General features: G+C 39.0%; 10 protein-coding genes, 1 long non-coding RNA gene and 2 other non-coding genes across 23 annotated transcripts; 8 read left to right on the forward strand and 5 right to left on the reverse strand.

Annotated features, from left to right (window-relative positions):
• Positions 1-10,458: 10,458 nt before the first annotated feature.
• On the reverse strand, positions 10,459-19,713 carry LOC121393145 (glutamic acid-rich protein-like). The gene is made up of 11 exons (XM_041560669.1): positions 18,972-19,713; positions 17,790-17,946; positions 17,529-17,649; positions 16,406-16,759; positions 13,838-16,298; positions 13,546-13,574; positions 12,846-12,909; positions 12,630-12,686; positions 12,011-12,133; positions 11,571-11,602; positions 10,459-10,691 (listed from the first exon to the last, which is right to left on the reverse strand). Exons 1-11 carry the CDS (start codon positions 19,070-19,072, stop codon positions 10,579-10,581), a joined length of 3,612 nt encoding a protein of 1,203 aa, XP_041416603.1. The 5' UTR covers positions 19,073-19,713; the 3' UTR covers positions 10,459-10,578.
• A 1,311-nt stretch (positions 19,714-21,024) lies between these two features.
• On the reverse strand, positions 21,025-21,098 carry trnai-aau. Its single transcript has one exon. It is a non-coding gene; the product is annotated as a tRNA-Ile (tRNA).
• A 6,071-nt stretch (positions 21,099-27,169) lies between these two features.
• rela.S (v-rel avian reticuloendotheliosis viral oncogene homolog A S homeolog) lies at positions 27,170-32,791 on the forward strand. The gene is made up of 5 exons (XM_018259969.2): positions 27,170-27,317; positions 30,526-30,738; positions 30,872-30,952; positions 31,641-31,703; positions 31,795-32,791. Exons 1-5 carry the CDS (start codon positions 27,311-27,313, stop codon positions 32,358-32,360), a joined length of 930 nt encoding a protein of 309 aa, XP_018115458.1. The 5' UTR covers positions 27,170-27,310; the 3' UTR covers positions 32,361-32,791.
• Positions 32,792-34,558: 1,767 nt separating this feature from the next.
• On the reverse strand, positions 34,559-50,075 carry drap1.S (DR1-associated protein 1 (negative cofactor 2 alpha) S homeolog; the record flags this gene model as incomplete). Its single annotated transcript, NM_001095746.1, is given in 7 exon segments — positions 34,559-34,835; positions 36,072-36,160; positions 36,436-36,526; positions 37,856-37,975; positions 39,295-39,388; positions 40,807-40,879; positions 49,958-50,075. Coding segments are annotated over 7 exon segments (642 nt in total). The 3' UTR covers positions 34,559-34,702.
• A 3,770-nt stretch (positions 50,076-53,845) lies between these two features.
• On the reverse strand, positions 53,846-61,988 carry LOC121393148 (transmembrane protein 272-like). 5 transcript variants are annotated; one of them, XM_041560682.1, is made up of 6 exons: positions 59,766-59,933; positions 58,861-58,921; positions 58,716-58,749; positions 56,257-56,316; positions 55,623-55,805; positions 53,846-54,540 (listed from the first exon to the last, which is right to left on the reverse strand). In XM_041560682.1, exons 2-6 carry the CDS (start codon positions 58,867-58,869, stop codon positions 54,356-54,358), a joined length of 471 nt encoding a protein of 156 aa, XP_041416616.1. In that variant the 5' UTR covers positions 58,870-58,921; positions 59,766-59,933; the 3' UTR covers positions 53,846-54,355. The 5 variants fall into 5 exon arrangements, with proteins under 5 accessions (XP_041416616.1, XP_041416614.1, XP_041416613.1 ...); XM_041560680.1 differs by lacking the exons at positions 58,861-58,921; positions 59,766-59,933 and adding an exon at positions 61,832-61,988; XM_041560679.1 differs by lacking the exon at positions 58,861-58,921 and having other exon boundaries at positions 59,710-59,938.
• A 4,780-nt stretch (positions 61,989-66,768) lies between these two features.
• On the forward strand, positions 66,769-81,163 carry rce1.S (Ras converting CAAX endopeptidase 1 S homeolog). Its single transcript, NM_001092652.1, is given in 9 exon segments — positions 66,769-66,814; positions 69,258-69,572; positions 71,178-71,280; positions 72,057-72,140; positions 72,229-72,307; positions 73,409-73,576; positions 76,406-76,477; positions 77,481-77,543; positions 79,882-81,163. Coding segments are annotated over 8 exon segments (933 nt in total). The 5' UTR covers positions 66,769-66,814; positions 69,258-69,444; the 3' UTR covers positions 80,118-81,163.
• Positions 81,164-92,136: 10,973 nt separating this feature from the next.
• sart1.S (SART1, U4/U6.U5 tri-snRNP-associated protein 1 S homeolog) lies at positions 92,137-109,546 on the forward strand. Of its 2 annotated transcripts, none has more exon segments than NM_001086027.1 (21): positions 92,137-92,144; positions 94,304-94,546; positions 94,808-94,862; positions 95,839-95,894; positions 96,736-96,862; positions 97,139-97,244; positions 97,401-97,475; positions 97,604-97,700; positions 98,394-98,539; positions 99,530-99,736; positions 101,030-101,148; positions 101,394-101,515; positions 101,659-101,777; positions 101,871-102,041; positions 102,130-102,240; positions 102,327-102,414; positions 102,735-102,825; positions 104,789-104,924; positions 105,010-105,099; positions 106,304-106,425; positions 108,855-109,546. In NM_001086027.1, coding segments are annotated over 20 exon segments (2,298 nt in total). In that variant the 5' UTR covers positions 92,137-92,144; positions 94,304-94,305; the 3' UTR covers positions 108,874-109,546.
• A 1,732-nt stretch (positions 109,547-111,278) lies between these two features.
• LOC108715129 lies at positions 111,279-117,167 on the reverse strand. 3 transcript variants are annotated; one of them, XR_001935458.2, is made up of 5 exons: positions 116,934-117,167; positions 116,146-116,306; positions 114,480-114,653; positions 112,914-113,017; positions 111,279-111,976 (listed from the first exon to the last, which is right to left on the reverse strand). It is a non-coding gene; the product is annotated as an uncharacterized LOC108715129 (long non-coding RNA). The 3 variants fall into 3 exon arrangements; XR_005960763.1 differs by having other exon boundaries at positions 116,094-116,306; positions 116,934-117,166; XR_005960764.1 differs by having other exon boundaries at positions 111,279-111,506; positions 116,094-116,306; positions 116,934-117,165.
• A 147-nt stretch (positions 117,168-117,314) lies between these two features.
• On the forward strand, positions 117,315-121,557 carry banf1.S (BAF nuclear assembly factor 1 S homeolog). Its single transcript, NM_001093845.1, is given in 3 exon segments — positions 117,315-117,383; positions 119,185-119,316; positions 120,994-121,557. Coding segments are annotated over 2 exon segments (273 nt in total). The 5' UTR covers positions 117,315-117,383; positions 119,185-119,190; the 3' UTR covers positions 121,141-121,557.
• A 6,775-nt stretch (positions 121,558-128,332) lies between these two features.
• LOC108715130 (spectrin beta chain, non-erythrocytic 1) lies at positions 128,333-211,537 on the forward strand. 3 transcript variants are annotated; one of them, XM_018259973.2, is made up of 40 exons: positions 128,333-128,514; positions 147,772-148,011; positions 150,722-150,735; positions 152,964-152,983; positions 156,675-156,748; positions 176,367-176,518; positions 176,649-176,822; positions 177,727-177,818; positions 178,194-178,274; positions 178,472-178,587; positions 179,459-179,571; positions 180,103-180,290; positions 181,470-181,587; positions 184,805-184,963; positions 185,128-185,430; positions 185,986-186,139; positions 186,676-187,546; positions 188,353-188,490; positions 188,834-189,590; positions 190,086-190,288; positions 190,515-190,605; positions 190,691-190,837; positions 191,014-191,277; positions 191,412-191,636; positions 192,601-192,690; positions 192,800-193,078; positions 193,397-193,527; positions 194,875-195,079; positions 195,381-195,755; positions 196,278-196,522; positions 196,698-196,836; positions 200,753-200,837; positions 203,770-203,966; positions 204,470-204,633; positions 205,196-205,271; positions 205,680-205,727; positions 206,500-206,729; positions 208,358-208,531; positions 209,627-209,669; positions 210,800-211,537. In XM_018259973.2, exons 2-40 carry the CDS (start codon positions 147,855-147,857, stop codon positions 211,028-211,030), a joined length of 7,323 nt encoding a protein of 2,440 aa, XP_018115462.1. In that variant the 5' UTR covers positions 128,333-128,514; positions 147,772-147,854; the 3' UTR covers positions 211,031-211,537. The 3 variants fall into 3 exon arrangements, with proteins under 3 accessions (XP_018115462.1, XP_018115461.1, XP_018115460.1); XM_018259972.2 differs by lacking the exons at positions 150,722-150,735; positions 152,964-152,983; positions 156,675-156,748 and having other exon boundaries at positions 128,334-128,514; XM_018259971.2 differs by lacking the exons at positions 128,333-128,514; positions 147,772-148,011; positions 150,722-150,735; positions 152,964-152,983 and having other exon boundaries at positions 155,210-156,748.
• A 7,940-nt stretch (positions 211,538-219,477) lies between these two features.
• Positions 219,478-227,672, forward strand: rbm4b.S (RNA binding motif protein 4B S homeolog; the record flags this gene model as incomplete). The annotated part of the gene is given in 4 exon segments (NM_001092221.1): positions 219,478-219,999; positions 221,842-222,264; positions 224,099-224,706; positions 226,888-227,672. Coding segments are annotated over 2 exon segments (1,011 nt in total). The 3' UTR covers positions 224,698-224,706; positions 226,888-227,672.
• A 3,818-nt stretch (positions 227,673-231,490) lies between these two features.
• On the forward strand, positions 231,491-231,564 carry trnai-aau. Its single transcript has one exon. It is a non-coding gene; the product is annotated as a tRNA-Ile (tRNA).
• A 3,558-nt stretch (positions 231,565-235,122) lies between these two features.
• Positions 235,123-243,757, forward strand: LOC108715059 (traf2 and NCK-interacting protein kinase-like). 2 transcript variants are annotated; one of them, XM_041560683.1, is made up of 13 exons: positions 235,123-236,768; positions 237,021-237,139; positions 237,826-237,907; positions 238,325-238,351; positions 238,555-238,620; positions 239,212-239,268; positions 239,367-239,486; positions 239,675-239,785; positions 239,900-239,990; positions 240,500-240,612; positions 241,077-241,131; positions 241,548-241,629; positions 241,735-243,757. In XM_041560683.1, the coding sequence occupies exons 3-13, from the start codon at positions 237,830-237,832 to the stop codon at positions 242,390-242,392; spliced, it is 1,458 nt and encodes a 485-aa protein (XP_041416617.1). In that variant the 5' UTR covers positions 235,123-236,768; positions 237,021-237,139; positions 237,826-237,829; the 3' UTR covers positions 242,393-243,757. The 2 variants fall into 2 exon arrangements, with proteins under 2 accessions (XP_041416617.1, XP_041416618.1); XM_041560684.1 differs by lacking the exon at positions 235,123-236,768 and having other exon boundaries at positions 236,779-237,139.
• Positions 243,758-254,655: the final 10,898 nt, after the last annotated feature.

Consider the following 254,655-nt stretch of genomic DNA (forward strand, 5'->3'; position numbering starts at 1 on the left):
ATTATAAATAAAAGTAATCATTTATGTAACATATACTTTTGTGGAACACACGGGCCAGGGAAAGAACATATGTGTCATATGAAACGTACATTTACTGATTAAATGCAACTTAAACAGATGTTTGTCTTAACACTGGATTTATTTGTACCTTTCTGTGCTCCGCAGTAGACAACTCACACCCGAGGGGATTGGGTTTATTGTCGCTAAATGTTAATAAAAGTCAAGCAAACCGTAGTACATTACTGTAATAACTTCTGTATGTAAGTGTGAGTTGTATGTAAGTCTGGTGTCTGTAACTGGAGGACTCCCTGTACCCCACAATCTAACCTGGGACAGTATCAGGGGCGTAACTATAGAGGAAGCAGACCCTGCGGTTGCAGGGGGGCCCAGGAGTGTAGGGGGCCCAGTGAGACCCTAATTAATTAGCAATTTAATATATCTTGATAAAATAGGCCAACTTATAAATATTTTGGGGTCCTAAATTGAATTTGCTATGGGGCCCAGTAACAACTAGTTACGCCACTGGACAGTATAATCAGCCAATGACCTCAAATGAAATGGGATTTTTGTTAAGGACACAAAGGCCAGTGTTGGGTCAGTTTGATACAAGTGTTACCCTCATGTAATAAAATACAAGAAGTTTGCCCATGTGTAGTAACTCGCGGCAACCAATAGTATGATTCGTTCTGTCGGCAGCTTTTATCAGCCTGTGTATGGGGGCCTTTACTAGGTTTTGGGGGATAGAAGAGATATCCTGTAGGTACCACCACTACAACTACTTTTGCAAGTTCTCCTGCTGCTCATAATGGGTCAAGATCAGTTATCTGACATTGACCCAATACTTTTACACAGATACATTAGGAAATACAGTTGGGTGTTTTTTTTCTTCTCATGCCCCATCAATCATCAAAGGGCTCATTTGTATATATGATTATTTCCAGATTTTATTTCAACAATTCTTTGCACAGTGTTGACTGCGTCATTCTAAGGCGCAGGAGATGCAGCCAACATTGAGACCCTGTCCTTAGCGGCAGATATAAAGCAACTCAATGATCCAGTGCTCCAATTTAAGTGTGCATTAAGGGGTGTCCCTAGTACCCCTCAAGTGTTTTTGTGAAATGTTGTGGATGTTAGTTTGACAATCATGAAGGGGCTATTGACTACACATTGGGTGTCATTTCTATGGTGATTGAACTCTGTGACCCAATAAGTCATCCCAATAGGACGTATGTCAGCAACACCAACATCTGCACTTTTTGACCTGAAGAAACCCTCTGTGGTGAACCATTTGGCTGATTAAATGAAAGAATTAGTGAACTTTTACAGTAATGCAAAGAGGGTGAGGATCCCATGGCTTGTTGGGGAGCCATTATAATGGTGGGAATTCCATCCTGTCTAGTGGTTGGAAATTGACCCTAACAATAAAAGATTGGCAGGGGGTAGAGATTACATGCACCATCCTCTCTAATGTACGGAGATGTTGGTTAATAACAATCAGCCATTGGTACAGATAGAGGAAAACGTCTTGCTGCTATGCGATTTCATTACAATAGACAGGCAGGATAGGGGGGAGGAGAAAAGAGAGTTTGCATGTCTGCTTGCAATTGTCTCTGCTAATCTCTCCTTTTGTAAGATAATTAGTGTAGCTCATATTCTGAAAGGGTCTCTATGTGTGTGTCCAATGAACATTGTAACTCATTATCCCGTCTGATTTATGGGGTTCGAATAGGACCAGGAATGCCAAGGAAGAGAGAGTTCTTTATGTAACAACACAAAGAATAGATACTTTTATAAACTCTGTATACATGGGCATCAGACTCCTATTAATACACCCATTAAGGACCCATAATTATGCATGTAATAAACTTATTTTACACAATTACAACTCACCACTTCCTAGTTAAGCACTATAAATGGGAATTAGTGGGAGAGTACATTTTCACAGATTCTCATCCCTCGTTTTTATGTTATTGTATAACAACAACTGTATATTATCACTTTGCATTGGTTTATTGGTCTACTGACCAATTGGTCCAGTTGCCGTGTACTTCGTCACATTTTAACTAAAAGATAAGTATATAACGATGTCTTGAGAAGTTTGGGACCTTGGAAGTTCAGAGAACGACCTTGTTAGGGCTATGGCATACAGGGAGATTAATCGCCCAATCGTCAATCTGTGCTACTGACTAATCTCCTAAAAATGCCTGGTGGGATAGCAATTTTAGGAGCAGATTGCTGGTGACTTATTTCCTTGTGTGACATCACTCTTACTTTGGGTACATTATGTTAGGTACACAATGGCACGTGGAGGCCACTAGAGCAAATCTCAGATGTTGTTCAGATGAGGACCTCACCAATCACAAAGATTATCACATTGGTTTTTATAACTGATCATACAGATTTAATGGGGCTTCTGATTCGTGGTAGAGCTCACCAAGTGAGTAACCAAACCAGGTGGTGTCTGTTTGTACCAATATTTATTTTTTTTTTGTCCTATTTTAGAAGCTTCTGGCCAAATCAGGACCATGAGCTACACAATCTGGCATTTAAAAAAAAAAAAAAAAACATTAACTATAAACAGTGTGATCACTGATTACAGACTATCGAGGTTTAGAAGTCCATAAAGTAATATTACAAAATCTGTGCTGGTAGAATATTAAAAACCAATGCTTGATTGGTCCCAAACCAGTTAAAAACCAAAGTGCAGATTGGTTTATGTATGAAAACAAATTTCAATTGCCCTCAATTTACAAAAACAACACCCAACAACTGTTCCTTTTCACACATATTTTGTTAAGACTTTCTATTATACAAGTGCTAGGCAGGAAATATGATTAGGCTGTTCTTCTATGTGTCTGATTATGGAAGCATTCTGTTATGGATATATTTTTATTTATACAGTTTTCCATTTTCAGTAATCTTCATAATTTGTAACCATCATGCTCAGTATGTTCTAGTATCCTGGAAGTCAACTCAATGTTTGCCATGGGACCCCTGAACTAGAGGAATGTTCTTAACAAAAAAGAACATGAGTTGTGGAACAGGTATTAAATGGTTTAAATATTGACAGGTACAACAGCTGGAGAAAGAGATGCTGGATGAGACAGTGAGATACCAGGAGAAAGACACTATCCTGGGGGGGAGTGAGACACATGGATAGAAATACACTTGCTGAGATGTGAGATGTATTGAGAGACACAAACAGAGAGAGAGAGAGACAGATAGGGGAGCATTGAGACACATAGTAAGACACTTATGGGGGGGGCATCGAGACAGATTGAGACTGGGGAAACAATAAAACCCATGAGTATGAACAATAGACACATAAAGATAGACACTGTGGAGAGGAAACATTGCCACACAGAGAAACAATGATTGACCAGGAGAGAGAGTGTGTGTAAGTAGAATAGACTGTCAGTGTCGGACTGGGATGCCAGGGGCCCACCAGAAAACTTTAGACCATGGGCCCACTTTCCACACTATTATTCCTCTCGTCATTTAACCTCTTTATTCTCCTAGTTTTTTATATCTCCTTACTATACTCTAGTCTTTCAACATTAAGCTTATTTATCCCATGAAGAAATAGGGAATGACCATGAAATAGACTAAATTAGAAGCATGAGGGGCCACTGACACCTGGGCCCACCGCGACTTTTCCTGGTATGCCGGTGGGCCAGTCCGACACTTTAGCCTGTATTTGAGCCTATTCATCTTCTTCATTCAACAACTTTTCACAAGGTATCCCCAGAAATAGCAGATATTCATTTTATTCTGCAGGAACAATTCTATATAACCTATATTCATTTTTTATGTTTAATTTACATTTTTTCAGATTTTTTTTTTAGTGTTGTCCCATAAAAAGGAGGGTTGTTCTTCCTCATTTGCCACCACCGATACAAATCTGTGGATTATTCTTTCCTTTCTCTTAGGAAGTGGAGGAGATGCAGGATTAGACGATCTTCCAAGTTTGTCACAGACTTCACCTCCTACAACATTTATTACTATGATTACGTTTATCTGGTGCCAACGATTAAAAAGAACCAATGGCTGAAGTGGGAGCTCCTGAGCCAATTTGTACACTGAATGATTCCCTTGTGATTAATGTTACCAAATAAATTATTTATCTTATTGGCCAAATCAGACTGATCTGATCGTACAATTGTTGTTCCAGCCAGAATATCTTCTGATTTGTTCTTTTACTACTTTATTTAATCTGAATGGTCAGTGACAGGTCGGAAGAATGGGACGTACAATCGTTTGTCCAATACAAGGGTGAAATCTGTACGTCTATGACTTTAATTTGTTTTCTATATCTCTTTCTCTGTACTGGGAAGGAGTATGCAGTAATAGTCATATTTGTAGTAAGCCCAGTAGAAAGTAATAAATACTAGCTAAAACGTATTAATATGAACGATTTCTACATTGGATCCACTGAGTCTCATAAGCTGCACTAAGAGGAGTCCTCAGCTATAAAGTGGCATGAGATATTCAACCACCCCTCTATGTAAATCTCAATTGCACCATGGGGTAAATTTATCAAAGAGCGAAGTTCTGCCACGAGAGTGAAATTCCGCCGCTCTCCATTAGTTTCTATGGGATTTTGAAAGGCGTATTTATCAATGGGTGCAAGTGAAAGTTCACCCTTTCATAAATACGCCTATAAAAATCCCATAGAAATGAATGGAGAGTGGCGGAATTTCACTCTCGTGGCGGAACTTCACTATTAACTTAAAATATATACCCCTATGTATTCTATATAAAAAAAGGTACAATACAGAACAATGATAATTTCCCCAGCCAATAAAGGTCAAACTTGCACCAAATACATATGTTAGAGTAAAAGGGGTGCAGTTCTATCTGTCAGATTGTTACTGGAGAACAATTCAGTACTTGAATTTAAGAAGCACGTTGCAGGCAGTTCATATAAATGTAAAATGGCACAGGCTTTGCTGTTCTGTTCCCATGTTAAATAGTCATTTGCAAATAAAGATATTGCCTTCTCAGTAACAATGGAATTGTTTTCGAATGGGAAAATGACATAGAATTGTATCTCTGAACTATTGTCCAACTATCTCTCCTTCCACCTCCACCTCCTTGTGTCGTCTCTATCACACTCAAATCCTGACTCACACATTTCTACACTCGGCCCATTGTTTATTTCCACTGCTCATTGTCACTAAAGAATAGCCTGTCCCTGGGACATCACACCTGATATGGTTACTACAGACTTATTGCATCTAATGGCTATAATCAATTGTTTTAACTGACTCTTTATTTAACTCTTTAATTGCTGCTGAAACCAAAGCAATTGAATTGCTCCATATATTTCATGCTGTGCCTTTAGGCTAGGGCTAGACGAGTCGGATATTGGCCTACGGAGTAATGCCTTGCGGAAAATACAAAATCTTGTGCTTCTGTACAGAAATCCACTGCATCTGTCTGCACCTGAGCAGAGGCAATGTATTTGGGTGCAGGTACAATTGAGAGCAGAGACTTGTCTGGCCCTAGTCTTAAGGTGGCCATACACGGGCAGATTAAAGCTGCTGATATCGGCCCTTTAGACCAGTTCAGCAGTTTATCTGCCCGTGTATGGGGCCTCCGACGGGTCTTCCCGATCAATATCTGGCCACTAAATTGATCGGGAAGGTTTCATTTTTAAAGCGATTCATCAGAGCCCATTGCTCCTCGTTGTAATCTGATAGTTTGACCTCAGGGTTGAACGTTGTGGAATATAGCCCTGAGCTGGTGGGCATATCGGGGAAAGATCCGCTCGTTTAGTGATGCCGCCAAATGAGCGGATCTTATAGTGTATGGCCAGCTTTACTCAATGTATATTTAGTGCAATGTTTTTACATACAATAACTTTTCCCGATGAAACCTTAGTTGCTGCACAAAACAAATTGTTGTGATAATATATCAAGTTGTTGACATGTCTTAATAAGATTATAGCAATGGCCTTCATTTTAAATGAGTTTAGGAACTTTTTAAAAAAAAAAAAAAAAATGAATGGGTGCAAACATTTAGGGAACAGAGACATTGAAGGTTAAAAGGGAAAATTAAATATTATTATAATTTTTAATATATTTGAAACATATTTAATATGCTATATATATTATATCTATCTTTTACATGTTGTTGCTATACATTCAGCAACAACATGTACAAGATAGATGTAATATGACTATGAAGATTTTCATTCATCCAGGTCATGGTATATCTAGTACAGTGTATAGGTAAAATAGATGTATAATATTAGGCTATGGACACGCAGACTGTTTTCAGCGGCTTTTGTATTTTTGAGAGATCTGCTCAGTGTTCCACTGATTTTTTATCAGATCAGCCTGTGTGTGGGGTCACATACTGATCTCAGATTCAGCTCCGCTATATGTGACTGCACACAGGCTGATACAAATCAATGGAACACTGAGCAGATCTGCTTCTACAATCTGTAAAAATATACTACAGCTGCTGACAACAACCTGTGTGTCCAAAGCCTAAGGGAATGTATGTTGTGATTTATCTTTACATGCTATATAGATGCCATTGGGTTTTAAACCTTTAGGGTAAGGGCAGACGTGAAGATTAGGAGCGATTTAGTCGCCAGGCGATAAATGCCTGTTCTTCAAGGTGACTAATTTCCCTGAACTGCCTCCCGCCGGCTAGAATCGAAATCGATGGCGGGATGGCACTCGGATCGCTTCGGAAAACGAAGCACACTTATTGCCATCTCGCCAGCGATTTACATTATAGCCGGCAGGAGGCAGTTCGGGGAGATTAGTGGCCCCAAAGAAGAGCCAATTTGTTGCTGGGTGACTAAATCTCCCCGAATCTGAGTGTTAGTCTCTGCCCTTATTCAACAAACAAATACTGATAATAAAGATTTACTGTATTTATCACCTTCTTCTCTCTGGTTTTTGAGGAAATGTACAGTGTTACTCTATCCTTATATCTGGGGAGGGGGGATAAATCCAGTGTATTCCCCCCAATGCAATTACTCAGTGGAACCATGGCTGCTCCATTTAAAGAGCACTGATATCACTCGCTATATTCACTGTTTGTTATAAAGAGCAGCCATCAAAATCCCATATGTGCCCCAGCTCTCACAGGTAAGATAAACAATGACAATGATGTGGATGGTGTAACTGGAATGATCCTTCATAAAATTACGCTGTTCCATGTCAGGTCATGATCCCATACATGAGCCAAATTAGGGCAATCACCAATAAATGATTGTGTTGTTGTTTTGAGTCTAACGTTCAATAAAAGTCCATTATGTTATTTTATAACCCATATCATAGAAAAGATGGGCAGTTTGGCAAGTCCCTACAACTGTCAAAAAAGGTGCGTGTTGTATGTTCTATCACAAACACATAAATGAAATATTTGGCTGCAAGATGCCACAAAATAACGTAAGTTACAGCACACGGGTCCTACTGGTTACACTTTAGGACTCAAATCTGTCCACAAGCGCAGTGAGAAACTTGCGTCTCATTAAAGCCAAAAGAAAGTCACAATCAAAAGTTAGGCACCCCCAAGTGATTGCAATCATGTATTAAATATAGCGCTCACTGGCTGATACAGCAGTGTTTTCCTATCTCTCCAGTCATTTTAGCCATTTTATTAATACGCTGGCATAATCACATGATGCATTTTTGCCAGGAATATTTCAGCAAATTGCACTCAGAATGGCACAATATTAACAATGATGCAAACTTTGTCAGAAAGAGACCAGCTGGATTTGCACATCTATGGAAGTTCCAAATATCTACTTGGTTGCTAGGTTAATGAAATGCTAGCAACTAGATAGCAGTCTAAGTTTCAAGAATGCAGATCAAAAAAGTTAATTTAAAAACCTGATTGTGAATTGTCTTAAAATGCTACTGTCTAAGCCCCACTGAAAGATCATTTAAACATGAACTATCCTTTCAATAGTCCCTTTTATTAGTATGGACCATAGTTAAGGTTGGTATTTAATATATGTAAAAAAATAAACCCATTGTGCACTTTGAGGATAACACAACTTTATACAATTGTATACATTGTATAGCCCTTTTATAGATCCATTAGGTGGGATACACTGACATCTAGTGGGAAGAAAATGAAGGTTCATATATGATCTGCAACTACAAAGTATTCTGAAAGGCAATTAGAAAAAAGGGGATTGCCGCACCTTCTAACCCGTTGTTCTTCCCTAGGGATACCCCCTAACCGAGAATTAGGAGCAACTTGGTATGGACGTGCTGACTACTCCCATTCACGACAACCAAATTCGATGCTCAAGAGGAGAGACAGAAAAGTGGAGTATATGGCGTCGCACAGTCCCAAGACTACTCTATACAGATAACTGTGTCTTCCAGCCTAACGTGATCAACTAAAGACTTATTACAAACATTGTGATTCCTGTGATATTTTGTAACATCTCAACTGAGATAACTCAATAAATAATTAAATTAAATACTTAGGGGCAGATTCATTAAGGGTAGCGTTAGTTAACTCTTTGCACACCATACTGTACAGAGGCCAACAAATCCACCCTTCGAACTGAAGGGCTAGTGACACTAAGTTTGAGGATAATACGCTGCACCCTCTCTATCACCCAATCCTCTTCAAGGCAACTGTTTGGGGGCACCCCAGAACAACCCTCATTCTACGCTCATTCAACACTCACCCTCCATCTAAAATACTGCATCGTCGCTAATCAAGTCCTCCTTACACTCCCTGATTATAATTCAGCCAGTATAGGGATACGGGTGATGTAAGATCTATATGGGAACAGTCTTATGAATTTATTACACTGTTACCCCTTTCTACTCTGTTAATTGATCTATTTCCACCTTCTTTTTTAACTGTTTTTAGTGATTTTATCGATTCCCTTTCAGTCCATGAATTTTAATGATGAAATAAAAGTTACTTTTTATTAGGTTTTCTTTATTGAGTCCAAGCTGTGGTCTCCAGCACAACTCTATGTTCACATATATAAGCACTTGCACTTTTGAATCATATTCACCATGAATTGACAAGATTTTCACTTTAAGTATTTAATTTAATTATTTATTGAGTTATCTCAGTTGAGATGTTACAAAATATCACAGGAATCACAATGTTTGTAATAAGTCTTTAGTTGATCACGTTAGGCTGGAAGACACAGTTATCTGTATAGAGTAGTCTTGGGACTGTGCGACGCCATATACTCCACTTTTCTGTCTCTCCTCTTGAGCATCGAATTTGGTTACAAAGTATTCTGCTTACACAAAGTATTTATTTGTATTTGACACATGTATTTATAAAGTGTTGTGTCATACAATGGAGAAAACGACCGGCACTCACAGTTCCACAGACAAGCGCAGTAAAAGAATTGCAGACTTTATTTTTGGCAAATAGTGGACTTTGTTATGTTGAGTATTTATTTGTTCTTTTCTGCGAGTGTCGTTTTCTCAGTGTTATAACACAACACTCAGACCCCACGTGTAAGCTGCTTGTGTCGTGTACTGTTTGTAGATACATAAATCACCTGTATGTGTGACCCGCAGTAAATCCCTTGTGAGATGCTGTTTATGGAAACATATATATCACATACCTCCCAACATATTGAAAATAGTAAGAGGGACAAAAAGATTTCCGTGCTCTGTCAGTGAATTTTTTTTGATCACGCCAATTTTTGTGGCCACATCCCCTCATTACCATGATCATTTTACAAAATTTTTCGGGTTATGAAACCTTAAACACATTTACAGTAGAAGCCGTTTTACTTTTTAAAATGTAAAATGAGGGAAAACGTAAAATCAGTGGATTTAAAATTGAGGTTTCACTGTGTGTTATTACAGTTTTGCTACTGAAGGTGAATTGCCCTTTAAGCTGTGGGTCTAACAGTAATAAAACTTCGAAAAGCTTGTGTGCCCTGCTTTTTATGGTTATATTAGCCTAAGCAGGGGCGAAACTATAGAGGAAGCAGACCCTGCGGCTGCAGGGGGGCCCAGAAGGTATAGGGGCCCCATGAGGCCCTAATTCATATACAATTTCAATAAATATTGAAGAAACAAGTCAACCTCTAAACATTTTGGGGGCCTGAAAAATAATTTGCTGTGGGGCCCAGTAATATCTAGTTACAGAGCCTAAGGTGTATGATTTATAGTCTAATTCTTTGCTGAGCTTAAGTTTTCCTTCACGTTACCTGCTTACTAGGGATGTAGTGAACCGCCGAGTATGTGTTCGCGAACGCCGGCAAAAAATTCGAACAGTTCGCGAACTGTTCGCGAACTTCGAACATCCGAAAATCGTTCGATTCGTACGATCGAAGGATTTTAATCGTTCGTTCGAACGATTTTCGTTCGAATCGAACGAAAATCGTTCGATTTTAGCGATCGAATGGTCGAACGATTTTGACGCGAACGCCTATTGGCGAACGTCGCGCGACGTTCGCGAACTTGCGGCGGACGCGAACAGTCGAAGTTCGCGCGAACTAGTTCGCCGGCGAACAGTTCGCTACATCCCTACTGCTTACAAGCCAAACTATGCATTACTCCTTATACATTCTGATATTGATTAGTTTTCTTTATCTTTACCCAAACGTGCCTGATATTAATCAAAGAAGGAGTGAACATCATCTTCAGAGTCGGACTCCTGCTGACTCCCAGCATTGTTCTCACTTTCAGGATTCTCTTCAGCACTGTCCTCACTAGAGTCTGCAATGTCTGAAATGAAAGAAAGACCTTGGATTCTGTGCATCTGTCTGTCTGCTCACTTGCTCAATATAATGACTTTTATTGCACCATTGTAAGACTGCGGCCTTGTGTTTGTATCCGTGTCACACTGAAAGATTAACTTCCAAACTTTTTAGCAGAGTAACTTAAAGGGGAACTATCGTGAAAATAAAAATTTAATATAAGCTTCATCATACTGAAATAAGAAACTATCTAAATACAATCAATGAAAAATCCTGCATTGTTCAAGTTTATATTCACTATTCCTCTCTCAGCAACTGTTTCTCTTCATTCTCTCTTCATGCAGCAGTTGGGTATCAGCTATTCACTGACAGTTAGATCCAATATATCTTATAGGGGGCTCCTTTTGCCTAGAAGATGTATTAGAGGTCACTCTATTAAACTCACCAGACATCATGTCTCTCTACATGCAGAATTTATGCAAAAGGCAGTTATTTTGTTACATTTTGTTTGTATTAGAATCAGTTATTTGATTGTGCACTAATTAATCTGTTAGGAGGTTGGGTGTCAGATATTAATTGACAGTTAGATCCAATATATCTTATAGGGGGCTCCTTTTGCCTAGAAGATGTATTAGAGCTCACTCTATTAAACTCACCAGACATCATGTCTCTCTACATGCAGGATTTGTGCAAAAGGCAGTTATTTTGTTACATTTTGTTTGTACTGGAATCAGTTATTTGAGTGAACTCTAATACATCTGCTAGGAAAGGAGCCCCCTATAAAATATATTGGATCTAACTGTTAAGTTAGATAAGTGTGATATCATGTTAATTACATGAGTAGAAAGGAAAAAATTCAGGTCAAACAGACAACACAACATTTGTTTTATGGCACATGTTGTCATACCTGCAGAAGCTTCAGGTAGAGATTCTGGTGTTCTGTGATAAAAGAAAAAGACAGAATGTTAAGTAACTTTTTCGATCCAGTGTTTAATCCCCATGCTTATAACCCATAATGCACTGCCACTTGGCATCAAAATAATGAGTGTGCGCCTGATACTTTTAGGCACATGTTTTCTGTGGCAATTGATGCAGGCCATTGTGGCTACCTTGAAGCTACTGCCACCTTCAGGCTAGCAGTATCTCCAACATTTCCTTGCTTCAATAGTCGCACATCATGTATTTTTACAAGAGCAAGAAGAGTGCAGCCAACAGTGCTGAGTGATTCTAAGTGGAAGTACAAGGGAAGGCTTTGGGTGCAAGTACTACAAACAACTGTGGCAAATGTTGTGCCACTGCAACTGCACTTAGGGTTCATAAATAAGCCTCCTACTTTGCTTATCTCACCTACAGAAAGGTGGTGGCTCTTCCTCCTGACAAGGCAAAACAGACCCAGATTCAACTGGAATCATTTCAAGACCATCAATAGAACCGTCTTCACTGCATCTTTTCTTCTGGGCACTTGATTCTCTGATGTGTAAAGAAATAATTAGACGTTATTAAAGGACAGGACATATGACTTGTTTTCCTTAGATCTAATGATTCCTCTTTATTATTCTCCAGCTCTTTTCTCTTCTACTGCATCAAAACCTTAAAGGAACGGTTCAGTATAAAAATAAAAACTGGGTAAATAGGCTGTGCAAATGTATCTAATATAGTTAGCTAGACAAAAATGTAATGTATAAAGGCTGGAGTGAGTGAATGTGTAACATAATAGCCAGAACACTACTTCCTGCTTTTCAGCTCTCTAACTCTGAGTTAGTCAGTGACTATAAGGGGGGCCACATGGGACATAACTGTTCAGTGAGTTTGTAATTGATCCTCAGGATTCAGCTCAGATTTGGCTCTTTCTGAAAGCACATGACCAGGCTCAATGACCTGAGATGTCTACACAACAATATTACAAGTAAAAAATACATTTATTAACTTTATAATGTTGCTTAGATATCAGTTATTGCATATTTACCTTTTATTACAAAATTCTGGCAGAGGGAATGATGCAAGGCAACAAAGCCAGCGGGGCCTAAAACAGGGAATATAACACAAAAATGTGTTGTAGACAAAGAGTAGTAACAACTGTAGCCTAAGTGAAACAAAGATTAGTGTGGGTTTTAAGAGCTAAGTGAGAACTGTAGAGGATTTACAGGAGAGAATGACAGATTAGCAGATATTCGAATGTTACCTTTCTTTTTCTTGTTCCATCTGGTCCTCTTGGGTTAACTCAGTGGATTGCACTTCTGCAAGGTCTGTGATAAAACATTAGTATAAAATATTTATTACAGATTAGCAATGGGCCGCTCTTTACATGTTGGTGGACCACACTTCCCAATATCCCACTGAAACAGAGGCCTAATATTTATTAAATATAGATTTTTTTTTTTCACAATTAACATCTTCAGATAGTTCAAAGGACCTCTACATGAACTCGCAGGTTTTAGAAAGAGAATAGTCAAAATTAGAACTGGGTGGAGGTGTGATAAATCGCACATCTGAATTCAAATTTGACTTTTGACCGAAAATAGTAAATCTGCCCCTAAAAGATAATTTAAAGACCAACAACATCTTTAATAGTAGAGGTATGCTATGGGTGATGGAGGCATGTATAATACAAAAGGAGTTGGTTAGCATTTTATTGGCCACTGAGAGGTCAGTAGGCTTGAACAACCATGAGCAGTTAGCAGTAATGTTCAGAATTGGCCTAGTAATGTTGGCAAACACAAATATAGGGCTACTAGTGGAGGCTATGTAGCTAGTATCTATACAATATCCCCTGCTAAATGTTTTAGCACAGACAACTAAGAGGATAAAAAGAGTATATAAATGTCCAATAGATTCAGCTAGATACGGCTACACAGACATGACAAAACGTAAAACAAAGGCACCTGGTTCTTGTGAGAAATTCTCTTCTTTCCTGTCGCATGAGAAAACATAATTATGTTCTATAAAGCTTTGCAGTTCATATCATTTGAGAATAACTTACATAAGTCAAGCAATATGGAAAAGCCCATGTTATCCACAAACTTTCCACCCGTTATTATATTCCCTAAGTAAACGTTTCAGGTGACACCAAACTCCAAGTATTGTGTGGGGGGTGTGCTCTCCTGTTGATAAATACCTGCAGCATGTATTTCATTTACTAAAACTGCATAGCATTACAAATGATTGCAGACTTACCTTGGAGCAGAATCCATACTGTCTTGCAGCTGCACATCACACTCTTCATCTACATTTTTGCTTTTCGGGGATTTCTCTTTATTTGTATTTGGTGTGCCTTTATTGGATGATTCAGGTCTATCTTCCTCACTATCCCAGGTGATACCATTCTCCTCATTCACTGACTCATCTATTTCTTCCTCTTCATTGTCATCCCCAAATTCAGATTTATCTCCCTCAGATTCCTCTTCCATTTCTTCATCTGATGATTCGCTGGAAATCTCATCTTCTCCACTGGTAGATTCTACATTAGGTGTAGGTTTGCATTCTTCAGTGCAACTACTTTCTCTTTCTCGATCTCTTTTCCTCATTTGAACGTTACTTTCCACATCCACATTTTTTATCATATCTATTCTGCTGTTTTTGGTCCCATCTAAACTGCCCGTTGGTTCTTCTTCCTCTGATGATTTATCTTTTGAATCATCTGATTCATGTTTTTCTTTCTCACTCTTGCTCTTATTTATACCTTCCTCCTTTCTTATTTCTTCCACTCTCAATATTCTGTCATTCATTTCATTTTCCGAATTTTCCCTTGTTTCTCCATCCTCTTCTTCACTGTTGTTGTCAGACTCATCTTCTTCAGATGTATTTATCTCTTCTGCATTAATCCCTCCCTTGTTAACATTCTCATTCTTGCTGCCATTTGTACCCTCACCTTTTCCTTTTATTTCTTCCACTCTCACTATTTTGTCATTAATTTCACTTTCTGATATATCACTGTCATCCTTTTCTTCTTCTTCATCTTCTTCGTCTTCTTCTTCTTCTCTGTTGTTGTCAGATTCATGTTCCTCAGATGTATCTTTCTTTGCCTTATTAATCCCTCCCTTTTTAGCATTCTCATTCTTTCTGCTATTTGTACCTTCCTCTTTTTCTATTTCTTCCACTATTACTATTCCTTTATTTATTTCACTTTCTGATATATTACCTTCATCCATTTTTTCTTCCTCTTCTTCTGCACTGTTGTTGTCAGACTCATCCTCCTCAGATGTATCTTCCTTATTATTCCCTTCTCTTTTAATATTATCTTTCTTCTTGCTGGTTATACTTTCCTCTTTTATTATTTCTTCTACTATTCTATCATTCATTTCATTTTCTGAGATATCACTTTCATCTTCTTTCTCTTCTTCCTCCTCTTCACTGTTGTCAGACTCAGTTTCATCAGATGTATCTTTCTCTTCCTTATTGATCCCTCCTTTATCAGCATTTACATTCTTGTTGCTGTTTATAAATTCCACCTTTATCATTTCTTCCACTCTATTCCCTATTCCAACATGCATTTCATTTTCTGATTTTCCACTTGAGTCCCTTTCTACTTCTTGCTCTTCTTCACTGCTGTTGTCAGACTCATCTTCCTCTATTGTATTTTTCTCTTTTTTAACATCTTGTCCCATGGATGTGTGATTTTCCTCATTTTTAAAATATCTCACTATTTCTTTTTCCTTATTTTCTGAACTTTTGACTTGTTGTGACTCATCTTCCATTTCTTTTTCCTCTTCATCACTGCTACATATTAACTCAGTTTTCTTTGTTGCACTCAATTTACCAAACACTGAGCCCCTGTAATATGCTTTACACTTTTTGTCCTTAATAGCCTCCATCTCATCAGTTTCTTCTTCATCATCACTTTGATCTTCCATACTTATCTGATTTTCATTTCTCATATTTACAGATTTTCTTGTTCCAAGCAGATCACTTCCCTCCTGTTTTGTTTTACTATTTGATTTACAGACTCCACCTGTCTCACCCTGAATTATATTTAATGATGACTCTGTTTCTGACACTTCATCTTCTGATAAAAGTTGCGTGCATGATCTCTCAGCTTCACCCTGTTTATGACCTATCAATGACATTTTGGCAAAATTTTCATCATCATCTTGGATAGAATCTGTAATCTCCTCTTTGTCCTGTTGAACTTTATCTTCTATATAGTGTTTTTTTACTTTAGCAGCATCCCCTCCCCATGCTGAAGGTGTGGTTCTAAAAATGTCAGCTTCTTTAGGACTATAAGTGTTGTGATTCCCCCCAGATCTTTCAGGTATATCAAATATATTATCACTGCATTCTGTCTGACAGCTTATTGCATCCTCTTCTTGATCATGATCTATTCTGCTAGCAATCTTAGAATTTATGTCAACTTTTTCACTAGTTTTTAGCTTAGAAGCACGATTTTCCACTTTGGTAAGTGTATATGATATTCTATAAGAGTCTTTTGTTGTTTCTCCTAGGGAATCTGAAGTCATTTGGTCCTCTGCCCTATGATCTGTTTTGGAGCATTGCAACAATTTGCTTGTTGTAGTTCTCTTTTTACAACTTGAAGGACATTGTGGCAGTTTTCCTGTGGTTTTGTTTGATTTGGAAGATGAGATGGAATGGTGATGTTGGCTTTCTGAAGAAGAATCTGATGACAAAATCTGTAGCTGAACTGTAAAAGGAAGAAAAACAATGACAGGGAAAGACAACACTAATTAAAACCAAAATTTAAAAGCTTGCGCTATACAATTAATATATAAATAAGATAGTTATAAATACCTGGTATTTCAATTAAATTCTGGTCTGTGCCCGATGTCTGAATATCTTTTCTTGTCATCATTTCACCATGTGATCTCTTTGTGATGTTTTGGGCTTTTTGTCTGGTCTTTTCTGAAACCCCTTTCAGGCCTTCATATCTTGCCAAGGGACATGATTCAGGTCCAGATCTTTCTATATTTGAATTTGTATATTTAAGGTTCTGGGATGTTGAGTTTTCTCTTGGTTGACAGAAATCCATGGAATCTGGGAAGTTTGACTGATCTACTGAATGTCCAAAATGGCCTCTCAGATCCGGAGACATCAGGCACCAACAGCTTATGGGCATATTAGCATCTCTAGAATGGCAACAGCCCCCTAGCATGAGGAAAAAGCATAAAGAAGTATTTTGTGTTTTCAATATCATAATACTTAATGTTTTAATTCTTCTCATACTATTATTTCTTCTCTGACCCCCTTTCTCCTCTTTTTAATCTTTTGTTTTTATCATTTTCTCTTTCTGCCATTCCAGCTCCATATAAGCTTAGTCCCCCCTCTCTTTGCTCCACTTTTCATTTCTTTACTTATTTCTCACAATCACCACTCCACTCATCCCCCCTCTGATATTCTCTTCTCTCCCTCCTTCTTTTTTCACTGTCTGTAATTCTTTGCCTCTTACACAAATTAATCTCTCCATGATAAAATGTTCCTCTTCTCCTTCTTCCTTTTTCTCTTGCTTTTGTGACACATCCATTGTACTATTTCCTAATCTTTGTTGCCTATTTTTTCCAGCAGGTGCCATTATTTTAATAACTTATTTTCCCATCTTTGGACTCAACTCTTGGCCACTGCTTGTATGTGTATAGACATCTGCAGCTCACAATAAGTACATACAAAATGTAGCTCTCACGTGTAACGTGTATGTGTGTGTGCTGCACCCAACCTTGGGCTCAGTTGCAGGTCAATAACAGAGGGAAGCAATGATGATATCCATGTAAAAATACATAAATAAACCCACTGTGACCTGCCTTCTGATGTCAGTGATAACACTCTCCAATGAACAGTAGAACTAATATGCGGATTCCTGTATTTTTGAACCTGCACTACCAGCCATCCCCTTTAAGAAATAAAAATGTTGTATAGTTACTTAAAGAAGAGTCTCTGAAATATCCACTGCATTTTTGGTTCTCACAGGGTGTGTAATGACTTGCTAAATCAGGTTTAGGAGGCAAGGACAAGAATTGTTGCATGTCTTTCTTGTAGTTGTCCTGTCAAAAAGAGCAAATTTGATATTGTGTGTTATCATTAAAAAACAATAGAATGCAAGGAGATATTTAGGGACTTTTTGAGGAAAATAAACATGAAAATGTAGGGTTTGCAGGGTAACAATACATGAGCAATAAATTACCCTTTTTTTCTTGAAAAGTTCTGTTTTTGCAGTGAAAAGTGATAGCTGTCTTTCTACTCTTCTGACATCATTTAACAGTTGTCGGTTCCTCTCACGAGCGTCTTGTTGCCTTTGGCAGACCTCTTCCCATTGTTTGAATAGCTCCTGCTTCTTTTTCCTGAGTAGCAGAATAATACATTTTAAGAACCTCTGGCTTTTAAAGTTTTAGTGAACAGTCATTAAAAATAGAGATGGCTGCCCACACACCAATATTACAACTATATATATATATATATATATATATATATATATATATATATATATATATATATATATATATATATATATATATATATAAAAATGACATTTATTGGTTCAAGAATAGAATTTTAAATGGTAGAATAAATCACTTGCCATGGACACAGGGTCATTTAGTAATAGCTTTAAGTTAAAGGCACCTACATTATTTCCCAATAACATTTGCAGGGATTCGTGCCAATTGCTAGTGGTAGATTTAGCTAGGACACTAAGGGGCCGATTCACTAACTGCGAGTGAAGGATTCGAAGTTAAAAAACTTCGAATTTCGAAGTTTTTTTTGGGCTAATTCGACCATCGAATGGGCTACTTCGACCTTTGACTACGACTATCGAAGGATTCGAAGAAAAAATCATTCGACTATTCGACCATTCGATAGTCGAAGTACTGTCTCTTTAAAAAAAAACTTCGACCCCCTAGTTCGCCATCTAAAAGCTACCGAAGTCAATGTTAGCCTATGAGGAAGGTCCCCATAGGCTTGGCTAACTTTTTTTGATCGAAGGATATTCCTTCGATCGTTGGATTTAAATAATTCGATTCGAAGGATTTAATCGTTTGATCGAAGGTATTATCCTTCGATCGTTCGATCGAACTATCTGTGCTAAATGCTTCGACTTCGATATTCGAAAGTCGAAGGATTTTAGTTCCTAGTCGAATATCGAGGGTTAATTAACCCTCGATATTCGACCCTTAGTGAATCGGCCCCTGAATCTAGTAATGAATGTCAGGCTAATAATGTTAAAATACAAACACAAGGTTTAACGCAAAATAAAAAGACTACATAAATTCATGTAGTAAAACATATTAGACATATTATTATTATTATTCTCTTTATAGTACTTTGCAATAAATAATTTCACAACAATGGGATAATATCAGACTCTTACCTGTGTTGCTGATGTTGCTGTAAGGATTTGTGTAGAGACTGCTGTATGTTCCATGATATGGATTCTGGAGAGAAAAGGGTCTGTTTCTGTCTTGTCTCCATGCATCTCTCTCTATATTATATATATTATATATATTTGTACTACACACAGTTCCAGTTGATATCCTACTTTCTCTTGAATTTCTGCTGTTACAGTTTTCTCCCAAACACAACGTTATCCTTTCCTATCCCCCTCTCATATGTAAGGGAACGTAACCTGTAAGATGTCTCTGGCCTTTAGGAGGATTAAAGGACTAATCTTGTCACCGGCCTTCTGTTACATTCACTGACGGAAGATAATGAATCACAGCACTAACGAGCTTTTTTTCCCCATACATATACATTAGTAGCAGCACCTAGTGACGGGCAAATAAATTCGCCAGGTGCGAATTTGCGGCGAACTTCTACGTTTCGCTGCTGGCAAATAAACTCGCCTCGTCAAAAAAATGTGGGCGCGCGTCGGAATAGTCAAACGCATAAAAATCGCTGCACCTCAAAAATATTCGGACGCCCATATATTCGAATATGGCGGAAAAATTGACGCGCGTCAAAATAATTTTGCCACTCATTGACTTCAATGCGTTTCACATGAAATTCACAATTTTTTTGGCAAAGCGTAACAGGACAAATTGGCCCATCACTACCAGCACCTCCTTTGTGAAAATGATGTTATCTATTAGTTATCTATTAGATATAGTTCCAACATGGAAACACTAAGGGGCAGATGCATCAAGGGTCACATATCGAGGGTTAATTAACCCTCGATATTCGACTGGGAATGAAAATCCTTCGACTTCAAATATCGAAGTCGAAGGATTTTGCGCAAATATTTTGATCGAACGATCGAAGAAATAACCGTTCGATCGAATGATTAAATCCTTCGAATCGAACGATTTGAAGGATTTTAGTCCAACGATCGAAGGAATATCCTTCGACCAAAAAAACTTAGCCAAGCCTATGGGGACCTTCCCCATAGGCTTGCCATGGACACAGGGTCATTTACTATAGGATCCCTTATCCGGAAACCCGATATCCAGAAAGTTTCGAATTATAGAATGGCCGTCTCCCATAGACTCCATTTTATCCAAATAATCCATATGTTTAAAACTGATTTCCTTTTTCTGTGTAATAATAAAACAGTCGCTTGTACTTGATCCCAACTAAGATATAATTAATCCTTATTGGAAGCAAAACCAGACTATTGGCTTTATTTCATGTTTAAATGAATGAAGGCAGGAAGACCCAAATTACAGAAAGATCCGTTATCCAGAAAACCCCAGGTCCCAAATATTCTGGATAACAGGTGGTATATCTGTAATAGCTTTAAGTTAAAGGCAATGCAGCTGTAGATACAAAGAAACTTATGGCCACATTAGTAGTCGTGACCTGTTAGCCGAGTGTACGGGGGTTATTTATCAAAGTCCCATTTTATCTCAATATTTTCTGCTACGAACTCCGATCAAATCCACTCGGGTTTTTTCACGTTTATTTATCACATTTTCTCGAAAGTTTGCTTTGCAGGAAGAAAAAAAAAATCAGATTTTCATGATTTTTTTTTTTTTGGATTCTTCACCCGAAAACTCTGGTTTCTTATGCTTTTTTGCCCACAAATTCTGAAAACGTTGGGGTATTGCACGAACCCCAGGCAACATTGAAAAATCATCAGGATTTCTCCCAATGACTTATATTCTGACTTTTTCATCCTCTGGCTTTAATAAATTCCGGGAAAAAAATCATGATTTTTTTAAAATTCCAATTTTATAAGAAAAGAAAAAAATCACACTTTTTTCTGGGTTTTTGCATTGGGAGTTTAGTAAATAACCCCCTTATATCTTGCGCTACTATTCATGATATAGAACAACTTGCCCTACCCCCGCCATAATTGTCATTTAAAATTAAAGCTTAAGCGATGGCCTTTAATACATGAAATGCTACACAAACACTATAGCAGTAAAGTACTGGGTATAAAGACTAATAAAGAGCAGGACTAATACAGTAAAAAAAAAAAAAACACTTGGCCAGTACGGGGATCGAACCCGCGACCTTGGCGTTATTAGCACCACGCTCTAACCAACTGAGCTAACCGGCCAACTCATAGCAACTACTGGAGAAGTCAGTGTCGAAAACTCGTTTTAGCCAATGAAAAACCACTACCGTATGTCGTATAATATAAGGACTGGGGCAGTGTTTGTTTGATGAATTATGATTCAGCGCAGACCCTTAGTCCCTGTCACTCATTCCTATGACATAGGATCAGAGCTGCTGAAAGGAAATGGCGGGAGAAGCAGGGAGTGTAACAGAACGTTCCTTTACACGTGTAACAAGTCCCGTCTGTCCCTCAGCAACTGCACAGACAACAGAAAATCAATACATACTTACCGAGATTTTCGTTTCCTGTACTGGAACATGGCAGTGGGCACTGTAGGGTTAATCCCTCCTGTCGCAGACGGAACAGGAACTTCCTAATGAATAAATTAACCTCCCTTCCCCCGCGCCGCCATCTTTTGATTTCTTGACTCCCCCAAAACGAGGGTTGGGAAGCTTTGCCCACTGCCATGTTCCAGTACAGGAAACGAAAATCTCGGTAAGTATGTATTGATTTTCTGTTTTCCTGTTACTTACACATGGCAGTGGGCACTGTAGGGACATACAGAAGCAGACAATACATGGGTGGGTTATGCCAAAGAAATTTTAATTATTTAGAGCACAGTTAAGAACTGCAGAGCCAAAATTAGAAAGACTCTTTGAGTAAACATCAAATTTGTAGTGTTTTATAAAGGTGTCCCACGAACTCCATACTGCTGCTTTGCAGATGTCTTCTGAAGTTACCTGGGCCCGGAGTGCCCAGGATGCAGCTGTACCTCTGGTTGAGTGTGCCTTCAGCTGAGAGGGTACTGTGTGGGACTGGTGTGAATATGCCATTCTGATGCATTCCTTTATCCAGTTAGACACCGTTTTTTTGGTAGGTTGATTACCTAGTCTTGTACCTTGAGTAATGATTAGCAACGAGTTAGTTTTCCTGATTTCCTTGGTTCTTCCAAGGTAGATTTTGAGGCATCTGACAATATCTAGAGAATGCCACTTCTCCTCTTCCAAGGAACTAGGGTTCTCAAAAAAGGTAGGTAGTATAATGTCTTGAGACATGTGAAACTTTGACACCACTTTTGGTGTAAATTCATCCAAAGTTCTTAATATCACTTTATCATTATAAAAAGTGATTTTGTCTGGTTCTGCTGATATAGCGTGAATTTCACTCACTCTTCTGGCAGATGTTATGGCAAGAAGAAACGCCAGCTTAATGTTAACCATTTTAAGAGGTACCTTGTCCAGAGGTTCAAAAGGAGTCTCTGTTAGGGCTTTCAGGACCAGACTTAAATCCCATGGGGGAACTTTGGTTTTAGATAAGGGTCTCGTTCTTTTTAGGGCTTGAACAAACCTTTTGATTAGTGGTCTGGAACTCCAGTTTATGCCTGAGAAATGCGAAATGGCCGTAATCTGGCCTTTGAGGGTCGAATTGCTCAATTTTAATTCCACTCCACTTTGTAAGAATTCCACTATTTGTAATTCGGAGTTCTGTGTGGGGAGTGTATTCCTGGTGGAACACCATTCTGAGAATTTTTCCCAGGTCTTGTAATATTTTTCAGTTGTAGAGTGTTTTTTGGCCGCTAGCAAGGTGGTGATTGAGCCTTCTGAAAGGCCTAGGGATCTCAGTTTCTCACTTTCAAACGCCAAGCCGTTAAAGCGAGTTTTTCTGGATAGGGATGGACCTGTGTCTGCTGAGTGAGGAGATCCTTTCTTCCTGGCAGTTTCCAGAAATTGCCTTTGGCCAGTCTGAGAAGTTGAGGGAACCACACTCGTCTTGGCCACCAGGGAGCAATCAGGATTACATTGGCTTGATCGTCCAGTATTTTCCTGATAACTTTCGGGATCAGTACTATTGGAGGGAATATGTACAACGGTCCCCAGTTCCAGGTTATTGATAAAGCATCCGTCAAGGTGGCCTCTGGATCTTGTTTCCAAGAGCAAAATGTTTGCATTTTCTTGTTGAACCTGGACGCCATCAAGTCCATCTTGAAAGGACCCCATTTCTTCCAAATTGTTCTGAAAACTTGGTTGTTTAGTTCCCATTCTCCTTCCATTGGGGGAGATCTGCTTAATTTGTCTGCAATCTCGTTGTTTTTCCCCGGGATATGGATTGCTTTCAGATATAGTAAATTCTTTTCTACCCATGTAAGTATGGTCATGGTCAGGGATAAGAGGCTCCAGCATTTTGTTCCTCCTTGTTTCATGAGGTATCTGACCGCTGTTGTATTGTCTGATTTGATCAGAACTGCCTTCGATGATATTAGAGGAGTGAAGGCTAAGAGGCTCAGGTGGATTGCTTTTAACTCCCGCCAGTTGGATGATTTCTGACTCTCTTCTTTGTTCCACCAACCTTGTACTTTGTGTTCCCCCAGGTGGGCTCCCCATCCTGTACTGCTGGCATCTGTGGTAATTGTGATCCCATAATCTACCAAGAGGGGCATGGGGACTGACAGGTTCTCTGCTTGCGTCCACCAAGTTAGACTCTTCAATGTTTCTTTCCCCAAATAGATGAGTTGATCCTGCTCTTGCTTCCTGTTCCATTGGGACAGGAAATCGAACTGGAGAATCCTGGAGTGTAGCTGTGACCATTTGACACAGTCTATTGTGGAGATCATTTTCCCCAGTAACTTCTGGCAAATTATTGTTGTTGTAATAGGGTGGCGAATGAGTTGGTGTGTTTGTGAGATTAAGTCCTTCATTCTGCCTCTGGAAGGCTCAAGAGCATCTTTTTGGTATCCAAAATCGTGCCCAAATATTCCAGTCTCTGACTGGGGATGAGTATGGACTTTTCCTCGTTTATTTTCCAACCTAACTGTTCCAGGTAGCTTTGTACTATTATTAGATGAGTCTTCAAAGTTGCCACCGTCTGTGCTTTGAGAAGGATGTCGTCTAAATAGGCATACATTTGGATTCCCTTGAGCCTCAGGTTTTCTAGTACTGGGGCTAGGATTTTTGTGAAAATCCTTGGAGCGGTTGCCAGCCCGAAAGGCATTGCTGCATACTGATAATGTTCTCCAAGAATTTTGAACCTTAGGAATCTTCTGTGAGCTTTCCAAATGGGTATATGTAAATAGGCGTCCCTTAGATCCAGCTTGACCATCCAATCTCCTTTGGATAGTGCTGCAGTGATTGATCTTAGGGTTTCCATTCTGAATGTAGGAATCTTCAGGTTTTTGTTGAGGTTTTTTAAGTTCAAAATAACTCTGTATTCGCCATTTACCTTTCTTCGTAGGAAAAGATGGGAGTAAATTCCCTTGAATCTTTGATCTGGGTGGACTTTTGAGATCACTTTGTTCCGCCATAAGTCTCTTATTATGAGTCGGAGATGTTTTGTGGCTTCTTTTGTTCTTGGTCTGTCTGATGAGATGAAAGAGTTGTGGGGTTTCCTTACAAATTCCATTTGATATCCTTTTGATACGACCTCCACCGCCCATTTGTCTCTTATGTTTTGAGCCCAAACTGTCTTGAAACTGTTCAATCTTCCTCCTAGATAAGACAGCTGGACTCTCGCACCTTCATGCTTTTTGTCTGTTTTGGGCTCTCTTTTGTAACCCTGTGATTGGAAATTTTGGCTTCTGGATTTCCATTGCTTAGGGTTGTACTTTCCTGGTCTATATTGCCTTGCATCTCGAAAGGAGTTACGCTGATTTTTGTAGTTGAACCTTTTATCTCTTCTTTCTTGAGGTAGGAATGCAGATTTTCCAGCTGAGGCTTTAGAGATGATTTGATCCAAACTGGTTCCAAACAATAAGTCTCCCTTAAACGGTAAAGAGCACAAGTTGTGCTTTGATTGGGAATCTGCGTTCCAATGCCTCAGCCAGAGGGATCTTCTTGCCGCCACCGCGAGACCCATAGATCTGGCTGCCAATTTGACATTACTGAGTGAGGCTTCCGCAGAATAATCATTGCCTATTTTGATATCATGGAGCATTTCCAGAAGTTTGGATCTTTCTGTCCCTGTCTTGATGGCATTTTCCAGCTCATTTATCCAGATTTTATTAGCTCTGGTTGTTGTAGTATTAGCTACCTCAGCCTTACAAATAGCCCCCGTCAAGAGGTATAATTTCTTTAGGTGGCGTCTTGCCTTCGTTCCATTGTGTCTTTGAGGGATACTCCCTCATCTACTGGTAATGTGGTTCTTCTGGCCACTCTGGTAATGGATGCGTCTACTTTGGGTATGTTATCCCATGTTTTCGCATCTTCCTCCGAGAAAGGAAACATTTTCTTAAATTTTTTGGAAAAGGTAATTTTCTTATCAGGTGTTTCCCACTCCGTTTCCATTGTTTTCTTAATAACCTCGTGCAGAGGAAATAAATGGTTTTTCTTCGCTGATGATTTAAACATTTTGTCACCTTTATTAGTTATAGATTCATCTCTTAGGTCTAGTGTCTTTCTAATTGCTTTGATTAGGGGCTCCACCATCTCTGGTGATATGTCTGATTCCTCTTCTGAGTCTGACTCCGAAATTTCACCTTCAGATACTGGGGAGATCGTTTCTCTAGGTCTGATACTTATGCTTTCATTTGTGCTATGTTGTTCTGCATTAAGGTTACTTAAGACTTTGTCCGTGACTTGTGAAACCATATTGGACATGGAATTGTTAAATGAATCTTTCATCCACTCCATTAGGTCTGAGAACTGTTTGGAGTTGACCCCCGCAGCCTCTTCCAGGCACTTTTTGCATAATCTTTTGTCTGGCAATGCTGCATGTCCACATGAGGAGCATTCATTTCTACTGGATTTCCTCCTTTGATCTTCCCTGATTGGAGAACTTCTGTAGAAAGGATAGTTTTATTAAAAATCTAGCACATCTCTTTAGTATTTGTGATTTTTTTAAACAAACCAAATACACTCACCCCCTTGAGCCTGAATATGAGCGTCTACAACTCATCACACCAGTCCCCTGTTGAAACAATAATTGTACTGGTGCTTAACCTTATCCTGTCCGTCATGAGGCTAATGCGTAAGTATAAGGGTGTCTACTTACAGTTAGTACACCTAATATCACTTGTGGCACAATCCAACTGTTTGGCAGCTTCACAATATCCTGGAGGGGGAGATAGAGACGCAGTATTTCTATTACACATACAGCAGCGTCTAATCCTTTTGGCGCGTTTGCTTTTGAATTTTTCGCGCCTGCGCATTACCTTTCTGCAGGTTGCGGTCATTCAGCGGTTTATTGCGCATGCGCCGATAACCGGCATTGCGACTTACTACACTGATCGGCAACGGATGGCCAAGGACTCGCCAGTCCCCCCAGAAACGCACACAAGCACAAAGGCTCGGTCCTGGAGCTTCAGCGCAGGAGATGTTTACCACGCTGGCACTTGTTGGGGGAGTGCAGGAAGAAAAAAGATGGCGGCGCGGGGGAAGGGAGGTTAATTTATTCATTAGGAAGTTCCTGTTCCGTCTGCGACAGGAGGGATTAACCCTACAGTGCCCACTGCCATGTGTAAGTAACAGGAAACCACAGCTTTGCCAATGAGGCTCCCCAAACTTTAGTCAGTGACGGGCGCGTATGAATACACCGCAGTGATAATGCTACAGGGTATCTTCTAATAGAGGCGCACGATACACTGCGGCACAGAAACAAGTCCCTCAAGGAGGAGGAAGAAGACAGCGGCTGTTTGGGCTGTAGTTAGGCCTAGTGATAAAGCGCTTATATTTGCCGAGGGTTACACGGAACTACACTGTTGTTTTTTCCCATTTCCCGGCTGCATCAGTAACATAAATATGTCACCTAATAATAACTCAGAGTAGAAAATGGCTCCCAGCACGGGGACGTCACCTGAAACGTTATTCTCCCAACTACAGCAACAAAACAAACTTTTTTGCGTTTCCCATAAGTCAAAGCAATTTTACTCTGTCCCTGAGGACGCCCCGCCTCCTTCTCACATGAGCTCAACCCCCCGGGGTTTCCGATTCTTCTCCCGCTCTTCCCTTATTGGACAAGCCAGGCTTTACCCCTTGAACTTCCGACATATGCATTGGGCGTTCCTCCCTTACGTCGCCTGGGTATTTCCGCAGCCCGTGCCAGGGACTGTCTGTCAATGTGAGTGACTGTAGAAGGGGCGGATATGTATTAGGGAGGGAAGAAGAAGAAGACGACGAGGAGGGATATCGGAACAGGTGGAGAAGTAAAGAGTATCTGTTAAGCAAATATTGTACCAATTGTGAAAGTGCGAGGGGAGCCAGTCCCTGATACAGGCATTGGACATGGAGGGTAAGAACATCCCAGAATCTCGACGTCTCCCCTTTATTATTGGTACGGCCCGGCCTTGTACTAACTCTCAGCTTGCGGCTTTTCCACACACATTTGGCTGCTAATTAAAAGCCCAGGCGGTGTTTGAAGTACAGACTTGCCAAGGTAGGGCTTTGGGCTACTTCTTAGGCAACTTTTTCCTTGCCCTAATGTGCCAAGCCTGTGTGTCCCAGTGCATGTTGGGTAATGTGGTTTTTGTGGCAAGTTGAATGTAAGACTACAATACCCAGCATGCAATGGGACTGACTTGTGTAGAAGTCGGGAGTTCCCACATTTTGGCCTCTGTACCCCAGTCTCCCGTCACTCTTAAGCATTCTCACATTTTCCACTCAATTTCCTCCATTTCAGACAATTTTGGGGCAAAAACCAGCAAAATGTCTAGAGGTTGAGCTGTTTTACCAATATTTAATGAATTTGTATTTGTATTAGGGACCCCTATACCTCCTGGGCCCCCTCTCTACTTACCCCCCTCTGTCCCATTTTACTTCATGGGAATATTTGGGAAACAGTGAAAATGTGACATATATTCACATATATTATTCATGTAGCCATGGGGCGGCTGCAGGTCTCCCTGTTACTTATTTATCCCCCCCCCAATAAGTGACGTCACTATGGACAGTTAAAGGGGTTGTTCACCTTCAAACACTTTTTCCAGTTTAGTCGTTTCCCATTTCTTCTCCATAAATAAAGACTTTTTGCAATTACTTTCTATTTTCTAATTGTCGTCGTTTTTTTTACCTTCTAAAACAGCTCTGGGAGGGGGGGGGTCGCTGACCCTGTAACTGTTCTAAATTGATACATTTGTCCCTGTTGAGCAGAATCCCTGAGTTTCATTAAAGGAGAAGTGAAGCCTAACTAAAGAAGTAGGTAGAAAAGTTGTACATGATGTTTTGTGCTTCTGTACCAGCCCAAGGCAACCCCAGCCCTTTAGCAGTAAAGCTCTGTGTCTCCAAAGATGCCCCAGTAGCTCCCCATCTTCTTTTCTGCTGATTCACTGATTCACATGCTCTGTGCTGCTGTCACTTACTGAGCTTAGGGAGCCACTCACAATATACAGTACACATAGAATAGAAATGTCACAATATAAGGCTGATTAGTAATTAATACACAGAATTACTACATGGCAGCACAGAAACCAGTGCAATTAGCATCAGAATTGAATAATCAGCAAACCTGTAGCATCAGCTTATATTACAGCCAGGGAAGCTCATTTTCTGCTGCTGGATAATTAGTGACGAGCCCTAAGCTTAGCTTCTCAACAGCCAATCAGAGCCCACTGAGCATGTGAGTGTCACAGACACTTTCCAAGATGGTGACCCCCTGTGACAAGTGTGAAGTCCTGGATCATTGCTGCTATTGACAAGCTCAAACTTTAGCCTCCTGCAATAAGTTCACACTTTTTCCTGTTACAGTTGCAGCATTTTTGGTCAGGTGATCTCTAAGGCAGCACAGAGAATATCCTAAAATTGGGGTTCAAGGGTAAATATGATATACTTAATATGATATTGACATGCTTAAGTTTTCATTTTGGGGGAATAGTTTTCCTTTAATAGGTTCATTCTCAGTACAAATCAATGTGCAGTACATTTCAGATCTTCCCCGCTTTTATTCCTTTTTTAACCCTCATTTTGATTGTTACAAGTTTAATGGTATTTAGTAAGTTTTAACCAGCTTATACAATATAAAAGTGGGGTCATCCTTTACCAGCATTGGCCACAGCATGACCTTAGCCAAATTTTAACTTTGGCTCAATCAGATGTTAAGCTTTGGGGCGAGACATAGGGGAAAATTCGGGGAGATTTAGTCCTCTTCTTCAGGCCACTAATCTCAACAAAAAGCCTTTCCGCTGGCTTGAATCTAAATCGCCGACGGGATGGCACTCAGAGCACTTTGTTTCCTAAGTTGCCTCTCAAGGAAACTTTGGAATATGAAGCGTTCCATTCCGCTGGTGATTTAGATTCTAGCCGGAGGGAAGGCAGTTTGGGGAGATTAGTTTCCCAAAGAAGAGGCAATATGTTGCCGGCTGACTAATCTCCCTGAGTGTCTCTGCCGTTAAAGGGATACTGTCATGGGAAAAAAAAATTTTTTCAAAATGAATCAGTTAATAGTGCTGCTCCAGCAGAATTCTGCACTGAAATCCATTTCTCAAAAGAACAAACAGATTTTTTTATATTCAATTTTGAAATCTGACATGGGGCTAGACATATTGTCAGTTTCCCAGCTGCCCCAGTCATGTGACTTGTGCCTGCACTTTAGGAGAGAAATGCTTTCTGGCAGGCTGCTGTTTTTCCTTCTCAATGTAACTGAATGTGTCTCAGTGGGACCTGGATTTTACTATTGAGTGTTGTTCTTAGATCTACCAGGCAGCTGTTATCTTGTGTTAGGGAGCTGCTATCTGGTTACCTTCCCATTGTTCTTTTATTTGGCCGCTGGGGGGGGAAAGGGAGAGGGTGATAATCACTCCAACTTGCAGTACAGCAGTAAAGAGGGATTGAAGTTTATCAGAGCACAAGTCACATGACATGGGGCAGCTGGGAAATTGACAAAATGTCTAGCCCCATGTCAGATTTCAAAATTGAAAATAACAAAATCTGTTTGCTCTTTTGAGAAATGGATTTCAGTGCAGAATTCTGCTGGAGCAGCACTATTAACTGATTCATTTTGAAAAAATTTTTTTTTCCCATGACAGTATCCCTTTAAGGAATTCTTTTATCTTCTTGCTGAGACAGATTATTGAGAGGCAGAGTTTTGCACAGTTATCAGATGCTCTGTCTGTTTATAGCCCTCAACGGTGCCATCCCATCTGTTATTTATTAACTGAGGCAAGTGCTTGAGAAGCTGAGAAAGGTAATGAATGAGAGATCATTATATCCGGTGCTTGCGGAGGGAACAATGTTTTCTTTTATGTACTTGACTGCAGCTTTGGAATTACGAATGAATCAACCCTTAGTCATAAGAGCACATAGTTTAACTCAAAGCAAGATGATCCATAGAAATTGTATTCAAAATCCATAAATTCCCTTTGTTCCCAACAAGGGCGGAGATGATAGTCATATCCATGCAGTTTTGATTTATTGTAGTGGTGGAATAATTACATCACACATCCTGTAAAGCTGGTATGTTACTGTGTGAAAAATACATTAACTGTGTATATTTTTATGGTCCCCAGAAGATATTGAGGTGGTATTCGTTCTGGGCAAATGGGAAGCTCGTGGGATATTTTCCCAAGCAGATGTTCACCGTCAGGTAGCCATTGTCTTCAGAACACCTGCTTTTCAACACACACAAATACGGCAGACTGTCAAAGTGCAAATGCAGCTGAGGCGGCCGTCGGATAAAGAAGTCAGTGAGACAATGGAGTTTCAGTATCTTCCAGATGAAGGTGGGTCTCAGTGATCTGTCTCGCATTCCTATCTTGATATTCCTCATTACTGTTGCTTTAATAACAGACACTTACTTTTCTGTTTTTCTCTCTCTCTCTGTCTCTTTTGTTTTTCTTTGTATTCAATATGCAGCTGACCCCCACCATATTGAGGAAAAACGGAAAAGGACCCTTGACAGTTTCAAGCATTACGTGAAGAAGAATCCTTTTGCAGGTCAGAGACATTACATTTATGAATTCTAAAATGATAGGGAGCCAAGCAGGATTATTATTCTAGATCCCCACTCAATATAGTATATACGTAGAATGGGTAATATCCGAATGACATGCTCCCCAAACGGAGACAATTATAAACGTAAATGCAAAAAAAACAAAAGGACTTTTCCTTTCGGAGAAGAGTTACAGGAGGCACCACTTTGAATTGCCTGATGGTTTTTTCTTTCTTTTATTATGATTATTAAGTTCTGATTCTAAATTGTTCATTTGCAACTTTTGTCCTTACTTTCCGGGGTTCAAAGTTTTGAACGACCCCAGGATTTGATAACTGGAAGCAACTCCGATAACCCGTTCTAACTATATCACCCTGATCTCCCCTTGAATAATGAAACACAGACTAAATGTAAATGTTATTGATGTCCTCATGCACAACTGTGTACAAACTGCATTCTATTACCTTTTTATGTTTAATAAAAACTTAAAAAAAACCCCCTGAACATACAGAATTGCATGCATAGACACCAACAACCGATGCAAGAGATGAAGAGGGCCCTTAAACCCAATGTGACCAGTTTTGGAAACATTCGATATAATACTATACTATTTTAAACAAAACTATTTCGAACACTTTTGTCCATGAGTGTGTAGCATTGATTTTCTACTTTTTACATGAATCTTATTTTCAGGAGGAGAAACACGACCCCAACGCAGAATTGCTGTGGCAAATCGTAATGTGCCAACAAAGTCAGGTTAGATGTGTTCTTGCAGACGTTCACTGCTTTTATCCACTTCTCGTGCTTTTGGAACATCACTTATAATATTCTGTCCATTCTATTGTAGAGCCTTTAACAGCATCCATAAGACCCAGCATGTCGGTTCCAAATCCAGGGGTGCCCTCTCTTCCATTCTCCATGCCCGTTTTAAAGGCTGAGAACGTGGCTTCACCTTTGACTCTTCGGTCCACCGTCAACATCAGCGACTTCAGCAATCTAGGATTTTCATCACAGCCTCCCCCTCAGTCTGATCACGAACGCTTAGAATCCATTTTAAACTACCCCTCATTCCCAAATGTGGATTTAGTAGAAATGTTGCCGAATGAGACGGAGAGCCGTTGTACCAGTTTGAGTTCTATTGACAATAGTGACTTTAGCCAGCTTCTCAGCGAGTCACAAACATCTGGGACACTCTCCGCAGCTTTACAAGAGCCTGGAACTAGTCAAGGTACACTCATGTCTTATCCTCAATCCATTGCTCGGCTTATGACCAACCGGCCCAATGAGGATGATGGCGGCGAGAGAATTGACAGTGGCCTAATTAATGGGATTTTTGACATTCAACCAGGAGGAGAGTCTTTAGCCTCGTTATTTGATCTTGACATATCTTCTTTAATAAATAACATGAAATAACTTGCTTTATTAATATGAGCATTAAGACTTGCCTAAATTGCTTTGGGTCCTGTATGTTTGTTCAAATGCAATAGGCTGGACTCCAGGCCACAATTGTGTGTATGATCATCTCTTCAACATCATAACAGACTCCCTGTAGATACTTTTTATCAAATATATTTTAAAGAATTCTCTTTTTCACCTCTGCTAAGACCATGCAGAATAATAATAATTGTCTTATAACAAGCTGCCACTCATCAGTCATTTATAAGCAAGTTCAGTTGTATGATCTGCTTTTCTTTGGTGTTCAGTACAATCCTTCTCATTGCCTACACTGCGTGGGTCCATTTTTTGAAACCTGTACCTGCAACCTGATCCACATGTTCCCGCTACCCGACCCGCAATAGGCCAACTAACCTTCCGACCCGGGGGACAAGCAAAACCAGAAGTGACATCACATTTGCCTGGAAATGACGTCACTCTGGTGCCGAATCGTCCAAAAAAAAAACTGGAAGAACCACAAGGGTGGGTAGGAGGGATCAAGCCCGCACCTTTGTTGGGTACCCAACAAAGCCTGCACGGCCAAGGAATCGGAAATTTTTGGCCCAAAACCCAACCACTCTGCGGTTATTCCGTGGGTACCAAACCCAATGCAGGACTATAACCTACACGAATTTCAGTAAAGTTGCCTATTTATTGGAGAGAAACCTTGTCTGTAAATAATTGCTTTGTTTTTTTTATCCATATAAAGATGCCCAGAATTGGTATTTTTAATTGTGGAGATCAAGGGACAGATTTTTTTCAACACGTGAGTTCAGATTCTAATAAATAAAAACTCACCCGCGTTCTATTCTTTCCTATGGGATTTTTGGAAGTGTATTTATCAAATGGTGAGTTCCAATTTTCACCCACTGATAAATATCCTTAAAAAAAAAATCCCAAAGGAATAAATCAAACGTGGGCGACTTTTTATTTCTTAAAATCTGAACTCACATTTTGATAAATCTGCCCCCCAAAGTTGGCTAACGGCAAAGTAAGCAGGTCTATAACATTTCAGATTTGTGTGATATTGGTAGATGGTGCAAAGTTTTCACTCCTTTTCAGCTGGTCTGATTTGCTAAACCAGTAGTTATGTGTGTTGGGATTTCCCCGACCCTAACCCGCCCGCATCCGACTTCCGTGTTGCTTTTATAGACCTGCCCCGCTGATGACGTCACAAAAGAGGCAGGGTAAGGAGGCGTAGCGTCTATAAAAGACGAACCTGGAAGTCGGAAGCCGGCATTTGACTGTGGCGGGCGGGGAGAGCAGAAGAAGAGCTCAATCCGCGAGGAACAGTGCGAGGTCGGCCAGAACCCGCCCGACCCCGGGTCCCGCACATAACTATAAAGCAACTCTGTGGCACATCTAAAGCTTTCATGTGAAAACATGTAAAAAAAAAGTCCAAAGAGCCTAACGATCTTAATTATAGGGTTTACAGCACTTATATGGTTACGTACAGACGAGGCTATGAAGGCCTGATACTGGTTACAGCAAATTCTATTATCAAACTGGAATTTTGTGCCTAATATTAAAGTGGAAGTTCATCTTTACAAAATGGAAGGAAAGGTGAGCTAAAGTTCTATATAAATACACCAGTAAAGCCTCAAAGTAATGCTGCTCCTCATTTCTTTCCTTCTATTGTGTACTCATGGGCTTCTGTATCAGACTTCCAGTTTTCAGCTTAAACCTCTAGGGCTTGGGCTTGAGCATGCTCAGTCTGCTCCTCTCTCCCTCCCTGCTGTAATCTGAGCCCAGAGCTATGAGTGAGCAGGGAGAGACTCAGGCAGGAAGTGATGTCACACCAAGCTAATATGGCAGCTGCTATCCTAAACAAACAGGGTTTCTAGAGTTGTTTACTCGGGTATGGTAAAGCATTCTGCAGAACAAATATAGTCTTATAGCTTGTACTATTGTGGCTAATCTATTGGCAATAAAATGCTTCTGTAGCTTTCCTTCTCCTTTAAAGAGAACCCAATATGAATGAAAACAAGAGCTTTTCCATCATCATTCCAGAAATGCAGTTAAAATGTTATTATCCCCAAATCTCTCTCTAAATGGCCTTCAAACTGGGCTGCCCTGCTCCTTCACTGCTCTGGGCCTTGATAAGCTCAAAGGCTGAAACACAATAGTGTGCTACCGTTTGGCATCATACACCATTCATTTAAATAAACACAAACATATTTTTATCCTCCACATCCTTTTTTAATAAATTTAAGAACACATATAACAACCCCCCCCCACAAGGCGTAGACGCCCCTTTAAAATAAAAATAAAAAAACAAAGCGAATAAATGAAAACGGAATTAAACAGGGTCCAGCTATTGGCTACGAATCATAGTCCTCCTCCTCTTCTTCACAGCCAGTAGGAGGCAATGGAGCGGGCATAGCTGGGAGAGCAGCGGGTACTTGGGGTAGTGCAGTCCCAGAATGGAAATTAATGAAAGAAGGAGCCTGGGGGCTGGAGAGGTAAATCCGGATGAAGAGTGCAGAAAAATGGATTAATAAGCACATGAGGTTCTCACAGTGATCATTTTACTTCTTGCCTAATTAATTAATACAATTCCTGGAGACCTTTTGTAGGTTTGTTAAGTCATTTGCAAATGGTCAAAATCCAAAACCTTTAAATCTATCAGTCAAAATAATCCCAAGAATAAAATGCGCTCCTTGCATTCAGTATGACCAGCAACACATTCCATCGGCAGGCTATTTTACACACACATTATACTGTTTGAATATCAGTGCAAAGTGAAAAATTACATCAGCTGCATATCTTAGAGGCCCATTTATCAAAGGTCGAATTTCAAATTCATGTGAATTTGTTTTTAAATTCAAATATACTCACTATTCGACTGGGAGGTTATTTAAAAAAAATGTGTGACTAATATTGGATCGAATGGTTCTGACCCGAAAGTTTGAATCGAATTTGATACGTATGAATTGAGTTTCTCCTGAAAAATAAACTTGAATGTCAGGAAGGCTGTTAACATCTCCAAATGGCTCTGCCATTCACTTGTAAATGAACTCGACAGGTTTTAGATGGCCAATATTCAAATTAGGACTGTTCCCATGATCGAGGGGTGATAAATCTCACGTTCGAATTACATTTGAATAGGGGGATTAAAATTCTAATGTGTGAATTTTGAAACTCGAAAATTCTAAATTTACTATTCGACCCCTGATAAATCTGCCCCTTAGTCTTGAGAACTACACTCAATTGAAAAAAAAAAAAAATTCTTTTATTACATAGGGATGCACCGAACCCCCAAATCCTTCATGAAAGATTCTGCAGAATACGGAACCCAATTTGCATATGCAAATTAGGGGTAGGAAGGGAAAAACTTTACTTACCTAGTTTTGTGAGAAAAAGTCACGTGATTTCCCCACCCCTAATTTGCATATGCAAATTAGGACTCGGATTTGGTTCAGCCTGGCAGAAGGATTCGGCCGAATCCAATTCCTGCTGAAAAAGGCCAAATCCTGGATTTGGTGCATCCCTAATATTAGATCTATTTTACTGTTACGTAACAAGGATATATATCACTGTTGTGTTCAGAACGCATAACTTTTGTAAGGGTTTACCAAGTGGTAACTATTCATACTACTTGGTAAAAATTTACAAAAAATTATAACTCACCCCCCCCCGTGTACAGTTTTGGCTTTATGCCATATACACAGAGAAATGAAACGTCTTTACCTCTGAAATGTGACTTGTGATTGGTTGCCTACAGGAGGATCGGGGCACATATCTTCCTCTCCTTCTGATTCTGTACCTTCAGATGACTCCTGTTATTTTGAAAATATGATTTATTTTGAAAACAAGAGGATTTTGTTCATTAATTAGTCCAAATCAATGTTAACATTAAGTTCAAGGGACACATGTAATTGCAAGGAATAAGAGACTAAATAGTCAAATAGGTATAAAATAACATTATAGTTTTAATAAAGTGACTAATCGCACATTATGACTGGACGTCAATCATTTATGGCAATTTTGTTTTTGATGTAGAATATTGAGAGCTTTGTTATACACACTGATGAAGTGGTATCGCTTTACTTACCTCTTGTTCTGACTCGGTCTCTGACTGCTTCTTATCCTTTCCTTTCATGGTGGATCCCCCATTTTTCCGACTACTTCCTGGTTTCCGGCTCCTTTGAAATAAAGTATAATGTTATATTAAAAGATCTATTAAAGGGGTTGCTCCCCATTAGTTGAACTTTTAGTATGATGTAGACTTTGATACAATATGCAATTGATCTTCATGTTTTAATCTTTTTCAGTATGTCCAGCAGCTGCCCAGTTGGGTTTTTCAACAGCCAATTGCTAGGGTCTTTATGCAATCCCACAGCAATATCACAATATCAGCACTTCCACAAACTTACAGCAACATCTCTATCCATGTGACTTCACAGGTCACACACAATCCACACAACGTAGTCTCTACAAATTAAAGACGCTCTACAAGTGCATCTTTTTCAGATTTATTTGACAACAAAATACACTTATAATATATTGAGACTTCAGTGCACAAACCAACTCACTTGAGTTTATCGCATGTGAGCTTCGCCAGGAGAAGTCTCAATATCTTGTAAGTGTATTTGTTGTCAAATAAATCTGAAAAAGACGTTGTGCCACTTGGAGAGCGTCTCCTTTGTTTTAATTTGTTCTTATTTACATAAGCAACTTGACCGTAGTTTGAATAAGAGACTGGAATATGAATAGGTGAGGATGTTAAATAACAAAAATTAAGAATAACAATAAAACTGTAGCTTCACAGAGGAATCTTTTTTTTTGCTTCTTGTGTCAGTGACCTCCCATTTGAAAGCTGAAGACAAATAATTATAAAAAAAAAAAATATATATTGAAGACCAATTGCAAAGTTTCTAGGGATAGGACATACTACAGCATAATAAAACTGGACAGAAAATGCAGAACTCTGTCTAAATGGCCAGACCTTTATAACGTCCCATGTAATGTGCATTATTGGGGTTTCTTTATAATGGGAATAACTAGTGCTTCCTGAAATGCAGCCCAAACATTTACCTTTTTAGTATGCACCCTATTTTTGAATAAAATTAAATTTTCAGACTTATGATGGGCTTCCAAGTTTAGTTTATTGTGAAACTGGGGAATGACCAGTAAAATAAGTAGAGGTGGCCATAGACGTAACAATCCAACAAATATCGTTCATTTCAATACACACGTGTAGAGCTGAATAGTCAGATAAACATATTGAAATATTAGAATTCTACCTGTATCTGACAATTCAGTAGTAACAATGGCCGATGTTTGGGTGCCTTCAAAGGGACCCAATCAAAATTTTCCGTCCAGCCCAATCGACGAGCCGACCGATATCCAAGTTTTCTGCCGATATCGGTCGGCTCTTTTCCCACCATACTCGCACCGAATATCGTATGAAAATTCATTTTGTACGATATTATCTGCGGGTCTTTGGCCACCTTTAATCTGCAGTAGCTCACCTCCGTGACACCCTCTCTCCTTCAGTATGATTGTCTTCTGCATCACCCTGTATGTCTGGAACAGTAGCTACGAGATCCTTCAGGAAGTCAAATTGCTGCTCAAGCTCGATACACTGCTTACTGGGAGAGTGAAGGACAAAACACGAGGAAAGGGTTTCAAATGATTAGTTGCTTCTTAATAAAACATATCAGATTACTTTAAAAACTCACATGAATTAGAAATTGACCTTTGATAAATGTGCCTCTTAGTGTTGGTTGGCTGTAACTTTGCACCCATAGGGTTATGACTGAGGGGCGCTTGATGAAAGTTTCTCTATCAAGGGCAACTAAGGGAGCAAAAATACCTTTTCAACCACGTTCATTTGAATCGCCACGTGTAAAACACTTTTCATGTGGTGATGTTGGGAAATTGTGCAAAAAGACCAAAGAAGGCGTTCTGCACGATTGTTGCATGTAAAATGTTTTGTATGAAGCAAATGACGTTAACATTTTCGGTAACTTTATCACCATGGAGATTTCCTGCAGCAATAAAGCTTCACGTCTGACAGGAGCCTTACACTTTCTGTTATTAATGCTTATTATAATTCTTAATATTGCTCTTTATTTCAACTTACACTTTTGTGTTTTTGTTTTGTTGTTAAAGAGAAACTGTTGCGAAAATGAAAATTTAATATAAGTTCATCTCACTGAAATAAGAAACTTTCAGAATCTAATTAAATATTCTATACCGTTTCTGAAAGAATCAAGTCTATCTTCGCATTTCACTCTCATCGTCTGTTTCTTCTTCATTCTGTCTTCTTGTACGAGATGGGTGTCAGATTTTGATTGACAGATCCAATACATCTTTAAGGGGGGGGGGGACTCCCTTTTCTAGTAGATGTGTTAGAGCTCACTCAAATAACTGCACATAACTCCAGCACAACAAAATAACAGACATTGGTACAAACCCTGTAGAGAAGGAGTATTTCTGGTGATTGTAAAAGCTTGAGTCCTAATAGGCAAAAGGAGCCCCTTCCCAGATGCTGAATTGGGGAAAGCAAAGAGTAACTTGATTATTTCAGAAGGGAGTTTGGTTATATTTAGAAAATGTCTTATTGTAGAATGTTGAAGCTTATATTAAATATTCATTTTCACAATAGTTCCCATTTAAAGAAGTGACCTTGACAGTCTACCGGAGACCCTTGCACAAGAAGACCACCACTTCAATATAAAATATAGCTAGAAGCAAAACGGTCAGTAAATATATACGGAATTATGTCAGTATTAGGGATGGGCGAAGTTGACCCATTTCGTCTATGGGCGTCATTTCCGAGGAGAAACAAGGGAAAAATACGCCCATCCCTAGTCAGTATATCAGAATAACGAAGAACAAGTGCTGAATAGGGATCAGAAGAGATACAGGGTATTTATAATAAAAAAAAAACAGCCAATAGACTTACAGATGTGATGTAGTCATAGTTTTGGCACTTCGAGACTGTGTGACGTGACATGTTTTCTTCAGAAGTGATTCCAGAAACAGTTCTAGTGCACGAGCTGTGCTACAGTGTTAAAGGGCATATGTTCAGTCACAAGATTTTGATTTGTGTCTATAAGCAGACGTGATATGAAAGAGTTGTTGTGGCTGCAGATTTACACTACACAGCTAATGGCTATGATTTTCTAGTAGCCTTAAGGTATGAAGATCCAAATTATGGAAAGATCTGTTATCTGGAAAACGCCGGGTCCCGAGCATTGTGGCTAAAAGGACCTATACCTGTAATAATAAAACAGTTGCTTGTACTTGATCCCAGCGAAGATATAATTAATCCTTATTGGAAGCAGAACCAGACTATTGGGTTTATTTAATGTTTACCGTATATACTCGCGTATAAGCCGAGATTTTCAGCACCCAAAATGTGCTTGAAAATCCTACCTCGGCTTATACGCGGGTCAGCTGCCTTACCGGTAAATTTGTAGAGATGAATCCCACATGATCCCCCTCCCAGCCGCGAAGAAAGAGCAACAGCGCAAGGAGTGTGTGCGCACGCTGACGTCATCAGCTCAGCGACGTGACAACTCCGGCGCCGGCTGCAGGAACAGTATCCCCGGCTCTCCCCTTCTGCCTGCCAGCATCTCCGGGCTGCCCCCTCCCAGCCGCGAAGAAAGAGCAACAGCGCAAGGAGTGTGTGCGCACGCTGACGTCATCAGCTCAGCGACAACTCCGGCGCCGGCTGCAGGAAGCAGTATCCCCGGCTCTCCCCTTCTGCCTGCCAGCATCTCCGGGCTGCCCCTACCCCAGCGATCGCTTAAACTTTGAAGGGGCCCAGCAGCAGAGAGCAGCTTCCCCTCCCACCCACTAACAACTCTGGGCAGCCTTTGAAGGCAATCAGCGCCTACTACAGGGAGCAGCTTCCTGACTCTCCCCTCCCATTGGAGCAAATTTACCGGTAAGGCAGCTGTCTTCTTAATATATCTATTTCATCTACCAGAGGTTTTTTTTTTATCATTGTACGATGAATTAATGTTTTAAGCATCATGGCTTGATTTTTAACATTAAACCGACTGTTTGATATTTCTGAGACTTTTCTGAGTTGTGTCTAGGCTTATACGCGAGTCAATAAGTTTTTCTGGTTTTCATAAGCGGGTCGGCTTATACACGAGTATGTACGATTTTCTAGTAGATTTAAGATATGAAGATCCAAATTACGGAAAGATCGATTATCTGGAGAACCCCAGGTCCTGAGCATTCTGGAAAACAGGTCCCGTACCTATACAATAAATCCAGCCCTACTGAATGGTGGCTTTGCAGTCACTAAAAAAATATTGTATGTGCACAAGGCATAAAATTGTTTTACTCAACTAAAGCTGCTGTTTTGTTTGCTGATTTGAATTCCAACATGACAACATTAAGAAAGATAGGAGTGTCAGTGCATGAAATTAAACAAATTTGTCACAACGTTTACAAAGGATACAGATAATGACAGGAACAGGGGCTGCAACTTTTCCTATTTCTTCATCAGTCTGCATAATCTTCTTAATTCTTGCCTTTAAAAGAAAACCACAAAGCTACACTGACATTGCAGAATATGTGAAGAAAAAACAACATAGTTTTACCTCAGTTTCATAAGACACAATCTCTGATTAACAAAGTATATACAGGTATGGGACCTGTTATCCAGAATGCTCGGGACCTGGGTTTCCGGATATGGGGTCTTTCCATAATTTGGATCTTCATACCTTAAGTCTACTAGAAAATCATATAAACATGAAATAAAGCCAATAGGCTGGTTTTGCTTCCAATAAGGATTAATTATATCTTAGTTGGGATCAAGTACAAGCGACTGTTTTATTATTACACAGAAAAAGGAAATTATTTTAAAACATTTGGATTATTCGATTATAATGGAGTCTATGGGAGACGGCCTTTCTGTAATTTGGAGCTTTCTGGATAAAAGATCCCATACCTGTACTGTAAATCTGCTATATAATTACCTATTAATAAAGCTGCAATATATCTGTGAAAAGAAAATTGTATGTGTGTATTTTGTGACAAAAATTCAAAATGTATTCATAACTTGCAGTGAATACATTTTGATTTTTTTTTCACAAAATATCTCGGCGTTGCTGGTGTTTTCTTTGAAACGTGTATATCATTTACTGTGCACCCGAGGAGTGTATTCTAGCTTTTATATAGATCATTGAACACCGGGGTAACTTTTAATATCCTCATATTTTACATTACTTATTATAATACACTACTTTAAAGGGGATGTTCACCTTTAAATTAGCTAAGTAGGATGTAGAGAGGGATATTCTAAGACAATTTGTAATTAGTTTTCATTTTTTATTATTTGTGGTTTTTGACTTATTTAGCTTTTTATTCAGCAGCTCTCCAGTTTGTAATTTCAGCCATCTGGTTGCTAGGGTTCCAACTTAGCCTAGCAACCATGCATTGATTTGAATAAGAGGCTGGAATGTGAATAACAGAGAAGAAAGGAACTAATTCAAAACTATAAAAAAAAAAAAAAATAATGAAGGCAAATTGAAAAGTTGCTTAGATTTAGCCAGCAGTTTAGGATGGAACTGCTTTCTGACAGGCTGTTGTTTCTCCTACTCAATGTAACAATGTGTCTCAGTGGGACATTGGTTTTTCCTATTGAGTGTTGTTCTTAGATCTACCAGGCAGCTGTTATCTTGTGTTAGGGAGCTGCTATCTGGTTACCATTGTTCTGTTGTTAGGCTGCTGGGAGGGGGATGATATCAGTCCAACTTGCAGTACAGCAGTAAAGAGCGATTGAAGTTTATCAGAGCACAAGTCACATGACTTTGGACAGCTGGGAAATTGACAATATGTCTAGCCCCATGTCAGATTTCAAAATTGAATATAAAAAAATCGGTTTGCTCTTTTGAGAAATGGATTTCAGTGCAGAATTCTACTGGAGCAGCACTATTAACTGATGTGTTTTGCCCAGGACCCCCCTTAAAGGATCAGTAAAATATAAATTAAAAAAGAAACGTGTTTCTACTTTACGAAAAAAAAAAAAAGAACACCAAGACAGTTTTAACTTTCAATTCACAAAGTCTTTATTAAGAAATAACTTACCAATTCTCTGCATGCGCTCCTCTTCAGAAACAAGGACAGGGTGATGATCCATTGTGCAGCGCTTGATTTCTCCTCCCTGGCTCCCTCCTACAAGGGGCTCTCGCCTATAAGGAAGGCAGGGAGGAGAAATCGAGGGCCGCACCATGGATCAACACCCTGTCGTTGTTTGTGAAGAGAAGTTATTTCTTAGGGCAGGACTCCACGGACAATTCCGGTGTGATTCGCAAAAGCACAGGCGTCATGTTGGATGCAACGGAAAATAATTCTATTGTCGGATCGTGTCGCAGTGTTGATGTGTCTGCGTCCAACAGTCGCGTCAACAATGGAGTCCGTGGAGTCCTGCTCTTAACAAAGGCTTTACGAATTGAAAGTTAAAACTGACTTGGTGTCTTTTTTTTTGTTAAGTAGAAACAATTTTTGTTTAAAAAAAAACAGTTATGTTATTGGTCCTTTAACTTAATGGAAGGCTCCGAAACCAGAGAAGTGTTAGTTTATTAGTGAGTGAGTCACGTGTTCCTGTACATGATTGACATCCATTATAATAATAATAATAATAATAGTAATAATAATAATAATAATAATAATTACAGAGGAGAGAATAAGACTGAGACTGGAGTGAGACTCAGAGAGAACCAGTGTGTGTGTGTCACATAAAGAAGAGATACAGAAAGAGGACTAGTAGAGAGATAGATATATCATTAGTGTTACACAAATTGCGCAGAAGAAGAACACAAGTAACACACCAGTAACACACCAGTAACACACCAGTAAAAGAGAAGTAACACACAAGTAACACACCAGTAACACACCAGTAACACACCAGTAAAAGAGAAGTAACACACCAGTAACACACCAGTAACACACCAGTAAAAGAGAAGTAACACACAAGTAACACACAAGTAACACACCAGTAACACACCAGTAAAAGAGAAGTAACACACAAGTAACACACCAGTAACACACCAGTAAAAGAGAAGTAACACACAAGTAACACACCAGTAACACACCAGTAAAAGAGAAGTAACACACAAGTAACACACCAGTAACACACCAGTAACACACCAGTAACACACCAGTAACACACCAGTAACACACCAGTAACACACCAGTAACACACCAGTAAAAGAGAAGTAACACACAAGTAACACACAAGTAACACACCAGTAACACACCAGTAAAAGAGAAGTAACACACCAGTAACACACCAGTAAAAGAGAAGTAACACACAAGTAACACACCAGTAACACACCAGTAAAAGAGAAGTAACACACAAGTAACACACCAGTAACACACCAGTAACACACCAGTAACACACCAGTAAAAGAGAAGTAACACACAAGTAACACACAAGTAACACACCAGTAACACACCAGTAACACACCAGTAAAAGAGAAGTAACACACAAGTAACACACCAGTAAAAGAGAAGTAACACACCAGTAACACACCAGTAACACACCACTAACACACCACTAACACACCACTAACACACCACTAACACACCACTAACACACCAGTAAAAGAGAAGTAACACACAAGTAACACACCAGTAACACACCAGTAAAAGAGAAGTAACACACCAGTAACACACCAAGTAACACACCAGTAACACACCAGTAACACACCAGTAACACACCAGTAACACACCAGTAACACACCAGTAACACACCAGTAAAACACACCAGTAACACACCAGTAAAAGAGAAGTAACACACAAGTAACACACACCAGTAACACACCAGTAAAAGAAGTAACACACAGTAACACACCAGTAACACACCAGTAAAAGAGAAGTAACACACAAGTAACACACCAGTAACACACCAGTAGTAACAAGTAACACACAAGTAACACACCAGTAACACACCAGTAAACAGCACCAGTTAACACACCAAGTAAAGAAAGAAGTAACACACAAGTAACACACCAGTAACACACCAGTAAAGTAACACACCAGTAAACACAGTAACACACCCAGTAGAAGTAACACACAAGTAACACACAGTAACACACCAGTAACACACCAGTAAACAGTAAGTAACACACAAGTAACACACCAGTAACACACCAGTAAAAGAGAAGTAACACACAACACAAGTAACACACCAGTAACACAACCAGTAAAAGAGAAGTAACACACAAGTAACACACCAGTAACACACCAGTAACACACAGTAACACACCAGTAACACACCAGTAAACACCAAGTAACACACCAGTAACACACCAGTAAACAGTAGGTAAACACACCAGTAACACACCAGTAAACACCAGTAAGTAACACACCAGTAACACACCAAAACACACAGTAAACAAGTAACACACAAGTAACACACCAGTAACACACCAGTAACACACCAGTAACACACCAGTAAAGTAGAAGTAACACACAAGTTAACACACCAGTACAACACAGTAACACACCAGTAACACAGTAACACACCAGTAAACACACACCAGTAAAAGAGAAGTAACACACAAGTAACACACCAGTAAAAGAGAGTAACACACCGTAACACACAGTACACACCACTAACACACCACTAACACACCACTAAACATTACCACTAACCACCACTAACCACCACTACACACACTAACACACCACTAACACACCACTACACACCAGTAAAAGAGAAGTAACACACAAGTAACACACCAGTAACACACCAGTAAAAGAGAAGTAACACACAAGTAACACACCAGTAACACACCAGTAAAAGAGAAGTAACACACAAGTAACACACCAGTAACACCACCAGTAACACACCAGTAACACACCAGTAAAAGAGAAGTAACACACAAGTAACACACCAGTAACACACCAGTAACACACCAGTAAAAGAGAAGTAACACACAAGTAACACACCAGTAAAAGAGAAGTAACACACCAGTAAACACACCAGTAACACACCACTAACACACCACTAACACACCACTAACACACCCAGTAAAAGAAGAAGTAACACACCAGTAACACACAAGTAACACACCAGTAACACACCAGTAATACACAAGTAAAAGAGAAGTAACACACAAGTAACACACAAGTAACACCACCAGTAAACACACCAGTAAAAGAGAAGTAACACACAAGTAACACACCAGTAACACACCAGTAAAAGAGAAGTAACACACCAGTAACACACCAGTAACACACCAGTAAAAGAGAAGTAACACACAAGTAACACACCAGTAACACACCAGTAACACACCAGTAACACACCAGTAAAAGAGAAGTAACACACAAGTAACCACACCAGTAAAAGAGAAGTAAACACCAGTAACCCAGTAACACACCAGTAAACCACACCAGTAACACACCAGTAACACACCAGTAAAAGAGAAGTAACACACAAGTAACACACCAGTAAAAGAGAAGTAACACACCAGTAACACACCAGTAACACACCACTAACACACCAGTAACACACCAGTAACACACCAGTAACACACCAGTAAACACACCAGTAACACACAAGTAACACACCAAGTAAAAGAGAAGTAACACACAAGTAACACACCAGTAACACACCAGTAAAAGAGAAGTAACAACACAAGTAACACACCAGTAACACACCAGTAAAGAGAAGTAACACACAAGTAACAACACAAGTAACACCACCAGTAACACCACCAGTAAAAGAGAAGTAACACACAAGTAACACACCAGTAACACACCAGTAAAAGAGAAGTAACACACAAGTAACACACCAGTAACACACCAGTAAAAGAGAAGTAACACACCAGTAACACACCAGTAACACACCAGTAACACACCAGTAACACACCAGTAACACACCAGTAACACACCAGTAACACACCAGTAACACACCAGTAACACACCAGTAACACACAAGTAACACACCAGTAACACACCAGTAAAAGAGAAGTAACACACCAGTAACACACCAGTAAAAGAGAAGTAACACACCAGTAACACACCAGTAACACACCAGTAAAAGAGAAGTAACACACAAGTAACACACCAGTAACACACCAGTAACACACCAGTAACACACCAGTAACACACCAGTAACACACCAGTAAAAGAGAAGTAACACACAAGTAACACACAAGTAACACACCAGTAACACACCAGTAACACACCAGTAACACACCAGTAAAAGAGAAGTAACACACAAGTAACACACCAGTAAAAGAGAAGTAACACACCAGTAACACACCAGTAACACACCACTAACACACCACTAACACACCACTAACACACCACTAACACACCACTAACACACCACTAACACACCACTAACACACCACTAACACACCACTAACACACCACTAACACACCACTAACACACCACTAACACACCAGTAAAAGAGAAGTAACACACAAGTAACACACCAGTAACACACCAGTAAAAGAGAAGTAACACACAAGTAACACACCAGTAACACACCAGTAAAAGAGAAGTAACACACAAGTAACACACCAGTAACACACCAGTAACACACCAGTAACACACCAGTAAAAGAGAAGTAACACACAAGTAACACACCAGTAACACACCAGTAACACACCAGTAAAAGAGAAGTAACACACAAGTAACACACCAGTAAAAGAGAAGTAACACACCAGTAACACACCAGTAACACACCACTAACACACCACTAACACACCACTAACACACCAGTAAAAGAGAAGTAACACACCAGTAACACACAAGTAACACACCAGTAACACACCAGTAATACACAAGTAAAAGAGAAGTAACACACAAGTAACACACAAGTAACACACCAGTAACACACCAGTAAAAGAGAAGTAACACACAAGTAACACACCAGTAACACACCAGTAAAAGAGAAGTAACACACCAGTAACACACCAGTAAAAGAGAAGTAACACACAAGTAACACACCAGTAACACACCAGTAACACACCAGTAACACACCAGTAAAAGAGAAGTAACACACAAGTAACACACCAGTAAAAGAGAAGTAACACACCAGTAACACACCAGTAACACACCAGTAACACACCAGTAACACACCAGTAAAAGAGAAGTAACACACAAGTAACACACCAGTAAAAGAGAAGTAACACACCAGTAACACACCAGTAACACACCACTAACACACCACTAACACACCACTAACACACCACTAACACACCAGTAACACACCAGTAACACACCAGTAACACACCAGTAACACACCAGTAACACACCAGTAAAAGAGAAGTAACACACAAGTAACACACCAGTAACACACCAGTAAAAGAGAAGTAACACACAAGTAACACACCAGTAACACACCAGTAAAAGAGAAGTAACACACAAGTAACACACCAGTAACACACCAGTAAAAGAGAAGTAACACACAAGTAACACACCAGTAACACACCAGTAACACACCAGTAACACACCAGTAACAGAGAAGTAACACACAAGTAACACACCAGTAACACACCAGTAACACACCAGTAAAAGAGAAGTAACACACCAGTAACACACCAGTAACACACCAGTAAAAGAGAAGTAACACACCAGTAACACACCAGTAACACACCAGTAAAAGAGAAGTAACACACAAGTAACACACAAGTAACACACCAGTAACACACCAGTAAAAGAGAAGTAACACACAAGTAACACACCAGTAACACACCAGTAAAAGAGAAGTAACACACAAGTAACACACCAGTAACACACCAGTAAAAGAGAAGTAACACACCAGTAACACACCAGTAACACACCAGTAACACACCAGTAACACACCAGTAACACACCAGTAACACACCAGTAACACACAAGTAACACACCAGTAACACACCAGTAAAAGAGAAGTAACACACCAGTAACACACCAGTAAAAGAGAAGTAACACACAAGTAACACACCAGTAACACACCAGTAAAAGAGAAGTAACACACAAGTAACACACCAGTAACACACCAGTAACACACCAGTAACACACCAGTAAAAGAGAAGTAACACACAAGTAACACACAAGTAACACACCAGTAACACACCAGTAACACACCAGTAAAAGAGAAGTAACACACAAGTAACACACCAGTAAAAGAGAAGTAACACACCAGTAACACACCAGTAACACACCACTAACACACCACTAACACACCATTAACACACCACTAACACACCACTAACACACCACTAACACACCACTAACACACCACTAACACACCAGTAAAAGAGAAGTAACACACAAGTAACACACCAGTAACACACCAGTAAAAGAGAAGTAACACACAAGTAACACACAAGTAACACACCAGTAACACACCAGTAACACACCAGTAAAAGAGAAGTAACACACAAGTAACACACCAGTAAAAGAGAAGTAACACACAAGTAACACACCAGTAACACACCAGTAACACACCAGTAACACACCAGTAAAAGAGAAGTAACACACAAGTAACACACCAGTAACACACCAGTAACACACCAGTAAAAGAGAAGTAACACACAAGTAACACACCAGTAAAAGAGAAGTAACACACCAGTAACACACCAGTAACACACCACTAACACACCACTAACACACCACTAACACACCAGTAAAAGAGAAGTAACACACCAGTAACACACAAGTAACACACCAGTAACACACCAGTAATACACAAGTAAAAGAGAAGTAACACACAAGTAACACACAAGTAACACACCAGTAACACACCAGTAAAAGAGAAGTAACACACAAGTAACACACCAGTAACACACCAGTAAAAGAGAAGTAACACACCAGTAACACACCAGTAACACACCAGTAAAAGAGAAGTAACACACAAGTAACACACCAGTAACACACCAGTAACACACCAGTAACACACCAGTAAAAGAGAAGTAACACACAAGTAACACACCAGTAAAAGAGAAGTAACACACCAGTAACACACCAGTAACACACCAGTAACACACCAGTAACACACCAGTAACACACCAGTAAAAGAGAAGTAACACACAAGTAACACACCAGTAAAAGAGAAGTAACACACCAGTAACACACCAGTAACACACCACTAACACACCAGTAACACACCAGTAACACACCAGTAACACACCAGTAACACACCAGTAACACACCAGTAACACACCAGTAAAAGAGAAGTAACACACAAGTAACACACCAGTAACACACCAGTAAAAGAGAAGTAACACACAAGTAACACACCAGTAACACACCAGTAAAAGAGAAGTAACACACCAGTAACACACCAGTAACACACCAGTAAAAGAGAAGTAACACACAAGTAACACACCAGTAACACACCAGTAACACACCAGTAACACACCAGTAACAGAGAAGTAACACACAAGTAACACACCAGTAAAAGAGAAGTAACACACAAGTAACACACCAGTAAAAGAGAAGTAACACACCAGTAACACACCAGTAAAAGAGAAGTAACACACAATAACACACCAGTAACACACCAGTAAAAGAGAAGTAAAAGAAGAGGAATCCGAAGGTTGGGGGAGGGGAGAGAGTTCCGGGGGAGTCTGAGGTGAAGAAGGGAATGAGGGAACGGACTCACCGGGGGAAAACGAGCGTTGTATTTCTTTTTCTTACTCGGCATCTCGAGAGAAGGAAAGAGACCTGAGCGGAGGCCTCCAGACAAGCGCCTATAGGTCTGAAGCAGTCGGGAGAGACTGTGAGGAGATTGTGAGACTGTGCGCGCCGAGTGATGTTAATAAAGTTGTTTGTATTGAGGAGGAAACAACCCACCCTCGTCTCTCTCTGTGCGGACTCCGCTGCTTCACGAACAATAAAGTTTATTGACAACGTTCTTTCCCGGAAGTGTCTCTATAAAATCTCATTAACTCTCTCACTGCCGCCCCACTTGTTACTTCTGTTGTCAGACTTCTATTTGAACATTAATGCTCGGAATCACTCTTGTGAGACCTGTAGTTTACCCTGGATAATACCTCCCAGGGCCTGTACATTTGTAATACCCTTAAAGGAGTCGTTCACCTTTAAATTAACTCTTACTATGACGTACAGAGGGATATTCTGAGACAATTTGCTATTGGTTTTTATTTTTTGTGACTTATTTAGCTTTTTATTCAGCAGCTCTCCAGTTTGCAATTTCAGCCGTCTAGTTGCTAGGGTCCAAATTCCCCTAGCAACCATGCACTGATGTGAATAAGAGACTGGAATATGAAAAGGAGAGTCTGAATAGAAAGATGAGTAATAAAAAGTAACAATAACAATATATTTGTAGCCTTACAGAGCATTTGTTTTTTAGATGGGGTCAGTGACCCCCCCCCCCATTTGAAAGCTGGAAATAATCAGAATGTGATGTATAAGGCCGGGGCCGTGACACAGAGGGGCAGTCCTATGACTCATCAATCAGTGATTGGCCAATCACCATGTCAATCATAGGGAATCCTGCCCAGTTTTCCTAATTGGGAAAACCGTACAGAAAGTTTTGACCCAGGCAGCCCTTCAAAATACTGGGCTGTCCGAGTCAAAACCAGACAAGTGGCAACCCTACCTCCCCACTTAAATCCCAGTCTCTTATTCATATCAGTGCATGGTTGCTAGCGGAATTTGGACCCTAGCAACCAAACTGCTGAAACTGCAAACTGGAGAGCTGCTGAATAAAAAGCTAAATAACTCGAAAACCACAAATAATAAAAAATGAAAACCACTTGCACATTGTCTCAGAATATCCCTCTCTACATCATACTAAACGTTTATTTAAACTCCTTTAACAAAACCCCTTGGCCCTCCCCTAATCCGCTGGAAACGTAACTGTTCTCCTCCTTTTGCCCATCACTCTGATGTGGCTCCGCCCCTTTGAAATCACAATCTGTGCCCTTTCATTACGGCCCACCCTCTTTTGTTCACGCCCCACCACCAGCCAGAAGAAAATTTATAAAAAGGTGACATTGTCCCTGCACAAAGTTTTTGAAACAATTAAAATAAGAGCCTTTTTGTCAGAGAGCCCAGAACAGCCAGCAGCTGCACTTAGATACTTTTGTAACACTTTAAGATAAGCAAAGAAACAATTGTATCTATTTAAAGAGGAACTATCGTGAAATTGAAAGGGGTTGTTCACCTTTAAATTAACTGTTAGTATGATTTAGAGAGGGATATTCTGATATAATTTGTAATTGGTTTTCATTTTTTTATTATTTGTGGTTTTTTCATTATTTCACTTTTTATTCAGCAGCTCTCCAGTTTGCATTTTCAGCAGTTTGGTTGCTAGGGTCTAAATTCCCCTAACAACCATGCATTGATATGAATAAGAGACTGGATTATGATTAGGAGAGGCCTGAATAGAAAGATGAGGAATAAAAAGTAACAATAACATCAGTGAGCGAATGTGACGTCACATACTAGGAAGAATGAGACGCACGAGTCAATTGGAAACTAATTGATTATGGACTTTATAGCGCTTGCAGTATTACACACGCCAGACTTCCCCTTGAGAAGGGCTTATTGCCGAAACGTCAGGGTAATTCTCATTCTGTGGCCAGCTTATTCGCTTCCTTATGCAAATATTCTGTTGAATATACTAAGGTGGTATGTATTCACATTTGTTTGTTACGGTGATTGAATTTGTATATATGGTACAACATGCTTGATGGATTTTTACATTTTGCAAATATAATCTATTTTTAATAGCACCTAGTTGTGTGAATTTTTCTCCTGTTAATCTACTTGCCTGGTATGGGGGCGTATTTGGGCTTTTTATCTAAATTAAGTAGACAACTAATTGGTACTTTCAGTGCCCTCTATTGATTTATATTGTTGCAAACTTCCTTAAACTGCCAAATTTTGTAAAATTGACATGGTAATTAGAGGGTGTAGCCATAAAATTGCACTGCACGTGCCACAACTCTTTGTCCCTCTTTTAGTTTTTCAAATGTTGGGAAGTACGAATAATATATTGGGGTTTTTTTTTCAGGACAACTTAAGCTTTCAAAATATGCTAGAATGTTGGTGTAGTCACTACTGTAACAAGAGATAGGCTTCTAAGTGTCTAAAAAATCAGAAATCATGTTTCCCATGATAAACACATATCAGAAACATTATTTTATGCATAGTAACACAGCAGAATAAGAAAGTTCTATGTCTCCTGAACACGCCAATACCAAATATATATTGTTTTATGGAGATTTCTCAATTGTATATGTCAAACATTCCGCTAACAGTAGGTTTACCCTAGAAAACTACACATTGTTGGAAAGAACAGATTCTGATTCATCCAAAATGGGTAAATATGTCTTTGTAATCCAAACTATCAAGTTCCAATTCTATCCTAAAGTATGACTTTTTGTAAAAGTTTGTGAAATTTTTAACCTCAAAGCTTTCCATTTTGCAGCATTTTATCTCCCACATACTATTAGGTACCAAGATAAAATACCCTAAATATGAAAGCCTGGGGTCCTCTGAACAGTTTGATTTCTAATATGTATAGGGGGCCTAAAATGAAGACACCCCATACGAGCCATCATTTCTGTAATATATATATATATATTTTTATATATATATTTTTATATATATATATATATATTTTTATATATATATATATATATATATATATATTATATATATATATATATATTTTTATATATATATATATATTTTATATATATATATATATATATATATATATATATATATATATATATATATATATATATATATATATATATATATATATATATTTTTATATATATATATATATATATATATATATATATATATATATATATATATATATATATATATATATATATATATATATTTTTATATATATATATATATATATATATATATATATATTTTTATATATATATATATATATATTTTATATATATATATATATATATATATATATTTTTATATATATATATATATTTTTATATATATATATATATATATATATATATTTTTATATATATATATATATATATATATATATATATATATATATATATATATATATATATATATATATATATATATATATATATATATATATATATATATTTATATATTTATATTACAGAAATGATAGCTCGTATGGGGTGTCTTCATTTTAGGCCCCCTATACATATTAGAAATCAAACTGATATATATATATATATCTCTATATCTCTATATCTCTCTCTCTATATATCTCTATATATCTATATCTAAATATCTATCTCTTCTCATTTTGAGATTGTGTTATTCCTTGGTTGATTTGTAGGTTAAACGGCAAAGTAAAGACGCTTCTTGCCAATAGATGTAACGAATTCTTTTGTGTTGTGCTTTAGTGATTGTGAAAGGCATGTGGTGTAATATATTCAGGAAAAGGAAACATCATCTGTTTTTCCTAAACATGCCACACCACATCAGTTATTCAAACAGTAACAATGACTACATAAAAAGAAGTAGAACTCTTGCAACAAGTTAAGCAGAGGAAATGTACATAGAAAGCAGTTGTTTTAATTCGCCATATTAGCAAAAAAAAGCAGCATGCATATTTTTTTTTTTTAAGTGCGGAGATCGGATGAATTTATACACAGTGGTGAAAAATCCACAGTCCTTCTTCAGTGGTATAATCATTTGCCTTTTTTTCAGATCAGTATATTGGAACACTAGAAGTATCCAGTTTACTGGTTATTTTAACTATGTTGTGGCATTTTAAGTGGTCGTCCATGGTTATACATTTCTATTTCATCTTTTGCATGTCATTCTTTGGGTTAATGTAAAAGGAGGCTTGATCCATTCAGAGGCTTTTATAGGGATATTTGCATTGCATTAAAAAGCGGAGCCCTTCAATAACATCCTAATCATGAGGATTCTCCCTTAATATCTTTGACAAAGCTGCTTTGCTATTCCTTTGTCGGTATTTTGCAGAATTGTCTCTTCTGTTTTCATTCGGGTCACAGCAGAGGTCGGTTTGGTCAAGAAAAATCGTTTTTTTTCTGCTTCTTTATCCATTGACAGCCACACAAGCCCAGAGCATGATGCAAAAAAAGCAACAATAGATGACAGAGGCCAGGAAAGCGATGCTGAGTCCTATGTACTGTACAATGAGAGTCCAGAAAGCAAAGAGGAAAAGCACATTGTGACACTTTCCATGGTAGTTTATGTGGTGCTGAAAAACCCAGATACTGCCTGCCAAAACAATTGGATAAAGAATTACAATCTCTCCAGAATAACTCCGTTTAGTTTATATTACTTGTGTAGATATTCACTGCATTAGTGCTGGACCAAGTAGCTAGTGCACCAAGGCAAAAACCCCCTCAAAAAACCTAGGCCACTTGCACCTTACCACTCGTTAAACTGCCCTTCGATGATCCTCTAAGAGTGCCAGGACCCTGAACTAGGGGTAGGTAGACAAAATAAGTGAGTGCCCCACCCCCACTGTTGCACCCTGGGCAAGTGCTTATTCTCTTTACCCCTAGTTCCAGCCTTGTACTATTTAACAAAATGCATTAATTACTTTCTTTTCAATTCTTCCTGAATACTTTAATACTGTTTATTGCCTAGAAATGTGCATAGGGACAAAGAAACTACAGGTATGGAGTCCTTTATCTGGAAACAAGTTATCCAGAAAGCTCTGAATTACAGGAAGGCCAACTCTCATATTGAGAAATCAATACCTCATAATAGATCCCAACTAAGATATAATTAGTTCTTATTAGAGACAAAACAATCGTATTGGGTTAATTATTTAAATAACGTTTTAGTAGACTTAAGGTATGGAGATCCAAATTACAGAAAGATCTCTTATCCTGGAAACCCCAGGTTCCGAGCATTTTGAAAACGGGTCCCATACCTGTAATTGTTATTGTGTCTTCTATAAAGGGTAACAGGTTTTCTGCTTTGCTAAGGTATGTGTTGTGCACACACCTGTAAAGGTATCCATACACAACTAGATCTACTCATTAGTGATCCGGGTCCAAATTGTGGGCTACGGAGGCCCATCAAACAAGTTTTCACTGTGACAATGCAATCCTTGCCTAAACCTGTCCAATTTCCTGCTAGATATTGTTTGGCCAGGCCTGACACTGGATCCCATACACAGGCCCACAAGCTGCCGGCCACATCTAGCTGAATTGTTAGTCTATATTATTAAGCATGTGTCTACCTTGACTGTCTCGCAAAGGAAATGGTTTCCATTCTAGTACATTTTAATTATAAGATGTTATTGATAATAAACAGTGCACTGTACAGTTGTTATGAGATTGTCTTACCTGTAATGAGCCAACAGAACCAGAATGTGCCCAGAATGCAGAGAATTAAGAACAGCAAGGCAAAGTGGTCACTTGTAAAGAGAATTGCAAGTGTAGTTGCAAGTAGCAAAAAGTGAATTCCCTGCACCAACACATAGATTGGAATGTGTCTTTCCAAAGCGCAGTCATCCAGGTAGGAGGCACCTGCGGAAAATCAAAACAACCAAGCATTAGTATGTTAAGTTAACTTTTGCCCACAGCGTTAGACTTAGTAGACTTGGAACCCCATTTCCATAGTATAGGGATATGGTGCAAAAAAACAAAAAAGGGATTATTGCACTTGTGCTGCTTGTTGTGCCATCTTGGTGTGCTTTTTGTACTCCTAGGATGGAGCATAAAGGATGTCTCTTACTCTGTATACGCCATTGGCTATGTGTGTTTGTGCTGCCTACACAATGGCGGCTAGTAGAGGAGCAGCAGGTTGCATGGCATGCGCATGGTTCAGCTTGTATAAGTCAAAGCCAAGAAAGAACGTTTTCCCTTCAAGGACCCTAAGCAGTGCAATTCTACACCCCATAGTATTCAAGTACTTGCACCCATGCCATTTGTCTTCATTGCTGCAACAAACAAAACTAACAGGAATACAAACACTTACCAATAATTATAAATGTAATTCCAATAATGCACAAGATGGTTATGACTAAGACCACACCAACTGCAAGAGAGAAAATAGCAGGTATTATTACGGATTGTTTTGCCTCCAGTATTGATCATTTACTGCACAGTTGGAATCAAGTACAAGGCAATGTTTTATTACAGAGATCATTCCTCTACATTTTGAAAATTATTTGATTAAATGGAGTCTCAGGAACATTGCTTTCTTGTGATTCAGAGCTTTCTGGATAACAGATCCCATACCTGCACCATGTCATATTAATGATCCTTTAAAAAGAAGTAAACCACATCCTGATTATATATGTAAAACAATATGGCAGAACTGGCATTTCAGGTGTTCACCTGAACACCAACATTGATTTGGCAATTTCACAGCTAATTTGTTGCACTGTTGATGCTTCCGTCATTGCAGCCCCCCGGCTCTGAATGAATCATTCTCTCTCCTACACAGACATAATACACTGCCTTTATATCTCTTCCCTCCCATCTACGGAACTAATCATTTCTATACACACAGCCCTTATCCCTTATTCCCACTCTTCACTCACAGCCGACTTGTCCTCTTACAAACAAATGTTACTAAACCGGATCAGAATAAATAGTGGCTTATAATAAGAATCTGAGGCATCTTAGTTTAAAAATGAACAATTTTGCCTTCAGAGCTGAATGATACATTAAGATTTCCAGCCTTTAGTGAAATCATTAGTTCACATCATCCCTGCATTTTCCTACATTCCTTTTACACTGTGTGTGCAATTCCCTGTAACGCTCTGTTTGGGTCTTTATACACGCGGCGTATATATGTTCCTACACATGGGAACATATGAGTTATTGAAGGCCATTCATTTTGGTTGTCTCTGTCCCCCACACCACTGTACTGAACCAGGGGTACAGGGATACTGAGGAGAGTGGGCTCCAATAACGTTAGATGAAATAAAACTGCATGGGAATGCATAAACACCTGCTTAAAGACCCTAAAGCATGAGGGTTTAATGTTAACACAGTCTTTAGTTTTAATTGCTTATGTTTCTAGTCATACCCATTTTCAATTGTGACATCCTAAGTGCTCCTATGTTGCTAGCGTTATTAAGACTTAGCAACCAGATATAAAATTCCAGCCTCAGAGCGGTAGAGCAAGAAAACCTCAAAAACCTAGGAATATTTAAAAAAAATCAAGATTAACTAAATGTGTTTTAAGCAGAGTAAAAGGCTTAAACCCTGTGGTGGGTCTGCACCGGGCTTGGGGTACTGTTGTGTTAAACTTGGTGCCCTCCATTCTCCCAATCCTCACTGCTGTGCATGTGTAATAGAACACAATAGGGACTTTTTTCGTTGAGTATAGCCATTTTCCATTTATATTTACAATTCCAAAGCAGAAGGAATTCGGGGAAGGGAGCACGGCATCATTCCTAGAATTTCTAATTTACATGGCAAGCACTCAGGGCAATATTTATATATTGGCAGCTTTTGGGGCTCCTGACCACCCCTTCTGAAGTGCGGCAGACTGGAAATATTGCAATTTCCAAGTGAAACTACAGGTATGTGACCTGTTATCCATAATGCTCAGGACCTGGGTTTTTCTGGATAACAGATCTTTCCGTAACTTGGATCTTCATACTTAAAGTCTACTAGAAAATAATAATAAATCCATTAAGGATTAATTATATCTTAGTTTGCATCAAGTACAATGTACTGTTTTATTATTACACAGAAAAAGGAAATATTTTTTTTTTACAATTGAATTTTTTGGTTAATATGGGATCTATAAGAGACAGCCATTCCATAATTTCAGGATAATGGGTTTCCAGGTAACAGATCCCATACCTGTACCAATCAGTCTTGCTCATTGTTTCAATGCATTTAGGAAATGTACAATATATCTTCCAATGTATGTAAAAATGTAGCAAGATATATGGCTATTAGCAGAGACATTACATTTAAATTTTACATAAAAAGGAAAAATATAATTCTACACAACTTTTTTCAATTGCCCTTAATAGGAAACTGTCAGTGGTTTTGTTCCACTATTGTATTGTACCAACTAATGAAGAGAACCGACTTCTCCTACATTGCTTCAAGAGTCAGAACTTAAATGGAAGAAATGCCTGTGTGTAAGAACCCTTACAGATTTTGAATCCTCGACTAATGAAGAGAACCGACTTCTCCTACATTGCTTAAAACTTAAAAAAAAATGAAACTGCAAACTGGAGAGCTGCTGAATAAAAAGCTAAATAACCCAAAAAACACAAATAATAAAAAATGAAAACCAATTGCAAATTGTCTCAGAATATCCCTCTCTACATCATACTACATTTTAATTTAAAGGTGAACAACCCCTTTAAACTTCAACTACAAATAACTTTAAAACCTCTAAAAAGCTGAATACATCTTGGAATGATCCACTCTAATAGTGTTAGAAAGAAAAAGAAATTTGCTTACCTGTAAAAATATCGGGTTTGTGACATCGTTTGTTCTAAAGGGGAAAAAAAAGGCAAAGAATAACGTGACAAAGTATACCTTTCTCAAACACACCTGTCGCACAGAAATATAGAGCTTGTTTTTAATTAGGGCCTCAGGCTCTTACCCCTGCCATTGTATGAAAAGGCTTCTGGGTAATTATGGTGACAGTGTTCAGGTCAAGACATCTAGGAAAAGTGAGTAAGGGTAACCAGACATATAAACAAAAGTATCAGAACATAGATAACAATGAAGACCTGGTTGTCGGGCCGGTTTCACTAAATTACACAAAAGGAAAATAATCTGGAATAAATGGATACATATACAAGGGGTGTGGAGAGAAAGTTATAGCAAATAAAAGTAAACAAAAAAAGGAATGGAAAAGCCCAGGGGCAGGTTGCAAAGGAATATTAAAGCTTCTAAAGGTGATAGGCATGAAAAAAAAAAAGACATGATTTTGTCTCTATCCTGCCATTAGTCTCCTTTCTCAATGCCCTTATGTTTCCCTCTTTGGCTACCCGAGTCTCTGCTATTCTCCCCTTTTGCTGCTCTCCACCTAAAATCATTCGCTCTCCTCCAAGTCTCCCTCTGCCCCGCAGTGTAGTTGATACTGAAATCAGCCACCGCAACATTGCATTTTCAAATGATTTCAAGATTGTCCTATCCTTGCCCTCTTGTACCCACACAGGCCTTTACCTTCCTCCACTCTTTTTACTTCTCCCCCTCACCAACCTCCCTCTCCCACTCACCACCCACCCTCCCTCTCTCTCCCACTCACCACCCTCCCTCTCCCACCACTTGAATGTAGTATCTTCAGGTGCGTCGTAATGTCTTCTTCCCTTAGCAACAGCATTGAGTGTTTGTGCTGAAGAGCGCACCTCCCACCCTTCCATTCCATCGTCCATCCATTATCTACACCCCTTAATCTGTCTGCCCCCTCTATGTCTGACTTCATAGTCTGCCTCTATTATCTTACACTGCACACGTTTCTACACATTTCTTTCCAGTCCATGCATTTCTCCATGCATCTACCTATGTTTGTCTCTTCTCCAGGCATGTTTGCTGCGTTTGACTTGTGCAACACAAATTGTGCAATGCTGAAAGTGTCACTGTGCAGTTGTCCTGAATCCCCAAGAGCTTACACCTCTCTGGCTGTCAGTCCCTCCTTCCATCAGGCTACAGAACAAATCATTCCCCACCCTGCATATCTGTGCAGTCCCCTGTAATTCTCTGTAATTCTCTGTACTGCCTACTTCCCTCTTAGCAAATCATTGTTGCTCTCACCCCCTCCTTGCACGCAGTTTTTATTCTTCTCTCCAAGCCATCAACAGGCAGTACAATACATGGCCCCTCTTTTTCTCTAAAAGTAAATGCTCAGCGGATCAATAAGCAGCAGGGTAAATAGTGTTTGTACCCTCAAATCATCATGGACACCATTAACCCCTAGTCTCTGCATTTTCCTTCCACCAGTCTCTCCGAATTCATGGAGGTGCACATTCTGCAGCTACATTCTCCATGAAGGTCACTTTATATTTGGCATCTGATTATTACTGGTTTAAAAGTATCCTGGTGCTGTATTTCACAGGCAGAACATGTATTGTAAGCTTTATTTCATTTATTTATTTGTAAGCTTGATCTGCATTATTTCAGAGCAATAAATATAAACAGGTAAGGACAGTAAATGCTTTTCCATGTTAATAATGTATCTTTGTAATTCTCCTACCTTGTAAAGTACAAATCTCTTTATACTCATTTTAACGTGTGGGTGTGTGGGTGTGTGGGTGTCAGTGCCATGGATTTGTAGACAAAGCAGGCTATGCAATGTGACTAACCAGAGCAACATATTCCAATGCTCAGGAAAAGCAGCACTTAAAGGGGTTGCTCACCTTTGATTTCACTTTTAGTATGATACTTAGAATAATATTCTGAGACAACTTGCAATTGGTTTTCATTTTTTTATTACTTGTGGTTTTGGGGTTATTTAGCTTTTTATTCAGCAGTTCTCCAGTTTGCAATTTCAGCCGTCTGGTTGGTGGCTGCTGAATCTGGTCCAAATTCCCCTAGCAACCATGCACTGATTTGAATAAGAGACTGGAATATGAACAGGGGAGGGTCTGAAGCTTTCAAATAGGGTTCACTGGTCCCATCTAAAAGCAAATGCTTTGTAAGTCTACAAATGTTTTTATTACTCGTCTCTTTTTATTCAGACCCTCCCCTGTTCATATTCCAGTCTCTTATTCAAATCAAGGCATGGTTGCTAGGGGAATTTGGACCCTACCGACCAGATTGCTGAAATTGCCAACTGGAGATCTGCTGCTGAATAAAAAGCTATAATTACTCAAACAATTAAAAATAATTAAAAAAAACAAAAGATAACCGATTGAACAATGTCTCAGAATATTACTCTCTACATCAAATTCAAAGTTAACTCAAAAGTGAACAGCCCCTTTAATTGTGTGGCTACTGGCTGTGAACATTAACCCCTTCATTGACAGGTTACTCACTTTAAACCTTGTTACATACAATAAAAATGATTTTTTTCATTTGTCCTACGCTGTCAGGACCAGACACACTAGGCACTGGCATACAAGTGTTTATGCTTTTTTTAAATAAGGGACTTTTTCTTTTACTTGCAGCCATTAACACTGTGAGTGGGAATTCCAAATATTCAGCAACAAACTTACTTTTGGTTTTACATTCAGGGCCCTACTAACTATAGACAACACTAAGGGATATTATAATGAAAAATGTTCAGCCAACCCACTGCATTACACCAAATCCAGCAGCAAAGCTAAGGAGAAGAAAAGCTACCCCTCTCTGTATAATCATCAAATTTACAGACTGTTCTGAACCAATTGGCTATGGGAAAGAATTGGGCTGAGGCCCAGTGACTAAACAGGCCCCGTTTACTGTAATTCTTTGTTCTTAAGTAATATTTATGGCCACATTCCATTTCCTTAGCACAGAGTGCAAGCTTTTCTAGCTAATTTATAACGTTCTGTTTCCTCTTTTGCACAATTTGGCTCATTGGCAACATATTTTCTGGTCTGTACATTATCACAATACACACAATCGGAAGTTAAACTTGTATCACTCACCTCCTCGGACGTTACTTCTGACTTCCCACTATACACAGTGTTGCAGTTATCAACTTTATCACATTTCTCAGCCATTTTCACCCACACAAGGTTCAATCAGTGAGAGCAGGACTTTTACCTGACTCACCCAACACACCTGTGCTGTAAAGACAATTAAATTGGAGTAAAATGTTGGTTTGTACCAGAAAGTTGTAGCTCATTTCAATAGTTGAACACTTTTTCAGAATTTGACATTATTAACTCCAGCAACGAGGGGAATTCAAAAGTGGTATGAACTAAAATTGAAGTCAGAAATATTATTGGAGCACCTGTCAAATCATTGTTTCTCCCATCAGAGGAATAGAGCCCACAGTCTGGTTGGGGGAAACAACACTATATTGGCAACAAAAAAAGAAAATATTCTGGGGTGTGTGGTCATGATGGGATGCAAACAATGAAGAGAATCCAAGATCGTTTAGCATGTAACTATTAATGTCTTTAAGGGCTCTTACACATGAGCGTTCCGACCTGCGCTCCGTTTTTTGGCGTTCAGCCGCAGGGGAGTGCAGGAATAGACGCAAGTCATTATTTGAAATGGGGCTGTACTCACTCAGGCGCGTGTAGGCGCCGAACGCAGGTTCAAACGCAACATGCTGCATTTTTCCTGCGTTCGGCGCCTACACGCGCCTGAGTGAGTACAGCCCCATTTCAAATAATGACTTGCGTCTATTCCTGCGCTCCCCTGCGGCTGAACGCCAAAAAACGGAACGCAGGGGAGCGCAGGTCGGAACACTCATGTGTAAGAGCCCTAAAGCTTTCCACTGGGTCTTCTTCCTTCTTCAGTAGATTAAGCTTTTGGTTCATTTTGGCTTTGTTTCCCTTCATCGGTTTCAGCTTTGAGTTCCCTGTGCGAAAGCCTCCTTAGCACTTAAAATACACTGGGCCTGGGATGTCACAACACAAACAGACATCGAATGCCAGGCTTAGCCTGAAACCAAAGAAGAGGACTGCTGAGCAGGGTCCCTCATCAGAAATCATGGGGCACCCCAACCACAGACCCCATGCACCTCCACACAGACAACAAAACATCAGTTAGAAAAATCCATTGGTGGCCAGGGTCCCCCCCACAAAGTAAACAAAACACTGGTGGACAGGGACCCCCTACAAGTTAAAAAAAACAATTGGTGGTCAGGGGACCCCATAAAAGTTGAAAAAACAAAATTGGTTGTCAGGGCCTCCCTTACAATAATTGGTGGACAGCCCCCCCCATCCACACACAAATTATTGGTGGCCATGCCCCCCCATTAAAGTTTTTTTTAATGGTGGCTAGGTCTCCCCAAAAAACATTGGTGGCCAGGACCTTCCCTCCTACAAGTTAAAAGAAAAACATTGTTGGTCAGGGATTTTTTTTTAAAGAAGAAAAAAAAAGAGACTATTAGAACTTATCTTTAAAGTTTTCCTGGGGGTCTTCTTCCTCCTCAGCGATTGCACCATCTTTATTCTCAACGGCAACTTCAGCTTTGATTCCTATTCGGGTCTCTTCAGCTTTTTTTGCCTTCAGTGGCTTCAGCTTTGAGTTCCCTCTGCAGAAGTTACCTTATCACATGAAACACACCAGCCCCACCGGTGCCCCCCAGATGGTGGACCTGATGTGGACAGTGCAATGCTTACAATGGTTACTTTCCAATTGTTCTGTTGTTAGGCTGCTGGGGGGGGGGTGATATCAGTCCAACTTGCAGTACAGCAGTAAAGAGTGACTGAAGTTTATCAGAGCACAAGTCACATGACTGGGGGCTCATGGGAAACTGATAATATGTCTAGCCCTATGTCACATCAAAATGTGGGTGAATTTGGTATACCATTTCCTCAACAGTCAGACACAAAGACTCAACAACCTGGAACTCTATCCTCAATATGTAGCTAAAGAGAAAAGAAGGTTGGGTACCATGTTACCTGAGTAAGACCCCAACTTACACAGGCCCCAAACACATTAGACTGACAAAATACATTTGGTAAAGCCACCTTGTACCCCCATTGCACGAAGCAAAGTTTTGTATCACTGCACCTTGTGTAATTCTGCGATATTTCATTGCACTTAAATAACACTTTTTCTTTGTATTTGTTTTATTTCTCTTTGTTTTCCCCTTTGTTATGATTATTATTTGTGACAAAACCAACAAAATAAAGAGTTTTAAAAAAAAAAAAAATACAAAAATATCAGTTTGCTCTTTTGAGAAACAGATTTCAGTGCAGAATTCTGCTGGAGCAGCTCTATTAACTCATGTGTTAATACTGTCCCATGACAGTATCTGTTTAAACTCAGACTCTCTAATTAAAAAGTACGGCTTGCGGGCTCCATTTAGCATACACATAGTTGGGGATCAATGTCCATCACCTATTATGATACTCCTATGGATAGATACGCCAAGGAGCTTCCCTCTTTATATATTATGTCAGGTTATGTGAGGAGCCACCCAAGCAATTCACTTTCCTCCCCAACTCACACATCCCCATATGGGGCAACATTGAAGTAGCTACTGTACCCCACACTGTGACTGGACAATTAGGCTGCTACATACGGACATGTAACCATGAACCCCACAATTCTACAGGCCCTCGTCTGACTCAGGTCATAGGAGTAAATACATTCTCTCTTGTTTGACACCCGCATCCCAAAGTTGTGTCGTGTCGATGGAAATTTCTCATGTAGTTTACACATCAGATCGTTGTATCGGTCCCTTTATATTTTGACCCGTCCTATAAAATCTCCTGTAGAGTTTAACCCTAATGGGACAAATGATAAAATAATACATGGCAGGCCCAGAGAGCCAAGCGCATAAAATAAATTGTAAATTAGTTAACGAAAACAATGGCATGTTCTGCAAATATTTATTTCTGCTGGAGATGCCTGGAGGCTGGCGTCCTCTATGTAAACCATTTGTACTGCTAATAATGCCTTCAGATGGATACACTGCCCTCTTCTGACAACTCTATAGAATTACAGGATGTTTGTAGGAATCCCGTTATAACCCAAAGTCCGAAACCATTTCTTTCAACCGGTGTTGAACTCTAACATCCCAATAACTGCACTTTGCACCATTACTTTAAAACCTAAGCTTATTGAATACCACTATACACAATACAATGTGTGTTTCCCTTTGCACTTAAAGGAGAAGGAAAGTCGTATCAAATGTTAGGCACCCCCAAGTGATTGTATTTACTTACCTGAAACACCGGCCTGGGGTTATACCAATGAGCACCACTGAGTCATCCTCTTCCGGCTTCTTCTTTCTTTAAATTTCCCGGGACAAACGCATGCGCAGTAGAACGAAATAGCGACTTTTTAGTTAAAGTTCGGCTTTTCACTCTAATGCGCATACTCAGAAAGAAGAAGCTGGAAGAGGATGGCTCAGTGGTGCTCATTGGTATAACCCCCAGTCTGTGTTTCAGGTAAGTAAATACAATCACTTGGGGGGGTGTAACATTTGGTATCACCAAACGACTTTCCTTCTCCTTTAAAGGGATTCTGTCATGGTTTTTATGATGTCGTTTTTATTTCTAATAAATAATTGACTATACAATATAAAATATCATTCCTGAAGCAGCAAGTGTATTTAGTTGTAATATTGGTGTGTAGGTGCATCTCAGCTCATTTTGCCTGGTCATGTGATTTCAGAAAGAGCCAGCACTTTAGGATGGAACTGCTTTCTGGCAGGTTGTTGTTTCTCCTACTCAATGTAACTGAATGTGTCTCAGTGGGACCTGGATTTTACTATTGAGTGCTGTTCTTAGATCTACCAGGCAGCTGTTATCTTGTGTTAGGGAGCTGCTATCTGGTTACCTTCCCATTGTTCTGTTGTTTGGCTGCTGGGGGTGATATCAGTCCAACTTGCAGTACAGCAGTAAAGAGAGACTGAAGTTTATCAGAGCACAAGTCACATGACTGGGGACAGCTGGGAAACTGACAATATGTCTAGCCCCATGTCAGATTTCAAAATTGAATATAAAAAAATCAGTTTGCTCTTTTGAGAAATGGATTTCAGTGCAGAATTCTGCTGGAGCAGCACCAATAACTGATTCATTTTGAATAAAACATGTTTTCACCATGACAGTATCCCTTTAACATACCTCCCAACATTTTGGAAGTAAAAAGGAGGGACAATATTTTTTCTTCTGCACGTAGCGCAGCAATTTTTTGACCACACCCCTTTCTGTGGACACACCCCCTAATCACCATGTTTGTTTTACAAAATTTGGCAGGTTATGAAAGTTTGAAAATATTTCTCCTTATCTAAACTGTGTTTTTGTGTCTCAAAATTGTTACAAAGTATCTTAGTTGCACCTGTTAGCTGTTCTGGGCTCTCTGCTAAAAGCCAATTAAGTGAGAAACTTTGTTGCTTTTTCTGGCTGTTCAGTGCAGAGAAAAGAGGGACTTTCCAGTACAAATGAGGGACTGTCCCTCCGAAAAAGGGACAGTTGGGAGGTATGTTTTAAGTTCACTTATTTCTCCGAGGTGACGTTGTGTAACTGATAATTCCGACTCAGATTCTCTGAATCCAACAGGGAATCCAGACGGTTAATGGTACTTCATATGAAATAAAGGCACAGTAACTTGATCAGGGCCAAAAGAATGAAGAGAAACCAATAAACTGCACTGGGCAATAACACGTGACTCCTTACGAACCCATAGAAAGTCTCTGTCACGTCACACAATCATATTTATGACGCACATTAGTGGTTAGAACACATTTTAAACCTCCCGCTCGTCAGCTCCTATTGCATTCCTAAAAGCGCGCGCTGTTTCGTTATAGTCTCGCGAGATGAGGCAGTGACGTCGCTAAACGCATGCGTGCGTAGGGACGTTGAACGCAGCTGACGCGCAACGGCGGAAGAAGCGCGCGTCCTTCTCACATAAGCTGTTTATAAGAGTCGGTTGTCTGAGGGGGATAAACAGTGTATGTCCGTGGTGGTTGTCAGTGTCAGCAAGACTCGCCTCCGCTCCCAGTATGTGACAGAACAGTCATTGCTTTTTTTTTTCTTTGCTCCCTCCAACTACTTGTGTCAGGGAACAGCAATAGAAAACACTGCTTTGATTTGCTTTTATTTCCTACTTGTTATTATGTGGCACAACCTTTGTACCTTTTACTTTACTCCACCCCTTTTATTTCCCCCGGGAAACAACTGCTCAAATGCAGCTTTACCATTTCTAATGAGTTGGAATGGGAAGTAGCAGAGATGTAACTACATATTACTGGGCCCAACAGCAAATCAATACAAGTGTTTCAACTTGTATATGAATTATGTCCCCTCTGGGCCCCTGTAGTTCCCTCCTGCAGCCTCAGGGTCTGACTATAGTTACTCCCCTGGGGGTCACAATTTCACTACTGACACTTTCAGCACAACAATGCTCCTCTTTGCACTGGGATTCTTCCTACAAACGATTTTAGGACTGAAATGTACCACTATTTCTCTTTCTTACACATTCCCATTCAAGTGATCAGCATTTCAGGCTGATTTTTGTGTTTCTCAAGGCTATTTACCCCCACCCCTTCCCTTCATTTCACCTCTCTTAGGAGAACTGAACCCTAAAAATGAATGTGGCTAAAAATGTCCTATTTTCTATAGTGAACTTATTGCAGGAGGCTAAAGTTTGAGCTTGTCAATAGCAGCAATGATCCAGGACTTCAAACTTGTCACAGGGGGTCACCATCTTGGAAAGTGTCTGTGACACTCACATGCTCAGTGGGCTCTGATTGGCTGTTGAGAAGCTAAGCTTAGGGCTCGTCACTAATTATCCAGCAGCAGAAAATGAGCTTCCCTGGCTGTAATATAAGCTGATGCTACAGGTTTGCTGATTATTCAATTCTGATGCTAATTGCACTGGTTTCTGTGCTGCCATGTAGTAATTATGTGTATTAATTACTAATCAGCCTTATATTGTGACATTTCTATTCTATGTGTACTGTATATTGTGAGTGGCTCCCTAAGCTCAGTAAGTGACAGCAGCACAGAGCATGTGAATCAGTGAATCAGCAGAAAAGAAGATGGGGAGCTACTGGGGCATCTTTGGAGACAGAGATCTTTACTGCTAAAGGGCTGTGGTTGCCTTGGGCTGGTACAGAAGCTCAAAACATTATGTACAACAGTTATAGCTACTTCTTTAGTTCTCCTTTAAACACAGTTCATGTCATAGAAGAAAGAGAATTTACTGTGTTTTATCTGCCACCCCATGTACCTTTCTATTTTTTCGCTCTCTCACTAGTTTCTCATCTGTAGGTGCCACTTGTATCTACTCTATTCCTCATTTTTCATTTGTCTCTCTCTTTTTATACTGCTTTCCACCATCTTTTCTCTTCGTTCTTCTCATTTACCCAATCTGTCTTCTCTTCTATCACTTTACAGATCCCTTTGCATTTTTTTTTTTACTAGTAATCAGCCAGGTTTGAGAAGGCTTAGCCTCCCCTAGCCTTAGTGTAAAACCACCCACGGTGATAAGGATCCAAGATTTGGGCAGTTTATTATCGAATAATATTCTTTGCTTTTATACCATAGGATTTAATGGCTTCTGGGAAATCTGGGTAGATTAAAGTTGGTCCTGACTGTTTGTCTTCCGTGATTATGTTATTAGTCAAATCATAGGGGTTGTTCATCTTCCAAATACTTTTTTAGTTGAGTTATTGTGAGATCGTTCTCCATAAACAAAGATTTTTTTCAATTACTTTCCATCTTTTATTTTTTACTGTTTTCCCAAAATTTAAGTTTAAAGTTGAATGTTTGTGCCTGTGGCGTCTGTCTGGCAGATCCAGGAGCATCTGAACTGTTACAAGTTGCTGCATTTAGCTGCTGCATTTAGCTGCTGCATTTAGCTGCTGCATTTAGCTGCTGCATTTAGCTGCTGCATTTAGCTGCTGCATTTAGCTGCTGCATTTAGCTGCTACAATTAGGTGATACATTTCTCAGCAGTATCTGTGGGGTATATAAGTGAAACTAATGTATCAATTCTAAGCTGGGACAAAGATAACAAATGTATCAACTAAATGTATCAATTTAGAAGAGTTTGCAGGGTCGGTGACCCCCCGCCCAGAGCTACTTTAGACGGTGAAAAATGAAACTTTATACTTCAATATTAGAAATTTTTTAAATAGTCCAGTCCATTTAGTCTGCACCTCATGCAAGTCTATTGCTTTAGGTTGAACATCTGACAGAGAGGTCTTGCAGAGCTGTCCTATAGTGTAGCAATTCTGCAATGCTTAACCCTAGAAGTCAACAAGGAAATATTGTATTTTAAAGTAAAACTGATATCTGTGCTTTATATCCTTTGTGTACTTGAAGATTAAGTTGCTTTGAAACATTTCCCTGATTTTACATTTTCCCAGAATTTACACTATAGTTTACTGGTCCTCAGTCTGTGACCAATCAATCTGTGATGCTCTGTTGTTTCTCACTGGCAGTGAACAAGTCTGACCAATGATACAGCGCAATGACGTTTATCAGGTGAACACATCTCATTATGCCTTATTTGACCAGTTTTGGCAAAGAGGAATAACCGCCTACGAGTGAAGGAACGGTGACTACAGTGTGCCAACATTTTGAAGCCAGCAGGCTTACCCAGGAAGAAGGAACCAAAAAGTGTAATGGCCATGTCTGGAGCTCATGGAGGGGACTCGGGACCTGGTCTGTGTGGTGTGTCTGTATTCTGCTGCTTGACCTTGGCCTGCTCATATGTGGGCAGCTTATACGTGTGGAAAAGTGAGCTTCCCAGGTATGATAGCTTTCAAACATATCAATTTAAATAATGAACAGGGGTTGATAGCAGTAAAAATTGATGTTCTCAGGTCTCAAAAATGTAAAAACTCACAAACTGCAAGAAGACGTCCAGGTGCACCGCCCTGAACCTTCAGCTGAGGAAACGAATAAACCGGTTATTTCAGTACACATGGATACAGCCTTACGCATTTTGTATCTTTAGGATAGGAAGCCTATGATTCAGTATCCTAAACATACGAAACGCGTAAGGCTGTATCCATGTTTACCAAAATAAACTACTAAATTATTTTACAAGTCTGTCTGGAAGATTGGTCTTTGAAAGTGCCTACTCGATTTTTTTATACAGCTTTCAAACATAATCGATTTAATATGAATAAAGCTTATTATAAATAGGCTGATTTGAGTGCTTGAATAATAAGAGGTTATGGGGTTATGTAATAAAATGCACTAACTTTGCCTAGGAGCAGTAACCCATGTATACCAACCAGCTGGCAGAATTTACTGGAAACCTTTTAAAAGCACGCATCTTATTGGCTGCTATGGGTTACTGCTTCTGGTCAAATTCTGCACCTTTTACTACAAATTGTGGTATGCATTGCTTTTTCCTGTGCATTGCTTTTTCCTGTGTTTTGTAAAAAAAAGGTAATCAGATAGTAGGAACTGCGGTGTAACTACTGTTTTAAATTGACAGGTTGAATAATCCAGAGATATCTATGTTAGAAATTGTAATTAAGAGACCACACTCAACAGTATAGTTTCATTCATTTGGTTATAGATCATTATGTTTGTGCCTAAACGTATGTCCAGTTAAAATTGTCGATAGAACTGATATATCCTAGTAGTGCCCAATGCTAAATTAATACCACAAATAAGTTTGTCCCCACCAGTAAAGAGCCAATGAGGAAATGATATATGAGAATGCAGGCATTCTAACCTTGCAATTTATAAATTAAAAACAAAAATCATATTATAATTACATTTTACTGTTTCACAAATGTTGTTTTTTCATATATTATTTTTCTAATTCATCAATCATGATCATTTCATGTGGCAAAATCAATGAATACATGGTTACATATGAACAACTAAGGCCTAAAGCAAGACCATTCATCAATTCATATTGTGCAATTCTAACAGTCCACCAATAGTCCAGTTCATACACTTCCCATAGTACATAAATCATCTAAATATCAAATTAATTGCCACTCCCTTAACAATCTATTTCCAGTGTTATAAATCAAATCAGGTTGAAAAAAGACACACGTCCATCAATTTCAACCTTTTAACTCTATTTTAACCTGCCTAACTGCTAGTAATAGAAGGTAATACAATTCTTTAGTATTGTTGGGTTAACTTTTTGGAAATGAGCCTCTGTGACTGTTCCCTTCCTATTATTGGTAATCCATCAAGTTTATGGTTATGAACTCACTCATATTATTTTCAAGAGTGTGTTCTTGTGTTCTAACAGTTCCTAGCCGCATATATTAAAAATATTATATTAAAAATAATTGTTTGAAAGCTGAAACAAGGTATTGAAGCAAATTAAATGTATGCATACGTAGTAAAACATGATTTGTGATTACAAGTTTTGTACTTCTAGGGATCACCCAGCGGTTATAAAGAAGAGATTCACCAGTGTATTAATTGTGTCCTTGCTTTCTCCTCTTTTCCTGTCTTTGTGGAAAGAAATGACAGGTGTCAAGGTTAGTAGGCATTAATATAAGAGCCTTACAGGATGAAAAAAATGTGAGATTAGAACTCATCACAGAAAAAATTTATTCCTATGGGATTTTTAGAATCATATTTATCAATGGAGTTCACCATTTGATAAATTATGCTTTTAAAAATCCCATAGGAGTGAATAGAAAATGGCCATTTGTTGCCCACGCTTTATCTCATCCAGTGCAGGAGACTAAAAAATCCGAATTTACATTACTACTGGGATTAAAGTGATAGAGCCACTAAAAGGCTCTTAAAATTATTAATGTACATTAAGGAGCTGGTTTATTAAGGTCTAAATTGAATTATCCAAACTTGATTCGAGTTGTGGATTAATTTATATTTTAGGATTAAGCACAAAGTACAGTTTTATTATTGCTGAGAAAAAGGAAATTATCAGAATTTTCAGGATAATGGGTTTCCAGGTAATGGATCCCATACCTGTACTAATAAAAGTGACTATATTTAAATATATGCTATACCTCCTTTTTTCTTTTCTTTTCCAAGAATAGAAATTACAAAAATGATATGCTTTATGATAACAGGGTGATGATGCTGCAAGAAAATAAAGTAGAACTAGGGATATACTAAATCCATTGGTGTTGGGTTTGGCCAAATCCTGAAACATGAATTTAAAAAATGTGTCCAATGCTGTAAAAAACTGGATTCAGTTCAGTTGCTAAAAGCATTGATGTACAGTGCATGCTTATTTAGAAGTTAAGGCTTTTCTTCATGACTTAAATGTTCTCCCATCTCCCAGACAGATGCACCCCTTCTTTCCCTCATGGGTTTCCGCATAGAGGGAATGATTACAGCAGCCATATTGCCCTTACTACTAACTATGGTAAGCCATGAAACAGTTATTTACTTTTTTTTCCTCAGTCAGAATTTCCCAGTTAGAACATTCATCAAAACATATTTTCATTTTATAGGTATTATTTCTTGGCCCACTTGTTCAGCTTTCCCTTGATTGCCCTTGGGATTTCCTTGATGGTCTAAAAGTAGGTTTTGGTAAGTTATCAAAAATAATTCTGATGGCATATGGGATGTTTCCTTCGCTGACAGACACCAAAAACGTCAGATTTTAAAGGGGAACTATCACAAAAATGAAAATGTAATATTAGCTTCAGCATACGACAAGAAACTTTCTAAATACAATCAATTAACAATTCTGTACTGTTTCTGAAATATTCAGGTTTGTCTTCACCGTTTCTTTCACCATCTGTTTCTCTTCATTCTGTCTTCATTCAGCAGTTGGGTGTCAGATGAACGATCCAATATATTTTATAGGGGAGCTTATTTTGCCTAGAATATGTATTAGAGTATTAAATTCATGAGAAATATTGTCGCTATACGTGCAGGAATTGTGCAAAATGCAGTTATTTTGTTTGTACTGGAATCAGTTATTGGAGTGAACGCTAATATAACTGCTAGGAAAGGGAGCCCCCCCCATAACATATATTGGATCGTTCATCTGATACCCAACTGCTGCATGAAGACAGAATGAACAGGATCAGATGCTGAAAGAGGAATATAAACTTGAATATTTCAGAAACCATGCACAATTTTTAATTGATTTTATTCTGTGGATGTGCCATTAACTATTGGATAGCTGTTTATCTGTGCATCATGATGAGCTAATGTTTACCATTTTTTTATATCATTACCATGAATCCAATGCTTTGAAATGTCATGCTATTTGCTACATAAGTGTGGCATTGTAAGAGTGCAGTTATGGTGGACATTTAAATATTGAATTTTGGCCTTGTGGTATAGAATCAGGCATATTTGTTAAGGTTAGAGAAGAGAATGCACTGATCTTGGTATCCCCACTCCTACTTGCAAAAAAGAGGATGGAGAGCTATAAAATCTATGCTCAGAATGCTACAACATCTCCATCAGCTTTCATGCAAAAAATATGTGGTTTGAAAACGACAAGGTTCCAGTGGCACCAAAGTGCACGACAGTGGCACCACCACTCTTTTTGAATCCTTTCTGTAGTCTATTCTTTTACACCATTCCAGGTCGTAAAAAGTTATCACTGTTGCAGGGTAAGTATTTTATACAATCTGTTCATATTTTTTATTTAGCTTTTTGTATTATGATTGACAGATCCAAGATTCTGGATGCTTTGCGGGACAGATATGCGCTGGCTGCGCAACCAAGTGATCGCCCCATTAACAGAAGAGTTGGTGTTTAGGGCATGCATGCTTCCTATGTTAGTTCCATGTACTGGTCCGGGGCCTGCAATTTTTACATGCCCTCTCTTCTTTGGTATTGGTAAGTATGGCAAAGGCTGAAGTATCTTTGGTATGCATTTTGGATGACTTTTCTATGAAAAATAAATAAATGGTATAACTACTGAAGGTCATTATAGTTGGTATCTTAGCCTGTATTTGAGAGGGCATCTTTCCACATTATTTCCTTAATAAACTTAATCTATTTTGAAGTGACCCATATAAAGTGGCTGTTACTTTGGTCACATATTTAAAGGTTCAATTTTCTGTTTCCACACAATACTCAAATCTGAAATGTGATAAAACACTGTGTGAGTATTGATTAAGTTTTACAGTGTACTTTCCTACCATTCAATAATCATTCCATAGGGACTTCCAGCACATAGTATGAGGCACATTTATCAAAGGTCGAATTTTGAATTCATGTGAATTTTTTTTAACTCTAATAAAATTGAAAATACTCGAAATTTGATTGGGCGGGTTATTTAGTAAAAAAAAAAAATCCAATATCTACAACTTGGAACATCTATTACCGACCTGAAAACTCTCCCATCGACTTTATACGTGAACTCGGCAGGTTTTAGGTGGCAAATAGTTCAATTTGAATTTTTAAAGGGCCACGGTTTGATAAATTTCGAAATTCGGATTAAAATTCAAATTCAGTTTGGATCATTAACAATTTGAATTTGAGAGTCCCCTATATGTTGCAGCCATTCTATTGGTCATCTGGGTTTAAAGAAGAACTAAAGCTTATTTAAAGCAGTAGCTAGAAATGTACATAATATTTTGTGCTTCTGTACCAGCCCAAGGCAACCACAGCCCTTTAGCAGTAAAGATCTGTGTCTCCAAAGATGCCCCAGTAGCTCCCCATCTTCTTTTCTGCTGATTCACGGCACATGCTCTGTGCTGCTGTCACTTACTGAGCTTAGGGACCTGGATCATTGCTGCTATTGACAAGCTGAAACTTTAGCCTCGTGCAATAAGGTCATTATATAAAAATATTAATTTTTAGGGTTTAATTCTCCTTTAAGCTGGTCTGGGCTGGTTGTCAAAATAGGCTGTGTCAGTCCGAATACAGAGAGACCAAAACAGCCCCCCACCAGCCCACTTAAAGGAGAAGGAAAGCTACGGATGCATTTTATTGCCAATAGATTAGCTGCAATAGTGCAAGCTAGAATGCTATATTTATTCTGTAGAATGTTTTACCATACCTGAGTTAAAAGCTCTAGAAACTCTCTGTTTGTTTAGGCTAGGAGCTGCAGTATTAACATGGTGTGACATCACTTCCTGCCTGAGTCTCTCCCTGCTCTGGGCTCAGATTACAGTAGAGAAGGGAGGGGGGTGGGGGAAGAGGAGCAAACTGAGCATGCTCTTGCCCAGGGCAATGAGGTTTAAGCTGAAGGCAGGAAGTCTGATACAGAAGCCCATGAGTACACAATAGAAGGAAAGAAATGCAGTGTTTCTTTTGACAGGGGACTCAGAGCAATATTACTTTGGGGGTTTACTGGTATATTTAGATGGACCTTTTTGTTAAGGCTTACTTAGTTTTAACCTTTCCTTCTCCTTTAATAGAGGCTTTCTATGGCATCTTACAGCAGCTCCTCTAAGATTTGCCAGAACCCACAGATTGCCAGTTGGGTTTAAGATTATAATGCTGGGCCTCTTGAATGGGAAAGTACATTATTTATACATTTTTCTGTGCTTCTTTAAACCAGCTGTCAGTTTATGCCCTTTTGGTCTTCCTGCTACCTTCCCCAGCTGTGCAGGGGTATCGGCTGCTCTCAACTAAGGGCCCTGACATGCAGGGTGCTTTATCCGGAAATCACCTCTCTTTCATGCAATAAAGTGCTCAAAACAATACACATTCCTTCATATTTATTGAAATTTCTGTCTGTAAAACACAGTACATGTGGCTATTCCAGTAATTGCCTGAAAATGTGGAAGGAGAGGCATTTTTGAGCGATTACCCAAATTATCTGTTTTACATGCAGTGTATACAACGAATGTGAAGGGGTGGGTTTTGTTGGGCACAGAGTGATTTCCCACCTGTTGATAAAGTGCCCTGTTTGTCAGTGCCCTTAATTGGCTACTCCTACTGTACTTCTGGCAAGGATTACTAAGACACATTCAACACTTATTTGAAAAACAGAAAGGGAACAGTGCATCTGATATTGGTGAAATCAGGCACATGTTGTAGATAGGGTTGCCACCTGGCTGGTATTTTACCCTCCTGGCCAGTAAAAATGATGGCTGATCCCAATGTTATTAATAGGGAAAAAAGATAAATATATAGGAAGGTCAGTGATCCCAATGTTATTAATAGGGAATAAAGATAAATATATAGGAAGGTCAGTGATCCCAATGTTATTAATAGGGAATAAAGATAAATATATAGGAAGGTCAGTGATCCCAATGTTATAAATAGGGAATAAAGATAAATATATAGGAAGGTCAGTGATCTCAATGTTATTAATAGGGAATAAAGATAAATATATAGGAAGGTCAGTGATCCCAATGTTAATAGGGAATAAAGATAAATATATAGGAAGGTCAGTGATCCCAATGTTATTAATAGGGAATAAAGATAAATATATAGGAAGGCCGGTATTTTTTTCCAGAAAACGTGGCAACCCTAGTTGTGGACAGTGTACAGTGAACTGATTTTAGCTTAGGCAGGTAATACTCAATTTTGCAAAGTTTGGTTTGTCATGGAACTTAACCTGAATATAGCAGAAGTGTAAATGTGCAGGTTTCTAAATAATTTTTTAATTTTTATTAATCTTGAGTTTTTTACCACTGCAAAATGGCTATGGAAAAAAAATGCTTTTTGGTTTTATGCATAATCTTTTGCCATTTGTTTCCTCATTTCCAGCACATTTTCATCATGTCATTGAACAGCTTAGATTTCGTCAGGCAACAGTCCTAAGTATCTTTCTTTCTGCTGGTACGTGTTGATTTATTATTATTATTATTATACTATTTTTTTTTTCCACCGCATTTTATAGCTCAGTGACTTAACAGACTGTTCAATGTGTAAAATTAGGTAATTCTGTCCCCGCTCCATGTGTGTCCAGTAGTGTGCGTTTCATTCACATGTTTAGGGCCAAAAAACCTCAATACTGTGGTAGTTAGTTCACTTTGAAATTACATTTTAGTATCTTATAGTCTGGCCAATTCATGGCAACTTTTCATTCGGTCTTCATTTTTATCCTTTATATTTTAATTATTTGAAATGGGGGTCACTGGCGACGGCAACCCATAAACTGTTGCTCTGTAAGTTACATAGTTAAATTGGGTTGAAAAAAGACAAAGTCCATCAAGTTCAACCCCTCCAAATGAAAACCCAGTCCCATACACACACCCCTCTCTACTTTTAATTAAATTCTATATACCCATACCTGTACTAACTATAGAGTTTAGTATCACAATAGCCTTTGATATTATGATAAGGCTCTGTAAGGCAATTTTATTATTGTTTGCTTCAGAAACACTACTGAATAGCTGCCCCCATTGCTACACAGCAGCTTATTTATATAAACATTAGTAGTGTTTCTAAAGCAAACACATCAGTTTTACCAGTGCAGGGCAACGCTGCATTATATTTTTATTATTTTAAAATACTTTTATTCTATCTCTGTTATCATAATTACCAGCATCATAACAGGAGGGTACTAATTAGACTGTTCCATCCAGTTATTTGCTGGTTATGATGCTGGTACCATGGTGCAAGATGGTAGAAGTTGCCATTTGGCTTGTTATGTAATTTAGCCTTCCTCAAAGTTTAACAAAAAATTTGTAACACCTAATCCCTTAGTGATGCAGCATCCTAATTGTTTTGTAATATTTGCATTGAAAATCACTGACTTACAGGCAAATGATATTGTTTTTATTTCCTGCATTTAGTTTTTTTAATATAAGCATCTAATTGAGTATCTCTTCTACTGTAGTTTTTCAGTTTTCATATACTGCAGTGTTTGGGGCCTATACAGCATTTATCTTTATGAGAACAGGTGAGTTTTTGCTGTTTGTACAGTATAGTAGCATATCATTTACACCCAGGCTCTCAATGATTCAGTGCATGGGTACAAGTGAATGCTTTAAAACTGATTTATGATCCTGCATACCTATATTCAGTTTTAAAGGAGAACTAAACCCTAAATGTGGCTAAAAATGCAATATTTTATATACTGAACTAATTACACCAGCCTAAAGCTGTTGAGAAGCTAAGCTTAGGAGTCGTCACAAATTATTCAGCAGAAAATGAGGTTTGTCTTTAATATAAGCTGATGCTACAGGTTTGCTGATTATTCAATTCTGATGCTAATTGCACTGGTTTGTGTGCTGCCATGTAGTAATTATGTGTATTAATTACAAGTCAGCCTTATATTGTGACATTTCTATTCTATGTGTACTGTATATTGTGAGTGGCTCCCTAAGCTCAGTAAGTGACAGCAGCACAGAGCATGTGAATCAGTGAATCAGCAGAAAAGAAGATGGGGAGCTACTGGGGCATCTTTGGAAAGCACTGTGGTTGCCTTGGGCACAAAACATCATGTACAACATTTCTACCTACTTCTTTAGTTAAGCTTTAGTTCTCCTTTAAACAATCAACTCCAGTGTGATAGCACTGCTCATTCATTGTACAGCTAAATACAGGTATGAGTATTACCACACACCTGGGGTTATAAAAGACTCGTTGAAACTATTAACAAACCAGCCTTAAAATATTCATGGGAGATTGTAAGCGGTAGGTGAGAACAAGAGGCAGATCCAGAGCCTAGTGATGACACCTAGGTCTCCTGTGTGCCCATGTGTTGTCTCTGAATTGGTGAAATTTCCATAGTGCGAGTACAAGCCTGCTGAGTGAAGCTTTGTGCTTTTTTTTTTATGCTAAAGGCTTTCACCTCTGCACCGTAGCTTGGATTTTTTGCTCTTTGTAGTCTTAAAGGGGATCACCACCTAAAAAAAATTTTTTCGTGACTGTTAATGCAACTTTCCAATATATTTTAAACCATTTTCAGTGGTTTTAAAACTATTCGTAAATGTATTGCAACTATTTTTCATCTTTTTATTCTATGTACTCACTCCTGGTTTTGATTCTTGAAACAAATTTGTAGGGGTCTATTCTCTTTGTCTGTGGTCTAAATATCAGATGACCTCTACTACATTGATCCAGGTTTCAGAACCAGTAGTGCAGAAAATATAAATAAGAGATTATGATTTGCTAGCAATTATGTTTGCATATTACTTTAAAACCATTCAGACTTTGTAATGAATGTTTTTTGGAACCTGGTTAGAATTAAATGATTCCATCATGCAAGAAAAGCAGATCCCCTTGAATGTATGGAGTTTCACTATATAGGGAGGCACCCTATGCAGGTATTAGTTGCTTCTGCCTACATTTGCACAACATTCACTCTATAGGTACTTTCAGTTATCATGAAGCTGATTGGGGGTAAGGGGAATTTTTGGCTACTTTGGCATGGTGGCAAAAACGATGGTAGGCAAAATAACTGCCACCTTTTTCCATTAGTGCTGAATTGTTTTTATGCATAGTTATACTGTAAGGATTGAGGAGTGCATAATCTGGTGAGCTGTCAACATTTGTATATTGGATCTGTTTTAAATTAAAAAATTAAAATTAAATTTTTTTTCTCTATAATAGGGACACATTTATCAAAGGTTGAATTTCAAATTCATGTGAGTTTTTAAAAACTCTCTTAAATTCGAAAGTCGACCGATCGAAATTTATTTTTAAAAAAAAAAAAAAAATCACAGTTTTAAAACTCGGATGAATGGAATCGGCTTGAAAACTCAAATCGAATTAGATTTGAATGTTAAAAACTCAATTCAGTTTTTTTCTCCGCAAACAAACCTTAAATGTGAGGAAGCCTGCGAACAACTTTAAATTGATCCCTCTCCCATTGACTTAAACAGCAATTCGGCAGGTTTTAGGTGGTGAATAATTGCATTGGAGTATGATAAATCTCGAAAATAGAATTAACATTTTTTTTAACATTTTTAACATAGTCGAATTTGACAGTTTTGACCATGAAAAAAGCTCTACAATTTAGATTTTGAATTTCAATTCAACCCTTGATAAATCTGCCCCTTAATATGACTATGAATTATATGCGGTGCATCATATGTAACTTCTGTGACAAACCACAGTCTAGCCGAGTGCCTGCTCTTCGCTCCATGACTTGCGTTTGCTCTTTCACCTAATGAAAGTGTGGGTGCCCAGATAGGCATTGAGTCATATGTTTGAGCATGAACTTGTAAAAGATTCAGGGATGTTTGTCTTAATAGTGTACTTATCTCTTTCTCTATATTTTTTTTTTCTTCTAGGTCACCTTATAGGTCCTGTTCTCTGCCATTCTTTCTGCAATTACATTGGTTTTCCAGCTATATTTGGAGCATTAGAACACCCTCAACGTTTTACAATTATTCTTTTCTATTTTCTCGGCGTAGTGCTATTCATACTGCTGCTATATCCTATGACTGAGCCTACATTGTATGGAGACATACCCATCTGTAAATTGCTGGATGTACAATCCACAGAATACAGATCCCTTTGCTCTTGACAGCACCAGCAAAATGATTGTTGCCTCATCTAAAAAAAATGTTCATCATCCAATCTACCAGATTTGCTGCAAACTGCTATTGTGAGTCCAAAAGAGTTCACGTTCCTCTCTGGACCATTGAATCTTCACCTTTCACAATAAGAGAAGAATGACTTGGGCTTGCTGAACATATTTAAGATCAGTATCCTCGTCAATGTAAATAAGAGCATTTTTTCTGGTCAGTATCTTGAGAGAGATCATTTATAACATGGTACTTTTACTAAAACTCTTCTAGGTGGTTGGTTCTCATATTGAGCTTTCACATTAAGCTGTGTTTTAAATACTATTGTTCTTTTGGCACCAAGTTGAATATATTTTTGGATGCAAAAAAAAACTCCATAGTTGTATATTTTTCTATTCTTGGTGTGGACCCAAAATTAAATTATTTTCATCCTAGCGGGAAATAGTGAATATTTTATTGCATAGCTTGAAATACCTGAATTGTATTGGAGTCCATTATAACTGCCATTCAGGTTTTCATTTTGTAGCCACGGGATGAATTGCTATTTTGAGTATTTTGGAAGAATATTTATATTGAGAGTATAGATGTAAAAATACTATAACTTTTATGCAAGGCAGTCAAGCTGTTATCCTATATGGGTCGCCAAGGAGGAAATAATGCTGCTTTTCTTGGGAGGATAATGTTTAGTTTTTTTTTTATCACCTTGTTAATGTTTTGGGAATGTTATTGTTGAAAATCATTTTTTAATCCTACAACTGACCCCCTCTGAAGCGAAATGATCTGATTTCACAGGCATTGGTGAGAAATATGGCCCTTTGTAATCTACTTTCTCATAATATAGTCAGCCAGCTGTTTATTCCAATCACCGTCCATCTGAATGGCCCACATGTAGCAGTCATCTCTTATTTGGATTAACTGACAATGCATCCATCTTTGGTTTCTATGCTGGGACATGTGACTACTCATATAGATTTAACTTACATAATGTAATTGTTGTGAATATTTTATTCTCCTATTTTGAAATGAAGGGAAATTGCAGCTAAAATACCCTTCCTTTATAAGATTTTTCTAAAAAATAACTCTTGCACCATATTTAGTATAATGGATTAAAAATACAGCTGAGATTACTTAACATTGATTCACAGGGCAGTGCCGAACAAATTGGCTTCTCACAGTGAATTGCACGTGTCCTTTAACCTTATTCTTCTTCACTTTCAGGAGAATCCAAGACCATAAATCAATATTCATCCCAAATATCAAACAGGGAGGGGTCATCCACATGGATTATGTTTAACTGGTCTGGATTTAGTATGTATAATTGATTTACTTAGGCTAATAAACTTGATTTTAGCCCAAGTCAGAAATTGTGTTGGAGAGGAAACTGAGAAAACAAAAATAACAACACAATGGTTGTGAAATTTGAATTGAAATCCAAAAACTAATTTGGTGCTTTTAAAGGTATGACAACAATGAGAAAACAACATTTCCATTGAAAAATTGTCTTGTACAGGTATTGGATCCATTATCTGGAAAAACTTTATCCAGAAAGCTCCGAATTACAGGAAGGCTGTCTCCCATAGACTCCACTTTATCCAAATAATTCCAATTTAAAAAAAATTATTTCCTTTTTCTCTGTAATAATGAATCAGTAGTTTGTACTTGATCCCAACTAAGATATAATTAATCCTTATTGGAGGAAAACCAGACTATTGGCTTTATTTCATGTTTTGATAGTAGACTTAAGGTATGAAGGTCCAAATTACAAAAAGATCTGTTATCTGGAAAACCCCAGGTTCCGGGCATTCTGGATAACAGGTCCCATACCTGTAATAATAAAACAGTAGCTTGTACTTGATCCCAACTAAGATATAATTAATCCTTATTGGAGGCAAAACCAGCCTTTTGGCTTTATTTAATGTTTATATGATTTTCTAGTAGACTTAAGGTATGAAGATCCAAATTACAGAAAGATACATTATCCAGAAAACCCAAGGTCCTGAGCATTCTGGATAACAGGTCCCATACCTGTAGTAATGAGCAGAAAGCCAGTCTTTTTCAATACAGAATCATTCTTCAAATATTTGTTAAATGACAGCACAATACTTTTTAGCATATTGGCAATTTTGTAAGTGATGGAATATCAGCTTTGGTGTACGTGGATCAAGATCTTGAAAATGTCCTGCTATTTAAACAAATTATGATTTTAAATTATTCTATTCTTTTGCAAAACCGGGCTTTTATTGGTGAATACATTTATTTAAATTCACTGTTATTTTACTTTTTGTTTGAATTATAAAAAGGAAGGTAACTTTTAGGGGGTTATGTTTTAAAGTCTGAATGGCAATAACTTAAACTTTTTTTTTTACACTATAAAATCCGAATTTTTAGTGGGAAAAAAAACCCTTTTGTGATTTATTATACCCAGAAGCTGCTAAAACTCTGAATCCGAAAATACTTTATTTCCAAGCTGGCAGGTTCCCGTAGAAGTCAACGGCAAAGTTCCCATTTCAAATTTGAAGATATCATGGTCTGCGCTAAGTTTTGTCCAAAAATTTGAAAATATGGGGATTTCACATGATTTTTACAAAAAATTAAGAGTATGTCGGACATAAAACCTGAAATTCTGGGGGTGTTTTTTTTTTCCCACAGACTGTTTTGACCCAGTTTTTTTTTTTCAATGATAAATAAGGCAAAATTGTGGATTCTAGTTTGGTCTGACTTTTTTTTTTTTTTTTTTAACTAAAAAAATCGTTATTTAATAAATAACCCCCTATGTATATTATAGATGGGCCTAGTCTATGCAACATTTCAGGTAGTTCTCATATTTTTCTTTTATTACCTGTATATTTATTTAGAATCTTCTTCTAATGATATTCCAAACCCACAGGCTAAACAGACAATATATGACTTAACACTCTACTGTTTTATTCGTTCAAACCGACAGCCCCACTGCTTAAAACTGCAAGTAAAGAGGTGCAAATTTTCTGTAAATGTTTCCTAGCATTTATAAACCATTTTAAAGGGGACCCATTAGAAATATTAGAAATCTTATTTTATCACGTTAGTCAAGCAAAATGAACATTAATTACACTATATCCATTATTTGGATCTTGTTTCCATCAGTCTGGGAATTCATAATTATAACAAGCAGGCAGGAGCCATTTTGTGGACACTGTTATTAAGACAAGTCTTGTATCATCTCAGAATCTTGTTTGTGCAGCAGAATGGGGGACCTGATGTCCATCCCCATGTCCTGGTTACACAATTAAATGATGAAGAGAACGGGGGAATGTGGGGAGAGCAGTGACATGTAGGAAGTGCTGAATGGAAAGTGAAAGTAATTGTCTAAGACATAGAGGCGGGGCAGACAATATTTGATTGACAGCTGAGATGTTTAAATGAGTTTACAACAGCTATGAATGCTTTAATAAAAATAGAAATTGGATTTCATGTTTAATTTGAAAAGGACTTTTGTTATACAGATTTTTGTGTCTGGGTGTCAGGTCCACTTTAAATGTTATGTGTAAATGTAATTGAAAACCATAATTTTCTTTTTGGCTTTGTGTTTGAAACAAAAGTAGCAAAATTCAGAACGGCAAAACAGAAAGAGGCCGCTTCCTGAAACCTTTTGTTGCAATTAAATTAAACCACTGACATTTTGTAATTAATGTACATTAGAAATTTGCATAGGATGTTTCATTAGAGGAAATTTAATTTACTGCCCCTTTAAGCTGTCCATATTTGTGGTTGGTTTTAAGTGCCCATACTTTATTGCTTTGTTTATTGAGGCAAGAGCTGCATTTGGGCTTCACGCCATGTGATTGCTCCACTCGTTAGCTAAAGGTGTGCATTATCACAAGATGGCTTCCAACATGTACGGCCATTGAACCAGGAATGAGCTTTTGCCCTATTAAACATGTACTGGAAATCTGCAGTTTTATTGATAGATGTTTGGACAGCTGGACTAAGTGCCCATTTATCAAGGATCGAATATCAAATTTATGTGAGATTTTTTTTATAAAACTCCCATAAATTCGACTAGTCGAAATTCATTTATAAAATCTATTTTTTTTTTAAACTGTGACGAATTGAAACGACCCGAAAATTCTAATCGAATTAGATCAATCTGTGAATTTAAAGGTGAATTTCTAACATTGTTATATTTTACAATAGGGGTATATGATCCTCTGTATTATACATTTTCAGATTTTTTCGGCTTGTGTTTTGCATGGACGGGTAGACAGTAGTAAATAGAGTTGGGAAATATTCTGTGAAACCTCGGCAGGAAAGAGGATTCCTTTTTTTGGTCAGTAGTTGTATTTGTGCTCCTGCTCAGACATCAGTTTTTAGAGTTTATCCAAAGCCATATTTTGAAGATGATTGTAGTCAAGTCACAGACTGGTACAATCTCACACCCGTGAAGTCTTTTATAAAGTTGGATGCAGCTTTGGGCTTAGATCACAGGAAATTTGACAGAGACTTATTAAACAAAGTTGCAGCAGCCATGGTGGATTTCAGATCAGAGTCTAAGGACATGGCACACTTGCATTATGTCAGGGTAATCTGAGTGAGGGGTCCCCAAACTTTTTTGGTTTGGGGACCGGTGTAACAGCAAAATTATTTGCAGGGGAGGGGGGTCGGCATCCAATTTTGGTCGGTGTCCAATGCGGGTGCGCCGGTGTCCAATATGGCGCACCCCGTTAATTTTGCCAGCCCAGTTAAGGACTTTCCACTGCCCGGTTCTGGGCCGCGGACCGGCGTTTGGGGACCCCTGATCTAAGTGGATGCCTGTGGGTTGGAGGTGGCTTTCCAGTAGTATAGTGTTTTTACCAGCCCTTTCCTGCCTTTGGACTGTCAAACTGGTTGCATATAAAATCAGATGGGGAATTTTTTTTTTCAATTACTTATAATTTAATTTTAAAATCTGACGTGGTTCTAGACATATTGTCAGTTTCCCAGCTGCCCCCAGTCATGTGACTTGTGCTCTGATAAACGTCAGTCACTCTTTAATGCTGTACTGCAAGTTGGAGTGATATCACCCCCCCCCAGCAGTCTAACAACAGAACAATGGGAAGGTAACCAGATAGCAGCTCCCTAACACAAGATAACAACTGCCTGGTAGATCTAAGAACAACACTCAATAGTAAAATCCAGGTCCCACTGAGACACATTCAGTTACATTGAGTAGGAGAAACAACAGGCTGCCAGAAAGCAGTTCCATCCTAAAGTGCTGGCTCTTTCTGAAATCACATGACCAGGCAAAATGAGCTGAGATGCACCTACACACCAATATTACAACTAAATACACTTGCTGCTTCAGGAATGACATTTATATGGTACAGTCAATTATTTGCAGTGTAAACTGTGTCATTTAGAAATAAAAACTACATCATAAAAATCATAATCCCTTTAAATGAAAGATGTACATTGAACCCGTGAAATTGCATGAGTTGTTACTTGTTCCATTGCTAAATTGCTGGTGTGATTATGAAGTGAACTTGCCCCATTGCCCACTGAAACTTAAATGGAGATCAGTAATAAGATGTATCTGTTCCTCTGTGAGCACTCCAATTCAATCTTTTATTTGTGACTCTATTCATTCCAGCTGATTGCATGAAACACAGACGTGCAGTTACCCTATCACATAGTCCCAGCTGCCATCCAGCTTACACAAATGTCACTTATATCAAAGCTGCCATTTTGCAATGACTATACTGTTCACTTTCTAACCTTCTAGCAATGGCTTTAATAGTTCAGTCTAGAAAGATTTTTACATTCCTAATAAAGAAAACCCATATGTTTCCATTGGCAGTGTTTGCACATAAGTGTTGCATTTATTTCCTGGGCGTTAGAACCCAATCATCTGCAGAGTTACACTTTGTGCACATTTATATATTGGTACAACAGCTTCCTACTTAGATTTATGTGCATTTCAGCCGAATGGAACTACAGCTATTTTGAATCTACCATTGCGCTCCTTGCTAAAGTATTTATTTTGCTTGTGAAATATTTTCCAAGTAACCTTCTCTTTACTTTAGGGATGCACCGAATCCACTATTTTGGATTCGGCCGAACACCCGAATCCTTTGCAAAAGATTCGGCCGAACACCCGAATCCTTTGCAAAAGATTCGGCAGAATACCGAACCGAATCCAAATCCTAATTTGCATATGCAAATAAGGGGTGGGAAGGGGAAAACATTTTTTACTTCCTTGTTTTGTGACAAAAAGTCATGCAATTTCCCTCCCCACTCCTATTTGCATATGTAAATTCGGATTCGGTTCGGCCATGCAGATGGATTCAGCTGAATCCTGGATTCAGTGCATCCCTACTTTATTTTATATGCAATTGGCATTACCTTTACGGCTGCCATTTTGCACGTTTGTTGTGTCGAGAGATCGACGGTACATCATAGTTTGCTTCTAATCTGCCCATTGAACATGGGGGAGGCACTTTTATTAAAGGTTGAATTTTGAATTCATGTGATTTTTTTTTAACTCTTAAATTTGAATATACTCGAAATTCGACTGAGTCTAAAACTGAATGAATTTTACTGACTCGAATTGAATTAGACTAAACTCGTTTTTTCTCAGAATATCGGGAAGGCTACGAACGTCCAAATTGGTCCCTGGACTTCTCCCATTCATTCATGAACTCGGCAGGTTTTAGGTTAGTTAAATTCGAGTATGATACATTTTGAAATTCTAATTAAAACTCGAATTGAGTTTGGATAATTCACCATTTGAATTTGGGAGTTTTGACCATAAAAAAAAAATTTGAATTAGAATTTTCAATTTGACCCTTAATAAATCTGCCTCATAGTATACCATAGTGTAACATTTGGACAATATGACATAAAGCTTCTGTGATGTCAGTGGCCCTGTGACAGCAGTCCTGGTACTCTGGTGCTTTTGGATTGGTCAGTCAAGCTTGTTGATATTATTTCATCTAATTTTTCATATTAAACACATTCTAAGTTGTCATCAGTGAATCTATTTAGGAAATAAATTGTCAGGGCTGCATAGGTTGTACAGTTTATTCCCTGCCCCAGGCAGTCACTCCTATCCCTACAGGTCTGTCTTCCTTCCCATGATCACATGACAGTCACCGTTAGGAGTCATTTATCATGGCAGCTGTTATAGGGGTATCTAAAAACTATACGACCCTTAGCAAAATATAGGGTCTGTTTAATAAAGTTCCAGGCCTCTTACATTGCAGTGCTCTGTCATGTAACATTCACTTTGCAGAAATGCATTAAATGCTACTAAAAAAATGCATAGTAAAATGAAGCCTTATTAACATTCCTCATTTGTTTCAATCCTAAAATGTAAAATTCCTTGTAAGAGGTTTTAGGGGACCTAAAAAAACTCATCTAATCTTATTTTTACATTAGTACGGGCAAACGGCAGGAAAGAACAATGTGTTTATAGACAGGTACTCCTTTTTAAACAGTCCAATATATCACAGAACAATGTGCAGAATATGATTGGGAATTAGAGACAAACTGAGAATTCTGCAATTATAGCACACGGCTGGTTTTAACAATAAGGAATATTGTATGTGAAGTGAAAATGCATTCTGTGTTTTAAATACCTGGTCGCCACATGGACACTTGTTGAAGGGTTAATAGACCTTTTCAAGATCTGTTTGTAGATTTATGAGTAAGAAGCTATTTTTCTTTGTATATTTTGCCAATTAAACATCTATTTTTGTCTGCTACCTCACAAGTGTTGTATGATTATTTGACTGGATAATTCCACATTACACAAGTATATGGCCACTCACAAGCAACAACTGAGACACTGACTGCACGTTGCAGCTCCTGACTTTGGCCAAGTAACAGGTTAACAACAGGTATAAATTCATACATTGAGATACTCGAAATGAGCCAAACTCCTTAACAAATACTTCCTATTACCAAAGTGTGTGTCCAATCACTCCCTGGATTATTTACTAAATATTGTTTTGTGAATTCTTATTGCATCATAATATAAACCTTTTGTTGGCATCCGATCTATTTTGACTGGCTCTGGTCCCCTGTCCATTACATCCCTGGTCTCTCTCATGTTGGCTCTTACATTACAGGACACTCTTCCGATGCTGATTCTCCATGGTGGACCTCATTCATCAGCTGCAATTCTTATGGGAAATGTTAGAGAAATTATACTTTGACCTTAATGTGCATGTTTACTGTATCCTTTAGCATTGAATGCTAGAGCAAAACGTATCCGGTTTTCCATTGGTATTTTGTCTAAAGCTCCGTATGTATGAGTGCTTGGATACGTAGATACAGCCAATGGCGTGCAGTGGAATCAGTAAAACTGCAAAGCATGGTAAACTTACTTCACCCTGTAAACAAAAACTAGGAGTGTGCTAGTACCAATTTGCATAAATGCTGAAGGCCAACTCTAACCAACTAACTGCATATTGAACTCTAATATCATCTGTGTCCCTTTGTAAAAAAAATCTGCCGTACTTACTGTACTTTAACTTGTAGAACTTTCAGTAAACCCAAATTTGCCAGCACAATATAATGTTATTTAATTCTGTGCACAAAAGCCTAGGGAAGCTAGCCAGGCTTTAGAAAATGCCTCCAAATCTCAAATGTAAACTACCCCAACTTGATCATAAATTGAATTATCTTTTGACTGTGATTTACTAACATTAATAATGTGCAGCCATAGGGGGTATGGGCAATTTAATGGAACCCCTCCTTAACTATACCCCCCTGAACAATGTAGGTCTCTGTAGAAATTTATTACATGTAAAGCCCTGCTTTATGTAAATAAACCATTTTCATAATAATATACTTTTCTAGTAGTATGTGCTATTGGGTAATCATAAATAGATAACTGCAATTTTAAAAAAAATAAGGGCTGCCCCCTGGGATCGTAGGATTCACGGTGCACACAAACAAACCACATGTTAGGTCACATGAGCCAATTAACAGACAGAGTTGTGTCTTTTGCTTCCTCACTTCTTCCTGTTACAGTTAGAGCTGCAGTATTTCTGGTCAGGTGATCTCTTCCTGTTACAGTTAGAGCTGCAGTATTTCTGGTCAGGTGATCTCTTCCTGTTACAGTTAGAGCTGCAGTATTTCTGGTCAGGTGATCTCTTCCTGTTACAGTTAGAGCTGCAGTATTTCTGGTCAAGTGATCTCTTCCTGTTACAGTTAGAGCTGCAGTATTTCTGGTCAGGTGATCTCTTCCTGTTACAGTTAGAGCTGCAGTATTTCTGGTCAGCTGATCTCTTCCTGTTACAGTTAGAGCTGCAGTATTTCTGGTCAGATGATCTCTTCCTGTTACAGTTAGAGCTGCAGTATTTCTGGTCAGGTGATCTCTTCCTGTTACAGTTAGAGCTGCAGTATTTCTGGTCAGGTGATCTCTTCCTGTTACAGTTAGAGCTGCAGTATTTCTGGTCAGGTGATCTCTTCCTGTTACAGTTAGAGCTGCAGTATTTCTGGTCAGGTGATCTCTTCCTGTTACAGTTAGAGCTGCAGTATTTCTGGTCAGATGATCTCTTCCTGTTACAGTTAGAGCTGCAGTATTTCTGGTCTCTTCCTGTATATGAAAAATTGCCTTGAATTGCGGATACTCTTTAGACTGATGGGAAATAGCTCACTGCCCCATAGAGCTTACAGTATAAGTGGATGGAAGGGTAACATACAGGCACAAATTGGAGATGAGAAAATGCACAAGGTAAGGCACAGGACTAGGCTAATGTTCTTGTGCTCTAAAGGGTAGACTGCTTTCTTGAAGAGATTGAGAGAGGGTTCCTTATGGAGGAATTCAGGGATGGAATTCCAAAGGGAAAGAGCTGCAAGATAGAAGGGTTTGAGGCGAGAGGTGGATGGTGTGAAGAGAAGGGGCTTTTAGAGGAGCGGAGAAGACAACCAGTAATGTAAAGTGAGACAAGAGAAGTGATGTAGTGAGGAGTGAAGGGCTTTTATGTTATCCTTTGCGTACCATACAGCAATGCTAAGGATTTTACTTGAATGCTCTACTTTGCAAACACCCAGGGAACTTTCTAAAGCAGTGCCGCATACACATCATTGCTAAATTGGGACCTGCCATCCAATTTTGGGACATACTCATGTGCAGTATTTTCCAATTTTCAACCACAATGCATGCACTGGTGTAACACATCACAAGGGATGCCTGGGACAGATGGCAGACATGGCAGTGAAGCACTTATTTAGAAAGTTTTAAGAGAGAGAATGGAATATAACAGTGATTTCCTTCCCAGTAAAGTAGCGGTTCCTTGTCCTGTAAATAGACCTAATGGGGCCTCCAAATATTGTTCAGCTTCAGCAGGGAAGTGGTGATTGTCTTCTCATAAGTTAGAGACTGTCTCAGAAAAATATGTGTGACTTAAGGAATGGGAGGTAAAATCTATGAATGAGGAGAAAGCAAGTATGAATTGTGAAGATAGCACCTTCATAGTTAAGGTAAGTTCCTGTGGGATAACAAGCCTACATGTCCTCACCCCTATATAATATTTCTGCAGATGCTCAAGATTTACTCAACCAATATGCACCGAGTTTTACTAATGAAGCAAATTGCCCTTTAAGCTGTGAGTCTAACTTCTCCCAAGGGACAAAACTGTTACAAATGTATCTTAAGTATCTATTCTGGTCTCTCTGCCAAGAGCTTAAAAAATCCTTTTTGGCTGTAAGTGCAGAGAAATCGGGACTTTCCAGTGCAAATTACAGGACTGCGGGTTGAACTGTCAAAAGAGGGACTGTCCCGCTCAAAACGGGACCGTTGGGAGGTATATCCTATAGTAGGAATTGGACCTCATAATGTCATTTAAAGAGTACTGGTGAGGGGCTCTGACATGATATACAATTATAACTTGCTTCCAATCTATTTTGCTGCTCATCTTGAAAGCTGTGTTATATATCTAAATATCTAAATTCTAATGTAGACCTGCACAGGGCCGCCATCAGGGGGTACAGGTGTACCAGGCCTAAAGGGGGGCCCGTTGGTGCTACAGTTTTTAGAATAGCCGGGCCCCGTGGCAGTGCTGAAGCCACGCGCCTCTTCAAAAGTTCTGTACTGCCGAAAAGCCAAAGTCCTGAACTGTTGAAGTCCTGAAGCCACGAAAAGAGCTGAACTTAAAGTCTTGAAGCCATGAGTTCAATTCTACTGACACCAACTTTTTATTTTATTAATCCCCTGGCCACCAATGTATTATTTTAATACTCTATAGGCCCCTGCCACCCATGGTTTTTTTTTAAATATTCTCTGGGGCCCCAATGGTTTTTTTAACTTGTAAGGGGGGCCCAGGTGCCAGTGTTCTTTTTGTATCTAATAGGGGGGCCATGAATGGCTTTTTATAATGTGTGTGTGTGTGAGGGGGGGTTACAGTTTTTAGCACTGCTGATGTCTGTGTGCTCTTTTAACTGTGGGGCTTGGGGTGAGTGGGGCCCAGACAATGTGGTTGTATGAGGCGCCATGATTTCTAATGACTGCTCTGGTCCTGCTCTGCTTCTGTGTTCCCCTCCAGGCTCCAGTGAATGAAGATATTGAGTCAATAGGAGGCCATGATTATGTGTCCTGGCTGCTGCTGCTGCTACTTTACTACTGATGGCTGATCCTAATGTTATTAATGGGAAACAAGGTGAATATATAAGAAGGCCGGTAGTAGTTGCTGCATGAGAGGATCATTGGCAGAACGTACAAAACACTCTCTGTCTGTCACCAACAACATCACGTCAGTCACAAATAGAAATGGCGCCATTTTGGAATGTCAGTTACATTTATTAGACTCCGCTTCTATAGGGGACACTAGTACAGCGGATCTTTTCTCTTCCACGACACAAATGGAATCACAAAAGGTGATTTATTGAGTTCCTCTCGCACATTGAACACATTCACTGCTGCAGCTCCATAGAAACCTGATACATAATAAACTCTGTGTCAGAGTGGGCGGGGCGTGTGACGTAGTAAATAGGGCGACGGACAAGTTTGTGACGTCAGTACGGCGACCGCAGCGGCAGACATCTTGGCAAACGAAGCGGAGACGGTAAGTGAAGTGAGATTAAGACTTTTACTACTAAATGTGTAAATAAAGCGACTGGAGCGTGAGGAGAGGGGAAGATTTTGTACTGAGCCAGGGCTTTAGCTTCCCCACTGAAATTAGACGTTTATAATTGTTTTATATCCACGGGAAAGGAATTTGTTACCCGGGACAGTCAGTCAGTGAGTCCGTGAGTGTGTAAATGAGTGAGTGTGAGTGACTGAGGGTGAGTGTGTGTGTGAGTGACTGAGGGTGAGTGAGTGACTGAGGGTGAGTGAGTGAGTGACTGAGGGTGAGTGAGTGACTGACTGAGGGTGAGTGAGTGACTGACTGAGGGTGAGTGAGTGACTGAGGGTGAGTGAGTGAGTGACTGAGGGTGAGTGACTGAGGGTGAGTGAGTGACTGACTGAGGGTGAGTGAGTGACTGACTGAGGGTGAGTGAGTGACTGACTGAGGGTGAGTGAGTGACTGACTGAGGGTGAGTGAGTGACTGAGGGTGAGTGAGTGAGTGACTGAGGGTGAGTGACTGAGGGTGAGTGAGTGACTGACTGAGGGTGAGTGAGTGACTGACTGAGGGTGAGTGAGTGACTGACTGAGGGTGAGTGAGTGACTGACTGAGGGTGAGTGAGTGACTGAGGGTGAGTGAGTGACTGAGGGTGAGTGACTGACTGAGGGTGAGTGAGTGAGTGACTGAGGGTGAGTGAGTGAGTGACTGAGGGTGAGTGTCAGTGTGTCTGAGTCAGTGAGTCAGTGTGTGAGTGAGCGTGAGTGAGTGACTGAGTCAGTGTGTGAGTCAGTGAGTGAGTGACAGCAGAAAGTAAACCTTTCAGTACATTACCATTGCTTTTACTTACTGTTTGTCATTTTGTCTAACGAGTATTTGTGCGAAGCTTTTACATTCCCCACCTGATCTCCCATGTTCCTCTGTGACGCGGCTGCCGTATTTGTTTGTATGTGAAACTGTCGCTTGTGAAGGGACACTCAGGTCAGGAACTTTAAATAAAAATAAATATTAAATATATTACATTTTAGTTAAAAACATGATCTATAGGCAAATGTTAAAGGGGTTGGTTAACTTTTTTAGTATATTATAGAACGGCCAATTCTAAGCAACTTTCCAATTGATCTTCATTATTTATGTTTAAAGCTTATTTGCCTTCTTCAAAATTGCAAACTGGAGAGCTGCTGAATCAAATTCTAAACTCTAAACCCAAAAATAGTAATAAATGAAAACCATTTGCAAATTGTCTCCACATATCACTCTTTACAGCTAAAAGTTAACTCAAATGTCAATTATCCCATTAATGTACATAGTTTTTAAGTGTCAGTATCACTTTAAGGAAATAGATATGTCAAGTTAAATAATATTTTCAATTTGGTTCATTATCAGAAATACATCCTGATATATATATATATATATATATATATATATATATATATATATATATATATATATATATATATATATATATATATATATATATATATATATATATATATATATATATATATATATATATATATATATATATATATTAGTTCTGGACAAATGTAGGGAGTGAATAATGGCCTTAATTTACCTGCATAGGTGTTACATTGTATCTGTACTGTTAGAAAGTACAACCAGTCATTAATATGATTTAGATTACTGCAAATTAGAGGATTAAAGACCTGATAGGTAGCCATAATGTTTTTCTAATTTATTATCTTTATAAATCAGGAATGACCTCAAAATAAACCTATAAATAACATATATTGCAGTTTAGATGATATCTTTATTAATGGTTGTTGTGCCACACGACACAGTGAAACTTGTATTCTATAAGAAATAATGGGCCCCCTACTGAACATCTGCATTAGGATTTGTCTATGACTTGTAGCCACCCACATCTCTAAATTGTAAATGCTTTCATTTCTAAGCACATACTTTTTCCTGCTTCTAGTGGAGCCTGTTGGGAAACATTTTATAATTTGTTATTCGTTAATCTCAAAATAATATTTCTAATAATAGAAATATGAATAATAATATATAATAATATTCCTTAAAATGCAGCTACTGCTCCTCATAAACAAACATCCGCTCATGCAAATGGTCTCAGAAATGGAAAGCAAGTGATAAATGCTAATGACTTGATCAGATGCTCATGTGTATTTTCTCTCTGCAGCCATGGGGTCTTCTAAAAAACATAAAGAGCGCGATCGTGATGTTTCAGCCGCAAGTGGAGCTGATGAGCGTCACAGGGAGCACAAAAAGCATAAGCACAAAGAACGAGAGCGTGAGAGACGCAAGAGGTCAAGGGAAAGAGACAGAGAAAGACCACGAGAGAGGGAAGGAAGGTCCAAGTCAAGCAAAGAATTGGAATCACGGAAGATAAAGAAAGAGAAGCTGGACCCTGCTATTGAGCAAAGTAAGATGAATTTGCATTCTTACTTTTCATGTTTTTTAACCTACAACCAAAAACCTTACTCATTTATCCAAAAAGGTTTTGCAACAATTAAAGGTAATCCATTCCTATGGGGTTTTTTTTTTTTATATTGTTGGTCTATGAATATGGGGTGTTCCTTCCTGGTTTTGGTTACATACAATTGTGAATGATACAAAATATGGTTACTTCTTAAAAAAGATTATAATAGCAGCCCAGTGACGTGTTTTCTTCTCACCCTTTCAGCTATTGCTCCCAAATCTGCCGCTGGAGATTCATCATTAACTATTGAGGAGACCAAGTAAGTACACCTCAACAAACAGCATATGTTTCTTTACAGCCGGGGTCTAAAGTGATTTTTAAGGCGAAGCTACATGAGCAAAGTAATTATCTAATTCTTAGTTTCCTGTGTAAGCCATCCACAATGTATACTTATAATTAGGGATGGGCAAATTCTTTCGCTTTGTTTCACCGTGGAAATGACACCCATAGACTTGTATGGCGGTGTGCATTAAAAAAAAAAATCACTTTCTGTCGCCCATAGACTTTAATGGGTGTCAGCGACATTTCTGGCCAAACTAAACGGGTCATATTCACCCTACCCTACTTATAATATGCAGGATCAAGATTAGTTGTCAGGATGTGATATTTTTTATTCTTTCACTGGGACTTAGCAAAATGTTACTCTGATCTCCCATACGTTAGGTTCACTATAAGATAGATGTTCTGACAGCCTTCTTGTCAGGGGCTCCAATATTGGATCCTGATGGCCAGCAGATCCACTTTAGATTGAAACAGTTGGGCTCAATATCATCTTCTCTAGATCATGCTTCTGGGTTGTCTCTGTTAAAATATCTTGTAGTGTCCCTACCTAGCTCTAGTGCTGTGCATGGATAAAGGACCTGTCTGTCCATAATGATTTTCTTATCAAACAGTCAAACCAGCTCCCCCTCCATTCTCTGTAGACCTTACAGTAAACACATGAATGGTGTTTTGTTGCCTGTGGGGAATAAACAGTCTCCATAGGTGTCAATACCTGGCTTCTTACCTGTGCCATTTGAATCAGGCAGTTGTACAAAAACACAGGAGGGGATATTCTCACATGGCTCAAATAGTTTGAACATGGCAATTCAGGTTTATGTGGAAACTGGAATCAAAATGTTAATATTGTAAAATATTTTGCTGTGTGATTAGAAAAGTGTTGTGCTGATTGCATTGTTTGTTTATAATTTTACTTGCAATGTTTACTATTTTTTTTTTTTTCTTGCTTTTGACAGTAAACTTCGTGCTAAACTCGGTCTTAAACCTCTGGAAGTAAATACAGTTAAAACCGGTGAGTTGAATGTGCAGTATTGTTTTACTGCAGACTGTTTACTGTTCTCCCCTGTAAAATGTTACCCCTGAGTGGGATAAAGTAGACAGTTGGGGGGAAACCATTTTGTACCCTAAAGCCCTGTCGTCATAATGGAAAACTTCTTCTAGAAGGCAGTAGGACTTGTCATAAAAATTATTTGTATAGTGCCAGAACGGTACACAGCACTTCACTTTCATTCATAACAAACAAGTCTTAATAATATAACAAACTAGGTTACAGAAAAAAAATTGGGGAGATTTCAGTCTAAAGGACTATGCGCTTCTGTACTGTGAATTTGCCTTGTGCCCAGTCTTACCGACTTCTGAAAAAAAGATTCTATCAAGGTAGACAAGGTTTGTACAAAAATGCAAGACATTGCACGAAAATGCGCTGGCGGGAACGCTGCTGTTGCTCACATTCTTATTTAGTTAGTCTGTCAACTAACTATTTTTCTCTGCCGTCTCAAGGGGGACACAGGGAACGATGGGGTTAAGCTCCATCCTCCGGAGGCAGGACACTTGAATTATTTAAATTGAGTGGGCATGCCAGAGCAGGCTTAACCCCTCCCACTGAACACAGTATTCAGTTTTTCAAGTGTCCTGCTACCGGGAGGACAGACACTCATCGCATAGATGGATTCTTCGGTCAGTTTTTGTCTGACACCCGGGTGAATCCGTAAACAGGGCTACCTGCTTTTACATTGGTTAACCCCCTACTAACTATCTTTCAGTTTTACAATTTTATTAGGTTTTAATTATTTATAAATGCTCTTTACCCAACTGTGAAAATGTGCAAACGTTATTCTTTTTACGTTTTACAGAGAGCGGTACTAAAGAAGATCCTGTCGCTGCTTCTGTCATTAATCCTATTGCACTAAAACAACAACAGGAGCTTAGAGAGAAGTTAGCTGCTGCAAAAGAGAAGAGATTGCTTAATCAGAAATTAGGGTAAGCGGAGGGTAATGTGTACCTACCATGGACAAAATAATAGGCAAAACCTTATAAAAATGGGAAATGTGTTTGTAAGAGTCCACTTGGGAAGCATCAGGCTTCTATTTAGGTCCCCAAATGGTCTGCAAGTACTGTCAAAAGTACCAGTGGTTGTAAGGCATGCTGATCCTTAAGCTATCCGTATGGCTGTAGATGATATTGCCTAGTTTTTGGGGACTGTAAGAAATGTAACAGAGCAGTTTATATTCTCAAATTCCCTTGTCATTTCTATAGGAAAATCAAATCTTTGGGAGATGATGAGTTGTGGTTAGATGACACAGCTGCCTGGATTGAAAGAACACGAAAGCTTCAGATGGAAAAGGAAATAGCCGAGAAAAGGGTGAGTGACACAGTTCTCCTGTTTATCATGACGAGTTCAGTGACTTCAAATCTAGAATGTCCAGTGTAGTTCAGCAGTTTGTTTAATTTCTTTATTTACCTTGTTCTTTCCCTACTGCATATTCAAAATACTACACTTTTTTTTTCTTCTACTCAGGCAAAACTTCTTGCTGAGATGGATGAAGAGTTTGGCGTTTCTAATCTTGTGGAAGAAGAATTTGGTCAAAAGAAGGTAGGTTAGGGAGAAAAATTAAAGATGACCTTTTTTTTTTTTTCTTTGTCTTCTACATTGTTTGCTCTGCACTTTTGTGTAGTTTCTATTTTCATTTGTGCTGCGTCTTCATCTTTGTGCATTTGCAGCATTACAACTCCCGTGATCTTCAGGGACTCACTGTAGAACACAAAATGAATTCTTTCAAAGAAGGACAGACTGTCATTCTCACTCTAAAAGATAAAGGTGCGTTTGTTCTTTCAGTTTTTCTTTCAAGCAACGGTTTTAGTTTCTTTCAGTGTTATTTATTTCTGACTGAACAAGAAAATCTCATTAGAAGGGACAGTATACACTTAAATATGAGCAAAAAAAAGATTTCATTCTGTCAATTTACTTACAAAAATCTTTTTGTAATGAAATAAAGCAGTTTTGCCTAATTACGTTTTGAGATCAAGTCGTTTTGGAGAGGTTGTCCAAGGTCTGCCAGATTAGGCCACCCACATGCTGGGCCAAATCCAGTTTGGATTGGATTTGGACAACAATTGGGTCATACTCCTTCAGGGACCCACTGGGTGAAGATTGCATCAGTGTGCTAGTGTGGTCTCTTGCCTGAGGAGATTTTCAAAGCTTCCTGATCGATTTCAGGCTGATTTTCAGGCCAGTACTCTGCTTACTTAGCAGCTTTTATCAGCCTGTGTATAGCCAAATTCATTTTAGAGTTGGTGACCTAAATTTCACCTCCCAGTTACAGATAAGGAGAAATCGGGTATTCAGGGATTATCTGTACACTTCTAATCAAATGATCTACCTTGTAAGAAAATTAAGTTGGCCTAGCTCAAGAAAAGTTGATTTTTTTTTCCTCAAAAAATAGGCAGCCTGTTGAACTCGTATTGAGCAAGGGGGTATACCACTGATTAAAAAAATGTTTTTCCACTATAGGTGTCTTAGATGAAGATGATTCTGATGTCCTCGTTAATGTAAACCTACTGGACAAAGAGAAGGCTGAGAAAAATGTGGAATTGAAGAAAAAGAGGCCCGAGTACAAACCATATGATGAGGAGGAAAATGTGGAGGACATGGCAATAGTAAGTAAAGTATTGTGCAATCCTGTATTATTTTATATTTTGATACACTTCAATAACGGTCTATATTGATCGTATAAATGATATATTTTATGCAGAATTTCACTTGCAGGCTTTGGGTTAGTATTTAACTGCTGAGGACATGCTGAAGAGCATTGCAGCAAATCTCAAGGGAAGTCCATATGAGATTAAGGGTTTGTTCACCTTATAACTGAATTCTAGTAGGCTATAGACAAAATAAACAACAATGTAAACCAAATTCAAATGTTTTTTTTCTTTATTTTTAAAGTAGCATAGGTCCTGAAACTAAAAATAAGAATAACCATAAAATGAAAATCTCAGTCAATCAGTTATTTGCTTCTGAAGTCATTCATTCCCACAATGTGCAGAATGGAGCCAGAATAGAAAAGGAATTAAAATATGATACAAAATGAATAATAGAAAATATTTCTTTAATAGGTCTGTCTGTCTAACATGAGAAATAAAAAAAACTATCTCCATGTTATGAGATGCTTTTTATGATACAAATAGTTAAGGAAATGCAGGTTTCTGTTAATTTTTTAAATGTACCGTATAAACCGAGTTTTTCAGCCCCCAAAATATGCTGAAAAACTCTACTCGGGTCAAGCGCAAAAAAGGTCGCTGGCGTCTAAGAATAGTCTCCAAGAATATTCACCGGCATCCAAAAACGAGACGCCGGCACCTCCAATGGGAGCAGAAACCCTCAATTTTTTGATTGAAACTTACCAGAAGCTGCTGCATTTCTCACTCTCGGCTTATACTCGAGTCAATAAGCTTTCCCAGTTTTTGGAGGTAAAATGAGGTACCTCGGCTTATACTCGGGACGTCTTATTCTTTATTTCTTAATCCCTAGAGGTGTGGTTCTTGCCATAGGAACCAGTGTGAGATTGCCATGATAGACATTTTGCTTTCGTACATGTAGAACTTGGTGCATATAATTTCCTTTTTTGACTTAAATGTCTCTTCCCTTAGTTCCGCCCTAAATCAGTTCTCTCTAAGTATGATGAGGAGATAGAGGGCGAAAAGAAAAAGTCATTCCAACTGGAGTCTGGAGGAGCTGCTGATGGGTCTTGGGAGAAGGAACTACAGAATATTCGGGAGACATTACACAACCAAGCTCAAACGCTGGAACTGCCACAATCAAAAATTGCTTCTGAGTACTACACTTCTGAGGAGATGGTATGTCATCCGCAAAAAAAAAGAGAGCTAGATGTATGTGTAGAGATAGATAGTTACAAAGACCAGACATCCTCTGCTATCACTCATAATCACTATGCTGGGACATAAAGGTAGTTGAGCATTAAGCTACAAAAAATGCCCCTTGAAGACATATTGTGTGAAAAACAAGAACGTGTCAGTACAATATACTCTTTTAAATATCAAAGAAATCTGCTTTAAAAAGTAGTGTTGTGGGTTGATTTATTGAAAACTCCTGCTTCCTTCTTTACCAGGCTAATCAGGGTAGTCGGCAAAGTAAATTTGCCCCCAGGACTGTGATTGGCTGTCTTCTTCCTACTGTGCATCTGACAGGGATCATTAGGACACACCTACCTCTCATTTGAAACAGGGACCATAGTAACGCTATAGGGATCTCCAATAAATGATGATAAATTTAGCCCAAAGTAAAACGCCAAATTATGGAAAGGTCGTCTCCTATAGACTCCATTTTATCCAAATAATACTAATTTTGTAAAAATGTGTTTTTCTCTAATTATAAAACAGAACCTTGTACTGAATTCAAACGAGGAGATAATTTAATCCTTACTGGAAGCAAAACCAGACTATTGGGTTTATTTAATGTTTATATCATCTAGTAGTAGCTTTAAGGTATGAAGATCCAAATTACAGAATGTAATCCAGAAAAACCCAGGTCATGAGCATTCTGGATAACCGGTCCTATACCTGTACTTGCTTTTCAAGATTGAAATCCCCAAACACCACCACAGGGATCCCCTGAAAGAGGTTCAAATTCTACAGCATTGACATACACCAGTCTAACTGTAAAAAAAGGGAAAGACTAATCCTTCCTAACAGAAGTCGTCACTCACAGCTCTTAGAAAATGACATTGTCCGTTATTTAGGGAGTTACGGACTTCCTTTTCATAGGATTAAATATGTATATATTGGCCTCCATTTATGGATCAGCACACCTCTCCATTGTGCAATTCATTTTTATTACCAGGGATTGAAACATTGGAATGCACAGTGATTGGAAATGTATTGTACAATAAGGAAATGTGCTGATCCTGTATTGAGATTTGCAATGTGTAAAGTCACTCTCGGGTGAGGAGCAAAATGCAAAGATGTGGGAAAGCTGTACTCCATGAGATGCTACAGCAAGCTCTTTACTAGATGAAAATAATGAGTTTACTGTGTGACTGTTCATCAGGTAACCCTATACTAAACAACATGCTATTCATTGCCCTTGTGCTATTGCTTTCTTGAAAACTCCTGCTTTTCTTTTGTGTTTAGGTTTCTTTCAAAAAAACAAAACGACGAGTAAAGAAGATTCGTAAGAGAGAAAAGGTTGTTCGGGCTGATGATCTTCTGAGCATGGCTTCTGAAAGCGCACCTACTGACTTTGGATCAAGGTCACTGGCACATCTCATGTCTTTCACTAATAATAAAATAATAATCAATTCATGTAATGTAGTCGACATGTATTTAAGCAGGTTTCACAACTTATTTATCTGCTGTGCAGATCACTTTTGTGAAAGTATGGAGGTCATTTCGCCCCTAAGTTATGGACTAGTTCCCTGTATTATATTGAGATATATTTAAACCTAAAATAATATGACTTTAATGCTGTATTTTGTATACTAATTTATTTTGTCAGGTCAAGAGGGCGTGGGCGGAGGCGTGTAGAGGATTCCGACGAGGAGAATATGATGGAACGGATGGCTGAAATGCCACAGTCTGATGATATTCGTGTGGAGAACATGGTCATGAGTGACGAGGGTGAGAAAAAGTCCAGATCTCCGGCAACTGTCCCTGGATTTATTTCCCATAATGCTTAGTCTTCGCCAATTATTCTTTGTTCTATTCCTGCCCAGCATGCTTTCATTTTGCTAATTACTTTTATTTTACTCCTTTTGAATTAGAAAATTATGACTCTGCACCAATTTTAGAAGAAGATGAATTGGAAAATGAACTGCAAAAGCAACTGGACAAAAGCAGACGATTAAAACAAATTCAACAACAAAAAGACAGCAGTGACAAGGTAAAGGTGGAGAACACATTGCCCAGTTCACTACATTCAGTCTTAATATGATCATAAACTCCCTTGTTTCTCACTGTCATTTCTGCTGTGCAGATTGCTACATTGGTCAAGAGACTGGAGTCCCAAAAAAGTCACGACGAAGACGATGACGACGATAGGAAAGGTTCTATTGTATTCAATTCAACCTCTGAATTCTGCAGGACCCTTGGGGAAATCCCAACATATGGACTTGCAGGAAACAGGGAGGATCAGGAGGATCTCATGGTATGTGCATTCAGTGTTTGGAGGCTCAAGTCATTTCTACTTGTGTTGTAGCATTAAATAGGAGTGTTTTTTTTAATACTTCCACCAGGACTTTGAAAAGGATAAAGCAGACTCTGAGAATGAGAATGGAGATTCTGATGGGGAAGAGAACATTGGCTGGAGCATGGTGAACCTTGATGATGAGAAGGATCAGCAGGATGTAAGTTACTTGGCTATAAGTGCGTTTTTTTATTCATTAAATACAACTGACAGTATCAGACTCCTTGACTGTGTCTGTCCTTCCAGTTTTCTGCCTCTTCCACCACCATTTTGGATGAAGAGCCCATTGTGAACCGAGGTTTGGGTGCTGCACTACTTTTGCTTAAGAATAAAGGTAAATAGTGATATTTGTTTTACTTTGGGTTTGGATCGTTGCAAAAATATCCCAATAAAATTGCATAGAGTGGTGATGAGAATTAGCACATTCACAACATGTCTAGTGACAGGTCTGTATTGCTCAATACTGCACAGACCTGTTTATTTTATTAATCCACTCCCCTTCCTTAACACAAAATGCTGGGGAGACAAAAGAATGACAAATCTGCCAGTGTGCAATGCTCCCCAAACATTAACACACAGAAAGACCTATAGATAATGAAATAAAACTGGTGCAGATTTTAACTCTTGTGTTTGTACCGATTGATGCAACAACAGGATTACTGGAGACAACTGTACAAAAAGTGGCTCGTGTAAAGGCTCTTAATAAGCCCCTTCCATCTGCTGTTTACTGTATCGAGGATAAAATGTAAGTTACTGCTTTCAAATGGCTAATGGGTCATTAGCAACAAATGCACCAAGGCAGGTTATATTTTTTCATAAGTTTTATTTCAACAATTACATAATGCAAGAAAACAAAGATGGGCAATTACAGATGTTGAAGTGTAGATTTGTGACAGAACAGAGGTCATAGGTCATAGAAGCAGAAATTAAGGGTCGAGGGACAGTTACATTCACTGTTTGTTTAACCACATATTTATCTCATTGGGGTGCGAGTGTTTGGGTTTACAGTCTCTGGTACCTTATAGAGAGATATATAGATAGATAGACATCTTCCCACGTTTTTATACTTCTGGAGGCAGTTTAATAAGAGCCAGTAATGTTGCTACTGTTTTCTTCCATTGCTTAAATGTTGGTGATTATTCATTTTTGTGTGTTATAATGATTGTTACGGGGGACAATGTGATCAATAATTCCCATCAGGTATTCCTCAGGGGAAACAACTTGAGGGAAATTGAAATTCGAGTCTAGTTCACACACTATTTCCCACCAATAGTATTGGATTAATAACTAAACCCCCCCGTGATTTTAAGTCCCCACTGACCCCCCTTTATTGGCTCCCCCCTGCACAGTCTTACCCCAGAATTGTGTCCCCTCTTGAAGTAGTGACCGCACATGCAGAGTGAATGCAGCGGAGCTCACGGGCGCAATCTTCTTCTCTTCGGGTTTTCTTCCTCCCCTTTTGCTGTTTCCATCTCTTTTGGAACATGCGCAGTTGTTGCAGACTTGAAGATCGCTCCAACTGCTCATGCGCCATTACGCCGCTCACTTCACCAACATTACCGTAGAGAAGAAGGTGGCGCCTGTGAGCTCCACTGCTCTATGTCCGGATTTGTGGAGTTTTTGTTACTATCCCAGTACTCCTTTAAGGGATACTGTCTTTGGAAAAATGAATTAGTTAATAGTGCTGCTTCAGCAGAATTCTGCACTGAAATCCATTTCTCAAAAGAGCAAACAGACTTTTTTTATATTTAATTTTGAAATCTGACATGGGGCTAGACATATTGTCAATTTCCCAGCTGCCCCAGTCATGTGACTTGTGCTCTGATAAACTTCAATCACTCTTTACTGCTGTACTGCAAGTTGGACTGATATCACCCGCTCCCCAGCAGCCAAACAGAACAATAGGAAGGTAACCAGATAGCAGCTCCCTAACACAAGATAACAGCTGCCTGGTAGATCTAAGAACAACACTCAGTAGTAAAATCCAGGTCCCACTGAGACACATTCAGTTACATTGAGTAGGAGAAACAGCAGCCTGCCAGAAAGCATTTCTCTCCTAAAGTGCAGGCACAAGTCACATGACTGAGGGCAGCTGGGAAATTGACAATATGTCTAGCCCCATGTCAGATTTCAAAATTGAATATAAAAAAATCTGTTTGCTCTTTTGAGAAATGGATTTCAGTGCAGAATTCTGCTGGAGCAGCACTATTAACTGATGTGTTTTGAAAAAAACATGTTTTCCCGTGACTGGATCCCTTTAAGGACCTTGCTGTTGGCTTTGGAGACCGTCTTAGGGATAGCCAGGAGTTGTTTCCTAACAAGAATGGAGGTGGCCCAGCATATGTAGAGAATACGCAGGATGGGTATGAGTTACCCAGGGTTTCCTTAGTACCAGTAGGAGTTGGCCCTCCAGCCTTCTTGCAATAGGAGCACGTGAGGTTTCGGGGGTTTTTTTTTACAAAGTCGAAGACTTGGGACCATTTGATTTTAAAATTTCTGTCCCTCACATTCCATGAGACAAGTAGCAGAGGTTCATTCTCTAAAGCAGTTAACACTGAGGCAGATTCAGCATCATTTTAGTGATCTGTGGAAATCATATTCACACTTGTTCGTTCACCCAGTAATTTGTAACCCAGCTCACGACGTTCCATATACAGGTGAAATCTACCTTTATCCAAGACATTTTCTTTCTTTATCTCACCCCAAAGGGCAATAGATGATAAATACAGCAGAAGAGAAGAGTATAGGGGGTTCACACAAGATTTCAAAGAGAAGGAGGGATATAAACCTGATGTCAAGATTGAGTATGTTGATGAGACTGGACGCAAACTCTGTCCCAAAGAGGTGAGCTCTTGTGGTTCTCTTTACGTTCCCCTTCTGCTGGGCTCCTCTTCTTCTTTCCTTATATTTTGAAATCTCTTTTCCACAGGCCTTCAGGCAACTGTCTCATCGTTTCCATGGAAAGGGATCTGGCAAGATGAAAACAGAAAGGCGCATGAAGAAGTTGGATGAAGAAGCTGTAAGTTGTAATTGGACTAAAAACATAAACTCGCTACCTGTTTCCTCCTGTAAGAGGCGTTACTATATTTGCACAACATGAATGTGAAATACTTGTGTAGTTCTGAAGTATAAAAGAGTGTAAAGTCTGCCTTAGTTAGGACAAGGTGTTACGTTTCTAGCTTCTTGGTTGGTCAGTGATCCAATAAAACCCAGGGTTGGGGTTCCTTCTCCTTTAATAAAATGACACTTTTCATTGAAGCCAATTATCTGTCAGCATTTGAGGGAGGGGCTTTAGGAGTAACAGGGGCTGCGCCATTACTGCTTTTTGACAAGAATCTCGTTTGTTTTTTTTATCTCATTCTGAATATAACGTTAAGTCTCATTCATTTAAGGCAAAATGCAGAAGGGTTGATTTGCAGGGTTTTGTCCCACCAGGGCTTTATTGTTCCAAGCGAGGGGGACAACATTCCCCAAATCCCACCTGTAATTTGTTCCCCTTTCTAGTTCAGTTTGGAATTCTCCCCCGTGTTGTTACCCATAGGGATCTATTTATAAAACCTACATTTTTTTTTCTGGTCGAGGAAAGCAAAACTCGTATTTTTCAGGATTCATTATGCTCTGAATCTGCTAAACATTTTAATCTGAAAGTAAAACCTACTGAAATGATGTAGAAGTCAATGGCAGATGATCTCTTTAACAACTGCAACATGTTTTTACCTTCAGGTTTTTCGGGCATTTTGCGCTGGTTTTCGTTGGATAATCTGATAAATGCAACTCGAAAAAGTCTAGTTTTCACCGTGTCAATTTGAAAAAAGTTGCAGGATTTGAATTGACACTGTTTTTTCAATTTCGATTTATTCAAGAAGTATTATTGGTAAATTAAGGGGATTCCGGTTTGGTCGGATTGTTTTTAATTAAAAAAAAAAACAGCGAGAAAAAGTTGAGTTTTAGTAAATAACTACATTTGCATTTCATTCAGTTGAGCACACGATATGACCAGATTAGAATTGCACAAACAAGTCAGGTATGTGGCTGAATTAGTGGATTCTGTGGATGGGTGGGAATTGGGAGTGAGCAGGAAACATTGGGTTCTACATTAATACGGATTAATGGCAATAAAGCACAATTAGCAGCAAGCACTGCATTCTTGGCTGTTTCTCTCCAATTAGTAAGTAAGTCCAATTTAAATGGGTTCTACATTGATTGTGATTTTATTTGTGCAGCTCCTGAAGAAGATGAGCTCAAGTGACACCCCATTAGGGACTGTGGCTCTGCTGCAGGAGAAGCAAAAGGCCCAAAAGACTCCGTACATTGTACTTAGTGGCAGTGGCAAGAGCATGACCGCGTGAGTATCTACAAATCATTGTTTTGGGAGGGCGCCATGTTTTAGGGCAAACACAACACACATGTGGCCGTGACTTTTGAATGAATTGTGGTGACTGATCACTTTACCACAAACACAGAAAAAATACAGAGGAGAATAAATTGTAGTTCTTGTATGTTGTGAAAGTGACAGTTTGGAAGGGAGTGGTTGGCCAGACAATGAGCTGGCAGTTAGACAACACAAGGCTTTGCTATATTATACACTCCCTCACCTTCTGGCAGCATTTAGCTACTTAGTCTGTACTGGGCAAACAAGGAGCCATTTAGGATTTACAAGCAGCTCTGTGTGACCCTTCAGTTGTATTTATATCCCTATAAGTTATAATGTTTAACCAAGTCTGTATAAGGGAACACAGTACAGCTCATTTATTATCATTGGACCCATTATCCCCAATACTGTCGTCATTGTCTTGCAACACACCAATTACAGCTGATTAAGTGTTAATAATAAACACCACTGATTTGACTTTTAATAATAGTGAATGTATATTACACTGGTGATTTCATTGGATGCACGGCCAGCAGAGGAGGGAGCAGTCGTTATTTCATTGAATGGCTGCCCAGCAGAGGAGGGAGCAGTAGTTGAAAAAAAGCAGGAATTGTGCTGTAATTTCCGGTTTCCAGCTATAAAATTCCCATTTGCTCAATCATCATCTACATTTTGCACATTCAAATATCAGTGATCAGGAATCCCCACAGCTAAATTCCTACTCAATACAATGGGAAGCACCATTCGTATTCCATGGCCTCCATTATTCATTATATCAACTGACGCCCAGTTTCATGGGTTAACATCCCCTGTGGGTTTTGTTAAGTACAAAGGAAAACTAAGCTCCTCTCATTTCACTGAACAGCCAAGTAAAATTTAAAACCCTCTGAAAAAAGCAGTTTTTCAGGAGAACTAAAGCTTAAGTAAAAAAAGTAGCCTAGAAATGTTGTACATTTGGGGTTTGTGCTTCTGTACCAGCCCAAGGCAACCACAGCCCTTTAGCAGTAAAGATCTGTGTCTCCAAAGATGCCCCAGTAGCTCCCCATCTTCTTTTCTGCTGATTCACTGATTCACATGCTCTGTGCTGCTGTCACTTACTGAGCTTAGGGAGCCACTCACAATATACAGTACACATAGAATAGAAATGTCACAATATAAGGCTGATTAGTAATTAATACACATAATTACTACATGGCAGCACAGAAACCAGTGCAATTAGCATCAGAATTGAATAATCAGCAAACCTGTAGCATCAGCTTATATTACAGCCAGGGAAGCTCATTTTCTGCTGCTGGATAATTAGTGACGAGCCCTAAGCTTAGCTTCTCAACAGCCAATCAGAGCCCACTGAGCATGTGAGTGTCACAGACACTTTCCAAGATGGTGACCCCCTGTGACAAGTTTGAAGTCCTGGATCATTGCTGCTATTGACAAGCTCAAACTTTAGCCTCGTGCAATAAGTTCACTATAAAAAATAGGACATTTTTAGCCACATTCATTTCTAGGGTTTAGTTCTCCTTTAAGCCATTGTTTTTGTGAAAATTGAATGCAGAGATTAATGATTGTAGAAGTAATTGCCACAATGAAGTATTAAGGGAATCCTGCATGTTACATTGTGCGCAGAGTTGCTGTTTGGAACAAGTTATTAAAGGGGAAGTTCACCTTCCAAACACTTTTTTTCAGTTGATTTCAGATTGTTCCCCAGAAATAGACTTTTTTTGAATTACTTTCCATTATTTCTTTTTTACTGTTTTTCGAAAATCTAAGTGTAAAGTTGAATGTTGGTGTCTCTTGTGTTTGAGTCTGACAGCTCAGTAATTCAGGTGCAGATTCTGTATTTACAATTTTACAACATTTAGTTGATCCATTTCTCAGCAGCATCTCTGGAGTATTAGTAACTATTGTATCAAGTCTAACAGCTGCCTGTAATGAAACCCAGGGATTCTGCTCAGCAGGGACAAAGAAATGTATCAACTAAATGAATCCATTTAGATCAGTTTACAGGGTCGGCGACCCCACCTCCCAGAGCTGCTTTAGAAGGTGAAAAATGACACTTTACACTTCAATATTAGAAAAACGGTGACACACAGAAAATAGAAAGTCATTGGAAAAAGTTATTTCTGGTGATCCGTCTGAAACCAACTAGTTGTTTGAAGGTGAGCCACCCCTTTAACCCTTAGTAGGACTTCTGTCGGCTACTTGTGACCCTGGCAGGACAGAAGGAATTTAAACAGAAACAAAAGTAAATAAATCCCTTTTATGGACTATTTGCCACAGCTAATGTACATGATATTAACCCATAGAAAATACTGTAGATCACAGGCCATTGTTTTACTTGTGTTAGGGTAAAATCTGTTTTCATTTACTGAATTAATTTTAACACTTTTCCTCCACTATTTCAGGAATACACTGATCAAGTAAGAAAGCTGCAAATCCAGCCGCCACAATAACAGATACAAGGACGTTGCACCATCTCATGAGTATTTTCTCTTTCCATTTACATCCAAATCTCTTGTGCTGAGGAAATGCTTTTTATTTATCTGCAATTTACTTACTGGCCCTTTTACTGGAGAGAGGGAAAGAGAACGGCCTCTTATAATCCCTGCAATACTTACAATCCCTACAATATAATCCCTACAATCCAATCCCTGCAATACTTACAATCGCAAGCCATTCTATTAGTCCTTCATAATCTTTTCCCGACTTCCCGGTGTAATTGGCAGTTGCCGACAGAAGAAGAAATCGGCCTAAATTCATTGATTGGATTTTTTTAAAAGGACAGATGAGATTTCTGTATAATTGGGGAGAGATGAAACCCAGAAACGCTCCAATTCTTTCTTTTCAAAATACAACCTACCAACACATAACAAATGTCTAATAAAAGAGGTTGAATAAAAATCAGCTTGAAACCTATATTTTCTCTGACCAGTTCCATATCTGTGTCTTATAACTTCTATTTTATGCTTCCCTCCCCCCCCTCTGTGTTTATATTGACAGTTTGGAATTTGTTCCTTTATTTCCTGGACAAACTGCTTTTTTTTATCTTTTTGTTATTCCATTTATTTCACAAAATATAAAGCTCTAAATACCAAAACGATTAAGAAATGAATTATTATTTTTCATGAAACAATTCTGGGATCCGTTATACAATCATGGGAAACCCGCTATCCAGAAACCTGTGGAAGGACATGTCCCATAGACATTTATATATTTAAAACTGATTTGCTAGTTTTTGTGGTCGGCTAAACTGCAAGAATCCATATTGCTGGCAAAACAATCCTATTAGGTTTAATTAACATCTAAATGATTTTTTAGGTAGACTTGGGTATGGAGATCCAGATTACAGATCCCTTATCTGAGACCCCAGGTCTCTAGAATCCTGGATAACAGGTCCAATACCCCATATAGGAATGTGTATCGGACGTTATTGTGTGTGAGACAAAATACAACTGTTTTGGAAAACCTTATCTATGTACTAAATGGAGATTTCTGACTTCTATACAGTAAACTCCCACCAGTAAATTAACCATTTTTCATATTACAAGTATGGGACCTGTTATCCAGAATGCTCGGGACCTGGGGTTTCTGGATAATGGATCTTTCCATAATTTGGATCTTCATACCTTAAGTCTACTAGAAAATCATATAAACATGAAATAAAGCCAATAGGCTGGTTTTGCCTCCAATAAGGATTAATTATATCTTAGTTGGGATCAAGTACAAGGTACAGGGATGGGACCTGTTATCCAGAATACTTGGGACCTGGGGTTTTCTGGATAACAGATCTGTAATTTGGGTCTTCATGCCTTAAGTCTACTAGAAAATCATATAAACATGAAATAAACCCAATAGTCTGGTTTTGCTTCCAATAAGGATTAATTATATCTTAGTTGGGATCAAGTACAAGCGACTGTTTTATTATTACACAGAAAAAGGAAATCAGTCTTAGAAATTTGATTAATTATAATGGAGTCTATGGGAGACGGCCTTTCTGTAATTCAGAACTTTCTGGATAACGGATCCCATACCTGTACTGCATCTGAAATCTGCTTACTTTATATATGAATACCAGGGGTTGGCTGAAAGGTTTAATGCCCAATAGGCATCATTTATTAAATATGGGTCATGTAAAGGTCCCAGAATGAAAATATTTCACACACAATTTTCTTGAGCAAAAAACAGAGAATATAAAATCACTAGAATCCAATGAAACCATTCAAATAAATGCATTTTGCCTCTGAGATTGGCAGTTGAGTTGTTCACCTTTCAGTTAACTGTCAGTAAGATGAACAGAGGGATATTCTCAGACAATTTGTCATTTTTTATTATTTGTGGTTTTTGACTTATTTCGCTTTTTATTCAGCAGCTCTCCAGTTTGTCATTTCAGCCATCTGGTTGCTAGGGTCCAAATTCCCCTAGCAACCGTGCATTGATGTGAATAAGAGACTGGAATATGAATAGGAGAGGCCTGAATAGAAAGATGAGGAATAATAAACTATAACAATATATTTGTAGCCTTACAGGACATTTGTTTTTAGATGAGGTCAGTGACCCCCATTTTAAAGCTGCAAAGAGTCCGAAGATAAAGGCAAATTATTCAAACAATATAAAATAAACAATGAAGACCAATTGCAAAGTTGCTTAGATTTGGCCACTCTATAACAGGTGAACCACCCTTTTAAAATTGCATTTTGATTAGTTGTAATGAAGTTTAAAGGGCACATTATACTGAGCTGAAAATATGTCCTCAGATGTGAGTGATCTGTGATGCTGCGTCCCCCCCCCCACTCCCTCTCTGCACAAAAGATGGAGAATGAGGCGAGTCGTGTATAAAGGGGATGTTTTAGTCGGTACAAAATACAAACAATATTAAAGTTGAATTAGTCCTTACTGGGCTGAGAGATCAGTGCTCCTCCAGTTATTATGAGAATCTATTTTCCATACAAGAATTAAACAGATTTCAGTGTTTGAGATATTTAGCCTTCAGTTTTCTTCTTCATAATGTACACGGTTAATATTAACAAACGGCCCCTGTCATTGTCTTCCCCTTGTGCCTGTGGATTCCATTGATAAAGAATTGAACAAAACACAATGTTCCAATTAGTATTTGTATCACAGTTTCCTGTTAATAAATAACCAACTACATTGTGTTGACATCTAATTGTCTAAATAGCCTATTGCTGCTACTTCCCTTGTTTTGTGACAGTCATGTGGTTTCGTACCCGCCCACATATGCAAATTAGGATTCTGATTCGGCCTAATCTTTTGCGAAGGATTCGGGGGGTTCGGCCAAATCCAAAATAGTGGATACGTTGCATCTCTAATTGTTCAGTCGAATCAGAATCCTGCTGAAAGGCCAAATCCTGGCTGACCCCCAAACCCAATCCTGGATTATATTTCATCCCTACAACAATCACACCAGAGACCCTCCTTTTGTACAAGTCTTTGGTGATCCTTTTATTGGATGAAAGAGATTTCTGCTTTGTCTCTCCTTCCGCTATCGGATCAACAATAAAGAAATCACCTGGAAAGAAACAAAAAAAATCAACAGGTAGAATTTAAAAATAAAAGGATCATTGTATGTCAATTTGGGTCCTTTAATATTCACCAAAGCAACATGCACAGCTGAATCAATTCCAGGCCCGGCCTTAACTGTGCATGAGCCACGGTTGTGACCCACGTTTGAGAGGACCTGAAAAATGCAAGATGTCCACCAAACCCAGAAGTGAACGTATAACAATGGAAACATTCTGTTTGTGAAGTCCCTGGTGGGAGATCTGACGTAAGAGCGGTGGTTGTCAGAATGAGTTTATTCTCTCTTAAGGGCAGAGACAAACACTCGGATTCGGGGAAATGAGTCACCTGGTGACAAATCTCCTCTTCTTTGGGGCGACTAATCTCCCCGAACTGCCTCTCCTGCCTTGGCACTCGGATCGCTTCGTTTTCTCAAGTTGCCTCACGAGGAAACTTTGGGCGACTTTGGAAAACAAACACTCAGAGTGCCGTTCTGCCGGCAGGAAGCAGTTCGGGGAGATAAGTCGCCCCAAAGAAGAGGAGATCTCCCCAAATCGCAGCGCGTGTCTCTGCCCTATCCCTGAATTTATGTATTATTATTGTATGTTTTACATGGGAATAAGATTTGGTTTTACATAGGGATGCACTGAATCCACTATTTTGAATTCGGCCAAACCCCTGAATCCTTCACAAAAGATTTGGCCGAATACTGAGCCGAAATTGAATCCTAATTTGCATATGTAAATTAGGGGTCTGAAGGGGAAAACATTTTTTACTTCCTTGTTTTGACAAAAAGTCGTGCAGTTTCCCTCCTAGCCCCTAATTTGCATATGCAAATTCGGTTCAGCCAGGCAGAAGGATTCGGCGGAATCCTGGTGAAAAGGCCAATTCCTGAACCGAATCCTGCATTTGGTGCATCCCTAGTTTTACAGAACCTTCAGATTTACCTCTATCCAAATGTTCTTCCTAAATTGTGTTGTCATGTTACCCAGAAATCATTCTCTTCAGACGTTTCATCCTCATGACGATTGTTACCAGGGCTTCCTACAACCTGGAAGAATAAAGGGTTTGAAAATAAAGTACTTTTTCCACTATTATAAAATGTGATGTTATTCCTATTGTATGAGCAGTCCCAGACTTCATGTGCTCCCGGTGTAGGATGCAGAGGAAAAGAACTATAAGGCGACTGACAAATGTTATACAGACGTAATGGGAGGAGATGGTAAACTGGTAAAAATATAAAACACACACACGGTGCAAAAACAAAAACATGGGTGAGAAATTCTGGATGAAAATGAAAGGGAATGTGACAGAAGGGGTGCAGCTCCTGAACGAGTGTAAGTTCTTAAGTTCTGAGTGAAGTATTAGAAGAGTGTAATGAACAGTTTGGAGAGAAGCTCAGAAATGTAGGGGGAGGTGAGCGGCTGAATGAGGGGTCACTAGTCTGAATTTGAATCCAGTAGAGTAAGACAAAGTCCTGAATTGGGTTGGGTACCCCCAGAATACCGGACACCTGGTGGGGTTGTGGGAGGAAAATCACACCCTCATGTTAATGCGGGACAGTTTTCCAGTGACAACCGATGGCTCCCGTTCAGGCGGGACTGTTTCTGGCTGTTTCTGCCCTGGGTGGCTCCTTATTCCAGCCGTTACTTGAATGTCTCGAGGAATGCGTCAAGATTAGGGATGGCCGAATTTAACCTGTTTCCTTTCACCAAACATTCATGCCTGCGAAAATCCACCGAAATGCATTAAAGCCTATTGGCGGTAAAAAAAAACTTTTGACACACAAAATGTTCTTTAGACACACATCATTTTTTTTTCTCTCATGGAAGTCTTTGGGCATCACTGAACTTCCTCCACGTCCCTAAATTTCTTCGTCGTGGCTCTCGTTCTATCAGGCTCTCTGGGCTGCGGCCAGTGCCATTTTGTTCTGGACAACGCGCAGCTCTGCATAAACATCACCAGCACATTTTACAGCCACAAATCACCACATGCAGCTAAATTTGGGTCCAGGAAGCAGGTAAGTGGGTCGGGTCCAGGAACATGAAGGTCACATTGCCGGTTGCAGTTTCGGGTTTCAAAAATGGCCCCGCGCAGGACTCTAGTGTAGGATTTAGTGTGGAATGTGTAAGAGGGAGAGGATGGGATTTCTAGAAGAGCAGTGCAGATTTGCAGCTACACAAGTCTGATCCAAACTGGGATTTGCACCCACAACGTTCATGAGTTCTGCTTGGAATTGTCTGTTTGGGTCTTTTGCATTGAGACTTGTTAGGAGGAAACGTATTAAGTGCACAAGTAGGGGGGGTGCAATACTGAACAGGGGGACAAGAGATGATTGATAGATTAGAGCAAAGGCAGTGAAACTAAATATGTGACACATGTCATGTCCGGCCATGTTTGGGGGAGCTGGGACAGGAGTGTAAGTTGGAATGTGAGCAGATTGTTCAGATAGGGGGGAAGTGAATGATCCCTATAAATATCATATACTTTGTATATTAATCACTTCAACCCACCAGACTATTGTACACGACAATAAATCCAACGAACAATTCTACAGCAGCTTCTGTATGTTCAATAAAACAGCCATGCACAGACCTCCCAACAGTTCTCACTGGCGTCTGTCTCACGTCTGTCTCTCACGTCTGTCTCACGTCTGTCTCAATGAAAACTCAGCTTATTCCCTGCGACTAAGGGACAAGTAAATTTATCATTCACATAAAAGACATAAATACAGGTCCATAATAATGACAATTGCCAACATTTCTCCCTGCTGCACAATTTGGGGATAAAAATGGGATATGGGAATGTTGTAGACAGTTTATTTCAGGTTGTACAAATATACAACACCCTCAGCGCTTATTATTTTCTGGAGATGAAATATTAAGTTTTCTTATTAGTCCACGTTGGTTAATTTTACTTCTGTTCTATTGTTCCTGTCATTTAATCCTCTTAAACTTCCTCCATGTACAAAGAACAAATCTCTGATACATAAATGTTTCTTAAATAGCACTGTGCTATAGAGACTTAGGGATACACTATTTTGGATTCGGCCAAACCCGCAAATCCTTCGCAAAAGATTTGGCCGAATTTGCGTACGTAAATTAGGGGTGGGAAGGGGAAAACATTTTTTACTTCCTTGATTTGTGATAACAAGTCACACAATTTCCCTCCCCGCCCCTAATTTGCATATGCAAATTTGGATTTGGTTCGGCCGGGCAGAAGGATTTGGTTGAACCTGAATCCTGCTGAAAAAGGCCGAATCCTGAACGAATCCTGAACTAATCCTAGATTGGGTGCAAATAGTAACAAATGAAAGGATGTGTGTGGGCAGCAATTTAGACAACACTCATTCCCTTCATTCTGTCCCAAGCTGATACAATATTATAGTCAATTATTAAATAAAGAAGCCTCGGGCTACGGGTCATCCAAGGCTTCCATTTAGCCAAGATGACTTCTGTATTACATTATCTGCGCAATTCTATTAACCTTTGTAGAATGTAGAAGGGTTATAAACACAGTGGTGTGAACTGGGATATGAAAAAGCTGAAATGAGTAGCAGAGGCGCTGAACAGAATGATGAGCAATAAAAAGTAACAATACTTCTGAGAACAAAAGCTTTTTGGCTGCTGAGGCCAGTGACCCCCCTAGTGAAAGCTAAAATTAGGTAGAATAGGACAACAAAAGACTGAAAACGTAACAAATAACGACCAATTGAAAAATTGTTAAGAACAGGTCATACTATAACATGTTAACTTAAACCACCCCTTTAGAGGAGAACCAAACCCTTAATTATAAAAAGCCCTACTGGGACATAGATCCCCCCTCCCTGCTCCCCCCCAGCCTAGGTGTTACCCCCCAGTAAATGCCCCTAACTCTTTACTTACCCCTCGTGCAGATTCAGCTCATCAGAGTTCACGGCAGCCATCTTGTCTTATTGAAGAGAAGAAAATGGCACCCGTGAACTCCGCTGCACAGAATCTGCACTGAGGGGTAAGTAAAGAGTTAGGGGCATTTAACAAAGGTAACACTTAGGCTGGGAGGGAGTAGAGAGGGGGGTCTATGTAGGGCTTTTTATAATTAAGGGTTTGGTTCTCCTTTAAGGCATTGCCCCTGGGTAAGTGTCAGACCTCAGACGTAGTGTAACTATAAGCTGGTGCTCAGTGGGCTCAACATAATCACCACATGTTTACGCTTTTGTTTCTTTCGACATTATTATAAATTCTCTTTGTTTAGTAACACAAAGCCGTAGATAAAAGGCGGGTGTATGTGAGGCCGGAACAAGTGGGAAATCTCCGGGAGCCTCTCCATCTTTAATTCCACGCGTCACTTTGTAAAGGGACCTGAAAGTACAAACACAATTATTATTATTATTAGAGTTTACACACAATCTAATTCCATTGTGACTTTCCTCTGAGCCTGCGAGTGTTTCTCTAACCCAATGAATTCAATATTCCACAGAAATGTGACCTTTAAAATGACGCTTGGGCATAATCGGACCCTTAAACGGGTTGTTTCACCTTTAAATTAACTCAGATGTACAGATATTCTGAGACAATTTGTAATTGGTTTTCATTTGTTATGGTTTTTGACTTATTTAGCTTTTTATTCAGCAGTTCTCTAGTTTCAGCCGTCTGGTTGCTATGGTCCAGATTCCCCTAGCAACCATGCACTGATTTGACTATTATTATTATTAACATGTATTTATATATAGCGCCAACATATTGCGTAGCACTGTATTCGACTGGAATATGAATTGGAGAGGTCTGAATAGAAAGAGGAGTAATAAAATGTAACAATAACAATACATTTGTAGCATTACAGAGCATTTGTTTTTAGATGGGGTCAGCGACCCCAATTTGGAAGCGGAAATGAATCAGAAGAAGATGGCAAATAACCAAAAAACTATAAAAAAGAAATAATGAAGACCAATGGAAAAGTTGCTTAGAATGAGTCATTCTGTAACTTACTGACAGCTAAAGGGGAACGTCCCATGATGTCAATGAAGAGAGAAATAAATGAATCAGACGCAGACAATAAATATACTGAGACAACTAATTCAATAACTGCAACAACTTATACGATTCACAAATATCGAAATGACTTAATCACTTCTCGTCACAAACGATCTATTTTACTCTCATCACTGTGAGGAGAAGAAGCGGATAAAGTTCTTTAACTTCCTGGTTCAACAGAACGGAAACCATGCGAGTGAACTTTCTGAAGCACTTCCGCTGCCGTCATCAGCAGGGGTGTACAAACATGGCCGCGAATGGGTGTAACGCGGGGAAAAGCCTACTTCCGGTGGCTTTGGAATCGCATATTGTACAGTGAGGTGTTTCCCGCATTAGCACTTCCGGTTGGAGGGAGAGAGAAGAACTTGAGTGTTCGGGGGCAGTTGGCGGAAAGACGTGAAAATTGTGAGTTGTGATTGACATTGGATGTTAATGAACACGATTAGATTTAGATCCGCTGACTAAATAATGGCACAAATAAGAGCGAGTGAAAGTGACATCTTTACCTTTTGCTCAATCAATACGTGACGTAACTGAGCTGAGTCATTGACTGAGTGGAATTGTAGTGCTGACAGCTTTAGTCTTACTTCTAATTGACTACACTGTACAATATAAAATGTCATTCCTGAAGCAGCAAGTGTATTTAGTTGTAATATTGGTGTGTAGGTGCATCTCAGCTCATTTTGCCTGGTCATGTGATTTCAGAAAGAGCCAGTACTTTAGGATGGAACTGCTTTCTGGCAGCCTGTTGTTTCTCCTACTCAATGGAACTGAATGTGTCTCAGTGGGACCTGGATTTTACTATTGAGTGTTGTTCTTAGATCTACCAGGCAGCTGTTATCTTGTGTTAGGGAGCTGCTATCTGGTTACCTTCCCATTGTTCTGTTGTTTGGCTGCTGGGGGGAAAGGGAGGGGGCGATATCACTCCAACTTGCAGTACAGCAGTAAAGAGAGACTGAAGTTGATCAGAGCACAAATTAGAGTCCTGCGCGGGTCTATTTTTTTGGAACCCATACCCGACCTGCAATCCCACCCGGACCCCGAACCCGCATTCTTACCTGCTTGGACCCGCTACCTGACCCGCAAGTACCTTATTCGCGACCTGCTGACCATCAGTAATCATTGAGGTGGGGGGTGTTGGGCTGATCCAATCGTGGACCCTAGGGCCCAACAATCGGATCATAATGCATTTGAAACGGACGGTCGGATCGTGGAACCGCATACACACAGAATCTGACGGGATTTTTTGACCTGCCTGATCGAGATGTTGCCCAATTTCAGGCACTTATTGATTGGGGAAGCCCATCGGATGGCCTCACACATGGGCCAATAAGCTGCCGGCTCTGTCTGTCTGTCGCAGCTTTTATTGGCCTGTCTATGTGGCCTTTAGTCTATGTGGCATTTACACTGGGCTTCCAGTAATGTCTAGGAATGCACAAAAGCATTTTGCCAAAATATCACTCAAAGGGCCTCTAGGCGTCTGAAGGACCAGCTTCAGTGTGTGGAAACTTCTATTTTAAAGAAAAAAACATTTATATGTAATGTTTATTTATTTAGGTTCATGTTGCAAAAAAATGAGCAATTTTGAATTTCTAAAGTGCCAAATTTTTCCTTCCCACCATGACCAGTCGCCTGACAAGCTCGTGCCTGAATGGTTTCCAGTGACCTCAAACAACGAGCGGCTGGAAAAATGATGATCCGTGTTTAGATTTGAACCCAGAAATCATATGTACAAATTGTGACTACTTCACAATGTATCATTGTTTTACTAATCCATATGACAGACAGAACCACTGCAAGTCGTGATGATTAAAACACATTTTGTGCATTTGAGACTCATGGGAAAACCGCATTAGATGAGTTCTCAAAAACAAATTTCTATTTTCAAATACGTTGAGCGACATTTTTCGTAGCAGTGCAGTGAATACTTTCTACTTGATGCCCATGTACTTTCTTTATCTCATCTAATAATTTATGAATATCTACCTGTTTGTTTTTTTGCTTTTATTGGTTGCTCAGGGTTACTGCTCCTTTAAATAAAGCAGATGGTACTGTGAAAATATAAACATAATTCCAATAAATCTGTTGCTATATATTCAGTTATTCTTTGTAGACTTCATGAAGGGTTTTTGAAAGGCCTATTCGTATGTAGGTTCTTATGGACCCTCGTATAATCATAATAATTGTTTTTTTTTTTAAATCTCAGGTGAAAATGTCATCAACATCCCAAAAACACAGAGACTTTGTGGCAGAGCCAATGGGAGAAAAGTCAGTCCAATGTCTGGCAGGTATTGGTGACACATTGGGGCGCAGGCTTGAGGAAAAAGGGTTTGATAAGGTAAAAGATATGGGAAAGTATTAATGAAGAATTGAAAGGAAATGCTTTTTTATTTGTCTTTTTAATTTGAATTGCCACTTCAGCTTCGGGTAGTGACCTCTTTAAAGGGGTTGCTCTCTTTAAATTAACTTTTAATATGATGTAGATATTCTAACTCAATTTCCATTGGTTTTCATTTTCTATTAAATTATTCAGCTTTAGACACTGCTTGTGATGGGATTGCTAGGGTCCAAATTCCCCTAGAAACCAGGCACTGATGTGAATAAGAGACTGGAATATGAAGAGGAGAGGTCTGAATAGAAAGAGGAGGAATAAAAAGTAACAATAAATGTGTAGCCTTACTGAGCATTTGTTTTTTTAGATGGGGTCAGTGATGCAGATTTGAAAGCTGAAGAGTCAGAGGAAGAAGGCAAATAATTAAAAAACTATAAATATAGAAAATGAAGGGCAAATGAAAAGTTGCTTAGAATTAGCATAACATAAAGGTGCATCACCCTCGGTGTAACAATAGAGCAATTCATTTGTAACCATTGGTTTCCTTATATTCTCTGTAAGGGGACTAATCTCGTGGGTATCACTGTACATGTCCTGACGTTTCTATTGTCTGTCCCAATGACTGGCTTGTCTGTTGCGTCTTCACTGGGGGAAAAGGAAAAGTTTTTGTTGCAATTGACAGAACACCTGCAAAATAAAAGTGAGTAGGGATGCACTGAACCCACTATTTTGAATTCAGCCGAACCCCCGAATATGCAATGCAAATTAGGGGTGGGAAGGGGAAAACATTTTTTACTAAAGTCACACATTTTCCCTCCCTGTCCCTAATTTGCATATGCAAATTCAGTTCGGCTGGGCAGAAGTATTCGGCCGAATCCTGGATTCAGTGCATCCCTAGTAGGGAGCACAGCGTTGTACACAGTGTTCTCTGTTTATACTCCATTCCCTAAAGAGATGAAACTACAATATTGTCTTGTGTCACACAGTATAAAGATACTCAAACACAATTCTATTCTCCTATTACAAGAACGTTAAAAAGGTTATTCTGCAATTCTTTATAAACCAATATCCAACATAACCAGTCACATAACCAGTCACATAACCAGTCACATAACCAGTCACATAACCAGTGCCTTTATTCATTAGGTCTCTGTCAAATACCCCAATGATCAACCTAAAGCCTAATTCTTTTTTTTTTTTTTTTTAATAAAGTCAGCTAATGGCATAAAAAGCACAGTTAATCATGTGAAGTTAGAATAAGTAAGATCAGGTATAATTTATTAGCTAGACCACACCTGGAATACATGGGGGTATATTTATCAAACAGTGAAGTTAGAGACCACCACAGTCCACTAGAGTGAAATTCCACCACTCTCCATTCATTTCTATGGGATTTTAAAAGGCGTCTTTATCAAAGGATGAACTTTCACTTTCACCCATTGATAAATACTCTTTTAAAAATCCCATAGAAATGAATGGAGATTGGCGGAATTTCACTTTAGAGGACTGTGGTGGTCTTTAACTCTTTGATAAATATACCCCTAAGTATCTACAAAGGCTAAAAGAGGCTAAAAATTTCCAGAGACTGCCCCCCTATATTTATGCACTAGAATTATATATAAAGTTTGTGTTAATGAGTTAATGAAGGGCTCTTCTATTAATGACAAACTGCTTCTTTTCTAGGCTTATGTGGTGTTGGGTCAGTTTCTTGTTTTGAAGAAGGATGAAGAGCTTTTCAAGGAGTGGCTGAAAGATGCCTGTTCTGCCAATGCCAAGCAGTCTAGAGATTGTTACGGCTGCCTAAAAGAATGGTGTGATGCCTTTTTGTAATGTATTCCTGATGCCTCCCCAAAGCCACACAAGGTTGCCAGACGCATCATTATCTTGAAGGCCAAGCAACTTGCCCACGTTTGAGACATTTCTATTGGACTAGGAAAGAAATCTATGGGCATATGAACAATTTTAGAAATAACAGATGATCCATGATGACCATTTCCAATAAAATAATCCCTCGATATTATTCAATCTGATGCTTCTATATGTGTAGTAGCAACGGCCACAATATTCTCTATTCTGTATATTTAGTTTAATAGGAATTTCAGTGGCGTCTTTTATTTATTTTAAATACACTCGAATGCAACTGGTTTTATCTTTATCCTATGCTAAGGATTGAGCTGACGCATTTTTCTTGGGAAGATGTCATCAATGTTGTATTTGTCTGTTTCAGCATTTCTATAAACATTTATCTGAATGAATATTGTGCATCTTGGAGTGAGTTAAAGTTTGTTCTATGCATATAATTATTACAAATGAAAGAACCCAGTATAGACCGTTGTTTTATCTCTGTTCGTATATTTAATACAAATGAATGATTTCTAGACCTGATCCCATGTTCATAGATTTTCCTGATGTCCCACAGAAAAGAACAAAACCTGTTTCTGTGTATAGTTTGTCTGTCTCAATACAGTTCTACTATTGTCCTCTCGTTATTCATGGATACGGGTTTCACTTTATACTGACACCATTTTTATTTTTAAAGTTCATTTCTTTAATGGAGAACTAAAGGTGTAATCACTGTGAGGGGGATGCCAAAATATTAGGCAGCCCCAGTGATTATAATCACTTACCTGATACCCTGGGCCAGCTCAGCTGTTATTGCCCTGCACTGCAACTTGCAAAATGCAGTTTTGGAAGCAATTGAAACTAACAAAGTGTTTTCCACCTAAATTGCAGTGGGAGTTGCATCTGCTGCAATGCAGTCATGTGTGTATGTTGTTGCAGTTGCATGTAGACAAGAATCACAAGCAATAGAGCTGAACATTTTCTGCGGCCTGGGGGTTTGGAGCCGACAGTAACTCCAGGGTTCCCCTGCGTCGGTAACTTTAATCAATTTGCAAAAGGAGTCCGTGCCAAGTACAACTATACAGAGGTGCAAATAGTGCATCTTGATGCAAGTACCTTTAATAAATATGATGTTTCATGCCTCGGACTGCGGCCAACTCAAATTCAGTACAGTAAGTAAATGCTGTGAGTAGGATTTCTATCTGTCTGGTTTGAACTGAACAGACCAGTTTTACCCTGAATGTCCAAATTGTCTTTGTGCATTTCAGAGACATGAAACCCAGACAGTCTTTACTATCTAGTCAATTTCATGTCCTTACACCATCGGCCTGTCCTCATGCCATATTGACTTGCTGATTGGTTCCTTTAATAAATACAATTGCAGCTGCCCTGCATCAGACAAGGGGCTTATAAAGTATGTAGGCACAGCAGATTGGACTGAGAGTTTGGGTTGGGGGTGGTTGTGGTTCAACAAAATGTTGTCCATTAAGGTCCAAATACACGTAAATGCTACATCCAACCTGCCTGTAAAACTGCTCCTATTGGTGCTGGGGGACACTGTAACTACAGGCACCCTGGAACATCTGGGGGTTCCCACAGGGTGTTTGTACCTATAGTTGCACCAGACTTGCACAAAATGAATCGGAAACAAACACGTTTTTTATGGAACAATCCAGAAATAATGCAAACTCAGGAAATGCCTGATCCAACTTGCACCCGAACTGCGTCAAAATGTGAACTGTTTTGACAAATTGTTGCAGCAAATTTATGGGAAAAATGTTGCATTATGGACAAAAAAAAATGTTTTTTTTGTCTTGACTTTGCACTACTGGATTTCATGTGTCTCTAAGGATTAACTCAAAAATATTCCAAGTTGAAATAAAAAGTACTTTGCAGAGCAATACAGAAAGACCAAAATATGCTGCACTCTGCTCCTCTGAATGGCAAGTTACACCATGTGCCTTCCCCTAATGAATATACAGTCTGCACAGAATTCCTCAGGGGCAGTTGCAGGTCTCTGTCCTCTGAAGTCATAAATGAGCCTAATTTTGCACAAATAATTTACCTTTATACAACTCACCTATAGCATTGAGGATAAGCATCTGGTAGGGGGCTGTGCAGGTATTGCATAAAATGTATTGTAGTGTCTGTACTTCTACATAATTTCTCTGGGAGGCTCAACAAAATCAGTAAGTAAAAGCCTTTAAAGTCGCAGTAATTCAGTATAGTCACAGTTCACAATTATTGCCCTTTGTTGATTTTGTTGGGGGGAAAAACTCTTTAAGGAGTGGTAGGGGACCTTAAGGTGGCCCCACTCAGATTTCGGGTCCTTTAGACTGATATCTGCCCAAGAATCGTCCATATATCGTTCGGGCAGGCTTGATTTTTCTGTTGGATTGAGGACCTCATCATTGAGTTTATGGGGCTTGTTTGCCCTAGGGCCGATTGTATTAGCACAATATCACCCAACCAAGGTGGTCCCACTGGGGGAAAGATTTGCTTGTTTTAAGACCACACAAAATGAGTGAATCTTACTGTGTATGGCCACCATAATACTCTCGACTAGACTGTATTACCCGTCACTTTCTTACCAAGAACCTTCATCTCTCGCTGATAACACAAGACTTTTATTACACTCACTTCATTTGGTGCCACTGTCCTATGCAGCAACCAACCTTTATTCAAGGCTTGAAGATCTCTTCTCCCCAGTACTTCTACTGCACACCCCAAACTCCTAGGACATGAGCATCCGATGGTTGTCTCCTAGTGATGGGCGAATTTATTCGGCAGGCGCGAATTCGCGGGAAAAATTCGCTGGCGTCAAAAAAAATTTTCCGAAAAACGGACGCCGGTGTCAAAAACGGGCGCCGGCATCGGAAAAACGGGCGCTGGCGTCAAAAACGAGATGATGGCTACGTTTCGCTAATTTTTCGCCGTTTCGCGAATTTCGCGGGAAATTCGCTAATTTTTCGGCGAAGCTAAAAGGCGCAAATTCGCCCATCACTATTGTCTCCATTTCCAGCAGCTCTGTGTGTAGATATTGGGAGTAAAACTGTAAAAGGTCACAGTTTTAATGTCTCTCTGCCAATCCCTACACTGGCTTCTGCTACCTTTTCAGAATTCAAATTAATGACCCTGACATTCAAAATACTTCATAACTCTGCCCCACCCTACATCTCTGATCTCATCTCTATATACTCACCCAACCGCTTACTACTCTCCTCTGATACTGACCTGCTCCTCAACTCTTCTCTCATTACCTCCTCACATGCTCACATTCAAGGCTTTGCAAGGGCTGCTCCCCTCCTCTGGAACTCTCTCTCACGGTCTGTCCAACTTTCTCCCAATCTTTCTGCTTTCAAAAGATCTCTTCTAAAAATACATATTATTAATAATAATGTTAATAGTAACCATGCTGGGATGTTTGATTATATTGTTGCACAGATATGAACTTGATGCATTCATTTTATAGCATTTATTATTGTTCTTTAGAACCGAAAAACATCTTAAAATTGCAGGACTAGAGTCTGGTTGTACAGGTAATCCAGAGTTAGTCTCGTCTATTGCTCAGGAAACCTTTTAGCTGTGAATATAAAACTCTTTAATCCTTCACTATAACTTCTTATATTACCCTTTAAAACAAACCGTATAATTTTTACAATGTAAACCCCGTGTTGTTACAGGTGCCTGGAACTTGTCACTTGTTTCAACTCAGCTTGAGAACTTGTAAACATTTCTGAGATTTTTGTTCCTGGAGTTTTTCCCAAAGGGACTTTTCTATTTTATAAGAATGCTAAACATCTACAGTATGTGTGCATCAATACTGGCTGCTAAATTAGTTTAATCATTTAGGGGTAGATTTATCAAGGTAGGAATTTTGAATTTGAAAAACTTTGATATTCGAGTTCAAAAAGACCAACTGGTCTTTTTGGCCGAATCGCACGAATCAAAGTACATATATATATGTACAATAAGTGAGAGTCTTCACTTGGCCTGGGATTAATTGGGAAACTACTGTATCTTGTATAATGAACTGCGAGGGGCTCAATGCAGTTGGGAGCAGTAGATAAGGACTGGGATATGAAAAGTAAGAGCAATAGTTCAATGAGAAGCCCGAAGATATAGATAAGAAGTGTAAAGTCAGGCAGCAAACTATTGTAGAACAGGATCGGGGCACCTGACAATCAACCAGAGCAGGAAAGCTCTGAGGAACTCAAGAACTGAGACCAACAAATGGGCAAAGGCACTGGTGTGTATTGGGAATTACAAATATTTGACACAAAAAGACACAAATGAAGTTATGTATTAAAAGGCAAGTAACCCATAACAACCAATATGATGTTTGCTTTTAAACAAGTGACAAGTAAAGGATACCTGCTGATTGGTTGCTATGGGTTACTGCTCTTAGTAACTTAGCATAACCCAAAAGAAGCGATAAAACAAGGGGGCCCTAGGCAACTTGTCACTTCCACTTGCCACTTCCAGTTTACGATAGCACTTCCTGTTTTACTCCTTTTTTTCCTGATCACGCCTACTTCCGATGATGTGACTTCCGGTTTACAATGACAGCACTTCCTGATTCTTGATGGTCAACGGGTCCGGGTTGCGGACAAGGTACTTTTCTTTGCCTTTGGATCAACTAGTAGGTAGGCAGGTTAATATGGAGTTCAAAGGTTGGACTTGATGGGTGTGTGTCTTTTTTCAACCTAACTTACTATGTAAGAAAAAGCACCTTGAATATGATTGCCAGGGGTCCACTGAACAGTTTGATGCCCATTGTGCATAGGTTTACCAAAGTATCTGGCATTTAGAGACACCGATATGAAGTTAGTGCATCCAAATTGTTCAGGACTTTACTTCAGCTACTGAAAAACACATTGACTGCATTTTTTATGGGGTAAAACCACAGAAATATGTTTACCCCCCAAAACCATATATTTTTGGAAAGTACATATTCTACCTGAATCTAGAATGGGTACCCATGCTTTCTGCTCCAAACTACAGAGTGGCAAGGTTTACCCAAAATTGGTGGTTTTGGTGAAATACCTGAAAATTGCCTTTTCAGCATCGTTTTGTTTGTATCATTACCACATAAAGCACCCTAAATATGAACTAAATATTCTGCGGCTGAACTCATAAAAGCGGAACGCAGGGGAGCGCAGCTTTAAACGCCCGTGAGTAAGGGCCCTTAACATCATTTTTGTAGAATGAAAGATTGCTTTAAAGGGGAAGGAAACCTAATCGGCGCAAACCCCACCCCCCTTCCCGTTTGTTGCCCACCCTCCCTCCTCCCCCTGGCCTACCCGTCCTGCTGGGCAAATGCCCCTAACTTGTTCCTTACCCTTCTGCACAGGTCCAGTCTATGGAGTTCACCGACGACATCTTCTTCCACGCGATCTTCTTCCTGCTTTGACCGGCGCATGCGCAGTAGGATCAGTTCGCCGGTACGATCTACTGCGCATGCGTGTGACTTTTGACACATGCACAGTAGATCCGTACCGGTGAAATGATCCTACTGCGCATGTGCCAAAACGCCGGTTAAAGCAGGAAGAAGATCGCGTGGAAGAAGATGGCGTCGTGAACTCCCTGGACTGGACCTGCGCAGAAGGGTAAGTAACAAGTTAGGGGCATTTGCCCAGCGGGACGGGTAGGCCAGGGGGGAGGGGGGGGCAACAAACGGGAGGGGGGGTGGGGGGTTTGTGCCGACTAGGTTTCCTTCCCCTTTAAGAACAGTGCAATCAGAGTTACTTTAAAAAACCAACATCTTGTTTACCATAACAAAATCCCTGCCCCTGCTGGCGGAAAACAAAGAGACATATGCCACCATAGCCAGTGCCAAGCCAAGCTACCTGGGCAACCTGGCCGGCCACCTTGCCTCACCTGCACAAATACAGGAGCGTGTGATCATAGAAAAAAAAGAAGCATTTGACAATTTGTGTTTACAGCTAAATCTAAAATAAGGCCAGTTGTTATTTTACACCAAATGCCGCCACAAGGTTTGAGCCAGAAGTACTTTCCTTGTCACACCGAGAACGTGTGAATTAGATGCTGAATACATGAGCTGCTTTGTTTCAAAGGCACATCTTGAATAATGTTTCTTTTTTTATATCTATGATTTTTAACTCATCATTGATACTTCTATTTTATTTTCTACTTGAATACTTTATGGTTGAACTAAATCTTTACAATTTTAACAAATAACTGTGTAACTTTACACATTTCAAAAACTAGCGCTAGCAAACATTCAGTTGGTCTGAGTTTTTCAGTGTTGGCTTCTCTCCATTGGCAGATACAGAAGCAGAGAGGAGTCGCAGCTCCAATGTCTCAATAAGAGCAATAGGGATTATTAGCCACACACACCTGTAGTACCTGTAGTATCTGCATATAGTATCTGTCCATTCAGCCCATGGATCAAATGGTCTTTCTCATAGAGAAACAGCCAGTGTATGGCCAACTATGCTCAATATAATACTCTGTGTTTTAAATATTTATATGATTTTCATATAAACAAGAAAAATGAGTATGACGGCATATATCAAGCAGACTTAGAGGATGTGCTGCAAATGGCATGACATTTTCAAACAATAATAGCATTAATAGATAAATACAGAAAAATGTAACTAAACCAGTAGATGTAAAGACAAATAAAGACTTTTGGGGAAAGTCGGATTGCCCAATTGCCATCCAATTTAGATTTGAAGAAACCTATAAACTTGATCTTTGGTATTGGAATCACAAGACTCAAAATAAAGAGACTACTGTATATGTATATGATGTAAGTATATACAGAATAAGTATTAGCCCATATAGCAGTTCTTATGGTCCTTTGTTTGTCAGTGAAGTGCTGTGTAACATGGCTACTGTGTTGTACATGTCTGTAATCAGATAAATATGATCAGACACACAGGCATGTTTGTATGTGAACCTGCAAGAATACGACAAATAAACGCACACACACATTTCCATACAATACACAAGCTGTGTCTAATTGTGTATTTATTCTGTATTCCTTTCCTTCATTCCTTTTTCTCTCCCACTGTTTCTATTCCTCATCTTCTCCCCATTTTTCTTTCCCTCCCTCCCTCTCTCTCTATCCCTCTTCCTCCCTCTCCATCCCTCTTCATCCTCACAGCGGCCCTCCCCCTTATCCTTTCTATAGAATCTGTGACATCTGATTCATTCAATCCCTCCCTCTGCTTTGCTTCTGTACCGCTTCATACACAGCTCTGCTTGTATCATTGTGATTCTTCTTTTTCTTTCTCATGAATTGTAATGTTGCAGAACCATTCCTCTAGGATACATGTCTCCGTATACCTTCCCTCTGCTCAGTAACCACACTCCATCTCTTTCTTCATTGATAAGGTACGTTTTCATTTTATTATTCCATCCTTTGACAAAAAGCCAGTGGCCTTGCTCACATGTGTTGATATTTATTCTTCAGTGATGCCAAATTGAAGGTATTTTGTTTCCTTATTTCTCACGCCTTGGTCTGGCTGGTGCCGACCTGGAAATCTTCACTATTGCTGTTTATTGACGACCATGAACGTTACCAGGTTAAACTGCTTTTGTCTGAGTGGAATCAGTATTATTAATGGGGAAACAATATGGAATTAAATGTACCCCCTCCTCACTGATTTTCATTGATCGATGTTTTAAACCTATTTTACCTGTGTTTAATCATTTCTACATGTTGCCAGTCTTGTGTATATCACAGTTCCAATACAAGTAGATTAGAATTTCTTTCTTGCACACAATACACATTCTTACGTATTTATATTACATGTTCTATATGTGTGCATATGCATTTGTGGTGTGTGTATGTGTGCGTATATATATTAATTATAGCTTAGTGATCAGTGCAAGCCTGTGACTGCTGTAGCTTATGTAACACACATTATTATCCATTTCATTATTTCATTTTCACCAGCAAGGAGAATATTTGTACTGATATTTTTTCATAAATTCTTGCCTTTTTCATCGTTGTAAGAACCAGATTATATGACTGGGGAGGACACTTTCCACCTCTGATGAAACAGTCGTATAGTAGTCGTTCTACTAGTCTTTTCCATCAGGTGGAACACAGATTGATCAGTACTGTGTCTGGAGCTACTGTATGTACAGTTACTATGTGCATTTCTATAGTATCTCAGTGTTCCCATGTAGCCAATCCACAAATTACAGGCACACAAAAGAGTTAGAACACAAAGAGAATATATAAACATGCAAGAAAGCATGTGTGCCTCAGAGCTTACAATCTTTAAAAAGATAGGGAAAAAACTATTTCTGAGCAAGGGTTGAGTGCATCTCCAGTATATTGAATAGGGTGGATTTTTAGAAGCTTCATTGATAAAATCCAAGGAGTCATAGGGGTAAAATATGAAATGAAAAAGAGGGCCCTGTTTGAGAAAGTAATGTTGCAAAGGCTACTGGATATACAGTACATATCCGTCTATAAATGCTTAATGAATACCAACGTTTTTTATTTTAATATGGTGGTCTGTAATTAATAAATTGGTTGAAATGTGTGGCTTTATATTGTCAGTAACTAACCTAATTAATGTATTTGTTTAGTATAGGGAAAGGGAATTAAGGTTCATTGACAACTGGAAGGCAGAAGTGTGTACATGATTGTTAGTTCAGCTGAAGCCTTTGTTTGAACATTTCAGCCATAGCTCTGCACAAAGACACACACACACATGGTCAGAAGGATCAAGCATCTGTTTATACAGCTCATGAAGACAGAGTATCGTTTGTCTAGCCCCCCCTCACTGTTTGTCCTGATAAAAGAAACCTGGCCTCTAATACATGAAGAAAAGTGGAAAAAAGAGTTGTAAAGATAGTTACTTAGCATTGTATATGCTGTTTAGTCTATTTAAATGATGTATTGAGGGCTAGATTCTTCAATTCTATTTTGGAAATTGGTGAATGGAAATCTCATTGTGTTATTTAAACTGCTGATCACACAAAATGAAAGTCTTGTTAATAGGTTGCCTTAAGGTGGCCATACATATACAGTAGAGATCACCAAATGAGCGGATCTCTCCCCGATATGCCCACCTTGAGGTGGACGACTTCAGGCTGATCCAATCATGGGCTAGGGTTGCCACCTTTTCTGGAAAAAAATACCGGCCTTCCTATATGTTTAACTTTTTTGCCTATTAATAATATTGAGATCAACCATCATTTTTACCGGCCAGGCCAGTAAAATACCAGCCAGGTGGCAACCCTATCGTGGGCCCTAGTCCCCAATGGACCATAATGATAGGAATATTGGATCACTGGACCGCATCAACGAACAGATGCGATCCGAGGGGATTTTTATGCCTGCCCGACTTTCGGCCAGATATCGATCGGGGAAGTCCGTCGGATGGTCCCTCACACAGCCAATAAGCTGCTGACTCTGTCTGTCTGTCGGCAGCTTTTATTCGGCCCATGTATGGCCAGCTTTACTATCTGCCCAGTTGAACTGGAGGAAGATTGTGCAATTCAGAAGGCATCAAAAACCAATTGATCACATGAATGCAATTAGGCCTTCTGTGTGTGGCTAAATCACTGTGTAGGCAGGTCTAAAAGCAGCTCAAGTGTAACCACTTTAAGTGGTATAATAAGAAGCTGCTCAGTTTCTCAGAGCTATACTCATACGCTCTAATGTACAGTAAAAAAATAGTCAAAATCCTACTTAACTGGTACTACACCCCAGATAAACTTAATGCCATGTTCCCATGCCATGTAACTCAGTTTCCCAATAAAGAACTTTGCAGACAAGTTGCTGCCCTGGATTTGTTCCACAAACTACTGAATGCATTGAACTATTGGGTATTATACACAGAATACCTGTGGAAGAAGCCAACAACGAAATTTGGTGAGCTTGCTCTGAATATTATATTTGCATGTTCCCATACACAACAGACAGATGTTGGAGCGGCTGCAAACAGCGAGGCACACTGGCCCACCTGATGTGGTACTGCCCAATAATTGTCCTTTACTGGGAGAACATGTCAGCACTCCTGAGTAGAGTACTCTTTCGGGACATACCACTGGATCTTTGGATATATGTTCTGGGCAAACCCCTCACAAAGCAGAGCAAAGGTTAATGAACCACATACTTACAGGAGACTTCTATGCTTAAAGTGGAAACAGAGAATGGCCCCTACGATGAACTAAGTCCAAGATAAAGTGGAAGAAATACGGAGAATGGAATACAGCTATACATAATAACAGCATGCTGGCATATGATAAGATATGGATGAATTGGATGTAACATTTCCCTAACACTCACACATCCACATGAACAACGCAAAGTTTTGATGTCCATAAAATCTGTTCTGAAAGGAGATGAAAAGCCTTTTGGCGCAAAACCCCTTGGGGCAAAGGATGATTGCACTGGCATAATTGCACCATGACAACACCTTTATAGGGTAGTATCTTCTTTGCCCTTCCTACTATGACTTTGGCTCCAAAAATATCTAACCCCTGGTCTGTCTATTTCCTTCTCTGTATTGCAAAAAAGCTACAATAACTCTTTATCCACAGTATTCTGTAATCTGTACACTGCCTTACGTAGGCTTTGAATATTATATTAGGCTAGAACTATTTGTGAGTGCAGATGAGGTTGAATAACTGCTGGATTTGTTAGGATGAATCTGCACATATCTGCATTCAATGACAAAAGTGAAACTGGATACAACTATATGAATACATCTTGGCTGCTCAAACAGAAGCATCAAGGGCACAAAATGTTATGGCTAAAAGGAGACTTCTCATGGCACATGGTGATAAACCTGTCATTTTAGACTAGCCAAACATAGAATATTTACAACATGGGTGAACTTGAGTTGTAGTGTATACGTCTCATTGTGTAACAGCTGCTTCATGGAACAACTAAAATACACAGAAGTTTATAACCTCTGAACTAATCAAAGGAATGCCGACCTTGTGGACTTCGTGCACCCTACATCCCTTCCATATTGGCATATTCCTAAGCTTTGGTTAATGCCCCTCCTTTTGTTATATTTTATATACATTCTGGCACACAAGGTAGCTATAACATTGCATCACTGGCATTCTACAGAAAAAGTTACATACGCAACCTACAATTAACAATCACAGGATTGCCAATGAGAACCACTTTTTAGACGTTATCTTAAGATCCTTAAAGGAGAAGGAAAGGCTAAAAGTAAGTAAGCTTTATCAGAAAGGTCTATATAAATACACCAGTAACCCCTCAAAGTAATGCTGCTCTGAGTCCTCTGTCAAAAGAAACATCACATTTCTTTCCTTCTATTGTGTACTCATGGGCTTCTGTATCAGACTAACTGTTTTCATCTTAAAACGCCAGGGCTAGGGCTTGAGCATGCTCAGTTTGCTCCTCTCCCCTCCTCCCTCCCTGCTGTAATCTGAGTGAGCAGGGAGAGACTAGGCATAAAGTGGTGTCACACCTAATATGGCAGCTGCTATCCTAAACAAACAGAGAGCTTCTGCAGCATAAATATAGTGGTATAGCTTGCAGTATTGTGGTTAATCTATTGGCATTAAACGGCCTCTGTAGCTTTCCTTCTCCTTTAAGTGTCTCAAAAACTTGATTTCTATAGGACCAACAAAGTTTCACTTTCACATTCTAAGAATTATAAGAGTTGGCATTTTTTCAGAATGGTAGCAAAATGATTAAAATTAGGATCAACAAAGTTAAGACAGAAATGTGTCTTGTACAGGAGTATTGCTATTAGTATGAAAGGGACTTAAGGGTTATGGCACCAAAAAAAGGTAACTGGGAGTACAGCATAATTACAATATGACCCATTTCCATTTTAGATGTGATGATTGTGTTAATAAAATTAGGTCACAATTCCAAAAATACATATTGCTTTTATTAGAAATCACCCATTTGACACTAATAGAAATATTGCACGTTTCAAATGTCATTAAAAAAAAAAAAAAAGAGAGAGAATACAATTTTTGACTATGAGAACCCAAGTGTCAGTTAATGCATTCTTTGTGGATAACACTGGCAAAAGCATTTAAAGGGGTAGTTTACCTGTAAATATGTTATAGAATGTTCATAATATATATATAAAATTTATATATATAAAATTATTCAAAGACCCGCACACCATTTCTGTGATTGGTTAATTTTTATTGTGCATATCACACATCCAATGTTTCAGTCCACATTAGGGCCTTTTTCATCCTTGAAAAAGGCCCTAATGTGGGCCGAAATGTCGGATGTGTGATATGCACAATAAAAATTGACTAATCACAGAAATGATGTGCGGGTCTTTGAATAAATTTATACATATGGCTTTTGACCCTGCACCCGATTTGATTCAGTGAAGTCTGGATTCGAGTGTGGCTGCTTAGTATTTAATATATAGTGAATAAAGTAGCCCCTCTTGTAAAATATACGGATATTATAAGTTACCGAGGAGTTTCATGACCATATAAAAACACGAGGCCGAAGGCCGAGTGTTTTTATACAGGTCATGGAACTCCGAGGTAACTTCTAATATCCTCATATTTTGCAACTGGGGGTACTTTATTTATTATAATACACAAATTTCATTGAGTCATGTGACAGAAATGACATCATAACTCACCGTTTATAACTGATGACATCAGAACTCACCGTTTATAAGAATATAATTTACAGGATATTCATGGCTTTTGTGTATTATATATATATATCAAAGGTCAAATTTCAAAATCATGTAAGTTTTTAAAAACTCCCATAAACTTGAAATTCGACCAATCAAAATGTATTAAAAAATCTAATGTTTTAAACTCAGGTGAATTTAATCAACCTGAAAACTCGAAACAAATTCGATTTGAGTTTTAAAAACTTGATTCAAGTTTTTTCTAGAAAAAAAATTGAATGTCAGCCAGGCTGAAAACAACTCCAAATTGATCCCAGGACATCTCCCATTGACTCAGATTACTTACCATCAAGTACACTGTATTGTTTTATAACCATTAAGAAAAAGGAAATAATTACATTTTTTTTTAAATAGGACTCTATGGAAGATGGCATTCATGTAATTTGGAGGGTTCTGGATAAAGGATTAACATATAATATATATAACTTATAGTTCCATACAACTCAGGAATATTCTTCCATGTTTTGTCCTATAAATGAAAGAAAAGTTTGCCAATACTTTAGCTGCCATGGCTTGAGTAAAAGGTCTCAGTTACTCTGTTTATTACAATTTGAATAATATATGATTACTATTGTGAGAGGACTGATTGTTGAGATTTATGTGGCTGTAACTAATGCAAAGAATATTGTGTATCATACAAAAGGAGGCACATTGTCCAGGCACAGTCCTCAGATGTATTTCTACTAGGGATGCACCGAATCCACTATTTTGAATTCGGCCGAACCCCTGAATCCTATATGAAAGATTTCGGCTGAATGCTGAATCCTAATTTACATATGCAAATTAGAGGTGGTAAGGGGAAAACATTTTTTACTTTCTTCGTTAGTGACAAAAAGTCACTCGATTTCCCTCCCGACCCAAATTTGCATATGCAAATTAGGATTCGGTTCTGCTGGGCAGAAGGATTTGGCCTGCTGAAAAAGGACAAATCCCGAACCGAATCCTGGATTCGGTGATCAATAATTTCTACTAATGACTGGATTGTTACTCTAACATGCAACCTGTTCCTTAATTTCACTACCAATCTATTTTTGGAGTAAATCCTGCACTTAATGTTTTGTAACTATCCTGCCTTGTATTTAGACTAGACAGCCTGGAGGCTCCTGAGTTTTGGACCGTCTGTAAGCCCAACACACTGGGGAGGCTTCCATCCAATCATGGATACAACTGGCCTGAACAAACGGAACTAGAGAATAGGGCCTTACACTAGCATGGCCAGTTGTATTGTAGCCGTCTAAACAGATTGTGCAACTGCAGCTATAAATTCAACTTTATATCATTCTCTTGCATGTGCAGTCAGTTGGTTTTGCATAGTGTGCAGCTTTTTAGAATAGATTTGTCTCCCCCGTAGCTTTTGCAAATCTCTCCGTATGAAGCAGACCCTTTTGTTTCAATTGTCTGACTATTTAATATGCTTAACTGCACAAAAGGTTATAAAGCAAAGTTGGAGCCCTTGTTCCTGTAACTACTGATGCTGAATATTTCTCTAATTCAAACAATTGTGACAAAGAAACCCATGCAATATCAAGCTGAAGCAATAATGTGGATTTAAGGAAAATAATGCCCTGGTTTGTGCTACTTTGTATAGACGCAATATGTTATTGGACTAGAGAGAACGCATTTTAAAGTACAATTTTGTCTTATAAAATCAATCAATTACAATTTTGAATTTTTTTTTATATCTGTATGTAATACTGCATGGAATTGTTGCTGAAAGCTAAACTAAAAAATTAAAAAATAATGTAAAAATCCAGTGGATGAAGGCTCATTTAGGTATAGATATATTATTAGAAACCCCTCCAGGGCCTTCCCATGACTTTCCACAGTTATATTGTTTTTGATTCTCAGGCTAAGAGATGAGCGTTATGGTGCTTTGGTTTTGCATATTTAAAACTAAAAGTAAACTTCCCCTTCAAAATAAGCACTTTATTATAACCGAAAAAACAATGCAAACAAAAACACATAGGTGTTTATACAATTTTATACTGGGAGGCACATTTATCAAAGGTCAAATTTCAAAATCATGTAAGTTTTTAAATACTCCCCTAAACTCCCATAAATTCGAAATTCAACCAATCAAATTTATTAAAGAAAAAAAAAAAATGTTAAACTCGGGTGAATGGAATCGACCAGAAAACTCGAATCGAATTTGAATCAAATTCGAATTTTAAAAACTGAATTAGAGTATCTTCTTGACTTGAATGTCAGGAAGGCTGCAAACAACTCAAAATTGATCCCTGGACCTCTCTCATTGACTTAAACAGCAATTCGTCAGGTTTTCGGTAGCAAATAGTCGAATTTGAGGTTCTTAAAGGGCCAGAGTATAATAAATCTCATGAATCTAATTAAAATGTATTTAAAACTTGAATCAAATATCAAATTTGAATAACTCCCTAGTCGAATTTGACAGTTTTGACCATAAAAAAATTTCGAATTTTCAATTGGACCCTATAAGAATAATAAATCTGCCCCTATGTGTTAAACCTCCATGATGATTTTTGTTTTGCTTACAAGATTAGCTGGATATTGTACTGTTGTCTTATTATATATGGCCTCTCCCTCTATACCATCTAAGTCTTAGCGGCAGGTTTATTAAGGTTTGAATTGAAAATTTGAATTTAAATTTTAGATGGGTTTTTGGTAAAAACTCATAAATTCGAGTTGGAAATAATCCAAATTTGAATTAGAGATTTATCATACTTGGACATTGGGAATACCTCAAATTCAACTATTCGTCACCTAACACCTGCCGAGTTCATGCAGAAGTCAATGGCAGAGGAAAAACTCGAATCAAGTTTAGTCAAATTCGAGTTTTTGGGTCGGTAATATTCGTTCGAGTTTTAGACATTTGAGGTTTTTCTTAAATAAGATACTATTCAAATTTTGAGGTCATTCGAGTTCATTTGAGGTTAAAAAAAAACTCTAACATTCGACCTTTGATAAATCAGCCCCTTAAAGTGATAATGAAATCGACATTATCTACATTACGCTACAGCCAGGGGCAATTCTATCCCCCTCGCCAGGCCTGGACTGGCAATCTGTGGCAAATGCCAGAGGGGCTGCTGTATGGTTCCCATATAGTGGGCTGGTAGTGGGCTGTTTGGGCCTCTGTGTACTTGGAATGGCAGGGCCTATTTTGACTACCAGTCCAGGCCTGCCTCTCGAAGCCTGAGGCTGCTCCACCAATGGCGCCCCCCTCACTCCTACAGTTGCCACCTTTTCTGGAAAAAAATACTGGCCTTCCTATATTCTCTATATACTCTTGGTAGCAGTGCCACGGTTGTACACCAGCAGTTACTGTGATCTCATTTCTTTCCAAAACTTCTCTATAGGAATCTGGTCTGACTGGGAGTCAAAATAGGCCCTCGCAATTCAAGAACTCAGAGGCCCAAATAGTCCTCCACCAGCCCACTAAATAGTGAGGGTCTATGGGACCTTAGAGCAGCCCCTCTGGCATTTGCCAGAACCCACAGATTGCCAGTCCGGGCCTGATAGGAATCACTGAGAATTTGGCACCAAAAGCAGTAATCTGCAGAAAATCCATTCATTGGTGTGTAAAGCTCCCCATAGACGCAAAGATTTGTCTTGCTGAATGACCGATTTTTGGTAAAGTCCGACCAATCCTTCAAATTATCGTGCAAGTTAGTGGGATTTGAACGATCGTACATCTTGCCATTTTTCGTCTGACATCTGTCCGAAAATTGATCAACCAGGATAAAAAAAACGTTATCGGCGCCAGTGCAATGTATCTATGTTTGCAGGGACAAGCAGGCAGCTCCCCTTTGTTTTCCTGGCAAATGGCTTTTTTAGTTGATGGACAATTCGTACGATCGTTTTGAGATAATCGTGGTCTCACGATGACGATCAGATCTTTTAAAAATCTTTACATCTATGGGCAGTTTAATAAAGGTTGAGGGGGGCTGCTGAAAGATTAAGGCATGGAGTCTGCTGCCCGTAATGAAGGCTCTAATTACCCATTTGCTTAAGTAGCTTCACTCTTTGTGAATCTTTTCCAGTTTGTATAAGAAGGTATTATTTTTCTTTAGATAGGAGTTACTCATATGTATGCAGTCAAAACTTAACCACTTGAAGAATTCCAAACTGTTTTCTTTATGGGAAATTCTATGCATACTTTGCATTTTCTTATTTCTGTGTGTTACTTTCCATCTAAGCAACATTCTATCGTCTTGATTTACTAAGGGCTCTTACATACCAGCTTTAGGTCATGCGTTCCCCTGCATTTGGGCTTTACATGCGGTGCAGTGAGTTCAAACAGATATTAAAGAATGGGCTGCCTTTACTCATCCGTTTCCTTTTAGTGCAATGCATGAGGGTGCCAGTATTGAACTCGCTCAACTTTTGTCAAATGGAGTGAATACTTATGGGTGCTCACTTCTCCTTTATATTGTCCTATACATAATAGTTGTGCAGGGCTGTATCTGCTATTTCATGCATGCTGTTGATTGGCCAAGTGGTTCCACTTCAAGCTATAGTCACCAGTGAATACAAACTATAACATTTTGTACAAAAAAATGCATTCCCTGCACCAGAAAATAAGCAGAAGTACCCGCAGAATTCTTTGACCGATACATAAACACACAGAAGCTGCCATTGTGACACATAGGGATATTAGAAGTCACAAATGATAAACCTTTCATTATTTTAAAATTCCAGCTTCTTATTAACTATTGTTTATTTAAGAGTTATGAGACTTATATTGACCAGAGCATTTAAGAAAACTTTCTGGCAGCAACTTGCTCTGTTCTGCATTCTGAATATACCAAAGTTTATATTAGAGAAAAGATTTTCACTGTCTGGAAATGAGCCCAATGAACAAGAAGGAATTCCACTTTGATCCCTGTATCTTTCCATTATATTTCACTTCTGAGGATCTGCCTAATGTAGGAAGGACACTTGACAGCAGATTATGGACCGAGTATATACAAATCTTGCATTGCCTATGAAAAGAATGTGCAAAGACATGCATCTACAACTGTTGCTTAACTGCATATTAAGCATCTTGAATGTTTTAGCTTATAGTCAATAGCAGCAATGATCCAGGACTTCAAACTTGTCACAGGGGGTCACCATCTTGGAAAGAGTCTGTGACACTCACATGCTCAGTGGGCTCTGATTGGCTGTTGAGAAGCTAAGCTTAGGGCTCGTCACTAATTATCCAGCAGAAAATGACCTTCCCTGGCTGTAATATAAGCTGATGCTACAGGTTTGCTGATTATTCAATTCTGATGCTAATTGCACTGGTTTCTGTGCTGCCATGTAGTAATTATGTGTATTAATGACTAATCAGCCTTATATTGTGACATTTCTATTCTATGTGTACTGTATATTGTGAGTGGCTCCCTAAGCTCAGTAAGTGACAGCAGCACAGAGCATGTGAATCAGTGAATCAGCAGAAAAGAAGATGGGGAGCTACTGGGGCATCTTTGGAGACACAGATCTTTACTGCTAAAGGGCTGTGGTTGCCTTGGGCTGGTACAGAAGCACAAAACATCATGTACAACATTTCCAGCTACTTCTTTAGTTAGGCTTTATTTCTCCTTTAAGGGATAAAAAAAATATACAGTAGGCCGGGCACTGATGTTATTTTACTGTCGACGTCCTACCAATTCTTGCCAAGTACAGATATACCAGATGAGCCATTGATTTCTAAGATTGACATTGCAGCAATCATTAACTATAAAAGCATCTGAGACAGGGATATCATGGAATAAACATACTAGTACCCCTCTTGCATTTTGCCTCTTGGTCGCCCGCACGCCCATCCTCCCTCCTTCTCACCTGTCCATCATGCCTCCCTCTCTTGAGGGGGGATTTATCTAAAGCTATAGGGGAAGCAGACCCTGTTTCCCAGCCCCCCGTGTTCCCCAGCCCCCCTCTCGAACAACCGCGGGGTCTGCTTCCTCTATAGTTATGCCACTGCCCTAGGTCAACTTGTACTATGAGGGATCCTCCACAACCCTGTTTTTCCTTACTCACTAAAAAGTCATCCAACCCCTTCTTCTATCTATTTAATGTATCAGCCAGTATGACTGATTTTATGGCACTTGAGGAAGAGTGCAATAGGGCTGATGCTGCAGCTGGAGGACACCTGCGTCGGGGCCTCCTTGTACTTTTTCCCTTGAGATCCCCCCATTTAATGCAGTCTCGTTAAGGCGGGCACCCAGTTTTTAGAGCCAACTGATTCTTTAAAGATATTTATAAGAAATTTTGAACGCCTTCAGTAGACCTAATTTCACTGATTCTATGAAAGGCTGCCTGTCGTGAGTCCATAAATGTTAATCCTACAATATTGTTGTGTTGGAACCAACACACAAAAAAATAATTTTTCAACAAATTTGCTATTTGTGTGATCAATTTTACTCTGACCCTAGCAACAGTCAATAAAATGAGTGGAAGATAAATAAGTGAAATGTCAATAAAAAGAATAAAAACTAGCCTGTAACCAAATCGAATTGGTTTTTGGTTACTGGGTAAAAACCACCTAGCATTTTAATGTTAGGATAGAGGGAAGGAGAATTGAAATGCCAGTAATTCTAATGCCATGCAAATTGTCTTAGAATACCCATTTCTACATTATTGTTGCATAAGTAGCTGAGGAAAAAAATACAAAACATTTAGCTCACTGACTAATTTTCAGTTAGAACCACTGGGGGGGAAACAGCATCCTTATTATAATTTGTATTATTTGCAAACATGGGAAAAGTTATAGTAAGTCATAACAACAAAATTACATACATAACTAGATCAATAAAAACTTCTGGTTCTGTTTTAGAAAAGTAAATTAACAGTATTTCTCAAGACATCACACTACTTTGATAGAAATCTTAAAATGTTTTATGAAATCTTTTTATTTAATTTAACATCACTGTGATTAACTGAAGCTTTTATATCCAGGGATCAGGTTCATTCTTAGAGTGGTAAATGCTGCGTGTGAGTATTCTGTCTGTGTTTAGTACAACAAACTTCCTAAAGTTTATGTTACAAATCTAAAGCTTACTGTTTTAAATACCTCTCCACTGAAGACCCTCTTTCAAACAAATGTGTTACTATATATCTTACCAAAGGATTCAGAAAAACAGCACTGAGCCATTTTCCAGTACCATATAAGGTGGTTCACTTCACAGGGTCACATCTAACAGCTGTCACCTTAACCCGTCTGGGTTTTGTCTCACTAAGGGCATAAAATCATTGGACTGAATATTATATATTATATATAAATGTAATATACAAGAAAAAAATAAATATAAAATACAGAACACAAAAATGCAGCTCAGAGATTGCATGTCACTGTATACAGAACTGTCGCCTATATATCTAGAACAGTTTTTAAAAAAACTTTTTGAGTTGAAGTCCCTCCATTGAAACAGACTGAAAGGGGCAAATATCTTCACCTAACTGGATCTCTGTGGTGCTTATGACTTCATCTGAATCTGGTAGGGTGATGAATGAAAGACCATTTAATATGGAATATATGGTCATGTTCTTTGGTCTGTGCAATGCTGCAGCTGTCTTACAGGACTTTAATACTGATATTCTCTATGACCTTTATCAGTCCTGTGATTTATCTCTACAATATTCTTAATTCACGATTAATCACAATTTTCTCCTGCAACCTTGCTGAGCATATTTGCCTAGTGAAACAGGTTCTTTTTTTTTGAAGAAGGAACTATTCTCATGGATCACAAGAATTTAGAATATCTATCTTCTGCTAGAAAGCTCAATCCATGACCATGTTGCTGGTTGCAGGTTTGCTGCAGATCAAAATTTGTTGACCTCCCAACGACCCGGTTTTAAAAACATTAACATCAATGCCTTGTCTAGATCTGTTGTTCTTGAAGAAACCATAACATCCTCTCCAAGGCCTATTATTCCTTCCAAGTGGGTTCTGGCTCCTACCTTTGTTTCTTTCTGTGAACCTCCCAGTTCTGACCCTCCCTCTGAATGTCTTTCTGGTAATGTTTGTGTGCCTCAATCCATGGTCCTTGGTCCCAGGCCCGGACTGGCAATCTGTGGGTTCTGGCAAATGCCAGAGGGCTGCTATAAGATGCCATAGAAAGTCAGTATTTAGTGGGCTGGTGGGGACTGTTTGGGCTGATTGGGCCTCTGTGTACCTTAAATGGCAGGGCCTATTTTAATTCTCAGTCCGCACCTGCTTGGTCCCCCCATCCTCTTCACCCAGGAATCAAGAATATGATTGAATTTATCTCACGTTACCATTGGTGACCGCATTTGTCCAATATGTAACCCAATTTGTGGTTTCAGACATTGTGTCAACTGCAGTCACCATATTCTTTGATTTTTTGTCTTCTCCAACTGTTTCCTTGTCTTAATTGACCCTGTTCTGATATCGCCATGGACTTCATTGTGCAGTTGGCTAAATCCTATGAGATGACTACCATTTTGCTGGTAGTTGACATTCTTGAAGCTGGCTCATATTGTTCCTATTAAAAAAGCTCCCTTCTGCTGCTTCCTTGGCTCAAATTTGTTTCAAAGAAATGTTTCGTCTGAATGGCAGCCATTGTCCTCCTTAAAACATTAAGCTCCATCTATCTCAGTTGGGTATTGAATTTCTTTTATCCAGATCAAGCCTTGCTAATGTATATATAATGTGTTTATCATTTAGTTATTCCTCAGCCTGTCCTTGACTGTATTTTGCCTGGCTCTTGTCTGTAATTCATTTACTCTGGCCTTAACTCTGATATGTGTGCAGTTTATCTGTCATTTGTGCAGAAGAAAGTTTCATGGCCCTGCAAGGGCATTGGTGAAGACTGGGGCTGGTAGGGAGTTATCGTGTTTCACAGAAGAGTTAAGCTGTAAGATTTTTAAAAGATCCGATCGTCATCGTGAGCCCACGCTTATCTTGAAACGATTGTACGAATTGTCCATCAACTATAAAGACCATTTGCCAGGAAAACAAAGGGTAGCAGCCTGCTTGTCCCTGCAAACATAGATAGAATGCACTGGGACCGATAAAGATTTTTTAACCTGGCCGATCAATTTTGGACAGATGTCGGACGAAAAATCATAAGATGTACAATTGTTGAATCCCGCTAAGCGCACGATAATTTGATGGATTGGTCGGACTTCGCCAAAAATCTGTCGTTCGGCAAGAGAAATGTTTGCGTCTATGGGGAGCTTAAGACAAACTGTCACATAGGGGCAGATTTATCAAGGGTCGAAGTGAATTCGAGGGAATTTTCAAAGTAAAAAAATTCAAAGTAATTTTTTGGATACTTCAACCATCGAATAGGATACTACGACTTTGAATTTACTTCAAATTAGATTCGAGGTAAAATAGTATAAATATTCGATAATAGAAGTACTGTCTCTTTAAAAAAACTTTGACTTCAATAGTTTGCCAAATTAAACCTGCTGAAGTGCTATGTTAGCCTATGGGGACCTTGTAATACATTTTTCTACGTTTTTTTGTAGTCAAAGTAAAATCGTTCGACCAATAGCTGAAATCATTCGAATCGTTCGATGGAACGATTTTACTTTGACCGCAAAGCGGTCAAATTCAGTAAAAAAAACTTCGACTTCGATATTCGAAGTCGAAGTATAGCCATTCGATGGTCGAATTTCGAAGTATATTTCACTTCGAAATTCAACCATTGATAAATCTGCCCCATAGGCTTCTCAATAAACAGACTCCTCATGTCTCCTTAAACTAGCGTTTTGGCTGAGCATCAAGAAATATCTAGAAAAGTAAATAAGCATTCATAATTTTACCCCAGGTGCAATTTTAGCTTACTTTCTCACATCTACTGCTTCAGGCCCTTTTGGGGAAAATTTTGACAATTTTGGAAATGTTGCTGTAGCATATGGTGCTATGATATAGCTCTGCCATGACTCCCCGTATATTTTTTTTTATTTTGCCACTCATTCCATAATAATACTCTAAAAATATTTCTAAAGGCCCATGTTGCCACACATGGACTATCTTGACCTAGATGTAAAAAGGCGAACTCCTGTAGTTTCAAGTGAGTCACGGGCACAACAGATATGATCTGCTAAATCAATGGTTTAGTGGACAAACACACAGAGAATGGGCAGTTTGTTAAAACATAGCTAGTACTAAACCTGGCAGTCATCAAGTGAGTCATTCAGTGAAATCCCACTATCTCTGTGTCTAACTTGTTACATTCATTAATCCAATTACACAAAGCCTGAGGCAGGCACAGATTGGCAGGTCATATTTAGCTCATCAGTCTGAGATACTTAGTTATGTGACAAAGAGCAGGCACATGTTTATATGACTTCAGAAAGTGAAAAACAGCTTCCTCTAATTCCTACCTGAGCCAGACACAATAATTACTAAATTCTTTCTGCACAGTTGGGATGCAGGAGTGTGCATTTTATCCCCATACACACATATTGGCATCAGTAAATATTACTCTTTTCCTTATTTTACCTTGAATTACCATTTGGTAATGGTCACTGTGTTCCTCAGAGAATTTCGAATTGTATTTTTGGTCAAAACTCTCAAATTCAAATTTGGAATAATCCAAACTCGTTTCGAATTCGAGATTTATCAACCCTTGGAACAATTCGAATTCGCCACTTAAAACCTGCCGAGTTCATGTAGAAGTCAATTGCAGAGGTCCAGTGATCAATTTGAAGATGTTAATAGTCTTCCTGACATTCGATTTTTATCTGAAAAAATTACCGTTGAATAACCGACTAATTACTGACTAACTACTGTTGAATTACCAACTGATTTCGAGTCGGTAATATTAGTTCGACGTTCACTTTTTTTCTTAAATAATCTCCCATTTCGAATTTTGAGTATATTAAAATTTATTAGAGTTAAAAAAAATTGCATGAATTTGAAATTTGATCTATGATGAATGGGCCTCTAAGTGTAAAAACCTCTAGTACAAAACTTTGCCCAACTAAAAGCTGTCAAGGTCCCATAGAAGTTATAGGAGCTGCGCTGATCCTATTGGACCATTTTTAATCAATTCACACATTTAGAGGTTCTCAGATTTTTTTCTCTCTAGAATTTGTCTAAAAAAAAAACTTGAATTTTTAGGTTTTTGTATTTTTTTTGCACACTGTTCAGAATTTTTTCCCCGTACTTTCTATATTCAGATTTTTTAATAGCTTTCATGGCATTCATGATTTTAGAGAGATTGAGTTTAATCATGGCTCCAAAAACTGCCTTAAATTATTTCCTATGGAGGGCCTTTGGGAAACATGCTAGTTAAGGCACAAACAGAAGATATAAACTACACTTTAAAAATCCCAAGCTTTTCAGATGGTAGGTCTGCCTGTCACTCACCTTTTCTAGGGAACAACAACATATGTCAATGGGGGATTTTTGTTTGATCTACTTAAAGACGCAGTATTCAACATAACTGTAAAAAAGTTCTTTCTCTCTTACTCTCATTGTCTTGATGCAAACAGATGAAACAGACAGTGGTGATATTCAAACTGCCAGTGTCCTCCTGTCAACTGTTGTCTCTTCATTCTATATCAAGTGCTTCTGTAAATTAGATAATTGGAGAGCTGCTAATTAGGTCACATGGCAGGAAAATCTAATTAGGATATTTAAAAATAGAATGTTAATTAGGGTGGAAATGAACAGCTTGTGACACTGAGGTCACTGTCTCATGCTGAGGAGGAGGGGATATACATTTTCAACTCCTTCATTTCAAAAGCGGGTGGATTCAAACCTCAATATTAAAATATTGACTACAAGGAACTTACCTTCTCTCACAAGGTAACAATGAATATTAATCTCACTTCTACTGTAATTTGTAAGGGGCACATAACTATGATCTCCTTGCTGCCCTTATGGATTGAATTATATATATATATATATATATATATATATATATACATATATATATATATATATATATTTTAAAGGGATTTAAGCACTGTTTGTGCACATGCCATTTATCCTTGAGAAAGGTCCCAGCGTGGACCGAAACGTTGGATATGCATTGTGAATAAAATACATCACTTTTCTTCACTAAGAACATTGGAGTGCGGGTCCATTTATTATTACATATGCAAAAACTTGACCAACGCACCCATCATCCAAGAAATCCGGTAGGAGTGCGCTCACCACAATTGACTTTATATATATATATATATATATATATATTTTTTTTTTTCCAGAACACATGGCAGGATAAATGTAGTACTAGTTTCATATACTGTATACGGTCATATTCTCAGAACACATAGTAGTATAAATAGAATGTAAATTGCATGTATCATTACCCCAGAACACATGGCAAAAGAATTTCAGTGGCAACTTCATGCTATCTCCATCTATTGATGTCGCTTAAGAAAGGCATAGCCCCTGGGATATTATCTATTTGTCAAAATTTTTCTAATATTTAAGTTCAAAGTTACATTTTTCAACTTCTAAAGAAGCTTTGAGAGATAGGTCACCAACTCTGTAAATTGTTCTAAATGATACATTAGTTTATACATTTTATATTAGTTAATACATTTCTTATCTTTGGCCCTACTGAGCAGCGTTGTTCACCTTTCAACACTTTTTTTCAGTTCAGTTGTTTCAGATTGTTCACACTTTTTCCAATTACTTTCTATATTCTATTTTTTTTTAAATATTGAAGTTTACGGGTTTTTTTTTTTCAACTTCTTACAGCTTTCTGAAGCAGCTCTTTGAGAGGGTCACCGACTTGGTAAACTGTTATAAATTGATATATTTGTTGATATATTTCTTAGCGTTGGCCCTGCTAAGTAGAATACCTAAATTTCATTAAAGGCAGTAACAGTTCCCAATCTGCACATGGATTACTGAGCTGCCAGACTAAAACACCAGAGACAGGAACATTAAGGGCCTATTTATGAAGCCTTTAAATATTACTGGTCAAGTATTAAAGTAGAAAGAATCTGAATTTTTCAAGATCTTTCATTCTCAGAAGCTGCTAAAAATCTGAATCGGAAAATACTCATTTGTTTGGTGAACAAACTAAACTGAAAAAAATGTTTGAAAGTTGAACAACCCCTTTAAAATGCTCCCATATCTTAGACTGTATGCTCCACTGTGACAGGGACTGATGTGAATGATGTTTAATCTCTGTAAAGTGCTGATAAATAAGTCAGCATTATATAAATAACAATATTTAGTTTGGAGGGCGTTCCTTTAACAGTTTCATGTATCTACAGTTTGGGGATCTATAAGGCTAGCTCTTCAGGCAATGCATGTGCATATAAGCAAGTGGCAAATAACCACAGCACATTACGAACATATACCCTGTCCCTGTCTGTGTTTGCCATGAATAATGTAGTGATCAATAAAGTTTTAGGATAATGTAGTGATCAATAAAGTTTTAGTACTGGGCCTTTAAAGGACCAGTAACATCAAAAAGTGCAAATATTTTTCCATTACATTAAAATACACATTTGTTAATTGACCACTTTCTGTAAAAATCCATAAATGATATTTGGCCTCTGTTTATCTTTCTGTGTAAGAATTAAACCCACAGAGCATACTTGCTAATTAACCTGTGCCTATTTCAAGTTCAATGGCTGCCCCCATGGCTATACCTCTGCTTATTTATTTCAATGTATATAAATGCCCTTAAATGTATATAAATACCTTTTATTTTTCTGTTATAGTTCTTGCTTTCATTAGCCTCCCAATAATTAATTTAAAAGGAAAAATTAGATAGACATATGGGATTCCTTATCTGAAAAAACATTATCCAGAAAGCTCCAATTTACAGGAGGACTATCTCTCAAATCTAAGCATGTAATAATAAAGCAGTAACTTGTATATGATCCTACCAAAGCCCTATGAATTCATATGGTGCATATACAGGGGGTTATTTATCAAAATCCAAAAAGTTCTCACTATTTTCTGAAAACTACTCTGACCAAATCTGTGCAGACAGTTTCCCCTATTTATCAATAAATGTTCACAATATTTTTTTTGTGCATAAAAAGTTCAATTTTCTCTTTTTAGGTTAATGAGACATATTCATCCTCAACTGCTGCTGTGTGGCGAATAATCTGCACCTTGCTTCTATCAATTCCTTTAACACAGCCATGAGCAGTCCACTGTCACCAACAGATTATGACAGCCTAGAAATCCAGCAGCAGTATAATGATATCAACAATCGGTGGGATCTGACAGAAGATGATTGGGACAATGAGAACAGTTCTGCAAGACTTTTTGAAAGGTCCCGGATCAAAGCACTTGCAGGTGAGCTGGTTATCAATATGTGCAGTGATAGACTAGGGTAAAAACATCACTATGGCAGTTCTTTTCATCTTTCTTATCATATCCATAAACCTATTAATTCAACTGCACAATGCTCCAAAATATTCCTTTCTTCTGAGCCTAGCAATGTGCAGGAAAAAATGAACAGATTTGTTTTCACTTGAATAACAAATATTTCAAGAAGATCCTAATTTTATCTTGTCTTTCATGCAAGTGAAACGGAAGTTTTTTTTTCACTACTTGTCCAATAGATTTGTATTGTATGGTACTTTCCCTTTATTGCTTTCCGGACAGATATTGATTGCGGAAGCCTGTCGTAGCGCTGGCGGGGGGCATGTTTTTGAAAAAAAACTACTGTTATCCCCAACCGGAATGCAGGCTCTGTTAGCCAACACCTTTGGTTGGGGATAACATTTTTACCCAACAGGTGCCCTTTAAGAAATAATAGTGGTCCGGGGAGCTGATGTAAAAGCTTGTCCTTGTCTTAAGGTGGCCATACATGGATAGATCCGCTCGTTTGGCGATGTCGCCAAACGAGCGGATCTCCCTCCGATATGCCCACCTTGAGGTGGGCAATATCGGGCAGATCCGATCGTGGGCCCTAGGGCCCAACGATCGGATCCTAGCAATCGGCAAACGGGCGGTTCGGATCGCGGGACCGCATCAACGAACAGATGCGGCCGCGATCCGACGGGGTTTTCTGTCCCATCCGATCGAGATCTGGCCGAAAGTCTCGATCGGGGAAGCCCGTCGGGGGCCCCCATACACGGGCCAATAAGCTGCCGACACAGTCTGTCGGCAGCTTTTATCGGCCCGTGTATGGCCACCTTTACTCTTCACTGGCTTCCTAATTATACAGTAGATTCACCTCAGAATAGAGGTGCATTGAACACACACCCTGACACAGTCGGCTAAGCAATGCAGCAAAACTCGTATTTGTCCACAAACATGTATGCACGACTGAGCAATACAGATCACAACACTGAATGTGCTCACATGGATGTCTAATAATAGATGTTTTTCAAATCTCTATTCCACAAAATTTACATTTTGATAATATGTTAACGTTTATATAATTGTTACAGAACTATACTTAAATATGTTAACCATGTGTGTAAAATGTGACAATTCAAAGTGTAACGATTGTTAAGCAGTCATTGTTTTAAATGGTCGGCTTTTATTGCTGAGGAATTGGCCATTCTAAATAATTTGATACGCCATACGTGGAAACTCAATTGCTCACGCATGCTTTGTGGCAAAAGCTTAAATTTGGAGTATTTTCACCAAAAATTAAAATTTGTCACAACATTGCCAATTTACTAAAAGAGCAGAGAAAGTTTTGGTGAATTAAATTCTAATGGATGAACAATCACATCTTTTCTCCAAGTGAAATTTCTCTGTTGCAAAACTGTTAATATATTCAACAATTTGGAAAGAGAGTCATTTTGCCAAAAATAAATTTTTACAGATTCAGACTGACGAACTACCATAATAAAATCAGAGCAGCCTCTTATGCATCTCATTATCTGCATAATGTCCTCTCTAGAGAATTTTCCCCATTACAATTGTATGGGGGTGGACTGATGAAATTGCACACAGCATTCTCACAGCATTTCTCTTGCAACAAGAGGGATTCTGTCATGATTTTTATGATGTAGTTTTTATCTCTAAATGACACTGTTCACACTGCAAATAATTCACTCTAAAATATAAAATTGCATTCCTGAACCAGCAAGTGTATTTTTTTTAGTTGTAAATTAACACTACGCAGTTCACAGACTTGAGCTGGCCATAGATGCAAAGATTTTTAAAAGATCAAATCGTTATCGTGAGACCACGATTATCTCAAAATGATCATTTAAATGTACGATGTGTCCATCAACTAAAAAGACCATTTCAGGCGATATTACCAGCAAAACTGAAGAGTAGCTGCCTGCTTGGCCCTGCAAACATAGATAGATTTGCACAGGGGCCGATAAAGATTTTTAAACCTGGCCGATCAATGTTCTGACATATGTCGGACAAAAAATCGTAAGATGAACCCCACTAATAATTCTCACTGAGCGATCCTCTTCTGGCTTCTTCTTTTTTCTTGAGGCTGTGCATACTCATTAGTGCTAAAAGCTGAGCTTTAAAGGGATACTGTCATGGGAAAAAACATTTTTTTTCCAAAATGAATCAGTTAATAGTGCTGCTCCAGCAGAATTCTACACTGAAATCCATTTCTCAAAAGAGCAAACAGATTTTTTTATATTCAATTTTGAAATCTGACATGGGGCTAGACATATTGTCAATTTCCCAGCTGCCCCCAGTCATGTGACTTGTGCTCTGATAAACTTCAATCACTCTTTACTGCTGTACTGCAAGATAGAGTGATATCACCCCCCTCCCTTTTTCCCCCCAGCAGCCAAACAACAGAACAATGGGAAGGTAACCAGATAGCAGCTCCCTAACACAAGATAACAGCTGTCTGGTAGATCTAAGAACAACACTCAATAGTAGAATGTCATGTCCCACTGAGACACATTCAGTTACATTGAGAAGGAAAAGCAGCAGCCTGCCAGAAAGCATTTCTCTCCTAAAGTGCAGGCACAAGTCACATGACTGGGGGCAGCTTGAAAATTGACAAAATATCTAGCCCCATGTCAGATTTCAAAATTGAATATAAAAAAAATCTGTTTGCTCTTTTGAGAAATGGATTTCAGTGTAGAATTCTGCTGGAGCAGCACTATTAACTGATTCATTTTGAAAAAAAATTTTTTTCCCATGACAGTATCCCTTTAACTAAAGAGTAGTCTATTTCGTTCTATTGCGCATGAGTCTGCCCCATGAAATTTGAAGATAGAAGAAGCCAGAAGATGATCGCTCAGTGGTGCTCGCTGGAAGAATCCTGGCCTAGTGCAGTTTTCTTCTGATAGGAGCACCAGCCTGGGGTTTCAGGTAAATACATGTGGTCACTTGGGGGTGCCTAATTTCTCCTTTAAGTAAAGAGAAAACTACCCAATTCTGCTTGTGAACATGAAAGCAGAATTGGGTCGTTTAAACCCAATAGGCTGGTTCTGCTTCCATGGATTCTATGGGAGATTGTCTTTCCATAATTTGGAGCTTTCTGCAAACGGATTTCCGGATAACGGAACCCATACACACACACACATATATATATATATATATATAAATAAATATAGCTCTGTATATTAGAACAAGTGATACCAAAAACACTTAGTGTGCCAGTAAGGCAACCCCAGTGACCAAAATTAATATTTTTTCCCTAGGCCTATATGCCAGCACACTTTCGTGGTACTATACTTTCCCTGCTGCCAAAGTATCCCTTGTGTCACCCTGTTAATGTGCAGTATAAAACTTTCTTTTTAGCTTTCTCTATGCGGCATGCACCCGGCTTAAACCCCAAAAGTTGACAGGGGAAAAAAATGATCAAAGATTAATCCACAATCCCAATATTGGTCTCAACACTCAAATTGAGCACTACTGCAGAGATGAGAAAAAAATCTGTGATTTCATTCAGGATTTGAAAAAATCGTAGGCTTTATAAACACACGCAGTCAACAGGATTACAAACATTAGGTTTACTTAGATTTGACCAAATCCCCAGGATTTGCTAACAAATTCAAAGTCCAGTGTTATATGTTATGCTTTCCCCTTGATCAGCAAATTGATGTTTATAACTGGGTAAAGCTAGCTTTGCTAAATCCCCTTGCATTTTTAAAATAAGTCAATAGATTCTATAGGTAATTTTAAAATGATGTCTTCTACTAAAAGTATTTATGCAGAAAGTTGCATAGCTATGTATCCCCATATACAGTAACAGAGCAGATGATATTTTTAAAGCTACTTTTTAAACTACTGATTACATCTTTGCCAAAAATAAATAAAAAAAGGAATTCTAGAAAAACATGTTATAAATATTATTGGTATGTGAGACATATTCACCTGTGACTGGTTTATTCAGCTAGGCAGGATTGAGAAATAGCTAGTTGTATCTAGTCAGTGGGAGATACACAACGTTGCCCTTGAGTACTCTGACTCTAATACAGTCCCGTGAAAATTCCTGTTTCAAATACAAATTTCTCTTATTATTGAGGCTTCAGCAGTGGTCGTTGTCCTTGGAGATCGAACCTTTGGTGACAGTACCACTTAACTCATAAAATATTAAAACATTTTCATCTCAGTCATCCAGCTATACTGTATACCAGTGATCCTAAACCAGTAGCTCGTGAGCAACCTATCGCTCTCCAACCCCTTGGATGTTGTTCCAAGTGGCCTCAAAGCAGGTGCTTATTTTTGAATTCCTGGCTTGGGGGTAAGTTTTGGTTTCATAAAAACCAGGTGCACTGCCAAACAAAGTCTCAATGTAGGTTGACAATCCACATAGGGGCTACCAATAGCCAATCACAGCACTTATTTGGCACCCCAAGAAAGTTGTTCATGCTAGTGTTGCTTCCCAACTCCTTTTACTTCTGAATGTTGCTCACGGGTTCAAAAGGTTGGGGATCCCTGCTGAATACAATAAAAATAATTAAAAAAAACAAAAAACGAATAAACTAAAAATGTTACTGAAATGAACTTTGGGCATTTAATTTTTTCCTTAGCACTCCTGAGGGGTCAGTTTTCACAAAGTCACATGACTGGGGCAGCTGGGAAATTGACAATATGTCTAGCCCCATGTCAGATTTCAAAATTGAATATAAAAAAATCTGTTTGTTCTTTTGAGAAATGGATTTCAGTGCAGAATTCTGCTGGAGCAGCACTATTAACTGAAGTGTTTTGGGGAAAAAAAACATGTTTTTCCATGACAGTATCCCGTTAAGGCCAGGCCACACAGGGGCCAAAATCATCTTTCTGAAGTAAATTCTTATCTGCATTTGTTAAGTGTTGAGTTTGTCAGCTAGCTAATTTTGGCCCCTGCATGGCCGTAGCCTAAGGCAGCGGTACCCTGGGGGACCAAAGCTGTTCAGGGCGGAGCCCAGCTGAAAGGTGAATTAAAGAGCAGTATGCACCCCTTTTTCAACATGGAATCAGACTTGTGCAGAGTATACCTTTTACCTATAGCTTTAAAAAGAATATCTGTGAGGTTTATGGTCTTGGCCTGGATTTGTGGCGAGGCTTAGGGTGGCATTAATTAAGGGGTGGCATGCCACCCAGCTGCACAAGTAGTTTCCTTGATTCCAAAGCTGCTCTGGTCAAAATAAAGGATGCACATGTGCACAATCCTCCAGGCGGGAGGGTAATAGGGGGTGACGGAGGGTGCTGGGGGAGACGGAGGATGCCAATCTCCAAAAGCCCTCACATTACATCAAGCCTTCTTGCACTTAACAAGTTTCTAATATAATTAGTTAGGCAAAAATGTAATGTATAAAGGCTGGAGTGAGTGGATGTCTAACATATCAGTCAGAACACTACTTCCTGCTTTTCAGGAGTTTTTGTTATGGCAACTTCCTGTCCTAATGCATTAAAGTCAATGGGCGTTTTCTTATGCCTGTCCCAATGCATTAGTTAATGGGCATTACATGTTAAAAAGGCAGAGTTAAGCAATGGAAACACCATGGTGTTTCAGTGAGTCTTTAATGCTGTTTTAATGGTTTATTGACTGGTAATTAGCAGACTTCTCTTCAAGGAGGAGAATACAATTGCCAGGCAGCAGGCTGCTATAAACGATTATTTTGCATCAGGCATACCTCCCAACTGTCCTGTTTTTAGAGGGACAGGCCCTCTTTTGACAGCTCAACCTGCAGTCCCTCGTTTGTACTGGAAGGTCCTGTTTTTCTCTGCACTGAACAGCCAGAAAAAGAAACAAAGTTTCTAACTTAATTGGCTTTTGGCAGAGAGCCCAGAACAGCCACAACAGAAGATCAGATACTTTTGTAACAATTCAAATGTATCTAGATAAGCAAATAAGTAATTGTAACAATAGAAGATAACAGGTACAAACGACCAAATTACCGCTGGCAGCGCTGGAAAACGTATCCACGGGAGACGGTAGGATAATATCAATATCTGGCTTTATTTAAACATACATAGTGGTATCATAGTAGTGGGAGTGCCAAAAAACTAACGCGTAGAGCACGATACGCGTTAGTTTTTTGGCACTCCCACTACTATGATACCACTATGTATGTTTAAATAAAGCCAGATATTGATATTATCCTACCGTCTCCCGTGGATACGTTTTCCAGCGCTGCCAGCGGTAATTTGGTCGTTTGTATGTGAATGCTCGGCTGAGTGTTGCCGGGATCCCGCGATAGCTGCGGAGGACGTGGGAGAGTGGAAGGAGTGGGGAGAGCTCCTCCATCGACTTCTCTTTTTGTTATTAGTGACAGAAGATAACAGGTCCCTTGGGAAAAAGTGAGACTCACAGCTTAAAGGGCAACTCACCTTCATTAGCAAAACTGTAAAAAAAAACAACACAGAAATATGTTCAAACTTTTATAACTTGCCAAATATTGGAACATGATAATTAGGGGGTGTGGCACAAAAATGGACATGGTCAACTTTTTTGTCCCTCTTTTTATTTCCAAAATGTTGGGAGGTGCGCAGGCACCAGGTCTGGACTGAGAATTATAATAGGCCTTGGCATCTCAGCCCACACAGAGGCCCAAACAGCCCCCTAAATAGTGACTTTCTATGGCATCTTATAGCAGCCCCTCTGGCATTTGCCACAACCCACAGATTGTCAGTCTGGGCTTGTCAGGCACAGTTATGTTTTATCTCCCGTCTCATTGGGTTGGAATGGCCTTCACTACACAGACAGAACTCTAGTCACAAAACTACAGTTATTCACACACACACACTAGTCACAGAGTTATTCACACACACACACACTAGTCAGTTATTCACACACACACACTAGTCACAAAGTTATTGTCTCACACATACACTAGTCACAAAGCTATTCACACACATACATACACACGTCACAAAGTTATTTTCTCACACACACTCACACTAGTCACAAAATTATTCACACACACTAGTCACAAAACTAGTTATTCACACACACATACATACACACGTCACAAAGTTATTTTCTCACACACACTCACACTAGTCATAAAACTACAGTTATTCACACACACACACACACACTAGTCACAAAGTTATTCTCATACAAAGTTTTACACACACACACACACACACACACACTCACACACACACACACACACACACACACTGCTCGTCCTCCCCAGGGCTTCCTACCTGTCCTGACCTTTGTATTTCATTTTACAACAACATAATGACACTACAAACCTTATGGCGGAACAACAACAGGTGAAAAGCTTTCACTGATATTGCAACACACAGTACATGTCAGACAAGGACTGTACCATCTCTTCTCCTTCCCCCGTCACACCTTTCCGAGTGGTTCCACCCAAACCTGCCCCTGTAACTGAAGTCTCCAGTGGAACCTGCCCGGGACGTGCGAGACCGGATTGAGCTACAGGAAGAGCCGGGGAGTCGAATGTGTCTCTCCCCTCTGCCTGGAATCCCAGGAATTCCTGAAATCCGATCGTTTAAGGCCTTTGCTCTGGAGAAAAGGTGCATTTTTGGGGCGTGTTAAAAACAAAGTACATTTGAATCCGTTTCAGCCGTAAAACACTCGTGTTTCCTCTCCGCCGCCGCCGCCTCACTATGGACTGGCCCAAGTCTGGAGCCCGCGCTCACACTCACCTCACGACTCACCTCACGACTCACCTCACGGCAACAACCAAAGCGGCGGCTTTTTAGCGACTCTTTTCTCTCAACACTTCGCCTCCTCCTCCTCAACAACATTTTACCTTTTATTGCTCTTTCTAAAGACCGAGAGACTCAAGAGAAAATACTGCAACATTCAGTCATTTCTTTTTGTGCAACAACTACAGGATTTAGTTCTCTGGCAGCCCCTGTGGCTGTATTTGTGGATCAAGTACAGGATTTAGTTCTCTGGCAGCCCCTGTGGCTGTATTTGTGGAACAACTACAGGATTTAGTTCTCTGGCAGCCCCTGTGGCTGTATTTGTGCAACAACTACAGGATTTAGTTCTCTGGCAGCCCCTGTGGCTGTATTTGTGGATCAAGTACAGGATTTAGTTCTCTGGCAGCCCCTGTGGCTGTATTTGTGGAACAAGTACAGGATTTAGTTATCTGACAGCCCCTGTGGCTGTATTTGTGGAACAACTACAGGATTTAGTTCTCTGGCAGCCCCTGTGGCTGTATTTGTGGAACAAGTACAGGATTTAGTTCTCTGGCAGCCCCTGTGGCTGTATTTGTGCAACAAGTACAGGATTTAGTTCTCTGGCAGCCCCTGTGGCTGTATCTCCTGTCAGGCCCTAGTGCTGCACACTCCCCTTTTCTCATTCTCTCTTTTAACCCCTTATGTTGCAGAGGAAAATCATCAAGTTAAACTGTTCCATTAACCTCTATATTGTTATTGTTTAATTGATCATATATGTTGGTGTGGGGAGTGAATTCTATTGGATATATATATAGATATATTTGCAGTGCTGGATTTTAAGTTGATTGGAGAGTGAATTTGCAGAGGAGAGACATGTTTCAGTTTGACTCTCCCCCATATGAGGATGTGGCCCGGCCTGTCTCCCCTGATCCTCGTTTTGCCTCCCCTGTACCCCCATCTGCCTCCCCTGTACCCCCATCTGCCTCCCCTGCGGCCTTCGTCAATGCAGTGCAATACGCTAACGTGCTGGAAGGAAGGTTCAAGCAGCTGCAAGGTGAGAAACATTGTCTCTGCACATTTCATATTCAAATTGATTCCACTTGCTAATATAGAGCACATCCTTGTGGGGGTGGAAGGTTTCATTTTGAAAATGCCATCATGTGACTTTCTGTGTAATTGTGGAGGTGGGATGATTAATCCAATTCTTAGCTGCTTTATACATTGTAACTACCCTTTATTTATAGCAGTTTATATGCAGCCCCCCAGCACACACAGACGTGGCTTTAGCAGCTATTTATCAACATTGCATTTAGATAATGTTACAGATTTAGGTCTTAATTTGCTGTGCAAGGGCTCTTACTGACGAGCGGTTGAAGCTGCGCTCCCCTGCGTTCTGTTTTTCTGCGTTCAGCCGCAGGGGAGCGCAGGAATAGACGCATTTAGCTTTTTTCAATGGGGCTGTACTCACACAGGCGCGTGTCTGCACCGAACGCAGGTTGAGACACAACATGCTGCATTTTTCCTGCGTTCGGCGTCTACACTCGCCTGTGTGAGTACAGCCCCATTGAAAAAAGCTAAATGTGTCTATTCCTGCGCTCCCCTGCGGCTGAACACAGAAAAACGGAACGCAGGGGAGCGCAGCTTCAACCACTCGTCAGTAAGAGCCCCAACAGTGATACATTCCTTCAATTGTCACAATGTTGATTGACAGGGGTGTAACTTGGAGGAAGCAGACCCAGTGGCTGCAAGTAGACTGAGGAGTGTTAATAGCCCTATGAGCAATTTCATATATATGTGTGTGTATATATACATATAGATATATAGTGATATGGAAAGTACCCGCACTCTATCACCAACGTCCACTTCCCGGGTGCTTGTCCAAATAAATGTATATTACTGTTCAAAAGGTTTCTTCATAGTTGCAAAAATGTTTATTTCAACATCACTGTGCTTCCATATTGTGGGCCGAAACATTGGAAGCACAGTGATGTTGAAATTAGGGATGCCCCGAATCCACTTTTTTGGACTTGGCCAAACCCCCAAATCCTTTGCAAATACCAAACCGAATCCAAATCCTAATTTGCTGAATCCGAATCCTTCTGAAAAAATCAGATCCTGGCAGAATACCAAACCTAATCAGAATCCTAATTTGCCGGGCAGAAGGATTTGGCCGAATCAGAATCCTGTTGAAAAAGTGCAAATCCTGGCCAAATCCCGAACCGAATCCTGGATTCAGTGCATCCCTAGTTGAATTAAACATTTTTGCAATTATGAAAAAACTGATGTGCTGGTCCTTTTATAAAGCAATAGTAGATAGCACTCACTCCAGTCTTATTTCTTCATTTATTTAACAAATTACTACATCTACATTGACGTTTCGGTTATGGTCTAAAACCTTTTTCAAGATGGGGCATTAAAATCTTGAAAAGGTTTTAGACCATAACCGAAATGTAGATGTAGTAATTTGTTTAATAAATGAAGAAACAAGACCGGAGTGAGTGCTATCTACTATTGCTTTGAATACTTCAACCCCAGCACAGCACCTGGAAGCATTTAACTACAAACTAGTGTGTGCGAATGTTCAGGACTTGGGGTTTTCTGGATAAGGGATCTTTCTGTAATTTGGATCTTCATACCTTAAGTCTACTAGAAAATCATGTAAACATTAAACAAACCCAATAGGCTGGTTTTACCTCCAATAAGGATTAATTATTTGTTAGTTGGGATTAAATACAAGTGAATGCTTTATAATTACACATAAAAAGGAAACCCATCTTAAAAATGGGAGTTGTTTGATTAAAATGGAGCCTATGGGAGACAGCCATTCTTTAATTTAGAACTTTCTGGATAATGGATCCCAAACCTGTATTTGGGACCCTAAAATTATTCCTATGGGGCCCAGAAAATCCCTATTAAGCCGTATTATTATTGTAACTGGCAGAGCATGGACATGAGGCATCTAGTATACAAGGGTTCATCTTATACGTGGGACCAGCCCCAAAGCATTTGCCTGGGATAAGTCATTTGCAGTGTGGAGCATGCTCAGTTAAGTCTCCGTTAAATCCTTATTTGTGTGGGTATTGTGAAGTTAAAGAATAGAATTTATGAGTAATAGATGGCTAGTGATTATACGTCTGTCATCTGTTCAGAATACAAAGAGCAGAGCAATAGTCTGTACATGTACCTTGTCATTGGGGCTTGTCATTTGCTGAAGCCAAAAGGCAGTGAGACTTCCCCTTCATCAACAGAAGGCCATACCTTGGAAGTTTTTTTTGTCGATCCTAAAAGGATTAACCCCCTTTAATGTGGCATTTGTTTGGCACTTTGTGTCTAGACCTGTTGCATAATTGCCAGTATTTATATATAATTTCCAGGGATTCTTTGAAGCTGGGTGGGTGCGGCCCCCTCAGACTTGCTCAAAGGGGTTGTAGTGTGAGACACCTACTGTGCAGAATATGGCTAAAAAAACATTATTACTGTTTTAAGTCATTCCTTTCAACAGAGCAGTTTAATTTCTTGCCATGCTTTCAATGAATGTTCCTTTTCATGAAACAAAAACGTATTGGGAGAAGTAGTCCTTAGAAATTGGGGTCAAATCGCATTATTGTTCTTACAACTCATTATGGCGGCGTTTTACACGCTTTTACACATGCACTAGTTCTGGGCAGTTTTAGGCAGACTACCATTATCAGTGGGGGAGCATAGTGTATGTGACTCCAAGCTGTATTATACTGGGGGAATTAGCCACAAGCCTTCAAGAATTCAGTCCAAATATGTATAACTGTTACATTTTGGATTTTTATTTAGGGATGCACCGAATCCAGGATTCAGTTCGGGATTCGGGCAGGATTCAGCCATTTTCAGCAGGATTTGGTTTCAGCCGAATCCTACTGCCCAGCCAATCCGAATCCTAATTTGCATATGCAAATTAGGGACGGGGAGGGAAATCACGGGACTTCTTGTCAGAAAACAAGGTAGTAAAAAATTTTTTCCCCTTCCCACTCCTAATTTGCATATGCATATACAAATTAGGGTTCGGATTTGGTTTAGTATTCGGCCGAATCTTTCACAAAGGATTCGGGGGTTCAGCCGAATCCAAAATAGTGGATTCGGTGCATCCCTAATTTTTTTTTTGGTGACAATTTTACAAGATCACTAAGTGCCACTTGTAATGCAACAGCAGCTGGAGGGCTGCATATTGGGCTTCCTTGTTATAGAGTTGAGCTTTCACTCTTAATCTGCTCTCTTGTGTGGGTAACATACCTGGTTCAGACAGTAGCATCTCCCATAGAATGACTTATTCTTGCTAGATATATAGAGATGCTCTTTGTTTCTGATTGGTTCATGTGTCCTCTGGTATCAAAACAGACTTAAAAAAATTAAAGAAACTGGTATTTGCTCTCTCTGCTGTTTCTTTAAAGGAATTATGATTTTTATGGTGTCGTTTTTATTTCTAGATTATACAGTTTACACTGCAAATAATTGACTGTACAATATAAAATGTCATTCCTGAAGCAGCAAGTGTATTTAGTTGTAATATTGGTGTGTAGGTGCATCTCAGCTCATTTTGCCTGGTCATGTGATTTCAGAAAGAGCCAGCACTTTAGGAAGGAACTGCTTTCTGGCAGGCTGTTGTTTCTCCTTCTCAATGTAACTGAATGTGTCTCAGTGGGACTTGGATTTTACTATTGAGTGCTGTTCTTAGATCTACCAGGCAGCTGTTATCGAGCTGCTATCTGGTTTCCTTCCCATTGTTCTGCTGTTAGGCTGCTGGGGGTGATATCACTCCAACTTGCAGTAAAGAGTGACTGAGTTTATCAGAGCACAAGTCACATGACTGCGGGAAACTGTCAATATGTCTAGCCCCATGTCAGTTTTCAAAATTTAATATAAAAAAATTTGTTGCCGGTATTTTTTTCTGGAAAATGTGGCAACCCTAGTTGGGACACAAGTATCTGGTTATTTAGCAGCATTCCTCTAAATGTATTCACTGCCCCTATCCTATAGTTGTCCAGTTGTGAGCCTAATTCAGCAAGTCTAGTTTTCCTTTAAGTGCATTCTAGAAGAAAATCCACATTATCTCATGAACCACTTGGACAGAATTGTTTGTGGTGTTCTCCAAATATCTTCTGAAAGGAAGATAAAGTTCAATGCCGGAGTACATTATTAAAATGTTTACAGCAAGCCAAATGAAATTGCTCTGATAAACTCTGAAAGTGGAAAAAACATAAATTACTGCTTGTTGCTTTTACTGTACAAGAGATTATATTGGTATTCAGACTGATGGAAAAGGAATCATTCTTATCCCAAGCTACCAGAAGAGAACATTCTAATACTGAATAATGTATTCTTGCTTTATCATTTATTTTACACTGGTGTGTCCTATACTGTTTATTAGCATACAGGCAACAGTCTGAACAGTTCTGTAATATTATAGAAGCCTTTATATTTCAGTGGCCAAATAGTCATGGGACTTGCAAATTGTATATTCCATATCTCCCCTTGCTTTTTATCTGCTTATTTCACACTTTATTAAAACTTTGCAATAGTATTCTTCCAAAATATTCTGCATATTGGGTGATTAATTGATAGGGGACTGAGATAAGTCCTTATGTCATACAGAGGCCACTATAGAGCCCATGGGAATGCTGGAGGCCAAAGGAATTCCTTAGAAAGCTTCATGCCTGGTTCAAATGAAAGGTGTGCCACTTGTTGTCGATGCTTTGCTTGTCGTTATTCCATTTAAAGGGATACTGTCATGGGAAAAAACATTTTTTTCAAAATGAATCAGTTAATAGTGCTGCTCCATCAGAATTCTGCACTGAAATCCATTTCTCAAAAGAGCAAACAGTTTTTTTTATATTCAATTTTGAAATCTGACATGGGGCTAGACATTGTCAATTTCCCAGCTGCCCCTGGTCATGTGACTTGTGCCTGCACTTCAGGAGAGAAATGCTTTCTGGTAGGCTGCTGTTTTTCCTTCTCAATGTAACTGAATGTGTCTCAGTGGGACATGGGTTTTTACTATTGAGTGTTGTTCTTAGATCTACCAGGCAGCTGTTATCTTGTGTTAGGGAGCTGCTATCTGGTTACCTTCCCATTGTTCTGTTGTTTGGCTGCTGGGGGGAAAAGGGAGGGGGTGATATCAGTCCAACTTGCAGTACAGCAGTAAAGAGTGAGTGAAGTTTATCAGAGCACAAGCCACATGACTTGGGGCAGCTGGGAAATTGACAAAATGTCTAGCCCCATGTCAGATTTCAAAATTAAATATAAAAAAATCTGTTTGCTCTTTTGAGAAATGGATTTCAGTGCAGAATTCTGCTGGAGCAGCACTATTAACTGATTCATATTGAAAAAAAATGTTTTGCCCATGACAGTATCCCTTTAAGATCTCAATGTCTTCTTTTTCTGCAGTGTATGAAAGTATGGGGAACGGTTTTGTCAGAACGTCTGATTTCTTGAGAATATCTGCTCTGGGTATGCCTGTCATTGGCACACAGACGCAGAATTGGTTTTTGGAATATGAGGAAAGAGTCCCTGTAGCTTCTGTTGATATGAATTACTGGTGATCTTTGGTCTCATGAGCACATTAGTGTTGTCTGGTCTTGTACAGATGACTTAATGATTCCACATCAAATAGCTGGGCCCGTCTCAATTACTGTTTTCTTTCCCTGTCCGTACTGATACAGAATACAAATAACACTTATTGGAACTGGGATCTAAACAGCAGTCACGTGTAGCCTTTTCTACAAAAAACTGAACTGAATTACGGTTTGTGGCAAACTTGCAAATGTGTTTGAATGGCTACTTCTTGTAGAGACCGTTGCTTTGATCACAGCACTTCTCCCTGATAGAAACATGGAAGTCAAACATTCCTTTAAATACAATACAATACAATAGCTTCTTCTGTATTATCTGCATTTCTGCATTTTTATTATGCTCCCCTTTCCTCCCACAGCTCCCTTTTAATCAATTCCTGCAGAAGGAATTACTCCCTTTAATACAGCTATGGGATCCATTATCCGGAAACTAGGGATGCACTGAATCCACTATTTTGGATTCCGCCGAACCCCCGAATCCTTTGTGAAAAATTCAGGCGAATACCGAATCCGAATATTTGCATATGCAAATTAGGGGTGGTAAGGGGAAAACAATTATACGTCCTTGTTTTCTGACAAAAAGTCACGCGATTTCCCTCCCCTAATTTGCATATGCAAATTAGGATTTGGATTCGGTTCGGCTGAATCCGTACCCTGCTGAAAAAGGCAGAATCCCAAACCGAATCCTGGATTCGCTGCATCCCTACCAGAAACCCATTATCCAAAAAGGCTGTCTCCTATAGACTCTACTTTATCCAAATAATCCATAAAATGTTGTATTTTTTCTGCGTAATAATAAAACAGTCGCTTGTACTTGATTCCAACTAAGATATAATTAATCCTTATTGAAAGCAAAACCAGCTTTTTTGGGTTAATTTAATGTTTACCTGATTTTCTGGTAGATCCAAATTACAGAAGAATCTGTTATCCAGAAAACCCCAGTTCCTGAACATTCTGGATAACAGGTCCCATACCTGTACCAGAATGTGTTGGTTCTTTAACACCCTACAGCATAATCTCTATTCTCTCATTTAGCACAATGGCACATGGAACTGCCTTTGTGTTTTCTAGTCAGCAGGGGGGCAGCAAAATGCTCCATGTGTTATTACCTGTAGGTAATTAATTAAATCTTTACTCATTCCACTCATTTACCCTGCAGGCTCATCCCTTGCTCTTCCATCCAAATCAAATAGAGTGTGAACAGAAAACTACATGGCCAGATGAATTAGCATATGGTCCAATAACATTTGCACAGAATTTCTGTTATTTTCATGTCCTCTGATCATTTTCTACTTGGTTATATTTTAACATAATAGCAACAGTGAAAAAAAAAATGTAATTTCTTTCTTTCAACACAAGAACATGTTTAAACAGAATAGCAAAATATTTATAGCTGTTACATAGTTGATCCAGAAGAAGGTAAAAGTAACATATGTGTTGAATTTAGTTCTGATCTATAAAGGTCTTGAGGCCCAATTATAGTGTATATTGTACCTGCCAGTGCTATTTTATATCACTTGCAGAGCTGTATTGATTATAGAAGGTAATCTCCTTCTGTTTTTTTCACTGGCAGAAACTCACAATATAGAAGCTACTCCATATTTGGATAAATTGTGTAGGCAGATGATTCTCTTGCATGGTGGACTTCTGTTTATCTGTCTGCAAAAACCTTTCAAACAAATGGCAAAGGGCAAGGGCACACGGGCAGATTCAGAGAGATTTAGTCGTCTGGCGACTAATCGCCTCTTCTTCGGGGCGACAATCTCCCCGAACTGCCTTCCTCCTGCTATAATGAGAAAACGCCAGCGCAATGGGAAACTTCAGGCCGCGAAAAACGCCAGCGCAATGGGAAACTTCAGGCGACTTGTGCCGCGAGTGCATTGCCGCAGGCGATTTTTCATTTTAGCAGGTGGAAGGCAGTTCGGGGAGATTGTTGCCCTAAAGAAGAGGCGATTAGTCGACAGGCAACTAAATCTCCCCGAATCTGCCTGTGTGCCCCTGCCCAAAGAGAAGACGGTTATTTATACAGTTTCTCTAACCTAAGTAATATAATTAATGGTAAGATAAGTGTAAAAGCAAAACAATGCTCTGTTACAGCATTATAATAACAATAGACAATTAATATGAATATATATGTTTTGCATATATGTGTGTATACCACCCTTTTAAATAGTTGCTTTGTTTGCTTTGTTTTAGCTAAACATCTCATCTCTCCTGCTTTCCTAGTGAAATCACTTGCTGGCACCATTAGCCACTATTAAATTTGGAGGCACGTTTATCAAGCATCGGATTTCGAATTCATTCGAGTTTTTTTAAAATTCCCTTAAACTCCGATAAATTCAAAATTCGACTTACCAAAATGTTTTATCAAATCAATTTTTTTTTAACTCTGACGAATTTAAAAGACCCAAAAGTTTGAATCGAATTTTTTTAAAAAAACTTTACATAAAAACCACAGAAATGTGTTCAAACTTTCATAACCTGACAAATTTTGGAAAATGAACATGGTAATTAGGGGGTGTGGTCACAAACGGGCATGGTCAATTTTTCGCCTTGCTCCACACGGAAAATCTTTTTGTCCCTCTTTCTATTTCCAAAATGTTGGGAGTTATGTAACAGTATGTTATGTTTTCATTACTTTAAAAGGGTGGATCTGAATAGTAAGATGAATAATAAAAATTAGAAATAACAATAAATTTGTAGCCTTGTAGCGAGTGTTTGTTTTTAGATTGGGTCAGTGACCCCCATTTGAAAGCTGAAAAGAGTCCGAAGAAGAATAAATAAATAATTTAGGCCAATTGGAAAGTTGCTTAGAATATATTCTATAAAATACCAAACCTTAATTTAAAGGTGAACCACCCTTTTAAAGCACTTTTGTTTTTTGGTGTTACTGTTCCCAAGTGCTTGGTGTTTCAATACACAGTTTAAGGTCCCTGCCATGAAGAGCTTACAATCTAATATCTGAAGGTTTTTGTTAGCAAGGTAATTTGGTGGTCAGTGAACAGGGGACTCTTATACTGTTTATGTCCTAATTAATGAACTAATTTAAATTCATGTAAAATTTGCCTTAATGTATTACAGCTGACCTCTGTTTGTACATTGCAGATGAGCAGGTATGGGACCAAAGTATGGGTAAAGATACCATAAAGCGCAGATTTCTGCTGCAAAAGTGCCTTTATTCATATTGGTGAATAAAGGCACTTTTGCAGCAGAAATCTGCGCTTTATGGTATCTTTACCCATACTTTGGATTTAATGAACTTGTGCTTTGGATGGAAGCAGGGGCTTAGGATACCGGAAGGGTAAATATACAAGTCCACTTTGATTGTTTATTGGGTTCAGGGGCAGTAAATATCAAAAATGGGTATAAATTTCAAGTTCCATATTTCAAGAAATATACAAAAAATGCAGTTGCTTTGATTGCTTTTTATTAGGCACTTTAAGTAACTAACAACGGCAACAGCACCTTGTGACTCCTCTATAGGTTCATGATATTACAAAGCTATACATTATAAAATATATAAATAAAATCCCCAACGTTTCATTCCATTATCACGTGTTTGTTCCCGCTTAATGCATTATCTTTTTGGTATGAATATAATCCTTTATCAGTAGAAGCTATAAAGCCCTCACTTTTATTGCATTTTGCCGTAGGAGATTGCCATAATGAGACATGTCTCTGCTGCTTCGTGTAATGTTTGCAATAAATACTGACTCTGCATCCCATAAATACACAGGGTCAAAGGCAGACACAATCTCTTTTGTTGCAGGATCCTTTAACCTGTACTTTTCTTCAACCTATAGCTCTCTATAGCAGTTTCTATACAGTGACTCGCAGTTTATGCAGCATATAATGGAGGCCATGCTGTAAAAAAAAAAAAAAAAAAAAAAAACAACATAGAAAAGGTGCACATAATTAAAGGGCCCCGTTGTGATGTTTAAATGTTTGATGATCAACTATATTCAGGCAGCAATATTACATGAAATATACTATCAGATAGGATGTTCTTTCATTCAACCGATCCTTTACTTAACTTAATTTTCTAAACCGTATGGTTTGCGACTGTATAGGTTTTTTCTTTTTATTTCATTGCCCATGATTTTATTTTTTAGCTTTAACTTTTTCATGCAAAAAAATATATAGGGAATAACTGGATAAGACTAGGGGGAAGGGCACAATATTATAACGTGAATAAGGAAGAACACTGCACTGTCCTGAGCAATTGCTGCTATGAAGCAGTTTGAAGGACTGGGAACCCTAGAACTAAAACTAGATCCAGAATGAGGGGATTTATTTGGTTGTGTCAATTTGTACTAGGGATGCACCAAATCCACTATTTTGGTGAATACCAAAACGAATCCAAATCCTAATTAGCATATGCAAATAAGGATGGGAAGGGGAACATTTTCTTACTTCCTTGTTTTGTGACAAAAATCACACGATTTCCATCCCACCCCTGATTTACATATGCAAATTAGTATCAAGGTTCGGCCGGGCAGAAGGATTTCGCCGAATACAAATCCTGCTGAAAAAGTCTGAATCCTGGACGAATCCCGAACCAAATCCTGGATTTGGTGCATCCCTAATTTGTACATTTCTGTGTTGTTAATTAGAACAGGCTTAAAGGGAAGCTATCGCAAAAATTTCAATTTAATATAAGCTTCCTCATACTTATATAAGAACCTTTCTAAATACTATTAATGAAATATTCTTGAAATAATCAGCACCCGTTTCTCTTTGTTCTGTCTTTTTGTATCAGTTGGGTGTCTGATATTCATTGACAGTTAGATCCAATATATCTTATAGGGGGGCTTCCTTTCCTAGCAGATGTATTAGAGCTCACTGAAATAACGGATTCCAGTAAAAAGTTTAAAGCAAGTATATAGGAGTATTTATGGACACAAGTACCTTGGAACAACTTTTTTTAAAGCTTTTATTTTTGCATTAACAATAACACAAAGCATACAGTGGGAAGGAAATTAAAAAGGAAAAAGGGTTGGGGGAGGGGGAATTGGTGGTTGGGCCACCCGTTGGACAGTCCAGGAGACATATTATGCCAAAAGAGTTAGTCCATGTCTGTGTTGGTGTCTTGACATGAGGTCCAGGGATCCCAAATTTTAGCAAATTTTTCTGGGCAGCCTCTACTCAGGTAGGTCAGCCTGTACATAGGAAGAGCATCATTAACCAATTTCTTCCACAACCTTGGAACAACTTATTCTAATCGTACTTGCAGTTGGTCCATTGTGTCCCTGACGGGCAACAGGTTACAGTATAAATGTGAAAAGTATAATGTTTCTTTGAGGTATCTGTCTTAAAAATAGATTTTCCTTGGCCCCTGTAACTCATAGGTATACCATGATCACCTAGGGTATCCGAGGGAATTATCTGACATATTTTTTTCCAGCCTAGTGCTACATCTTAGCGTCAACTCACAACCCGAATATTCGTTTGCATGTACCTTCTTCTCTATGGATATTTAATGGAAATCAGAGGTGTTTCAATGCATATGATTGGATTCAATTTGTTGTGAAATGCAACAGGATTTTCAAAATTCGATCTTTATATAGTACATAGTAAGTCTGCATTTCTGCTATAATGGATCTGGTTTTTCAGTTATTGATACAATGTTTGAATCACTTTGAATAATCACATAGATAAATTTAAGGGTATATTTCCATTACAAATTGAACAGATTTTTCATGGTGGAACAAAATATTTAGATCATTGTGGCAGGGATGTGTGTCTTGGCAGCATGTTACCAGCGTATTATAATTAGGGTGTAACGATGCTTTTGGGCATGTGGAAATTGCAAAAGCTGCCCTGACATGTATCTTTAAAAAATGTGTTTAAATTTATGGGTATGAATGGTAAGTAGGAAGGAGAAAATGGTGATTTATCTTGGGTTCTTCTGCGTCTGTGGGAGAGAGAATGGCTTTTACCTGCCGGTACAAATCATGGCATGCCTGTCATTAGGGTGTAGGAATATTTCATATGGGAGCTGACGGCTGTTGTACTGAGGGTTAAATGAAGCAGTGAATAATGAAAGAGTAGGCTAGAAAGCATGAAAGATATATATCTTTTAAGGATTTTTTTGTTTTCTGCACCCACCTTACTTGTCTATTTAATGCTAGACATGTCATAATGTATAGCAAAAACTTACAGGAAAACAAACTTAGATCTCTGAATGTTGTATATCTTTTCTAAGCAAATTCTGTTTTTGAGTATGAGTTAATTTTATACTGATCCAGTTAACACTTGGGGTTATTTTGTACTGTATTGGGCTGCAAGGAGTTGCAGTCCGCCTGAAGCTATTTAGTACTGCAAGGAGTTGTAGGGTTGCAGGTTCGGTGCTCCATGGGTTTTTCATTCTCTGAAAGGTTAATGTCACAATAACAGAAATTTTCCCCAAGATATAACCAATATCTACGTAATGGGGCTAGGCAGATACAAATGATTCATGACAACCCAAATAGCTCTGTTTTCTATTAAAGGAGAAGGAAATGCTAAAATTGAGTAAACTTTATCAGAAAGGTCTATATAAATACACCAGTAAACCCTCAGTAATGCTGCTCTGAGTCCTCTGTCAAAAGAAACAGCACATTTCTTTCCTTCTATTGTGTACTCATGGGCTTCTGTATCAGACTAACTGTTTTCAGCTTAAACCTCCAGGGCCAGGGCTTGAGCATGCTCAGTTTGTTCCTCTCTCCCTTCCTGCTGTAATCTGAGCCCAGAGCTATGAGTTAGAAGGGAGATACTCAGGCAGGAAGTGATGTCACTTTTAGCTAATATGGCAGCTGTATCCTAAACAAACAGAGAAGCTTCTAGAGCTGTTTACTCAGCTATGGTAAAGCATTCCACAAAATAAATATAGTCTTATAACTTGCACTATTGTGGCTAATCTAATGGCAATGAACTGCTTTGGTAACTTTGCTTCTCCTTTAAAGCAAACATTTCTTTCAGAGAGTTCAAGAAGAACTGGCATGCTGTAATCTGTGCCTACATGCTAAGAGTGTGATTGAGTGGCAATTAAAGGAGAATATTACAATTTTAATTTAGTTTATTTCCCGTATTGTACATTGGCTCCCTCAATCAGAACAAGTACAGAGTCAGCTGCCAACAAGGAATATAATTTTGCTGGTGCTTCAATTTGGTTAACCAGAGTAACATGCATTTGGACCAGTTCATTCATAAATTTTAAAATATCCAGAGCAAAATCTTTTTATATTTAAAAGTGACTAGCACTTTATAAACTAGAGAGCTACAGTCCAAGGCTGATGTGACATCTAGTTATATACAACTTGCTGCTGTGAGTAAGAATTTTTTTTAAGTGATTTGAAGATCAGGGATGATGTGTGAATAGAAAATGACAAACTGGGGAAACAAGGCAATCCTTTTCGGAAAGGAATAGAATGTTTCTTTTCTCAGTCTGTCAGTCATTTAAGCAGTTACAACTTGTCCTGGACAAATAGTAGTTAAACAGGAAAAGTATGTATTTCATTCATGAACCACAGTAAAACCGGTATGTGTGCGTGTATAGAGATATATATATATATATATATATATATATATATATATATATATATATATATATATATATATATATATATATATATATATATATATATATATATATATATATATATATATATATATATATATATATATATATATATATATATGTATGTGTATAATTTTTTTTTTACATGAAACAGGAAAACTTCTCCATTCCAGAAGCTGGGATCACTCTCAAGGGCCATTGTCACAGAGCGATTCTCTGATTGTCACTGGGGCAAATTCACTAAAGGGCGAATTTTCGCCAGCGACCGATTCGCCACACTCTGCACGGTTTCGCCAGGCGCAAATTTGTTACCACTACTCCAATTCACTAAAATGCAAAGTTGCGTCTCAACAGCCGAAAGCTGGCGAATTTCCACTAACGTGACTTCGGCTGGGCGAGCATAGCACATTTTCTTTAGCGTTTATTTCTACCTTATGAAACTTCACTAGTACTCTTGCACCTAGGTGAATTTGAATAGGATGGGTACCTAAAAGTCATATGGAAATCTTCAATAGTAATGTTGGTGCTAATGCTTGAAGTGGCCACTAAAACACATGTCCAACGAGCCCTAATAAAGACAGAAGAGATCCTCCTGTGCAGGGCTGGATTTACATAGTGGGCGCCCCTAGGCCCACTGCCGTTTGTCGTCCCTGTCCCCTCCCCTTTATTGTTGCATATTTTCATCATCTGGACCAGAGCAATGGGGATTGGTGCATGGGCGCAATCTAAAAAAATTATTGTATCTCCATCGGATCACTTGTGATTTTGAACCAATGTGGGTGTGGTTTGGCAGCATGCCACCCCCTAAAATCCTGGTGCCCTAGGCCCAGGCCTAGGTGGCCTTTCCACAAATCCAAGCCTGTTCCTGTGGATGGGATTTCTGGCGAACTGTTGCAAGTGACGGCCACTTCGCCTTTAGTGAATGTGCCCCACTGTGTAGTGTAGGACCAGCTTTAGGTCAAGTGTTTTGCCCATACATGGAGAATGGCTTTTGGACTTGAATGTCGACAGGAATCTTATTACTGTATACGGAATGTGGCCCCCAACCTTTCATGTCATGATGCAAGTAATCTCTCTACATTTCTAAATCCAAAGGAAGGTTGCAGGCACATCCTAATCTGGATACCATTTCTGCCCAAACGTGGTGCTATTGTTGGTTCCAGTGTCCAAATCCGTGCAATTTGTATATATTGCCCTTAATTGTTTAGAATGAGCTGAATATGCCACAAAAAATGTACAGAATTGACTCTGAATTCTGTTTTGCATAAATTTGAGCAAGATTTGCAGAGTTGCATTATCTGTGGGCAAAACGTTGATATTGGTTAATGTAAAAGTGCTTGATATTTTTTGGAATTGTTTTCGTGTGCACACATGCCTCTGTCGGGACTTTGTATTCTGATCTAAACCTATTTACACTTGTATCCACCCATATGTATATTTACATGTAAATTTAGATTTTCTGATTATTTATGTGTACATGCTTTATTTATAAAGGGTGTAGCCGCATGTTTTGCAGTAACGACCGTGCATGTTAATGACCTTATTTTTTCTTTAATGCCGCCCAGCCTGACACTAACGCGGTCTCTCCGAAAACAATCTGTAACCAGACAAGTTTCAGGATGCGGAATCTTTCAGTCCCCTCGTGCCACTCCCTATGTTTAGCGAGATGTTTGAATACTCAAAACTTGTCTTTCTGGTTTTTAGAGTGGCTGATGCAATGTTATCTTGGCCGCAGGCATACGGTGAGCGTACAGGGTCAGTCTCTAGTAGAAACCATGTAGAAAATGATCGGTATGCCTTTTTTTATACCATACCTGAGAGATTAAACATTGCGCTCATGTTATTTCTTTCCTTTTTTTAATGGATATTCCCATCATTTAATTACCCTTGCTAAGAGAACAAGATTAGCTGTGCAGGTCCCCTTATAAAGGAGAACCTTCTCAAAGAGACATGAGCAGCCGTATAGTAACTAAGCCAAGACTCAACACTCCCCTCTGGCACAATATAAATAAATGATTAATCATGATCCCATAGATTTTTATGTCTCCTAGAGGACATCATCACACATAATCAATGTTTCTTATTAACAGATTTTCTTTTAGAATAGAATCCAGACAAGCAATGTATTGCTACTTCGTATTTAGTGGTAGAGGCTGTGGCATGGAGCTAAATGGAGACTTCAGTGATGATATCACAGGGTTATAATATACCAATATACCTCCTAAGGCTATAGGCACACAGGCTGAAGGCTTCATATTTGTGCCGGTTGAGAGAAGCAGATCTGGTCAGTGTCCCTGCTTGATTGATTTCAATCGGATCAGCCTGTGTGTGATCACACACAGGCTGAGGTAAGCCCAAATAATGCAGGCTTCAGCTTTGCCAGCTGAATGCTCGGGACCTGGGGTTTTCCAGATAACTGATCTTTCCATAATTTGGATCTTCATTCCTTAAGTCTACTAGAAAATCATATAAACATTAAATAAACCCAATAGGAGGGTTTTGCCTCCAATAAGGATTCATTTTATCTTAGTTGGGATCAAGTACAAGTTACTGTTTTATTATTACACAGAAAAAGGAAATCAATTTTGAAGCTTTTAATTATTTGGATAAAGTGGAGTCTCTCGGAGATGGTATTTCCGTTATTTGGATCTTCATACCTTAAGTCTGCTAGAAAATCATATAAACATTAAATAAAGTCAATAGGCTGGTTTTGCCTCCAATAAGGATTCATTATATCTTCGTTTGAAACAAGTACAAGGTAATGTTTTATTATTACACAGAAAAAAAATTGGATTCATTTGGATAAAATGGAGTCTATGGGAGACAATGGATCCTATACCTGTATAAACAACCCTACCCAGTATTGAACTTTGCTGATGTGTATGTATTATCTAGCGTGGGAGCAGCAATGTCATAAATGCAACTGCCATGTTCGCTGATGTCATTCATTGGCCTTGTGTATGCAATTATAATTGCTTGTAGAAAAACCAGTTGTTATAAAGTGACAAGATAGAGCTTACGGGAGTTGGTACATCCATTGAGCAACTTGCACAATATGACTCTGGTTATCTGGTTCAGCTTGCTTTCATTTACAAATAAAAAAAAACAAAAACAAATACAAAAAGTATTGTAGAAGTGATGCCTATATTGGCTATTGGATATAGGTATCACTTTTACAATACTTTTTATGTTTGTTTGTTTTTTTATTCGTTATTTTTGCTACTGGCTAACACGGTACCACAGTTTTTGTTTTGTGCTTTCATTTACAGAAACTGTATTCTGTATAACTCTTTAGGAGGTTAAAGGGATACTGTCATGGGAAAAAACATTTTTTTCAAAATGAATCAGTTAATAGTGCTGCTCTATCAGAATTCTGCACTGAAATCCATTTCTCAAAAGAGCAAACAGTTTTTTTTATATTCAATTTTGAAATCTGACATGGGGCTAGACATTTTGTCAATTTCCCAGCTGCCCCTGGTCATGTGACTTGTGCCTGCACTTCAGGAGAGAAATGCTTTCTGGTAGGCTGCTGTTTTTCCTTCTCAATGTAACTGAATGTGTCTCAGTGGGACATGGGTTTTTACTATTGAGTGTTGTTCTTAGATCTACCAGGCAGCTGTTATCTTGTGTTCGTGAGCTGCTATCTGGTTACCTTCCCATTGTTCTTTTGTTTGGCTGCTGGGGGAAAAGGGAGGGTGGTGATATCACTCTAACTTGCAGTACAGCAGTAAAGAGTGAGTGAAGTTTATCAGAGCACAAGTCACATGACTTGGGGCAGCTGGGAAATTGACAAAATGTCTAGCCCCATGTCAGATTTCAAAATGAAATATAAAAAAATCTGTTTGCTCTTTTGAGAAATGGATTTCAGTGCAGAATTCTGCTGGAGCAGCACTATTAACTGATTCATATTGAAAAAAAATGTTTTGCCCATGACAGTATCCCTTTAAGTAGGCATGGTCAAGTAAACAAGTCCTCATTCTCGTGTTCACGACTAGTTTATTTCATGCAATGTGGATATTAATTAAAATGGTTATGTACGCATGCAGAAATTGGAGTATAGAAGCAAAATTCTTTAAATTCCAACTCTAAATTTGCTAGTTCCAGGAACTATAGCTGGACAACTTTCCAGTACTTATCAAATGTACCCAATCAATTTGCCAGGCAAATCTATACATCAAACCTAGTATTCCCTTTTTAATCATAACACAAATGATACGATTATATGACCATTGTCCTATAATTCTGTACTGCCTCTTCTAAGCATTATCATTTTTTTGTTTTATTCACCTTCACTGTCTTTCATCCCCTTTCCTCATACTTTAATAACTAACTCATACTTCAAATATGCAGTGTGGCCTTATTGATGTATGATTGATTTATAAAAACAGTTATAAAAAAAAAAGCAAAAACCCTTAAGGGCAGAGACGCTCAGATTCAGAGCGTTTCGTTTTCCGCAGTCACCTGAAGTTTCCTTGTGAGGCAACTTTGGGTGACTTTGGAAAACGAAGCGCTCACAATGCCATCTCGCCGGCGCTTTACATGCTGGCGGGGAGGCAGTTTGGGGAGATTAGTCACCCTGAAGAAGAGGAGATTTGTCGCCAGGTGACTAATCTCCCCGAATCTGAGAGTGTGTCTCTGCCCTAAAAAGTTACTTATTTTTATAGATGCACCGAATCCAGGATTCGGTTCGGGATTTGGCCTTTTTCAGCAGGATTCGGCCGTATCCTTCTGCCCGGCTGAACCGAATCAGAACCCTAATTTGCAACTGAAGTCCTCTAGTTGGTTAACCCAAGGAGGAATTAGCTGTGTGTGCCAGTCCAGGTTTGCAAAGTCAAAACAATACCCTCAATCCTACAGTACATTATGCTTCTGATGAATGTAGTGTTTTGTTCTGTTTAGAGCATTGCTTTTAAATATTTGTTTAAAGTATGGCTTCAAAAATCTACAAATCGAGGTCAGTAGAACGAAACTGCTATGTGTGATTTTCACACACGCGCATTGACATTTTCAGATGGCAGTCACATAAAAATTGCCCATTGGAGCGGTTTGATATGATTGCCATTGACACAACTATCTTTGTATTTTGAGACTGTATTTTGAATGAGAATTATACAGTAACAAAACAGCGTAAACTGATGTGTGTGTGCCTTTATCCTAAGTAAAGTAAAGGGCAAATGATCTGAACAAGTAATTTATAAAAAAGTCATCCAGTGTTAGACATGGTAAGAAGCAAGGGTTAACTTACGAAAGCTAATGAGGGTCCAGTTGCTCAAGCCCCAGACCTTCAGCTCGGGGGGGGGACAGACAATATGCTTTGTATGTAGTAGTTGGTTGGCACAAACCGGACCACACTCCAAAATTTTATACGTAAAAAAAAAAAAGTTTATTTAGTAGAAAAACATCTCAAGAAAAGCATTTTGCATTTGTAATTTTATGTATTATTATGGATAGTCTGACTTAATCTGTAACAACCATTTGGATTGGCTGTCCTAAGCATGTTCCTGATTGGTCCCCTATTAGTTAACAATTCTTTGGATTGACTGTTCAAACATGTTTCTGATTGGTCTTCTATTCAAATATGACTGTACATTCAAATGGTTGTTAGCCTATGACTGAGTGCCCACAAGGCACAAAATGCATAAGGCTTTTTTTTTTTTTTTAGATGTTTGTCTACTAAATAAAAATTTTTAACTGCATCAAATTTTGGAGTGCCGTCCAGTTTGTGCCAGCCTACTACTACTACATACAAAGCAAATGATCTGAACGGTACATAAACAAAACTCTTTCTGCTTAATTGCAAGAATGCAGTCAGGAAGAATTGTTTTGAAATGCATGTTTACATTCCTACACGGCAGCAGAGATAATATCTGGTAAGATATGCAATTGTTCTAGAAAGGCATCAGCATTGAAGCTATTTCACAGCACTATGTGGTTCACTTTTTTTTATTTAAACATTGAAACCCCAAAAAAAGAAGAACTTGAGCTCTACGTGTGTTCTGTATCTGCTTAGATCGGTTTTCCTTGTTTTCTGTCCCTTTTTATTGTACCATGTTTCTTCCCACCATTGAAAGATATACTGATGTTTGGATGCTTATTGACAAACATTTTAAGAGTGCCAGTAACTTGCCCTTTTATATAGTGTACTGGAGCAGGCACAATATGGTTGTATATGTATTTGGACATTTAGGTTCATTCAATAACTGTATTGAACTGAACTGTGTCCATTTCGTTGCAAATAATTTTTTATTATAGTAATCATTTCACCATTTCAATATGATTGCAGTCATAGTCCTCAAAAGGTTATTCCCCATTTTCCGTGAAGAGTTGAGTAGTAAATGACATCCCTCAGCATGGTGATACATAGCCCCATGTATGCAGTGGATGCACAACAATTGTCTGTTTTCTTTGTACTTATTCAGTTTACACATTTGTATAATGGATCATTTCAGGTAACCTTATAATTAAGTCAAATTGTGCTGGTTTTGTTCCTAGTATCTTTGTGCTTTGCTTTTCAGATGAACGAGAAGCTGTGCAGAAGAAGACATTTACCAAATGGGTCAACTCTCACCTGGCCAGGGTCACCTGTAGAATTTCTGATCTCTACAATGACTTAAGAGATGGACGGATGTTAATTCGATTGTTAGAAGTGCTGTCTGGAGAGCAACTGGTGAGTGATGCAAAAATGGCTGGCTGGCCTGGTATCATATAATATGGTTGGTAATCGCATGATACTTGAACTTCTAATTAGTGCTGGCTTTTTTGAATCTGTACTAAATTTATTTCAATTTAACTTGCAGCCAAAACCCACAAAAGGTCGCATGCGAATCCACTGCTTGGAAAATGTAGACAAAGCCCTGCAATTTTTAAAAGAACAGAAGGTCCATTTGGAGAATATGGGATCACATGACATTGTGGATGGAAACCATCGATTGATCCTGGGATTAATATGGACTATTATTTTGAGGTTTCAGGTACATAACTATACTTCAGACATTCTTTCCTTTGGAAACTATGCTACAAAGGAGTTATTGTTTTTCACAAAACTTTTCTAGACTTCAGTGGAACATGAGATAGTAATGATGTTTTTAGCCTAAGAATAATAAACTGGTCTAGCTTATTTTCGCTTTAAAACCATTGTTTTCAGCAGTTTTCAGAATCTGCTGACACAGCCGTAGAAAGCTATGAAACAAGACTCAACAGATCTACTCCATTAAACAAGACGCAACTCTAAATTTAGTTTAATGATCGCTTTTAAACTTAAAAATATGCAGGAATCCTGTAACATATAAAGTAAGCCAAGTTACGTATACAGATGTATTGTGAGAAAACATCCAGCATTGTTTCTTATTCACTGCAATGATAGTAGCTGACATTTGCATAATATGCAGTTTTGGGTCAGGCAACTGGTTGCTATGGTCATGCCTTTTTTTACGGGGCAGTTGTTGAGTGGGACAAGGGAATTGCTGTTACAATAAATGGGAAGCCGTTTTGGACATTTAAGGCAGGTTCAGTGTGCTATGATGTATATGTTTATAAAAGTATAAGTGTAAAATAATATCTGCAAAAATGTCCTTAGTCTGTCAGTGATCAGAAATAACCCAAAGAAAGGTTTGCTTCAACTGGTGTCTTTTTCAGCTTCACTATTGGGGGGGGGGGTGCAGGTGGAAGAGAACCCAGTGCCCCCATATGCCCTTTGTTACTTTAAACCTGAACAGCCTCAGGGATCTCTTTCTTAAACCATCTTTTGGTGAACCAGCTGTCTGGCCTTGTTTGCTTCATAGAAGTATGTCAGTGATGTTTGACTGGGAAGGTTGGGAAAGTTCTTTTTGTCCTACTGGTTAGTTAGAACTTATTCCACTGTGGCAATCTTTCCAGATCCAAGATATAAGTGTAGAGACAGAAGACAATAAAGAAAAGAAGTCTGCTAAAGATGCCTTACTGCTTTGGTGCCAGATGAAGACTGCTGGGTAAGATTTGAAAACTTTACATTTATTGCTTGGAGATAAATTTGATGCATTGCCTGCTGTTTCCATTGTGTTAATAATGTACGTAGCTTATGAAGAGAATAGCATAAATGTGTTTATACATAAATGTGTTTATACATTGTATTGTAAAAAATTGTGTTCAAGCATGTTGTGTCTTTTTGCCAATAAAGGGGTTGCATGTAAATTATTTATTGATCATTCCAGTGGTATTTAATCATTCTGAAATGCTTACTGGCCGTGAACTGAGCTCTGCTCATTAGTATGCAACTGAGAATCCCATACTTCAGTTTGAGTATTATTTTAATGGGCCTTTAAAAAAAAAAAAACACACACTAAATTATTTATTTTACTTCAAAGGTATCCAAATGTAAATGTTCACAACTTTACCACCAGCTGGCGAGATGGACTTGCGTTTAATGCCATTGTACACAAGCACAGGTTGGTGTCCATGGGATAAAGGTGTTTTGCATATATTTACAGGCATGAAAACCTGAAACTGTTTTAAAATGTCCAGGTCAAGGGAAACGTGTCAGGTGGTGACTGTTTAATGGAGAGGATACATTTAATTAGTCTGAGATAACCACTTCAGTAATTGGCAATATATCTTATGAATATGTTTTGTTTTTATACCCCAGACCAGATATAATCGACTTTGACACGCTAAAGAAGTCTAATGCACACCACAACCTCCAGAATGCCTTCAATACAGCTGAAAGAGAGTTAGGCCTTACTAAACTTCTGGATCCTGAAGGTATTGGCTTATAGGATATGAATATTTCTTAGCAATGATTGATCAATGTAAATTTTATATAATGTTCAGCACTTTTGGATTTCCATATATATTAGCCCATGGTCACGAAAATTACTTCCTTTCCACACTTGTAAGCAGAGGTGGAAAATAGCTTGATTTATTCAGGAAGGTACTCTTCATGCTTCTTTTCCCTGCTCTAATCTGCTCCACAGCTGAGGGAGCTTGTTTTGTACATGCAGCACCCTAAGGAGCTGCACAATCACAATTCCTTTAAGGTACATTGACATAAGAAGGAAAACACTTTGTGCCTGAATATGTGAAATGTTTAGTCAAGACTCTCATATGCGATTAGTTTCTGTTTCATGATGGCCATGATTGGTACAATATTTGTAATCAAGGAAGGGGCCTATGGTTTACTCTGCCCAAGTTAAATGGAAACAGCAGGCTCATTACTACCAGGCAGATGGAATGTTCCTAGACAAAATAATACATAAAAAAAAACATAATTGCTAAAAACAAAATTCAGACTTGATGCAACCTCTTCTACCCCAAACCCATGTATCAGGTTGTATTTTATAATAAAATAAAGAATACTTGAGTGAGCTATTTGCTGATATTTAAGTAAATATGATCTGCAGCGCCTTATCTGTATACATCTATCCAGCTGGGCCACTTGTCTAGTGCATGAAAGAAAAAGAATACAGAAGCAGCACATTTACATTTATCCCCAGAGATTTGACAACACATTCCCCTTCCAAGGCAAACATTGATTAATAAGTGTTCAGTAAATGTTGAAAAGATATGCACTGTGTTAGAAGGTAATTGCTAGCCCAGAAACCTTTTTCTTTGACATATATCATTATCTTTTCAGATGTCAATGTGGATCAACCTGATGAGAAATCCATCATTACCTATGTGGCCACATTTTATCACTATTTCTCCAAAATGAAAGCCCTAGCTGTGGAAGGAAAGCGTATTGGAAAGGTAGACATCATAAATAAAATGACTGGGTTACATAAATCATGCCCTGAATACTAATCTAAGCGAAGAGAGAGGTAAGGGCACTATCATGTAGTCGCAATGGTATTGGTAGGCATCCAACAGGCCTCCCCCTGAGTAAATAAAAAGGAAGATGGCAGCAGCAAAGTTCTCCATTGTAAAATATAATCTTTCATTTCTAAAAGGAAAAACACTTTTTTAGAAAAAACTGAGCTTGGAGAGTTCTACAGCATGAGGGGCATGTACAGTGTACAGAACCTCAATTGCAGATACCAGCTTTGCTTTGTCTTCACCCATCTTACTTTGTGGGATGTCAGGATTATGCTCTTCACATTCTTGTCAGTATATTTTACCACTAAACATGCTGGTTAACTGTAGCACTGTAAAAAAGTCTAAGAATTTAGTGATATAAAGCCCCCTTTCCCTTGCAACACATCTCTCCGAGCCCTGCATTCACCACCTGAAAGTACTAAAACACACTTCTCTGGATTTCATATTCCTCTACCCTCTTTATAGGTGCTTGACCAAGCTATTGAAGCTGATCAGTTAATTGACAACTATGAACTTCTAGCATCAGAACTCCTGCAGTGGATTGAACAGATGATCATCACTCTCAATGACCGAAAGTTGGCAAACTCTCTGAGCGGAGTTCAGAACCAGCTGCAGGCCTTCAACACCTACAGAACTGTAGAAAAGCCTCCCAAGTGAGTTTCTTTCCTTATATCTTCCTTCTACAACCTGGGGTCTGCATCTTGGTGTTCTCCAACGTTTTGCCATTCAAAAAGAACCAGAAATTTCTCTGGCAATAGTATATAAGGATCACCTTGTTTTTGTACCCTAGCATCTCCCTCTTGAATACAGCTGCATTATTCTGGCACGGTCACTCCCTAGTATATTAGGCTTCAATGAATAGAGCATGCTTGCCCTTCCATAGCCTTCTGTCTATTCCTCTGGTCCTAGCCTTACACAGCATTGGCCCGACATATATAACATCTACCCCTTGAATGAAACTTAATTCACAAGACAGCTTCTGCTTCTCAATCCTACAAACATCCTTATTCTCTTTGCATACCTACTTTTTAAATCTGCATCCCCTTCTTGGCCCCTTTGCTACTTTACAAATAACAAGATCTGAATTATGCAAGGATTTGAACAATGGTTATGAGATTCAAATAAATGCCAACCAAGTCACATGCAGCACACTTTTTTTGTGACTGCATTCAATATAAAAGCAAGAAGGCCAAAAGTGGTATCTGCTGGCTAATGGTGCTGGCAAGCTGCTTTCAGGCAGCATTCATTGGCTCATGTAGCACACCCTTAAGTTTTCTAACATTGCTTGATTTGGCACGTTTGGAGGCCATATTTAATGTAATGTTTGCTAGCTGCACAATAATTCCCATGTACAATAATACATCTTGCAGTAATCTCTCCTTGACTAAAGCAGTTTAGATATTATGGACTGAGAATATTTCACAGGGAAGCACTAACGAAAGTACAGTTATGTACAAATTGTACTTTTAAGGCACATTTTGATGCTGACTGATGGCTTTTATGCTCCAAGATGTGATGATTAATTATCCAATAAAAATAGTGGGTTTCATCGTGTTTAGTGTTTTTTTTTTTTTTAGATGTAACTATATTCCTGATTTAAAGAAAGTTTGAAACACTACCCTAATATTGAATGTAATATATTATACCATTGCTGCTTAAAAAAAGAATAAGCAGGTTGACTGCCTTGCATTAGAGAAAATAATTTCTTTTGGAATTTGTGTTCTGGAGCTCACATTTAAGCTCCTTATTTGCCTTGAGGGAAATCTGTCTTTAAGACAATCTTTTAATTGTTTGGTCTGTATTGATTTTCCTGTTTTGTTTGTTTGTCACAGGTTCACAGAAAAGGGCAATTTGGAAGTTCTTCTCTTTACCATACAGAGTAAAATGAGAGCTAATAATCAAAAAGTGTATACGCCCAGAGAGGGAAAGCTCATATCTGATATAAACAAGGTAAGAATATTGATTTAGGACTCCACTTAAAAACATTCCTTCACCAAATTAATTTTTCATTAGTTAGTTGGCATTCATTAATATAGTGCAGGGGCCCTGAGAAATCTGTGTATACATAGTGCACATGAATATTTCATAATTGCATGTTATACACTAAGGGGCTGATTCACTAAGCTCGAGTGAAGGATTCGAATGAAAAATACTTCGAATTTCGAAGTATTTTTTTGGTACTTCGACCATCGAATTGGTTAAATTCGTTCGAATTCGAACGAAATCGAACGAATCGAACGAAAAATCGTTCGACTATTCGACCATTCGATAGTCGAAGTACTTGCCCTTTAAAAAAAACTTCGACCCCCTACTTCGGCAGGTAAAACCTACCGAAGTCAATGTTAGCCTATGGGGAAGGTCCCCATAGGTTTGCTAATCTTTTTTTGATCGAAGGATTTTCCTTCGATCGTTGAATTAAAATCGTTCGAATCGTTCGATTCGAACGATTTAATCGTTCGATCGAACGAAAAATCCTTCGATCGTTCGATCGAAGGATTAGCGCTAAATCCTTCGACTTCGATATTCGAAGTCGAAGGATTTCAATTCGAGGGTCGAATTTCGAAGTATTTTTAACTTCGAAATTCGACCCTTAGTGAATCTGCCCCTAAATGTCAGTGTGTTGGCAGTTTCCTTAACTGAAAAAGATCTAGGGGGTTTTGTAGATAACAAGTTGTCTAATTCCAGGCAGTTTCATTCTGTGGCTACTAAAGCAAATAAAGTTCTGTCTTGCATAAACTCAAGGGATGAAAACAGAATTTTGCCTCTTTTAGATTGGTCTTTTTTCTCTTGCCTATATTGGGGGACACAGGCACCATTGGGATGAAAATCCTGTTGCTTGGAGGATGGACACTAAACAGTTAAAGAAGCTCCTCCTCCTGCACTGGGCGTCATCCTCTGCCTACTTCCTGTACTCTCCCATTTAATTTATTGTCCTCAGAAGGAGGACGGATACTACTGGCTGGTAGCAGTGATGCTGATGGATTCATGTGCCACGACAGCAGCGGGGGCCCGAGTTTTCTTTCCTGAGCCCCTCCCCAGCCGGAGACAATGTGCCCTCAATGCCTTCCCGCTCCACGGAGTTCTGCAGGCTGCTGCTCCCTCCCCACCCCCGGGGACTGGTTCCCGCTCCACGGAGGCTGCACCAGTAGCCCAGAACGGGGTACACACCAACAATAGGGCATGAATGTCTGGCATCAAAGGGGCGTTCTTTACCAATACCCCTTTTCACCTCCTTATCTCTCTCTCGCATCTTACCCACTACCCGCTCACCTCTACTACCCCTAGTGCAGAGTCCCTTGCACCAGTGTACCTGTCTTATTGTCAGGAGGCAGCAGTTGGCAGGGAATTTGGGTGGACCGTCACCTTCCTCGGTCCCTCAATAGTTCTCCCAGACAGAACAGAGGGGATACCCCCCACTAAGCAGCAAAATAAGAAACACTCCCCACCCCAAATTACTTGCCTTGCATGCTCTTCATGCAAAACAAAATTTGACACAACCTCTGCTGATTCAGAGTGTGTATCTTGTAGCTCTGGTTATACCCCAGCACTTAGTCTGCCTAGTGCAACCCTACAACCTAGCTCAGCGATGGCTACGGCCTCTCAGTTGAGCTCGGATTCTGAACTGGTGCGAGCACTCTCCCTCTCACTACAGAACTTAGCCAGAATTCCTGAGACCTTAGATAAGGTCTTAGAGCATCTCTCTAGCCAACCTCCAAGGATGAGTGCACAGGCTACTGTCACTAAGCGCCTTCACCCTCCATCACCTCCAACTCCCAGAGGAGGAAGATTCAGGGGAAGAGGGGCAAGTGCTGTCCGGCAAAGAGTCAGATCAGGAGCAGGATACTCCCAGATCACAAAGGGAGGTAGAATAACTGATTCAGATGGTTTTACAAACATTAAATGTTGAAGACACTTCAGCTACCGCTGAACCAAGCAAAAACATTTTCAAGAGGCAGAAGAAGACTTCATATGTCTTCCCAGCTTATAATCACCTAGATGACATAGTTAAGGCTCAATGGAAAATTCCAGTCCGCAAGGTTCAGCTATCTAAACGTTTCTCACAGACCTATCCTTTCCCTCAGGAAACTACCAATCTCTGGTCTTCGCCACCAGCTGTAGAACCCCCCCCCCCCCCGTGTCGCGGCTTTCTAAGACCACAACCATACCGGTTGCCGACGCAGCTTCCTTTAAGGGCCCCATAGAAAAGTGCTTAGCTTTCTGTAAGGCCATCTTTTCAGCAACAGGAGCAGCCCATTTTCGCCACTGCTTGGGTGTCGAGCGCAATGGAGATATGGGGGGGAACAAGTAGTGCAACTCATTGGGTCGCAGAGGACCTATCCACAGACCTTCTATTGTCACAGATTGCTGACGCTAACTCATACATATGCAAAGCAGCACTGGATACGGCAAAACGAATTGCCAGAGCATCAGCACAATCCATCGCAGCCAGACGTTTTCTATGGTTAAAGACCTGGTCTGCGGACCTCACTTCAAAGAGATCACTGGTCAGCCTTCCATTAGTGGGAAAACAGCTCTTCGGAGCAGAACTCGACAAAATAATATCACAGGCGGAAGGTGCAAAAAGTACCCTACTGCCGCAGAATAGACCCAAGCGCACTACCTTCGAGGAGACCATTCCTACGGCCCTTTCGTCAGAATCAGGGCCAAAAGCAGAGATCACAAACAGATATACAGATATATGGCAGCATACTATTGTAAATAGTTTATAGGGGGTGAGAGTTCCTCATCTGTTCGCACGTGGTTATAGTAGGGTTGTCCTTCCTTCTTCGGCCCCAAAATGGAGGGTACAGGAAGTAGGCAGGGGACGAAGCCCAGTGCAGGAGGAGGAGCTTCTTTAACTGTTTAGTGTCCATCCTCCAAGCAACAGGATCTTTATCCCCATGGTGCCTGTGTCCCCCAATGTAGGACACGAGAAAAGGATTTAACGGTAAGTACAAAAATCTATTTTTTCAACCCAATTTAACTATGTAACTATATATAACTATAAGGGCATGAACATTTGGCCCTTCCATGGACAGGACCCAAATCAAAGCTGGAAATGGTGAATGGTTGGTTACTATAAGAACTGTAGAATCCATAATTATTTATATAATGTCCTTGTAGTTGGCCGAAATGCATATTTATTATTATTTATCTTTTTTTCCAGGCATGGGAGCGACTAGAGAAGGCAGAGCATGAACGTGAACTCGCCCTTCGTAATGAACTTATCCGCCAGGAGAAGTTAGAGCAGTTAGCTGCACGATTTGACCGGAAAGCAGCCATGAGGGAAACCTGGCTAAGTGAGAACCAGAGACTTGTAGCTCAGGTGATATTTAATATTTCTAAATTACCTGTTTTATTTTTTGCCCCTTTTACATAGAAATTTACATTTATTATTTCTATAGTGGAGTGATGTGTTAATCCATTTAAGTTTAAACTTAGCAGATGTCTTCCAAAAGGTCATTCATTAAATAGTCTCTGATTCCTCAGGACAACTTCGGTGTGGACTTAGCTGCAGTGGAGGCAGCTCTTAGGAAACATGAAGCTATTGAAACAGATATATTGGCTTATAGTGAGCGGGTGCAAGCAGTGAATGCAGTGGCTGATGAACTGGAGGCAGAGAATTACCACGATGTCAGGAGGATTTTGGCTCGGAAGTGCAATGTAATACGTCTCTCTGATTATCTGAGGGAACTTGTCACTGCCAGGAGGCAAAGGCTTCATATGAACCTAGAGTTGCAGAGGATGTTCCAAGATATACATTATCTCATGGACTGGACAGAAGATATGAAGGTAGTTGGATGGATAGAGTCTTTTAGATAATCAGTGATAAAACCTGTGCGTGTATTCGGGTGGTGCTCAATCTGGAAACCTTGCTGCAAACCTTGGTTTCAGTAATCCATATATATAGTAGAAAATCAAATGTTTCGGAGGTACAACCTCCTTTCACAAGTGCTCTCAAGTCTTTTAGATAATAACTATAATGCTTGTGGGCTGTCAGATTGGATTCCGAAAAGTCATGAGAGTAGGTGGGTGATGGTGTGCTATTGAGTGGTTTGTGCTGTGCAATTTCAGTATTTTTGTGAAATAGAGCCTAGCACACTGTGTGTGTTTTGTTTCTGGTTCTTTATATATATATATATATATATATATATATATATATATATATATATATATATATATATATATATATATATATATATATATATATATATATATATATATATATATATATATATATATATATATATATATATATATATATATATATATATATATATATATAATTTTTTTTTTTTTTTTTTTTTTTTTTTTGCTGTGCTTCTAACCCCCTTGGTTTTTCTTTAGGGCCGCCTGCAGTCACAAGATTATGGCAAGCACCTTCATGGTGTGGAAGACCTTCTCCAGACTCATACTCTTGTGGAAGCAGACATTGCAGTTCAGGCAGAACGTGTGAAATCCGTTACAGCTGTAGCTCAGAAATTTATGAGTGAAGATGAAGGTAATCCGATATTTATAGATAAATCACAGAAACAATCAGGTATTGTATTTATTAACCAGAAAGCTCTGGCCCTCGAGTTTGCAGTATAAGGGTATCTCTGTAGTATTAGGACTAGTGTATTAGGCTTTTAAAAACATTTATACTCAAGACTTTCTATTTGTTATAGATTGATGCAAGTTTAATTAACATACATTTGCCGTGCTGCAATATTGGCCATGTCATTCATGAAAATGCACTGCCAAAGTTTTGATCACAATAAAGGTCGATGGTGTCTGCATTCTGTGTCCATGAGTCACAAATAGGATAAAATTCCGATGTTAAAACCATGGTTCACTGGTTGCCATGGGGACAGGGTTTTGGACCATATAACATCTTTTTAATTGTGTTTTTGAAATGCCATGGTAAAATAAAGATCATGGTGCAATGAGACAGATTAGATTCTTTAGAAAAGAGACAAAATGTACAAGAGAAATAAAGAAGTTATAAAGGTATTCTATAACAAAAAATGCTAAGCCTTTATGTGCATTTATTTGTAGGCTACAAGCCTTGTGACCCAGAGTTAGTGCGTAACAGGGTGCATCTCTTGGAACAGCGCTATGCAGAGCTGTGTGAGCTTTCTGCAGCTCGGAGATCAAAGCTGGAGGAATCCCAGCGTCTCTGGAAATTTTTCTGGGATATGGGAGAGGAGGAAGCATGGATCCGTGAGCAGAGTAGATTACTGCTTTCTGATGACTATGGAAAAGACCTTACCAGCTCACTTAGGTTGATTAGCAAGCATAATGCCTTCAGAGATGAGATGAGTGGACATCGTGGACCGTTGCAGCAGACTGTGTCTGAGGGTGAGGAACTAATATCCAAAGGTCACTTTGGAGCAGGAGAGATTGAGGAGAAGATAAAAGAGGTTAAAGATCAATGGAAAGAGATGGAGGCCTTAGCTGAAGACAGGGAAAGGAGGCTAAGAGAGGCTTACAGCTTTTATCAGTTTCAAGCTGATGCCAATGATGCAGAGACTTGGATCCTGGACACGTTACGCCTAGTTTCTACCAGTGAAGTAGGTCATGATGAGTATTCCACACAGACACTGGTGAAAAAGCACAAGGAAATTGAAGAGGAGATCCTTAGCCACCGGCCAGCTATTGATGCTCTACATGAACAGGCCCGTGGCCTTCCACGTGCTTACTCTCATTCACCTGAAGTTGATGGAAGGTTACCAGCCATTGAGCAGCGATATGAGGAATTGGTGGCTCTTGCTGCCCACCGCAAGCAGGCTCTGCAAGACGCTCTGGCTCTTTATAAAATGTTTAGTGAAGCTGATGCCTGCCTTTTGTGGATTGACGAGAAAGAACAGTGGCTTAATGTCACAGAGATTCCAGATAAACTTGAGGACCTAGAAGTAGTTCAGCAAAGGTAAAGGCACTTTCCTCTCACTTTTTACTTCAAATGTATGCTCACTCCTTGGTCTGTGAGGACAGACATTTCATTGTTTTCCCTTGAAATCCCCTCTTCCATTATAGAAAAAGTACACACATAATCTGTAGTGGTCATTTAGTATGGCGAATTCTCCACATACGAGTACACCGTTTCCGAATACCCTTGTAGCAAAGCCAGCACTATTGTAAGAAACACATTGAAAAAATGCAAGTGACCATGGAAAATCCTAACTATAATTTGGCAGAATGAACCCTTTCACTACCAGCCAATTTGGCTGATTTGTTACTTTTATTGCCAGCAATCTCGATTAAGGAACTGCACACACACTATTTATATGCAGTATGTTCAAATTTATTTAAAAAACACCACTGTATCAACGTTTCGGGGAGATTTAACCTCCCTTCATCCTGAAAAAAAAAAGAGACAGTACTTCGACTATCGAATGGTCGAATAGTCGAACGATTTTTAGTTCGAATCCTTCGATTCGAAGTCCCAGTCGTAGTCGAAGGTCGAACTAGCCCATTCGATGGTCGAAGTAGCCCAAAAAACACTTCCAAATTCGAAGTTTTTTTACTTCGAATCCTTCACTCGAAGTTAATGAATCGGCCCCTGAGCGTGTGACCAAGATATCTGCTATATGAAGAACCTGCAGGATCTACAGCAGTCACTTGGACCTCATTAATTAAACCCTAGCAAACATGCTCCTGTTGGCTTCTTGGTAAAATAAGCGAGAGGAAAATAATTGATCATTTTGCCTCAATCCTTACTGATTTGCTTTGTAGATTTGAAACACTGGAGGCAGAGATGAATAATGTGGCATCCCGGATTGCATCTGTAAATGAGGTTGCTGGACAGTTGCTGAGCACCGACCAGAGAAATGAAAATACTATCCGAGACATGCAAGATCAACTTAACTCTCGGTGAGCGATGAAGTTTTTAGTACTTGTTTACATTCTGCCTGACAATGGACACTTACACTATTCAGTACAGAAACTTCTGTTGCATAAATAAATCTTTATGCCTCTGAATTCTAGAGTGGTTGTAAACCCAAAGAAAATGACCACTGTTTAGGGTGATTTTTTTTCAAGATTTTGGCTGTGTGCTTTCTCTTTAAAGGTGGTTTTATACTGCTGAATTTGACTTACTGTCTTAAGGAGGAGCTGCCTCCCTCCAGCCCAGTGCAGCTTCCTAAGTTCCCCTCTTACTTGCAGTTCTATCAATATATATAAATATATACCCCTCTTTTCTTCCCCCCCCCCTTAGGTGGAATGAGTTCCGCAAGCTTGTTGACCAAAAGAAAAGTGCTTTGGATTCTGCTCTAGATATACAGAATTATCATTTGGAATGCAATGAGACTGTTTGCTGGATGAGGGAGAAGACGAAGGTTATTGAATCCACACAAAGCCTAGGGAATGATCTTGCAGGAGTCACAGCTCTTCAAAGAAAACTAACTGGAATGGAGCGTGATCTGAAAGCGATTCAAGGAAAAGTAGGTGACCTGCGTTCAGAGGCAGAAAAGCTTGCAGCTGGGCACCCACAGAAAGCACCGGCCATAACTAGCCACCTAGGAGATATTGATGAGACCTGGGGAGAACTGAAGGATACTATGAAAAGAAGAGAAGAAACTTTAGGTGAAGCAAGCAAACTTCAGGGATTTTTGAGAGACCTTGATGATTTCCAGAGCTGGTTGTCCCGGGCCCAGACAGCTGTGGCATCTGAGGATGTGCCAGCTGACCTTGTGGAAGCAGAGCGCCTTCTTACCCAACATGAAGGCATTAAAAATGAGATTGAGCATTACGGAGATGACTACCACAGAGTGAGAGACGTTGGTGAGGAAGTCACTCGTGGGCAAACAGATGCCCAGTACATGTTCTTGCAGCAGAGATTGAAGGCCCTAGACACTGGTTGGAATGAGCTGGGACAGATGTGGGAAAATAGGCACAAGCTGCTGTCCCAGGGTCATAACTTCCAGCAGTTTTTGAAAGATGCAAAACAAGTGGAGGGGTTCCTCAATAACCAGGTAAGCTGTGCGAAAGATGCTTTAAAGAAACAAAATGCCTTATTTGCTAAATTGTCACACAACCAGCTACACAGAGGTTAAAAGGGAAAGAAAACCTCCAAAGACGTTAACTATCCAAAAGATGGACCCCTAACTACTTTTTCTTTTCCTAAATGAGTCATTTTTAAAAAAAAGCTGCATCTTGAAGCCCTCTGTACATAAACAGCTCTGTAACTGTGCTGATCTCTGTCTGGACAAGCTGCTTCCCTGGCCTCATTTTCACCTTTCATTCTCTCTATTTGTAAATATTGAATTTTTTTGCATTGTTTCTCAGACCAATATCAATCCTCACTATAATGGCAAGTGGATTGGTGCATAAAATTAGAGCTGTGTTTTTCCTTACCATATAAGTTCATTACAAAAGCCTCACAGATTATTTCATTATTGTAGCTATTTTCTTATATATTTAAACTTCCTGCTGTTATTACTACCATAAGCCCATATGCTTGCTTATAGGAGTATGTCCTTTCCCATACTGAAATGCCAAGTACACTACAGGCAGCTGAAGCTGCCATCAAACGCCATGAAGATTTCCTGACAACTATGGATGCCAATGAAGAGAAGATACAGGGTCTTCTAGAGTCTGGAAGGAAGCTAATTGAGGAACAGAATATCAATTCAGAGAAGATTCAAGAAAAAGTAACTTCTGTTGATGAGAGGTATAATAAAAATACAGGACACGTGCACCATTGCTAGTGGACTACTGTGAAGAAATTTTCATTCAATAGTTACGGAGCTTGTCCATCATAATCTGTTTCAAGATGCTTAAATTCACTATTTTCACAAATACATTCCATTCGGACATAAGGTCACACAGTATGCTTAGACATAATTGTGAAGATTTATATTCTGTAGATATATCTATTGTCTGTTTTGTTTTTTTAGACATAAAAAGAACAGAAAAGCTGCTAGTGAAGTATTGACTCGTTTGAAGGACAACCGTGATCTTCAGCATTTCCTGCAAGACTGTCAAGAGGTAAGATATGTTTCAGTAGTGATCTCATATTGTAGAGTGGTTATGCCTACGGTATTAAACTATTATGTTTTGTTTTTCCTCTTAGCTCACCCTCTGGATCAATGAAAAAATGCTTACTGCTCAGGATGTTTCCTATGATGAAGCCAGAAACCTGCATAGCAAGTGGCAAAAGCATCAAGCGTTTATGGCAGAACTTGCTTCAAATAAAGATTGGCTTGACAAAATAGACAAGGTAACAGAGAACAAAAGTCCACAAACAAACTTACAGCTACATACACCAGTCAAATCCATTCTTGCCATCTTTATTTATTTTTCTGTCCTCTTGTTTTCACATGTTTCAATACACAAGTTATTTCACAGTGGATTTCTTTTATCTCAAATGTTTGTGGTTTATTTCTTTTTCTTCAGGAAGGGCAGGAGCTCATGTCCGAAAAACCAGAGCTTGAACCAGTAGTGAGAGAAAAACTAGACTCTCTGCATAAGCTGTGGAATGACTTGGAATCTACTACACAAAGTAAAGCTCAGTGTCTGTTTGATGCCAACAGGGCAGAGCTATTCACACAAAGTTGTTCTGCTCTGGAGAGTTGGCTTCAAAACCTTGAGTCACAACTTCAGTCAGACCATTATGGCAAGGATCTGACCAGTGTCAACATCCTATTAAACAAACAACAGGTACATTTAAATATGTTTCTTTTCTTGACATTGTCTTAATATTAGATAAAATTTTACAAATTATTTTATTTTTTATTGGACATTATGGCTGACAAGCAATGCATGCTCCTCTCTCCATTTTGTTATGTTTGCAGATGCTAGAGAACCAAATGGAAGTTAGGGAAAAGGAACTAGAAGCTATCCAGTCCCAGGCACAGGCCCTTGGACAGGAGGATGCCAACATAGTAGAGGTTGACTCAAAACATAAGGATGTGGCAGGAAAATTTTCCATGCTGCGTGCCCCTCTAAACGAGAGAAGGAAATTACTTCTAGCCTCCAAGGAAGGACATCAGTTTAACAGGGACCTGGAAGATGAAATAGTAAGTATTGAAATATTATGCTAAATTCCTTCATGTGTTCATGTCCAAATGGTTTATTAAAATAGTTTCCTATCTGTAATTTTCAACTCTGCTTTTAATCTTCTGTACTTCATTTATTAAGGTGCCTTTACTTGCGCTATACAGTCCTTTCCACATTGTCTCAATCAGCAATTGGTGTCAATTACTCCTATTTTTTGTTTTCATCCTGCATAAGATTTGACCACTGTTAATTTGTTTTGTAGCCACATCTTTCCCTGTGTTGAGGCAGACCCATAGCCTTCTTGTAATGTTGCATGCCTCTTATAATACGACTGTTAAGCTAATGGTCCCATGGACTGAATATGGTCTTCTAAGACATTTCAATGGCCCTTAGCTTCCCATGGGCCCAACAGACCTCTATGTATGACATAATTATATGAATATAATCCAACTTTCAGGCATGTTGAATCGTCCATTTCATGCTACTCTCAGTAGGGCAGTAAGATCCTTACCTAGGCTGGAATATAATTAAATAACTAATATGATAACAGGTCCTAGAATATATTCAGAATACAACATCCCTCCCTAAAATACTTACACCCAAGGTATGCCTATTTGGTATTGTGAATGATCTAGTCTTTGAATCTGCAACACGTATCCTTTTTCCAGCATTGTTGTTCTATGCTAGGAAGTGTATCCTTCTTCAATGTATGGCACATTGTATAGTATGGTAAGTGTCCACTGGCCCAACCTACTTAGAGCCCTTCTCCCACTGATACAACTCGCCTATACTGCAGGGGGGTGTCCTCAAAAAATATGACAAGTTATGGGGAGAATGGTCTGAAAAAATATACTAATATTATAGACTGGACTTATTAATATTTTTAAGATTCAAATAATCTTTTTAGAATTTTTCCTTTAGTAGGGCACACTTATTAATGCTTCACAGCACATTAATTCATTTGTGGTTTTTTTTATCTTAAAGCTTTGGGTAAAGGAGAAGATGCCAATGGCTATCTCCACTGATCATGGAAAAGATCTCCCTACAGTCCAGCTTCTTATTAAGAAAAATCAGGTAAGTAGGTAATGGATACAGGATGATGTACATCACAGAGGAATACCTGACTATATAAAAAGTCCACTTTCTTATCTCTAAGAATATGTATTTTCCCCTTCACCACCAGACACTTCAGAAGGAAATTTTGGGACATCAACCACGAATTGATGACATCTTGGAGAGAGGCAAGTCCATGGTCCAAAACAGCTCTCTAGACCCTCAGGAGATAGAAGAGAGACTTGGGCTACTACAAAGCACATGGGAAGAGCTGCCAGCAGAAGCAGGGAAGCGCCATGACCGTCTAGAGGAATCCCTTGCTGCCCAGCAGTTTTATGCTGATGCGGCAGAAGCTGAGGCATGGATGGGAGAACAAGAGTTGCATATGATGTCTGAAGAAAAAGCCAAGGTTTGTTTTGGGTAGCAGCAAATGTTGATTAACTGACACTTCTGATCACGCAAAATATCCAGTAAGTTCTTTAGAAAGTAGACCAGTTCTAGAACAGGTAAGATAAAGCATTTCAGAGATGATCAAGGCATGATGAGGATTATGGGGTATAGTTAGACCTTGCTGACCTTAGAATTGTATGACACACTTTTTTTTTGCATTGTCTACATGTTCCCATTCACAGAAGTGCATAGTGATGCCTAAAAGTCAAAGATAATATTAGGTGAATTTTCACTTATAAAGAAACTGTTGGATACAATAACCTCATATATTCTTTAGGATGAGATTGGTGCACAAGCAATGCTGAAGAAACACTTAGTAATGGAACAGGCTCTGGATGACTATGCAGACAACATCCATCAGCTTGCCAATTCAAGCCGGGATATGGTCTCCAAAGGTCACCCAGAAAGGTGAGGCAAATATTACAATAAACCGATCACAATTTATAAATCAGTACCTTAAGATGTGACTTAATTATCTCAGATCCACATGCCTAAACTTGTTACAGAAATTTGCATACCTATATACATATATGCATTGGCCATTTATTCAGATTTCATTACTTAGTGATACTTGTAGACCGTTTCTCAATTTAAAGGAACAGTAACACGAAAAAATGAATGTCCTAAAGTAATGGAAATAAAATGCAGTGTTGTGCTGCACTGATACAACTGGTGTGTTTACTTCAGAAACACAACTATAGTTTATATAAACAAGCTGCTGTGTAGCCATGGGGGCGGCCATTCAAACCTGAAAAAGGAGAAAAGGCACAGGATATTCTTCAGAACATATGTTATCTACTGTGTATCCTGTGCTTGAATGGCTGCCCCCATGGCTACACAGCAGCTTGTTTATATAAACTATAGTAGTACTTATCTGTTATCTACTGTGTATCCTGTGCTTGAATGGCTGCCCCATGGCTACACAGCAGCTTGTTTATATAAACTATAGTAGTACTTATCTGTTATCTACTGTGTATCCTGTGCTTGAATGGCTGCCCCCATGGCTACACAGCAGCTTGTTTATATAAACTATAGTAGTACTTATCTGTTATCTAATATGTATCCTGTGCTTGAATGGCTGCCCCCATGGCTACACAGCAGCTTGTTTATATAAACTATAGTAGTACTTATCTGTTATCTACTATGTATCCTGTGCTTGAATGGCTGCCCCCATGGCTACACAGCAGCTAGTTTATATATACTATAGTGGTACTTATCTGTTATCTACTGTGTATCCTGTGCTTGAATGGCTGCCCCCATGGCTACACAGCAGCTTGTTTATATAAACTATAGTTTTTCTGCAGCAAACACAGTAGTTTTAGTGTCCCTTTAAGCTACATCTATAGGCTCCTGCACAGACAGTTCCAACATACTTGGTGGTGCTTGCCAGTCTCTGGAAATTTCCAGTCAACTGTCTTCCTTCAGGATTTTTTGCCAAAAAGCAGCTAGTGGTTAAATATTTGCCATAATTTAAATTTATTTCCCCCTTTTTCCTTTTGTATCCCCTGTGCAAAAATTGAAAATAAAGAAATTTTAAAAAAAATATTTGCCATAATTAGATATTTCGATCCATCAATTTCAACTGAACCTGCCTAAATACTAGTTGATCCAGAGGAAGGCACACAAAAAAAAACATCTGAAGCCCTTCCAATATAGATCAAGGTGTGAAAATTGCTCAAATAATCCTATATTTTTTTCAATTACGAAAAAGGTATCGTTGCTTACCACATTCTTATTTGTCCATGTCCCCCACAGTGATCGCATTACCCTTCGTCAAGGGCAGGTAGACAAGCTATATGCCAGTCTGAAAGACCTAGCAGAGGAGAGACAAGGAAAGCTGCAAGAGCACCTCAAACTTTGCCAACTCAAGAGAGATGTTGAAGACCTTGAGCACTGGATCTCTGAACGTGAGGTGGTTGCAGCTTCTCATGAACTTGGGCAGGATTATGAACATGTAACGGTGAGTTTTATCTTATATAGCATGTCAAATTATAAGCTAATGATCCATTTCTTGTAATGCTGTACATTACTTGAACCATTGCTGACTATTAATAAAAAATGTGTATTGACCTTTATCATGTCAATCACATTGTCTTTTCTGCTCTACATAGAAATGTTTGCTCTCTTGCCATATTTGATCAAGTGGTTATTATCTGCCTCTTCAAGCCTGCATTTATGTTTTGTTATATTCATTCTTAATTAATCTCTTTCCCATCCAGGGTGACTAGTTCATGACAATCTTATTACTTTTATTAATCCAGATGCTGAGAGACAAATTCCGTGAGTTCTCCCGTGACACCAGTAACATTGGTCAGGAGCGTGTGGATGCTGTCAATCTGATGGCAGATGATTTAATTTCATCTGGACATTCAGAAAATGCTACTGTAGCAGACTGGAAAGACCAGCTTAATGAGGCATGGGCTGATCTTCTTGAGATGATTGACACTCGAAGTCAGATGCTGGCAGCCTCATATGAACTTCACCGTTTCTACCAGGATGCAAAAGAAACCCTAGGTCAGATCCAAGACAAGCAGAAACAATTACCCGAGGAGACTGGCAGAGATCTGAATACAGCAGAAGCCATGCAGCGCATGCACACAACCTTTGAACATGATATCCAAGCCCTGAGTGCACAGGCAAGTAGATATAAATGTTGAAAAGTTGCATTAGCAAGAATATTTATTACTCTAGCTGTGTATTAAAGGGTAATTAGGTGTTTCCAGATGCCCCGAAATGGGTAAAAATTGTACTTAACATTTGTGATTGATGTTGGCACTTCTTTCTGTTTATTGGCACAGTATGTAAATTCCTATACTCTTCCCACATGCCCGATGATAAAGCATGTTCAGCTTGTGAAATATCCAAGTTCTGAAATTTTCCAGTTAGCCCGACCCCCCAACCAGTGTCCCTCTCAACCACTTTGTTGGCCAAGTGTAAAGTCATATGGTCAATAAAATGGACCTTACAGAGCACATGGGGTTTCCTTGCCCTCTAAAGATGATAAAAGGTGCAAGGGGAAAGGGTATATGCAGTTCCAGATATCTTCAGTGATGAAGTATGTGTAATGTAGGTGTATAAAATAAAATAGCATTTCTTTTACCAGTTTGCAGTATCTCCTCTACATTTTTTAAAAGAAATATTGTTTTTTATCTCATCAGGTGAAGCAAGTCCAGGAGGATGCCTCCCGCCTCCAAAAGGCTTATGCTGGTGAAAAGGCCGCAGACATTGAGCGTCATGAGCAGGCAGTAACGGAAGCCTGGGGGGAGTTGCAGAATGCCAGCAGCACCCGGCGGCAGCTCCTACTTGACACTGTGGAGAAATTCCGTTTCTTCAGAATGGTGCGAGATCTCATGTTATGGATGGATGATATCAACCTGCAGATTGATGCACAGGAAAAGCCAAGGTGAGAACTAATGGAAGCATGTGACTGCTAAAGCAACGAAAAATAAGATGTGCATATGTGTTTAGGTTTTTTTTTTTTTATTTGCACCAGGGTTACAAATACCATAGCTTAATCACTAGTAAGGAGGTTATCGTTCAACTTCTTTATTTTCAACTTTTCTATGTCCATACAACAGAGATGTATCCTCAGCTGATTTAGTCATCAAGAACCACCAAGGCATCAAGGCAGAGGTGGATGCTCGAGCTGACAGTTTTACTACATGTATCAATCTTGGCAACAACCTCCTAGAGAAGAATCACTATGCCTCTGACAAGGTAACACTGTTCTCTTCATATATATACAGTATATATATATATATATATATATATATATATATATATATATATATATATATATTTATTTATTATTAACATGTATTTATATAGCGCCAACATATTGCTTAGCACTGTACTATATATATATATAATCTCAGTGCTGTTATGTAATGAGCTGCATTTCTTAAAAACTGACACAGTAATGTGCATTCTTAGACCAATATGACCACAGTAGTTCCTGGCAAACTATTGGTTCCTGTTGCCTTGGCGTTTCCTCATTTCTCCAGCTTAGCTTGTACCCTGGCAACTTACTGGCCAATGATGAATGACAGATGGTGGTTTGGCTAGAAACCAAATTTCAGTAACCTTCATCTGCAGTCAATGTCACTGGTCAGTTCTAATTTGAACTAGCAACTCTTCATACTGTATATCAACAATTTCTCTGAATTTCAGAGTGGGTCATATTCCTTTTAATGGTCATTACATACAAAATATAAATGTATGCATCAGGTATTTATATAATGAATAATAATGAAGCAGAAGCATATGTATGATATTTATCAGCTGTATGTTCCATTGCCTGGTTGGGACCGATGAAAAGGCAGTTCCTTCTTAAATGCACAGTTTTATCTCACTGTAATCATATACGTTGACCTTTAAAATATTTCACTGTGTAAATCTTCACTGTGCACTGACGGTATATTTTAGGAGTTTTGTGTTATTTTATTCTCCCTCTCTGGCTACTGCTGTAAATAGCCTTCTAAGTATTATGAGCTCCATGTGACTACTGTCAATACTGCTGTAAACACAGTGACGCAGTGCTATTTGTTGTGGCTAATAAACACCAGAATATACCTTGCCATAGTCAATACTGAGAATTGTATCTGCTAAAACACTCAGATCACACTCAAGATATACATGCAAAGGCATCTTTATGCAGGGAATTTTCTGGTGTTTAATAGCCCCTACAAAACACTGCACCACAAATAGCACCATGTGTCATTGCCCTAAACCTGCCTCTGTCTCTCGCTCTATGTCTGTGACATTACTACTCTTTCTGGTACTCATGTCTAGGTAATGGTGAGCTTCAAGCTCTGCAATTGTCTACATACAATTATGTTTTACAGCAAATATCTCATGAAAAATATATTTGTCAGGGAATTTGCGTTTAAATTATGCTTTTCCTTTAAATATCCTTGTTACTATGTAGAGCTGGCTTCAGTTCAGTTCTTATCTTACCACTCAGTCAGGTCTTTCCTGTTTATAATCCATTGAACTAATCCTTTAATGCACTTAAACAGTAATGCCACAAGATGCTTTTATCATTGCAAATTATCAGAAATGTATAATAAAGCTTTTATTTTTTCATTTATTGAGCAAAATTGAGGCTTCCATTATTAAACGCAGATTTAAGATCTTGCATATATGTATAGGTTTTATCATAATAATCAAAGGGACCCGCTAGCAGAAGGAGTCGATGCAATGACCCAAACATGGACATTTCACCTTGCCTATGTATTCCCACCTCTTCCCATGCTACCAAGGGTTCTCAAAAAGCTACGCCAATCAAACACCAGGGCAAAAGTCATAGCCCCCTTTTGGCCACTCCGCACCTGGTTTTACGATCTTCACGACATGTCCTGCGATGAGCCAATACATCTCCCACACAGACCGGATCTTCTACAGCAGGGACCAATCCTACGTCCCAATCCAGGCTTATTCAATTTGACGGCATGGCTGTTGAAGCCGCCATTTGACGACGACAGGGTCTAGCAGAAGAGGTGATCGCAACAATGCTGCAAGCTCGGAAACCTGTCTCATCTAAAGGATACAACAGGGTGTGGTGAACACACGATCACAACGTCCCATTTGAAACACTATCTATGCCACACATACTATGTTTTCTCCAAAAGGGCATGGACATCGGGTTGAAACTAGGCTCCCTCAAGGTTCAAGTATCAGCCCTATCTGTTCTGTTTCAATCTTGCCTAGCCCTTGAGGGTCCTAACCAAACATTTATGCAAGGAGTGAACCGCCTGAGGCCTCCAAACCGACCACCAGTCCCAGGCTGGGATCTTAACCTGGTGCTTGAGGCTACAATGGAACCCCCCTTCAAACCCATGGAACAAGTAGATCTTTCCTGGGTTACCTGGAAGGTGTTTTTTCTAGTCGCTGTTTCTTCAGCCCGCAGTGTGTCGGAAATAGGAGCCTTCTCCTGCGCCTCATAGTTTCTAATCCTACACAAAGACAAAGCAGTACTGCGAACAGTACCATCTTTCCTTCCCAAGGTGGTTTCCTCTTTTCACATTAATGAGGACGTTGTTTTGCCATCCTTATGCCCAGAACCAAAGAATGACAAAGAGAAGAGAATACACAAATTGGATGTAGTACGAGCACTTAGAATATACCTTGACCGTTCCAAGTCCATCAGAAAATCCGACTCTCTATTTGTGATACCCTCGGATGGGAAAAGCAGCGTCCAAGACTTCCCTTGCCTGCTGGACACGAGTCTACAAGGCATACACGGCAAAGGGGAAACCTTCACCCACAGGTGTTAGGGCCCACTCCACCAGAGCGTATATGTATATATATCTATATATATCTATAGCTATATAACTGGTAGTAGGACGACTGCACACTGGCATAACATATTTGTATTAGGCGGGGATGCAATGAGGCTGTGACCACAAAATACATATAGACAAATACAAGAGTCCTCTGCACTCAACCCATTATCAATATATTTAAGACAGAGACATTTTGTGCATACTGCTACTAAAAAATGCCTTACCCTTTTAACAAAACAGGGATTGTTAGTCCATATATTGCAATATATTTAAGCTGAACAACTACGTCAAAGTCATCCCATATCTGGCCAGTCCTATGCTCAATTTTCATCTGATTCATTAACAATTCAATTGCTTCATTATACATTTTACACTGGGACTAATTTTACCTGCAACTTACTTGCTGCTTTCAAAGTAAACCTCCCAAACGTGGCTGCCCTTTTATTAGACACCAGTGGGATCACCTGACTATAGTTGGGAAGGGTGGGAGCTACAACATGGAGCTGGTCACTGCTCCTGTATAACTATAACAAACAAGGGAAAGTTGTGCTCACCACTATTTTTAAAACCATTAAGATTCCTAAGATTCCACTAAGATTTTCAACTGAAAAAAAGTCTGAGGCTCTATATAACCCCAAATATCCTATATTTAAGGTGAAAATAATTAGAGGCTAGTAGCACACGTTGGGCAAAATGCAGAAATGTGAGCTTACATGCATTTGTCTACCCCAGGGTATTGCTGTGCTAAATATTGTGATGGTATTGCTGGCCAAGGCTTATGTATGGGGCAGACAGTAGGAATGCTGGAGGTCATAAAAATCTTTTGGAAAGCTACATTTGGCTTGCAGGCCTCCAGCTGGATAACCCTGATGATACATAATAAAGCCCTACCCAAATAAGCTGGGGCTTACAAGCTTTCTCATCTTGTTACTAAGCGTTAACATGCAGAGTTATTCCGCCAGCGTATTTCAGTTGCTGCAGAAAGACCTGATGCCTCCCACATGCCTCCTGTCATTGACATGAATACAAATGTTTTTCCTTTACTGCTTGTGGCAGATGGTTCTTAGGCTGAAAATGCACAAATTAATGATTCTGGGCCCAAAAAATAACTGTCACAATGACACATGGGGGCATATTCTGTCACTGCCATTCAGCAGAAAACAACGGGCAAACAAAACGCACCAGCTCCTTTAGAATATAGTTTGGCATTAACATTTGATTGCTATTAGCAGTTGGTCAGTGCTACAGCATATGTTTCAAGTAATCACTGGCTTTGTGTTTAGTGCAGTAATACTGTGAACAATTTTGTATGAACCGTGCAGAACTGAACTAACTGTGTAACCTTTCAGATTTCAGAGAAACTGGAGCAGTTGCAGGAAAGAAGGCAGGAGACTGAAAACAAATGGAAAGATAAAATGGCATGGCTGAGAATTGGTGAGTCCAAAACGTTAGGAGGAACTGTGCAAGTATGAACAGAGCGTACAATAATCATCTAAACTGGCAGAAAATAACACACTAGTTGTTTCCATTCACATTTTATACATAGAGAGTACAAACAATGCAAAATTAGGAACAAGATCAGCGATTCTCTGTGAAAAACACCATCGTAGTTGCAATGGATTGTTCACCTCCCAACACCAGAAATAAAGACTTTTTGTAATTATTTTCTATTTGGGACCATTTTTCTAATATTGAAGTTTAAATGTTCAGCTTCTTTTGTCTTTCTGAAGTAGGGTAGAGTGTTGACCAACTTTGTCATCACCTGTAAGAAAAAATTAAAAGTTTGATTCGTTGCATATCCTCTACAGTTTAGTGACAATTCCATATTAAGAAGCAGGAAGGAAAACGGAATAGTAAAAATATACTGGTTCAAGTCAAATACAACCTCTTTGCTTCATTACATAGAGAAACAAAGCAAATGGTTGCCAGGTACTTGTAACCATGTGGTTCCATAAAAACAGCTGAACTAAGGGGAGTCCTGTAGTTTTTTTTCTAGGCTGCATGATCCTGCTATTAGCAATGCAATACTTTCAAACCAAGATTATCATCATCCTTTACTTTAAATGGCAGATGTATCAAAGGTTGAATTTCGAACTTATGTGAATTTTTTTGAACGCTAATAAATTAAAATTTGAATGGGAGGTTATTTATGAAAAAACTTGAATGTCTAATACTCGATCGAATACAAATGACCCAAAAATTCAAATTGAATTCCAAACAAATTTGAATTGAGTTTTCCTCTGAAAATTTGAATTGTGAGTTTTGACCAAACAAAAACTCAAAAATTTGAATTTACCATTTGAACCTTAATAAATCTGTCCCTAATTCTCTTCATATTTCATAATATTTTAGGTTTCATGGAATGTTTTATGGTTGAATTTTTCCCTGTAAACATTAGCACTTTTCTTGAATGTAAATTTTTCCAAAATTCACACATCTTTGTGCAATAAATGCTCCAAAATCTTTACTTTTTAAAAAATAGATTGAAAGAAAGAGGATTTTTTTTTCTCTTTATAAAATTGCCCCACAGTGTGTTGCAATTCCTCTGCTGTGCAGTTCTATGGTTTCCTAGTGGGAATCAAATCAATGCTAAAAGCAATAAACCTCGAGCTTGACCAGTTTTGTTGCATTTGACATTGATCCCTTCCATCTCATTACGTACAGACTGACTAAGATCAATGCAATCAGGTCATTTGTTGCACTGTGTTGCTGTTGAGATCAATTCAAATCAGCCCCTGCCCCATCAGAGTGTATAAAGATATTATCATCTATTGCTTTCTATAACTTACATTGGTGAGCAATACTGATGTCCCCATTTGATCTAGTTGTTGTCTGAGTGATATTAACTAAAATACGCACTGTTCTACCCTAGAATTTATTTGAAAGAACTTGGTATTTTTGAAGGTGCTATTATTCATGATCTGTTGTGTCCCAGACAATCTAGAATAGTATATTAGAATTTAGAGATGTACCGAATCCAGGATTTGGTTCGGGCTTCGGCCAGGATTCGGCCTTTTTCGGCAGGATTCGGATTCGGCCAAATCCTTCAGCCTTATGCGAATCCAAATTTGCATGTGCAAATTATGGGCAGGGAGGTAAGGCAAGGATCCGGGGGTTTGGCCGAATCCAAAATAGTGGATTCGGTGCATCCCTATTAGAATTGGGATGCACAAAACATAAGTAAATAATGTTGATTAAATAGTAACTAATTGCAGGTAAAGTTGCTGTACCGTGTTAGCCAGTAAAAATGTTATAGGGAAACCCTTTTGAAATAAAAAATAAAAGTGGAATAAAGGTGATCCCTTTATTGCTAATCATAGTAAGCTTTCAGAACATTTTAGTTCCTTTTTCAAGCTGATTAAAATTAAGCTGTGCTGTTCTCTGGTATATATATATATATATATATATATATATATATATATATATATATATATACAACATTCAGCTCATAGATCAAATGACCAACAAAAAGGAATATCAATGTATGTGTGAGGTGTCAGTCATTTACGAGGGGATTTGCAAGAGACAAGCAGATAAGGTACAAGATAATGTGGGTCAAATAGGCTGAGTATAAATTAGGGCTGAATTATTGGAGTGTAGAATCAAAGGATTTCCATATGATCTTAGTCCAGATCCAGACATGTTGGTATTTGTGACCTGGTGCAGTCCTTTCTTAGTCCACATAATTAGCCATGAATCCAAGTCCCAGGTTTAGTCCCTTCTCCAGAGAATTAAACGTTTCATTTGTATTCCCACACTTTTCTATCATTGTCTGTTTTAAAGTTGCCCTTAAGAACCAAAATGTTTAAATCCTTTATGCAGTGATGAGGGCCATTGAAGTGATTTCCTATTGGTGTGTCCAGTTTTTTATTGGTTATAGTGAATGGGTGGTGTGTATTTCTCTTTCTCAGAGTTTGCGCAGTCTCTCCTATATACAGTGCCCCTGTAAGGACGAGAGGCTCAAAAGCACATTCCCAGAGCCACCACTCCCAGCATTCGGACAGCCTCCCAACCTAAAGTCACTAATAACAAGAAGTGCCTTATTGCACCCCACCAAAAATGGAACATACCCCTGTGGCAAAAAACAATGCAAAAACTGCCCACACATCCTGACTTCAAAATACCAATAGTATAGAGTTATACTTTAGATACCCATTAAATGATATTGGTCAGTTCAGCCTGTTTTATAATAAATATTCATGTAGCATCACAAATAAGTTCTGTGACATACAGGAGGGTGATGTAGAAAAAGAAGACCTACTGTAAATACTTTAGGTGAGACCATGTTCAGAAAATGTCAATGGACTAGTTAGAAGCACCAACTTATTGTATGGATATTATCTTACTGTTTTCCTTCTTCTCTCAGTCCATGAAGTGCTTTTGTTTGGGAGAGATGCAAGTGTAGCCGAGGCTTGGCTGTCCAGCCAGGAGCCCATCGTCCGGTCATCAGAACTCGGTGGCAATGTCGATGAAGTAGAATCCCTAATAAAAAGACATGAAGCCTTTCAGAAAGCAGTTTCTGCATGGGACGACAGATTTGTTCTTCTTGAAAAACTTACTACGGTGTGTATCTATTAATGTGGGTGCAGTCTACACATTGAGCTGTATTTGTTTTAAACTTTCTCCTAACAATCTCCTGTGTAATACAAAAATCATATTGACCACTTGATATAAGGTGCATTTATGTGAGTGGGTCTGTCTTTTTTTCCTGTAGTTTGAGTAACGGTTACTCAGTGTACTTTTATGCATCATGCTTTCTTCTGTCATACAGAATATGGGCAATATTTTCTCCTTATTGGGATCAGTTGGCATTCAGTAGGAGAGGAGGGTGTTTGCATACATAGAGTTCATGTATTGGAGAAGGGTCATGTCTGGCTCTGTTCTCTACACTAGCAGAGCCAATATTGTGCCTTTTTGCCACTTTTGGTAAGGTAAAGTTGGAGGCAAGGTTCTCACTGTCTCTCATGGCAGAAATGGCCCTGCATGAGCGTACTTGTATGTTTAATGAATATTTCATGCACAAATAAGGCATATTATAAAAATAAACTATTGTCGTCCCCCTTCAGTTAGAAGAACATGAAATGCGTGGGAAGCGGGAAGAAGAAGAAAGAAAGAGAAGACCACCAACACCACCTCTACCAGCAGAAGAGCCTCAAGAGGAAGTTATAAAAACCCAGGTTTCCCACCCTATTGAAGGGCAGCATGATCCAGTCGATCTACTTCAAGAGAGGTTTGTCATTTTTGCCCTGATCAGGTGACACAAGGTTCAGGGAATATTTTTCAATTCAGTAGGCAACAAAACTCCTCATTCATTTCAGTGGGACCCAGTTATCCCCACTGGGATAAATAGACCTAATTTGCTCCTCCCCCATGGTTGTGTTACTTGTGTTACTGCCTTTGTCCTGTTTAGTGCAAGAAATGGCACTAGGGCTTCTTTAATTTTATCCCTTAGAACAGTATGGTGTATTTTTTTTAACATGCAGTGGGCTGTTTTTTTGCCATACTTCATGTTCAGGGTGATTATATGTAAATTTTCTGCCATAAGACCACATCCAGCCACAAGAAGGACCCCAATTTTTGTTCAGGTATTAAATAAGAAGTTCCTACTATGCTTAAAATAATATCTTGGCACAGATGGGAAGACTTTATTTCTGATGGTCTTTTATGTCTTTAATAATTTTACTTGTTTTGTCCTTTTCCCACAAATTTCATATCAAGTGCTTTCCTAGATCTCTTTTTTTGGATTTTTGGTAAAAACTGTCAAGTTTGATCCTTAAATGTTTTTTTTCTAGGATTAATGGCATGCAGAATTCATTCCAGGAACAAGTTTCTATTAATGGACTGTGCACTGAGTCTGATTCTCCACAGGTATCCACAAATTGCTCCAACTTCATTATATTACTTGTTATATTTGTAGCTTTTATAAGCGTTTTAACAACATACCTTGTTGCTTGTGCTATTTTTCTGACTTAATAGAACTTATTGTTTGGCCTTTGGCTCTGTAAAATTAAATATTATGATTGATGAAGTGATATGTCCAGTTTCTGCATCTAGAATAGTGCTCCCCCCTCAAACATGTTATTACTATGCTATGCTTAGGGTATGAGTGATCACCCCTAAACTGCAATCTTTTAAAAGGGTCTTGAAAGGACATTTTTAAATGCAAGGATTGATTAGCATATATAGATCTCAATAGGCAAGTAATATATGTTGTGTTTAATATTGGTGCAGCAATAATTCTAATGCATTTATGAAAATGTTTTCATTGTTTTACAGCCATCATCAGATACACAGAGGTTACAAGACAGCATCTATGAAAATAAGGTACTGCATTTTTTTTACAAAGATTTGGAAATCACTTGACGTGCATGTTTTGCCAAAGAATGAGTATCCGGAAAGGAACATCTATCTATCTATCTATCTATCTATCTATCTATCTATCTATCTATCACATTTATCTACAACATACAATTGATTTAGTAGTTTTGTGTTATGATATATTATATATATATTATAATACCTTAGAATTGCTTATAGACTTATCTATCTATAAAATGAGCATATAAGGGCTCTAAGGACACACGGGAAGGTAGTTGAGGAATTGGTTACATTGTGTGTAAAGTAAATATTCAGCTACTTAGAGTGTGGAGTGGACTGTGCTAGTATTCATGTTTTTTTTATTAGTAGGAAGGCTCACGGCTAATGGCTATGGGACAACTGTAACACAATGTTCTGTTCTTTGGTTCAATGTCAATGCCATAAAACATGAGAGAACTTCAGTAGGATACACATCCAAAGAAGGTTACACTGGGTCTTTGTTGTGATGAGGAGAAACATGCAGGAAATCTGTGGCTGTGTCAGATTGATAAGAAAATATGAGCTGTCTTTTGTGTTCAGCCTTTTGAGTACTACAGACTGGAATTAAGGATTTCATTCCTTGGCAAAAACCTTGGCAAGTTGTGACAGCATTTTATAGTACAATTGAAGTCATGGTCTAGTTTATTAGTCTGAAACTGTATTAAGTCCTTTAATGATATTTGGCAGACAGGGTCTCCTTTAAGTACTGCCCTTGATTATATTTTTAATGTGTCTAAAGGGGCTGGAGCAGTCAGATGTAACCAATGGAGCCAGGACTGAGGTTATTACCAAAGATAGAAGTCCTCCACCATCTCCTGAACTTGTGGCTAGGCCAACTTTCACCCCGATAAACCTCCAGTACTCTACGTTGCCATCTAGCCCCACTGAAGCACTGGCATCTGAGCAAATGGAAGGAATGCTGCACCGCAAGCAAGAAATGGAGTCTCACAACAAGAAAGCTGCAAATAGGTCAGTATTCTGCAATGAATAAACATAGGTGCTGCAAATATGTTGTGAAAACATACTGCCTCTTGCTTTTCATTTCATAAAAAAATAACAGAAATTTTGTCCAATATACAGGCTAAGAGGTTGACTACAATAGTTTCATTCTTTGTGATGCAACACAAAACCGTCATTTTGTTCCAGTTCGACAACAAACTCATATTTTCAACTTCAACTCATGCTAAATAGTGGTTTACAAGTTGCTTTTTCGTGTAGAAACATGTTGTGGTCAGCTGACAAATAATTTTCTAAACCCTTTTCAGGTGGTGATTTTGAATTTGATCCTATTGATACTTTAACTGTGTGATGAGTTGGTCCATAAAGACTACCCATTAAATGCTTAATTGTAGATTTGCCCACAACTGGTGTATCTAGCATGTCTTATTAAAAGCATAAGCAAAAGTTAATTACTACAATAACAACTGATACATTATAACCTTACTAAAAACCCACCAAGATTATCCAAGGGCCCTTTATACAATATACATGATGCTTTTTCCAGATTCTATGATATTTTGGTCAAGCAATGCACTGAGTGAGAAATAGCAGCTGTTGTTTTAGTCATTTATCTGTATTTATTAATGGATATTTATGTTTTATTCATTAGCACATGGGCAACTGTAAGGTATTCATCATAACAGAAGTCATATAAAGGCACAAGGCTACAGCTCTTGGAACACTAACATGACATTTAATATGATCTGGCCGGTAGGGTTGCCACCTTTTAAACATTTTTTTACCGGCTGCTGGGGACGGGGCCTCAAAAGGGGTGGGGTGTGACGTCAAAAGGGGCGGGGCCACACGACGGAGACCCGCGGACGCTAGAAGAGGAAAAAAAAAGGTAAATTGCGGGGGATTGGGGGCAGGCTGAGGGCTCCTTTTGATCGTATTACAAATTTACCGGCAGCTACATTGCCGGTAAATTTGTAATACCGGCCCCGGCCTTGGCAGGTATTTTACCGGCTAGGCCGGTAAAATACCGGCCGGGTGGCAACCCTAGTGGCCAGGTTACTTATTGCACAAGTGACATTTTACAGAGCACTAACTGATGACACCTCCAAGCAGCATTTATAATTTATTCTATAGGTTATTTGTAGCTTATGTTTCTGGGTATGGGACCAGTTATCCCGACAGCCCCGAAAACGGAGACGTTGTCTCCCGTAGACTAAATTTTATCCAAATAATCCAAATTTTAAAAAATGATTTCCTTTTTCTGTGTAATAATAAAACAGTCGCTTGTACTTGATCCCAACTAAGATATAATTAATCCTTATTGGAAGCAAAACCAGCCTATTGGCTTTATTTCATGTTTACAGGATTTTGTTGTAGACTTAAGATATGAACTGTTATCCATAAAGCCCGAGGTCCCAAGCATTCTGGATAACAGATCCCATACCTGTATAGGAAATGCCAATTTATGTGTAAAATATATCTTTACTTTATTCTGAATTAGATATATATCTCTGTTTAAGTTGTTTCCTGCACAAGAAGTGAGGATTGCCAAAAAGTGACAACCTGATCACTAATGCTTCAGCAATACTTGTTCTTTCTTTATCTGACTGACTTGTTGCCTCTTCCAATACACTCCTGTACAGGTCCTGGCAGAATGTTTACTGTGTACTGAAAAAAGACAGTCTGCTTTTCTACAAGGATGGTAAAAGTGCAGCCAGTGGCATTCCTTATCATGGGGAATTCCCTGTCCAACTTAATGGAGCCCAGTGCAGTGTTGCTCATGACTACAAGAAACGCAAGAATGTCTTCAAGCTGAGGTAAAGCAGCTGAGATGTGTATTTACCGTAGCTAAGGGTATCATGAAATCAAATGCCAACAGGTACACTGTGCTTTCAGATTCGCCTTTTTGTATTCAGTCCATTTCCTATTTAAAGGGATACAGTCATGGGAATATGTTCTTTTCCAAACACATCAGTTAATAGTGCTGCGGCAGGAGAATTCTGCACTGAAATCCATTTCTCAAAAGAGCAAACAGATTTTTTTATATTTAATTTTGAAATCTGACATGGGGCTAGACATATTGTCAGTTTCCCAGCTGCCCCCAGTCATGTGACTTGTGCTCTGATAAACTTCAGTCTCTCTTTACTGCTGTACTGCAAGTTGGACTGATATCATCTTCCCCACCGGCAGCCTAACAACAGAACAATGGAAAGGTAACCAGATAGCAGCTCCCTAACACAAGATAACAGCTGCCTGGTAAATCTAAAAACAGCACTCAATAGTAAAATCCAGGTCCCACTGAGACACATTCAGTTACATTGAGTAGGAGAAACAACAGGCTGCCAGAAAGCAGTTCCATCCTAAAGTGCTGGCTCTTTCTGAAATCACATGACCAGGCAAAATGAGCTGAGATGCACCTACACACCAATATTACAACTAAATACACTTGCTGCTTCAGGAATGACATTTTATATTGTACAGTCCATTATTTGCAGTGTAATATAGAAATAAAAACTATATCATAAAAATCCTGACAGAATCCCTTTAACTACATGAACTGTATTAGTTCTTTTAAGGACACCACTTTGGAGACCATGTTTCTTGATGACACTGGGTTTTCTGCTATTTAAATATGTATCTGCCAAAGGACTGCTCTCAAAGCTGCAGACTCATAGGAGTGATGCAGTACTTATTGATTTTTATAGCGTTCAGCTTGCTGATGTGCTTCACTATGTGGAAAAAAACACAGCCTTCAGCTTATGTCTGTCTATATTTGTCTGTCCTGGAGCAAAGCACTAGGTAAAAACCCCTATTTAAGCATTAAATTTAGCTTGAAACCTGTTGTTCACCTTGTTTACTTGGGTAATATGTGTGAATAAAAATGTTCTTTTTGTTATTATACGATTTTACAGTCTCGTTGATGGCAAAGAATTTCTAATCCAAGCTAAAGATGAGGTAAGAACACACTTCTGGTTATTGTTCCACCCAACTGGACAGTATCTATACAATGATTTTCCTCAGTCTGCTGAGAAGTGAAGGAAACATTTAGTACTATATTCAATATGTGTACAGTGGCCTGTCTGGCAGCACTTACAATTATTTCATATTGACTTATAAATCACATTTATGGGCAAGCGCATGCTATCATTCAAATCTTATTTTCCTGGTATTAATTGACTAGGTCGTCACTGGTGCCCTTGAGGCTGAGTAATATAAAGGATTGTGGTAGCTTGATCGATGCTGCTTGACTCAAATATAAACCTTTAACATCTCCCTATTTTTCTGTTGCCTTTAAAATATGTTTTTTAGGGGCAATGTTCCTGATATAATTGTCAGAACATACATTTTGTTAATATTTTAGGTATCTTGATTGGTGCACCTCAATTGTCCTTATCATTTTGAACCTTTTAGATTGTAGGCTCTTGCATGTAGGGCCCTCTGATCCGGTTTATTTACTCTGTAAGCCTTGTTTATTAAATTTCATTTGTTTAAATTAATGTAAATCCCTGCATAACTTGCTGGAGCTATATAAATGAATGATGATGAGAACAAATCCCTTGTAGTAGAGAATGCATATAAGGGGTTGACCTGTTCATGCGAATTAAGTGATGCATTTCCTCCCTTACAGAAGAAGGAAAGGCTAAAAGTAAGTAAGCTTTATCAGAAAGGTCTATATATATATACCAGTAAACCCTCAAAGTAATGCTGATCTGAGTCCATCACATTTCTTTCCTTCTATTGTGTACTCATGGGCTTCTGTATCAGACTTCCTGTTTTCAGCTTAAACCTCCAGGGCTAGGGCTTGAGCATGCTCAGTTTGCTCATCTCTCCCTCCCCTTCCTGCTGTAATCTGAGCCCAGAGCTATGAGTGAGAAGGGAGAAACTCAGGCAGGAAGTGATGTAACTTTTAGCTAATATGACAGCTGCTATCCTAAACAAACAGAGAAGCTTCTAGAGCTGTTTATGTTAAAGCATTCTGCAGAATAAATATGGTGTTCTAGCTTGCACTACTGTGGCTAATCTATTGGCAATAAACTGATTTGGTAGCTTTCCTTCTTCTCTAAATAATCTTCATTTTTTTGTAGGCTGAAATGAGTAGCTGGATGCGAGGTATAAACGCCTCCCTAACTTCCTCCTCTGGAGACCCATCAGGCCATTCGCCAGGCATCATTAAGGGTATGACTCGGGCCATGACAATGCCACCGGTATCACCAGTATCACCCAACAGCGGCACAGAGGGATCGGTCACATTGCGCAACAAGGACGGCAAAGAAAAAGACCGGGAAAAGAGATTCAGTTTCTTTAAGAAGAAGTAAATTTTCTTGTTTCTTCCCAGAGCTGTTTCTAATGTGTCAGTTCTAACAAGGACCGGTCATACCAACAGCACGGGACCTGTGGGAGAGGGTGGGTCAAATTAAAGGGAGAGAAGACCACTGCAACATTTTCTATATATATATATAATTGTATATTTACATAACATGCACCTCCAATGATGAACCCATATTGAAGCCCTTTTAAATGCAGCAGCGAGGTAAAGGATCTGGAGGAGGCTTTTGTGACCCTCGCAATGAGGTGTATGAGCAGTCCGTGAGGGGGTTGTTTGTCCATCGCCATTAAAGTTTTTTGTCGCCACGGGGGTCATTGTTGGTGAGCGCATGTCCACATATAGCCTCTAACATGGCATCAGGAGTTAGAGATGCCTCCACCATTAGATGCATTTTGACTGACTGAAACGCTTGAAAGGTTTGGTTACACACAACAACCGGCACAAACTCATCTAGGTCTGCCAAATGCTTTGCCAGGAATTCTTTTCAGGTATAAGACGGTATTTCTTCTAAAACGCTGCTCTGACTGAGTTGCTATACAATAACAAAGTGTCAATTATTGAAAAAGTGCAATTGGTTATGACTGTATATGCACATACACTGGTATGCAAACAACATAAATAGCGCTATTCTTCATTGGTAAGTGCAGCATATATTGTGACGTATATATATATATATATATATATATATCTCACTCTATACGTATACACGTATCAATCAAAGCGATAGCAACTCCATTGTCACTGATGGAAATAATTCTCCTCGCTCTCGTTTTCTTTCCTGCTATTACGTTGTAGAACAGGGAATGCTACAAAGTATGAAGTAATATTCACAATCTTCCCAAAGGTTTTTGCTTCACAAAAAGATAAAAACTATAAATTCTAAATCATTTGCAATATTAATTTTTATCTATAAAATAAAAAAAAAAATATTTTAAAGCATGAATGTTTCCTTGTTTTCTACTGACCTAAACATTGACCTGCTATTCCTGAGGAAAAGTCTGGTACCAACTTAACCTGTCTCTGGGTTACTTACAGAGGGTTTGTTACATGTTATTGACCTTATGAACACAATATATCGCATGACTGCACCCAGTGGTGTAACTATAGAGCAAGCCGATCCCGCAGTCGCAGGGGGGCCCAGACTGTGGGGTCTGCTTCCTCTATAGCTAATAAAAAACAAACCCCAGCCACTCTCTGGGAAGGGGGCGTGGAGGCTCAATTGGGCGGGGCAAAGGTGGGCGGAAGGATAGGGGTTCATAGTGCACCGGGGCCCTCTAAAGAATCTTTTTCTGCCGGGGGGCCTGGCGCACTCTAGTTACACCACTAACTGCACCCCCTCTCCTTATAACAACCCAAAGCCTTTATGATACTGGGTTAGAGAAGAAGCCAGGCACTACCATTATCTGAGTGAGCTGTGAGTAAAATCCATAAAGGAGTAATTCATGCTGAAAACTATTTAGCAGGCTAATGTGTGTATTTTATGAATGCAGCCAAAGATGGTACATACTAGGGATTCACTGAATCCACTATTTTGCATTCGGCCGATCCCCCGAATCTTTCACGAGCGATTCATCCGAATACTGAACATATGCAAATTAGAGGTGGGAAGGGGAAAACATTTTTTACTTCCTTGTTTTATGACAAAGTCATGTGATATTCCTCCCCACCCCTAATTTGCATATGCAAATTCAGTTTGGCCGGGCAGAAGGATTTGTCCGAATCTGAATCATGCTGAAAAAGGCCAAATCCTGACCGAATCCCGAACAGAATCTTGTTATTCGGTGCATCCCTAGTACATGCGATACTTGGTGCATTTGCTGCAACAAACTACAGTTGTGTTCAGAATAATAGCAGTCCGACATGAATAACCTGATCAATCACTGTTTTTGGTAGACATTATATTTCTACATGGCAAATAATTAGCTGTAGTAGAGTAAAAGAAAACCAACAGACCCAACAGTATATTGCTGCTCATTCTGTGTTACTGAATCATTAATTGAGCTTTGTTGAAAATAATAATAATAGCTTGTTCCAAATAATAGCAGTGTTGGGTTCAACTATTGAGCTCATTCATTCTGGGAACAAACAGGTGTCAATTCCGGCCCTTATTTAAAGGAGAAGGAAAGCTACAGAGGCATTTTATCGCCAATAGATTAGCTGCAATAGTACAAGCTAGAATGCTATATTTATTCTGTAGAATGTTTTACCATACCTAAGTAAAAATCTCTAGAAACTCTCTGTTTGTTTAGGATAGGAGCTGCAGTATTAATGTGGTGTGACATCACTTCCTGCCTGAGTCTCTCCCTGCTCTGGGCTCAGATTACAGTAGAGAAGGGAGGGGGTGGGGGGAAGAGGAGCAAACTGAGCATGCTCAAGCCCTAGCCCTGGAGGTTTAAGCTGAAGGCAGGAAGTGTGATACAGAAGCCCATGAGTACACAATAGAAGGAAAGAAATTCTGTGTTTCTTTTGACAGGGGACTCAAAACAGCACTACTTTGGGGGTTTACTGGTATATTTAGATGGACCTTTCTGATAAGGCTTACTTAGTTTTAACCTTTCCTTCTCCTTTAAGCAAGGAGCAAATGTTGTGCTACTGGTTATAGTGAATTTCTCTCTGATAATCTGAATAAAATGGGTTGTTCCAGAACAGCGTTTAAAAACTTTTATATAAAAGTTGATTGGAGAGGGGAAAACGTATAAAGAAGTGCAGAAAATGATAGGCTGCTCAGCTAAAATGATCTCAAATGCTTTAAAATGTCAACCAAAACCAAAAAGAAAATGGAAAGATGCCTTTCAAACGCATAGAAGAATAGCCAAAATGGCACATGGCCAATGATCAGCTCCAGGAAGATGAAAGAAGGAGTAAAGTTACCTGTGATACTGTTACAATTACAAGTGACCAAGTGAAGAGCTTACAATTTGCCAAAGAACACATTGACTGGTGAAAGCAAGATTGTTCTTTTTGGGTCTAGGAGCCACAGACAGTTTGTCAGACGACCCCACAACACTGAATTGAAGCCCCAGTACAGAGTGAAACATAGAGGCACAAGTATCATGATATGGGGATGTTTCTCATACTATGGTGTTGGGTCTATTTATCACATACCAGGGATCATGGATCAGTTTCAATACATCAAATACTTGAAGAAGAGCTCATGTTGCCTTATGCTGAAGAAATGGGATTTAATGAGACACACCAATACATGAGTTATGGAGTGACCAGCCCAATCCCCAGACCTTAATCCAATAGAAAACTTGTGGGGTGACATCAGAAATGGTGTTTCTGTGGCAAAACCAAGAGATGCAGAGGAATTGTGAAGTATAACAGAAGATGGTGACTCCACACAACACAGATGTGCAGCAGTTCTCAGAAACACTGATTATACAACTAGTTAGTTTAGCCGTTCAAAGGAAAGTAAAATCTCCAAACATTTTTCAGTTTATACAGTGAGTTTATGAAGAAGAATGCAGACACTGCTATTTTTTTGGAACAGTCTTAATATTCCCCTTTCTTCACTTTCTGTAAAGGAATAACAATAGAATGTGGTGTCCCCGATGCATTTGCATGTATGGAAATAAAAGCATTATAAAGATTTTGAGGTTTATTCACTTAAACACACTGCTATTATTCTGAACACAACTGCATATCATGAAGCTGCCGCCCCAAGTTATTACAAGGATTGCTGGTGAATGGGGTGTGGGTGAAGGTGGAATTATGCCCTTGTTGCTGAGCTCTATAAAACCACCGAGTGCTGGAATCTGATTTTTTTGCAACTCAACACCTTTGAAAATCTTTAGGTATATTTTTTCCTAGACACCTAAAAAAAAAGCCTTAGGTAAGTGTTATAAATGTTCGCAAAGTTCCTCCTTTCCACACAATATATATAAGGTAAGTCCCATATTTTAAGCTTTACTGTGTAGCATTGCAAATTGCTGAAGATTTGGATTGCACACACAAACACATTATATATATATATATATATATATATATATATATATATATATATATATATATATATATATATATATATATAATACACAAAAGCCATGAATATCTTGTAAATTATATCCTTATAAACGGTGAGTAGTGATGTCATTTCTGTCACATGACTCACTAAATTTGTGTATTATAATAAATAAAGTACCCCCAGTTGTAAAATATGAGGATATTAGAAGTTACCTCGGAGTTCCATGAGCTTTATAAAAACTCTCGTACTTTTATATGGTCATGAAACTCCTCGGTAACTTATAATATCCTTATATTTCACAAGGAGGGGTACTTTATTCACTATATATATATATATATATATATATATATATATATATATGCCCCTTTATGGAGTTTTCACTTTAATTGTCTGTGTGTGAGCCATGCCACTGATATAACATGCTACACTTTACTTAACTTGATTCATTGTCAACTGCATCTTATAATATAATGAAATAAGGAAAGGCTGCAGTTTTGTTAGCTTTAGTTGTTCTGGAGTCAGCTGTTTGAGTTAGGTCTAAAACATCTGCTATAAAAGAATCCCCAAAATATTTTAGACCTAACTATCAATCAGACTCCTACATGAAGAGAATGATCAGTAACTTGATTATTTCAGAAATGGTACAATGTATTTAAACTGATTATAATTAGAAAGGTTTATATCACATTTTAATTTTGAAACCTTTCCCCTTTAAATGAGCTTGGGCCCAGAGAACGTGGCCGTGTTTGTGGATAATGTTTATATAAAAGGTTTTCCAGGACAGAATGGTATTTGTGATGCAGTTTTGTCTCACGTCCATCCAGCATTGGCTTTAGGCCTTGTCCCTTGATTTTATTCAGCGTTTAATGTCATTATGAATTGTACATGAAGAAGTTGACAAATGCTTTGCAATTTTATGCTGGGGAAAGTTATTCTTAAATTGTTGCCTGCACGTTGTTTCAAAAAGTGGGGTAACCTTCCCCATCTTTACTTCTGAGAAACCCGCCTATCTGGCACCTGCTCTTTTTACCATTACGCCTCTTTTTCGGTCTTTTGTTGCCCCTGACCCAACCTTGTTTTGTGTTTCTGGCATAAAATTCAAAATGAGCAGCTATTTGTCAGAAAACCATATCATTACTCCGTTTTAACATCTGATATGCTGACTTTGTACTATTTTCTATTTAATGAAGGGGTTAAATGCTTTGTAAATCGTCCCATTTTGTATTTATATATTACAGTGTCCCAGCTTTTTTGGAAACTGGTTGTAACATGTAAAAACTTAAATTTCTTTCTTGACTTGGAGACGTCCCCTTTCATATGCAGTGTATTGGGCAGCAATGTATTCATGGGGGCAGTATGTAGGCACCCCATCTTTCATACTTTTTTTTCTTATCCATGCAAGTTCAGGGGCAGCAACTAGGGTTGCCACCTGGCCAGTAAAAATGATGCCAATGTTATAGGGAAAAAGGGCAAGAATATAGGAATGCGGGTATTTTTTCCAGAAAAGGTGGCAACCCTAGCGGCGACAGATGTAGGCCATGCTGGGGCTCTGTACTTACAAGCTGCCCTATACTGCTCTTGTATTTCTGCCCAGAGTAATAGTAAATGGCTCCTAATGCAGTGATCCTTAACCAGCGGCTCACAAACAAGTGCCTCTTGGCTATAGGGTTGCTGCCATCTTTCCTCAAAGAAAATACCACCCAGTTGGTTAGTTTGGGGCTGGTTTTGTAGCCGACTTGGCTGGTGTTGAACATTAGACCTGACAACTAGTGATGTGCGGGCCGACCCGATACCCACGGGTTCGGGTCGACTTTGCAGTGCTCCTCGCTGGTAGGGTTGCCACCCGTGGGGGGGGCGGGGACACAAAGGGGTGGGCCATGACATCAAAATGGGCGGGCCGTGACATCAAAATGGGCGGGCCGTGACGTCAAAGGTGGTGGGGCCGCGCCTCGGACGCTAAAAGAACCAAAAGAAAAGCTAAGTTCAAGGGGATTGGGGGCAGGCCAAGGGCTCTTTTTAATCGTATTACAAATTTACCGCAGCTACATTGCCGTTATATTTGTAATTCTGGCCTTGGCAGGTATTTTACCGGCCAGGTTGGCAACCCTACTCGCGGGTGGCGGGCGGGGAGAGCAGAAGAAGAGCTCAACCCACACCCGCGAGGAACACTGCAAAGTCGACCCGAACCCGCGGGTATTGGCTCAGCCCCCTCATCACGAGTTGTCAGTTGCCACCTTCAAATGCCGGCATCCGACTTCTGGTTTTATAGTGTCACGTCTGCTCACTCTGCCCCTTTTGTGATGTCATCGGCGGGTGGGTCTATAAAAGGACCCCTGGGTGCAGGCAGGCGCAGGTATTAGCAGGGCAGGTTAGGGTCGGGTGTGGGTAGGGTTGCCACCTTTTTGAAATAAAATTACCGGCCAGTGGTGGGGGCGAGTACTAAAGGGGCAGACCGTGACGCAAAAAGGGGCGGAGCCGGCAGCGACAACCCTAAACAGCCCGCAGTCCAGAATCGCACCTTCCATGTCACGTAAGCGCCGCAGCAGTTGCTGCACAGCTAGGGGATTTCAAGCAGGGAGGGAGCAGCGGATAATTAAGTGGCGGTTCCTCATGTCAGGGAAAGTATGACCCGCACATCACTACCGATGACAACCCTGATTAGGGCAAGAAAAAACTTTGACTGGTTTCCAAAGTACAAACCAATGAAAGGCCCAAAAAGTAGCCCAAATCTGTACCTTGGCTCGTTTGTACTTTCAAAACCCGCCTGGGCTTTAATTTAGTAGCCCAATTTGGCTGGAAACCCGGTAACCTGGCAACTGTCGGCTACTTCCGCTTCCTCCATAATGCTAAGCGCTTATTTCTGGAGCCCAAGTGCAACTCCCCAATCACCTCGCGCCCGTTTCCAGCACTTTCTTTTTTCAATTAATTTTAATTCAACCGTGATTTATTTTGCCTTTGCAGCAACACAGCGCGCAAAGGACATTGGGAGTCGCGGCTCCAATATACATTTTACAAAGGGACTAGGTATTACCTGCAACTTAACTTGCTGCTTTCAAAGTAAAACTCCCAAACTTGGCTGCCCTTTTATTAGACACCAGTGGGATCACCTGACTATAGCTGGGAAGGGTGGGAGCTACAACATGGAGCTGGTCACTGCTCCTGTATAACTATAACAAACAAGGGAAAGTTGTGCTCACCACTATTTTTTAAAACCATTAGGCGGGGGTGCAATGAGGCTGTGACCACAAAATACATATAGACAAATACAAGAGTCCTCAGCACTCAACCCATTATCAATATATTTAAGACAGAGACATTTTGTGCTACTGCTACTGAAAAATGCCTTACCCTTTAAACAAAACAGGGATTGTTTGTCCATATATTGCAATATATTTAAGCTGAACAACTACGTCAAAGTCATCCCATGTGGTCACACCCTCATTGCACCCCCGCCTAATGGTTTTAAAAACTAGTGGTGAGCACAACTTTCCCTTGTTTGTTATAGTTCTACAAGAGCAGTGACCAGCTCCATGTTGTAGCTCCCACCCTTCCCAGCTATAGTCAGGTGATCCCACTGGTGTCTAATAAAAGGGCAGCCAAGTTTGGGAGTTTTACTTTGAAAGCAGCAAGTAAGTTGCAGGTAAAACTTAGTCCCTTTGTAAAATGTATAATGAAGCAATAGAATTCTTAATGAATCAGATGAAAATTAAGCGTAGGACTGGCCAGATATGGGATGACTTTGACGTAGTTGTTCAGCTTAAATATATTGTAATATATGGACTAACAATCCCTGTTTTGTTTAAAGGGTAAGGCATTTTTCAGTAGCAGTAGCACAAAATGTCTCTGTCTTAAATATATTGATAATGGGTTGAGTGCAGAGGACTCTTGTATTTGACTATATGTATTTTGTGGTCACAGCCTCATTGCACCCCCGCCTAATGGTTTTAAAAAATAGTGGTGAGCACAACTTTCCCTTGTTTGTTATAGTTATACAGGAGCAGTGACCAGCTCCATGTTGTAGCTCCCACCCTTCCCAGCTATAGTCAGGTGATCCCACTGGTGTCTAATAAAAGGGCAGCCAAGTTTGGGAGTTTTACTTTGAAAGCAGCAAGTAAGTTGCAGGTAAAACTTAGTCCCTTTGTAAAATGTATAATTAAGCAATAGAATTCTTAATGAATCAGATGAAAATTGAGCGTAGGACTGGCCAGATATGGGATGACTTTGACGTAGTTGTTCAGCTTAAATATATTGTAATATATGGACTAACAATCCCTGTTTTGTTTAAAGGGTAAGGCATTTTTCAGTAGCAGTAGCACAAAATGTCTCTGTCTTAAATATATTGATAATGGGTTGAGTGCAGAGGACTCTTGTATTTGACTATATGTATTTTGTGGTCACAGCCTCATTGCACCCCCGCCTAATGGTTTTAAAAAATAGTGGTGAGCACAACTTTCCCTTGTTTGTTATAGTCGCGGCTCCAAGTCCAGCCGTGGGGTCAGGGAACGAATACAATAGAACTAGTGCAGCCTTCAGTCCCCCCGGATATATCTACAACTAATGCAACGTCTGTCTGTCTGTCTGACTGACGAGAGCTTTGGGCGGCAGTAAAACCTGTGCAAACTCTGCGTCATGTACGCGATACGGTTCTACAATGCCCACATAAGAAATGGCGCTGATTAGTTTTTCCGGCCGCCATTTCAAAGGACGACTTTCTTTAGCGGTTTAACGAGACGCTCACTTCCTGTTCCGTTTAATCCCGATGACGTTTGTTTTGGCAACCCTGTTCTCCAATGGTTATGCAGACCCTTTGCACGCCGTCCAATCAGGTCCACCGCTGCTGTTCGGAAGCTCGTGCGTCTCATTAGGCATCCATTTTGTTCGCTGCTTCAGCCGCTAGAGTTGGGTGTGACGGAGCGGAGAGGTCTGGGCTGCTGACTGGGGATCGTCTGTGGAGAAAGGCGGACAAGAACCGTTCTCTGGAGAAAGAACAGGTGAAATGAGCGTGATAGCGATATTAATATCTCCTGTAATACACGAGCTTGTTTTATTTCCCATGTCCTTTACTTTTTGCTTCATTCTCTACAGGGAAATCCCCTCATAGAACCCACTTATACACAGTCACAACCGGCAGTGCAGGGAAATCCCCTCATAGAACTTTATTACAGTCTCTCAATATAAAGCATTCAATGCAATTAATCCTGTAACAAGTACAGCTCAGGCATTTGTGAGCTGAAAACCTGTTATCCGGAAAGCTCTGAATTAGGGAAATTCAGACTCCATTTTGTCCAAATCATCCAGTTGTTTTTTTTTTTTAACAAAGCTTTATTTAAATAAAGTACATGGTTGATGTGCAGGTTTTACAGCATTTTCATAAATCACCATCATGTTTCTCTTGTCGGGAACAGTTGTATCTACATATTAGATTCCTTCAGAAATGCTTTCTTATTTCTCTGTACTTGATCCCAACTAAGATATAATTAATCCTTATTGGAGGCAAAACCAGCCTATTGGCTTTATTTAATGTTTATATGATTTTCTAGTAGACTTGAGGTATGAAGATCCAAATAACGGAAATACCATCTCCGAGAGACTCCTTTTTATCCAAATAATTGACAGCTATAAAATTGATTTCCTTTTTCTGTGTAATAATAAAACAGTAACTTGTACTTGATCCCAACTAAGATATAATTAATCCTTATTGGAGGCAAAACCAGCCTATTGGCTTTATTTCATGTTTATATGATTTTCTAGTAGACTTAAGGTATGAAGATCCAAATTACAGAAAGATCCATTATCCAGAAAACCCTGAGCATTCTGGATAACAGGTCCCATACCTGTGCCTTGTACTTGATCCCTGCTAATATGTTATTAATATAATTAATCCTTATTGGAGGCAAAACCAGCCTATTGGCTTTATTTCATGTTTAAATGAATTTCTAGTAGACTAAAGGCCCCCATACACGGTCCAATAAAATCTGCTAACAGACCAAGTTGGCGGCTTATTGGCCGATGTGTGGGGGGGGCATCTCGATCAATATCTGGCTGAAAGTCGGGCAGATATCAGTTGGGTAGGGTAATAAATCCTGCCGTATCTGTTGGTTGATGCAGTCCTATGATTCCACTGCCCCTATAGCCTCCATTCTGATCTGATGGTTGGGCCCTAGGGCCTATGATTGGATCAACCCAATATCGCCCACCTAAATGTGGCATATTGGGGAGATCCACTCATTTAGTGACATCACCAAACGAGCGGATCTCCCTGTGTATGGCCACCTTTAAAGGAGAACTAAACCCCCTTGCTAATAAAAACCCCCTACAGTCCATAGTCCACCCTCCCTGCTCCCCCCGCAAAGGTGTTCACACAAGGAGATGCCCCTAAGCTGTAATTACCCCTCATTGCAGAGTCAGCGGAGCTCATGGCTGCCATCTTCTGGTGCTTTGGGAATCTTCGGGTCCCTTCAGGAATTTCAATGGCTTTCAGCGCATACACAGTTATTCAGAACAGGAATATTGCTGCAAATGCGCCAATACAATGCTTACTGACGATTCCCGAAGCACTGAAGATGGTCCCCGTGAGCTCCGCTGTACTGACTCTGCAATGAGGGGTAATTACCAGCTTTGGGGCAGTTACTTATGTCAACACCTGTGCTGGGGGAGCAGAGAGGGGGACTATGGAGGGTAGGGGTTTTTATTAGTGAGGGGGTCCAGTTCCACTATAAGCTTCCATATATCTAATTAAGATAAAAACCCAATTCTGGGGAACAGCCGATACCCCTGTTACAATTGTATGTTGCTTTGATGACATGGGCAATGTGTGTTTTGTTTATTTGCAGATTGTGAAACAATGGTGAAGTTATTTGTTGGAAATCTGCCTCCCGAGGCCACTCAGCCAGAGCTGAAGTCGTTGTTTGAGCAGTTTGGTCGTGTGACCGAGTGCGATATCATTAAAAATTATGGCTTTGTCCATATGGACGACAGAAAGGCGGCAGATGAAGCCGTACATAATTTAAACCAGTACAAGCTGCATAACGTTGCTATCAATGTGGAACACAGTCGTGGAAAGCCTAAGGCCTCCACTAAGCTCCATGTCAGCAACCTCAGCAGTAGCTGCACCAGCGACGAACTGCGCGCCAAATTTGAAGAATACGGGGCAGTCCTAGAGTGTGATATTGTCAAGGACTACGCCTTCGTCCACATGGAGAGGTCGGCTGAAGCACTGGATGCCATCAAGAATCTGGAGAACACTGAATTCAAAGGTGAAACGCAACTCCGTTTTGGAAAGTGGACTAGAATGTTTATAGAATAGGGTGTGTAAAATGGTTAGAAATATTCCACTTTCTACTAGCACAAGGTTTTACACTCCTGTACCTTTAATTTGCAGGTGATATGCATTTGTGCTACACACACACACTATATGGTGCCAATTTTAAGTCCACAAGCCTTATGCCACCACCTACAGTTAAAATCGGTAAAATCATTAGGGCTTCCATAAGACGAGGTTTGAACAGAAGTATAAAATGGCTAATATTGCATTTCTGGATATAGTCCTGTGTATATGTTTTACACCTGAACTACTGCCACTCTGTTCTTTATGACTAGTGTTGATACAATAGAAGAAATAATGAATACAGCAGTTAGTTGTTGTATTACAATACTATTGTCTTTGCTAGAACAGCATCGGCCTCACACAAAGTGTAGCTGGGACCCCCCTTCAACAGCTGCTGCAAATTCCTATTAATAGCTCTGTATGTATTTCTTCAGTGAGTGGGGACAGAATAATTTAAAGAATAGGAATAAAAAAACGATACTGAAAGGTGATACGTCATAAAAAGGTAAGTGATGGCCCTAAAGTATATTTCATTGCATTTATTTAATTATGGGTTTCTTAACAGTCATCAACTGGGATACCAACCTGTGTGCAGCTTTGGATGTGTTAGATGCTTTACTGCCTGATTTGACCAGCCAACTGCCAATCATATAAGGTGGAGAGGAGGAACCACAAGATGAGGACTTGGGGGCAGATTTATCAAGGGTTGAATAGTTTCAGTATCGCAATTCACACATTTGAATTTCATCCCCCTGTTTGAGGTTTATCTCTACCATGGAAACCATTCCAATTCGAATATTCGTCACCCGAGTTAATTTACAAGTCAATGGCAGAGGTCTATTGAGCCATTTGGAGATGTTAATAGCCTTCCTGACATTCGAGTGGGTTTTTTTTTTTTTTTCAGAGGAAAACTCGATTTTTACTAATCAAATACGATTTAAATTTTCAGGTCGGAACCATTTGATCGAATATTAAATATTCACATTTCTCTTATATAACCTCCCAGTCAAATTGTGAGTATGTTCCAATTAAAAAATCACACAACTTCTAAATTCGACCTTTGATAAATGGGCCTCCCATGTTAATTGTCCAGCCACTCTGTACATGTTTTAGGAAGGTAATTTCTTGCGCAGAGAATGCGCTGGTATGCAATTTTGGGGGCCTAAGGACAGGTAGCATGATAATTTAAAGAGCACCTATCATACAAAAATGATATTCCCCCAGAGATGGTCTCATTGGGGGAGGGGTTCTTGACAATATACTGTGTTGCTTCCTCCAACTAGACAACCTCTGGTGGGAAAAGCAATTTTTTTCATGATCGTTGCCCTTTAAGAAACATCAGTACTTCATTATATTAGTTATCCTTCTTTATTCAGGTCAGTGACTAGGCATAATGATAATAATATGTGACTCTGTACTTGTTAAATGTAGAAAAGAAATGAATTACACAGTGGAGCAAGTCCAATGCAATGAAATGTCAGGCTGTGGAACCAAGTGTAAAATTAAGTTCTACCTCGTTTGCTTTAGTATTTACCAAGAAACTGGTTCTGGACAGACCGTTATAAATTCACACTTACAATATTTTTACCTGTGCTGCTGCATGGCAACTGCAGTCCACTGTCGATTAATAGCATATACATATATATATATATATATTCTTAAATTTAAAGTTGATCTAGCTAAGACTTTTATTTTATAGTGAGAAAGGGGTAAACCCCCCTTAAATCTCCCCACCAACCTTTGTCGCGTGTGCTTTCTTGAAGGCAAACGGATGCACGTACAGCTCTCAACAAGCCGCCTGCGAGTCACCCCGGGAATGGGAGACAGGACTCTGTGCTATCGTTGCGGGAAGGACGGCCACTGGTCCAAAGAGTGCCCTCTAGATCAAATGGCCAAGGAGCAGGCGTCGGGCTACCCCCCTGAATCATTTCCAGACCCTTATGGCCCCATGCGCAGTGCAGCTGGTCCTTACAGAACGGCCTATGCTGAACGTGTTTTCTACGACGATCGAGAACGATTTAGCATCATTGACTACTACCAACGCTACCGCGTGCGCCCCTCCTCTTATGATACGATACTCGAGAGACGGCTGACTGGCCTGCCCCCTGCAGCCGCCACAGTTTCATACAGGGAACGCATTGAATCTTTCCCATACGAGAGGCATTTACTACCCCCACCACCCCAACTTCCCAGCTCCTATTACGCTCGGGAGCGTAGCCCTATACGACGCTCCTCTTCTGCTTCCTCCAGCATGGAAATATACAGAACGGAGCGGCGCCTCTCCCCCATTATGCGGAATCCCTTCGCTGACGATCCTCGATGCCCCCGGGATTCCTACTATGATCGGGTGCAATATTTGTAATCTGTGAAGGTGAGCGCTTTATTGTTGTAGGGCTTTTTGCCTTCTATATCTTTTTAGTACTTTTCGTGCTTACGGTTTCCCGTTTTCTAGGCCCCTTTCTTCCTCCTATAGTATTCTTGCATCTTTGGTGATGCCAATGCCGTGGGTAGATGCAGTTTCAAGTCGTCATACTTTTGACTTGCTCAGATGTTGGAAATTTATCTGTTTGTTTTCATTTATACCCCTTTTCCTCCATTTGACAAGCAGCATAATGCATCTCTCTAGAACACAGACTAGACTACAAATGATCTGTAGCGGGCTTTATAGGGCTGTCTACCAACCCAGAGTCATTACATGTGTCTGACCTGATGTACGTGATTAATAGAAATCTCTTTTCATGACACTAGAGGGGGGAAAATAATTCTTCTTAAGGATTCAAAGCTTCATGGAACAAATTTCAAGGTATATCTTCACTATGAGGACCCTTCACTTCCAGGTGTTTAGATGCCTTTATGCCACACAAGCCTTAAAGTTAGTTTTCTTGTTGGAGCAGCACAATATACAAAAATTCCATTACTACCCGGGTGCCCAGTGTGTACCTGAGGGGTATATATTTTTTTTTATAGAGTATATGATTTCTTGACTTTACTCTTTTATAAAAACATGCAAGGCAAATTATAAGGTGTATATTAATAATTGAAGGTAAGTGGTATTTTAATCACTGATTCTAAGAAGGAATCTTAATAGATCATGAAGATGGTGTTTTTTTATCCATGTTGTGTGGCCTTTAAGCAGAAAACTGTAATGGCAGACAGGACTTTGTGACCTCTGCTGTAATCAGACAAAAGCAGTGGTGGCCAAACCATCCCTTTGTCCACCTCTTTCTGTAGTGAATATATGGGCAACACTAATGCAGACTATACAGGGACACATTGACCATGGTTTAGAAACGCTGCAAAAGTCTGACGGACAAGCACTATTTACTAAAGTTACTTGGCTTAACTGAAAAATTACAGGATTCTCAGGCCGCCATCATGGCTCTCACAGTCCAGTGAATGTCGGCCAGCGGCTGTTTTGGCATCTAATGGCTGCGTCATATGGAAATAGCCTTAGCCTGTTCCTAATGCAGTCCTTATATCTTTGTCTGCATAGTGCAATGTGCATTCATGTATACAATAAAGTCAACTGTTTCATGCTATTCTTACACTGCTATCATGGTCCAACCAGGCACCCAGATCTTGGGAAATCACACGGTTAAAATACCGCTAAAATAGGAAAAGATCCACTTCGCAGGTCTGATCATGCCTTTTGGGAGCTAATAAAACGCCAGTTAGGGAACTCGCTGAGGCTAAAGTGCTGATTAATAAGAATTCAAGTTTTTACTACCGTTATTAGGAGTCTACTTAGTGGACCATTTTTTTTCTATTTTCCCAAGATTTTGTAGCTTGTCTTTACTTAGTTCTAAGGACCCTTTTATAAGAGATTTAGCCTCCTTGCAGCCCCTGGGTACCTGTCTTTTACCACTTGGCACTATCCCTTGGGTTAACATAGCAATAAATTCTATTTAAAGAAACACTTTAAGAAGCACCAGTCACTTTTTTTTGATTTGCTAATTATTTATAGCACTAGCACTTTACTGCGACCACTGTAAAAGGGTTGTGTTTTTCCTTAATCCCTTTTTTGGCAATTCATTTCTATTAAGTAATCCCTTATTTTTAAGAGTTTCATTCTCGTGGTGTATTGCAAACTTGTTTAAAGAAAAGAAAATGAGTTTAAGGACTCGCAATAATAAAAATAATTTTTTATCTCAGACTAGAATAAAAAAAAATCACTTTTGTATTTGTATGCAGGGCAGCAAATATGCATTAGACCTACATTTTCCCTTTCTGTTTTTATATATAATTATTCTGGGCTGCAGAATATTTGTCCTTTAGCCAAAAAATGATTTTGCACAAAAGTATGTTCTGTATTTGTACAGTAGTGTAACCCCGTATGGAAGTTAGAAATTGTGTGTGTGTTGCTCTCTAAGGCTACTGGCGCACAGAGCAATTTCGGGGAGAATCCCATTATGAGAATCCGCCCGCAACCAATAACGAGTTAGCCATTAGTAAAGGGCAGTAGTCAAATTGCCCCGTGTGCCATGGGCCAGTGTTTGTATGTTCATGTGTCGCTATTGGTAATATCTCGCTGATGTTTTCTTTTGTGTTCCAGGTAAGATATTTTCGGGCTCCGACGCGGTCTGCAGTTCGTTGCGTTCGCATTAAATTCTTACCTCGGTTCTTCGAAAATTTGCCAACCCTCAACTAATGTTTCGCTTAATTTTTTTTTAAGGTAGAATGAGCTGTATTTTTTTTCGCAACCCAATTTTTCAAAATATATTTACAGTAAAAAACCTCAATTTTACATCCCCTGATTTTAAGTTTTACATTATTTTACATTGTTGTTTTGTGGTCCCTCCTATATATTCTGCATAATAGTTTTTCCTGGATTTTACACCATTTTTTTCTGGTCCCCTGAAAAATGTAAAATTGGGGTTCTACTGTAGTTGGGGGTCGTAGATAAAGGCTAAACTAAAGGCAGTGCTGTTCATTTGTCAACATCAACAGTGTGCAAATATTAACTGCTGCTTGCAATTTTTATACGGGCGTAAAGTGTTTTATAAGTTTGTTTTTTTAATCGTTAAAAGTGTATCTGAAGAAGGGTTCAGTCTACTTTCAATCATTGTTGAGCCAAATATTAGATATTTTGTGCAACTAAATTTAAGTTAATGAATGGATTTCACTGCAATTTATAGAAGTAGACCATTTACCTCTAATATTTACTTTGCAGCAGAAAGGTGGTTCTAATATTTCCCCTAATGTCATGTCAATTATGATTACGAGTATCTAAAAATTTGCAGTTGCGTTGTTGTTCCCCTTTGTATTGTCCAACTGTGAGGGGAATATGTTAACAGTGAACATCTGTTTCCATGAATAAAAAGCATTGCTTTAAAAAGACTCAAAGTGTTTCGACCTTTTTCATACAAGAGTTTACAGATTTTTGATCATGCAAGGCCAGAAGCAAGAACTAATGGTAGCTTAGTGATATATATATATATACAGTATATATATTCCATCTAAAAGCCGGCACTCACGATAAAAAGTTACAATTGCCTGGGTGCAGTATCTTCAATTATAAATCTATAGAATACAAATAGGATCTGCACTCTCAGGTCTTATAAATATTATGAAAGTTTTATTAAAAAGAAGTCTGACGTTTCGGTCTCCTCCGAGACACTTTGAAAAAGGTCTTAATAAAACTTTCATAATATTTAGAGATAGATAGATAGATAGATATATAGATATATATGCAAAAAGGATCAGCACTACTCAGGTCTTCGAAATTAATCAAAAATGTATTTAATAAAATAGCAGCAGACTAACGTTTCGGCTGAACCTCAGCCTTTCTCACACTGTTAAGTCAATACAGAACAGGTCTCTTAACCACACACTGGTGGAAACACATGATTAAAAGCTAATTAAAAGTTCAACTAGGTATATTTCCAATCTATGTATATAAAATATATCAGTTTGTATTTATCTCTCCTAGCAGAAAAGACTAGGCTAAAAACAACTCCATAATGGCAGTAATATAACAAAATGTGTCCTAGTGTTTCACAAAAATTCAGGAATGTTCCTATATGTTCCTGCTGTTATCGGTTACATTTATACATTGTTTCATCACTAGTTCGTTACTCTCAAGGACACCATTTTTGTCTCAATTATATTGTTCATGTGAAATGAAGTTTAACAGCCCAAAAGAAGGAGAGCGATCGTTGTTAGACTCAGTGATTTTCACATGAACAATATAAGTGAGACAAATTGGTGTCCTTGAGAGTAAGCTAGTGATGAAACAATGTATAAATGTAACTGATAAAAGCAGGAACATATTTAGTTAATGAGGATTTTACACGTATAGGGTTAGACACAACTTGTGCCCTGACTATAAAATGCTGATCCCTATTAATATGAGAATAATTGCCCTATGGGGCACCTACAAGAGGAGCGAAGAAGATTGTCTGAAGCAAATTGGATTATATTAGAATTGATGTGACACGTGGGGGAAGATTAATACTGAGCTTTACTGAAGAACATACAAGCGCACACCGACTACAACCACGGAGTAGAGTGAGAGCACTGACCCCCCGTCCAGCTGAACGGATCCACTCTGGTCACGTGGGCTGACGCAGAAGGAATTCAAGTCACATCCGCCGGCTCAATGGTAGGGAAGATGAGCAACAATGTAGAAGTCAAAAATCACGTTTATTGTGTCATTTAAAAACATGAAGAAATTCAAAAGTTCAAAGATGGATGAGCAAGATAGGGGAGTGCATGACTACACGTTTTGTGACTACAATGGTCACTTCATCAGAAGCCAAAAGTGCCCCCCTGCTGACTTTAACTTATTTATAACATATTAAAAACACCAGGTGATTTCAACAATACAATTAAAAATATTAGTCACAATAACATCAATTGGTTAATGGAATGAATATACGTAAACAAATATTCCTCAAAATATTAATTAGTATGTTATTAATTTGATTTAATGTAAATGAATTTGATATAATCCAATTAAAACGATTTGACTATATTCATGTTAGACTCAATGGATTAAACAAATAAATCTTGTTTATTGTTGATCATTGTAAAGCAAATGTGGACACTGTGTGGCGAATGTTCCAGCTGTGGAGCCAAGAGCAGAGCCAGGCAGGGAAGTGTGTGACATTGTTCAATAACCCCCTCCTGCTCGTGATGGGAGATGTGCCTTTTGCCTCTTACTGTTCTGTCCCAGGCGTCTGCCTCTTTTGTCGGTACATTTATGTTCCAGCTCTGGGGCCAGTTATATGGATCCTGCTATGGACTGAAGCTGAGCTCATTAATTATGCTCCACCATATACTAGACTCTAGAGAAGAGATCCCCAACCTTTTTCACCAGTGAGCCACATTCAAATGTAAGAAGGGTTGGGGAGCAACATAAGCATGAAAATAGTTCCTGAGGATGGCAACAACGGTCTGTGATTGGCTATTTGGTAGCCTCTATGTGGACTACAGAAAGCTCTATTTGGCAATAGACCTCGTTTTTATGCAACCAAAACTTGCCTCCAAGCCTGGAATTAAAAAATAAGCACCTGCATAGAAGCCACTGGGAGCAACATCCAAGGGGTTGGGGAGCAACATGTTACTCATGAGCTACTGGTTGGGGATCACTGCTCTAGAGAATATCCGGATACTGCAGAAGGCTGGAGCTAGAAAAACTGATTTATAGGAGCTCCTCTTTCTGCTGCATATCAAAATCATATCATTGGAAAGTATATCTAGATAACATAAGTACTACTATAGTTTATATAAACAAGCTGCTGTGTAGCCATGGGAGCAGCCATTCAAGCACAGGATACACCGTAGATAACAGATAAGTACTACTATAGTTTATATAAACAAGCTGCTGTGTAGCCATGGGGGCAGCTGTTCAAGCACAGGATATACAGTAGATAACAGATAAGTACTACTATAGTTTATATAAACAAGCTGCTGTGTAGCCATGGGAGCAGCCATTCAAGCACAGGATACACCGTAGATAACAGATAAGTACTACTATAGTTTATATAAACAAGCTGCCGTGTAGCCATGGGGGCAGCTGTTCAAGCACAGGATACACAGTAGATAACAGATAAGTACTACTATAGTTTATATAAACAAGCTGCCGTGTAGCCATGGGGGCAGCCATTCAAGCGCAGGATACACAGTAGATAACAGATAAGTACTACTATAGTTTATATAAAGAAGCTGCTGTGTAGCCATGGGGGCAGCCATTCAAGCACAGGATACACAGTAGATAACAGATAAGTACTACTATAGTTTATATAAACAAGCTGCTGTGTAGCCATGGGGGCAGCCATTCAAGCGCAGGATACACAGTAGATAACAGATAAGTACTACTATAGTTTATATAAACAAGCTGCTGTGTAGCCATGGGGGCAGGCATTCAAGCACAGGATACACAGTAGATAACTGATAAGTACTACTATAGTTTATATGAACAATTGTTACAATATTTGCTCAACAGATACTCTTTACTTCTCCACTAATTCCGATATCCCTCCTCGTCTTCTTCCCTCCCTAATACATATCCGCCCCTTCTACAGTCACTCACATTGACACACAGTCCCTGGCACGGGCTGCGGAAATACCCAGGCGACGTAAGGGAGGAACGCCCAATGCGCATGCCGGAAGTTCAAGGGGTAAAGCCTGGCTTGTCCAATAAGGGAAGAGCGGGAAAAAGAATCGAAATCCCGGGGGTTGAGCTCATGTGAAAAGGAGGCGGGCCTAACTACACCCCAAACAGCCGCTGTCTTCCTCCTCCTAGAGGGACTTGTTTCTGTGCTGCAGTGTATCGTGCGGCTCTATTAGAAGATACCCTGTAGCATTATCACTGCGGTGTATTCATACGCGCCCGTCACTGACTAAAGTTTGGGGAGCCTCATTGGCAAAGCTGTGGTGTCTGCAGTTGCTGAGGGACAGACGGGACTTGTTACACGTGTAAAGGAACGTTCTGTTACACTCCCTGCTTCTCCCGCCATTTCCTTTCAGCAGCTCTGATCCTATGTCATAGGAATGAGTGACAGGGACTAAGGCTCTGCGCTGAATCATAATTCATCAAACAAACAGTGCCCCAGTCCTTATATTATACGACATACGGTAGTGCTCAGGTGACTTTTATTCCATTGGTTAAATCAAGATTTGGACACGGGCTTCTCCAGTAGTTGCTATGAGTTGGCCGGTTAGCTCAGTTGGTTAGAGCGTGGTGCTAATAACGCCAAGGTCGTGGGTTCGATCCCCGTACTTGCCAAGTGTTTTTTCTTTTGTTTCACTGTATTAGTCCTGCTCAGTAGTCTTTATACCCAGTACTTTACTGCTATAGTGTTTGTGTAGCATTTCATATATTAAAGGCCATCGCTTAAGCTTTAAGTTTAAATGACAATTATGGGAGGGTAGGGCAATTAGTGATGTGGTTCTTCCTTCTGATGGTGTCACAGACGTGCAGCGTCTATAAAAGATGAACCCGGAAGCTGGAAGCCGGCATTTGATGGTGGCAGTGGGGAGAGCAGGAGAAGAGCTCAACCCGCACCCGCCTGCCACCCAAGAGCAACAGTGCGAGGTCGGCCAGAACCCACCCGACCCCAGGGTCCTGCAGGTATCAGGCCACACATCACTATAGGGCAAGGTCTGGACTGAGAATTATAATAGGCCCTGGCATTTCAGGTACACAGAGGCCTAAACAGCTCCCACCTGCCCACTAAACAGTGACTTTCTATGGGACCTTATAGCAGCCCCTCTGGCATTTGCCAGAACTCACAGATTGGGCAAGGTGTTATATATAATGAATAGTAGTGCTACACATAGGGCCTTATTTTCTAAACTCTGAATGCAAATTATCCCGAGAAATTTGTGATTTTTTTTTTATATATAAAATTGGACTTTTAAAAAAAAAAAAAAAACACAATTTTTTTCAGAATTTATTAAACCCCCGAGGATGGAAACTTCCAAATTTGAAAATCCAGCATCTCAGATCTGTCGAAGTTACATATAAGTCAATGGGAGAAGTCCCAATGATTTTTTTGATGTCCGTTGGGTTTCGTGCATTCCCCAGAAGTTTTTGGGCAAAAAAGCATAAAAAAAATCTGAGTTTTCGGGTGAGAAATCCAAAAAGATCATGAAAATTAGAATTTTTTTCCTGTAAAGCAAATTTTTGGGAAAATGTAATAATAAATAAGCGTAAAAAACCCCGAGTGGATTTGATTGGAGTTTTTAGTAGAAAATGTTGAGATAAAATCAGACTTTGATAAATAACCCCCGTAGACTAGACCAGGGGTCAGCAACCATTACTATCAAAAGAGCCATTTTCCCGCCTCTTCCACTAAAGGAAAATAGTCTGGAGCCGCAAAACATAACTCAGCTTATAAACTTTATTTTTAATTTTAACTGTTACAACAAGAGAATACAACAAACAATTCAGCAACAATTCTTGTCCTTGCCTCCTAAACCTGATTTAGCAAGTCATTACACACCCTGTGAGAACCAAAAATGCAGTGGATATTTCAGAGACTCTTCTTTAAGTAACTATACAACATTTTTATTTCTTAAAGGGGATGGCTGGTAGTGCAGGTTCAAAAATACAGGGATCCGCATATTAGTTCTACTGTTCATTGGAGAGTGATATGACTGACATCAGAAGGCAGGTCACAGTGGGTTTATGTATTTTTACATGGATATCATCATTGCTTCCCTCTGTTATTGACCTGCAACTGAGCCCAAGGTTGGGTGCAGCACACACACATACACGTTACACGTGAGAGCTACATTTTGTATGTACTTATTGTGAGCTGCAGATGTCTACACATACAAGCAGTGGCCAAGAGTTGAGTCCAAAGATGGGAAAATAAGTTATTAAAATAATGGCACCTGCTGGAAAAAATAGGCAACAAAGATTAGGAAATAGTACAATGGATGTGTCACAAAAGCAAGAGAAAAAGGAAGAAGGAGAAGAGGAACATTTTATCATGGAGAGATTAATTTGTGTAAGAGGCAAAGAATTACAGACAGTGAAAAAAGAAGGAGGGAGAGAAGAGAATATCAGAGGGGGGATGAGTGGAGTGGTGATTGTGAGAAATAAGTAAAGAAATGAAAAATGGAGCAAAGAGAGGGGGGACTAAGCTTATATGGAGCTGGAATGGCAGAAAGAGAAAATGATAAAAACAAAAGATTAAAAAGAGGAGAAAGGGGGTCAGAGAAGAAATAATAGTATGAGAAGAATTAAAACATTAAGTATTATGATATTGAAAACACAAAATACTTCTTTATGCTTTTTCCTCATGCTAGGGGGCTGTTGCCATTCTAGAGATGCTAATATGCCCATAAGCTGTTGGTGCCTGATGTCTCCGGATCTGAGAGGCCATTTTGGACATTCAGTAGATCAGTCAAACTTCCCAGATTCCATGGATTTATGTCAACCAAGAGAAAACTCAACATCCCAGGACTTTAAATATACAAATTCAAATATAGAAAGATCTGGACCTGAATCATGTCCCTTGGCAAGATATGAAGGCCTGAAAGGGGTTTCAGAAAAGACCAGACAAAAAGCCAAAAACATCACAAACAAAGTCACATTTTCAGAAGGTCCATGGACAGTCCCATCAATGCAGATGTAAAAGGAAATTGGGAAGATTTGTTAGACAAGAGAATCTGTTAAGACTTGGAGAAGAAAAGATATTCAGACATCGGGTACAGACCAGAATTTAATTGAAATACCAGGTAAGTTTTAATAAAACATTTACAATGTATTGTCATTGTCAATAATAAATCGCTGCTTGATGTCTTGTGTTGTTGCAAAGTATACAGAAAATAACTCAAGGAAGTATCATGTGTGTTGAGGTTGAAATAGAATGAGTATAATTAAGTCAAATATGCATTTAGGTCATTCACTACATTCACATTAAACATGTAGGAAACACTGCAGTTGCCTTGTTTGTCTTTATTATAATGGTGCTGGGAGATGTAGCAGAACTAAAGCTTTGCTGCTCCAATATTGAACAGGAACAGTAAAATGAACCTATAGTGTAAATATATAATCCTCTTGGCCATATCAAACATTGGCAGTCTATGTCTATGCCATTTATATTCTATCACCTAAGCAATGGGATTAACTACCAACAATTTAGAGATCATTGTCAGTTCATACTACAACTGTTTATTTACAATCGACGCATTTTATACAATTTTATTCATATTTTAATGTGCATATTAATGTTCAGATTTGGTTTGGTATTCTGTAGAATACAAGCAACCCTATTGATATCAATTGGACAGGAACACTAAAATAGAAAACCCCAATAAATGATTGGCCATAACCACACCAAAATGTAATAACAACCCCCATAATATCTTTAACACCATATTTCCCTCAAGCACAGACAAGAGCAATCTATACATTCCAAAGGTACTAAAAGAAACTTTAGCCCGTTTAAGTGCAATAGTAAATAATAAATGACTAAAATTGTGCAAACTCATATTGTCCACCCACAGCTGTTTGTATGAAGCATTTGAATCCTCAGGATGAATTTGTTGCAACTTCTCGTAGGACAATAAAATAAAGCAAATGACACACAAAGTCACGGGGTTTCCCACAATCTAATGGCAAGTGCAAGAACAATGACACAGCCCCTCACATCAAGGCTCAAGAGAAATCCAAGTATTTGGCTTTTACATTTCTATGCTATCATTTATGTTTTAGGCCCAGTCCATTGCGCTTGCTCTAGTTCCATATTTACATTGTTTCATAGTTTGCTTCAACTTTATGATCATAACCTTGTAACTAAAACACCTGCACTTGCATTTATACTCAATTACTTATGAGACAAGGGACCAGGGAAGTGTATTGTAAGTAGCACTTCCATTATACTTAAATATACTTTCATTTAGCCTTTAGACTGCTCCCACAACCCCCAATTTTTTGCAAATATGGGGGTGGGGCTTAATTAATGTCACAATGATCTTATCTGTAAGACTTGAACATTAAAGAGATACTGACAACCAGGCTGGCAAAACAGACAGGTTTAGAAACTTTAAGTGACACTTAATTACAAAAGTAGCCCTATCAGTGAAAAATGGGCAACAGGAATTATGGGTAATTTTACATATAAATGTATATTTTAAAAAGTTGTATTTAAGTGTTACTGTCCCTTTAAGATAATGTGAGGGCGGGGCTTAGTTGTGATGTCACAATGAACAGAGTTGACTTAATAACTGACACACCACACACCTAATCATTGCTATCCAGCACACGAGAGAAGAAGGACCTTAGCGAAAGGTAAGAAAAATACATATAAAAAACTCTATATACCCTGTATATTATGGGATGTCAAATTATGAAAGTGTCAGCTGTTTGACTAATTGGCATATCTGTAAGCCTTAAACCTTAAGTTAATATGTGGCTGACATAATTATGATGTCATAATGATCTGTAAGCCTCAAGTGAATATGGGGCGGGGCTTAATTGTGATGTCACAATGAACAGAGTTGACTTGATAACTGACACACCAAACATCATTGCTATCCAGCACACAAGAGAAAATTGACATTAGTGAAAGGTAAGAAAAATACATATAAAAAACTCTATATACCCTGTATATTATGGGATGTCAAATTATGAAAGTGTCAGCTGTTTGACTAATTGGCATATCTGTAAGCCTTAAACCTTAAGTTAATATGTGGCTGACTTAATTATGATGTCATAATGATCTGTAAGCTTCAAGTGAATATGGGGCGGGGCTTAATTGTGATGTCACAATGAACAGAGTTGACTTGATAACTGACACACCAACCACCTATTTATTTATTTCCAGCACACAAAAGAAGAAAAACTTTAGTGAAAGCACACGAGAGAAAAAGAAAATTAGTGAAAGGTAAGAAAAAAAATATATAAAAAACTCTATATACCCTGTGTATTATGGGATGCCAAATTATGAAAGTGTCAGCTGTTTGACTAATTGGCATATCTGTAAGCCTTAAACCTTAAGTTAATATGTGGCTGACTTAATTATGATGTCATAATGATCTGTAAACCTCAAGTGAATATGGGGCGGGGCTTAATTGTGATGTCACAATGAACAGAGTTGACTTGATAACTGACACACCAAACATCATTGCTATCTAGCACACAAGAGAAAATTTACATTATAGAAAGGTAAGAAAAATACATATAAAAAAACTCTATATACCCTGTATATTATGGGATGTCAAATTATGAAAGTGTCAGCTAATTGACATATCTGTAAGCCTTAAACCTTAAGTTAATATGTGGCTGACTTAATTATGATGTCATAATGATCTGTAAGCCTCAAGTGAATATGGGGCGGGGCTTAATTGTGATGTCACAATGAACAGAGTTGACTTGATACCTGACACACCAACCACCTATTTATTTATTTCCAGCACACAAAAGAAGAAGTACTTTAGTGAAAGCACACGAGAGAAGAAGAAAAAGATTAGCGAAAAGTAAGAAAAATACATATAAAAAACTCTATATACCCTGTATATTATGGGATGCCAAATTATGAAAGTGTCAGCTGTTTGACTAATTGGCATATCTGTAAGCCTTAAACCTTAAGTTAATATGTGGCTGACTTAATTATGATGTCACAGTGATCATATCTGTAAGCCTCAAGTTAATATGGGGAGGGGCTTAATTGTGATGTCACAGTGAACAGAGTTGACTGACACACCAAACACCTACTTATTTATTTCCAGCACAGAAGAGAAGAAAAACCTTAGTGAAAACACACTAGTGAAGAAGAACTTTAGAGAAAGCACACGAGTGAAAAAGAACCTTGTGAAAACACACAAGTAAAGAAGAACTTAAGTGAAAGGTAAGAAAAATACATACAAAAAACTCTATATTATGGGACGTCAAATTATGAAAGTGCCAGCTTTGACATATCTGTAAGCATTAAACTAGGGATGCACCAAATCCAGGATTCGGTTTGGGATTTGGCCAGTACTCGGCCTTTATCAGCAGGATTCTGATTTGGCTGAATCCTTCTGTCCGACCGAACCGAATCCTAATTTGCATATGCAAATTAGGGACGGGAGGGAAAGTGCTTGACTTTTTGTCACAAAACAAGGAAGTAAAAGAAATGTCCCCTTCCCATCGCATAAAATAGTGTTCAGTGCATCTCTTCTTTAAACATTAAGTTAATATGGGGGTGGGGCTTGATTGTAATATCACAATAATCTGTAAGCATTGAACATTAAAGTGGTACTAATAGTCAGGTTTAAGAACTTTAAGTAACAAAATGCAGCATTATCAGTCAAAAATGGTCCAGATGGCCTATAGATAACCTTTAGTGTACATTAATATAGTCTGTTTTTAGTGTTACTATCACTTTAAGTTAATATAGTGGGGGGCTTAAATGTGATGTCATAGGAAAAAGTGCGGTGTGAAGAATAAATAAATCCTATATACCCTGTGTAGGGTAAATTAACTAAAAAGTCGGTTTGATTTCGCTTTCCTCCACAAATCAAATTAAGTAGATTTTTCTGTTTTTCTTCACAGAAGAATGAGCAGTTTCTGTTCATTTAGTGACTTGCTGAAAACAAGACAAATGTTGAGAAGATTGTTTTGCGCTTGTTGTAAGGTAAGTCTATTAAAAAAGATTGGGGTGTGTTCTGTTGGGTAGAATGGGGAGAAATACAAGTGCAAAGTGCACAAAATATGGGCTATAATAATGGCCCCAGAAGAGGAAAACCTGGTAACACTTGTCCTTTTGGGGTTCCAGAGAGGAATAATAATTATTTGAGTAATGTCCCTCATTATTTGACTCATTAATAAGCATTTCCCTCTTATTATCAAGTGCCTGAATGAGTTATCATTATGTGCACAGAGATTAAATCAGTTCTTTTAGAGCAAAGTGGGCTTCATATATATTGATTTTCTTTCTATTTGTCATTATTAAAGTCAAAAGTTGTGTTTGAGTCCATTTTAGTATGTTGTTTGCAGTTGCCTTACTTTCTTCCTTACACTAAATATTCTATTGTTCTTTTATCCAAAACAGGGACGAAAGCGAAAAACTCAGTTAAAGGTAATGGATTGTATTTTATAATTACTTTTTGTTGTGTATATGACTTAAATACACATTTTTAGTATGGCTATAGAGGAAGATGACCCCGCGGTCAGTTTGTTTCTTCTATAGTTGCATCACTATCTTTATTATTACTTTATATTATTTAATATTGCTTGGCCACTTTGCTTTTTCTTTTAATAATTTTTTTTTAATATCTCTAGGAACCCAGAGGAACATTGGAACTGGGAAATCTGATTGGCAACGGCTCCTCCGGCCAAGTCTACAAGGTGAACTAAAGTATCTAACACAGAGATAGCAGATAAATAATAACTTCAATTGGTTGTTCACCTATGAAATAATTATTAGGGTGGTGTAGATCATGAGACAGTTTGCAATTGGTCTTTTTTTAATTAAATATGGTTGTTCTGCAGCTCAAAAGTTTAGAATTTCAGGAGCGATCTAGTTTTTATTTACCGTAGTAACTATGAAGTGGTTACATTATAGACTGGAAAATGTATAAGCATTTCAATTATCGCTTCACAGAGCAACAGATTTACATAAACCAGATAAGATTATAAACTGCAAGCTGGATAGAGAAAATCAATTATTTAAAAAAAACTTTATAGAAACAAAAAATAAACAAAAACTTAGTGAAGAATAGGTCATTCTGTATCATTCTAATATGTAACATAAAGGTAGATTTCCCCTAAACCTTTGATTAATTCTGCTGTAAGCATGACTACCTATAAACTTCTTATAATAAGCTAGCCTGTTATTATAGGTAATTAAAGATGGGAACTATAGAGGGGTGGGATGAACATGTTCGGAAAAAGGCAATTTTCAAATATTAACAAAATCCATTTTTTTTGCTTTTACAGGGTCACAATCTGAAAACCAACAAGGTTGTGGCCATTAAAATGATGAACCCTTCTGAGGTAATATATCTTTTTTCTTAAATAAGTAACAAACATGCATGAACTTACAAATAAACTCATAAAGTGCACTGTATTTACTCGTGTTTCTATTTACCTAGGATACTCAGAAGGAAATAAAAACGGAGATAGAGATCCATAAGGAAGTATCAAGGCATAAAAACATCGCCTCATTCTATGGAGCCTATCAACAACGTGGCTCCATAATGATGCCTATAATGGTAAGACTAGGTTTTTGTACAGATACATAGAGTTGACTACTCTTACCCATATATTGTTCAGCTAAAACTGTTGGCTGGATGAGTATGAGGGAATATGTAGTACGTCAGTTCGACCTTATTTTCTACTAAACTCAATACTTTGGGGAGCATACAGGAACATGCTATTAATATTTGTCTTTTTCTTACAGATTGAAATGGAATTTTGTGGAGGTGGGACACTCTTCGAACTGATCAACAGCCCTTTTTGTAGAGGTCTTCCCGAACATTGCATTGCTTATGTATGTCGGGAAGTCTTAAAGGTATGTCAGGCTCAACTTATTCTAGCATGTTCTATGTATTTGTTTATAATTTGTGTTAGAGAACATTGACAAATTGGTGTTTTCTTTTTCTTTTTTTCTTTTTCTTTCTTACAGGGTCTGTCACGCCTCCAGAAAAAACAAATAATGCACCGAGACATCAAATCCCATAATATTGCGATAACTGAAGACGCCAGTATACGTTTAAGTAAGAAAAATGTATCTAATATATGATAATTATAGGATATCATTGTATTTTTATTAATCCACTACAGATAGGTTTGCCACCTGGCAGTATATTAAACACCTTGCTTACAATTATTCTTGATACCAATGATATTAATAGATAACAAACATTCCAATGGCATGCCAAAAATGGTGTCAATTCTGGCTCCAAAGGGTGATTATATATTTATAGAATTCTAGTCTCGTATACAGCAATGTCTTTCCTAAGACAACTGTATAGGATACTATGACACCCTTTCATCATGTCAAGCCATGGCCAGGCCAAATTCTAGCAATGGTAGCATTTAAAATGTACATACCTATAAGAAACTTTTAATTTCTATTATATATATATATATTACAGCTCTTGCAAAACAACAGCTGAATGACAACATAATTAGTTTATCCATTGTTTTCTGTTTTTCACTTTGAGATCAGTATAATTACTTTACCATTTAAGTTTTTAATTCAATTTTTGTTTATGATTTTCAGTTGATTTTGGGCTTGCAAGAAAAGTTAAAAGATTTTGGCCTTGCAAAGAACTACAGGGAACGCCGCACTACATAGCACCTGAGGTGTGGACATGCAGCTCATATGATTTTAAGGTAAGACTTCACCTTGAATGTGGTCCAACTGTCATTTTTCTGTATGTTTTACACCTTTCTGATTTAAATAACATTAGTGTTTTGACCACCACTGTCCCCATAGGTCTAAGAATAAATGAAACACACAATTGTACCAGCTGTCAGTATCATATATACATGTTTGTGTATATATATATATATATATTCACTCTGTATTTATTATATACACAATATATAAATAGCAGTTGAAGCTAAAAAGAGATATTTCTGTGGTTTTCTTATGTCAAACAAGCCCTAACTAGCAATTTCTTCTTGAAACTCTTACTTTAATTTTTACATCAATACATGAAAGTGTCAGCAATGCTGATTATTTGTTGTCTTTACCTCTCAGTCATACTTAAGAATAAACAGAGGTGAGATTGAAAACCTATAATAATATGTAACTGAAAAATACATTAACTAATTGCCTTTCTTTTCATTTTCAGTGCGACATATGGGCTTTGGGAATAACTGCCATTGAGATGGCAGAAACAAGCTGCCGTGAGTATTTCCCAGTATCTTTTTGTGTTGTGTTAGACTTGTTTGGGGCTTTCACCAAACACATATAGATATTAGTTGTATTTATAATGTGTTGAATGAAAGAAGTAATGTTGCACATAAGCCCAGCTCTCCCCAACTCTGAGAGAAGTAAGAATGTAACATGAAGTTTAAGAACAAATTAGTGCTATTATCAACTATGATTGATAATGAAATAAAGAAATAATAGTTTGCTAGCTCTGTAGCATTTAGTTGGAACCCTGGGAATTATTTCTTAATAACTAAAGGGACCCAGGTTGAAAATTAGAAGATTGTAGATTGTAAGGTTTGAGGGGGAAGGCAGTAAATATTTTCATAACAACAACCTAGATTTATTAGGAACATCCGGAATCTGACATGTATTTATTTATACCCATTAGCACTGCTCCATTTACAAGGAGAAGCAGTTGGAAAAGAAATCGTATCTGGAGATCCTCCAACTCTGAGTCGACCACGCAGATGGTAAGATAACCACATCTCATTTGAAAACCAGACATTCTGCTCTTAAAGTTATCAGGAGCATTTTATATTATCTCTAAATCAACACCCTTTTATTATTTTTTTCAGGTCTCCAGCTTTTAACTCCTTTATTGATCTCTGTCTAACCAAAGATCCCAAAGACAGACCAATGGCTAAGTTTCTGCTCCAAGAACATCACTTCATAACAGAGCTACAGGATGAAATGCAAGTGAAAGCAGAAATGAAAGACTTAATCAGAAGACTGAATGCAGCTAAACATCTAGCTTCAAAAACAGCAGAAGACATTGCTAATGCTGCAGTAGAAGAAGTGCCCAGTGACGTTGTTGTGTCACTGGACACAAAAAAAGAAAAAACAGCAGAGAATGCTGAAGAAGCTGCTTCAGAGGTTCATGTGGATGAACCAGCCAGTGAAGAAGTTGTGGAGGCAATTTCACCACAAGATGTCGGCTCAACCGACATTATGGGGAAACAGGACACCATATGTCATATTAAAATAGGTGAACCTGAGAAGGATGTTGAAGCCTCAACTACACCTAAGGAGGACCCACTTCAGTCCAGTGAAAAAGCCCCAGAACTTTCAGTTTCTCAGGATTTGTCTCCACAAGAGGAAGTCGGCTCAACCGACACTGAAGAGGAACAGACCACCGTATGCCATATTGACATGGGCGATTCTGAGGAGGCTCCACACACCTCATTTCAGTCAAGCAAAGAAGCCCCAGTATTAGAAGAGAATACTGGAGATTAGGTCACAGAAAATGCTAGTGACTTTATAGGCTTAGTAATGTTATTGTTATTATTGTTACTGGCGCTTTTTCATCAACCGACACAAAAATAGAAGAAACAGCAGAGAATGCTGAAGATCTAGCCTCAAAAACAGCAGAAGACATTCCTAGTTCTGCTGTTGAAGAAATGCCCAGTGACGATGTTGTGTCACTGGACACAAAAATAGAAAAAACAGCAGAGAATGCTGAAGAAGCTGCTTCAGAGATTCAGGTGGATGAACCAGCCAGTGAAGAAGTTGTGGAGGCAATTTCACCACAAGATGTCGGCTCAGCCGGCATTAAGGGGAATATATTTATATTCAGAAGATGAAATTCTGCATCTTCATTTCTTGCAAATGGTTTTCTACATTGGGATATAAGTAAAAGAGGAGGAAGGAGGCACATTTAATTCAGAAGATGAAATTCTGCATCTTCATTTCTTGCAAATAGTTTTCTACATTGGGATATAAGTAAAAGAGGAGGAAGGAGGCACATTTAATTCAGAAGATGAAATACTGCATCTTCATTTCTTGCAAATATTTTTCTACATTGGGATATAAGTGAAAGAGGAGGAAGGAGGCACATTTAATTCAGCAGATGAAATTCTGCATCTTCATTTCTTGCAAATGATTTTCTACATTGGGATATAAGTAAAAGAGGAGGAAGGAGGCACATTTAATTCAGAAGATGAAATTCTGCATCTTCATTTCTTTTTAAAGTTTTTTTTCTAAAATAAACCAACCATTGTACATCTTGATGTTATTTCTGTGAAGTGTCTCATTTATGTTTTCAGTTTTTACCGATTTTAAAAATACATCTGCATCTTTCTTTTTTCCCCTTGATATTTGGTTTAACATCAGTAGAAACATGAAGGGATAGGAATGTCAGGCACATATATTATTTAGGCTCCTTCACTTTATTTCATGCCAAAATTGATCCAGGAACTAGTCCGATTGCCATCTTGGAGTCAGGAAGGAATTTTTCCCCCTCTGAGGCTGAGAGGGAGATTGAATGGACATAGAAGGGGAGACACAAGCATAGAACAGACAAGACCAATCTTAGGGAAAAGCAAGAGTAGGATAAGCCAACGGAGAGCGAGACAGACTACAGCAGCATGGAGCAGATGTGGAAGAGGATGGAGGAGATGTGGAAGAGGAAGGACCACAGGGCAATGGAGTGACCATAGAAGGGGAGACATGAGCATGGGACATCAGGAATGATCAAAAATGTTCAACTAAAGAAAATAATTGGCACAAAAGAACAGTGACACCTCTAAGACTCTTGGAGTTGCCACATTTCTTCTTTTTAAAGGTTTTATTCCAAAATAAACCAACCATTGTATGTCCTGATGTTATATCTGTGAAGTGTTTCATTTATGTTTTCAGTTTTTACTGATTTTAAAAGTACATTGCAAATTTGGTGCTGATTTACAAATATTCATTTTGGAAAGTCTGATCTGTATTTATGGAAGGTAATTAGAGCGTTTACAAAGGCAAGGGTAAATAAGAGCAAGAGGGTTCTAGGACAAGAATAAAATTTATGCTGGAAGGAGGAAGACAGAAGAGTAAACTAAGGAAGCACTCAGTGAGTTGCCTCAGGGCAGGAGCAGCCCTTGAAGGGGCCGACAATTTAAAAAACTAAATGCTAAGAGTAGGGCATTCAATAACATGCTAAAAGATAACATAAAGGTTGACTACCCCTTTAATCATGATTAATACACACAGACAACCACTTAAAAAACAATTAGCACCCTATGTATCATACGTAAATGGATTCTGTTATGATATTTATGTTGTCGTTTTTATTGTTTACACTGCAAATAATTCACTCTACAATATAAAGGGGCACATTTACTTAGCTCGAGTGAAGGATTAGAATAAAAAATACTTTGAATTTTGAAGTATTTTTTTGGCTACTTCGACCATCGAATTGGCTACTTCGTCCTTCGACTACGATTTCGAATCAACCATTTGAACTAAAAATCGTTCAACTATTCGACCATTCTATAGTCGAAGTACTGTCTCTTTAAAAAAAACTTCGACCACCTACTTCGCCACCTAAAACCTACCAAGCACCAATGTTAGCCTATGGGGAAGGTCCCCATAAGCTTTCTAGGCAATTTGGGATCGAAGGAAAATCGTTCGATCGATGGATCGTTCAAATCTTTCGATGGAAGTAAATGCAGTAAATCCTTCGACTTCGAAGGATTTTACTTAGATGGTCAAATATCGAGGGTTAATTAACCCTGGATATTCGACCAATAGTAAATGTGCCCCAAAATATCATTCCTGAAGCAACAAGTGTATTTAGTTGTAATATTGGTGTGTAGGTGCATCTCAGCTCATTTTGCCTGGTCATGTGATTTCAGAAAGAGCCAGCACTTTAGGATGGAACTGCTTTCTGGCAGCCTGTTGTTTCTCCTACTCAATGTAACTGAATGTGTCTCAGTGGGACCTGGATTTTACTATTGAGTGCTGTTCTTAGATCTACCAGGCAGCTGTTATCTGGTTACCTTCACGTTGCACTCCAACTTGCAGTACAGCAGTTAAGAGTGACTGAAGTTTATCAGAGCACAAGTCACATGACTGGGGGCAGCTGGGAAACTGACACTATGTCTAGCCCCATGTCAGATTTTGAAATTAAATAGTAAAACATCCATTTGCTCTTTTGAAAAACAGATTTTAGTACAGAAGTATATCGGAGCAGCACTATTAACTGTTGGCAATTTGGAAAAAAACATGTTTTCACATGACAGTATCCCTTTAATGTTTCTGTAAATGAAAAACAAAGAAACCTTTTTGGCTATACTACACATACAAAGGCACACATACTCATTGTCATTGTCCTATGTGGAGCTACATGGAATGGATATCAGCGTGGAAACAAAAAAATATGCATTTTCACATATGCTAAAGGATTGAATAACTAACCTTTGGTATGTTTTTCAGAAATAAATGTTTTTGTCTAAGAATTTCTGGCATTTTTTTATTTCTCTAAAAAGAAATCACAAAGAACTCTACTACAAAATTGCACCAAGTAAAAGCTGTCAAGGTCCCATAGAAGTCAACAGAAGCTGTGCTGAAACTATTGAAATGTCAGCTATTCAGAAGTTTTGGAGGTTTTCGGATTTTTTTGCACATCATTCAGTATTTTTTTCATTTGTACGTTAAATATTCATCTTTTCATAAATGACATAGCATTTGTGGTTTCAAAAAAGATCGTGGAGCAAAAAGATTCCTTTATAAAAAGTGTGAATTAAAAAAAAGCACTATACAATTGGCTACAAAATATGCATACCTTGAAAAATCTCTAAAAACTTGAGTTTTTCAGACAATTTCTAGTGAAAAAAAATCGAATAACCTCTAAAAGTCAGAATTGATTGAAAGGAGTTCAATAAGATCCGCGCAGCTGCCATTCACTTTTATAGCACCTCGACAACTTTTACTTGTTTTGTAGTAGAGGTTTTTGTGGCTTTTACACTTAATACACTTTGAACTTTTAGAGCTTTTTAAAAATATAGGAAACCCCTACATTTTTTGAGATTTGTACAAAAGCGAATTGCAATTAGTAAATGTTCCCTTGCCCTCATACTGCAGAAACTAAACTCGACGTATATATAAAAACGATCTATCTTTGCATCACTTTTTGGAACAACAGAAACCATATACCATAAAAACTGTACAGTGAAAATTTGGATGGAATTAATTTTAAAAAATAAAAAAGGCATTTATATATTAAATAAACTCTGGAGAAGAGAGACTGATATTCAGAGGACTAGGTGAAAAAATACTTAGGTAGAATATAGTTGTCAAAATTTCGGTCATTACGTCATAACCAATAGGATTGTTTTACCTTCAATAAGGATTAATTAGATTTTAGTTGGGATCAAGTAAAAGGTACTGTGTTATTATTACACAAAAAAAGGAAATAATCTGAATTATTCTGAATTATTTGGATAAAATGGAGTCTATGAAAGACGTCATTCTCATGATTCGGAGCTTTCTGGGTGATGGCATTCCAGATAACAGATCACATACCTATAGTTTTCAGTAGGTCATTATAAAATGTACTGGTGTGTATAATACTGAAAATAAAGTAAATGAAGATAAAATGTATTTTCAGGAATGTTTTCATTAGAAAAAACTTTCCTTAAGGGGATACAGTTACACAGTTAAATTGGGTTGAAAAAAAGTCCATCAGGTCCAACCCCTCCAAATGAAAACCCAGCCCCATACACACAGCCCTCCCTACTGTCACATAAATGATATATACCCATATCTATACTAACTATAGAGTTTAGTATCACAATAGCCTTTGTATTATGTCTGTCCAAGAAATCATCCAAGTCCCTCTTATAGTCATTAACTGAATCATCACCCGGCAGTGCATTCCCCAACCTCACTGTCCTCACTGTGATGAACCCCCTACTCTGTTCCTTTAAATGAAACTTCTTTTCCTCTAGTCTGAAGGGGAGGCCTCTGGTACGTGATTCTCTTTATGGGTTAAAAGGTCCCCTGATATTTGTCTAAATGTCTAATATGATATGGTCATGTTCTTGGTGTCCGCAGATTTGCAATAGTTTATAATAAACTTGCATTTTGGAAAGATCATAAAATCGGAGGTCTTGGTTGCAGAGCTAGGCTTTACCTGATTTTGTCTTTATCCCTTTCCTTGTTTTTAATTGTTGATGATACTTTTTTGGTTGGCATGTTCCCTGCAGTACTTAATAGCATTAATGAACTCCACTTCTTTCTAAAGAGGGTGTTACTAATCAAGTGTCATGGTTGGAGTGGCCTTGATGCTGTACAGCAGGGATCCCCAACCTTTTGAGCTTGTGAGCAACATTCAGGAGTAAAAAGAGTTGGGGAACAACGCTAGTATGAAAAATGTTCTTTGGGTGCCAAATAAGTGTTGTGATTGGCCATTTGGTAGCCCAACCTACATTGAGAAGTTTGACAGTACACCTGGTTTTTATACAACCAAAACTTGCCTCCAAGCCTGGAATTCAAAAATAAGCCCCTGCTTTGAGGCCACTGGGAGCAACATCCAAGGGGTTGGGGAGTAACATGTTACTTACGATCTACTGGTTGGGGATCACTGGTATAGAGTATGGTGACAAAGCATGACCCTGCATCACCCAGCCTGTACTCACCTGACTAACTGACCAATAAAATGCATGACACAATCAACTTTTGGATTGATACTGGCCACAGTTTTAATCAACCTAGACAATACAACCAAATTGGTTATTGATCACCTAACCCTCATTATCCTGTACAAATCTTAAAATACCTTTTTTTGGTTTTAATCCAAGTCTTGTCTATTGCTGTGTGTGAGTGAGTTTCGGTGAAACCTAGCTGCTGCCCACCTCGTGCCCGGACAATGAAGGAGTTCCCCACCAACCAGATGTTAGAGGGAGCAAATTATTTTTCTCAACACTGGTCTTGGCAATCATTCATTTCTCCACAAGAGGGTAGTACAGGCTTTTCAATGCAATCTCATCATTTATTGATGGATACTACAAAACATAATGGGGTTTTTTTTGTCTGTGATTTGGTCACAACTCATATATGTATTTATATGTATAAATATGTCTATACAGATCTAATGATCTAATAATAATCTAATTATTAATATCCCTGGGATCTATCTGTTTATGTGGTGTGTTTCTCAGCTGCTGGTTTCCAAGTAGTTCTGAGATATTCTGTTCTGGAAGGGATATAAATCTTGGCAGGTCTCATGTAATGTGCAGAATTTTCAGCCTAAATTTCTGTTACTCCAAGATCCAGGCTCACTCTACACCAGGACTGGGATCTTGCTTAAAAGAGCAGAAACACCAAAATGTTTGCATATTTCAGATTGTACTCGCTTCAGTCTTCTGCCTGTTTCACAAGATACACAAAGTAACACATGTATAGGAGAAACTGGATACGTTTTGGAACCCTTGGGTCTTTGCTAGTGTATGTTATTATTTGCAAGTATGGGCAGGGTTGGACTGGGAAAAAAAACCCGTGAGCCCCGTAGACCCATTCCAACATTCCAGGCCCCCTGTACACATGTACAAATGGCGGCATGCGTGCACATATGCTAACAATGGTGCACCCTCAAATGGGATGTGCCCAGCAAATGCGGACACTGGCACACGTCACCAGACATTTATTTTGGGGCTTGGCAGCTTAGGTCTGGCCGGCGGGGATCCATGAGGACCGGGGCCCACTGGGTTTTTTCCTGATGTCCCGCTGGCCCAGTCTGACACTGGACCCAGAGCTGCTCCCTGCCCTGAGCCTGCACCTTTACCCCACGAGCGATCACTAAAATAAAAGTTCATGTGGGTGGGCGGCAGTACAATCAATATTTATATGGACAATGAAGTGTGTGACAAGGTAGGATAGGGGATGACAAGGGGATATTTGCATATTTGGATTATGTCCAACATATAATGATGACCAAAACAAGAGCCTGATTGTGTGAAGTCGGCATATTCTGAATTTTTGAGTGGGGAGATTGTTTTTTAATCACTATAATATCTCACGGCACCAGATTACGCATTGTGCCCATTGTACTGTACATTTTGCTTTACCTTAGTTATTGTCATATACATTGTGTTATGTGTACTGGAGGTTGTTTTTACCTTGTTCTTATCGTTTAATTGTGTAACCAGGACATGGGGATGGACATCAGGTCCCCCATTCTGATGCACAAACAAGATTCTGAGATGATACAAGACTTGTCTTAATAACAGTGTCCACAAAATGGCTGCTGCCTGCTTGGAGGAAACAAGATTCAAATAATTTATAGAGTGTAATTAATGTTTATTTTGATTAATTTACGTGATTAAATAAGATTCTGAATATTTTTTTCAGGTCACGGGTCCCCTTTGAATCTCATTGATTTTGGCAGTGTTGAACTGGCCCTCCTAGAGCCCTGCACAGACATGTGCCTGGGGCTCAACCACGTTAATGGGTGGGTGATATTCCATATTATTTATGTTTATTGTGTATTATTTCTGTCTTATTGTACAAATCCAAATGGTACAGAAAGCATACCACTGCATGTACCTCTCTATAAGTGGGATTTACCTTCACCTGGACCCTCTCTTGTAATAAACCGGTCAACCAAGATTATGCCACAAGAGCACACACTCTAAACAGTTTATCATTAGACCAACTCCATGCCTCCTCATATGATGGGTGCCAAACCATATTAATCAACCAAATTGCTGCCGAGAGCTGATCAAGGATTACTAGTAACATCAATTTTTGGCTTTATTCAGACGCATATGAAGGTTACATCGGTGGGTGTGCAATTGTAAATGCGTTTCGTGCCCTAGGATTGGACACTCCTGAGTAATCCTTGATCAGCGCTCCGCAGCGATTTGGTTGATTGGTGCATTAACCGGTAAGGAGTGACCGGTGTATCGGGAGAGCTGTAATTGAGCAGGAGGACAGACAACTCCGGGTGAGCTCCGCCATTACCGCATCGGCAATTGACCAAACCATATTAGCCTGGTTCTGCTTTGACTTAAATGAATGGAAGATACAGAGCTATAACATGCACTCACTTCCTATTAGACATGCACCGCATCCACTATTTTAGATTCGACTGAACCCCTGAATTCTCCACTAAAGAATCAAACCAAATCCTAATTTGCATATGCAAAGTAGGGGGGGGAAGGGGAAAACATTTTTTACTTCCTTGTTTTGTGATAAAAAGTCACACAATTTCCCTTACCGCCCCAATTGGCAAATGCAAATTAGGATTTCGGCAAATCCGAAACCTGCTGAAAAAGGCCGAATCCTGGCTGAATCCTGAACTGAATCCTGGATTCGCCGCATCCCTACTTCCTATCAGTTCCCTTTTTCAATTGTCAAGTCTCCATATCCCTTTATGAACAGTTTTCTGCCAGATAAAAAGATTGTTTATCTCACAAGGAAAGAAGACTAGTATATTGCCATACTACTCAGCAGCTAATGAAGTCTCACCATAACTACCAATAAGCAGGAGATTGCACTATTAACCCAAGAATGCCATAAAGATAGATGGTTTTAGTCTTTTGCTAATTGCCCTCTGTATATATTCACTCCTCTGCCATGTTTGCAAAATGCATAACTTTACTGCACCAGGCTCATAATAATAATAATTATAATAATAATAATAATAGCGGCCAGACACACAGGGGCTTGTTTGCTGCAGCAGCTTCTCCACCTCGTTCTTTCTTTGACAAAAGACAGAGCTCAGTGAGTGGTTATTGCAGGGACTGTATTTTCAATGGGGAAGGAGAGTGAATGGGAGATGATGGAATAGGGAAAAGCATTGCAGTATTAACCCCTGTTGTGTCCATGGCATGTTATAAACCATCGGTTAACATAAAAAAAAAAATAATGTAATTGTGAAATATAAGGATATTAGAAGTTATCAACACCATACAGTATATATATATATATATATATATTGCTATCAGAAGGGATAGTGACCTCACTAAGAACCCCATATACGTAACTGCATCAGTGATCTGCAATGTGATAATAATTTACGGGCTTTAATGAATCTTTTAAATTGTGAAAATATTCATTCTCAGTTCTCACAGCAGCCACGTAGCATAGAGCATTATTCCATTATTTATAATATCCAATTCCCTAAGAAAGGTCTTTAGTTACCCTTTACATCATAGAGTCGCACTCTTGCATTAGACCCATTTTTGCCAGAATCTAAAAGTTTAAAGGGATTTCCCTTGTAATAAACTTTCCTTCCCTGGTGAGGTGATAAAATGGGGGGTAAAAAAAGAAACCCTGATTGTTTTATTTTTGGAGTGAGAATAAGTCCTTATAAGGCTCTCGTCTGGCGCATCTCTCTCTCCTCCCTCCCTTCTGCCTCCATCACTACTCCCTCCCTCCCCACGCTGCTTGCACGTAAGATGCTGTTGCTAGGAGACGGGTTCTCGTTGCTAGGGCTGCGTGGGAGGAAAACCGTGTTAAAAGAGTTTAGAGAAAAGAAAGAAAGAATGAGAAAGTGAAATGTTGAGAGAGAGAGAAAGAAGAGGGTTGGGGGATAAGTGAAGAAGAAAGAAATATAAATAAAGTAGGAGAACAGAGAAGGGACATTAAAACAGATTAAGGGAACAGAATATGACAAGACTAGAAATTAGACAAGACAAGAAATTAGATCAGTCATATGGATGGATAGGAAATAGTGAAAGGTGCAGTGGTGGACAGATATATATATATATATATATATATATATATATATATATATATATATATAATTCAGTTATGTTGTTGCTTGTAGCAAAACCAGTGCAAAACCAATATATTTATATATTATATTTTGTAATCTGACATATTGTCAGTTTCCCAGCTGCCCCCAGTCATGTGACTTGTGCTCTGATAAACTTCAATCTCTCTTTACTGCTGTACTGCAAGTTGGACTGATATCACCCCCCCAGCAGCCTAACAACAGAACAATGGGAAGGTAACCAGATAGCAGCTCCCTAACACAAGATAGCAGCTGCCTGGTAGACAGCACTCAATAGTAAAATCCAGGTCCCACTGAGACACATTCAGTTACATTGAGTAGGAGAAACAACAGGCTGCCAGAAAGCAGTTCCATCCTAAAGTGCTGGCTCTTTCTGAAATCACATGACCAGGCAAAATGAGCTGAGATGCACCTACACACCAATATTACAACTAAATACACTTGCTGCTTCAGGAATACACTTCTCTCAGCTGCAGAAAAAATGGAGGCTGAGAGAAGCAGAGCCAATGCTCCGTGTGCCCTGCCCTATAAAATGTACCATTGTGCTTTTGCTGTCAGAGAGACAGTGAGATCAGTGTGACAAAAAAATGGTTTTATTATCTTGATAACTTGATAATGCAATACTGACATGAGGAAATTAGCGCCAAAAAAAACCAAACTGTACCTAAAAGCATAGTGTAGGACAGGGGTCCTCAACCTTTTTTACCCACGAGCCACATTCATCTGTAAAAAAAGAAAGGGAGCAAAACAAGTATGAAAAAAGTTCCTGGGCTTTCCAAATAAGTCTGTGACTTGGTATTCTGTAGTCCCTATGTGGACTGGCAGTCTAAGGGAAGTTCTGTTTGGCAGTGCACCTGGTTTTATACAACCAAAACTTGCCTCCAAGCCTGGAATTCAAAAATAATCACCTGCTTTGAGTCCTCTGGAAGCAACAGCCGAGTGTGAGGATACTCACCCACAGTGACGTGTCCGATCTCGTTCCCGTGTCCAGCTTCTGCATTCTTTCCAGTGCATACACAGGTGTACAAATCGTGCACCAATTTGAGGCTGCACGTCGGTTTAGACGCAAGGACGTTTTGACGCCTGTGTCAAAACGTCAGTGACGAAACGCTGCATCCTGACGCACCCCCTCCATTTTTGGTGCCAATTCTGCTTATTTAAGGACGTAAAAGGCCTTGTTTATTGTCTGGTTGGGTTGTTCCTGATACCTAACCTTATTTACTTCTGCTGTTTCCTGTTGTGACCTCTGCCTGCCAACTGACTTCATTGACTTCCGCTTTCCTTGACCCTTTGGCCTGACTCTGACTACAAAACTACGCCGCCTGCCTCTGAGCTGCTGACCATGCTCTCTTCTGAACCCTTGGTACATCGATCCGGTTAGTCTCACTGGCTAATCTCCACTTCACAGGCCCCCTGTCCAAACTCCAGGTGGGTTCCATGTTGTGTGAGGAGCTTGTGGGTCGCCTTCTTCTGAGACTGTTGCTCCTTCCTCTCTGGATCCCACCAGTAAACCTGACAGCTGAGGGGTTGGTGAACAACACGTTGCTCATGAGCCGCTGGTTGGGGATCACTGGTGTAGAACAATGAAGTGATTTTAAGATGACAATCAGAATAGTAATTATACCATTTAATTTTTTTCCTGCATATTAGTATTCTTTGCCTCAGCTAATCCTCCTTATCTCTTTCACTTTCATTGTTCAACACAAGTTCAGTCAATAGGGTTTGTGCTAAAGTGACTTTCTGTTTATTTTTTTAATGTAAGTTTCATTTTCTAATTTCTTGGTTCTTTGGAGCCATTGTGGGAGAAAAAGATGGGCAATAAATGTGAACTTTCTGGTTAGACTTTTTATATAATTTTTATATAATGATCTTCTCTTCTGTAAGCCTGAGATGTGACTGTAGCTGGAGGAAGGGGGCATGTCTATTCAGGAACCATTGTCACCAGTGGAGTACCTAGACTGGGTTGGCCCCCCTGCAAAAACTTCATAGGAGTCCGGTGTGCACTTCAGTCTTATGGTCACAACTCGGCCGACCTTCCTCCCTCTCGGCATCTGCTCATCCTTCCTCCCTCTCGGCTCAAGGTGTTGCCCATGGAGCTCAGTATAGTTTCTACTTTACTCTAAACATCTTCCTATATATAATATAATCGCTTCCCTAGGGCAGAGGCTGGTGGGAATGATGTCTAATCTGTGTAAAGCATTGCAGAATATGTTAACACTGTGTAACTAAAGGCTATGGGCCTAGAGATAAAGAGACTTTATACATTCAACGCACTATTGGCTGCTCTAAAAGTCTTGTCAACGTTGGCGACATTACACGGCTGATGCCTAAATGCAGTCGTTTATTCTGTCAGTGTCGGAAATTTAATTTTTTTCAGCGTGGGAAGTGGAAAAAACATATCCGAGACGTGACGGAAACCACTTATTGTTGTATAAGTACAAGAAGGAGCGAGAGCATGAGATTTGCAGGAGCATAAATGGCAGCGGCGAAGAAAACAAGACGTAATGGCATTGTGTAGCCATCCCTGTTCACATCCGTTCCTACAGCAACATTATTAGCAGATATTTATAAACTGACACATTTCCAACAATATTTCACTAAATGTATTTTATTATCTCTACCTGCTTTGTATAAATGTACAGCTAAAGATGCAAACGCTCTGAAAAGGTGATATACATACCCAAGAGAAGCGAAGTCTATGACAATGTAACCCTAATGTTTGGGTCTCAAGGAGTAATTGCTTCTGCTTTAGAGACAATAAAGTATCAGCCAAAGTACTGGGATGTCAAGTCAATACGATGTGAAATGCTTAAATACTCATGGAAATTGTTCCTCATACCATTGAATCGATAAGGCATGTCTTGTTTTTTGTTTTTTTTTGTTTTTTATTTGTTTTATGTTGTAAAAATAATAAAAAGTTGCATCTATAAAAAAAAGAAAGATGCAAACGCTCTAATTGGGATTATCTTTCCACTAGGGTTTGTAGAGCTGTCAA

Source organism: Xenopus laevis, chromosome 4S, assembly GCF_017654675.1.
Source record: "Xenopus laevis strain J_2021 chromosome 4S, Xenopus_laevis_v10.1, whole genome shotgun sequence".
Lineage (NCBI taxonomy): Eukaryota > Metazoa > Chordata > Amphibia > Anura > Pipidae > Xenopus > Xenopus laevis.

What these genes read in the sequence shown, in the direction of transcription:
- LOC121393145 (XM_041560669.1), bottom strand. Translation starts at nt 19,072, where the DNA reads ATGGAGACAAGACAGAAACAGACCCTTTTCTCTCCAGAATCCATATCA. An exon ending in CAGCAACATCAGCAACACAG is followed by an intron (nt 17,947 to 18,971) that starts GTAAGAGTCTGA and finishes TCTGCTACTCAG; the next exon opens with GAAAAAGAAGCAGGAGCTAT. An exon ending in TTTCAGAGACTCTTCTTTAA is followed by an intron (nt 16,760 to 17,528) that starts GTAACTATACAA and finishes TCCTCATGCTAG; the next exon opens with GGGGCTGTTGCCATTCTAGA.
- rela.S (XM_018259969.2), top strand. An exon ending in TCAGTATCTTCCAGATGAAG is followed by an intron (nt 30,739 to 30,871) that starts GTGGGTCTCAGT and finishes TTCAATATGCAG; the next exon opens with CTGACCCCCACCATATTGAG. An exon ending in GAAGAAGAATCCTTTTGCAG is followed by an intron (nt 30,953 to 31,640) that starts GTCAGAGACATT and finishes TCTTATTTTCAG; the next exon opens with GAGGAGAAACACGACCCCAA.
- LOC121393148 (XM_041560678.1), bottom strand. Translation starts at nt 59,631, where the DNA reads ATGGAATGGAAGGGTGGGAGGTGCGCTCTTCAGCACAAACACTCAATG. An exon ending in GTGGTGGGAGAGGGAGGGTG is followed by an intron (nt 58,750 to 59,511) that starts GTGAGTGGGAGA and finishes TTTCCCCTTTAG; the next exon opens with AACAAACGATGTCACAAACC. An exon ending in CAAACCCGATATTTTTACAG is followed by an intron (nt 56,317 to 58,715) that starts GTAAGCAAATTT and finishes TCTCTCTTGCAG; the next exon opens with TTGGTGTGGTCTTAGTCATA.
- sart1.S (XM_018259337.2), top strand. Translation starts at nt 94,306, where the DNA reads ATGGGGTCTTCTAAAAAACATAAAGAGCGCGATCGTGATGTTTCAGCC. An exon ending in CATGGTCATGAGTGACGAGG is followed by an intron (nt 101,516 to 101,658) that starts GTGAGAAAAAGT and finishes CTTTTGAATTAG; the next exon opens with AAAATTATGACTCTGCACCA. An exon ending in ACTTTTGCTTAAGAATAAAG is followed by an intron (nt 102,415 to 102,734) that starts GTAAATAGTGAT and finishes ATGCAACAACAG; the next exon opens with GATTACTGGAGACAACTGTA.
- LOC108715130 (XM_018259973.2), top strand. Translation starts at nt 147,855, where the DNA reads ATGAGCAGTCCACTGTCACCAACAGATTATGACAGCCTAGAAATCCAG. An exon ending in GATGCACAGGAAAAGCCAAG is followed by an intron (nt 196,523 to 196,697) that starts GTGAGAACTAAT and finishes TCCATACAACAG; the next exon opens with AGATGTATCCTCAGCTGATT. An exon ending in TTCTTGAAAAACTTACTACG is followed by an intron (nt 203,967 to 204,469) that starts GTGTGTATCTAT and finishes GTCCCCCTTCAG; the next exon opens with TTAGAAGAACATGAAATGCG.
- LOC108715059 (XM_041560683.1), top strand. Translation starts at nt 237,830, where the DNA reads ATGAGCAGTTTCTGTTCATTTAGTGACTTGCTGAAAACAAGACAAATG. An exon ending in AAATGATGAACCCTTCTGAG is followed by an intron (nt 239,269 to 239,366) that starts GTAATATATCTT and finishes CTATTTACCTAG; the next exon opens with GATACTCAGAAGGAAATAAA. An exon ending in AGACGCCAGTATACGTTTAA is followed by an intron (nt 239,991 to 240,499) that starts GTAAGAAAAATG and finishes TATGATTTTCAG; the next exon opens with TTGATTTTGGGCTTGCAAGA.